Raw genomic sequence first — 268,765 nt, 5'->3', positions numbered from 1 at the left:
TGTATCCCTTTTTGACCTGTGATTGACAGTTTACAATAACTCATCAAAAAACATAATAGTAATGAGAAAGAATGATGTTCACTACTGCTAGTAATTATAAACACACTCACATATAAATGGTTAAATATGCACATGTATGTTTTCAAAGACTGCACATCTCACATGAAAAACATACAACAATACATGGTTGCACATTTACATTCACTGTCTCGCATGAGTGAACAAAACATATTGCAAGTTATGTATTATTTTCTCTTTGGAAAGATATCAAAACAATTGAATTGAAAAAAGGATTTACAGTAATATGATGATAAGAGATGAGAGAGACATGGGTTGGGTTCTTCAGTCTACTATTGTCTCTACTACTGTCTCTGATACCTGCTGATCCCTATTATTCAATTAGTGTGTGTGTGTGTGTGTGTGTGTGTGTGTGTGTGTGTGTGTGTGTGTGTACAGTTAGAGTTAGATACAGCTGACATGATAATCATATCAGCCCTCTCTCACTTTACAGCTGATTTATTTTAATAAACTCCGTTTACCTGCTGTATTTACATCTAACTGTCAATGAAAATCTTTTCCTAGTCCAAGTTTGTGTTTGTACATAATTCATTTTGTTCTTACTCTGTAGAACGTAGCTCTGGTTTCACCCTGTGTGTTTGTGTGTTGTGTGAGTGTACAGTAGGAATGCACCCCGACAGGATTCCTGTTAGACAGCTGACATGATAATTACAGGCCCCCCTCCCCTAATACATACAGTAGAGTTAATTTACTTTAGTCTACTTGTTACTACAAATACAATTACTACTTTATATCTAATTATCAATATAAATATTTCCCTAATACAAGAGTCTGTTTGTATCTTTGCCACTTCACATTCAACCTAAATGAAAAGAAGTGTTTTGCACTTTTGTAGATATTACGGATATAGTTTTTTCATTTGTAAGTTAAATATCAGTGAGTGGGTCAATCTACATAAACTCATACTGTGCAGACAAACTTTGATCAAACCAACAGAGCTTTATTTTAAACTCTAGTGAACATCCTGAAGTTAAAAAATACAAACACAAAGGGCTGAATGTGAAGGGTGAATGTTTCTAAAATTATGCACAGAAAATTTCTCTGATTGAAAAATGTTGTTATAAAGAACACAGTTTATTAGGAAAAGATGTATTTCCAGCTAACTGGCATGTTGCTAGTATACATATAGTTTCAGAGTTATGAACCAATATTCTGAGATGCATTTCCAGCTCCATACAAGGAAAGTTTATCATGCTCAGACCAGTGAAACTCAACAGCTGGTTGTATTTCCTCACATTGGTTGCTGTGAACAACTTTCATGTAAAAATGTTCACTAGGTAACACAAACTAAACTCAGTTCATGTCTTTTTGATTCAGATGATAATATCTTAAAACAATGGCACACAACACAAAAGATTAAATCCATTTTCATGTATTATGTTTCCTGTTTAGCTTCCTTTCTCTGGTGAAAGTAACCATGACGACGCTGACTAACATCTGGTATCTCTGGGCTGTGAACTCTTCACTCACCTCCTCTTGCAGGACTCAGAAAGGTCAGGACCAGCACCAACACGACCCACTTAATCCCAGTCATCCTCCTGTTAAACTTCCTCTGTCCTTACTGTTTGATGTCCTCAACAGAATATAAATCCAGTTCTAAAAACGCTCACACCTTAAGGCCGTCTAACTGGTGTGACTACTGTAAGTTGTGGCTTGATGCCATATCTCAAGTGTACTCACTGTTTTGATGTCTGGCACACACCATGAATCCACGTTGTTTTGAAGCTGACACCGAGGCCGGCCCACTGCTCTAAGTCATCTGATGTGATGATCTCAAGTGTACTCACTAAGCGGAAGTAGGGCTGGGCGATATATCGATATAAAAAATATATCAATATATTTTTAAATAGTATATGGAATTAGACCATATCGCATATATCGATATAGTTCAAATTTGATACTTGCTACAAGCAAGCTGCTGACTCCTTTTGGATTGGCCTCTTATTTTATTGGCTTTTTATTTAGGATATTTTTTTATTTAAATGTGCACCTTATGGAGCTTTGATTTCAAAAAAGGTACTCCTGTTGTTATACAGTATTTATGTTTACATGTTATTGTTATTTGAACAGCTGAGCATTTAATCATGAACCAGGTGAAGAAAACTGTTATTTATTCATTTGATTTTGCAACTGTTCACTGAAATAGCCGGTTTCTATGAAACTACTTGTGACGTGTCATATTTGGCTTTGACTGAACATTTGCACTCACTTTGCGGAAAAGATATCGGGATATATATCGTATATCGATATTCAGCCAAAATATATCGGGATATGACTTTTGGTCCATACCGCCCAGCCCTAAGCGGAAATAATAAATCTGTGCCAAGTTTCTGTTGAAACTTGGGTGTGGTCACATTTCATTCAATCCTTAACATCCATTTAAGTACAATTACTTCTTAAAATATATATAACACCTTTTAAAAACAAAGCTACATCATGTATTGTGATATAAACAAAGAATAACAACAATTAACAAAGTTAAAAAGCTGTGAGATAAAGAGTCTTAAGAAGAGGTTTAAAAGATCCTAAGCAGTGATCAGGCTCGTAGAGAGTTAGTGGATCACAGATAAAGACAGGAGGCTTAAAAAAATGCATCAAAATCCCTTCAACATGCAGGATTTATCTACATTCAACTGTAGAGAAGGGAGACAAAACCAACATACATTAATACGAGTCTTTGTATTAGTATTTAGCCACTCACATCTAATATTTCCCTGTGTGTTATTATGAAAAAAATAAAAGATCTAAACACACAACATCAAGACTTTTCCATCCACAATTTAGAGTCATAATAGGGGGACAAAAAGAAAAGAAATGTAGCACAAAATCATGTTTATGTTTCCCACAAAACCTTCAAATCCATCCAGCTATCTGAGAGGGGACACTGCTCATCTGTGTCCACACTAAAAACCTCGTGATTAGAGGACACCAGAGCATGCTGCTTTATTTTAAAGGGTCACAAGGTGAAAAGGTTCAGAACACTGGCCTACTGTCTCCTCCTACTGGGCAGGATCAGCATCAATGGATTTATGGCTTTAGAAAAGGGGGCTCCAACGGTTTTTAAACCAAGGGCCCCTTAACTGAAAGAGAGACGGATCAGGGACCCCCTACATATGTTGTATAAAATGAAGTTGCATATAAAACTGGGCCTATAATAACGTGTAGGGCAGCCTAAAGCCTTTATACATACCTTTTATGTGCATACAATACTAAGCTATTAAAATAGCCTAATAATTGTTGGCATGATTTTATAAATTATTTTTGTTAAACATACTTGCTATTAAATTCAAACAAGACAAGAGCAAATAAGTCAAAATAGATTTTTATATAAGTTAGAAAAAACCAAAATACAAATGATGAACTAGACACTGAATCAAAGACCACGAGCCAGCAGCTCAGCTCATTCTCTGGAGCTGCAGCAAAATGAAAACTGGACTTTTGAGATGCAGACTGATTGGAAACATGAAACTGCTGCTGCTGGAAACTCTGAAACTCTTCTGTCACTCATATCATATCTGCCTGATACAACATTTATTTTATTTTAGAGAATGAATGTGTAGGCAGGTTCTGCAACATTAGTGTTTACTCAAAGAAATATGTATTTATATCTTCAATTCGCTAACTTTTACACTTTAACCCTCGTGTTGTCTTCTCCTCGACCACTCAGCTTTAGTTTTATTTTAAAAGCTTTTTTGTCACATTTTTTCCAAGTTTGTCACTTTTTCTGATGTCTATTTTTTTTAAAGTTTATCTTGTTTTTTTTCCACGTTTTTGAAGCATTTTTGTCACTTTTTTCAACCAAATGCTATAAAATCTAATAAAATACCCAAATTAATTGAAAGTATTGAACCATTCAGCTATTTTACACCAAAAGAAACCCAATTTTTTTATATAGACTTGGACTAGAAAATGGGTCAAATTTGACCCTAGGACAACAGGAGGGTTAAACAGATTACATTTCTGCCTTTTTGGACTTCTGCGTTTTCTTATTTTCAAATTTAAAGCGCCCATATTATGCTCATTTTCAGGTTCATAACTGTATTTTAAGGTTGTACCAGAATAGGTTTACATGGTTTAATTTTCTAAAAACACCATATTGTTGTTGTACTGCACAGCTCTCTCTCACTGCTGCAGATCCTCTTTTCACCTGGTCTCTGTTTTAGCTACAGAGTGAGACCTCTTTTCATCTTCTTCTTCTGTACTATCTTTGATTGCACTCGCACATGCTCAGTAGTTCAGATGTAGAGCATGTCAGCTAGCTAACTCTAGAGACAGTAAAAGAAAGGCTGTTTCTCCAACTTTGGTCAGTTACAAGGCAGGATTAGCTGGGAGACTTCTAAATGAGGGCGCACATGTAAGTAGTTCTTTTGTAGATTATGGTGAACTTGTGTGTGTTGTAGCAGTGCTTTGCTATTGAGAACGACGTAGCATGCTAGCGTTAGCATTAGCGTTAGCATGCTAATGCTAACGGTTAGCATGCTAACGAGCTAACGGTTGTGGTTAGCCAGCTCATTTTGGACTGTGACGTCACAGTCCGAGGCCGATTTTGAACAGCTCACCAGGAGACTGAAGGCAGGACACATTCAGAAACCGTATCTCTCTCAAAACAGCATGGATGGATTTTTTTCAAAGTTTGTATGTGTGTGGAAGCACCAGAGACACAAAAGAACACCCCAAATCCCAGAAAAAGTGATTTTTTCATAATATGGGCACTTTAAAGAATGTGCGATTGAAATGTGGCACAGAAAACGTCTTATCTGTTGTAATGTTTTATGATTTGTGTGGACCCCAGGAAGAGCAGCTGATGTTCTGCATCAGCTAATGGGGATCCTAAAAAAATCTAAAATCAAATCAAGCACTGATGTTTTTTAACAAAGTATATGTCTCTAAATGTCCCACTGATCCTTTAAAGCACCTGAAAACATAAATATTCATGACTAAATAAGTAACAAAGGTCTAAGTGAAAAAAAACTCAAACAACACCCAAAACCAGAAATCTCTGATGTGAAACAACCCAAACTGTTATAAAGTGTGTAGAAAATGTGTGCTCATGTAAAACCCCATCACCAACAGTAAGTAGCTCATTGAGAAAACACATTTTTAGCTGTGAAAGTACCAGTATTTGGCCCAAAATCCCTTCATTTGCACCGTAGTAAACTACTTTATCATAAATAACCACCAGATGGTAGTAAAGCTGCACATTTAAAGTCTTTGGCTGATGAGTTTAATACTTAACTGACTTGAGCTGAAACCAGAGCTGCTGTGTTAGAATCTGTCTGTCTCTGAGAGTCTATTGTTATTATCACTACTGTTTAGTCTGAGTGGAGCATCAGGACATTAGGGACTTCATCAGTCGGAGTCTTCAACAACTAATCCTTCAGCATATTGTGTTGTAGAGACAGTTTAGTGCAGAGCATCACAGTTTGGGTGCAAAGTGTCCTTCATCAGCTATCAGATGTGTGTCTAAAACAGACTCAAAGGTAAGTTCACCCTTACTTTAGCTGATAACAAACTTCAAATGATTTCAACTTAAGACTGGTCTATTATTTGGACTTTGCTTCTTTTTTTTTTCAAGGTTCCAGTAAGGAGAAGCCATGCAGAAAAGACTATTATTCCCGGAGATACTGGAAGATAAAAAGTTTGTGTTCACTTGAACGCAGCAGATCCAGGTGAAATGTAATCCTTCAGCTGTCTTGGGCTCCGTCTGTTTCCGCTGCTTGTCCAGTTAAGTCTTCTCCTTGTTGTTCTTTTTGTTCTCCTACTTGTTCTTGTTTTTGTTGTTGATCTTCTTTAAGCATCGGGGTGCTCAATGTTGTGGTTGTTGCTCCATTTTTAGAGTCTTCAAGTTCAGTTCCACTACAGACAAAATAAAAATAAAATTCAGCAACAAAACATAAAAAGGCAAAACTCAAACCAATCATTTATTTTTCTTCAGTAAAAGATGAACTTCTGCCGAGTGATCTGAACCACCACAGCATTCATGATTCCTTCATTTCATTTGGCCAGATTTTTTTTTTTAATCTCCATTTCAGTAGCAAGTTAAATGTTTTCATATCAAGCATTTTGCATTCTGCAATATTTATAACAGGGTAATCACATACTGTAGTTTATGAAGTGCATTTATGATTTACTTACCTTTGTGTTTTCTTGTTTTTTTCTTGTCCTGAAACGTCCAAAAGACAATATCATCAATAGACGAGTTCCAGACATTATCAGTAAGGGGTAGAAGACTAAAACAGATTGACTGAGAGCTTATGAGGAAGACATTCCTTCACACCAAAAGTGTGAGAGTTGTGTGAGCTCATGTTGTGCAGCAGGAAAACAGGAATTTCATACAGTCTATGGAAACTTTGTGTCTGTCTGAGCTTCTGCTGTTTGTGCATCCTGGGTTGATTGTAAATGGTAAACCTCTCTATGCAAACAATAAACAAAATAATTATACAAACATACTGTACATGAATTTAAAAGTGGTGGGAGAATGTCATTTTACCTTTTTTATTTTTACGGTACCAGACCAGGCCGACTACTACTACAACCAGTACTGCAAACACACCACCTATAATAACTCCAACATTGGTTGAATCCCCTGAAATAGAAAAAGAGGCAGTTGATTGAAACTGTCCAGCGACCAAAGTCTCACCAGTGTGAATCACAACTAACTCACTCTTTACAAAGACTGTATTGCAGTGTGTAAATAATCTAAATATTTTCATGGTAAATGTAAAAGGGAGTTTTCTAATCTATTGTTATGATTTTCTTTCTGATTTGTTTTTAGTACATTTTTTGACAGTTGAAATAGTGACAGGTTACATGTTTTGATTATTTCAGGTCAAATACAGGTATTACAGATGATATCAGTTCTTGCTCAAAATAACTTACCACCTCCTGCTACTTTTCCTTGACTTTTCTCTATCCTCAGAAGAGTGTTGGTTACGTAGGTCTCCTCAGCATTACTGAGTTCACACGTGTAGATCCCCTCTTGATCTGAAGAGAAGTCTTTTAGTGTGAGGCTGCCTGACTCAGACACACTCTTCACCTGCTGCCTCCACTCCTCTGAGACTGTGTAGGAGACGTTGGCTCCGGTCTGGTTCAGGATGATCTGACTGTGGTTGAACCTCCAGACGAGGCCTGTTAGTGGAGGGTTTAAGGTCTCGCAGGGGATCGTTGTTTCAGTGTCTAAACCACTGATAGAAGCTGGAATGATAAAACACAGAAATTAAAAAAGAAGTAATAAAATATCTGGTATTTCTGATCAGAATCTGGTTCCAGATTAAATGAGTCTTCTTAGAAACACTTACTTAGTTTAAACAAAGTAGCTGTCCTCTTGTTAGTGCGCGTGCTGACGGTGCAGCTGTAGACCAGATCAGTAACTGAAGCTATCAGAGAGCTGTTGATGTTGTAGAGCAGCTGTTCAGTCTGCTGGACTGTGGGATTGTTCTCCAAGCTCACGTCTGACGGAGGGCTGGTGGACCAGGTGAGATCAGGCTGAGGGTAGATCCCCTCTGAGCTGCAGGTGATCCTGTTCTCTACCTGCTGAATGTCGACTTTATGAATTGGAGCTGTAAGAAAAAGAAAAGAAGAAGATTGACTTTATAGGAACTTGTTTTAAAGTGGTGATGTGGGAGACTTTTGGAGCTCTGTGCTGTGTTGTTTCTGCCTTGATTTGATCTGACAATCAAACGGTAATAAAAGCATCTTTACACACACACACACACACACACACACACACAAACCAGAGATGGGGACTCAAGTCTCACTTAAGTCACTTGACTCGGACTCTTCGAGACTCGTCAACAGCCTGTTTTCATGCAATTATTGCTTTTTAAATCTAAATTCATTCATGTATTTCTATTTTCTTTTATTAGCGCATATACGTTGGGGAAACAAAAAACAAACGACCTGCATGTTGAATCTTGAGCCTAATAATAGAATCGAGACATTTTCTGAATCGTGCACCCCTAATGTTAATGCATTTTGACATTGTGATTCACAAAATTTTGAATTGGAAAGAGTCACAGTTTCTCATGTTTCTTAAACTTTCTGTAAAGTTCTGAAGTCACATGATCAGAGGTGGAAAAAGTACTAAAATATTGTAATCAAGTAAAAGTACCAATACTTTGATTAAATATTACTCAAGTACAAGTAAAAATACCTATCTGAAAATTACTCAAGTAAAAGTAATAAGTAGTTGAAATGTACATTTGAAATGTACTTTAAGTAAAAGTTACTTAGTTACATTTAAAAAAAACTGTAAAACAGCGGGGCGGGGATCTCTCCCATGTAGTGAAAATAGGACAAGGGGTCATAAAGCCCAAACTATTTTGTTTTTAAATAAAGACAAATCTATACAAAAGGTATAAACTTCTATACAAATGTATACACATGTAATAACAGCATAACACATGTCACACATGTAATTTAAGACCCTTAGAAAGGTGTAATGTGCAATTTTAGTTCGGACCATCCCATAAAAGATTTTCAAACAATCAATTGAATGTGAACGCACCATACATTGTTAGTTCTGAGGGCCATCCTTCTCTTCTTCACAAACATAAACAACAGTTATAATGCAAATCAAGGCCACATCACATGTTTTGACTCCATAAATGGGTTAGACCCATAGACTGTTAATTATATTAATATTAACAGACCCTAATGTTCACAGCCCAGACTAGCAGTTATATTCTACAGCTACAGTATCTCAGTACACCCCTCACATTCAAGTAAATATTTAATTATATAAATGTGCTGTCCCCTCAAAATAACTCAGCACACAGCCATTAATGTCTAAACCGCTGGCAACAAAAGTCAGTCCACCCCTATGTTAAATTCCCATAGAGGCAGGCAGATTTTTATTTTTAAAGGCCAGTTATTTCATGGATCCAGGATACTATGCATCCTGATAAAGTTCCCTTGGCCTTTGGAATTAAAATAGCCCCACATACCCTTCACCATACCTAGAGATTGGCATGGGTTTCCACAAACAAACCAGCTATAGGCTACACAAAACCATGCCAACTCTGGTTGAGGATTTTTTATCAGGCAACTTTAAAAAATCCTTTGTAGTTAGCTAATGCTGGTTAATTTTAAATATTAATATTTAAAAATATTTACAAAATGGGGTGTATACTTGTGAGATACTGTAAGTAGCCCATATGAGCTAATTAGATGTATGTGAATTAATTTAGCCAGTCTCCTACATACCTTGTCCTGGCAGGAGTGGGCAATTCATTTTGCTGATCACTGCTCAATATTAATTTTATGTCAGGCGACACGTTCTCAAACGTCTCTTTTTTTCTCTGGGCATATTAGCGCAGCAGAGTCCACCAAACACTGTTTTGGCGATTTTGTAGTTTGTGACAAAGCTGGTCCTACTGCTGCATCCCTGGATGCCTTGTTGCTTTTGCAGCTGAACTAGCAAAGCTTCAGATGTCGGTGCGCATGCTAGATATATACATATCTGTAGACCTTAGCCGACGTAAATCAGCTGTTATCCCTCAAAAATGACTTGACTGATCAGTCAAGTCATTTTTGAGGGATAACAGCTGATCAGTTCGCCGCTCGCCGACACATCCAGGTCCGACCGTTCTCTTAAGCAGTTACACACCAACCAGGATAATACATCCATGGGTCCAACGCATAGATATATACAGATATGTATATATATATAGCTATGTGTCCGACGGTGCGACACATTGCAGTTCTTCTTCTACTTCTTTTTAATTGCGCCGTGCAACCAGAGAAGAAGAAGCTGCATACGTTCGCGCAAAATAAAGAATGCTGGTGCATTCAGGGTGCATTTTAGGCCTACGGTCTGGTGTAGTGATTCCGGGCGCAATTTTTTTTCTTCCTTTCGGTTCTTTTTTTTTTTACTCAGTAACGGATTGGATTTGTAATGTAGCGAAATACAATCCTTCACTCAACATGTAATAAAGTACATTTTAAAATACCGATTTTAAAAACTACTTGAAAAATACAAAATACACAACAAAACTAGGCCTACTCAATACAGTAACGTGAGTAAATGTATTTCGTTACTTTCCACCTCTGCACATGATACACCTTGCAATGCAACCTGGACACATCGTCAGTGATAGACCGGGTTATCAGGTGTTTAGGGTCTTAACATCAGACACCCTCGCCTGGGAGACCCATCCAGGGGTGATCAGGCCCCGACTTGTGTTCCAGGTAGCTACCTTCTGAAATGATAACTTTTAACTTAAGGAGTTATTAATATTTTTCTGTTATAACTGTGTGTTTCTCATACCGTCCACATTTAGGTTGATAAATAACTCCTGGTTGCCAGTGGTGGTGCCGGTGTAGCACTTGTATCTTCCCTGGTCCTGAACCTCCACCCCTGTCAACCGGAGCGAGGCGTTTCCTCTGGAGATCTGGTCCTGGAACAGCGACGTCCTGCCTCTGAAGCGCTGGTCCTGGAGTCCTAGTTGGTTCTTGTTGTGATAGTAGGTATGAGCCAGAAGGTCTTTTGTTTTCCTCTGATGCCAGTGGATGACTGCTTCATCACCAGGCGGAAAACTGCACGGTAAGATGCAGCTCTCCATGAAAACACAGGAGACCTGAATATCTGCAACACATCAGGTAAAGAGACATCCATCAAAGTTCAGTTCAGAGAAAATGACAGCACAATCCATGTCAGCTGTCTTTAAAGGCCTGGTTATTCATATTTTGACCATATTTATTTACATACTCTAACATAACTGAATGTTGCCATTTGAGAGACTTGTATCAGACCTGCATCAAAAATTAATACTTTGCCAATGTTAGTCCTGTTAATCCTCAGTAAAAGCATGGCTGTAATTTTTTTTGTAAACCTTTTTGACCTGTGATCCTTTACAGCCAAGCAATGACAGCTTACAATAACTCCTAAAAAAATAGTAATGAGAAAGAATGATGGTCACTACTGCTAGTAATTATAAACACAATCACATATAAAAGGTTAAATATGCACACGTATGTTTTCAAAGCCTGCACATCTCACATGACAAACATACACACAATACATGGTTGCACATTTACATTCACTGTCTTGCATGAGTTAACAAAACATATTGCAAGTTATGTATTTTTTTTTGGAAAGATATAAAAACAACTGAATTGAAAAAAGGATTTACAGTAATATGATGATAAGAGATGAGAGAGACATGGGTTGGGTTCTTTAGGTAGCCACAGAAACATTCTTCAGTAACTTTCATCAGGAATTTAAAACAGCTGCTGATCCCTATTATTCAATTAGTGTGTGTGTGTGTGTGTGTGTGTGTGTGTGTGTGTGTGTATGTGTGTGTATGTGTGTGTGTGTATGTTGTGTGTGTGTGTGTACTACAGTAAGAATGTATCCTGACAGGTTTTGCAGAGTCAGATACAGCTGACATGATAATCAGTTCAGCCCTCTCTCACTTTACAGCTGATTTATTTTAATATTCTCCACTTGTTACCTGCTGTATTTATATCTAACTGTCAATGAAAATCTTTTCCTAGTCCAAGTTTGTGTTTGTACATAAGTCATTTTGTTCTTACTCTGTAGAACGTAGCTCTGGTTTCACCCTGTGTGTTTGTGTGTTGTGTGAGTGTACAGTAGGAATGGACCCCGACAGGATTCCTGTTAGACAGCTGACATGATCATTACAGGCCCCCCCCTCCCCTAATACATACAGCAGAGTTAATTTACTTTAGTCCACTTGTTACTACAAATACAATTACTTATTTATATATAGTTATCAATATAAATATTCCCCTAATACAAGATTCTGTTTGTATCTTTGCCACTTCACATTCAACCTAAATGAAAAGAAGTGTTTTGCACTTTTGTAGATATTACAGATATAGTTTTTTCATTTGTAAGTTAAATATCAGTGAGTGGGTCAATCTACATAAACTCATACTGTGCAGACAAACTTTGATCAAACCAACAGAGCTTTATTTTAAACTCTAGTGAACATCCTGAAGTTAAAAAAATACAAACACAAAGGGCTGAACTTTAGGGAAATGTTTCTAAAATTATGCACAGAAAATTTCTCTTTGATTGAAAAATGTTTTTTATAAAGAACACAGATCATTAGGAAAAGATGTCTTTCCAGCTAACTGGCATGTTGCTAGTATACATATAGTTTCAGAGTTATGAACCAAGATTTTGAGATGTATTTCCAGCTCCATACAAGGAAAGTTGCTCGTGCTCAGACCAGTGAAACTCAACAGCTGGTTGTATTTCCTCACATTGGTTGCTGTGAACAACTTTCATGTAAAAATGTTCACTAGGTAACACAAACTAAACTCAGTTCATGTCTTTTTGTTTCAGATGATAATATCTTAAAGCACTGGCACACAACACAAATCTATCTGAATGATTAAATCCATTTTCATGTATTATGTTTCCTGTTTAGCCTTCCTTTCTCTGGTGAAAGTAACCATGACGACGCTGACTAATGTCTGGTATCTCTGGGCTGTGAACTCTTCACTCACCTCCTCTTGCAGGACTCAGAAAGGTCAGGACCAGCACCAACATGACCCACTTAATCCCAGTCATCCTCCTCTTAAACTTCCTCTGTCCTTACTGTTTGATATCCTCAACAGAATATAAATCCAGTTCTAAAAACGCTCACACCTTAAGGCCGTCTAACTGGTGTGACTACTGTGAGTTGGTTCTTGATGCCGTATCTCAAGTGTAATCACTGTTTGATGTCTGGCACACAACATGAATCCACGTTGTTTTGAAGCTCATACCAAGGCCGGCCCACTGCTCTGACTAAATCATCTGATATGTACACACAGAATGAATCCAGACCGACGCTCACAATAATGCAGTCCGACTGCTCTGTGTCATCTGATCTGATGTGAGTACTCACTAAGCGGAAGTAATAAATCTGTGCCGAGTCTCTGTTGAAACTTAGGTGTGTTCACATTTTATTCAATCCTTAATATCCATTTAAATACAATTACTTCTTAAAATATATATTTACACTACTGGTCAAAAGTTTTAGAACACCCCAATTTTTCTAGTTTTTTTATTGAAATTTTAGCAGTTCAAGTCTAATGAATAGCTTGAAATGGTACAAAGGTAAGTGGTGAACTGCCTGAGGTTAAAAAAAAAAGTAAGGTTACCCAAATCTGAAAAATAATGTGAATTTCAGAATTTTACAAAAAGGCCTTTTTCAGGGAACAAGAAATGGGTTAACAATGTAAAGGTGTTCTGCAGCAATGGAGGTTGATCAAGCTTTGAAAGTTGATGCTACCAATTCCCACAGGTGTTCACACTTGTCTGGATTACTTACAACCCCCTCTGTTTGTATAAAAGTATTGTTGGAACACACTGTGGTAACGTACCCTCGTGAGCATTATTTGAACAGTATTGTACTGCAGAAAGTAGTGTTTTTCCATGAAAATGGCGGGAAAAAGGCAATTAACAATGGAAGAGAGACAGACCATCAGAACACATAAGAATGTTGGTCTTTCCTACAGAGAAATTGTGAAGAAAGTCAAGGTGTCAGTGAGTACAGTATTCTTCACCATCAAAAGGCACTTAGAAACTGGGGGAAACTCTGACAGGAAGAGGTCTGGCAGACCCAAAGCCACAACAGAATCAGAAGACAAGTTTCTGAGAGTCAACAGCTTGTGTGATAGGCGGCTCACAGGACAACAGCTTCAAGCACAACTTGATAGTGGTGGTAATAAGCAAGTCTCAGTTTCAACTGTAAAGAGAAGACTTGGAGCTGCAGGTTTGATAGGTCGAGTTGCAGCAAGAAAGCCATTGCTAAGACGTCAGAATTAGAAAAAGAGCTTGCCTGGGACCAAGAAACATCGTCAATGGACTACTGAAGACTGGAAGAAGGTGTTATGGACTGATGAAATCTTGATTGAAATCTTCGGTTAATTACGCAGGATTTTTGTATGCCGTCGAGTAGGCGAAAGGATGGTTCCTCAGTGTGTGACATCAACTGTCAAACATGGAGGAGGAAGCATGATGGTCTGGGGCTGTTTTGCTGGATCCAGAGTCGGTGATTTGTACAGAGTGAAAGGCACCCTGAACCAAAATGGCTACCACAGCATTTTGCAGCGCCATGCAGTACCCTCTGGTATGCGCCTAGTTGGTCAGGGGTTCATCCTACAGCAGGATAATGACCCAAAACATAAGTCCAAGCTATGCCAGAACTACCTTAGGAAAAAAGTGGCCAGCACAGTCACCAGACTTTAACCCCATTGAGCTGGTTTGGGCCAAAAAATTTAAAAAAGGCCTAAATATATCGGGGATTTGGCCCAAAAGTGCGTCGGCCCACCGGGAAAATGCCCGGTATGCCCGATGGCCTGTCCAGCCCTGCAGTGAACTAGCATGTTGCTACTCCCCACAGTAGGCTACTTGAAACACACAGGACCAGTTGACCAATCACAGTCCTTGCGGTCTGCAGCACCTCGACGCGATGTTACAAATTTCTGGAGTTGCTACGGCAGAGGGCTCGGAGGGGGGTTCGCGGTGACGCAGAGGGGTCTGCGGGGGTACGCAGTCGATTCGACGCAGAAGCATAAAACAACCTTTACACTGAATGCAAGAATGCAGGCAGCTCCATGACGACGAGTCAAAGTGGAACTGGTGCATTCATTGGTTAGAAACCCGCCCTGATTGTAAGTGATGATAACAGGTTGAGATATCAACCTAAAAGAAAAGATTTCTAGAATATCAAACAGACGCGTGCTGAAGTACAAGTATGGTTTCTAATAAGTTAAAATTAACGTTCTAGTTGCGTTTGAACAATGTGGTATTTTATGTAACACAGTTCTTGTATAAATACCACATTGATCCTGACTGATCAAATGTTCTGTTTGAGGAACTTGCTCAAGCTTTTGGACAAATACTAAACCTTCTCCAACCCCTAAGAATACTAATCAACATAAAACATTCATTTCATCTTTACTGTTGATTACTAAAAAGTACAAATACACATAAACTACTCCACTTCCATTCATGCTCCAGAATAAACAAGATTCATTCTTTATGTCTTGATTTAATCAGTAGTGTTTTTGTGAATGTACTCAATGAATGCTGTTTGTTCTGCTCTGACCTGCAGTTGAGCTCAGATGCCTTTTGGTTTATTATTATTTTACAATAAAGACAACAGTCAAAATACACACATTGCATTTAATCATGGTCACTCCAGCAATCATCGAGTGGCGATGGAAAAAAAAAAAAACATCTGTACATTCATGGCACTCCATTTAATAGTTGCTGATATTCCACTCTTTACAAAAAATTTAACACAAGTGCAGATATGAAAGCAAATTGACATGACCAACAATGAAGTAGTGTTGATTTACTCTCTCAGACTTAAAAGGTATAATTCTTGAGATTTGAGTTGTAGCGTATATATTATAATTCATCATCTTTTTTATGAGATGTTCAAACGGCACTGATGATTTAGCTGTGAAAAGTCAGCTAACTGCAGCCCTAACTCTAAACATTTAGTCTGTATGCGTTAACCATTTACTGTATAACTCGTGCCTTTTATAGAAGAACCAGAATACTTTCTTGTCTCAGTTTGAGTCACTTTATCTGTGTGTGTGTGTCTGTATGTGTGTGTGTGTGTGCTTTTTAAATGAGTTCTTCTTTACCATTTAGTTTGAGCTACTTTTAACTTCAACTCCATCATCAAGTTGGCTGAGGACAGAGCTGTGTTGGGCCTGATCCCAGAAAACAATGAGAAGCCTCCCTGACAGGAGGAAAGGACCTGACCCTCTGGTGTCGGGACAACAACCTACTCATCAAGGTCACCAAGACTAAAGAGATGATAGTGGATTTTGGGAAGAAGCAGTGAAGGAACTACGCCCTGTCAATATCAACATAGTCTATATCTACGATGTTTCATTTACAGGATAGTTACGGTGCTGCCGATGTCCCTCACCTTCCACTTTCTTTGTGTTAGCATTCTAAACCTTGGTTAATTTGGGAAACATCCTCCAAGCTAGAACCGACAATCATATTATATTTATCTTTTTTATGAGTCAAATTCTCATCACACACTCAACAGCCATTTTAATTCCAGAGCTCACCTCCCTACGCACACATGTTCCACTAAAACAAGTTCTTCCCGAGGTTATTTTGCAGCGGCACCGTTCAGCGTATCCCCTCAAATACCCTCAAAGCCTTTTCTCCTTGTTAAAGTCAGGAAGAAGGTACCGGATACACCAGGCCAGTTCTATTCTATGATGAATCGTGCACAAGTTAAAAAAGCTGATGGGATTACATTTCACTGGAATTGTACCACGTATAATATCATGTGACCAATCAAATTGATTGATTTGATTGAGGGTGGAGCACAAGGATGTGAGGTAGAGGAGGGACAGCATGATGTGCTACAACAGGACAAAGTCTCCCACTATAATAAAGAAGTAAAACAATCGTTCGTGTCAGAAACAACATAGTGCAGTCTTACAGTCAAAGCGTCCTTGTCCTTCATTTATCAGTCTGGATGAAGAGGTCTGCTGAACTTCTCCAAAACACAGACCTGAACGTCTTGTTCTCTCTCGTGTTCCCACTGAAACTTCACATTCATTCTGCCACCAACTTTAGTCAGTTTTGACTTTGTAACCTGGAGTTTCCAGTGGAGAAGAGATGTTCTGAGATACTGGAGGTTGTGTAGTGTTCACATCAGTTTATCTGAGAGTCATTTAATCCTTCATTCCCCGGTGTAGAGGTACGTTTGTCTCCAGCTCTGTTTATGTGGAACCTCTCTTGTCTTTGGTTTATCCAGAGCTGTGCGTTGTAGTGCTGTTGGATGATGTGTTTTTCTTTTCAAGCAAGTTATTTTCTTCATCATTTTCCCTGTAAACAAAAATGAACAGAATTCAGTCCTGAAACACATTGAACTCCCAATCTCCCATTTATTGTTCATTATAAACAACTTCTGCAGAGGACAATAAACCATCACAGCAAACATGAGGACATTTGTTTTATCCTCATTTTATTGAGTCACTTTAGTTTTAAATTGTTCCATATCATGCATTATGTTATGCTTTGCTACCTGACACCTGAATGGAGAATTTAATTTATTTCAGTTTATTTAGGAAGGGTATAGTGCAAATTAATAAAACGCATGATTTTGCATGGGTTAAAAATGCCAGAATTAGCCAAAAGGCTATTTTACATCTGTAGTCCTCTGGCCTGGATGTTAAAAAAAGGAAACTGACATCACCTCCAGGGAATGAATCCTTAAAACATGCTGCTTTACAAACGAGCAGTTTATTCCTAAATTAGGCTAGATTCAACTTTCAACTGAGGAGCAAGGGTTAATGTTTATTCATGAAATGGATTACAACATGTGATGCACTGCAGAATGTTTGAAGCAAATTTAAAGTAGGCTTAATAAATAATATAATAACATTATATTGTAATATTCTCCTTTAGTGCAGCAGTGCTATTGTTATTACAAAATATACTGAATACTTACTTTAAGGGTACTGCTTCAACGTCTGGTTTGCCGCTGTCCTCTTTGTTCTTGGTTGTCTGAGGTCAAAATACATTAGCATTAGCACAAACTACACACACAAAATAAATGAAGATGTGGGCAGAATTACTATTTACTTTGTTACACTTTTTGCAAAGTTTTGTTCTACATTTGTAGAATAGCACCAGCAGGACTACAACCACAATGGCAACAACCACAATGGCAACAACCACTCCAATTTCAATGCCTGCCACATTAGCAGTGCCTAAAAACAAAAAAAGATTCAGTTAATTAATCGTTCAAACAAACTTCCACACGTGCAGCGACAACTACGTAACATCAAGCTGTAATGTGACCCTTTACGATTGGGGGGGGGGGTTGCTGTATTTTCCAATCCAACCACTAGGGATGTAACAATACAGGATTTAAAGTTCACAATACCATTTACTCTAGATTTTTTTAACGGAATTTCGTTAAGAGAAATAACTGACAGCAATCCTTTGTTTAAACTGTAAAAGAACAGACGTGTCCTCTTATCAAGATTCCAACAAATTAATCTAAATAAATAAACTAAGAAGACGCAGTGACGTCTGAAGTCAAACAAGTGAAATACAAAATAGATCATGCCCTAGGCTGGTAGAAATTGCATCTATATTATTTTTTTTATCTCAACCGGTTGTTATTTTTGACACATTTATATAGATTTTTAACGGATTCTCAATGCATCATTACATCCCTATCAACCACAGACGATCAAACAGAAAGCTCTTACCAGAGGTTAACAAACAACAAGAGCAGCAATTTAAATCAAATAGTTTCTTTATTTGGTGTGTAAGTAAAAGATGTGAGTGGCTCCACCACTGCCTGTGGATTATTATAGTGAGAAAGGTTAACACCTGTTACCTCTTCTGTTCATTTAAACAAATTAATCTGCACATAATGTTATGAAATTCACTTTCTAGTAAATAAATAATGTTCTTCTATTGATCTATTTTAAGTAGTAGTAGCAATACTACAGTTTAGAAATACTTTGTTACAAATGAAAGTCCTGCATTCAATACATAATTAATTGGTATATATTTTGTAATAATAATCTCAATCTGCGTAAAGTAACTAAAACTGTCAAATAAATGTAGTGGAATAAAAAATACAATATTTCTCTCTAAGGTTGTACTGGGGAGTAGAAGTAGCATAAAATGGAAATACTTAATGTACAAGTACCTAAAATGTGTAGTGCTTGAGTAAATGTACTCAGTGTTATGTATTTGGATGTATTTGTATTTTGCAGGTTGTGCAGAAGTTTGAACCCTGTCTGGGATTGATGGTTTATGATTTCATGGTGCTCCTCAGCAGCACAGTGAGGAACTCTCTCTCTAAACTGTAAGTGGGAATACTTGAGTGTGTATTAAAACTATTATTTCACATGTTAACAGTTCTCCTGCTACCTTACCTGGACTTTCTTCTATCCTCAGAAGAGTGGTGGTTACGTAGGTCTCCTCAGCATTACTGAGTTCACACGTGTAGATCCCCTCTTGATCTGAAGAGAAGTCTTTTAGTGTGAGGCTGCCTGACTCAGACACACTCTTCACCTGCTGCCTCCACTCCTCTGAGACTGTGTAGGGGACGTTGGCTCCGGTCTGGTTCAGGATGATCTGACTGTGGTTGAACCTCCAGACGAGGCCTGTTAGTGGAGGGTTTAAGGACTCGCAGGGGACTTGCCTTTCGTTGCTAAACTGATAGAAAGTGATAGAAACTGAAATGATAAAACACAAAAATAAAAAGAAGTAATAAAATATCTGGTATTTCTGATCAGAATCTGGTTCCAGTTTGAAAGAGTCTTCTTAGAAACACTTACTTAGTTTAAACAAAGTAGCTGTCCTCTTGTTAGTGCGCGTGCTGACGGTGCAGCTGTAGACCAGATCAGTAACTGAAGCTATCAGAGAGCTGTTGATGTTGTAGAGCAGCTGTTCAGTCTGCTGGACTGTGGGATTGTTCTCCAAGCTCACGTCTGACGGAGGGCTGGTGGACCAGGTGAGATCAGGCTGAGGGTAGATCCCCTCTGAGCTGCAGGTGATCCTGTTCTCTACCCGCTGAATGTCGACTTTATCCACAGGAGCTGCAACAAAAACAAAAAAATGATCTACTTTTATGTAAAATTGTTTGAGAAGTGATAATGTGGGAGATTTTCAACCGTGGTGAAAATGTACATCTACCGGACTCCCAAAGGTTAAGTTCTGGAGTTCCTGTTTTTTCTTCCTCTGTTCATACGTATTTTCAGGGAGGTCATATTTATTTAAAAAAAAATTCTCTGGTCTGATATGTTTTAGAGACAGGGATAAAAAATAATAGTTTAAATAATTCTAAGAAAATAAATAGTAAAGTTAACTTGCAAATGTATGAATTAAAAAAAGAACTAGTGTGATGGATAAACCACTACTACTAAGAGTCGGACAGTTGTAAGAGAATCATAACTTTCTCTTTAAGATGTAACGTTTGCTTATATTGTGTTTTTTGTTGCAATCAGCACAGTAAGTTTCTCACCAAAGAGACTAGGTCGACTGAGCAGGTGTCCTTATCTGCTGGATGACCTTGTATTACTTTCAGTCTCCTCTCCCAGGAAGTAAACCTTATCAGCCTGTTGTTTGTGTGCTGTAGCTCAGAGAGCTCTACACCCTGTATTTACTCACTTTAAGTCCAACTTAAAAAGATCCTGAACGTTTACCTGCTGCTTTAAAAGTGTTCTTGTGACTGAAGTGAAGAAAGAAAGTTGAAGTGTCCCTCACAGAACCAACACTTGTTACTTACCTGTAGTATACTTGCAGGTACTTCAGTGTGCGTTCACACGTCACTGAGTAAGTTGGTGAGATACAAAGTTTAATTGGACTAGAGAGGAGGGCTGTGATTTGGCAAGAATCTGCCGATACGATATACAGGGGTTAGGATTTAATATAATGCAATTTTAATATACAGTGAGGTCAAGTTTAAAAAAAATTGTCTCACTACAACGAAATGCCTTGAAATGGTTTGTGCCCTAAACTGCATGGGATTATTATAAACTGGGAATATTTGATATTTGGAGACTTGTGGGTACTCATCCATTTTCCTTCAGATATCTTTAGGTGAGAGATCAAGGGTCCTCTTTAATTTAGCCATGACAGTTTTTCTCTCTTATGTTTTCTAATTAATTAACTTAACATGTTAATGCATTGTGATTCACAAAAGTTTGAATTGGAAAGTTTCACGGTTTCTCATGTTTCTTAAACTTTCTGTGAAGTTCTGAAGTCACATGATACACCTTGCAATGCAACCTGGACACATCGTCAGTGATAGACCGGGTCATCAGGTGTTTAGGGTCTTAACATCAGACACCCTCGCCTGGGAGACCCATCCGGGGGTGATCAGGCCCCGAGTTGAGTTCCAGGTAGCTACCTTCTGAAATGATAACTTTTAAGTTAACTTAAGGTTAATTAATTAATTATTAATATTTGTTTTCTGTTATAACTGTGTGTTTCTCATACCGTCCACATTTAGGTTGATAAATAAGTCCTTGTTGCCAGTGATGGTGCTGGTGTAGCACTTGTATCTTCCCTGGTCCTGAACCTCCACCCCTGTCAACCGGAGCGAGGCGTTTCCTCTGGAGATCTGGTCCTTGAACAGAGACGTCCTGCCTCTGAAGTGCTGGTCCTGGAGTCCAAGCTGGTCCTGGTTGTAATAGTAGGAATGAGCCAGAGTTTCTTTTGTTGTCATCTGAATCCAGTGGATGACTACTTCATCACCAGGCGGAAAACTGCACGGTAAGATGCAGCTCTCCATGAAATCACAGGAGACCTGAATATCTGCAACACATCAGGTAAAGAGTCATCCATCAAAGTTCAGTTCAGAGAAAATGGCAGCACAATCCAAGTCAGCTGTCTTTAAAGGCCTGGTTATTAATGTTTTCACCATTTTTATTTACATACACTAACATAATTGAATGTTGCCATTTATGAGACTTGCATCAGACCTGCATCAAAAATGAATACTTTGCCAATGTTAGTCCTGTTAATCCTCAGTAAAAGCATGGCTGTAAACATTTTTTTTTTTTTTTTTAGCAAAGACAAAGCCAAGCAATGACAGTTTACAATAACTCGTCAAAAAACCATAATAGTAATGATGAGAAAGAATGATGTCCACTAATACTAGTAATTATAAACACACTCACATCTAAATGGTTAATGTGTATGTTATCAATTTCGATTTACAGTAAATGACGATAAGAGATGAGAGAAACATGGGTTGGGTTCTTCAGGTAGCTGCCACAACATTCCTTTTCATACTCATCACTGTGATTTGTATAAAATGTTGGGCTGGCCCTGCCTTCACACACGGCGGCTTCATCATTGGTTTTGCTTCATATACAAGACCATCTTGGGCAAGACACCTCTCTATTTGTCATCTCTTTTTCATGTTGCTCATAACACCTATCACACAAGATCAAGTAATTTTATTAAATTTAGTACCCCCTCTACTTCTACTACCTTTGGACGCAATGCCTTCCGCTTTGCAGTAGTACATGATTGGAACACACTACAAAATCCAATTTCCACCTTTAAGCTTAATCTTCAAAACAACATAGTCGATTCCTGTTCCTGCTGATAAACATTAATAATATTTATACACATATACTTAAAAAAAAATTCTTCAGTAACGAGGAAATACTTTTTTGGGGACCAAGGTGTAGTCTGCCGAGTCAGGGCAAGAATTTATGACTTGATAATCGCCTATTTTTCCTCTGGTTTGGTCTCCACCCATTCCTGATGGACATGTATGTCTCTTTAACTGCTAAATGCTGCACTATATTCACCAGCTTCTTGCTAACTGTGTCTGTCAGCTGTCATTTAAACCATAAAACTTTAAAAGTAGAAAACAACAAAACATTTAAAAGACCGCAAAATCAAAACATTATTTGGGCTGAAAAGGATGCAGGTTAGTATAACATCTTTTTTTGTTGTTGATTTAAGAGGTTACATTTTGTTTTTCAGTAACAAGGAAACAAAAATGATAGCATTCATGGTATGAGTGTGTGTGAAAAAATGGAATGCATTCAGACAGGTTTTGTAGGATGCCAGGTAAGACTTAATGAGCTGTGAGTAACTAACCCAGTGCTGGACTTTGTCACTTAGTCTGTAGTTCAAAGTATGATTCTGTTAATGAACAATCACAGTATTTATATGTTAACAAATTGTTTTATAAAACCTAAAGTAAAGGACTTGCTAGTTACGCTTCTTCATATTAGACATTTTATTTACTCGCCTATCTCTAGTATCTATGTAAATAGTTTCAGTGTTACGTGCTGAGCTTTCCTCCTCCACACATGACAATCAGGTGGACGTCATTTTGTTCCAGTGAAAGCCAACAGCAGTTTATATTTTATTAAAAAAAAGCGTGATAATGTTTTTTGGGTGGATTGTCTTATAGATTTTTTTATCATAGATCTAAATAAATAAACATAGTTAAATAAATTAACTATGTTTCCTGGTATTCTTACTTTCTCTGGCAAAAACAACCAATGTACCAAGTTAACATACCAAGTTAAACATATGAGTATGGCTCACCTGCTCTGTTAAAAGTCCACAAAAAGGTCAAGACCACAAAAACCACGACACACTTGCCCCGACACATCCTTCCGGTAAATTTCCTGACATGTACTGAGAAAAAATGACTTTCCAGCTGGGAGTGTCACACTGACAAGGCTGGCCAACCAGTCTGATTGGACAGAAACACCTCGCTATTTTTTAGAGATAGTGCATCAGCCGATATGTGTGTGGCAATATACTGTATGAATCGGATTAAAGTTCAAAGTTTCACAATAGCTGGGTAGCCCTGGGTATTACACAGTGAACACTGTTGTGAAACATTAACTGATTTCAAGGGTAAAGTTAGGGTACAGCCAGACAGGAGTAACTGAAATGCCTGCAACAGAGAGTACCTCTGGTCTGCTAAGACTGACTGCGCCTTCTTAAAAACTCTCTCTTTAAATGAACTGGAGAGATCGGTCAGAGTAGTGCCGGCAACTTTCCGCACATCTTCACAATCCCCTGAAGTTGTTTTTTTTCATCTTTTTGGTTCAGTAAACCATACCTACTGTGTGTAAGATAACTCCCTCATTACCTCACAAATTACAATATTGCACTATTATGATACTTACTTCATATTCAATATTATACATATTTTATTTGGTTATATATACTATGTATGTAGGTTGTACATTTTATTCTACACTTGTTTAAGCGTGTACATTCTTTTCATTCCTCTAAGTATAATTTATTTCAGTAGTTCTGGCATTTGGATGTTTTGATATCTTATTTCATTCTATCTTATTTTTTATGTTATTTATTATTTCTAGTATATTTCTTGTATTTTCTTTGTGTGTGAGTTAGTATGTGTGTATGTCCCTGTAACTTGCTGCTGTAACAGAGTCATTTCCCAATTTGGGATTAATAAAATCTATCAATTTACACGTGAGTGGAAGGATCTGGGATGAAAGGGTTCGCGGCGTCTGGTAGGTAGGTAAAGAATAACGCTAAATGGGTTTGGTGAAGTTAGGGTGGGGCTGCAGGAAGGGACAGAGTGGCAGGATGTGACACATGACTGAGGCAGAAAATGTGACAAATCACAAGTTTTACAGCCTGATAGATTTCTTCCTCTGTGCCGTAATAACACCAATGATTCACACTGTTGTATTCCTTCATTTCCATGAACACACGCTGTAGTTTATTATAAATACTTCATATAATATACATAATGTCATGATGTGTGCAACAATAAATGCTTAAAATAACATCATTAGTGAACATTAACTATCATTTCATTGTTTAACAGTAAAATATCTATTAATCTTAAGTGTATCTATCAAATTACCATTTATTAGCGGTGGTTATTATTAAATGTTACCTAATGTATTTGTAAGAAGATATAATTATATAATATATATTATATAATAACTTATTTTGTTCGGCTTATTCGTGATTTTATTGGAACAACTCTTATCCTTATTATAAACAGTATTCTCTCTCTCTCATGTTTCCTTTTAAAATGTTCACAGGATTTAATTTTTTGGGCCTTTGCAGGAGGCAGTCCTGAAATCAAAATGTCAAAACATCCCAAGCTAAATCTCTAATAACATAGTATGCTGTGACTTCTGGTCATAAACGGAGTTGTCCCTCTAAACATCAGCTCTATACTTTGTGGTGTTTCAGGAGGGAAAACGTCAACATGTTCTCCATCAGCGTTGTCTGAACCCTGGAATGAAGACACAGGGAGAAATACTGAGTTCATGTTTGTTTATTCATCATGTTAACCTTCAGTTTGTTCATACCGTCAGCCACACATCAGTAACATCTGTTAAACGCACAATATGTCATTTTCTCTCAATCAAAACCATAACTAAAGACACAGTTTGGTGAGGTTGTGAAGTAGCGTGGGATCATGGGAGTTGTCTGTAATCAGAGCAGTGTACCGTGTGGGCAGAGAATAATGAACAGTGAATTGTTTTATAACAGATCACAGGCCAGCCAAACAAATATATGTAATCAGAGATTTCTTTACAAATATGGTGAGAACAAAATATTTCCGATAAAGGCCGTCTGGTATTTTCTCTCTTCAGACCCGCGGTGGATGAGAACAAAACATGCAACATGCATCAATTCAAATATTCATCAAACATTTAGAGCACAGAGAGAAGAGAAGTTTACATTTTCATGCAGAGAAATGTCAGCTCAGATTGAGGTTATTATAGTAAACTAAAGCTAAAATAAGCAGTTAAAATGTTGTGAGTAAATAAACCTAAATAAAATAAAAACTAAACTCAAATGATATTGCCTGGTAAAAAAAAAAAAGAACATCTGTTTATTTTAGTTTTGTAGCATAATATTTCACTACTGATGATGATTAAACATTAAACATCATGACCATTTACATACAGTTCTCCAACATTGTGTTTTGTATATATGTCCATCTAATACATTATCACTTGCCTTAACAAAACAAACTAAAACTTTAAAACTAATGATATGCTATATACTGTATATGCTTTACATATATACAAATGCACTCTGATAACTAAGGAAGCCCATCAATATGGCGGTAAAAAAGAAACTATAAATTATGATACTTTCTTAAAATGATCAGTATTTTCCCATCACATTGGCAGAAATTGGCTTTTTCATACAAAACTATAATACTATACAAAAATACAGTTGAAAAAAATCGGGAACTAAAATAAAACCTAATTAAAAACCATTATAAAACCATTATAACCATGGCTCATCATCATGGGCAGTGATGGCCTTCATGGCTAAACAACGCAGGAAGGAGCGCCACCCAAAGGAACTCAACAATATTTACACATCAACTAATGAGAAGACGTCAAAGTACATCTCCTAATGTTTGATTGACGGCTGATCTGTAAAGAAATGCTGCCAAAATCAGTACAAAGTAATAACATTTGACTTGAGCTTAATGAACTCAGCAGTGTCTTCATAATGTGAAAGCCGAAATCCAGCATAGAGAGGCTCAGTGAATGAGGCCTGGACTCTGTGGAGGAGCGTCATGGTTTCAGAGACGCTGTAGAAGGACAGGGTACCTGCGCTGTGATCCAGGTACACTCCTATTCTGGAGGACCGAGGACCTGAGACGGGAGTTTGAACATTGTTGTACCGAAAGTAAGCCCAGTCGTCGGAATAACCGCCGTATAATGATAACGCCCAAGATCCGTTTTTCCCTCCAAATGTACAGTCTCCTTTGAAGTCGTTTCTGCTGATGCTGTTGTATGCGACGGCGACACAAACTTCTCTCCCTCTCAACTCCACCTCCCAGTAACAACGTCCAGTCAGACTCTGTTTACTCAGGACCTGAGGACATGAAGTGAATTTGCCTGGACTAGAACAATGCTGTCCTGTCGTAAATCTTGCTTTTCTGTTCCCGTCAGATAATGACAGCTGCTGGTGTGCTGTGTCTGGATCCAGTGTCATTTCACGTGAATATTTTAAGAACACAGCTCTGGTGTTTACGTTTGTCCATGTCTCACCCAGAACTTTCTGTAGTTTAGCTCCGACCTCTGACACAGCTGCTGTCACATCCTCAAAGAACCACAGAGTATGCATTTTGGTGCCGGGTATGATCGTAGGTTCGCTGACTGGTGACAGTGAGGGGTACTCGTGCAGAAACTGGTTGTGATCCTCTGTGAGTGAGAGCTTCATCAGCTCGCCGTCTTTCCTCTTCAGCTCAGTGATCTCCTGCTCCAGGCTTCTCCTGAAGCTCTTTCGACTTGACTTCGCTTTCATTTTCTGCTCCGATCTGATCGTCTGCTTCACACCGGAGCTTTTTTCTCAGGACATGGATCAGCTCGTTGAAGATCTTCGCTGTCCTCCGCTGCTTTATCAGCAGAGGCGTCGATGGCCTCCGCCTCCTGTTGAAGCAGCTTCACCTCTTTCTCTCTGTCCTGGATTCTCTGCTGGATGTTTTGTCCGCCTCCCCGTCCGAGCTCTCCCAGCTTCTCGCCCTCTCTGCTGCAGCCGAGACTGTGTCGTGCGGCCTTTGTGTTCATCAGGGGGCAGAGATAACAGATAAACTTCCGATCCGTACGGCAGAACATCTGCATCCCCTCATTATGACGAGGCAGACGTTGGCTCTCTCCCGGAGCTTCTTCACCGGGTCCACCAGCTTGTGTTTCTTTAATTGAAAAGCGTCAAAATGAGGCTGAAGGTGTTTCTCACAGTAAGAGACCAGACATTGCTTACAGGACTTGAGGGCTTTCAGTTTTCTCCCCGTGCAGAAATCACAGGCCACATCTTCAGGTCCAGCATAGCAGTGATCATCAGGGAGTTCAGTCTTCTTCAGCTCCTCCACTACAGCTGCTAACATGGTGCTTTTCAGCAGGACAGGCCTCGGAGTGTAGCTCTGTTTGCACTGAGGGCAGCTGTAGATTTTCTTCTCATCCTCCTGATCCCAGAAAATGTTAATACAGTTCATGCAGTAGCTGTGTCCACAGGGAACAGTCACCGGATCCTTCAGTAGATCCAGACAGAAAGAACAAGAGAATGTCTCCCGGTCCAGCTGAACTCCTTTCTGCGCCATTTCTCCTCGTGGCAGTGTGTGAGAGTTTCTCTGAACAGTCTGTGCTCTGACTCGAAACCAAACTCTGTTAACTTTTGTTCCTGTTTATTTGCTAATCTTCACTGAATAAGGCTTGTCAGCTCCTGCCCGTCCCTTCTCACAATTGCATAACAGTGAGTGGGAGGAAACAAGGCCGGATGTGCAAAGAGCTGGCTTTTTTTGAAGAGGGAGTGGTTTGTCAATACACAATGTGAGTCTTTTTTTTTTTTTTTTGTCTTCAAAAAACTTTATTATTCAAGTACAGATACACAAACACATTGAAAACAAATACATACATACATGAAAAAAGGGTCACATGAAATTTACATTAAAGAGGTTTTAAGGCATTGTAAATGTTCAGAGTCTGGATGGCTTTCTTATTTGTCAGTCCTTCAGTCAAAATATAATTTCATGTCATTTTTAAATAGGTAAGTTTTCTTTCAGACCATGTGACATTCATGGATATAACATTTAAAAAGAATGTCTCTACTTTGTAATTTTATCCTGGAGCCACACAATACATGAAATCGTCGTCCACATCAATCCACAACAATCTGACATAAAAACATCTACAAAACAAATGTGCAATCGTCTCTGTGAAAACACCACAAAATATGCAGGATTCAGAAAAATCAGATTTATATTTCTTTAAAATTGTATTTGTTGGGTAGATGCAATGGACCATTTTGAAATGTACTTCATTTACTTAGTACTAACAACATATTTATTATAATATGTCCAAATCAAATTCCAATTGATATTCCCATAGTGGTTATTCCAATAATGTTTGCATTGAGCAACTGTGGGAAATGTGTAAAATGTCTAAAATATCTTTTATTGCAATTTTTATCCCTTTATGTCAATACCATTTAATAAAACATGTGTTCCTAATGTTGACTGGTCATTAGACACATTACTATCCTGCAGCAGTATAACATAACCCGTGGGTACAGCATCAAATACTATGCTATATTCTCGTGCAATTATTGGAATATTAAACTTCATTAAGAAATCTGAATAAGTGACCGTTGTCATTAATCAACTGGGAAATCAATAAAATATAGTTTTGGACCCAATTGGGATAAAATATTGACTTGTTCTTATATTTGGCATCTTTTTTATTCCATATCAAATGTTTGTGGGGGGAAAAATTGTTTATAAATAAGAAGACAAAATAAAAGAACTTGTCTATGAACGTTAGGTAGCTGAAGGGGGATTTTATCAATATCAAAATTGCACTTTAGTAAGAATTCAATACTCCTACACGATGTGAATCGCACATATGCAGAACGGCCGACATCTTTGACAGACGCGATACGATACGCGATATATATATATATATATATATATGTATATATATATATGTATATATATATATGTATATATATATATATATATATATATATATATATGTATATATATATATATATATGATATATATATATATATATATATATGTATATATGTATATATGTGTATATATACAGTGCCTTCACGTAAGGCACTGTATATATATACATATATGTATATATATACATATATACATGTATGTGTATATATATATGTATATATATATATATATATATATATATATATATATATATATATATATGTATATATATATATGTATATATATATGTATGTGTGTGTATGTATATGTTTTTAGTTGGGACTCGCATGCGTGTCTTGGACAGGGTTATCAACTTTCATGCATTCCAGCATGAGGGGTGTTTCTTTTTTTGAGACCCACATTTTTGTATTTTTGGGGAGGGATCAGGGGATATTTAGGGGAGATAGCAGGTCCAACAGCATATGCTTCACAGAAGTGGTGTATATCATCCTGAGAGCTGGGGGGCAGCTCAGCATTGTGTCAAGTTTTTCTAGTCATAATTATGCAATTAACGTGTTTTGGTTAGGCACAAACCTAACATAGGGTAGGGTAAAACATTTGACTAATAAAACCAACCTCACCAGTTGAATACTTACATTAAGACGGTTATCTTTTATACCACAAGTTTTCTGAAATTTTGTGTAAATTTACTATTGAGACATTATCTTATTAAATATGTGCTAATTTGCAAACATGTCCACAACAGAAACATTGGATTTAGCCAGGTTCAAAGTTCTTTTTGACATATTAGAGCCAAAGGTTTTTAAAAGGGGGAGTTTGGATAGCTCTTTTATTACTTCATAAATATGAAAATTCTGTCAACAGCCATAAAAGTGTATATATTTTCTCCATGTTTTAAGTTTTAAAATGTTACATAAATTGGGCTATGAGTGATATATGAACAAACCTTTCTGTAAAAACCTTCAGAATATAGATAGGAATGAAAGTGGAAAGTTAGGAAAATATAGAATATTGCCAACCTTAAGGGTCATTACACAAAGCAATTTAGTTTTGTCATAACTCAACAACAACAAAAACCACACACACAAATCTTCAGTGATTAGTCTTTTTTTATTAACTTTACAATAATTATGACACATTTGTGAAAGAGGTCAAGTATAATTCATGAAAACGTGACGCGTTTTTTCAGCAATGTGTGGCAGTGGAGAGAGAAAGAGAAACTATTTCAATCTGCTGCAGATTAAATATTGACTGGAGTTATTGTCAGTGATTGACAGACTCTCAAAGTCTAGTATTGTTCAGTCACATTCAGTTTTATAACCACGCAGGAGCTTAACCTTTAAGATCACAGACAGGAAGGTCTAAATGCAGCAGGAGGGTTGTTGTGAATCTGAACCTACCCATTTTCATCTGACCTTGTTTTATAAATTGTGTAACTGTTCTCCTCCCTGACGATTTATCTGTGTGAACCAACCTTGAACCAATCTCTCGCTGTTGCCCCTTTCTTATCTAACTACGAAATGCCTGGGGCAATTGTTACAATATAAATACACTCCCGTGTCTTTCATCAAACATTCACAACATTGTTGAGCTGAACCCGCCCGTATCACTTTGTTCTCAGAGTGGCGAGTCAACTCATAAAGGTCAAGCAAGCAAATTAAAGCAATTAATGCAATTAAAAGCAATAAGCATACAACACGGAGCAACCGTGATCGGATTGTTCTACAACAACAGTGTAGGTAGTAGGTAGTAGGTAGTCTTTTTATTTTAGAGCTCCAGTCCAGCCCGGATAGCTCAGTTGGTAGAGCGGGTGCCCATATAGAGGTTTACTCGTCGCGGCGAGCCCAGTTTGAATCTGACCTGCTGCCCTTCTGCGGCATGTCTTTTCTCCCCTTTCATGTCTTCAGCTGTCCTGTCAAATAAATGCCTAAAATGCCCCAAAAAATAATCTTTAAAAAAAAAAGAACTCCAGTCCGTGCAAGTGTCCAAGAGCAGAGTTTCCTACTAGTGCCACGACTCCAACCGCAAGAGAAAAGGACCTCTTTACCTGGTTTAAAACATAATTCACACAGAGGCTCTTTTTCACAGTCCTAACTTTTAAGGGCACGGAGAGCCAGGGAGTCCAAACGCTGTTGTAGCCTCCTGCATACCTATGTTTCAAGGGGCAAATTAAGTTAAGTTAGTACATATTAAAGGTGCAGTAGGTAAGACTTATAAAACTAACTTTCTGTCATATTTGCTGAAACTGACCCTATGTTCCAGTAGATCTACATAAAATCTGGCTCCTCTGGCACCACCTACAGCCTGTAGTGTGATTTGGAAAAATCCACCACTCCCTGTTCAGATGCACCAATCATGGCCAGGAGTGTCTAACTAGCGTGTCAATCACTGCTCATGCACACGCATTCATTCTCCCTTGTGGGGGAGGGCCTTAGGAGGACCATTTTGGGCTTTAGCAGAGGAGGGACTGAGAAATTGTCCATGTTCAAATGTTTTGGCTAAGTCCTGGATCTTCGCAATCCTACCTACGGACCCTTTGGCTAGCATTTATCAGTGAATGGCAAGGGCTGTCTTCACAGTTCACATTGCACCAGAACAAAAGGAGATGGACGTTTTAATTGCACTTTGAATGGTCAGCCACTGTGGAGACATCAATGTCAAAAGTCAAGAGAACGGTCTTTCCTCATATTTGAGGGTGTATTGAGGAGTTTAACATCAGTAAGGTAGAAGCTGTGCTTGATTTCAACATTGACCCAGGGAAACTTAAATTAAACATTTGACCTATGGACACAATTTCAATGTTTGTTTGCAATAACTTCCAGGTAGAAACCTCCTGTGTCCCGTGCATTATAATTTAACGGTGCTGAGCAAACAAGGATGAGGAACAACTGGATATACTCTCATCTCTATCTAAAATGCATGTTTGATGATTTCTTGAAACGTGGAGACCTAATTTACCTGTTGGGCCATAGACTAAAGAAAATGACACCACCCCAAAACTAGCAGTCAGATTAGGTTTATCAAAGGTGTGAGCAAAGCAACACAGGACAGCATCTCCGCGCTGCGTTGACAGTAGTTACGCTCGTTGGACTCACCCGAGGCCAAGTCTGAACGACCATCGTTGGCGAATCTCCGTGGAGGCCAAATGTGAACCGTTTTGTTTAGTTTCCGGGGAAGAGATTGTGATGATTCAACAGCATGCGTCTTCAAGGGTTCTCTATGAGACAACATTGACCTAAAAGAGTTCCTGAAATAACAGCAGGTTCCACAAACCCCTTCCACAAAGACGCTGAAAGCATTTCATTTTTGGAGTGCATGTTTTGCAATTAAACATCCGTTTGTCAGGGTTTCCACAGGAGCCAACAAAAAGTTCCTCGTTAGAAAAACACCCAAATATGCTAAAAAACAAGTCATTTAAAATATAGTTTTAAAAGCCTCGAAGAAACATTCGGTCTGTAAGAAGCGGCTAGTTCCTCGTCACGCGTGTAGCTGCGTGCTTGTTTTGTTAGTATTTTGGTAAGTTGGTTGGTGAATCCGTGTTGTTTCTGTCTGTCCTCAGGTTAACGGAGATCCAGTCTGGACGTCTGATTGTCCGTTGGTGTCTCAACAGTCAGCGGGCTGCTCTCATTCAGGTTACTGCGCCGGTCGAGTCTGTGAGGGTGAGAGGAAAAGTTCCTGGATCAGAGGAGGAGGAAACAACGTGGAACAACGTGCATGGTCATTTTGAAAAACTGAGACGTTTCCCTCCGTTTGTGCCCTTTGTTTCCACGCAAGCGGAGAAGTAGTCTCTGAAAGCATTCTTTTTTAAAACTCCGGCCTGAGTGGAGATTTTGGAAAACTTTGTTTGAACGTTTGCATGTAAACTGAGACAAACGGAGGTTTAGGTAGCCGAGGAAGAGAAGAAGTGGATTAGTTTTCGGGCTTGAGCATCTCGTTACACTGCCACCTACAGGTTTGGCATGCTCTTGACCACATATACATGGAGTGCGTGTAAAGCGAACACTTTTCTGAAAACTGAGCTGTGCTCAATGTTATTTTGAAAACTGAGAGGTTGAAATGTCCCTTTATGAAAATAGCCCGACCATGTGTGTAAACGTAGCAAAAGGCCATAAAGGTAAGCAGAAAAGACTAATTCTGACATGCACATCTGTACCTTTCTGTATGTATGTGTCTCTGTTGTCCTGTATCACTTAGTACTGTTGGGTATTTCAATTAAAGTACCCATACGTTGTGTACAACATCTACTCCGATCATAAGGCCAGTTTATTGGGTCCACTTGGCTAAAACCAATGCAGTTTAAAACTTTGTCCCCCAAACTTTTTTGCTCTTCAGCTCATAAATGCAGTTGAATATTTAAGTTGAGTGTACCAAGACTAAAAGCTAAAGATTTGAGAGCAACACTTTTTCTCAATTTTAAGTCCCCTGTGTAGCATTTATTAGTAGTATACAAACATTTAATAAATGGTTTATAACACGTTACAATGTCGTTGCAAGCAGATGTTTGTGTTAACGGATATAAATGTATTAATAATTTTATAGGCAATGTATTAAATATTTGTATACTGCTTATATATGCTTAATATGGGGACTTAAGTAAGGTGTAACAGATGAAGAAATTCAGCAGAAACCATTTTTTTCTGCTTTCATGCCGCTTTTAATCATTAGATTTACGTTTTGGCCCTGAACTTTATGGTTATTTTGGGTGGGTTGTTTGTTTTCGCGTTTTAATTTTACTGCATTATACTGAGTGAGTGTTGTTTCTGTTATATTGTCCACCCCACTCCATATTAATGAGAGTCAACGCAATGTTATTATCTAAGAGTTGTAAAAGGTAGAGGATAGTTTTCCTGAGGTAACAGAGCATTATACTTAGCGCTCTAGATAGATAGATACGATGTATCTTATAGGTGATAGATAGGGGACATGTTTTATACTTGTATTATACTTAAGCCCTTTATATAGATAGATAGATACAGTGTATCTATATAGATAGATACATGTATTATACTTGTGTATTATGCTTAGCACCCCCTTTATATAGATAGATACATATCTATCTATCTAGTAATCATGTATCCTATCTATCTATATCTATGTAGATAGATAGATAGATACATGTATCTATCTATCTATTATAGATACATGTATCTATCTATATAAAGGTATTCCCATTATAATGCTCTGTTACCTCAGGAAAACTCTCCTCTACCTTTACAACTCTTAGATAATAACATTGGGTTTGACTCTCGATTATATAGTGGGTGGGGTGGAAATAGGTTATAGAAACACCACTCAGTATAATGCAGTAAAATAAAATGCTAAACAAGCAACCACCTCAAATAACTCATAAAGTTCAATGAACAAAACTATAAATCTAATGATTAAGAATATTATATAACAGAGAAAGGTTTTGTAGTTTATAGTTCTACCTAATGAGTCCCCATATTAAGCTGTATAAGCATTTGTATGTTTACATTGCCCCTAAAACTACTATAATGTATGCAGATATGGGGGCATTTCTAATTCTACATTGTAGCAAGGTGTAATTTCTTCAGTGTTGTCCCATTAAAGATATAGTGAAATATTTACTAAAATGTGAAGGGTGTACTTAGTCTTTTGTGAGATACTGTATTATGTTGTGTTTGTGTTATTAGTGTGTGTATATATATGTGTTATATATATATATATATATATATATATATATATATGGGCACTAATTGTAGGCTATACTATACTAATTATACTTATTCTGGCAGCTCCATCTAGTGTCTGACTTTGCAGGTGCAAGTGACATTTTAGAAGTTCATGACCATGACCCCAGACGCAGCTCTGCACGACCTCCTTAGGGTCGTTTCACCAAGACTGAGGTCCGCCCTGAGGGACAGATTGGAGGACATAATGATTGGCCAGAGATAGCGTATATGAACTCAAAGTAAAAGCACCTGTAGGAGCCTCTGAAATGTGATTTGGCTCCCATGCCGTATAAATCCAAAGTCTTAGAAAACTCTCTGCGCGCTCTATACCCGATATATTTTGCTTTCTGGATTTAGTTTTCTTTTTATTCAACTGTACACAGTCACTGGCGCACTCATTTATTGTTATACCATTTTATAGAAGATGCATCTGGATAACGGCTGGAAGGCAGGCGACCGGTTGCAGCTGTTGCTGACCTCATTTGGCTTCGACAGATGTAATCCTGTAGCCAAGCTGGTTTGGAGCATCAATTACGTGTTTATATTTCCATATTTTCTTTTTCTTTTTTGCAATTATGGATGACATTTTCTGTCTTATTGAATTGCAGAATAGAGTAGTTTCATTATGCATTCACTATGAACAGAGGCTTGACTTTACTGTACATGCAGTCCTTTAATATTTTAATGCACCAAGAACGTTTTCCTCCACACCAGTTCCCGGGAGAGTTTAAGGGCCGATGGGTGCATATTGGTTGCTAATGTCATATCCATCCATCAGGTAAAGCTATGCACGGCAAATCAAGCTTTCACCGGTGAAAAGTAAAATTATATCAAAGTTGTTAAGGAAGTGGGAATTTTAAAATATTTCTACTTTTACTTCTTATAAACACAATCAATATTATAAAAGGTTAAATATGCACACGAGCAGCTTTTCAAAGCCTGCACATCTCACACTCATAAACATACACACACTCATGGTTTGCACATTTACATTCACTGTCTTGCATGTGTTACACAAAACATATTGAAAGTTATGTATTTTTGGAAAGATATAAAAACAACTGAATCTGAAAAAAAGGATTTACAGTAATATGATGTGATAAGAGATGAGAGAGACATGGGTTGGGTTCTTTAGGTAGCCACAGAAACATTCTCTTCAGTAACTTCTATCAGGAATTTAAAAACAGCTGCTGATCCTTATTATTCAATTAGTGTGTGTGTGTGTGTGTGTGTGTGTGTGTGTGTGTGTGTGTGTGTGTGTGTGTTGTTATGTGTGTGTGTTATGTAAATGTATGTAAGTGTATGTGTGTGTGTGTAAAAATTACAGTAAGAATGTATCCTGACAGGTTTTGCAGATGTCAGATACAGCTGATTATTAAGTCAGCCCTCTTCACTTTTGCAGCTGATTTATCTTTAATATTCTCCACTTGTTACCTGCTGTATTTATATCTAACTGTTCAAGTAAAAATCTTTTCCTAGTCCAAGTTTGTGCTTGTACATAAGTCATTTTGTTTCTTACTCTGTAGAACGTAGCTCTGGTTTCACTCCTGTGTGTTTGTGTGTTGTGTAGTGTACAGTAGGAATGGACCCTCAATACGGATTCCTGTTAGACAGCTGACATGATCATTACAGGCCCCCCCTAATACATACAGCAGAAGTTAATTTACTTTAGTCCAATTTGTTACAACAAATACAATTACTTATTTATATATAGTTATCAATATAAATATTCCCCTAATACAAGATTCTGTTTGTATCTTTGCCACTTCCCACATTCAACCTAAATGAAAAGAAGTGTTTTGCACTTTGTAGATATTACAGATATAGTTTTTCATTTGTAAGTTAAATATCAGTGAGTGGGTCAAACCACATAAACTCATACTGGTAAGACAAACTTTGGATCAAACCAACAGAGCTTTTAGTTTAAACTCTAGTGAACATCCTGAAGTTAAAAAATACAAACACAAAGGGCTGAACTTTGGGGAAATGTTTCTAAAATTATGCACAGAAAATTTCTCTTTGATTGAAAAAATGTTTTTTATAAAGAACACAGATCATTAGGGAAAAAGATGTCTTTCCAGCTAACTGGCATGTTGCTAGTATACATATAGTTTCAGAGTTATGAACCAAGATTTTGAGATGTATTTCCAGCTCCATACAAGGAAAGTTGCTCGTCAGACCAGTAAAACTCAACAGCTGGTTGTATTTCCCTCATTAGTTGCTGTGAACAACTTTCATGTAAAATGTTCACTCAGGTAACACAAAACTAAACTCAGTTCATGTCTTTTTGTTTCAGATGATAATATCTTAAAGCACTGGCACACGCAACACAAATCTATCTGAATGATTAAATCCATTTCATGTATTATGTTTCCTGTTTAGCCTTCCTTTCTCTGGTGAAAGTAACCAATGACGCACGCGACTAATGTCTGGTATCTCTGGGCTGTGAACTCTTCACTCACCTCCTCTTGCAGGACTCAGAAAGGTCAGGACCAGCACCAACATGACCCACTTAATCCCAGTCATCCTCCTCTTAAACTTCCTCTGTCCTTACTGTTTGATATCCCTCAACAGAATATAAATCCAGTTCTAAAAACGCCACACCTTAAGGCCGTCTAACTGGTGTACGCTACTGTGAGTTGGTTCTTGATGCCGTATCTCAAGTGTAATCACTGTTTGATGTCTGGCACACAAAATGAATCCACGTTGTTTTGAAGCTCATACCCAGCGCCCACCTGCTCTGACTAAATCATCTGATATGTGCACACAGAATGAATCCAGACCGACGCGCCACAATAATGCAGAGTCCGACTGCTCTGTGTCATCTGATCTGATGTGAGTACTCACTAAGCGGAAGTAATAAATCTGTGCCGAAGTCTCTGTTGAAACTTAGGTGTGTTCACATTTTATTCAATCCTTAATATCCATTTAAATACAATTACTTCTTAAAAATATATATTTACACTACTGGTCAAAAGTTTTAGAACACCCCAATTTTTCTAGTTTTTTATTGAAATTTTAGCAGTTCAAGTCTAATGAATAGCTTGAAATGGTACAAAGGTAAGTGGTGAACTGCCTGAGGTTAAAAAAATAAGGGGTTACCCAAATCTGAAAAATAATGTGAATTTCAGAATTTTACAAAAAGGCCTTTTTTCAGGGAACAAGAAATCGGTTAACAATGTAAAGGTGTTCTCGCAGCAATGGAGGTTGATCAAGCTTTGAAAGTTGATGCTACCAATTCCCCCAGGTGTTCACACTTGTCTGGATTACTTACAACCCCCTCTGTTTGTATAAAAGTATTGTTGGAACACACTGTGGTAACGTCACTCGTGAGCATTATTTGAACAGTATTGTACTGCAGAAAGTAGTGTTTTTCCATCGAAAAATTATGGCAAGCGGCAATTAACAATGGAAGAGAGACAGACCATCAGAACACATAAGAATGTTGGTCTTTCCTACAGAGAAATTGTGAAGAAAGTCAAGGTGTAAGTGAGTACAGTATTCTTCACCATCAAAAGGCACTTAGAAACTGGGGAAACTCTGACAGGAAGAGGTCTGGCAGACCCAAAGCCACAACAGAATCAGAAGACAAGTTTCTGAGAGTCAACAGCTTGTGTGATAGGCGGCTCACAGGACAACAGCTTCAAGCACAACTTGATAGTGGTGGTAATAAGCAAGTCTCAGTTTCAACTGTAAAGAGAAGACTTGAGCTGCAGGTTTGATAGGTCGAGTTGCAGCAAGAAAGCCATTGCTAAGACGTCAGAATTAGAAAAAGAGCTTGCCTGGGACCAAGAAACATCGTCAATGGACTACTGAAGACTGGAAGAAGGTGTTATGGACTGATGAAATCTTGATTGAAATCTTCGGGTTAATTACGAGGATTTTTGTATGCCGTCGAAGTAGGCGAAAGGATGGTTCCTCAGTGTGTGACATCAACTGTCAAACATGGAGGAGGAAGCATGATGGTCTGGGGCTGTTTTGCTGGATCCAGAGTCGGTGATTTGTACAGAGTGAAAGGCACCCTGAACCAAAATGGCTACCACAAGCATTTTTGCAGCCATGCAGTACCCTCTGGTATGCGCTAGTTGGTCAGGGTTCATCCTACAGCAGGATAATGACCCAAAACATAAGTCCAAGCTATGCCAGAACTACCTTAGGAAAAAGTGGCGGCACGCAGTCACCAGACTTAAACCCCATTGAGCTGGTTTGGGGGGGCCAAAAATTTAAAAGGCGCCTAAATATATCGGTTGGTCTGTGCGCGAGTCGCCGGCCCCCGGAAAATGCCCGGTATGCCCGATGGCCTGTCCAGCCCTGCAGTGAACTAGCATGTTGCTACTCCCCACAGTAGGCTACTTGAAACACAGAGGACCAGTTGACCAATCACAGTCCTTACGTGCCTGCAGCACCGCACGCCATGTTACAAATTTCTGGAGTTACCGGCAGAGGGCCCGGAGGGTTCGCGGTGACGAGGGGCTCGTGCGGGGTACGCGAGTCGACTACGCAGAAGCATAAAACAACCTTTACACTGAATGCAAGAATGCAGGCAGCTCCATGACGACGAGTCAAAGTGGGAATGGTGCATTCATTGGTTAGAAACCCGCCCTGATTGTAAGTGATGATAACAGGTTGAGATATCAACCTTAAAAAGAAAAGATTTCTAGAATATCAAACAGACGTGGCTGAACTACAAGTATGGTTTCTAATAAGTAAAATTACTGCGTTTTAGCGTTTCCTTGAACAATGTGGTATTTTATGTAACACAGTTCTTGTATAAACCTACATTGATCCTGACTGATCAAATGTTCTGTTTGAGGAACTTGCTCAAGCTTTTGGACAAATACTAAACCTTCTCCAACCCCTAAGAATACTAATCAACATAAAACATTCATTTCATCTTTACTGTTGATTACTAAAAAGTACAAATACACATAAAACACTCCACTTCCATTCATGCTCCAGAATAAACAAGATTCATTCTTTATGACTTGATTTAATCAGTAGTGTTTTGTGGAATGTACTCAATGAATGCTGTTTGTTCTGCTCTGACCTGCAGTTGAGCTCAGATGCCTTTTGGTTTATTATTATTTTTCAATAAAGACAACAGTCAAAATAACACATTGCATTGCTTTAATCATGGTCACTCCAGCACTCATCGAAGTGGCGATGGAAAAAAAAAAACATCTGGTACATTCATGGCACTCCATTTAATAGTTGCTGATATTCCACTCTTTACAAAAAATTTAACACAAGTGCAGATATGAAAGCAAATTGACATGACCAACAATGAAGTAGTGTTGATTTACTCTCTCAGACTTAAAAGGTATAATTCTTGAGATTTGAGTTGTAGCGTATATATTATAATTCATCATCTTTTTATGAGATGTTCAAACGGCACTGATGATTTAGCTGTGAAAAGTCAGCTAACTGCGCCCTAACTCTAAACATTTAGTCTGTATGCGTTAACCATTTACTGTATAACTCGTGCCTTTTTTAGAAGAACCAGAATACTTTCTTGTCTCAGTTTGAGTCACTTTATCTGTGTGTGTGTGTCTGTATGTGTGTGTGTGTGTGCTTTTTAAATGAGTTCTTCTTTACCATTTAGTTTGAGCTACTTTTAACTTCAACTCCATCATCAAGTTGGCTGAGGACAGAGCTGTGTTGGGCCTGATCCCAGAAAACAATGAGAAGCCTCCCTGACAGGAGGAAAGGACCTGACCCTCTGGTGTCGGGACAACAACCTACTCATCAAGGTCACCAAGACTAAAGAGATGATAGTGGATTTTGGGAAGAAGCAGTGAAGGAACTACGCCCTGTCAATATCAACATAGTCTATATCTACGATGTTTCATTTACAGGATAGTTACGGTGCCGCTGATGTCCCTCACCTTCCACTTTCTTTGTGTTAGCATTCTAAACCCTGGTTAATTTGGGAAACATCCTCCAAGCTAGAACCGACAATCATATTATATTTATCTTTTTTATGAGTCAAATTCTCATCACACACTCAACAGCCATTTTAATTCCAGAGCTCACCTCCCTACGCACACATGTTCCACTAAAACAAGTTCTTCCCGAGGTTATTTTGCAGCGGCACCGTTCAGCGTATCCCCTCAAATACCCTCAAAGCCTTTTCTCCTTGTTAAAGTCAGGAAGAAGGTACCGGATACACCAGGCCAGTTCTATTCTATGATGAATCGTGCACAAGTTAAAAAAGCTGATGGGATTACATTTCACTGGAATTGTACCACGTATAATATCATGTGACCAATCAAATTGATTGATTTGATTGAGGGTGGAGCACAAGGATGTGAGGTAGAGGAGGGACAGCATGATGTGCTACAACAGGACAAAGTCTCCCACTATAATAAAGAAGTAAAACAGTTCGTGTCAGAAACAACATAGTGCAGTCTTACAGTCAAAGCGTCCTTGTCCTTCATTTATCAGTCTGGATGAAGAGGTCTGCTGAACTTCTCCAAAACACAGACCTGAACGTCTTGTTCTCTCTCGTGTTCCCACTGAAACTTCACATTCATTCTGCCACCAACTTTAGTCAGTGTTGACTTTGTAACCTGGAGTTTCCAGTGGAGAAGAGATGTTCTGAGATACTGGAGGTTGTGTAGTGTTCACATCAGTTTATCTGAGAGTCATTTAATCCTCCATTCCCCGGTGTAGAGGTACGTTTGTCTCCAGCTCTGTTTATGTGGAACCTCTCTTGTCTTTGGTTTCTCCAGAGCTGGTGGTTGTAGTGCTGTTGGATGATGTGTTTTTCTTTTCAAGCAAGTTATTTTCTTCATCATTTTCCCTGTAAACAAAAATGAACAGAATTCAGTCCTGAAACACATTGAACTCCCAATCTCCCATTTATTGTTCATTATAAACAACTTCTGCAGAGGACAATAAACCATCACAGCAAACATGAGGACTTGTTTTATCCTCATTTTATTGAGTCACTTTAGTTTTAAATTGTTCCATATCATGCATTATGTTATGCTTTGCTACCTGACACCTGAATGGAGAATTTAATTTATTTCAGTTTATTTAGGAAGGGTATAGTGCAAATTAATAAAACGCATGATTTTGCATGGGTTAAAAATGCCAGAATTAGCCAAAAGGCTATTTTACATCTGTAGTCCTCTGGCCTGGATGTTAAAAAAAGGAAACTGACATCATCTCCAGGGAATGAATCCTTAAAAACACGTTGCTTTACAAACGAGCAGTTTATTCCTAAATTAGGCTAGATTCAACTTTCAACTGAGGAGCAAGGGTTAATGTTTATTCATGAAATGGATTACAACATGTGTCTCCAGAATGCAGAATGTTTGAAGCACATTTAAAGTAGGATTAATAAATAATATAATAATAATATTATAATATTCTCCTTTAGTGCAGCAGTGCTATTGTTATTACAAAATATACCGAATACTTACTTTAAGGGTAGTTCAACGTCTAGTTTGCAGCTGTCCTCTTGGCCTGTTTGTCTGAGGTCAAAATACATTAGCATTAGCACAAACTACACACACAAAATAAATGAAGGTGTAGGCAGAATTGCTATTTACCTTGTTACACTTTTTGCAAAGTTTTGTTCTAAATCTGTAGAGTAGAATCAGCAAGACTACAACTACAATGGCAACAACCACAATGGGAACAACCACTCCAATTTCAATGCCTGCAACTTTAGCACTGCCTGAAAACAAAAAAAGATTCAGTTAATTAATCGTTCAAACAAACGTCCACACGTGCAGCGACAACTACGTAACATCAAGCTGTAATGTGAACCTTTACGATAGGGGGAGGTACGGTGGCCCTGAGAGGCCACAGCACGCAACAATAAGACAACACATGCAACTAAACCACAGCACGCACTAATAAGACAACACCTGCAAATAAACCACAGCACGCACTAATAAGACAACACGTGCAACTAAACTACAGCACACACTAATAAGACAACACATGCAAATAGCCCACACCACAACGGAAGTGTTTCCAGGGGACACTTTTAAGTGATGCACACGTGCCTCAACCATTGGCTTTCCGGTACATAGACAGACCAACAACAGGACAATTTTAACAATGTTTGCCATTTTATTCATCACTAAATTCACTTCTGAATACGTTTTAGGCGAGAAATTAACTCTTTAGATTTCGAATATAGGCAGTCTTGGCGTAAATCGCGCTCGAATTGACAATTTGCTTCAAAGTTTTCGGAATTGAGAAGCTCCATAAAGTGGACGACAGCCAGCTAGCTCGTCGGGACCGCTAGCTCGTCGCTTCAGACAGTCCCTGCAGAGACCCCGCTCTAAGCTGGAGGTCTCTCAGACCGCTTCGTAAATAAGAAAATAAGAGGCTTTTATTTCTCCGTTGATGGATTATTTGTTTTAAATCACAACACATGTCCATCATAAGATTAACGGGAACCTGTGGTTAGCTGCATTTTCGAGTTAAATTCCACAAGCGCTGCAGGCTTAACAACCTCGCTGGCCAGCCGTCACACAAACACACACACACAACACACACACAAAAACAACATCACACACACACACACACACACACACACACACACACACACACACAACACACAACAACAGCCGACATACATAATAATAACATACTGAGCACCCTACGTGTGCCAGACTGCCAGTAGGCTACATTCATTTCAAATTAAACATTGCAGTTGGTGCTGAGTGGAGCGTCTGTCATAGTGTGATTGGTTATGTTGGTGGCATTGATTGTGGTGTGGGCTATTTCCATGTGTTGTCTTATTGTTGCGTGCTGTGGTTTATTTGCATGTGTTGTCTTATTGTTGCGTGCTGTGGTTTATTTGCATGTGTTGTCTTATTGTTGCGTGCTGTGGTTTATTTGCATGTGTTGTCTTATTGTTGCGTGCTGTGGTTTAGTTGCATGTGTTGTCTTATTAGTGCGTGCTGTGGTTTAGTTGCATGTGTTGTCTTATTGTTGCGTGCTGTGGTTTAGTTGCATGTGTTGTCTTATTAGTGCGTGCTGTGGTTTAGTTGCATGTGTTGTCTTATTGTTGCGTGCTGTGGTTTAGTTGCATGTGTTGTCTTATTAGTGCGTGCTGTGGTTTAGTTGCATGTGTTGTCTTATTAGTGCGTGCTGTGGCCTCTCAGGGCAACCGTAGGGAGGGGAATTTTTAACAGATTCACAATGCATCATTACATCCCCATCAACCACAGACGATAAAACAGAATGCACTTATCAGAGGTTAACAAACAACAAGTGCAGCAATTTAAATCAAATAGTTTCTTTATCTGGTGTGTAAGTAAAAGATGTGAGTGGCTCCACCACTGCCTGTGGGTTATTATAGTGAGAAAGGTTAACACCTGTTACCTCTTCTGTTCATTTAAACAAATTAATCTGCACATAATGTAATGAAATTCACTTTCTAGTAAATAAATACTGTTATTGTATTGATCTATTTTAAGTAGAAGAGCAATACTACAGTTTTGAAATACTTTGTTACAAATGAAAGCCCTGCATTCATTACATCATTAATTAGTATATTTTGTAATAATAATCTCAATCTGCGTAAAGTAACTAAAACTGTCAAATAAATGTCAAATATTTCTCTTTTAAGGTTGTACTGAGGAGTAGAAGTAGCATAAAATGGAAATACTTAATGTACAAGTACCTCAAATGTGTAGTGCTTGAGTAAATGTACTCAGTGTTATGTATTTGGATGTATTTGTATTTTGCAGGTTGTGCAGAAGTTTGAACCCTGTCTGGGATTGATGGTTTATGATTTCATGGTGCTCCTCAGCAGCACAGTGAGGAACTCTCTTTCTAAACTGTAAGTGGGAATACTTGAGTGTGTATTAAAACTAGTATTTCACATGTTAACAGTTCTTTTTAAGATAGACTAACAGCTCCCACCTCCTGATACCTTACCTTGACTTTCTTCTATCCTCAGAAGAGTGTTGGTTACGTAGGTCTCCTCAGCATTACTGAGTTCACACGTGTAGATCCCCTCTTGATCTGAAGAGAAGTCTTTTAGTGTGAGGCTGCCTGACTCAGACACACTCTTCACCTGCTGCCTCCACTCCTCTGAGACTGTGTAGGGGACGTTGGCTCCGGTCTGGTTCAGGATGATCTGACTGTGGTTGAACCTCCAGACGAGGCCTGTTAGTGGAGGGTTTAAGGGAACGCAGGGGACTTGCCTTTCGTTGCTAAACCACTGATGGAAAGTGATTGAAGCTGAAATGATAAAACACAAAAATAAAAAGAAGTAATAAAATATCTGGTATTTCTGATCAGAATCTGGTTCCAGGTTAAAAGAGTCTTCTTAGAAACACTTACTTAGTTTAAACAAAGTAGCTGTCCTCTTGTTAGTGCGCGTGCTGACGGTGCAGCTGTAGTCCAGATCAGTAACTGAAGCTATCAGAGAGCTGTTGATGTTGTAGAGCAGCTGTTCAGTCTGCTGGACTGTGGGATTGTTCTCCAAGCTCACGTCTGACGGAGGGCTGGTGGACCAGGTGAGATCAGGCTGAGGGTAGATCCCCTCTGAGCTGCAGGTGATCCTGTTCTCTACCTGCTGAATGTCGACTTTATGAATTGGAGCTGTAAGAAAAAAGAATATTTTCTTCATATAAAATTGTGGTAATGTGGGAGATGACATTGCTGCTTGATGTATATTGACACTGGGAGATAGAGCAGTAACGTATCCAAACCCAGTAATGCATGCAGCTGTTTCTTTTCTTTTTCCCACCTCTTTACATGGTTGACTAAATAACTGAAACTTTGGGGTACTTTCCATAAAATCATCTCTCAATGCAAATCAAACTAGCTATTAGGCTAACTGAAATAAAACCATGCCAATCTCTAGGTATGGTGAAGAGGATGTGGGGGGAGGGGCTATTTTAATTCCAAAGGCCAAGGGAACTTTATCAGGATGCATATTATCCTGGATCCATAAAATAACTGGCCTTTAAAAATAAACATCTGCCTGCCTCTATGGGAATTTAACATTGGGGTGGAATGACTTTTGTTGCCAGTGGTTTAGACATTAATGGCTGTGTGTTGAGTTATTTTGAGGGGACAGCACATTTACACTGTTATACAAGCTGTACACTTAATACTTTACATTGTAGCAAAGTGTAATTTCTTCAGTGTTGTCCCATTAAAAGATATAATGAAATACTTACTAAAATGTGAGGGGTGTACTCACTTTTGTGAGATACTGTATTTAGTCCACTTTTTAACTACCATTAGTTCATATTTGAGTCATAAATAAAACAAGGTTTCCTAATCCAAGATTTTGTTGCCAAGAAAGGGTCAAATGTCAAGTAGCAAAGTCCAGGCTAAGTTAAAGAAAAGTTTATTTTTTGTATCTATTTGTACTTATTACAGATATTGTTTTGTTTGTTTGTTTTTAGAGCCAAAAAGAGTTTTGACATTTCTGCCTCCATCCCCATACAAGAAAAGTTTATCATGTTTAACCCAACTCAACAGGCTGTATTTCTTTACATTAAATGCTGTGAACAATTTTCATGTGTAAATTGTCTCTTAAGTAGCACAAACAAAACCCAGTTCATGTCGTTTTGTTTTGAAGAGGATAATATCTTAAACAATGGCATACAACACCAAAACTACCTGAATGATTCAATATATCTTTATTAATCATATTTACTGGTTTGCTTCCTTTCTCTGGTGAAAGTAACAATGACAACACAAAGTACCAAGTTCAAACATGTCTGTTTTCTCTGTTCAGACTGGAATTAGATCAGACGGGCTGTGAACTCTTCACTCACCTCCTCTTGCAGGACTCAGAAAGGTCAGGACCAGCACCAACACGACCCACTTAATCCCAGTCATCCTCCTGTTAAACTTCCTCTGTGGATACTGTGATGTCCTCAACAGAATATAAATCCAGGTCTTAGGAAGCTCACACCGAGGCCGTCCAACTGCTCCAAGTCATCTGATCTGAGATGGTATTGCGAGTTCTCACTGTGCAAAAGTCATAAATCAGTGACCAAGTCTCTGTTGAAGCTTGGGTGTGGTCACATTTCATTCAACACATTTCAGTCAATCCTTAATATCTATTTAATTACAATTACTTCTTAAAAATGTATATATCTACGTTGGCTGACAGGGGCAAACGCACTGCAACTTAATGAAACGTGCAAATAGACAAAAAACATGCAAATTAAGAAAACATCTTCATTAATTTGACAACACATGCACAGCATTTAGCAGACGTGCTGCAAATACACACAACACAACCAAATACACAAACGCGCTGCAAATATAGAAACAATGCAAAAAGAAAAGCACATCCTTAAATAAATCCTAAAACTCACAGTTAACCAGTGAAGACTGGAGTGATGTGGTAACTTCGTTTAGTAAGCAGGCAGCAGCGTTTCGTATAAATTAGACTTTGGACGTTTTATTTGCTGAAACCATCATAAAGTTTATTGTAATAGTGGAGTCTAGAGGATATAAAAACTTATCTAGATCTTAAAATGAAAGGAATCACCTCATCTTGGATGCATGTGAGAGAACCACTCTAAGTAACAAAGTACACGTAAATTAAAGGCCAATAAAAACAACATTATTAGATAAGTCACCCAGACCAGAGAGAGTGTTCATGCTGCGGAGGCTGAAGGGCTATAATGGTTATTATAATTATGTACAATTTAGAGTAATTTAGCTGCAGGACATTTTGTTTTTTTAGAAGTAAGTAAGTAATAATAATGGACAAATCATTGGTACCAGGCTTTTTTTTTTATCAGGACATCCAGTATCATCAGCAATAAAATAAAACTGTAACAGACCTACAGAGGGACAGACCTGCAAACCTGCAGAGGAGGGATGAACATAAAGAAACTAAAATTTAGTAACCAAGAAAAAGAAATGCTTGAGATTGACCGAGATAAAGAAGAGTTTAACTGAGGCGACAGAGAGCAAAGAGAGCAGATATTCTCTGACTCCATCTAGTGTTCAGCTTTGGTTCTGTAGAAGATATGAGGTTTTATTTTTAATGTGTAATCTGTAACTAAACACTGCTCTATCTCTGTCACCTCCTCAGGATCGTTTCTCAGCTTCAGGTTTCTTCTGTTGGATTTTCCCATCCATAGTCCAGCACCACATGTGCTCATGCTGTGAGTCCACACCTGTAATGACACCTGTGAGAAGAGTCCTTACACAAGCAGATTGATAACGCTAGAAGAAAAGGCATCTTGAGATATTTCACAAGATCATTTAAAAGTTTTGACCTGCAGTGGAGAAAAAGACAAGGGGATCACCAAAGTTATAGGGATTCATTCTCTGGCGTCACAAATACAATACTCTTCATCCCTCAACTGATTCAGATAAGGACAACTCCACCAAAAAACTTTAATGGAGGAAAAAGTGAATCAACTTAAGAAAGAGCAACAGAGGAGGAATCTGTCTCACAGCACGGACAAATGTGCCATAGACTGCAGACATCTGGGAGTTTTCTTACTTTCTTTGTTATTGCTAATCAAGAAAAATCTAAATTCTGCTGTGTGAAAATATGCACAAACTTCACATAACTGTCTAAACTAAATGTCATGATACTCCCAATAGTTGTTGAGATATTTGAGTGTAGACTGAAACGTTTTCCATCCCTAGAGCTGTGCTGCTGATGTGGCTAAACATACATTAATAGGCCTACACGTTTTTGTGTTAGCATTTAGCCACTCACAATCTAATATTTTCCCTGTGTGTTATTATGAAAAAATAAAAGATCTAAACACACAACATCAAGACTTTTCTGTTTGATGGTTCAGTCATAAAAAAATAACGATCTTCTGGGCAACACTTTACATATCTGTTATCATCAGACATTACTGCAACAAACCTTAAAAGAAACAGATCTAGAATGTAGCCTATACTTAATGTCACATTGTTTTAATAATGAAAAACTGTTGTCTTACTTGTGGAAAAAAAGGTTGAGTTCCTACAGAAAAAAGACCTCTTTAAATCCACAAGCTGTATAACGGAATCTCAGCTGACACAAAGACCACATCAACAACTGATAGAAGTAAGTGATTGATAATAGATTTACTGTATTCTATAGGACATCTAATCTTCTTGATCTTTTTATTTGTGTTCTACAGATTTTGTTATAATTGCATCTCAGATGTGTGCGATATTGTCATGTTTCTCTTCAGTTGAAGCTCCATGACTAAAACGTTGATCCTCTCATAAACTTGTTGCTGACAGTTTGCAGGAATTCAACCTTTTCTCTCACATGGTTTCATGTTCCTGAGCACCGGTCTACCAGGAGTGCAGCAGATATCAGATGAGTTTGACTTTTAACTTCAAATCTACTTGATGAGAGATTTACGGGAACCGCTGGTCACCAACATCATCCTTGCCAGTGGCGGATCTAGAACATTTGACATGGGGGGGGCAAAGGGGTGGCGAAAGGTCTCGGCAGGGTGGCATTGGAAGACGCTACACTGAAACCTCATATGTAAATGGCTTGTGTGGCAAATAGAGGAAAAACTGTAAAACTGCGTAACATAATTCTATCATTTGTTTGACCTTTTGGTTGATCATAATTACTGATAAAGTAAGACAAATAGAATAGCATGTGTCTTATTTTATCAGTAATTATGATCAAACAAAAGGTCAAACAAAAGAAACTGTAAAAATCATTAGATAATGTACTTATATACTGTATGTACATATTTACATATCTAACTCTATAACATATACAACAGAATAGAAATGTCACTCAGTGACATGACATGTTAGTGAATTGTCCTTCACATGAGGAGCGAGATCCCGCGGATCCACGCGACTACTCAGGTGAAGTGTGGCTCCCCGTGAGAAAAGCCCTTTATTCCCACAATGGGGAAATCCTCAGTGTTGCAGCAGCGAGGGATAGAGATAGCTTCATATTTCACTTCCTTTACGACAACTTTTAACATGTACAAGATAAACTTGAGCAGGGGCTTAACGGCTTTTCAAATCCATCACATTCATTTGTATGCCAAAATGAATAAATCTTTACTTTCAATTATACAAATTATCAATTGCCATATATTGCATCACCAAAAGCTACCGAGTTCATTTCCATATATCGTGCGATAAGTCCATGTATTGACTACCGCGACAGGCCTACTCCTGAGAGCAATATCTGGCTTTTTAGCTGCCGAATGCTCAACTATGTTCACCTGCTAGTTGTAGCTGTTTCTCTCTGTCATTTGGTGCTGGTTAGGTGGCTTTATCAGAACTTTTGTCACTTCAAACAGCTGCCTGCTGCTGATGGAAATTGTGCTGAAGAGAGCAGTGAGAGTGAACCAAAACAGTAAAGTTGTAGGCTACGAAACATAAGAAATGACCTGGAAGTTGCTAAAAACACTTCTTAGAACTGAACAACTTTTGTTTCTCACTAAGAGCGACCCCTTTTTCATTATACCCAGTCATTTTTTCCATTGTTAATAATACAAAATATTGATCAGTGCAGCTTTAAGGATTTATTTTATTTGAGAAACACATTGGCCAGACTATCTTAGATTAATTGAATCTAGCCTAAGTGTCTTTACAGTTTTTAAAAATCACTTTTTTATATTCAGGTTTATCAGTTACTGATGTTTAATTAAAACAACAAATACCTTTATTTGTGTACTTCTAAATTGCAGATGGTGGACTGCAGATTTCATTAGGGTGCACGACGCCACCGACAGGCCTTCTGCACCACAACATGCAGTAGTGATTCCCACGGGGTCCCAAAACAATTTAGAGTCATAATAGGGGGACAAAAAGAAAAGAAATGTAGCACAAAATCATGTTTACTTTTCCCACAAAACCTTCAAATCCATCCAGCTATCTGAGAGGGGACCCTGCTCATCTATGTCCACACTAAAAACCTCGTGATTAGAGGACACCAGAGCATGCTGCTTTATTTTAAAGGGTCAAATAGCAAATAAGTAGAAATAGATTTTTATATAAGTTAGAAAAAAACAAAATACAAATGATGAACTACACACTGAATCAAAGTCCATGAGCCAGCAGCTCAGCTCATTCTCTGGAGCTGCAGCAGTTTTCTTATTTTCAAATTTAAAAAATGTGCAATTGAAATGTCGCACAGAAAACGTCTCTTCTGTTGTAATGTTTTATGATTTGTGTGGACCCCAGGAAGTGCAGCTGATGTTCTGCATCAGCTAATGGGGATCCTAAAAAAATCTAAAATCTAATCAAGCACTGATGTTTTTTAACAAAGTATATGTCTCTAAATGTCCCACTGACAGAAGTCTCTGATGTGAAACAACCCAAACTGTTATAAAGTGTGTAGAAAATGTGTGCTCATGTAAAGCTCCATCACCAACAGTAAGTAACTCATTGAGAAAACACATTTTTAGCTGTGAAAGTACCAGTATTTGGCCCAAAATCCCTTCATTTGGACCATAACTACTTTATCATAAATAACCACCAGATGGTAGTAAAGCTGCACATGTAAAGTCTTTGGCTGATGAGTTTAATACTTAACTGACTTGAGCTGAAACCAGAGCTGCTGTGTTAGAATCTGTCTGTCTCTGAGAGTCTATTGTTATTATCACTACTGTTTAGTCTGAGTGGAGCATCAGGACATTAGGGACTTCATCAGTCGGAGTCTTCAACAACTAATCCTTCAGCTTATTGTGTTGTAGAGACAGTTTAGTGCAGAGCATCACAGTCTGGGTGCAAAGTGTCCTTCATCAGCTATCAGATGTGTGTCTAAAACAGACTCAAGGTAAGTTCACCCTTACTTTAGCTGATAACAAACTTCAAATGATTTCAACTTAAGACTGGTCTATTATTTGGACTTTGCTGTTTTCTTTTTCTTCAAGGTTCCAGTAAAAAGGATCTGATGAATAAGTTATAGTAACTGTTTTCTATAATTTACCTCCACTTAACATAATGAGTTATGAAATTTCGACTTAATTTCATGAGTTATTACTATTTGTAAGCCAGTTCAGTGAAATGTAAATTTCAATGTGTTAAACTTAACTTAACTTAACTTAACGGACCTTTTTCACAGCAGACAGTTTAACTTGTCATAGTAGGAAAAGCACAGTTGAGATTGATAACCTTAACGATGGCTCAGTTCCATCAAGTGTCCCAGTAAGATATTTCAGTGAGTCAGCATGAACAATACCAGGACCTCTCCTAAGTGGAACGCAGCCATCAGTAATGGTTTAATACCAGGGTCTCTCCTAAGTGGAATGCAGCCATCAGTAATGGTTTAATACCAGGACCTCTCCTAAGTGGAATGGAGCCATCAGTAATGGTTTAATACCAGGACCTCTCCTAAGTGGAATGCAGCCATCAGTAATGGTTTAATACCAGGACCTCTCCTAAGTGGAATGCAGCCATCAGTAATGGTTTAATACCAGGACCTCTCCTAAGTGGAATGCAGCCATCATTAATGGGTTTGAATACACATGTGCTTTTCCTACTATGACATGTCAACATGTCTGCAGTGAAAAAGGTCTACACTGTGAGTTGTTATCATAGATTGTTAATGTAATATACAGTCTATGGTCTATGGTTGTTATAGACCCTTTGCAAACACATGACCACGACCACGTGACGACGCCATGACGGACGGCAGAATCACCGGAAGCACAAGCTAAACAGTGTAGTAGACGAGCGGAAAGTTTCAATAGTTTCAAATAAATAACACTAAATAAACTGTAATAATAATAATAATAATAATAATAATAATAATAATACTATCTTCTTCTTCTTCAGACATTGTTTAAATTCACCTACCCTGTCTTGATCCTGCCGGTATCTAGCTTGCCCCGCTAGCCGTTAGCTGCCGTCCGGTGAGTGTAGTCAGCCAGGCTTCTGTGATAATCATCCCAATAACAATCCATGGAGCGGTGGTGGTGTGGCTATGTCTTCCAGTTACTGAAGGCTAGCTTTAGCTTGTGCTTGGAGCAGCAAGTTCATCTGCCTGTTTACCCTCTGTCTGTCAGTCTCGTTCTTTCCAACTCTTGTGAGGCTAGTTCTTCGTCTGTATACTCGGATTCGAATAAATAAGGACGACCATCAAACTCAAAAGGCTCTTCCGTATGTTGTATATCTGCCATGTTCTCCATAGTTACGTTACTCCAAGCTTCTTCCCTTGTAAACAAATCTGCCCTTCACTCTTCACACACTACGCTCCGATCGGCACACTACTGTTTACCTTTTCCTGCTACAACTAGCAGCTAGCAGCTACTACCGCACTACTGTTTTTTTTTTTTTGGGGGGGGAATACACTTCAAGACGTGACATGACCTGTCCTCTGGAGGACATAGCCACACCACCGTGGATTATTATTGGGATGATTATCACAGAAGCCTGTCTGAATACACTCACAGGACGGCAGCTAGCAGTTTACGGCTATCAGCTAGCAGGGCAAGCTAGCTACAGGCACGTACTGTTGTTCACTGGCTGAGCCGATGCATCTTTCTAATGGATGTCTGAACGCATCCCAGCTCTGAGAAATAATTCATCACACGTTAATCCATGCAGTAAATCACGGAGTGTCTATGATCAGTATTAACCACACATAATGTAACATCTAGCCATTGTCTTATCTGTGATTATATTCGCTGCTGACCGGTGGATATTTCGACGCGATGGGCAGCAGCTAGCGAGCAGTCCAAAGCTAGCAGAGTGATATGGCTCTGGCTACAGCTAGCTCGTCGGCTAACCGGGGTAGGAGCTCCGCAGACCCGCATTTAATTCAGTTGTTTGGCCTTTTTGAAGCTAGTTTCCGTGCCATGTCATCTTTAATTTAAGCAATATTTTTTGTATGCGTGTTAAGTTAAATGATCAAGGGAACGGCTTACTTTTTGGGATATGTAGGTCACTGAATAACCGATGATAGTTATGTGGGACCTGTTAGCAGGAACAGCTGGTTAGCACGGCAGCTAGCTGGGTGAGGAAGTTTTATTATTATTATTTATCAGTCATTTAAAACAGAAATACATATACATGCTTGTGTTGGTGAGGATTACTCTGCAGATTGTGCATGTGAGAACAAGAACAGCGAGCAGCAAACACACTCGTTTGACTCATAGGTTTGACTTGCCATCTGTCTACAGAATGGCTCTTCCGCCGTCCGTCACGGCGTTCATAATTCGCGGGAGTAGAGTGTGACGTCACGTGCAAAGGCTCTTGCAGAAAGTGACCATGACCCCTGGTGTGGCGGCAATATTAATGCGCAGTGCAATAGTCCCGGAAATGGTGTCTTGATTTAATATGACTAATAACTATAATAGATTTATTTTAACACTTAATGATATACTCCACCCGATTGCAATTCCCAAACAAAGAAACTAACCAACTGAGCAGAATAACAATGGTCAGAAGAGAAGCTGCGGATAAATACGTTTTTGTCAGTCACATCTCGAGGACACTTGTTAGGTAGCGTGGAGGCGACACGGCGGTCCTTTCTGATTTAGGAGAAGGCGAAACAAGGTGAGTGGTTGCATTTATTAATCCAATCTATTTTGGTAATTAGTTATAAAGAAATTAATGTCTGTCACGTTTCTAAACACAGGATAGTTTAGTGCAGCTTGTTAATGCAAGTGGTGGAGGTGAACCTAACTTTACATTAAGTGTTTAACTTTAACGTTAGTCTTACTTTTTACTTTAATGAAGAAGAAACACAGCAGTTATATAGTCTTTTCTAACATTCACCATCACAGAAGCACCTTCATTGCCCCTGGTAAAAACTTTGCATGGTAGCGGTGGAGATTTACAAGTAACGTTAACATTAGTTAGCATTGTGTGTTGAGTGACAGTAATTAGCCGTGGCCCGTGCTTATGTGTGTGTGGGGGTGTCGACATCGTGTCAGCAATTAGCCTTGGCCGCGCAGAATTGTTTGCCGCTTCAACCCAATCATTAGGGTATGTTTAACATTATAAGGTGAAGTGTGTCGACCTTTTTATTTAAAGCAACGTTATTCACGTACACTTGTAACGTGAAAAGACTATTCTTCCCGGAGATACTGGAAGACAAAAAGTTTGTGTTCACATGAACGCAGCAGATCCAGGTGAAATGTAATCCTTCAGCTGTCTTGGGCTCCGTCTGTTTCCGCTGATTGTGTATTTAATACTTGTTTTTCTTCTTGTTCTTCTGGTGGTTCAGTTTTCTTTACGTTGAGGAGTTGCTTCATTTCTCCCCTCCGGCTGTCCAGTTTCACTGCAGACAAATGCATTTGTTATCCCAATTTCAGTAAGAAAGTTTAATGTTTTCATACCAGGCATTTTGCATTCAGCAACATTCTCTTTTAACAGGGTAATCGCATACTAAAGTTTTTACGGTGCCACAGAGCATTTATGATGTACTTACCCTTGGGTTTCATCAGGGTTTGACCTTTGTTGACCTGAAACGTCCAAAAGACAATATCGTCAATAGACGAGTTCCAGACATTATCAGTAAGGGGTAGAAGACAAAACAGATTGACTGAGAGCTTATGAGGAAGACATTCCTTCACTCAGCTCAAGTTGTGCAGCAGGAAAACAGGAATTTCATACAGTATATGGAAACTTTGTGTCTGTCTGAGCTTCTGCTGTTTGTCCGTCCTGGGTTGATTGTAAATGGTAAACCTCTCTATGCAAACAATAAACCAAAGAATTATACAAACATACTGTACATGAATTTAAAAGTGGTGGGAGAATGGCATTTTACCTTTTTTATTTTCACAGTACAAGACCAGGCCGGCTACTACTACAACCAGTACTGCAAACACACCACCTATAATAGCTCCAACATTGGTTGAATCCCCTGAAATAGAAAAAGAGGCAGTTGATTGAAACTGTCCAGCGACCAAAGTCTCACCAGTGTGAATCACAACTAATTCTTTACAAAGACTGTATTGCAGTGTGTAAAGAATAAAAAAATAATAATAATAATTAAACTAAATCTTTCTGTTTTTTTTTTTTTTTAGTAATTATTTTTGAAGGTTGATAGAAATACTGATAGATTACAGGTTTTGATTCTTTCAGGTCAAATACAGGTATTACAGATGATATCAGTTCTTGCTCAAAATAACTTACCATCTCTTGCTGCCTTTCCTTGACTTTTCTCTATCCTCAGAAGAGTGTTGGTTACGTAGGTCTCCTCAGCATTACTGAGAAACACTTACTTAGTTTAAACAAAGTAGCTGTCCTCTTGTTAGTGCGCGTGCTGACGGTGCAGCTGTAGACCAGATCAGTAACTGAAGCTATCAGAGAGCTGTTGATGTTGTAGAGCAGCTGTTCAGTCTGCTGGACTGTGGGATTGTTCTCCAAGCTCACGTCTGACGGAGGGCTGGTGGACCAGGTGAGATCAGGCTGAGGGTAGATCCCCTCTGAGCTGCAGGTGATCCTGTTCTCTACCTGCTCAATGTTGACTTTATGAATTGGAGCTGTAAGAAAAAAGAAAAGATTTACTTTATAGGAACTTGTTTTAAAGTGGTGATGAGGGAGACTTTTGAAGCTCTGTGCTGTGTTTCTGCCTTGATTGATCTGCCAATCAAACGGTACTAAAAGGATCTTTCCACACAAACACACACACACACACACACACACACACACACACACACACACACACACACACACACACACACACACACACACCCTGATGAGTATTATTTCGTTACGCACTGAAGAATGTTGCTGCGGATACCTGAAGAACCCAACCCAATGTATTTACTGTAAATGTGCAACCATGTATTGTGTGTATGTTTTTCATGTGAGATGTGCAGGCTTTGAAAAAATACAGTGCATGTGCATATTTAACCATTTATATGCGAGTGTGTTTATAATTACTAGCAGTAGTGGACATCATTCTTTCTCATTACGTTTTTTTGATGAGTTATTGTAAACTGTCATTGCTTGGCTGTAAAGGATCATAGGTCAAAAAGGGTTACAAAAAAGGCTTCTTTGTTAAAAAAAAAACAATGTTTACAGCCATGCTTTTACTGAGGATTAACAGGACTAACATTGGCAAAGTATTCATTTTTCACTGAAGGGAAGAAAGAAAGTTGAAGTGCCCCTCACAGAACCAACACTTCTACTACTTGCATGTACTACAGTGTGTGTTCACACGTCACTGAATAAGTTGGAGAGATAAAAGGTTTAATTGGACTAGAGAGTAGGGCTGTGATTTGGCAAAAATCTGCCGATACGATATACAGGGGTTAGGATTTATTATAATGCACATTTTTAAATCTAATTGTTTAACTGTCATAGTATACAGTGAGGTCAAGTTTAAAAAAAATAGTCTCACTAGAATGAAATGCCTAATGTGGGGAAATTATCACACATAAATACAACTGAACTCATTGAATCCACAAGAGTCAGCTTTCCAGTCATACCCAATTTATGTAACTCCAAGACAGTTTAGGGTTATACTGTTTAAAAAATAAAAAAAAACGTGAATGGTTGGTGCCCTAAACTGCATGGGATTATTATAAACTGGGAATGTTTGATATTTGGAGACGTGTGGGTACTCATCTTACCCATTTTCCTTCAGATATCTTTAGGTGAGAGATCAAGGGTCCTCTTTAATTTAGCCATGACAGTTTTTCTCTTATGTTTTCTAATTAATGTCTAAATTAACAAAATGTTAATGCAATTTGACATTGTGATTCACAAAAGTTGAATTGGAAAGTTTCACAGTTTTTCATGTTTCTTAAACTTTCTGTAAAGTTCTGAAGTCACATGATACACCTTGCAATGCAACCTGGACACATCGTCAGTGATAGACCGGGGTCATCAGGTGTTTAGGGTCTTAACATCAGACACCCTCGCCTGGGAGACCCATCCGGGGGTGATCAGGCCCCGACTTGTGTTCCAGGTAGCTACCTTCTGAAATGATAACGTTTAAGTTAACTTAAGGAGTTATTCATATTTGTTTTCTGTTATAACTGTGTTTCTCATACCGTCCACATTTAGGTTGATAAATGACCCCTTGTTGCCAGTGATGGTGCTGGTGTAACACTTGTATCTTCCCTGGTCCTGAACCTCCACCCCTGTCAACCGGAGCGAGGCGTTTCCTCTGGAGATCTGGTCCTTGAACAGCGACGTCCTGCCTCTGAAGTGCTGGTCCTGGAGTCTAAGCTGGTCCTGGTTGTAATAGTAGGAATGAGCCTGAATGTCTTTTGTTGTCATCTGAATCCAGTGGATGACTGCTTCATCACCAGTCGGAAAACTGCACGGTAAGATGCAGCTCTCATTGAAAACACAGGAGACCTGAATATCATCTGGAACACATCAGGTAAAGAGACATCCATCAAAGTTCAGTTCAGAGAAAATGGCAGCACAATCCAAGTCAGCTGTCTTGAAAAGGCCTGGTTATTAATGTTTTCACCATATTTATTTACATACTCTAACATAACTGAATGTTCAAAAATCAAAAATGAATACTTTGCCAATGTTAGTCCTGTTAATCCTCATTAAAAGCATGGCTGTAAAAAAAATGTTTTAGCAAAGAAGTCTTTTTTTGTAACCCTTTTTGACCTGTGATCCTTTACAGCCAAGCAATGACAGTTTACAATAACTCATCAAAAAAACATAATAGTAATGATCAGGATATATCCTTGATCAGGATATATCCTTTAACGCCCATCTAAAACAAAACTCAAGAACAGCCTTTTTTCATCTCCGTAACATTGCCAAAATTAGGAATATCCTGTCTCAAAACGATGCTGAAAAACTAGTCCATGCATTTGTTACTTCCAGGCTGGACTATTGTAATTCCCTACTGTCAGGTTGCTCAAATAAGTCCCTTAAGACTCTCCAGCTGATCCAGAATGCTGCAGCGCGTGTTCTGACAAGAACTAAGAAAAGAGATCATATTTCTCCTGTATTAGCTTCTCTGCATTGGCTTCCTGTTGAATCCAGGATTGAATTTAAAATCCTCCTCCTGACCTACAAAGCTCTAAATGGTCAAGCACCATCATATCTAGAAGAGCTCCTAGTACCTTATTGTCCCACTAGAGCACTACGCTTGCAGAATGCAGATCTCCTTGTGGTTCCTAGAGTCTCTAAAAGTAGAATGGGAGTCAGAGCCTTCAGCTACCAGGCTCCACTTCTGTGGAACCAGCTCCCAGTCTGGGTTCGGGGGGCAGACACCGTCACCACTTTTAAGAATGAACTGAAAACCCTCCTCTTTGATAAAGCTTATAGTTAGGGAGGAGGAGTTAAGTGTCCGCCCAACCCGGCCCACCTGCTTCTCTTCATAGTCGCCAGATTAATAATATAACAAAAGTAGAGGGAGGCAGGCCAGTACAGCCCGATCCGGCAGGGGAGAGTTCTAGCCCGAACAGGCTCCTCTCCTTAAACTGCCTGTCTCTCTCAGTTATGCTCTTAGTTATGCTGTTATAGTTGTAGACTGTCTGGTGGACTTCCTACCTTCATTCCTTCCTTTGACTCTCTCCTCTCCTCTTTCCTTTGACTGCTCTCTCCTCTCACTTTTCATTTCTTTGCATCCCGTCCCTAGGGATGCCTGTTACTAATCGGGCTCTGAGGATTTTACTCCCCGGAGTCCTTGTGTTTTGATTTTTTTTCAACCAGCATATTTCCTTGGAGTACGTTGGCACCAAGATTTTGGTTGCAGCTGTCGCCGTGGTCCTGCTGCACTCCCTGCTAAGCTCTGCGGTGCCCTGCAGTGTCATGCTGCGTCCTGCTGAACCCTGCTACTTCCTGCTACGTCCATCCATGCTCTGCTGTGTCGCGCTACATCCTGTAACGCCCTGCAGCGCACTGATATGACATGAACTACTACGACTACCATTTGAAGTCACTATTCCTTATCTTTAAAGTGACTATTATTGCCTCTGTTCATCACATCCCCAACCGGCACCGTCAGACACCGCCTACCAAGAGCCTGGGTCTGTCCCAGGTTTCTTCTTAATAGGGAGTTTTTCCTCGCTGCTGTCACACTGCTTGCTCTTGGGGGAATTATTAGAATTGTTGGGGCTTTGTAAATTATAGAGTGTGGTCTAGACCTACTCTATCTGTAAAGTGTCTCGAGATAACTCTTATGATTTGATACTATAAATAAAATTGAATTGAATTAATGAGAAAGAATGATGTTCACTACTGCTAGTAATTATAAACACACTCACATATAAATGATTAAATATGCGCATGTATGTTTTCAAAGCCTGCACATCTCACATGAAAAACATACACACAAAACATGGTTTACATTTACAGTAAATACATTGGGTTGGGTTCTTCAGGTATCCGCAGCAACATTCTTCAGTAACGACGAAATACTTTCATCAGGTGTGTGTGTGTGTGTGTGTGTGTGTGTGTGTGTGTGTGTGTGTGTGTGTGTGTGTGTGTGTGTGTGTGTGTGTGTGTGTGTGTGTGTGTGTTTGTGTGGAAAGATCCTTTTAGTACTGTTTGATTGGCAGATCAATCAAGGCAGAAACACAGCACAGAGCTTCACACTCACATATAAATGATTAAATATGCGCATGTATGTTTTCAAAGCCTGCACATCTCACATGAAAAACATACACACAAAACATGGTTGCATATTTACAGTAAATACATGGGTTAGGTTCTTCAGGTATCCGCAGCAACATTCTTCAGTAACAAGGAAAGTGTGTGTGTGTGTGTGTGTGTGTGTGTGTGTGTGTGTGTGTGTGTGTGTGTGTGTGTGTGTGTGTGTGTGTGTGTGTGTGTGTGTGTGTGTGTGTGTTTACAGTAAGAATGTATCCTGACAGGTTTTGCAGAGTCAGATACAGCTGACATGATAATCAGTTCAGCCCTCTCTCTCTTTACAGCTGATTTATTTTAATATACTCCACTTGTTACCTGCTGTATTTATATCTAACTGTCAATGAAAATCTTTTCCTAGTCCAAGTTTGTGTTTGTACATAATTCATTTTGTTCTTACTCTGTAGAACGTAGCTCTGGTTTCACCCTGTGTGTTTGTGTGTTGTGTGAGTGTACAGTAGGAATGCACCCTGACAGGTTTCCTGTTAGACAGCTGACCTGATAATTACAGGGCCCCCCTCCCCTAATACATACAGCAGAGTTAATTTACTTTAGTCCACTTGTTACTACAAATACAATTACTTATTTATATCTAATTATCAATATAAATATTTCCCTAAAACAAGATTCTGTTTGTATCTTTGCCATTTGATCTAAATGAAAAGAAGTGTTTTGCACTTTTGTATATATTAAGGATATTGTTTTTTCATTTGTAAGTTAAATATCAGTGAGTGGGTCAATCTACATAAACTCATGCTGTGCAGACAAACTTTGTTCATTTGATTGAAAAATGTTGTTATAAATGTTGTTATAAAGAACACAGTTCATTAGGAAAAGATGTATTTCCAGCTAACTGGCATGTTGCTAGTATACATATAGTTTCAGAGTTATGAACCAATATTTTGAGATGCATTTCCACCTCCATACAAGGAAAGTTTATCATGCTCAGACCAGTGAAACTCTACAGCTGGTTGTATTTCCTCACATTGGTTGCTGTGAACAACTTTCATGTAAAAATGTTCACTAGGTAACACAAACTAAACTCAGTTCATGTCTTTTTGTTTCAGATGATAATATCTTAAAACAATGGCACACAACACAAATCTATCTGAATGATTAAATCCATTTTCATGTATTATGTTTCCTGTTTAGCTTCCTTTCTCTGGTGAAAGTAACCATGACGACGCTGACTAACGTCTGGTATCTCTGGGCTGTGAACTCTTCACTCACCTCCTCTTGCAGGACTCAGAAAGGTCAGGACCAGCACCAACAGGACCCACTTAATCCCAGTCATCCTCCTGTTAAACTTCCTCTGTCCTTACTGTTTGATATCCTCAACAGAATATAAATCCAGTTCTTAGGACGCTCACCTTAAGGCCGGCCAATTGGTGTGACTACTGTAAGTTGATGCCATATCTCAAGTGTACTCACTGTTTGATGTCTGGCACACACCAAGGCCGGCCCACTGCTCTGAGTCATCTGATGTGATGATTTCAAGTGTACTCACTAAGCGGAAGTAATAAATCTGTGCCAATTCTCTGTTGAAACTTGGTGTGTTCACATTTCATTCAATCTTTAATATCCATTTAAGTAGAATTACTTATTAAAATATATATATCATATAAAAACAAAGCTGCATCATGTATTGTGGTATAAATAAAGAATAACAACAATTAAGAAAGTTAAAAAGCCATGAGATAAAGAGTCTTAAGAAGAGGTTTAAAAGATCCTAAGCAGTGATCAGGCTCGTAGAGAGTTAGTGGATCACAGATAAAGACAGGAGGCTTAAGAAAACAAGCAGTTTCAGACTAAAATAAATCCTAAAACTCCCAGTTAGCCAGTAAAGAACAGCAAGGACTGGAGTGATGTGGTAGCTTTGTTTAGTAAGCAGGCATCAGTGTTTTGTTTAAGTTAGACTTTGGACGTTTTATCTGCTGATACCATCATAAAGGTTATTATTATTAAACAAAGTACACGTAAATTAAAGGCCAATAAAAACAACATTATTAGATAAGTCACCCAGACCAGAAGAGAGAGTGTTAATGCTGCGGAGGCTGAAGGGCTATAATGGTTATTATAATTATGTACAATTTAGAGTAATTTAGCTGCAGGACATTTTGTTTTTTAGAAGGACAATAATACTAATAATGGACAAATCAATGGAACCAGGCTTTTTTTTAATCAGGACATACACGTATCATCAGCAATAAAAAAAAACAAAAAAACGCAACATCCCTACAGAGGGACGGACCTAAAAATAATTTAGTAACCAAGAAAAACAAATGCTTGAGATTGATAAAGAAGAGGTTAACTGAGGCGACAGAGAGCAAAGAGAGCAGATATTCTCTGACTCCATCTAGTGTTCAGCTTTGGTTCTGTAGAAGATATGAGGTTTTATTTTTAATGTGTAATCTGTAACTAAACACTGCTCTATCTCTGTCACCTCCTCAGGATCGTTTCTCGGCTTCAGGTTTCTTCTGTTGGATTTTCCCATCCATAGTCCAGCACCACATGTGCTCATGCTGTGAGTCCACACCTGTAATGACACCTGTGAGAAGAGTCCTTACACAAGCAGATTGATAACGCTAGAAGAAAAGGCATCTTGAGATATTTCACAACATCATTTAAAAGTTTTGACCTGCAGTGGAGATAAAGACAAGGGGATCACCAAAGTTATAGGGATTCATTCTCTGGCGTCACAAATACAATACTCTTCATCCCTCGACTGATTCAGATAAGGACAACTCCACCAAAAAACCTTAATGGAGGAAAAAGTGAATAAACTTAAGAAAGAGCAACAGAGGAGGAATCTGTCTCGCAGCACGGACAAATGTGCCATAGACTGCAGACATCTGGGAGTTTTCTTACTTTCTTTGTTATTCCTAATCAAGAAAAATCTAAATTCTGCTGTGTGAAAATATGCACAAACTTCACATAACTGTCTAAACGATCTTCTGGGCAACACTTTACATATCTGTTATCATCAGACATTACTGCAACAAACCTTAAAATAAACAGATCTAGAATGTAGCCTATACTTAATGTCACATTGTTTTAATAATGAAAAACTGTTGTCTTACTTGTGGAAAAAAAGGTTGAATTCCTACAGAAACAAGACATCTTTAAATTCACAAGCTGTATAACGGAATCTCAGCTGACACAAAGACCACATCAACAACTGATAGAAGTAAGTGATTAATAATAGATTTACTGTATTCTATAGGACATCTAATCTTCTTGATCTTTTTATTTGTGTTCTACAGATTTTGTTACAATTGCATCTCAGATGTGTGCGATATTGTCATGTTTCTCTTCAGTTGAAGCTCCATGACTAAAACGTTGATCCTCTCATAAACTTGTTGCTGACAGTTTGCAGGAATTCAACCTTTTCTCTCACATGGTTTCATGTTCCTGAGCACCGGTCTACCAGGAGTGCAGCAGATATCAGATGAGTTTGACTTTTAACTTCAAATCTACTTGATGAGAGATTTACGGGAACCGCTGGTCACCAACATCATCCTTGCCAGTGGCGGATCTAGAACATTTGACATGGGGGGGGCAAAGGGGTGGTGAAAGGTCTCGGCAGGGTGGCATTGGAAGACGCTACACTGAAACCTCATATGTAAATGGCTTGTGTGGCAAATAGAGGAAAAACTGTAAAACTGCGTAACATAATTCTATCATTTGTTTGACCTTTTGGTTGATCATAATTACTGATAAAGTAAGACAAATAGAATAGCATGTGTCTTATTTTATCAGTAATTATGATCAAACAAAAGGTCAAACAAAAGAAACTGTAAAAATCATTAGATAATGTATTTATATACTGTTTGTACATATTTACATATCTAACTCTATAACATATACAACAGAATAGAAATGTCACTCAGTGACATGACATGTTAGTGAATTGTCCTTCACATGAGGAGCGAGATCCCGCGGATCCACGCGACTACTCAGGTGAAGTGTGGCTCCCCGTGAGAAAAGCCCTTTATTCCCACAATGGGGAAATCCTCAGTGTTGCAGCAGCGAGGGATAGAGATAGCTTCATCTTTCACTTCCTTTACTACAACTTTTAACATGTACAAGATAAACATGAGCAGGGGCTAAACGGCTTTTCAAATCCATCACATTCATTTGTATGCCAAAATGAATAAATCTTTACTTTCAATTATACAAATTATCAATTACAATATATTGCATCACCAAAAGCTACCGAGCTCATTTCCATATATCGTGCGATAAGTCCATGTATTGACTACCGCGACAGGCCTACTCCTGAGAGCAATATCTGGCTTTTTAGCTGCCGAATGCTCAACTATGTTCACCTGCTAGTTGTAGCTGTTTCTCTCTGTCATTTGGTGCTGGTTAGGTGGCTTTATCACAACTTTTTTCACTTCAAACAGCTGCCTGCTGCTGATGGAAATTGTGCTGAAGAGAGCAGTGAGAGTGAACCAAAACAGTAAAGTTGTAGGCTACGAAACGTAAGAAATGACCTGGAAGTTGCTAAAAACACTTCTTAGAACTGAACAACTTTTGTTTGTCACTACGAGCGACCCCTTTTTCATTATACCTAGTCATTTTTTCCTCCGTTAATAATACAAAATATAGATCAGTGCAGCTTTAAGGATTTATTTTATTTGAGAAACACATTGGCCAGACTATCTTAGATTAATTGAATCTAGCTTAAGTGTCCTTACAGTTTTTTAAATCACTTTTTTATATTCAGGTTTATCAGTTACTGATGTTTAATTAAAACAACAAATACCTTTATTTGTGTACTTCTAAATTGCAGATGGTGGACTGCAAATTTCATTAAGGTGCACTACGCCACCTACAGGCCTTCTGCACCACAACATGCAGTAGTGATTCCCACGGGGTCCCAGGACAATTTAGAGTCATAATAGGGGGACAAAAAGAAAAGAAATGTAGCACAAAATCATGTTTACTTTTCCCACAAAACCTTCAAATCCATCCAGCTATCTGAGAGGGGACACTGCTCATCTGTGTCCACACTAAAAACCTCGTGATTAGAGGACACCAGAGCATGCTGCTTTATTTTAAAGGGTCACAAGGTGAAAAGGTTCAGAACACTGGCCTACTGTCTCCTCCCACTGGGCAGGATCAGCATCAATGGATTTATGGCTTTAGAAAAGGGGGCTCCAACGGTTTTTAAACCAAGGACCCCTTAACTGAAAGAGAGACGGATCAGGGACCCCCTACATATGTTGTATAAAATGAAGTTGCATAGAAAACTGGGCCTATAATAACGTGTAGGGCAGCCTAAAGCCTTTATACATACCTTTTATGTGCATACAATACTAAGCTATTAAAATAGCCTAATAATTGTTGTTATAATGATTTTATGAATCATGTTTTAATGTTAAACATACTTGCTATTAAATTCAAACAAGACAAGAGAAAATAAGTCAAAATTGATTTTTATATAAGTTAGAAAAAAAAAAAAATACAAATGATGAACTAGACACTGAATCAAAGACCACGAGCCAGCAGCTCAGCTCATTCTCTGGAGCTGCAGCAAAATGAAAACTGGACTTTTGAGATGCAGACTGATTGGAAACATGAAACTGCTGCTGCTGGAAACTCTGAAACTCTTCTGTCACTCATATCATATCTGCCTCATACATTTATTTTATTTTAGAGAATGAATGTGTAGGCAGGTTCTGCAACATTAGTGTTTCCTCAAAGAAATACCTATTTATATATTTAATTCGCTAACTTATCCACTTTAAACAGATTACATTTCTGCCTTTTTGGACTTCTGCGTTTTCTTATTTTCAAATTTCAAAAATGTGCGATTGAAATGTGGCACAGAAAACGTCTTATCTGTTGTAATGTTTTATGATTTGTGTGGACCCCAGGAAGAGCAGCTGATGTTCTGCATCAGCTAATGGGGATCCTAAAAAAATCAAAAATCTAATCAAGCACTGATGTTTTTTAACAAAGTATATGTCTCTAAATGTCCCACTGATCCTTTAAAGCACCTGAAAACATAAATATTCATTACTAAACAAGTAACAAAAGTCCAAGTGAAAAAAAAAATCAAACAACACACAAAAAATCTTTGATGTGAAACAACCCAAACTGTTATAAAGTGTGTAGAAAATGTGTGCTCATGTAAAACCCCATCACCAACAGTAAGTAGCTCATTGACAAAACACATTTTTAGCCGTGAAAGTACCAGTATTTGGCCCAAAATCCCTTCATTTGCACCTTGGTAAACTACTTTATCATAAATAACCACCAGATGGTAGTAAAGCTGCACATTTAAAGTCTTTGGCTGATGAGTTTAATACTTAACTGACTTGAGCTGAAACCAGAGCTGCTGTGTTAGAATCTGTCTGTCTCTGAGAGTCTATTGTTATTATCACTACTGTTTAGTCTGAGTGGAGCATCAGGACATTAGGGACTTCATCAGTCGGAGTCTTCAACAACTAATCCTTCAGCTTATTGTGTTGTAGAGACAGTTTAGTGCAGAGCATCACAGTTTGGGTGCAAAGTGTCCTTCATCAGCTATCAGATGTGTGTCCAAAACAGACTCAAAGGTAAGTTCACCCTTACTTTAGCTGATAACAAACTTCAAATGATTTCAACTTAAGACTGGTCTATTATTGGGACTTTGTTTTTTTTTCTTCAAGGTTCCAGTAAGGAGAAGCCACACAGAAAAGACTTTTCTTCCCGGAGATACTGGAAGATAAAAAGTTTGTGTTCACATAAACGCAGCAGATCCAGGTGAAATGTAATCCTTCAGTTGTCTTGGGCTCCGTCTGTTTCAGCTGCTTGTCCAGTCTTCTTCTTCTTCTTCTTCTTTTTCTTTTTGTTCAACTTGTTCTTGTTTTTGTTGTTGATCTTCTTTAAGCATCGGGGTGCTCGATGTTGTGGTTGTTGCTCCATTTTTAGATTTTCCAACATTGTCTTCAAGTTCAGTTCCACTACAGACAAAATAAAAATAAAATTCAGCAACAAAACATAAAAAGGCGAAACTCAAACCAATCATTTATTTTTCTTCAGTAAAAAAGATCAACTTCTGCCGAGTGATCTGAACCACCACAGCATTCATGATTCCTTCATTTCATTTGGTCAGATTTTTTTTTTTTAATCCCCATTTCAGTAGCAAGTTAAATGTTTTCATATCGAGCATTTTGCATTCTGCAATATTTATAACAGGGTAATCACATACGGTAGTTTATGAAGTTCATTTATGATTTACTTACTTTTCAGGCCTTGTCTGGTTGTCTTGTCCTGAAAAAGTCCAAAAGACAATATCATCAATAGACGAGTTCCAGACATTATCAGTAAGGGGTAGAAGACAAAACAGATTGACTGAGAGCTTATGAGGAAGCCATTCCTTCACACCAAAAGTGTGAGAGTTGTGTGAGCTCAAGTTGTGCAGCAGGAAAACAGGAATTTCATACAGTATATGGAAACTTTGTGTCTGTCTGAGCTTCTGCTGTTTGTCCATCCTGGGTTGATTGTAAATGGTAAACCTCTCTATGCAAACAATAAACAAAAGAATGTAATTTTACCTTTTTTCTTTTTATGGTACCAGACCAGGCCGACTATTGCTACAACTTCAAGTACTGCAAACACACAAGCTGTAATAACTCCAACAGTGACTGAATCCCCTGAAATAGAAAAAGAGGCAGTTGATTGAAACTGTCCAGTGCCCACCAGTGTGATTCACAACTGAATAACTCTTTACAAAGACTGTATTGTAGTGTGTAAAGACTCTAAATATTTTCATGGTAAAATGTAAAAGTCAGTTTTCTAATCTGCTGTGTTATGATTGCATTTTCTTTCTGATTTGTTTTTAGTACATTTTTTGACGGTTGATAGAAATTGTGACAGGTTACGTTTTGATTCTTTCAGGTCAAATACAGGTATTACAGATGATATCAGTTCTTATCATCTCTTGCTTCCTTACCTTGACTTTTCTCTATCCTCAGAAGAGTGTTGGTTACGTAGGTCTCCTCAGCATTACTGAGTTCACACGTGTAGATCCCCTCTTGATCTGAAGAGAAGTCTTTTAGTGTGAGGCTGCCTGACTCAGACACACTCTTCACCTGCTGCCTCCACTCCTCTGAGACTGTGTAGGAGACGTTGGCTCCGGTCTGGTTCAGGATGATCTGACTGTGGTTGAACCTCCAGACGAGGCCTGTTAGTGGAGGGTTTGAGGACTCACAGGGGATCATTGTTTCAGTGTCTGAAACACTGATAGAAGCTGGAATGATAAAACACAAAAACAAAAAGAAGTGATAAAATATCTGGTATTTCTGATCAGAATCTGGTTCCAGGTTAAAAGAGTCTTCTTAGAAACACTTACTTAGTTTAAACAAAGTAGCTGTCCTCTTGTTAGTGCGCGTGCTGACGGTGCAGCTGTAGACCAGATCAGTAACTGAAGCTATCAGAGAGCTGTTGATGTTGTAGAGCAGCTGTTCAGTCTGCTGGACTGTGGGATTGTTCTCCAAGCTCACGTCTGACGGAGGGCTGGTGGACCAGGTGAGATCAGGCTGAGGGTAGATCCCCTCTGAGCTGCAGGTGATCCTGTTCTCTACCTGCTGAATGTTGACTTTATGAATTGGAGCTGTAAGAAAAAAGAAAAGAAGATTGACTTTATAGGAACTTGTTTTAAAGTGGTGATGTGGGAGACTTTGGAGCTCTGTGTTGTGTTGTTTCTGCCTTGATTGATCTGCCAATCAAACGGTACTAAAAGGATCTTTCCACACACAACACACACACACACACACACACACACACACACACACACACACACACACACACACACACACACACACACACACACACACAATTTGACAACACCCTATATTTACTCACTTTAAGTCCAACTTAAAAAGATCCTGAACGTTTACCTGCTGCTTTAAAAGTGTTCTTGTGACTGAAGTGAAGAAAGAAAGTTGAAGTGTCCCTCACAGAACCAACACTTGTTACTTACCTGTAGTCTACTTGCATGTACTTCAGTGTGCGTTCACACGTCACTGAGTAAGTTGGTGAGATACAAAGTTTAATTGGACTAGAGAGGAGGGCTGTGATTTGGCAAGAATCTGCCGATAAGATATACAGGGGTTAGGATTTAATATAATGCACGTTTTTAAATCTAATTGTTTAACTGTCATAGTATACAGTGAGGTCAAGTTTAAAAAAATGGTCTCACTAGAATGAAATGCCTAATGTGGGGACATCATCACACATGAATATGACTGGACTCATTGAATCCACTAGAGTCAGCTTTTGCAACGCAACCTGGACACATCGTCAGTGATAGACCGGGTCATCAGGTGTTTAGGGTCTTAACATCAGACACCCTCGCCTGGGAGACCCATCCGGGGGTGATCAGGCCCCGACTTGTGTTCCAGGTAGCTACCTTCTGAAATTATATCTTTAAAGTTAACTTAAGGAGTTATTCATATTTGTTCTCTGTTATAACTGTGTGTTTCTCATACCGTCCACATTTAGGTTGATAAATAAGTCCTTGTTGCCAGTGATGGTGCCGGTGTAGCACTTGTATCTTCCCTGGTCCTGAACCTCCACCCCTGTCAACCGGAGCGAGGCGTTTCCTCTGGAGATCTGGTCCTGGAACAGCGACGTCCTGCCTCTGAAGTGCTGGTCCTGGTGTCCAAGCTGGTCCTGGTTGTGATAGTAGGTATGAGCCGGCGTGTCTTTTGTTATCTGAATCCAGTGGATGACTACTTCATCACCAGGCGTAAAACTGCACGGTAAGATGCAGCTCTCATTGAAAACACAGGAGACCTGAATATCTGCAACACATCAGGTAAAGAGACATCCATCAAAGTTCAGTTCAGAGAAAATGACAGCACAATCCAAGTCAGCTGGATTCAGGATACTATTTAATTCAATTTTATTTATAGTATCAAATCATAACATAGTTATCTCGAGACACTTTACAGATAGAGTAGGTCTAGACCACACTCTATAAATTATGCATCCTGATAAAGTTCCCTTGGCCTTTGGAATTAAAATAGCCCCCCATCATCACATAGCCTGCACCATACCTAGAGATTGGCATGGTTTTATGTCAGTTAGCCTAATAGCTGGTCTGATTTGCATTGAGAGATGATTTTATGGAAAGTACCCCATGCCAATCTCTCGGTATGGTGAAGGGTATGTGATGATGTGGGGGTATGGTGAAGGGTACGTGATGATGTGGGGGGGCTATTTTAATTCCAAAGGCCAAGGGAACTTTATCAGGATGCATAGTATCCTGGATCCATGAAATTTAAAAATTTAAAAATTTTAAAAATAAACATCTGCCTGCCTCTATGGGAATTTAACATAGGGGTGTACTGACTTTTCTTGCCAGCGGTTTAGACATTAATGGCTGTGTGTTGAGTTATTTTGAGGGGACAGCACATTTACACTGTTATAAAAGCTGTACACTTAATACTTTATATTGTAGCAAAGTGTAATTTCTTCAGTGTTGTCCCATTAAAAGATATAATGAAATATTTACTAAAATGTGAGGGGTGTACTCACTTTTGTGAGATACTGTATCTATAAATTGCAGGAACGTCTTTCTGTGTGTGTGTGTGTGTGTGTGTGTGTGTGTGTGTGTGTGTGTGTGTGTGTGTGTGTGTGTGTGTGTGTGTGTGTGTGCGCGTGTTCTGCGCATATCTCTCGAACTATTAGTCCGATGGATTTCAAACTTGACAGGTGTCTTGGTACGGGCACGAGTAAGTGCAGTGCCAAATTTGACGTATGGATTAGAAATGCAAAAGATATCGTTAAATATATCGGTAAAAGAAGCACAAATTGGCTTTTGCCCCTCTAGCCGCTGGCCACACCCCCTCTCACCCTGAGGACCAGAGACAGAGAGTAGTGGAGCTTTGGCAGCTAAACTGTGACATACATCTCAGACCCACAAAAAATGTACAATGTTGGGGGTACATTAGTACATAAGGTAATCTCTGAGATTATTCCTTCACAGCGCTGTGCAATGCGAGAAAATCTCAGAGTTGAACCGGGCAGACACAGCACTTTTCATCAGACTCACCCTGGGTTAATTAAGTCTACTGCTAACTTATGTACAACACTAATAACATTACCGTCGCCAAAATACCCCCCGCAAAAAAAATCCCCTACTTCACCATTAACTGTCAAGCCACTAAACCTGTGTGGAAATGAACACCTCTGCTGAAATGTTAAATTCGTTAAAGGAATATTTCACCGCTGGAAAGCTGAATATATCTTTAAATTGGGTCACTTATGTGGTAGAAATGTGATTTTTTTTTTTAAATTGGTGCCTTCTAGGCCGAGAAAAGCCAGAAAATGTGTTTTGGTCTTATATGGATGAAAAACACCAAATCCCAGAATGCACCTGCTTCGTTGCTTTGAGTCCACTCCCAAGCCACGCCTACCGCTTCACAGACAGACCGAGGCATTCAACTCAACTCAAGCGTGTTTTATTTCAACCATATACATGAAACAACGTTTCATCGTGACTCAAGTGGTGTTACACATTTAACATATATAAAAACGACATTATATAAAAACGACATACGAAACAGGCTACATTTAGTACACACACTTTATAGGCTCCGTAAAGTTCAGCTAACACATACTAGCATTAGCGCTTGGTGGGCTGTAAACACCGAGCATAAACACAGCCGTGAATTATTGTGTAATGTAGAATGGTCGGCATTTAACAGTCACAAACTCCACCAGCAGAGAGCAGTTAAATGGATACAAATCACATTTCTGCGCCACTCGGTGTTAACACAGCCCACCTCTTTTACCTGGCGACAGAGCATCTCTAGCTCGGAGGGCTAGCAGGCCTGGTAGCTGGACAGTCCGGTACACTATTCAGGCATGTTTCCACAACAACAAAAACGGCGGTCTCTCCAACTCACGTTGGGGTTTCGGTTGAAGTTGGATGTAGTCCAGTTTGTGGTCTAAATGAGCCGGACACTTGCAAGCAGGATCCGTAAAGTTCAGCTAACGCATACTAGCATTGGTGTAGCTAAACACAGAGTATAAACACAGCGTGAATTAGCGTGGAATGTCGAAATGGTCGGCATTTAACAGTCACAAGCTCCACCAGCAGTTAGCAGTAGCTAGTTGGATTTTATTTCTACACCAGTCCACCTCCACGCGACGGCAACCGCCTGGTAGCTGGATAGTCCCGGTTCCGGTACACTGTTGTTCAGGCATGTTTCCACAACATCAAAAACACAGCAGTCACTGAAATAACGTTGGGAGTTTCGTTGAAGGAGGATGTAGTCCAGCTTGTTGTTTAATGAGCAGACACTTGCAAGCAGGATGGATGGGACAGGTGGACAGCTAGCGTTAGCTTTCCACCTAGCCGATGAGGATGTCCCCTAGCCGGCTAGCGGCATTGAGCGACACCGCTGGTCTCCGTGCAGGGCTTCGCGTAGTGTGCCGGGTATTGCGTCTGTAATAACGTTCCTCCATATTCTCCGATCTGTACCGATGTATCCCGGTGGTACACACGTCCGGTGTTTGAATGCAGATAATTGTTGTAAATGTTTTCTGCTGAAACCGGAAGCCTGTTTAGCGAAGATTCAAGATGGCTGACAGTCGTTTTCATTCGGAATACCTCGGCCAGACTCGGCAGTCCAACCCCTGTGGGCTTGGTAGAACAACAGACGGAAGTAGATCCTACTACTGGCTGTAGTCCTTTTGCCTCTGGCCCAAAAATCTTCCGATGACGCTAAAAATCGTCATTTTACGTCATCGGAAGATTTTTTCCTGGCCCCAAATGCAGAGATCTCTCGTCTCAGGGGGACATGAGGGAGGGAGGCACGGTCATTCAGAAATACTATCGGGTTTCTACTGATACAAAGCTGAATGCTAAATCGGTGAAGTATCCCTTTAAAGATCATACGACATGAGACGTCTCTCTCTCTCTCTCTCTCTCTCTCTCTCTCTCTCTCTCTCTCTCTCTCTCTCTCTCTCTCTGCATGCGCGCACACACACACACGGTCCAGTTCTGGTGGTTGATTAACGCAGATAGGTGCTGATTAGCTCTCATAACGGGCTAGGTGGGTAGCACACTGCCATGAGTCCATGAGGCTAATGTCTGATTACATTCTGAATCTGCCCCGTTCTCTGTCAGGTAAATACAGTAGTACAATGTCTTCCTCTGATGTATTCATAGCCTACACTAAGTCAATAGATACTAGGCTATACAGTGGAGGTGCATATTAAGTGGTTCAGGGTCCTTCTGTAAGTCACTTTGGGGTACAATTTGGTTTTGATGAATTCTACAAGCAGCAATACCACAGGCCAAGCAATCACCCGTTCCAAACAGGCACATTTTCAACGGGCACTGCACTAGTAATAGTAATGAGAGAGAATGATGTCCACTACTGCTAGTAATTATAAACACACTCGCATATAAATGGTTAAATATGCACACGTATGTTTTCAAAGCCTGCACATCTCACATGAAAAACATACACACAATACATGGTTGCACATTTACATTCACTGTCTCGCATGAGTTAACATAACATATTGCAAGTTATGTATTTTCTTTTTGGAAAGATATCAAAACAGTTGAATTGAAAAAAAGATTTACAGTAAATGATAAGAGATGAGAGAGACATGGGTTGGGTTCTTCAGGTAACCATGGCAACATTCTTCAGTAACGAGGAAATACTTTCATCAGGAATTTAAAACAGCTGCTGGTTGTTTTAAATTCCTGATGAAAGTATTTCCTCGTTGTTGTTCTACTGACTCTGCTGATCCCTATTATTCAATTAGTGTGTGTGTGTGTGTGTGTGTGTGTGTGTGTGTGTGTGTGTGTGTGTACTACAGTAAGAATGTATCCTGACAGGTTTTGCAGAGTGAGATACAGCTGACATGATAATCAGTTCAGCCCTCTCTCACTTTACAGCTGATTTATTTTAATAAACTCCACTTTTTACCTGCTGTATTTATATCTAACTGTCAATGAAAATCTTTTCCTAGTTCAAGTTTGTGTTTGTACATAATTCATTTTGTTCTTACTCTGTAGAACGTAGCTCTGGTTTCACCCTGTGTTTGTGTGTTGTGTGAGTGTACAGTAGGAATGGACCCCGACAGGATTCCTGTTAGACAGCTGACATGATAATTACAGGCCCCCCTCCCCTAATACATACAGCAGAGTTAATTTACTTTAGTCTACTTGTTACTGCAAATATAACTACTTCTTTATATTTAATTATCAATATACATATTCCCCTAATACAAGATTCTGTTTGTATCTTTACCACTTCACATTCAACCTAAATGAAAAGAAGTGTTTTGCACTTTTGTAGATATTACGGATATAGTTTTTTCATTTGTAAGTTAAATATCAGTGAGTGGGTCAATCTACATAAACTCATGCTGTGCAGACAAACTTTGTTCAAACCAACAGAGCTTTATTTTAAACTCTAGTGAACATCCTAAAGTTAAAAAAATACAAACACAAAGGGCTGAACTTTAGGGAAATGTTTCTAAAATTATGCACAGAAAATTTCTCTTTGATTGAAAAATATTTTTTATAAAGAACACAGTTCATTAGGAAAAGATGTATTTCCAGCTAACTGGCATGTTGCTAGTATACATATAATTTCAGAGTTGAATCAATATTCTGAGATGTATTTCCACCTCCATACAAGGAAAGTTTATCATGCTCAGACCAGTGAAACTCAACAGCTGGTTGTATTTCCTCACATTGGTTGCTGTGAACAACTTTCATGTAAAAATGTTCACTAGGTAACACAAACTAAACTCAGTTCATGTCTTTTTGATTCAGATGATAATATCTTAAAACAATGGCACACAACACAAATCTATCTGAAGGATTAAATCCATTTTCATGTATTATGTTTCCTGTTTAGCTTCCTTTCTCTGGTGAAAGTAACCATGACGACGCTGACTAACGTCTGTTATCTCTGGGCTGTGAACTCTTCACTCACCTCCTCTTGCAGGACTCAGAAAGGTCAGGACCAGCACCAACAGGACCCACTTAATCCCAGTCATCCTCCTCTTAAACTTCCTCTGTCCTTACTGTTTGATGTCCTCAACAGAATATAAATCCAGTTCTAAAAACGCTCACACCTTAAGGCCGTCTAACTGGTGTGACTACTGTAAGTTGTGGCTTGATGCCATATCTCAAGTGTACTCACTGTTTGATGTCTGGCACACACCATGAATCCACGTTGTTTTGAAGCTGACACCGAGGCCGGCCCACTGCTCTAAGTCATCTGATGTGATGATCTTAAGTGTACTCACTAAGTGGGAGTAGGGCTGGGCGATATATCGATATAAAAAATATATCAATATATTTTTAAATAGTATATGGAATTAGACCATATCGCATATATCGATATAGTTCAAATTTGATACTTGCTACAAGCAAGCTGCTGACTCCTTTTGGATTGGCCTCTTATTTTATTGGCTTTTTATTTAGGATATTTTTTTATTTAAATGTGCACCTTATGGAGCTTTGATTTCAAAAAAGGTACTCCTGTTGTTATACAGTATTTATGTTTACATGTTATTGTTATTTGAACAGCTGAGCATTTAATCATGAACCAGGTGAAGAAAACTGTTATTTATTCATTTGATTTTGCAACTGTTCACTGAAATAGCCGGTTTCTATGAAACTACTTGTGACGTGTCATATTTGGCTTTGACTGAACATTTGCTCTCACTTTGCGGAAAAGATATCTGGATATATATCGTATATCGATATTCAGCCAAAATATATCGGGATATGACTTTTGGTCCATACCGCCCAGCCCTAAGCTTAAATAATAAATCTGTGCCAAGTCTCTGTTGAAACTTGGGTATGGTCACATTTCATTCAATCCTTAACATCTATTTAAGTACAATTACTTCTTAAAATATATATAACACCTTTTAAAAACAAAGCTACATCATGTATTGTGATATAAACAAAGAATAACAACAATTAACAAAGTTAAAAAGCCGTGAGATAAAGAGTCTTAAGAAGAGGTTTAAAAGATCCTAAGCAGTGATCAGGCTCGTAGAGAGTTAGTGGATCACAGATAAAGACAGGAGGCTTAAAAAAATGCATCAAAATCCCTTCAACATGCAGGATTTATCTACATTCAACTGTAGAGAAGGGAGACAAAACCAACATACATTAATAAGAGTCTTTGTATTAGTATTTAGCCACTCACATCTAATATTTCCCCTGTGTGTTATTATGAAAAAAATAAAAGATCTAAACACACAACATCAAGACTTTTCCATCCACAATTTAGAGTCATAATAGGGGGACAAAAAGAAAAGAAATGCTGCACAAAATCATGTTTATTTTTCCCACAAAACCTTCAAATCCATCCAGCTATCTGAGAGGGGACACTGCTCGTCTGTGTCCACACTAAAGACCTCGTGATTAGAGGACACCAGAGCATGCTGCTTTATTTTAAAGGGTCACAAGGTGAAAAGGTTCAGAACACTGGCCTACTGTCTCCTCCTACTGGGCAGGATCAGCATCAATGGATTTATGGCTTTAGAAAAGGGGGCTCCAACGGTTTTTAAACCAAGGGCCCCTTAACTGAAAGAGAGATGGATCAGGGACCCCCTACATATATTGTATAAAATGAAGTTGCATATCAAACTGGGCCTATAATAATGTGTAGGGCAGCCTAAAGCCTTTATACATACCTTTTTAGTGCATACAATACTAAGCTATTAAAATAGCCTAATAATTGTTGTTATAATGATTTTATGAATCATGTTTTAATGTTAAACATACTTGCTATTAAATTCAGACAAGAGCAAATAAGTCAAAACTGATTTTCATGTAAGTTTTAAAAAAACAAAATACAAATGATGAACTAGACACTGAATCAAAGACCACGAGCCAGCAGCTCAGCTCATTCTCTGGAGCTGCAGCAAAATGAAAACTGGACTTTTGAGATGCAGACTGATTGGAAACATGAAACTGCTGCTGCTGGAAACTCTGAAACTCTTCTGTCACTCATATCATATCTGCCTGATACATTTATTTTATTTTAGAGAATGAATGTGTAAGCAGGTTCTGCAAAATTAGTGATATGTATTTATATCTTCAATTCGCAAACGTTTCCACTTTAAACTGATTACATTTCTGCCTTTTTGGACTTTTTGACTTTTCCTTATTTTCAAATTAAAAAAATCTGCGATTGAAATGTGGCACAGAAAACGTCTTATCTGTTGTAATTTTTTATGTTTTGTGTGGACCCCAGGAAGAGCAGCTGATAATGGGGATCCTAAAAAAATCAAAAACCAAATCAAGCACTGTTTTTTAACAAAGTATATGTCTCTAGATGTCCCACTGATCCTTTAAAGCACCTGAAAACATAAATATTCATGACTAAATAAGTAACAAAGGTCTAAGTGAAAAAAAACTCAAACACACAAAACCAGAAATCTCTAATGTGAAACAACCCAAACTGTTATAAAGTGTGTAGAAAATGTGTGCTCATGTAAAACCCCATCGCCAACAGTAAGTAGCTCATTCAGAAAACACATTTTTAACAGTGAAAGTACCAGTATTTGGCCCAAAATTCCTTAATTTGCACCATAGTAAACTTTATCATAAATAACCACCAGATGGTAGTAAAGCTGCACATTTAAAGTCTTTGGCTGATGAGTTTAATACTTAACTGACTTGATCTGAAACCAGAGCAATGCTGTGTATAATGGTTCTGGAAAATAATTAATTTTAGGGTGGAGGAAAAAAAAAAAAAAAAAACAAAAAAAAAACACCACAACGGATTACGTGAAATGGTCACGTTATTTAATGTATGGATTCATGTACAAGGACACGCTTTTCTCATTTTTTTCGTGTTGGTGAGGACGATTTTTAAAGTAATGTATTAAAATGGGAAGCATGTTTCGTGATCACAGCACGACTACGGTAGCGAGTAGTATGAAATGCCGAAAATCTGCGTAGGGAGGTTGGTTGGGGTGGTGGATGGGTCAAACAACACAGGACTTTCACCCCGGAGACTGAGGATCGTGTCCTGGTGTGTGACAGGTCCTTTCCTTGTTCTTCTTTTCCCTAAACCCAACCGTCCCGTTGTTGTGCGCGTCCCCTAGACACCGCGGATTGTAATTTTATGAGTTATTACTATTCCAACTCAAGTTTGTAAGCCAGTTCAGTGAAATGTAAATTTAAATGTGTCAACTTAACTTAACGGACCTTTTTCACAGCAGACAGTTTAACTTGTCATAGTAGGAAAAGCACAGCTGAAATTGATAACCTTAACGATGGCTCAGTTCCATCAAGTGTCCCAGTAAGATATTTCAGTGAGTCAGCATGCACAATACCAGGACCTCTCCTAAGTGGAATGCAGCCATCAGTAATGGTTTAATACCAGGACCTCTCCTAAGTGGAATGCAGTCATCAGTAATGGTTTAATACCAGGACCTCTCCTAAGTGGAATGCAGTCATCAGTAATGGTTTAATACCAGGACCTCTCCTAAGTGGAATGCAGCCATCAGTAATGGTTTAATACCAGGACCTCTCCTAAGTGGAATGCAGCCATCAGTAATGGTTTTGAACACACCTGTGCTTTTCCTACTATGACATGTCAACATGTCTGCTGTGAAAAAGGTCATGGTTGGAAACTGGAAACTGGAACGTGACCATGACCTCTGGTGTGGCGGCAATATTAATGCAAAGTGCAAATAGTCCCGGAAAAGGTGTTTTGATTTAATATGACTAATAACTATGATCGATTTATTACGTCTTTGTCAGCCACATCTGGAGGACACTTGGTAGCTAGCGTGAAGGCGACACGGCGGGCCTTTCTGATTTAGGAGAAGGTGAAACAAGGTGAGTGGTTGCATTTATTAATCCAATTTATGTTGGTAATTAGTTATTTAGTTAGTTAATCCATCTGTTTCCGCTGCTTGTGCATTTAAAACTTTGTATTCTTGTTGTTTTTGTTCTTCTTCTCTTCAGTTTTCTCTCCATTGAGGGGCTCCATTTCCACCTCTTCCCTCAGTGGCTGTCCAGTTTCACTGCAGACACATTCAGCACCAAAACATAAAAAAGGTAAAACTCAAACCAATCTCAACAACTTCTGCAGAGCTATCTGAACCATCACAACATTCATGATTCCTTCATTTGATTTGGTCAGATTTATTTGTTATCCCAATTTCAGTAAGAACATTTGTTTTCATATCAGACATTTTGCATTCAGCAATGTTCTCTTTTAACAGGGTAATCACATACTGAAGTTTTTACGGTGTTGCAGAGCATTTATGATTTACTTACCCTTGTGTTTCATCAGTGTTTGACCTTTGTTGACATGAAACATCTAAAAGACAATATCATCAGACAATATTTATAACAGGGTAATCACATACTGTAATTTATGAAATGCATTTATGATTTACTTACTCTTCAGGCCTTGTCTGGTTGTCTTGTCTGAAAAGTCCAAAAGACAATATCATCAATAGACGAGTTTCAGACATTATCAGTAAGGGGTAGAAGACAAAACAGATTGACTGAGAGCTTATGAGGAAGACATTCCTTCACACCAAAAGTGTGAGAGTTGTGTGAGCTCAAGTTGTGCAGCAGGAAAACAGGAATTTCATACAGTCTATGGAAACTTTGTGTCTGTCTGAGCTTCTGCTGTTTGTCCATCCTGGGTTGATTGTAAATGGTAAACCTCTCTATGCAAACAATAAACAAAAGAATTATACAAACATACTGTACATGAATTTAAAAGTGGTGGGAGAATGGCATTTTACCTTTTTTCTTTTTACAGCAACAGGCCATGCCGACTACTGCTACAAACTCAAGTACTGCAAATACACGGCGTGCAATAACAGTGATTGAATCCCCTGAAATAGAAAAAGAGGCAGTTGATTGAAACTATTCAGCAACCAAAGTTTCACAAGTGTGAATCACAACTAACTAACTCTTTGTATTGCAGTGTGTAATTATAAACTGGGAATGTTTGATATTTGGAGATTTGTGGGTACTCATCCATTTTCCTTCTGATATCTTTAGGTGAAAGATCAAGGGTCCTCTTTAATTTAGCCATGACAGTTTTTCTCTCTTATGTTTTCTAATTAATGTCTAAATTAACAACATGGTAGGTAGCTACCTTCTGAAATGGTAACTGTTAAGTTAACTTAAGGAGTTATTAATATTTGTTTTCTGTTATAACTGTGTGTTTCTCATACCGTCCACATTTAGGTTGATAAATAACTCCTTGTTGCCAGTGATGGTGCTGGTGTAGCACTTGTATCTTCCCTGGTCCTGAACCTCCACCCCTGTCAACCAGAGCGAGGCGTTTCCTCTGGAGATCTGGTCCTGGAACAGCGACGTCCTGCCTCTGAAGTGCTGGTCCTGGAGTCCAAGCTGGTCCTGGTTGTGATAGTAGGAATGAGCCAGAGTTTCTTTTGTCATCTCATACCAGTGGATGACCACTTCATCACCAGGCGGAAAACTGCACGGTAAGATGCAGCTCTCCATGAAAACACAGGAGACCTGAATATCGTCTGCAACAAATCAGGTAAAGAGACAGCCATCAAAGTTCAGTTCAGAGAAAATGACAGCACAATCCAAGTCAGCTGTCTTTAAAGGCCTGCGGTCCGTTTCAGAAAGCAGGTTTAGTTAACCCTTGTTAACCCTAGATAAGGGAAACTCTGGGTTTTCTGTTTCAGAAAGAGAGGTAACTTAACCTCAGAGTCAGTTACTACTATAGATGCATTTTCATTTCCAGTTACTATAGCCTACCTATTTGAGCGGTATCGTTTTTCTTTACATTCTATCTTATCCGTCCTCATATCACTAACATCCACCATTGTGGACATGCTCTTACATCCCAGCATATTCTTTGCATCACATTACGTTTTTTTGCAAACTGCAGTTTTCTTCACAACATTGTTGATGCGGAGCATTTAAGTAAATCCACTGTATAAGCTCCATCAGAAGAGTGTGACTCGCTCTGAAATGCTTTTTAAATGTTTTTGCAGTGTTCCCTTGACACAAACCAGTAAATGCAATTAAAAAGGAGTTCCACAGTAGGTCTATTGCAGGTGAATGATGTAAACCCTTTGAAATAAAAGATTATGAATTATAATTATATTATAAAATATGAAATTAATACACTATATTGGAACTTACGCATTTACTTTTGCAGCAATTTTCTCTGACGCTCTCTCTTTTGAAGCAGCCGCTGTGTTGCTTTTTTAACAAAATTCAAACTCGCTGCATGTGTGCATGAGTATTTAGTTACCATGGTGAATCGTAGTATCATTGCTCCATTTATGGTGACAGTGTACGCGCTAAACTCTTTTTTTTAAGTTGATTGAACCAACTTAAATCAGCTGTTCTGAAACCGAAAACTCAACTCAGAGTTCAGGGTTAGACTCAGAGTTTGTTAAACCAGCCACCGGTTATTAATATTTTGACCATATTTATTTACATACTCTAACATAACTGAATGTTGCCATTTGAGAGACTTGTATCAGACCTGCATCAAAAATGAATCCGTTGCCAATATTAGTCCTGTTAATCCTCAGTAAAAGCATGGCTGCAAACATTGTTTTGTTTTTTAGCAAAGAAGCCTTTTTCTGTAACCCTTTTTGACCTGTGATCCTTTACAGCCAAGCAATGACAGTTTACAATAACTCATCAAAAAACATAATAGTAATGAGAAAGAATGATGTTCACTACTGCTAGTAATTATAAACACACTCACATATAAATGGTTAAATATGCACATATATGTTTTCAAAGCCTGCACATCTCACATGAAAAACATACACACAATACATGGTTGCATATTTACATTCACTGTCTCGCATGAGTAAACAAAACATATTGCAAGTTATGCATTATTTTCTTGGAAATAAATATAAAAACAAATTAATTGAAAAATGGATTTACAGTAAATGATAAGAGATGAGAGAGACACGGGTTGGGTTCTTCAGGTAACCGTAGCAACATTCTTCAATAACGAGGAAATACTTTCATCAGGAATTTAAAACAGCTGCTGGTTTCCTGATGAAAGTATTTTCTGTGGGTGTGTGTGTGTGGGTGTGGGTGTGGGTGGGTGGTGACTACAGTAAGAATGTATGTATGTTTGTGTTTGTGCATAATTCATTTTGTTCTTACTCTGTAGAACGTAGCTCTGGTTTCACCCTGTGTGTTTGTGTGTTGTGTGAGTGTACAGTAGGAATGCACCCCAACAGGATTCCTGTTAGACAGCTGACATGATAATTACAGGGTTTGCATATTTATATAAACTAGGCCTGCACAATTAATCGCAATTTTATCGACATCGCAATATGGACTAGTGCAATATCCAAATTGCAGGGGGGTGCAATATTTGTTAAAGGCAAAATATGTGTCAAACCATTCTAAAATAAAGTATTGTGGTGCTGCAGAGACATCCCGGCCTACAAATCGTATCCTACAGACTAAAGAAAAAATCTTTGTTTGGTACAGATCCTCGCATAAAATCACACTTCAATCATTTAAAAAATATATATATTTCAGTGAGAATAATGATACAAAAATCATCATTTATAAAAGTAACTGTGTGCACATCCCACCTTCTGGCAGGTGCAGGACAAATGAAAATACTTAAAACGAAAATAATGTAATGTCCGCAACACTGCTTTAAACTCCCATATTTAATATAAAAATGCAACGTTTCGACCCAGCTGGGTCTTCTTCAGGCAAATGGTGAACACATTTGATGAAGGGATATATGTAGGGGCTCACTTCAGCTAACACATCATCTGGCTTCAATTAGCCTGATTAGGTGTGAGCTACCCAAAAGGCCCCACCCATGACATTTTCATAGACTTTTTCACCATATACATCTCAAAAGAGAGGGGGTTGCTTTTTAAAATACAATATATCCAAAGAGACACATGATATTACCATGCACAAAACTAGAGAAAAAGGGAAAAAGAAAAAAGAAAAAATATAAAGATAAACATTCAAGAGGAAAACAATTCCATATAAAGTTACCACAAACAGTTAAGAAATTAATGAACATTACCCCACATATTCATAAAATCTGCTGCATTAGTACTTACACAAACAGACAATATCTTACAATGTTTTATATAAGAAAAACAATATCTAACAACATTTTTTAGAAATAGTTTTATATCAAATTCTTCATTAAGAAACAAACAATATCTTACAACATTTTTTATAAGAATGGTTTTATATCAAATTCTTCATTAAGGCCATGAGGAGACATTGTGTTTAGATAATGAGTGTTATACAGTGTTGCGGACATTACATTATTTTCGTACAAAAATCATCATTCCCTCCAATATCGTGAATCATATCGCAATCACAATATCAGTCAAAATAATCACACTTAGATATTTTCCTAATATCGGGTCGTCCTAATATCAACCCTCCTCTACTACATACAGCAGATTTAATTTACTTTAGTCTACTTGTTACTACAAATACAATTACTTCTTTATATCTAATTATCAATATAAATATTTCCCTAATACAAGATTCTGTTTGTATCTTTGCCACTTCACATTCAACCTAAATGAAAAGAAGTGTTTTGCACTTTTGAAAATATTAAGGATATTGTTTTTTCATTTGCAAGTTAAATATCAGTGAGTTGGTCAATCTACATAAACTCAGAGCTTTATTTTAAACTCTAGTGAAAATCCTAAAGTCCAAAAAAAAATACAAACACAAAGGGCTGAACTTTAGGTGAATATTTATAAAATTATTCACAGAAAATTTGATTGAAAAATGTTATAAAGAACACAGTTCATTAGGAAAAGATGTCTTTCCAGCTAACTGGCAAGTAGCTAAATGCATAGATTGAGAGTTATGAACCAAGTTTCTGAGATGCATTTCCACCTCCATACAAGGAAAGTTTATCGTGCTCAGACCAGTGAAACTCAACAGCTGGTTGTATTTCCTCACATTGGTTGCTGTGAACAACTTTCATGTAAAAATGTTCACTAGGTAACACAAACTAAACTCAGTTCATGTCTTTTTGTTTCAGATGATAATACCTTAAAACAATGGCACACAACACAAATCTATCTGAATGATTAAATCCATTTTCATGGATTATGTTTCCTGTTTAGCTTCCTTTCTCTGGTGAAAGTAACCATGACGACGCTGACTAATGTCTGGTATCTCTGGGCTGTGAACTCTTCACTCACCTCCTCTTGCAGGACTCAGAAAGGTCAGGACCAGCACCAACAGGACCCACTTAATCCCAGTCATCCTCCTGTTAAACTTCCTCTGTCCATACTGTTTGGTGTCCTGCACAGTTGATGCCATATCTCAAGTGTACTCACTGTTTGATTTCCTGCACGCAAAATTAATCCACATTGATTTGAAGCTGACACCGAGGCCGGCCCACTGTTCTGACTAAGTCATCTGATGTGATGATCTCAAGTGTAATTACTAAGCAGAAGTAATAAATCTGTGCCAAGTTTCTGTTGAAACTTGGGTGTGTTCACATTTTATTCAATCCTTAATAATTTAAATACAATTACTTCTTAAAGGTCCCATGACATGGTGCTCTTTGGATGCTTTTATATAGGCCTTAGTGGTCCCCTAATACTGTATCTGAAGTCTCTTTTATATAGGCCTTAGTGGTCCCCTAATACTGTATCTGAAGTCTCTTTCCCAAAATTCTACCTTGGTGCAGAATTACAGCCACTAGAGCCAGTCCCACAATGAGCTTTCCTTAGGATGTGCCATTTCTGTGTCTGTAGCTATTGAGGTGGAGAGAGGGGGGGGCAAGGTGGAGGGTGGGGGTGTGGCCTTGACCAACTGCCACTTTGCTTGTTTGTTTTCTTTATCTCGCTCTCTCTCTCTCTCTCTCTCTCTCTCTCTCATGGGTGGGCCAAATCCTCTGTAAGCGGGCAAAAGAAAAAAAAGAGGAGGTAACCTTGCTCCTTATGACCTCATAAAGAGAAGATTCCTAATTGGCCCATCTGAGCTTTCATTTTCTCAAAGGCAGAGCAGGATACCCAGGGCTCGGTTTACACCTATCACCATTACAAAGAATAACAACAATTAACAAAGTTAAAAAGCCATGAGATAAAGAGTCTTAAGAGGTTTAAAAGATCCTAAGCAGTGATCAGGCTCGTAGAGAGTTAGTGGATCACAGATAAAGACAGAGGCTTAAGAAAATGCATCAAAATCCCTTCAACATGCAGGATTTATCTACATTCAACTGTAGAGAAGGGAGACAAAACCAACATACATTAATATGATTCTTTGTGTTAGTATTTAGCCACTCACATCTGATATTTCCCCTGTGTGTTATTATGAAAAAAAAATAAAAGTTCTAAACACACAACATCAAGACTTTTCCATTTGATGGTCATAAAAAAAAAAGATCTTCTGGGCAATACTTTATATATCTGTTATCATCAGATAGCCATGAACTCTAGACGCACCCTAGAGGCAGAAAATGTAATTTTCAGCCAGGGTCAGTCTAGCAACTCTCCATTGGCTTGCGAGCTGGAAAAAACTAATTCTGGTCAGGCCAATCACATCGTGTATAGAGTTGGTGGGCGGGCTTAACATAAGGACGACAGAGTTGCGACGGTTCCGCGTGAATTTCCTGCTACTTGAAAACAAAGAAGAAAGCTTTTCTTTGAGAAGAAGAACAAAGAACGGCACTGAAGTCATTCTTAAAAAAGGAAGATGTGTTCGGAGTTTTGCCGACCAGATACGGCAAAAGTTTAATCTTTCAACTAGCCTTGCTCTGGTTGGCTATGAGTGCAGAGGGAATTTGAAAGACAAGAGTTTCTCCCGCCCCTCGGATTGAGCCCTGCCAATGGTGAGTTCCCAGACCCAACATCTGGATGTGGGTCTGGCTTGTCAGGCTAGTCATCAGACATTACTGCAACAAACCTTAAAATAAACAGATCTAGAATGTAGCCTATACTTAATGTCACATTGTTTTAATAATGAAAAACTGTTGTCTTACTTGTGGAAAAAAAGGTTGAATTCCTGCAGAAACAAGACATCTTTAAATCCACAAGCTGTATAACGGAATCTCAGCTGACACAAAGACCACATCAACAACTGATAGAAGTAAGTGATTAATAATAGATTTACTGTATTTTATAGGACATCTAATCTTCTTGATCTTTTTATTTGTGTTCTACAGATTTTGTTATGATTGCATCTCAGATGTGTGCGATATTGTCATGTTTCTCTTTAGTTGAAGGTCCATGACTAACACGCCCGCCTGCTGCAAGAGTTGAATTGTGTTGAACTTTAGGATTGTTATAAATGGACTTGTGATTAGGGATATATGATACCACAGTCAGCTGATCTCATTCAGTTGTACAGCAGGGATACAGCAGTGCACAGAATCCCCATGGTTACCACACATTGATCGCCTGGTGTTTTATCGCGGAGCGTTGTCCTTCACATGAGGAGCGAGATCCCGCGGATCCACGCGACTACTCAGGTGAAGTGTGGCTCCCCGTGAGAAAAGCCCTTTATTCCCACAATGGGGAAATCCTCAGTGTTGCAGCAGTGAGGGATAGAGATAGCTTCATATTTCACTTTCTTTATGACAACTTTTAATATGTATAAGATAAACATGAGCAGGGGCTAAACGGCTTTTCAAATCCAACATAAAAAGTATTCGACAGTTTTTTATTGTAGTAAATGCACATCATAAATAACAGGTAGTTGCTGAGCGCACATGGTTATTGGAGTTAGAGAAAATGGCGTCCCAACTGGCGCATACTTGTGTGTACTGCTCTTGTGCAAAGACATCCATCTTTTTCCTTTCCATATTTCGTAAAGCCATATTTAATATACATTTTGTATACTTTTTATAATTTAGAAATGACCTGGAAGTTGCTAAAAACTCTTCTTAGAACTGAACAACTTTTGTTTCTCACTAAGAGCGACCCCTTTTTCATTATACCTAGTCATTTTTTCCATCGTTAATAATACAAAATATTGATCAGTGCAGCTTTAAGGATTTATTTTATTTGAGAAACCCATTGGCCAGAGTATCTTAGATTAATTGAATCTAGCCTAAGTGTCCTTACAGTTTTTAAAATCACTTTTTATATTCAGGTTTATCAGTTACTGATGTTTAATTAAAACAACAAATACCTTTATTTGTGTACTTCTAAATTGCAGATGGTGGACTGCAAATTTCATTAAGGTGCACGACGCCACCTACAGGCCTTCTGCACCACAACATGCAGTAGTGATTCCCACGGGGTCCCAGGACAATTTAGAGTCATAATAGGGGGACAAAAAGAAAAGAAATGTAGCACAAAATCATGTTTACTTTTCCCAAAAAAAACCTTCAAATCCATCCAGCTATCTGAGAGGGGACACTGCTCATCTATGTCCACACTAAAAACCTCGTGATTAGAGGACACCAGAGCATGCTGCTTTATTTTAAAGGGTCACAAGGTGAAAAGGTTCAGAACACTGGCCTACTGTCTCCTCCCACTGGGCAGGATCAGCATCAATGGATTTATGGCTTTAGAAAAGGGGGCTCCAACGGTTTTTAAACCAAGGACCCCTTAACTGAAAGAGAGACGGATCAGGGACCCCCTACATATATTGTATAAAATGAAGTTGCATAGAAAACTGGGCCTATAATAACGTGTAACTTTTTTCCAAGTTTGTCACTTTTTCTGATGTCTGTCTTTTTTTAAAAGTTTGTTTTTTTCCCACGTTTTTAAAGTATTTGTCACTTTTTTCAACCTTCTTTCAACCAAATGCTATAAAATCTAATAAAATACCCAAATTAATTGAAAATACTGAACTGATCTTTTAGCTATTTTACACCAAAAAGTTTTGTATGGAACCATCAATGTTATTTTTTTTTTTTATAATTTATTGAAAGTACATTTTTTATAATGTAAATGATGAAAATGGGTCAAATTTGACCCGAGGACAACAAGGAGGGTTAAACAGATTACATTTCTGCCTTTTTGGACCTCTGTATTTTCTTATTTTCAAATTTAAAAAATGTGTGATTGAAATGTGGCACAGAAAACGTCTTATCTGTTGTAATGTTTTATGATTTGTGTGGACCCCAGGAAGAGCAGCTGATGTTCTGCATCAGCTAATGGGGATCCTAAAAAAATCAAAAATCAAATAATGTTTTTTAACAAAGTATTTGTCTCTAGATGTCCCACTGATCCTTTAAAGCACCTGGAAACATAAATATTCATGACTAAATAAGTAACAAAGGTCTAAGTGAAAAAAACCTCAAACAACACACAAAAACAGAAATCTCTGATGTGAAACAACCCAAACTGTTATAAAGTGTGTAGAAAATGTGTGCTCATGTAAAACCCCATCACCAACAGTAAGTAGCTCATTGAGAAAACACATTTTTATCTGTGAAAGTACCAGTATTTGGCCCAAAATCCCTTCATTTGCACCATAGTAAACTACTTTATCATAAATAACCACCAGATGGTAGTAAAGCTGCACATTTAAAGTCTTTGGCTGATGAGTTTAATACTTAACTGACTTGAGCTGAAACCAGAGCTGCTGTGTTAGAATCTGTCTGTCTCTGAGAGTCTATTGTTATTATCACTACTGTTTAGTCTGAGTGGAGCATCAGGACATTAGGGACTTCATCAGTCGGAGTCTTCAACAACTAATCCTTCAGCATATTGTGTTGTAGAGACAGTTTAGTGCAGAGCATCACAGTTTGGGTGCAAAGCGTCCTTCATCAGCTATCAGATGTGTGTCCAAAACAGACTCAAAGGTAAGTTCACCCTTACTTTAGCTGATAAAAACTTAAAATGATTTCAACTTAAGACTGGTCTATTATTTGGACTTTGCTTTTTGTTTTTCTTCAAGGTTCCAGTAAGGAGAAGCCACGCAGAAAAGACTATTCTTCTCGGAGATACTGGAAGACAAAAAGTTTGTGTTCATATAAATAATCCTTCAGCTGTCTTGGGCTCAGTCTGTTTCAGCTGCTTGTCCACTTTAGTCTTCTTCTTCTTCTTCTTCTTCTTCTTCTTCTTCTTCTTCTTCTTTTTGTTCTCCTACTTGTTCTTGTTGTTGTTGATCTTTGTTAAGCAGCGAGGTGCTCGATGTTGTGGTTGTTGCTCCATTTTCAGCTTTTACAACAATGTAGTTAAGTTCAGTTCCACTGCAGACAAAATAAAAATAAAATTCAGCACCAAAGACAATGAAAAGGTAAAACTCAAACCAATCATTTATTGTTCTTCAGTAAAAGAAGAACTTCTGCCGAGCAATCTGAACCACCACAGCATTCATGATCTCCATTCTGCCTGTCAGATTTCATTTTTTTTAATCTACACTTCAGTAGCAAGTTAAATGTTTTCATATCGAGCATTTTGCATTCTGCAATATTTATAACAGGGTACTCACATACTGTAGTTTATGAAGTGCATTTATGATTTACTTACTCTTTACGCTTTGTCTGGTTGTCTTGTCCTGAAACATCTAAAAGATATTATCATCAATAGACGAGTTTCAGACATTATCAGTAAGGGGTAGAAGACAAAACAGATTGACTGAGAGCTTATGAGGAAGACATTCCGTCACACCAAAAGTGTGAGAGTTGTGTGAGCTCAAGTTGTGCAGCAGGAAAACAGGAATTTCATACAGTCTATGGAAACTTTGTGTCTGTCTGAGCTTCTGCTGTTTGTCCATCCTGGGTTGATTGTAAATGGTAAACCTCTCTATGCAAACAATAAACAAAATAATTATACAAACATAATGTACATGAATTTTAAAGTGGTGGGAGAATGTCATTTTACCTTTTTTTTTTTTTTTTCCATGTTGCTAAAACATATCAGACCTTTCTAGGAGAAACAATTTAAACATGAAGATGTGATAAATGTATTTCTGCTTAGGGCTGGGACGGTTACCGTTACCGCAATACCGCGGTCACGTGACGCCTGCCGCGGGTCTGAGCTCGTCGCCGTCATCACTGCAAAAAAACATTGGCCTGCACGTTGTGTGAAGTCTCTTTTATATAGGCCTTAGTGGTCCCCTAATACTGTATCTGAAGTCTCTTTTATATAGACCTTAGTGGTCCCCTAATACTGTATCTGAAGTCTCTTTTATGTAGACCTTAGTGGTCCCCTAATACTGTATCTGAAGTCTCTTTTATATAGACCTTAGTGGTCCCTTAATACTGTATCTGAAGTCTCTTTTTATGTAGACCTTAGTGGTCCCCTAATACTGTATCTGAAGTCTCTTTTTATGTAGACCTTAGTGGTCCCCTAATACTGTATCTGAAGTCTCTTTTTTTATAGACCTTAGTGGTCCCCTAATACTGTATCTGAAGTCTCTTTTATATAGACCTTAGTGGTCCCCTAATACTGTATCTGAAGTCTCTTTTTATGTAGACCTTAGTGGTCCCCTAATACTGTATCTGAAGTCTCTTTATATAGACCTTAGTGGTCCCCTAATACAGTATCTGAAGTCTCTTTTATATAGACCTTAGTGGTCCCCTAATACTGTATCTGAAGTCTCTTTTATATAGACCTTAGTGGTCCCCTAATACTGTATCTGAAGTCTCTTTTTTGTAGACCTTAGTGGTCCCTAATAATCTGTATCTGAAGTCTCTTTTATATAGACCTTAGTGGTCCCCTAATACTGTATCTGAAGTCTCTTTTATATAGACCTTAGTGGTCCCCTAATACTGTATCTGAAGTCTCTTTTATATAGACCTTAGTGGTCCCCTAATACTTGTATCTGAAGTCTCTTTTTATGTAGACCTTAGTGGTCCCCTAATACTGTATCTGAAGTCTCTTTTATATAGACCTTAGTGGTCCCCTAATACTGTATCTGAAGTCTCTTTTATATAGACCTTAGTGGTCCCCTAATACTGTATCTGAAGTCTCTTTTATATAGACCTTAGTGTTCCCCTAATACTGTATCTGAAGTCTCTTTTATATAGACCTTAGTGGTCCCCTAATACTGTATCTGAAGTCTCTTTCCCGAAATTCAGCCTTGGTGCAGAATTACAGCCACTAGAGCCAGTCCCACAATGAGCTTTCCTTAGGATGTGCCATTTCTGTGTCTGTAGATATTGAGGAGGAGAGAGGGGGCAAGGTGGAGGGGGGGTGGCCTTGACCAACTGCCACTTTGCTCGTTTGAAAGCCATGATTTCTCTCTCTCTCATGGGGGGGGGCCAAATTCTCTGGACGGGCAAAGCAGAGAAAGGGGAGGTAACCTTGCTCCTTATGACCTCATAAGGAGAAGATTCCTGATTGGTCCATCTGAGCTTTCATTTTCTCAAAGGCAGAGCAGGATACCCAGGGCTCGGTTTACACCTATCACCATTTCTAGCCACTGGGGGACCATAGGCAGGCTGGGGGAACGCATATTAATGTTACAAAACCTCATAAAGTGGAATGTTCATGCCATGGGACCTTTAACGTTACAGCTGCGGTGTTTTCCATTGCACATTAGCCTAGCAGCTAGCAGAGTTTCCTTCTGTTTATAGCTTTATTCCAATAAAATGGCATGTTGAATTTCAGCCTGCATGCATGTTTCGTAGCCTAAAACAGAGCGGATTATATCGGTAGAAAGAGCAACAAGTTAGCGAACTGCCGAGTGACCAAGTCACCTTCTCGGCTCGTCTGGTCGGCTGCTAGACGGGCTGCACTCGAGCTGCAACATGTTGTAAGGTTTAAGCCGATGTTTTTTCGGGGGTAACTCCATTCACTTTATCGGCAGTATTGACAGCTGATAAAGCAACCGTGTCTTGAGAAGCTCTAGCTTGTTGTTTTCTTGTTCACTTTTAACTCACTTGACATCTCACTGGTTGGTAGTGGGTGGGTGGGCGATGGTGGAGCGTGCATTGGCGGTGGGCTGTCAGGTGCTTGCAGGGGGACCGGGGGGGGGGGTGTAATCACGGTTGTTATGTCTGTTACGGTACCAGACCAGGCCAACTACTGCAAGTACAACCACAAGTACTGCAAACACACAGCCTATAATAGCTCCATCATGGGTTGAATCCCCTGAAATAGAAAAAGAGGCAGTTGATTGAAACTGTCCAGTGACCAAAGTCTCACCAGTGTGAATCACAACTAATTCTTTACAAAGACTGTATTGCAGTGTGTAAAGAATCTAAATATTTTCATGGTAAAATGTAAAAGTGAGTTTTCTAATCTGTTGTGTTATGATGGGATTTTCTTTCTGATTAGTTTTTAGTAAATTTTTTTGGACGGTAGATAGAAATAGTGACCGGTTACATGTTTTGATTCTTTCAGGTCAAATACAGGTATTACAGATGATATCAGTTCTTGCTCAAAATAACTTACAATCTCCTGCTCCCTTTCCTTGACTTTTCTCTATCCTCAGAAGAGTGTTGGTTACGTAGGTCTCCTCAGCATTACTGAGTTCACACGTGTAGATCCCCTCTTGATCTGAAGAGAAGTCTTTTAGTGTGAGGCTGCCTGACTCAGACACACTCTTCACCTGCTGCCTCCACTCCTCTGAGACTGTGTAGGGGACGTTGGCTCCGGTCTGGTTCAGGATGATCTGACTGTGGTTGAACCTCCAGACGAGGCCTGTTAGTGGAGGGTTTAAGGACTTGCAGGGGATCGTTGTTTCAGTGTCTGAAACACTGATAGAAACTGAAATGATAAAACACAGAAATTAAAAAGAAGTGATAAAATATCTGGTATTTCTGATCAGAATCTGGTTCCAGGTTAAAAGAGTCTTCTTAGAAACACTTACTTAGTTTAAACAAAGTAGCTGTCCTCTTGTTAGTGCGCGTGCTGACGGTGCAGCTGTAGACCAGATCAGTAACTGAAGCTATCAGAGAGCTGTTGATGTTGTAGAGCAGCTGTTCAGTCTGCTGGACTGTGGGATTGTTCTCCAAGCTCACGTCTGACGGAGGGCTGGTGGACCAGGTGAGATCAGGCTGAGGGTAGATCCCCTCTGAGCTGCAGGTGATCCTGTTCTCTACCTGCTGAATGTTGACTTTATCGACCGGAGCTGCAAGAAAAGAAGAAGATTGACTTTATAGGAACTTGTTTTAAAGTGGTGATGAGGGAGACGTTTGAAGCTCTGTGCTGTGTTGTTTCTGCCTTGATTGATCTGTCAATCAAATGGTACTAAAACCATCTTTACACACACACACACACACACACACACACACACACACACACACACACACACCAGAGAAGGGGACTCAATTCTCACTTAAGTTGAACAAACAGCTGACTTCAGACTTGACTCGGACTCGAGCTTTGAGACTCGTCAACAGCCTGTTTTCATGCAATTATTGCTTTTTAAATCTAAATTCATTCATGTATTTCTATTTTCTTTTATTAGCGCATATACGTTTGGGAAACGTATGACGAGCTGCATGTCGACTCTTGAGCCTAAAAATAGATATTGAATCGAATCGAGACATTTTCTGAATCGTGCACCCCTAATGTTAATGCATTTTGACATTGTGATTCACAAAAGTTTGAACTGGAAAGTTTCACGGTTTCTCATGTTTCTTAAACTTTCTGTAAAGTTCTGAAGTCACATGATACACCTTGCAATGCAACCTGGACACATCGTCAGTGATAGACCGGGTCATCAGGTGTTTAGGGTCTTAACATCAGACACCCTCGCCTGGGAGACCCATCCGGGGGTGATCAGGCCCTGACTTGTGTTCCAGGTAGCTACCTTCTGGAATGATAACTTTTAACTTAAGGAGTTATTAATATTTTTTCTGTTATAACTGTGTGTTTCTCATACCGTCCACATTTAGGTTGATAAATAACTCCTTGTTGCCAGTGATGGTGCTGGTGTAGCACTTGTATCTTCCCTGGTCCTGAACCTCCACCCCTGTCAACCGGAGCGAGGCGTTTCCTCTGGAGATCTGGTCCTGGAACAGCGACGTCCTGCCTCTGAAGTGCTGGTCCTGGAGTCCAAGCTGGTCCTGGTTGTAATAGTAAGAATGAGCCAGAAGGTCTTTTGTTGTCCTCTGAATCCAGTGGATGACTACTTCATCACCAGACGGAAAACTGCACGGTAAGATGCAGCTCTTCATGAAAACACAGGAGACCTGAATATCTGCAACACATCAGGTAAAGAGTCATCCATCAAAGTTCAGTTCAGAGAAAATGACAGCACAATCCATGTCAGCTGTCTTTAAAGGCCTGGTTATTAATATGTTGACCATATTTATTTACATACTCTAACATAACTGAATGTTGCCATTTGAGAGACTTGTATCAGACGTGCATCAAAAATGAATACTTTGCCAATGTTAGTCCTGTTAATCCTCAGTAAAAGCATGGCTGTAAACATTGTTTGTTTTTTTTAGCAAAGAAGCCTTTTTCTGTAACCCTTTTTGCCCTGTGATCCTTTACAGCCAAGCAATGACAGTTTACAATAACTCATCAAAAAACAATAATAATAATGAGAAAGAATGATGTTCAATACTAATAGTAATTATAAACACACGCATATAAATGGTTAAATATGCACATGTGTATGTTATCAATTTCGATTTACAGTAAATGATGATGAGAGAAACATGGGTTGGGTTCTTCAGGTAGCCGCAGCAACATTCTTCAGTAACGAGGAAATACTTTTTTGGGGACCAAGGTGTAGTCTGTCATGTCTCTCTGCCGAGTCAGGGCAAGAATTTATGACTCGATAATCGTCTATTTTTTCTCTGGTTTGGTCTCCACCAACTCCTGATGGACATGTATGTCTCTTTAACTGCTAAATGCTGCGCTGTATTCACCAGCTTCTTGCTAACTGTGTCTGTCAGCTGTCATTTGATCCATAAAACTCTATAAAGTAGAAAACAACAAAACATTTAAAATGAAAACATTATTTGGGCTGAGAAGGATGCAGGTTAGTATAACATCTTTTTTTGTTGATTTAAGAGGTTACATTTTGTTTTTCAGTAACAAGGAAACAAAAATGAAAGCATTCATGGTGTGTGTGTGTGTGTGTGTGTGTGTGTGTGTGTGTGTGTGTGTGTGTGTGTGTGTGTGTGTGTGGAAAAAATGGAATGCATTCAGACAGGTTTTGTAGGATGCCAGGTAAGACTTAATGAGCTGTGAGTAACTAACCCAGTGCTGGACTTTGCCACTTGACTGTAGTTCAAAGTATGATTCTGTTAATTAACAATCACAGTATATGTTAACAAATTGTTTTATAAACCCAAAGTCAAGGAGTTGCTAGTTATTCTTCATATTAGACATTTTATTTACTCGCCTATCTCTAGTATCTACGTAAATAGTTTCATTGTTACGTGCTGAGCTTTCCTCCTGTCATTTTGTTCCAGTGAAATCCAACAGCATTTTATATTTGATAAAATTAAAAGTACTACAAATTAAATATTGTTATTGTAAAGTTTCTTAGGATAATATCAGAAAATCTTGGAATGTACCACCGAAACTATTTGAATGTCACTGAGGAATAAAGCGTGAAAATGTTTTTTGGATGGATTTTCTTAAAGATTTTTCATCATAGAGCTACATAAATTAACTGTTTCCTGGTATTCTTACTTTCTCTGGCAAAAACAACCAATGTATCAAGTTAACATACCAAATTAAACATGAGTATGGCTCACCTGCTTTGTTAAAAGTCCACAATAAGGTCAGGACCACAAAAACCACGACACACTTGCCCCGACACATCCTCCTGGTAAACTAAAGACGTACTGAGAAAAAATGACTTTCCAGCGGGAGTGTCACACTGACGAGGCTGGCCAACCAGTCTGATTGCTGCTACAGCTATTGCGTCGCATTGGACGTTGAACAGCTTGAAAGAAACCAGGGCTACTTTTAGAGATATCAGCTATCAGCCGATATGCGTCTGTGGCAATATACTGTATGCATTGGATTAAAGTTCAACGTTTCAAAATGTAGCCCTGGATATTACACAGTGGACACTGTTGTGAAACATTAACTGATTTCAAGGGTAGAGTTAGGGTTGCTGCTGAAGGAATTATTTATTACTAATGTATTATTATGGTCTTGTGGTGGAATATGACTTAAGTACTTTACCAAAATGCAGATGGTTGATGCAGTTGAAAATACAAATAAGCTTACAGGAACAGGGCCCTATTTCAGAAAGCAGGTTTAGTGAAAACTCTGAGTTTTGTTAACCGTGAGAGGGAAACTCTGGGTTTTCTGTTTCAGAAAGAGAGGTAACTTCACCTCAGAGTCAGTTACTATGGTAATGGACACTCTCTCATTTCCTCATTCATTCATTCAGTCTGGATCAGGCGCATTTTATCGCAGTTTATCGGCATGAATAAAAAAAAGATTGTTGGTTTATTAACCATGTTAGGCAGATTATAAAACATTTTATTTCTCAAAAAATGGCATTTCCTTTTGTCGACGATCTCGTTGATGGAGAAGCTGTATTACTTCACAGGGTGTTATATGTCGGAAGATGACATTGAAGCATCGACATTTTAATTTTCAGATAACTTCCTATTTGAGCGGTATCGTTTTTCTTCCCAGTCTGTTATGCAGCCTAGGCTACATAACCTCATATCACTAACGGCACCCATCTTGGACATGCTCGCCCAGCAGATTATTTGTGACACATGAATAATTTTGCAAACAGCAGTTTTCTTTTCTTTTCTTTACAACATTGACTCGCTCTGAAACATGTTTTAAACGTTTTTGTAGTGTTCCCTGGACACAAACCAGTAAGAGCCATTAAAAAGGAGTTCCACAGCAGGCTATTATTGCAGGTGAATGATGTAAACCCTTTGAAATAAAAAGATTATGAATTATAATTCTGTTAATGATGGTGCTGCATCCTCAGAATGGGATTAGTAGGCGTAGTACTTTTTTGCCCGCAGTATTGCACCTAAATGAAATAGAATATAGGTTCAATACCATTTCACCAGTAATATTAGCCTATACTTATGATTAAATATAATATACACTATATTGGAATATACGCATTTACTCTAGTAGCAATTTTCTCCCACGCAAGTTCTCTTTTGCAGCAGTGTTGCTTTTTTAACTCGCTGTATGTGCGCATGAGTATTTCCGCTGACCAGTTTATTTGTGGTTGTTACCATGGTGAATCGTAGTATCATTGCTCCATTCATGCTGCCGCTAAACTCTGAGTGAACATACTCTGAATTGATTGAACCAACTCATATCAGCTGTTCTGAAACCGAAAACTCAGAGTTTCCCATCTCAGGGTAAATCAACTCAGACATCAGGGTTAGAATCAGAGTTTGTTAAACCTTATACCTGAAATAGGGCCCAGGTAGCTCAAAAGCAAAAAAAAAACATGGCAACAAAAACACTTCCCACAATCTGAGTACTGATCGGGGAAAAAGGACTGGCATAGGTATAGCAGGTGTGATGAAGAAATGATAGGTTGGGAAACTCTTGTGAGGGGAATTGCAGGAGTTTGCTGAGCAGATGGTCTAGGTCAAGGTCTTTATCATCCCCAAGTGGCAAATTGATATACAGCCAGCAACCAACACATATAATCATTACAAAACAACAAAAACAGCCACAACAATACAGTAAGGATTAACCATAAAGTGCAGGTATAGCAACAGTAAAAAATTAGTTTTTCTAATGTTAGTCCTGCATCTAGGAAGGCTGTACCTACAGCCTGACGGGAGTAATGAAATGCCTGCAACAGAGGGTGGCTCTGGTCTGCTAAGATTGACTCTGTTTTCTTAAAAACTCTCTCTTTAAATGAACTGGAGAGATCGGTCAGAGTAGTGCCCGCAACTTTCCGCACATCTTCACAATCCCCTGAAGTTGTTTTATTTATTTATTTTTATTTATCTTTTTGGTTCAGTAAACCATACCTACTGTGTGTAAGATAACTCCCTCGTTACCTCACACATTACAATATTGCACTATTAAGATACTTCATATTTAATATTATACATATTTTATTTGGTTATATATACTATGTATGTAGGTTGTACATTTTATTCTACACTTGTTTAAGCGTGTGTACATTCTTTTCATTCCTCTAAGTATAATTTATTTCAGTAGTTCTGGCATTTTGATCTTGATATCTTATTTCATTCTATCTTATTTTTTATGTTATTTATTATTTCTAGTATATTTATTGTATTTTCTTTGTGTGTGAGTTAGTATGTGTGTATGTCCCTGTAACTTGCTGCTGTAACAGAGTCATTTCCCAATTTGGGATTAATAAAATCTATCAATTTACACGTGAGTGGAAGGATCTGGGATGAAGGGGTTCGAAGGCGTCTGGTAGGTAGGTAAAGAATAACGCTAAATGGGTTTGGAGAAGTTAGGGTGGGGCTGCAGGAAGGGACAGAGTGGCAGGATGTGACACATGACTGAGGCAGAAAATGTGACAAATCACAAGTTTTACAGCCTTTATGAGATTATAAATACTTCCTATAATGTTCATGATGTGTATAAAACTAAAAAAATTAATTTTATTATTTCAAATTACCATTTATTAGCGGTGGTTATTATTAAATGTTACCTAATGTATTTGTAAGCCTATATAATATATATATATATATATATATATATATATATATATATATATATATATATATATATATATATATATAGGACATGAATTGTACCAATGAAATCAAGAATAAGCTGAAGAACAAGTTATTATTATATAATATATATATATTATATAATATATAGATATTATATATATATAGATATTATATATATATAGATATTATATATATATATATATTATATATATAATAATAATATAATATATAATATATAATATATATATTATATAATAATAACTTGTTTTATATATATATATAATATATATATATTATATAATATATATATATTATATAATATATATATATATAATAATAACTTGTTTTCTTCAGCTTATTCTTGATTTCATTGGTACAATTCATGTCCTTATTATAAACAGTATTCTCTCTCTCTCTCTCTCTCTCTCTCTCTCTCTCGCTCTCGTTTCCTTTTAAAATGTTCACAGGATTTAATTTTCTGAGCCTTTGCAGGAGGCAGTCCTGAAATCAAAATGTCAAAACATCACAAGCTAAATGTCTAATAAGAAAGTATGCTGTGACTTCTGGTCACAAACGGAGTTGTCCCTCTAAACATCAGCTCTATACTTTGTGGTGTTTCAGGAGGAAAACGTCACATGTTCTCCATCAGCGTTGTCTGAACCCTGGAATGAAGACGAGGAGAAATACTGAGTTCATGTTTGTTTATTCATCATGTTAACCTTCAGTTTGTTCATACGTCAGCCACACATCAGTAACATCTGTTAAACACACAATATGTCATTTTCTCTCGATCAAAACCATAACAAAAGACAGTTTGGTGAGGGTGTGAAGTAGCGTGGGATCATGGGAGTTGTCTGTAATCAGAGCTACCGTATGTAGAAGAGAATAATGAACGAACAGCAAACCGTTTTATAACAGCTCACAGGTCAGCCAAACAAATATATGTAATCAGAGATTTCTTTACAAATTGACCAAGTGATGAGAACAAAATATTTACGATAAAGGCCGTCTGGTGTTTTCTCTCTTCAGACCCGCGCAGTGGATGAGAAACAAAAACATTCAAATGCATCAATTCAAATATTCATCAAACATTTAGAGCACAGAGAGAAGAGAAGTTTACATTTTCATGCAGAGAAATGTCAGTTCAGATTGAGGTTATTATAGTAAACTAAAGCTAAAATAAGCAGTTCAAATATTGTGAGTAAATAAACCTAAATAAAAGCTGAAACTAAACTCAAATGATATTGCCTGGTAAAAAAAAAAAAGAACATCAGTTTATATTAGTTTTTTAGCTATGATATTTCACTACTGATGATGATTAAACATTAAACATCATGACCATTTACATACAGTTCTCCAACATTGTGTTTCGTATATATATGTCCATCTAATACATTATAACTTGCCTTAACAAAAACAAACTAAAACTTTAAAACTAATGATATGCTATATACTGTATATACTTTACATATATACAAATGCACTCTGATAACTATGGAAGCCCATCAATGTGAATGTAAAAAAGAAACTATAAATCATGATACTTTCTTAAAATGATCAGTATTTTCCCATCACATTGGCAGAAATTGGCTTTCATACAAAACTATAATACTATACTAAAATACAGTTGAAAAAGTCGGAACTAAAATAAAACCTAATTAAAAACCATTATAACCATGGCTCATCATCATGGGCAGTGATGGCCTTCATGGCTAAACAGACGCAGGAAGGAGCGCCACCCAAAGGAACTCAACAATATTTACACATCAACTAATGAGAAGACGTCAAAGTACATCTCCTAATGTTTGATTGACGGCTGATCTGTAAAGAAATGCTGCCAAAATCAGTACAAAGTCATAACATTTGACTTGAGCTTAATGAACTCAGCAGTGTCTTCATAATGTGAAAGCCGAATCCAGCGTAAAGCGCTCCGTGAATGAGGCCTGGACTCTGTGGAGGAGCCCGTCATGGTTTCAGAGACGCGGTAAAAGGACAGGGTACCTGCGCTGTGATCCAGGTACACTCCTATTCTGGAGGACCGAGGACCTGAGACGGAGTTTGAACATTGTTGTACCGAAGTAAGCCCAGTCGTCGGAGACCAACGCGCGATAATGATAACGCCCAAGATCCGTTTTCCCTCCAAATGTACAGTCTGCACTGAAGCCGTTTCTGCTGATGCTGTTGTATGCGACGGCGACACAAACTTCTCTCCCTCTCAACTCCACCTCCCAGTAACAGCGTCCAGTCAGACTCTGTTTACTCAGGACCTGAGGACATGAAGTGAATTTGCCTGGACTAGAACAATGCTGTCCTGTCGTAAATCTTGCTTTTCTGTTCCCGTCAGATAATGACAGCTGCTGGTGTGCTGTGTCTGGATCCAGTGTCATTTCACGTGAATATTTTAGGAACACAGCTCTGGTGTTTACATTTGTCCATGTCTCACCCAGAACTTTCTGTAGTTTAGCTCCGACCTCTGACACAGCTGCTGTCACATCCTCAAAGAACCACAGAGTATGCATTTTGGTGCCGGGTATGATCGTAGGTTCGCTGACTGGTGACAGTGAGGGGTACTCGTGCAGAAACTGGTTGTGATCCTCTGTGAGTGAGAGCTTCATCAGCTCGCCGTCTTTCCTCTTCAGCTCAGTGATCTCCTGCTCCAGCTTCTCCTGAAGCTCTTTGACTTGACTCGCTTTCATTTTCTGCTCCGATCTGATCGTCTGCTTCACATCGGAGCTTTTTTTCTCCAGGACATGGATCAGCTCGTTGAAGATCTTCTCGCTGTCCTCCGCTGCTTTATCAGCAGAGCGATCGATGGCCTCCGCCTCCTGTTGAAGCAGCTTCACCTCTTTCTCTCTGTCCTGGATTCTCTGCTGGATGTTTTGTCGCCTCCCGTCGAGCTCTCCCTGCTTCTCAGCCCTCTCTGCTGCAGCCGAGACTGTGTCGTGGCCTTTGTGTTCATCCAGGGGGCAGAGATAACAGATAAACTTCCGATCCGTACGGCAGAACATCTGCATCCCCTCATTATGACGAGAGCAGACGTTGGCTCTCTCCCGGAGCTTCTTCACCGGGTCCACCAGCTTGTGTTTCTTTAATTGAAAAGCGTCAAAATGAGGCTGAAGGTGTTTCTCACAGTAAGAGACCAGACATTGCTTACAGGACTTGAGGGCTTTCAGTTTTCTCCCCGTGCAGAAATCACAGGCCACATCTTCAGGTCCAGCATAGCAGTGATCATCAGGGAGTTCAGTCTTCTTCAGCTCCTCCACTACAGCTGCTAACATGGTGCTTTTCAGCAGGACAGGCCTCGGAGTGTAGCTCTGTTTGCACTGAGGGCAGCTGTAGATTTTCTTCTCATCCTCCTGATCCCAGAAAATGTTAATACAGTTCATGCAGTAGCTGTGTCCACAGGGAACAGTCACCGGATCCTTCAGTAGATCCAGACAGAAAGAACAAGAGAATGTCTCCCGGTCCAGCTGAACTCCTTTCTGCGCCATTTCTCCTCGTGGCAGTGTGTGAGAGTTTCTCTGAACAGTCTGTGCTCTGACTCGAAACCAAACTCTGTTAACTTTTGTTCCTGTTTATTTGCTAATCTTCACTGAATAAGGCTTGTCAGCTCCTGCCCGTCTCTTCTCACAATTGCATAACAGTGAGTGGGAGGAAACAAGGCCGGATGTGCAAAGAGCTGGCTTTTTTTGAAGAGGGAGTGGTTTGTCAATACACAATGTGAGTCTTTTTTTTTTTTTTTGTCTTCAAAAAACTTTATTATTCAAGTACAGATACACAAACACATTGAAAACAAATACATACATACATGAAAAAAGGGTCACATGAAATTTACATTAAAGAGGTTTTAAGGCATTGTAAATGTTCAGAGTCTGGATGGCTTTCTTATTTGTCAGTCCTTCAGTCAAAATATAATTTCATGTCATTTTTAAATAGGTAAGTTTTCTTTCAGACCATTGACATTCATGGATATAACATTTAAAAAAGAATGTCTCTACTTTGTAATTTTATCCTGGAGCCACACAATACATGAAATAAATCGTCCACATCAATCCACAACAATCTGACATAAAAACATCTACAAAACAAATGTGCAATCGTCTCTGTGAAAACACCACAAAATATGCAGGATTCAGAAAAATCAGATTTATATTTCTTTAAAATTGTATTTGTTGGGTAGATGCAATGGACCATTTTGAAATGTACTTCATTTACTTTAGTACTAACAACATATTTATTATAATATGTCCAAATCAAATTCCAATTGATATTCCCATAGTGGTTATTCCAATAATGTTTGCATTGAGCAACTGTGGGGAAATGTGTAAAATGTCTAAAATATCTTTTATTGCAATTTTTATCCTTTATGTCAATACCATTTAATAAAACATGTGTTCCTAATGTTGACTGGTCATTAGACACATTACTATCCTGCAGCAGTATAACATAACCCGTGGGTACAGCATCAAATACTATGCTATATTCTCGTGCAATTATTGGAATATTAAACTTCATTAAGAAATCTGAATAAGTGACCGTTGTCATTAATCAACTGGGAAATCAATAAAATATAGTTTTGGACCCAATTGGGATAAAATATTGACTTGTTCTTATATTTGGCATCTTTTTTATTCCATATCAAATGTTTGTGGGGGGAAAAATTGTTTATAAATAAGAAGACAAAATAAAAGAACTTGTCTATGAACGTTAGGTAGCTGAAGGGGGATTTTATCAATATCAAAATTGCACTTTAGTAAGAATTCAATACTCCTACACGTGTGAATCCCATATACAGAACGGCCCGACATCTTTGACAGACTGTACGATACAGCGATATATATATATATATATATATATATATGTATATATATATATGTATATATATATGTATATATATATATATATGTATATATATATATATGTATATATATATATATATGTATATATATATATATATATGTATATATATATATATATATATATATGTATATATGTATATATGTGTATATATACAGTGCCTTCGAGCACTGTATATATATACATATATATATATATACATATATACATGTATGTATATATATATGTATATATATATATATATATATATATATATATATATATATATATATATATATGTATATATATATATATGTGTATATATGTGTGTATGTATATGTTATTATTTAGGGACTCGCATCGTGTCTTGACAGGGTTATCAAGCTTTCATGCATTCCAGCATGAGGGGTGTTTCTTTTTTTTGAGACCCACATTTTTGTATTTTTTGGGAGGGATCAGGGATATTTAGGGGGAGATAGCAGGTCAACAGCATATGCTTCACAGAAGTGGTGTATATCATCTGAGAGCTGGGGGGCAGCTCAGCATTGTGTCAAGTTTTTCTAGTCATAATTATGCAATTAACGTGTTTTGGTTAGGCACAAACCTAACATAGGGTAGGGTAAAACATTTGACTAATAAAACCAACCTCACCAGTTGAATACTTACATTAAGACGGTTATCTTTTATACCACAAGTTTTCTGAAATTTTGTGTAAATTTACTATTGAGACATTATCTTATTAAATATGTGCTAATTTGCAAACATGTCCACAACAGAAACATTGGATTTAGCCAGGTTCAAAGTTCTTTTTGACATATTAGAGCCAAAGGTTTTTACAGAGGGGAGTTTGGATAGCTCTTTTTATTACTTCATAAATATGAAAATTCTGTCAACAGCCATAAAAGTGTATATATTTTCTCCATGTTTTAAGTTTTAAAATGTTACATAAATTGGGCTATGAGTGATATATGAACAAACCTTTCTGTAAAAACCTTCAGAATATAGATAGGAATGAAAGTGGAAAGTTAGGAAAATATAGAATATTGCCAACCTTAAGGGTCATTACACAAAGCAATTTAGTTTTGTCATAACTCAACAACAACAAAACCACACACACAAATCTTCAGTGATGTCTTTTTATTAACTTTACAATAATTATGACACATTTGTGAAAGAGGTCAAGTATAATTCATGAAAACGTGACGCGTTTTTTCAGCAATGTGTGGCAGTGGAGAGAGAAAGAGAAACTATTTCAATCTGCTGCAGATTAAATATTGACTGGAGTTATTGTCAGTGATTGACAGACTCTCAAAGTCTAGTATTGTTCAGTCACATTCAGTTTTATAACCACGCAGGAGCTTAACCTTTAAGATCACAGACAGGAAGGTCTAAATGCAGCAGGAGGGTTGTTGTGAATCTGAACCTACCCATTTTCATCTGACCTTGTTTTATAAATTGTGTAACTGTTCTCCTCCCTGACGATTTATCTGTGTGAACCAACCTTGAACCAATCTCTCGCTGTTGCCCCTTTCTTATCTAACTACGAAATGCCTGGGGCAATTGTTACAATATAAATACACTCCCGTGTCTTTCATCAAACATTCACAACATTGTTGAGCTGAACCCGGCTTCGTATCACTTTGTTCTCAGAGTGGCCGAGTCAACTCATAAAGGTCAAGCAGCAAATTAAAGCAATTAATGCAATTAAAGCAATAAGCATACAACACGGAGCAACCGTGATCGGATTGTTCTACAACAACAGTGTAGGTAGTAGGTAGTAGGTAGTCTTTTTATTTTAGAGCTCCAGTCCAGCCCGGATAGCTCAGTTGGTAGAGCGGGGTGCCCATATATAGAGGTTTACTCCTCGACGCGGCAGGCCCCAGTTTGAATCTGACCTGCTGCCCTTTGCGGCATGTCTTTTCTCCCCTTTCATGTCTTCAGCTGTCCTGTCAAATAAATGCCTAAAATGCCCCAAAAAATAATCTTTAAAAAAAAAAGAACTCCAGTCCGTGCAAGTGTCCAAGAGCAGAGTTTCCTACTAGTGCCACGACTCCAACCGCAAGAGAAAAAGAGACCTCTTTACCTGGTTTAAAACATAATTCACACAGAGGCTCTTTTTCACAGTCCTAACTTTTAAGGGCACGGAGAGCCAGGGAGTCCAAACGCTGTTGTAGCCTCCTCGCATACCTATGTTTCAAGGGCAAATTAAGTTAAGTTAGTACATATTAAAGGTGCAGTAGGTAAGACTTATAAAACTAACTTTCTGTCATATTTGCTGAAACTGACCCTATGTTCCAGTAGATCTACATAAAATCTGGCTCCTCTGGCACCACCTACAGCCTGTAGTGTGATTTGGAAAAATCCACCACTCCCTGTTCAGATGCACCAATCATGGCCAGGGGTGTCTAACTGCGTGTCAATCACTGCTCATGCACACGCATTCATTCTCCCTTGTGGGGGGAGGGCCTTAGGAGACCATTTTGGGCTTTAGCAGAGGAGGGACTGAGAAATTGTCCATGTTCAAATGTTTTGGCTAAGTCCTGGATCTTCGCAATCCTACCTACGGCACCTTTGGCTAGCATTTATCAGTGAATGGCAAGGGCTGTCTTCACAGTTCACATTGCACCAGAACAAAAGGAGATGGACGTTTTAATTGCACTTTGAATGGTCAGCCACTGTGGAGACATCAATGTCAAAAGTCAAGAGAACGGTCTTTCCTCATATTTGAGGGTGTATTGAGGAGTTTAACATCAGTAAGGTAGAAGCTGTGCTTGATTTCAACATTGACCCAGGGAAACTTAAATTAAACATTTGACCTATGGACACAATTTCAATGTTTGTTTGCAATAACTTCCAGGTAGAAACCTCCTGTGTCCCGTACGTATAATTTAACGGTGCTGAGCAAACAAGGATGAGGAACAACTGGATATACTCTCATCTCTATCTAAAATGCATGTTTGATGATTTCTTGAAACGTGGAGACCTAATTTACCTGTTGGGCCATAGACTAAAGAAAATGACACCACCCAAACTAGCAGTCAGATTAGGTTTATCAAAGGTGTGAGCAAAGCAACACAGGACAGCTCCTGGCTGTTGTAACGGCAGTAGTTACGCTCGTTGGACTCACCCGAGGCCAAGTCTGAACGACCATCGTTGGCAATCTCACGTGAGGCCAAATGTGAGCGTTTTGTTTAGTTTCCTGGGGAAGAGATTGTGATGATTCAACAGCATGCGTCTTCAGGGTTCTCTATGAGACAACATTGACCTAAAAGAGTTCCTGAAATAACAGCAGGTTCCACAAACCCCTTCATAAAGACGCTGAAAGCATTTCATTTTTGGAGTGCATGTTTTGCAATTAAACATCCGTTTGTCAGGGTTTCCACAGGAGCCAACAAAAAGTTCCTCGTTAGAAAAACACCCAAATATGCTAAAAAAACAAGTCATTTAAAATATAGTTTTAAAAGCTCTCGAAGAAACATTCGGTCTGTAAGAAGCGGCTAGTTCCTCGTCAGCGTGTAGCTGCGTGCTTGTTTTGTTAGTATTTTGTAAGTTGTTGGTGAATCCGTGTTGTTTCTGTCTGTCCTCAGGTTAACGGAGATCCAGTCTGGACGTCTGATTGTCCGTTGGTGTCTCCAACAGTCAGCGGGCTGCTCTCATTCAGGTTACTGCCGGCGGTCGAGTCTGTGAGGGTGAGAGGAAAAGTTCCTGGATCAGAGGAGGAGGAAACAACGTGGACACGTACGTGGTCATTTTGAAAAACTGAGACGTTTCCCTTCGTTTGTGCCCTTTGTTTCCACGCAAACGGAGAATTCGTCTCTGAAAACGATTCTTTTTTTAAAAACTCCGGCCTGAGTGGAGATTTTGGAAAACTTTGTTTGAACGTTTGCATGTAAACTGAGACAAACGGAGGTTTAGGTAGCCGAGGAAGAGAAGAGAGAGGAAGTGATTCGTTTTCGGGCTTGAGCATCTCGTTACACTGCCACCTACAGGTTTGGCATGCTCTTGACCACATATACATGGGTACGTGTAAACGAACACTTTTCTGAAAACTGAGCTGTGCTCAATGTTATTTTTGAAAACTGAGAGGTTGAAATGTCCCTTTATGAAAATAGCCGACCATGTGTAAACGTAGCAAAAGGCCATAAAGGTAAGCAGAAAAGACTAATTCTGACATGCACATCTGTACCTTTCTGTATGTATGTGTCTCTGTTGTCCTGTATCACTTAGTACTGTTGGGTATTTCAATTAAAGTACCCATCGCATTGTGTACAACATCTACTCCGATCATAGGCCAGTTTATTGGGTCCACTTGGCTAAAACCAATGCAGTTTAAAACTTTGTCCCCCAAACTTTTTTGCTCTTCAGCTCATAAATGCAGTTGAATATTTAAGTTAGTGTACCAAGACTAAAAGCAAAGATTTGAGAGCAACACTTTTTCTCAATTTTAAGTCCCCCTGTGTAGCATTTATTAGTAGTATACAAACATTTAATAAATGGTTTATAACACGTTACAATGTCGTTGCAAGCAGATGTTTGTGTTAACGGATATAAATGTATTAATAATTTTATAGGCAATGTATTAAATATTTGTATACTGCTTATATATGCTTAATATGGGGACTTAAGTAAGGTGTAACAGATGAAGAAATTCAGCAGAAACCATTTTTTTCTGCTTTCATGTCATTATCGATTTACGTTTTGGCCCATTGAACTTTATGGTTATTTTGGAGGCGGTTGTTTGTTTTGCGTTTTAATTTTACTGCATTATACTGAGTGGTGTTTCTGTTATATTGTCCACCCCACTCATATTAATGAGAGTCAACCCAATGTTATTATCTAAGAGTTGTAAAGGTAGAGGATAGTTTTCCTGAGGTAACAGAGCATTATACTTAGCGCTCTAGATAGATAGATACATGTATCTATATAGATAGATAGATACATGTTTTATACTTGTATTATACTTAGCGCCCTTTATATAGATAGATAGATACATGTATCTATATAGATAGATACATGTATTATACTTGTATTATACTTAGCACCCTTTATATAGATAGATACATATCTATCTATCTATATAGATACATGTATCTATCTATCTATATCTATGTAGATAGATAGATAGATACATGTATCTATCTATCTATATAGATACATGTATCTATCTATATAAAGGGCGCTACGTATAATGCTCTGTTACCTCAGGAAAACTCTCCTCTACCTTTACAACTCTTAGATAATAACATTGGGTTGACTCTCATTAATATGAGTGGGGTGGACAATATAACAGAAACACCACTCAGTATAATGCAGTAAAATTAAAATGCTAAACAAACAACCGCCTCCAAGATAACCATAAAGTTCAATGGGCCAAAACATAAATCTAATGATTAAAAGTGACATGAAAGCAGAAAAAAATGGTTTCTGCTGAATTTCTTAATACTTAAGTCCCCATATTAAGCATGTATAAGCAGTATACAAATATTTAATACATTGCCCCTAAAACACTATAATGTATGCAGATATGAGGGCATTTCTAATTCTACATTGTAGCAAAGTGTAATTTCTTCAGTGTTGTCCCATTAAAAGATATAGTGAAATATTTACTAAAATGTGAAGGGTGTACTCTGTACTTTTGTGAGATACTGTATGTGTGTGTGTGTGTGTGTGTGTGTGTATATATATGTATATATATATATATATATATATATATATATATATATGGGCACTAATTATGCTATACTATACTAATTATACTTATTCTCCAGCTCCATCTAGTGTCTGACTTTGGAAGTGCAAGTGACATTTTTTTAAAAGTTCATGACCAACCTTTGACTGAACGCAGCTCTGCGACCTCTTCGGGGTCGTTTCTGGGCTTTGAGGTCCGCCCTGAGGACAGATTGGAGAGACATAATGATTGTGAGAATGACGTATATGAACTCAAGTAAAAAAAAAGCACCTGTAGAGCCTCTGAAATGTGATTTAGCTCACTTAAACAAATCCAAAGTCTTAGAAAACTCTCTCGCACTCTACTCTTTTGTTCTATTTTACTTTCTGGATTTAGTTTTCTTTTTATTCAACTGTACACAGTCTGCTTTTACCTCATTTAGTGACTGCCTACATTTCCTAGAATGCATCTGGATAACACGGCTGGAGAACAGGCATGACCCGGTTGCAATTACATGTAACTGGTGTGACCTGTTTGGCTGTGACAGGTGTAATACTAATAGCTTGGTTTGGAGCATCAGTGTATGTTTATATTTCATATTTTCTTTTTTCTTTTTTTACAGTATTATGAATGCTTATTTTCTATGTATTAATTATAGGAAATAGAGTAGTTTTATTTATACATTCACTATGAGACAGAGAAGCTTGACTTTACTGTACATGCAGTCCTTTAATATTTTATGCTGAAACACATTTTCCCTCCACACACCAGTTTAAGGAGAGTTTAAGGGCCAGTGAATTTTGCATATTAGATTTTACACTAATGTCACTCATCATAAAATAAGATTTTTTTTTACTTTATATCACAACAATCAACTTTCAGTGGTAGAAAGTAAAAATTATAGTTTATTTAAGTAGAATTTTAAGTATTTCTACTTTCCATTTTATGCTTATTGCATTACTCTAAAATGAAAATGCTGCTCACACATTAATGCGTCAGTTGTATTAAATCAATAATATGTGAATAAAACACTGAAGAGGGCCATTTGGCTGTGTAATGATTATTTTTACTTGTAATATTTATAGTACGTTTTGCTGATAATGCTTCAAGATTTTGAATGCAGAGCCTTTAGTTGTAACAGAGTAGTTTTAGAATAAAATATCTAAATACAGTTGTATGGGTGAAAGCTGTGTTTTAATTAGTTAGTTGTAACATTCAGCACTTCTTCTGCCATGAAGTAATGATTTTAAAAAGTGTAAAACTGACAGCGGTCGAGCGTTTGAAATGTAATTTAATTTTCAAAATCTGATTGAGTGAGTTTGGTGGAGAAGCAATTGTTTACTGTATGCTAAATTAAATTCTGTTAAATGTAATTTTTTTTTGCTGTATTGTTTGTAAAATATCTCATCTTCTTCCAAGACCCACACAAACATGTTAAACTGAAACCAGGCGTGTCCAAAGTACGGCCCAGGGGCCAATCACGGCCCACGGCCAGATTTCCTACGGCCCGCAGCCTCGGTTTGCGAAAGACAAGAGCAAGAGTCATATGTTGTAAGCTTGAATGTTATTTTAACAAACTTTGCATCACACGTAATAAGTGATGTTTAAAATGAACATGGGGTTAAGATATTTATCACCTTCAAGTTTAAGGTAGTCCATTCAGTATGTTCGGTCATCTGACTACAGATGTAAAAGTAAGGCAGTTTTTATTTTTATGTTATTTTTAGATTGGTTCACGTCTGAGTGGCGTTGATTTGGTTACATGCCATTTAAAAAAACCATAATTCTGACAGTGAAAATAAAAATAGTTTTTTGTAAAAAAGAAAATGTCAGAAGGGGCCTTTGGCATCTTCACGTTATCAAATCTGGCACTCTTTAAAAAAAAGTTTGGACACCCCTGACTTAAACCTTAAAAAACGTAGAATTTCAGATGGTGACCGCCCTATAAAGTGTATGTATTATGATAGATAAACACTTTAAGACCACAACCAGACATCCCAGACTATTCCCAGTTTGAATCTGAGTGTGTGTGAATGCATTTTGAAATCTAACAGAATGAAAGAGAAAATGGTCAGAGAGAGATTCAAATTTGTGTGTCGTGTCAGTCCAGTCAAGCGGTTTTCTTCCTATCAGTAATTGTCCACATCTCCTGGAGTCCATCTTTACCTTTCATCTTCAGGTAGACCAGCACGCCGGCCAGAGCCAGAGCCAGAGCCAGCACTGCAATCACCAGACCAACAATCCAGCCATTATTAGATGACTCTTCTGTGGTACGTTTCTCACCTGCACACAGGTAACAGAGACAGAACAGATACACAGTTTAATACACTAAAACGACAGCAGCTGTTATTTGCTTTGCATGTTGTTTGTCTTGCTGTTGGATGTCTTTATATTTTTTATATACGTATATAATTACAAATGCCTTTGACACCAAACCTCACCAAAACTACGAATCATTTTTGGAAAGCTCATATGGTACGTTTCAGGAACTTGGGTTTACTTGGATGAAAAAAATATTTCAAAGGGGATACATTATTCTAAAAAGTTTGTGCCCCACTGCTTTAAAGGCTAAGTCTGGTGATATTCTATATTTTTCTTATTGTCTAAAAATGTCATTAAAAAAAGACCAAAAATAACAAAGAATTGTTCTTACTGTAAAGCATTGTGTATCTTAAGCTTGATAAAGCTTAAATACTCACTAGAGCACCAAATGTAGATGAATCCGCCGCTGAAAATAGTCCCCAACAAATGCACTATTTCCTCGTGTTTGTTTGATTAAAAACCACAGATTGATTGTGTTTGTGACCTCACCAGCAGGACCGTCGATGGTGACATCCGTGCGTTCGGTGTGGGTGTTGTGCGGCACGGAGAACACGCAGGTGTAGCTGCCCGTGTGCACCAAGTGTTGGGGGTCCATCAGACGCAGCGAGCCGTCTCCAAACGGGACCCTGAAGCCGTCCAGCTCCACGTGGTTGTCCCAGGCTGGCGTGGAGTGGCTTTTCCCCGACTGGCTGCCGTAGGTGAGGATTTGGGAGTGCTTCTCGCCGTTGGTGAAGCTCCAGTGGAGGAAGGGGTTGTTCAGGTAAGGAGGGGCGTGGCAGGGGATGGTCAGGTCTTTTCCTTGAGCTCCTTTTATTTCTACTAGAGAGAAATGGCGTAGTGAGTGTTGTGTAATTTCCAGCTTTCCAGCTACGTAAGTTGAGACAGTGGTACCCAGGTCTCATTCAGGTCAGTTTCCAACATAACCTCATGACGTTTCCAGGGAGATTACTTCAACTCTGTGCCTCCATAGATGACGGGAGGAGTAGCAGCTGTATGATACGACAGTGCTGCTCACCCTGCCAAGGCCATAGAGAAAGTAAACACATAACACATTTTGTCTGTGCTGAGATATTTGGGCGCCCGCAATATCTTTGCTTTCATTGAAGGTTCAGCTAAACTTCAAAAGAGTTTAAATACACTTTAAAGAAAGACAGGAACCCAGAGTTGGGATGGCACTGCACAATATCACATCGCGGTTAAACTGCACCGCCTGCTCAATTGTGTGTTCATTAAGTGTTCATTAAATTCTCCCGTGTAAGTCATTAAAATCTCCCCAATCTTCTTCACGTATTTGAAATGAGTTGTGCTGCTCTTGAGATTTTCCTTAGAAGTGAATGAGGCATAAAAAGTCTCTCCAATAAGTAAATCAATAAATATAAATTAAAGCATATAAAAGATATGTTCTGCATTGGGTTTTTTTCACCTCTTTCCCTGAGTGAGGCCGTCCAGGTCGGACCCCCGTAGGAAGACGTGACTTTACAGATGTAGATGAGGTTAGGTCGTCCGTTCAGCCTCTTGAGGCGGCTGTCGGCCGTGTACAGCCCCTGTTTGTTGGCCAGCATGCGCGTGACCGGTCGGAGGTCCTCGAAAGTGGGCGGCTCGGTCGCCCAGGTTACCCGAGGGGCCGGGAAAACATTACTGACGGTGCACTTCATCTCCTCGTAGCCGCTCAGCCTGGACAGCTCCACAGACAGGCCTCGGATGGGTGCTACACGCACACACAAACACACACAAAGACACTCACAGCATGCTGGAATGTTTCCCAGCAGCCCCTGATGATAGACTCTAAATGTCAGGCCCAATATAGCCTGACATCATTCTCATGCAGATTACATTAGAGCTCGGTTAGGACAGTATAACAGTTCTTACTAACGTTGGAAATACTGTTTTTAAAACTTTTAAAGTACCCTAATGTTGCTTCATTACAGAGCCTCTGACAGGTTGAATGGGAGAAACAAACATTGGCATGGACATCAGTGTGCAGAGAGGCTTGAAGTAATTCAGAAGTAATTATACACCTGGTATTCAGCATAAAACCAGGGAATTATAAAAAAAAATGATAAAAGACTATGTCTACAGCCATGCTGGCGCCTCTGTTACAACACTGTGAGCTCAATGCTAATGTCAGCATGCTAACAGGCTCACATTGACATGCTAATGTTTAGCTGGTATAACGTTTACCACGTTAACATCTTTAGGCTTGATTCAGCCTGGATTTGCTGTCTTTTGTTCCATGCTGTAAACGTGTTTATTTCTGCTTTAAAGTTGGTTCATTTGAACTGTGGGCTGTGGGGGATTGACTCACACTGTCAGACCTATCTCTACAGGGCCGTGTCAGCGAAGCAGTATGGTCTGGCTATACCACTTATCTTTTCTGGGATAGGGGAAAAGAACACTGTGGCTTGTTTGTATTTCATTAATCCAATCACAACTGTCCTAAGCCCCGATAGCGGAGATAGTGAGAGGATGTTTCACCCTCTTTTTATAGCCTCAAATAACAAAAAAACATTAACGTGTTCAGAACTACTTGAAATGACAGAAACCATCTTTGGTAAAAAAAAAAATGTTTTAAGTAAATGTATTTGACGTGTAATTTGATGTTTTAGTTTGGTCCATGTCCCATCTGCTGACATGGAGTGGGCAGGATTTATGACCTATACCGCAGCCAGCCACCAGGGGGCTATCCAGATGTTTTGGCAGTAGGTTAGCACCACAATGACGATGCTGTTCACACGAGTCTAAACGAATCAAACCGAAAAGTCACACTGCACCGAAACGGCACCCTACATTCTTTATAACCTCACCTTCCACCTTCACGATGACCTTTGCGTTGTGTTCGCCCTTCGAGGTGCTCACATGACACCTGTAGGTGCCTCTGTCCTTCAGACCACTCCCCCTGATGATCAGCGTGGCGTTTCCGCGGGATAACAAATGCGGGAAAATGGAGGCGCGGCCGGCTAAGTGCTCTTTGCTGCTGTCTTCCTCATCATCATCATCATCATCATCATCATCATCATCAGCGTCGTCGTGGTTATTGCCATGTTCCCGCTCAAACTTGTACACCACCTCGTCCTGTCTGAACCACTCGATGGTCTCCTTGCTGCCCGGCTGGAAGCTGCAGGGCAGCACGCACTCCTGCGAGACGAAGCACGTCACAGTGACATCTGAAACAAGACCAGGAGAGTCCAGGTGAGATACTGCGACGTTAGACGAGAGATTTGTGTCATCATTAAGTTGTGTTAAAGACCTCATATTATGCTCATTTTCAGGTTCATAGTTGTATTTAGAGGTTATATCAGAATAGGTTTACATGGTTTACTTTTCAAAAAACACACTTTATTTTTGTCGTACTGCACATTGCTGCAGCTCCTCTTTTCACCCTGTGTGTTGAGCTCTCTGTTTTAGCTACAGAGTGAGACATCTCACTTCTGTTCCATCTTTGTTGGGAGTCGCACATGCTGAGTAGCTACACACTAAACACTGTTCACTGCTCCAAACAGCTCTATTGTAGTCCAGCCTTTACTTCAGAGACAAACGTGGTCACTTTGGAACACACGTTATAATGCTCGCCTAGCTGCTAGCATGGCACGTCCTCATACTCTGCTTCTGACTGGCTAGTAGTCCTTACCTAGGTACTGTCAGGGCACGTCCTCATACTCTGCTTCTGACTGGCTAGTAGTCCTTACCTAGGTACTGTCAGGGCACGCCGTCATACTCTGCTTCTGACTGGCTAGTAGTCCTTACCTAGGCACTGTCAGGGCACACTCTCATACTCTGCTTCTGACTGGCTAGTAGTCCTTACCCACAACGTACGCTGTAAACTTTTTTCACTCTAAAGTCGCAGAAAGCTGCTGCTGTTTCAATCCTGTCGGCCGTCTGCAGCGGGTGGGGGCGGGGCTGCTGCTCATACAGTTCCCCCCGCAACTGACCCGCACACACACAAACACACACGGTAGATGCAGGAAAAACCAGACAGGAGATAACACAATGACAGCTACGCTTTGTAATTGTAAGTTGTAGTTGTAAGTTGTAAGTGCAATGATAAGTTAAAGTCCAATAAGTACTTTATCAAACTGTAAGAATGTGAGTCCCAGCCCAAGATAGGAAATTAACTAACAATGTAGGCTAAAGATCAACAAGCCACTGACACATATGTTGTATAATAATGTTGTAATAAATTATTATTTTTTGTCTTAAATCCACCAGCCATTTTCATATTATACCAACATTTGCAGCATCCTGAGCCTTTTTGGTAAGGTTACTAGGAAAACTCAGCCCAGGAAAGTTTTATTCTCCCCGAAACAAGTTTCCTTTTTATTTAAAGAACTATACCAAAAAAAAAAATCACAACTTTTTTTGCAACTTTCGCTGTGCCCCGCAACTTCATTGCAACAAATATACAAAAGACATCGCAACTTTTCTTGCAATTTTTTACAAAAGCTCCCGCAAAATTAGGCATTTTGGGCCGCAACAATCTCAAAAAAAGGCTGCAAAATCCTGGAGGGACTGCTATTACATGCACAAATAACTAACAAAATAAAGGTAATGGAAAAAGCCAAAAAGCATAATATGAGCACTTAAAAGCTTAAATTTCTGTTTTTATATCAGTGGAGTGATGCATTCATTTTCCTATCTGTGTGAATGATGGGCTTCAGTAGCCTTTCCTCTCTCTAGATTACATGCAGGAGAGGAGGTCACCTGGAAAAGCTGCTGGGGAACACAGAATGTACAAAAACACAGAAGCAAGAACTCTAAACTCAAACAGGGAAATGTTGCTTTAAGGTGAGTATTTCAAAACTGATGTGGAGAATTATTCACCCTCATTATTCTTCCCTTCATTGCCACCGCCACATCCAGGGGGGGAGGTGGGCAGTGATGAATGGACTGAGGTGACACACCAATTATCAAACGAAACCAGGGCAGGAATTTCCTTCACCTAGGGCAAGTGGGCTTGCCCCAACAAGGGTGAAATTCCATATATATCCATATATATCTTATCTTACCAAGTGGAAAACACTTAAGTCAAACATCACTTAATGAGTCCAGATCTCAGTGTTGAATCAACTCAACCTCTGAGCTTGTTCCTGGAAAAAAAAAAGAAAATCTGATTCCGACTTTGTTGGTTTTGTTTGTGTGTACCGTATGTGTTTGCACAAGTGCATGACGGTTACTGGAGTGGCAACCAATGAATGACTGGAGGGTTTATCTGCTGCTTTATCACCTGACTCTTTCCATCAGTAGTTTTCCCGCCTACGTCCTCCGCAACTGTTTTTATTAAGGCTGATACTGCTGGCTGACGCTCCCAGCTGTTCTTGGAAATCACAGCTCTGTAATAACTCAGACCTCTGACTCACAGCTGCACGATGCCGGTTTACCTGTATGACAGCCAGGCAACGGCCGCCTCCTGTCTCACAGCATCGTGACATTTGGTGCCCTTGTAGAAACTTTTGTGTGCTTTGAACAATCTACTGCGCAAATACGAATCTCTTCAAGCTAACCAACGAAGTGTGAAACATTAACTTCATACAAGCGCAATCAATAAGCTTTCCAGCCCACGAACAAAAACAGTTTGTAGTGCTTACAGCATCAAAAGACATTGCACACACACACAAACACACACACACACACACAGGCACACACAATTTCTGTAACTTTCGTTTGAATCACCAACATTAACTGCGTGTTTAAAACTGACGAGTTGGGAATGAGAACGCAGCGATAAATGAAACACGAAAAGCCTAAAATGCGTAGACCCGACTTGCGAAAATGTGCTTAAAAGTGGCGTGCTGTTCATGCGTCTTCTCATGAGATCATGTTGTCTTATGTAGTGGATGACTACGTTTACAAGCTGTCAATTTTCGGGTTATGGTCATTATTTGGGTTTCTGAAACATTCGGAATAACCCGTTTACATGCGTGAGCAGAGAGAGTTACTCCTACATGGAATTTGTAATCAAATGGCGATATCCCGACGTAAACGGCGACGCACGGTTAGCGTCTGGACGTAGCCTACGGACAACCTTAAGACGCAATAACTTTTCGGTCACCTTCTTATAAATCTCACTATCTCGGTACTTTCTGCCGTCAACAAAAGACATTATATTCATGGTTTTCACCACACTAATAAAGAAATTGGTTTCCTCCTCGCTCCAAAAGTGTGGTGCTGTGCGGCGCGCTCGCCATGTTTACCTCTACTTCTTGTTTACTTCCGGTATACTGCGCGCAGGTTTTCTGCATTGACATATATATAACTATATTATTATAGTATATAATTATTATTATAACTATGTTTTCTGGCGCATACAAGAAGTTCCTCTACTCAAAAGACCGAGACTCCTTGCGAATAGAACATGTGCAGAACACAAATCAATGTTCCTTTTGATGGGGATATGCCGATACACGTTTACATGACCAAAATTTCGGGTTAGAAAAGGGGTAACCCAGGTAGCATATTCGGGTTTTTGCCGGTGTTTACATGGCCATGCGCGACCGGGTTATTGCTAATATTCCGGTTTTGAACGGGTTATTGGCTGCATGTAAACGTAGTCGATGATAATGTAAATACGTGCTTTAGATGGGATTGTAAAACTGGTCCAGATCTTAGGAATCAAACAAAAACTCTGGAAGAAGGTTTCCGCAACGGGCCAGGGATGAAAGAAAGAAGGTTGACTACAGAGTACCAGGGTTTCCCCCCAGAAAAGGTGGTTAGCCCGGTGACAAGTGTCTCCTTTTTTAAGCTAACTGGAGATTTGAAAAGATGACGATGTCTACGTTTCCAACCGAGCCACCCCACTGTTTACTGTAGTTTGAAAAACGTTTTTAAAATACATTACAAAATAATTCCCAGTGGCCTAGGCCTGGTGGGGGGGGGGGCAACTTAGGCCCGGTGGCCCACCAGGCATGCACTATACTGGGGGAAGCCCTGAATACTATTATTCTAAATATGTGCACAAATCCAGGCACTTAATGGCATTAAGGACATGAAGAAGGATTGGATTGTCAGAAAATCTGGATTTGATTCAAGCTTCCTGCTCTTCTTTAGGCTGCAGCCTTTTTGTGTTCATGCCATTAAGTGACTATATTTATATATATATATATATATTTATACTATACATATTTAGCCTATTAGATTTAGTTTAATATGCATTTGACATTTTTTTTGTCATTCTGTTCCAGATCTCAGCAGTGAAGTTAACCTTCCTGTTGTCCTCGGGTCAAATTTGACCCGTTTTCAAAGTTTCTATATCAGAAATTTGGGTTTCTTTCAACCAAATTGCCCCGAAATGACACGGATGGTTCCATACAACGCTCTTCACAAGTGAAATTAAGGATCAGATCTCTACTTTCGTTGAATTGTGGGTGTTTTATTCATGTCATTATCCTGACTAAACTTTTGACATATCTGCGATTATCCATTACCTTCATTCCTCTCATCTTATCCATTACTCCAAATCATTCATCATTTCTGCTTTTTTCTTCTTTTTTTTAATATTTTATTTATAGCTTTTCTGTTTAACAAGAAAAAAGCATAGCAGAACACAGCAAAGTAACCCACCCATAGACAAGCAATAAAAACAATAACAATAGACTAACAATTAAGTAGCTAAATGAAAAAGAAAATATTGTATCAAAGTATGCATATATTATACTGTATATACGTGTACAAACATTTCTGCATTTTTCTTACACAAAAATTAGGTATAATTTCATATAAATGAGGTTTTTGACCATTCATTGTGGAAAGAAATTGTAAAACTAGTGTAAATGAGTTGGTTCTAGGGGTGAAGATACTGCTGGTAATGGAGAAAAAGAAATTGTGCCAAAAACGTTGAAATAAGCAAGCAAAATGTGAGAGAAAAAAAAGCATCAAAAATGTAAAAGAAACTGTCTAAAAGAGTTAATTTTGACCCGGGAGGACAACCTAAGGGTTAAAATGATCCCTTAACTCTCAGGAATAAGAGTCAGAGCTGTAAAATAAGACCAGACAGACATTCCCTTGAAGTCCAGCTGCTTCACTGCTGTTCCACTTGCTGTGGTGGGGAAATATTTCCATCCTGAGTTCATACCTGACGTCAGGACTTAATGTGGGTGGAAAAAAAGTTTGAATAACCCATCTGTGTAATTTGGGACCGTTCTGAGATTGCAGAAGGAAAAAAAATCCCATCATCTTGCAACTTTAAAAATGCAGAAATTCTTGTGTGTTCCTGTGTGTATCAGGTTCTGTAAAGAAACCCTTTTAATCCCTGTGAACGTGGTCGTGCTCACAGATCGGCTGAAGCCGCTGGACAAAGAGGCGTTTGTGTTTTACCTGGGGTTTTGTCCTGCGTTGCAAAGGCGATCCACAGGAAGAAACAGGCCCAGGTGTGTATCGCTGACATGATTTCCTTTCAGCTACACGCATTCACGACTCACAGAAATGCATGCAGACATTCAGTCCATGCTTCTTTCACTGTGGCGATTTCAGGCGAGGGTTTTCCTTTTTGCCATGCAGCAGGTTTTTCCTTGGATCCCTCTGGGTGGTTTGGCATCACACAGACACACACACACACACACACACACACACACAGAGACAGACACAAGGAAAAAGGAAGAGAAAAACATAATTAGAGGCACATTCTTGTCGAAATGGACACAGGAAGCTATGCAGTATAAAACGTGACACAACATGTGGGGCTTTCTGAGGAGAGTTCAGGTTTGATCCTCTGATGAGCGGTTTTGGCTTTACATCACCAAAAAATGAAAAAGTGAGATTTGCAGCTGAAGCCCTGCACTCTTTCATCCACCACAAGCTCTGAAAACCTCTAAGACTTTTCCTTTTCTTCTCCATCATTCCTCTCCACTCTTTTTTTTTTTTTTTATCTCTCGAGTAGTTTGATAAGCGAGAAGAGAGAGAATGCATCTGTTGTTGATGCACAATAGATTCCTCTCACCTTATCCCCTCACAATCTTAACCCTCCAATACAAACACAGGTGAACTACATCAAAGACTGTGAGAAGTGAACAGTGAAGGATGTCCAGCAGCCGATAAATCAGTCATTCAGTCTTAAAGGTGAAGGAAGCGTGCTACGGTTTGAAACACAGAGAGTGATTCATTTAGCATTGTGACGTTTGTTGGCAGGATGTGAGAGGCGCGCGTGCAGCTTCCTGCATTAGAGCTGAACACAATTCCCTCTTTAAGTGATATACACTGCAGAAGAAGCACATTATTGCATATTTCCCGCTCATGGCTTTCCTTTGGCTGAAGAAGAAGGCCAGCACTTGGATTTTGTCGAAATATTTCCTCTTGGTGACAGAGCAAAAGCGCATCAACGGCTGAGCAAACATGCAAGTCATGACAAATGACTTTTGTCTTCGCTTGTGTTTCCTGCAACAAAACAAGTTTGTCTATTTTCTCACAGATGACTTTTGTCTCTCGGAGAAAAAAAGACAAAACCTTTTAAAAATCCACTGCAGAAAGTTTTAGGTAAATTTCAGGTAGGATTCTGCAGAAATCAATAAATCATATCAATACTTATATAATTCCAAATGAGTAATCTTTTAAGAGAGAGAACATCAGCCCAAACAGAATTGACTTTTCAGTGTCAAATAAGTTTAGCTGAGACAGTTTTCCTTCCAGAGCACTCATGTTCTTCGCATTAAAATGTAGCAACAAGTAACGTGCAGAAGAATGTAATAAAAGATATAACTAATGCCACAACAAGTCAATGAAAAAATGTGCAGGAACACACTACACTCACAGTGCTGCCTCTAAAACATACAGCAACTCTTTTTAATACCTTATTCTTTAATAATAACAAATGTATTGGACATTATTGAGCCACTAACGATAACTCTTTGGCCTCAATAGTCCCAGATCAAAACTTAAACTTAGTGTGTTTTACATCAAGATGGATACAGCATATTTAATAAAATACAATAACTCAACAAAACGTTGTGCAAGAAAGGATAAAACTTTTGCAACTGTGCAAGAACACACCACACACACTGTGCTGCCGCTACAACACTTTGACACATTTATGAGACCTAATTGCATAATTAGACACTCTGACCTCAGCTGCACTCACATTTTACACATCTCACACAGTGTGCCTCATATTGAAATGTGTACAGCTGGGTAACATGCAGAATATATCAATTAAAATACAAGAAAAAGCAACAAGTCAACAAAACATTACGCAAGAACACACTACACTCACTGTGCTGCCTCTTAATATAAAGCAACCCCTTATCCTGTTTAATGACACATTTATACAAGTTGTTATGACACAAACAATAAAGTTCCAACGCATCTTAAGCTAAACTTGCTTTACGTTCAAATGAAATGAATGCAAGCAACTACCGACACGCACAGAAGATTATATATTGAATAAAATATGAGAAAATGCAACAAGAAGTCAATAAAACATGTGCTGGAACACACTTAACTCACTCTGCTGTCTATAAAACATACAGCAACTCTTTTTAAACAGCTTATTAGGTATTTCTAACACATTTGTTAGAGTTACTAAGACACCAACAAGAACTATTTGACCTCAGCTGCACTCACATCTTATCTGTAACTCTGTGTGCCTCACATAGAAATATGTGCAGCTAGAAGCAACATGCAGAATGTTTTAATTAAAATACAAGAAAAAAGCAACAACACAGCATGCAAGAACACACTGCACACTACACTTTTTGACATCTTATCTGTAACTCAGTGTGCCTAATATTGAAATGTGTACAGCTAGAGAGACCTGCACAGAAGATTATATATTGATTAAAACACGAGAAACTGCAACGTTCAGGAACACACTTCACTGCCTCTGCCTCTGCCTCTCCCTCTGCTGCCTTTGAAACACAGTCAAACTTTCTAACATCTTATTCTCTAGTAATGCCACATTTTTAAGAGTTATTGACTAACAATAACTTGGACCAGATGCTGTTCCAGCTCATCTTAAACTCAAGGTGCTTGGAAATGAAACAAATGAAATGAAAGCAAGCAACAAAAGTAACATAATATAATCTATAATAAAAACCAGCTGTACAATAAAAACATCAAGAAGTTAATGAACACACTTCACTCACTGGGCCGACTCTAAAACATACAGTCAAACTTTTTAATACCTTTTTTATTAGTTATATAAGACATTGACAATAAGTCTGACCTCAGGTGCTGCCTCTAAAACACTAACTGCATTATTCTGCATTAGTTAGCTTTTACTTATGTGTCATGTCAAACATGTTGTCCATCTCAACTTATCAAACAATAACACATGTACAAAACTGACATCAGCCGACCAAAAACATCAGCTTCAACATTGTATTCATAGTTATATACTGTCAAAATGCATACAGTATATTTATGTGCTAACTTTTCGAATAAATTGTACACTCAATAGAAGAAACGAGGCAATAAATATATCAACAGGCTTGAAGTTTATCCTGATGGAAAGGTCTTTTCTTCTCACCTTAACTTAACTAACCAGCTCAGTCTCTAAATAAATGTCCCTAGACAAAGTTTTGCGTGGTTTCCAGTGCAACGGGACAACAGAAAACAAAATGTAGCTCATTTTCTGTATCATATAATAACAGTTGTATTAGTTATTAAGACCTCAGTGGTTACTCTTTGGCCTCAGGTGCACTCACACTTTTTCGCAATAGTTCCGCTCCTCCTTAAGTAGCTTTCATCACGATTGAAGTTTGTAAGCAGCTGATTACTTTTTATGAATGAAATGTATATTTTTAGAAGTTTCTGTGCAGCTTTAGAGCTTCATCCCAGCACTGAAACTGCTCCTATATATGTTATGAATCCCCTTCTTTTAGCTACTGACCCAGAAATATAATCCTTCTAGACCTTAACCTGCTCATAAAAGTGTTCTTATTTATATTATAAAGTAGTTTAGAAGAAGTAGTAGCAGTATTACTATCCTGTAAAAAAAAAAGTCACTGTATGTGTGGAACAAATTATAGAAAAAGCAATAATTAGTACTTACAGAATCTCCTGGATATCCACAGTAGAGCTTCTCTTGGTAACTCTTTTAATGGACCTGGTGTGTCACGCAGAGCCGCTACAGGACTGAAATCAGTGCCATCTGTCAGTGACTCGCCGGGAAATGCGTGTGAAAGCTGATGAAACGCTCACGGTGACATAGCTGGAGCTCCAACTTCAGATGCAATCCAGGAGAAAATGAGGAAGAAGTTTGGCAGAGCGCGTCCCCTCCTGAGGCTGAGTGAGTCTCAGCTTGACTGGATCAACAGGTTATTTAGAGAATAGGCTGCGCACACACTCACGCCAAACATTTCACCACACACAATTCAATGCAGAGAGGGTAAGGTTGCTCCACACACACACACACACACCCACCCACACACATACACACACACACACACACACACACACACACCCTCTGAATGGGTGGAGTTTGGTTTTGATTGGCAAACTTACAAACACACAAACACAGACCCTCTACAGTGTTTCCTCGGCAGCTCCATCAAATGTCAGCGGGGTTTGCTTTCAAAGAGCAGCGCTGTTTTCGTGCCTGATGTGCACCGTGTGCAATGTGTTGTATGCTGAACAGTTGACACTTTATCACCCTGCGTGTCCGAATACATTAAAGGCTCCTTTTCCTCTGTTTACTCAACTCACATGTAGGATATAAATTAAAGAGCCGCATCAAGAGAGGCAGTCAAAGTTTTATCCTTTGGCGTCAGGAGACAGGATGTGTCTCCTTTTTAGTCATCTTTAATTTATTATTCATTCATCTTTTGGTCTGGTTCAGATGGAAAGGAAAAGTAAAACAATCCCAGATGTCGATGAGTAACCTTTGTTTAACCTGGGAAGTTCTGCCGAATGCATTGTTCTCTTTTTCAGGGAAGCCACAATTACTCACACCTAGAAGCTGGATACCAGGGAAACCAGTCTGATCTCAATCTTTAAAATTCCATCAGGTTCATTAAAGAAACTTGCAGTACAGTAAGTGGTGTAAAGAGGGAGGGAGGGAGGAGGGGGACTTTAACCTTTTATCTTTTATGGCATGATTAGGACAGTCTCTGATAAGACTGAAAAGGTGGAGCTGCACTCTTAACAATCGAATGAACAAACGCGATTGTTCCCACTGTTTCCACGGTTTTAAACTGATAAAGATAACAAAGAGTCAAAGACTGAAAAAGATCCAAACAAAGTTTAGATTAGTCAGAGTTTGTTGTAATGTTACGAATGTGAATTGGTTAAGAAACGATGTGATGTGTCCTGCTGAGACTGTCCTCCCCTTGAAAAATGGGTCACATAAGCGGTTTGTTCAAGCAGCAATTACGACTTATATTTACGTTTATAATGGCGGCGCCCTCTAGTGGCTGTAGTAGCTATGACAGGAGCAAAGCAGAAAGTAAAGTAGTATAGTAAAGTATAAATCAGGTTGGGGCGGTATTTTTGGTGAAACACAGGATTTGTGTCCAGTACAAAAAGAAAGGTAAACGACAAGTTTGTTTTTACTTGTCTGAACAAACTGTGGTATCTTTAATAGCGATGCTGTGGTGGTGTATGGAGAGGAATCCGCTGACACTGTTCTTGATTGTAAAAGGTTTATTTCATCAAAGAATTCAGCATCAATTACAGACCCTGCAGAAGATCTGGAGAGGACAGTTTCCCAATTCTCAAAATAGTCACTCTAACATTCTGCTGTTGAAACACGGTATATATGCTCTGGCGTGGTGTAACATAAGATGTAGTTATGTGGGGGGTAGAAAGCAAGAATAGAACAAAGCCCATATAGGTCTCTAACCGAGACATAAGGTAAAGTCGTAAATCTTCAGAGAGCAAATTCCATATAGGCTCTTAACAGAACAAGAATAGAGCAAAGTTGTACCACATATACTACAAAACGAAGCTACGAAGGGAAGTAACGTCTGATTTAAACCTGAACCACCATCTTTTTCTGAACTTAACGAAGTTGTTTTGGTGCCTAAACATAACCAAACTGCAACAGTTTCACGATGTTAAGGATGTGTTTACAACCGCGACCGTTACATTCACCCGTTTAGATAAGGGGTCGTATTTCCTCCCCACAGGAAAACTATAGAACGGCCAGCGCAGAACGGTTTTACCGCGGATCATGTGTAGGCGGCTTTAGGGGGCGCTAATTTATGAAATGCTATTAGAGGGTACGAATAAACGGCTTATATGGTCGTATGGTTTAGAGCAGGGATCTTCAACGTTTCTTAAGCCAAGGACCACTTAAAGGTGCTCTAAGCGATGTTGGGTGACGTTACTTCTCGTTGACACGTGACATCACTTAGAGCACCTTTAACTGAAAGAGTGATGGAGCAGGTACCCCCTACTACGTATATTGTATAAAATAAAGTTGCATATTACTACAATTACACTAACGTGTAAAGCCTTTATACATACCTTTTTTTGCATACAATACTAAGCTATTCTAATAATTGTTGTCATGATTTTATAAATCATGTTTTAATGTTAAACATACATGTGGCACAGTGAATCCTTAGGATGAACTGTATCTGTGGATGACTACCTTAGTGACTACCTTACCTATAGGCCAGTAAGCAGTGGAGATTTATATTTGCTAACAATATGTTAGTTGGATTCATTCAAAACTTTCAAAAAATTAACAATAATTTGGAGGCCGCCCAGCATTGCCTCTGAGGACCCCCTAGAGGTCCCGGACCCCCTGTTGAAGACCCCTAGTTTAGAGGACTTGTTGGTCCTTGCTAATGAATGAACCTGATGTTTATCAAAACTTGCACAACCTTTTTTTTTCACTTGAACATTGTTCTTACATGATGTATATTTCCAAATAGTTATTGTTCAATGAAATTACCACGATTGAGTGAGTACTTTGCTGGTCACAAAACTAGAAGTTACTCAGAGAGACCTCCGCCAAGGCCATGCCCTATGTCGCAATGTTAATGAAAGTGAAAAAGAATTTGTGTGTCCGCCCCGTGATACTGATCCGCTCCAAGATGTAATGTGTTCTTTCTTGGCCCATGCTACCTTCTTCCACCAAGTTTCAGGAAAATCGGGCCAGTAGTTTTTTATCCTCCTGACAGACAGAGAAACTGAACCAAAAACATGACCTCCCTGACGGAGTTAATAATTCATTCGGTAATGTATGATGACATTCATACATTTCTGTGAATACTGACATACTGTTTCTTCTTAAGTTGTTCCTGCTCAGCCACTGATGGGCATAAAATGATGACCATTTCATTACTCACTCACTCACAATTTTTAAAGAGCCATTTAACAAAAGCTTCTTCTTCGTCATGTTTCTTTTCGCTGACCTCCAGCTTCTCCTCCTGCCACAGTGATGTAGAAGCAGTGGTGGAGTCTACGTGATACGCAGGTATGCGCAGCATACCCACTAAGAAATCTCCAGGATTTCCATATACCCACTTAAAAATGTGCAATGATACGCAACAACATATTTTTGTGACCGATATTTGTATTCACAAATACGGGGGTCGAGTAATGTGACAGCAAACTAAACTAACAGTGCAGAATCTTTCACTGACACGCTGAGCGTAGTGCGTAGTGTGTACGTAGCGACCGCGCCCAAATGCTCCACCTACACTAGCCAGCATCCTCCCTTCGCCACACATCTAAGACAAATATAAGTAGCCTATTTTATTTTTTTCCTCGTTGCTTTGGGCTCAACTTTTGTGATCCAGGCTTAGGTCCCTGACACGAAAGCCCCCTTACTGCTTTATATTCCATTATATGTTTGATATATTTTGAATGTCATCTGTGATTTCCTTCTCATAGGATAAATAGTGGTATTCCCACCATACATTGGTGCATAAAAGTGTATCACAATGCAGGAGATTAGTCTTTGACACCCCCCCACCCCACACACACACACACACTACACCCCCAAAGGCCCATTCAGGAAAAATAAAGTGGTACAGTATACCCACTACAATACATTAGACTACACCACTGTGTAGTAGTGTACTCCAGTACGCTGTGATCTCACTAATGGGTGTGGTAACAGGTGTAAACTTGAGAAGGCAGTCAAACCCTGCTCTTCTCTCTGGTGTTGCGTCACACTTTAACAAGATGTCGAAAAGGTTTTGTTTTTCTGTTTTGTGTGTGATTTTAGAACAACAAGCTCTGGGTCTCTTATGATCATGACATTGTAAAAAATCAGTAAAACCCCAGTGAGTTATTTGTCAAGTTAATATCACTGGAACTCAACAACTCTGATGGTGCAACACAGTTTAACTGCAAAAGTGAAAATTCTTCACACTCCTTTATTGCAAAAACACGCCCCCCTACACATCTAAAATTGCTTTTGTGTGTGTTTGAAGGCGTGCGTGCGTGTGTGTTTGTGTGCGTGCGTGTGCGTGTGTGCGTGTGTGTGTGTGTGTGTGTGTGTGTGTGTGTGTGTGTACCTGTTTTACTATATTCGTGGGGTCCAAAAACCGGGGACTCCAGTATACTTGTGGGGTCTGCACAGCCTCGTGGGGACCAAAATGCTGGTCCCCACGAGTTTAAAGGGTTGTTTGAGGGTTAAGACTTGGTTTTAGGATTAGGGTTAGAATTAGGTTATGGTTAGGGTGAGGGTAAGGGTTAAGGTTAGGCATTTGTTGTGATGGTTATGGTTAGGGTGAGGGTAAAGGTTAGGCATTTAGTTGTGATGGTTAAGGTTAGGGTAAGGGTTAAGGTTAGGCATTTAGTTGTGATGGTTAAGGTTAGGTTAAGGGGCTAGGGAATGCATTATGTCAATGATATGTCTCCACAAAGATAGTAATACAGACTTGTGTGTGTGTGTGTGTGTGTGTGTGTGTGTGTGTGTGTGTGTGTGTGTGTGTGTGTGTGTGTGTGTGTGTGTGTGTGTGTTTTGTCTTCCAGAGGTGTAAACTGAGGAAGACGCTATTAGATGCACCTCGCTCCACTCGGATTAAACCTCCCCCAATCTTGATGACCTTTTGGTGTTTGAGCCGCTTTCAAACCTCGTGATTCATTTTCACGCACAAAAAAACTTCTCCACACACACACACACACACACACACACACACACGATGTGGAGGTATGCGCTCATCGCATATTATAATCCATATAATCACACCAGGTGCATGATTTTTTTTATTGTCCCGCTGACAAAATCCTGATTACTGATGGGGTGTGTGTGTGTGTGTGTGTGGGGGGACTGTTTGTAGGTTAGTGAAAGATTGCTGTGGCCGTAGATAAGAGGATTAGAGTGGAATTAGTGTCATTCCTCCCATCGCCGCGAGGAATAGATTCATATCGATTTTAATCAGAGATAGAAAGATCCGACACAGACCTGCAGACAAAACAGACCGAGGCCGACTGCGAGAGCGAGAGGAGGCGCGAACGACAGCAGCAGCAGAAGGTTCCTGGAGATCATCGCAGCCGGGATGTTCAGCTGCAGACGGAGGAGCTGCACAAGCACCTGCTGCAGAGACACATGCATGTAGGAACATATATATACAGTATATACATGCATTTAAGAGAGAACCGCAAGAGATCACCCATGTGTTTGTCTTCGTTCTGGAGCTCTCTGGTTGGCTGCGGGATGTTGGACCCGAACCAGCAGCATTAGTCTGCGGGGCGGTGTGGACGCCAGGGAGCTGGCCGGCGATGCTGGCGTCGTGTCAATTGTGGCGGGGAAACCTGTGAGACATGAAGGCGGATGTGCTGACTTGCCTGGCTCTGGCTGCCGCCGCCAGCCTCGTCGCCGTGGTGACCGGCGGTCGCGGCTCTGGACGCAGGAGGCACAAGGAGGTCTTTCTCGGGGAGAAGAGCAAGTTCCAGTTTGGAGGGTGAGACTCAGATGGACCCAGATCACACACGTTTGTCACCGCTCGGCGCGAGTCAGTAGATGATGCAGATGATTAGGAGCGTCTCTCGGTGTTCTCTTCGACTGTTTGTGCTTCTTAAACCTTCATTTTGTGGTCACTAGGGGTCAGCGCAGCAAGCTGCAAACACAACACCGACATGTTGTCACCTGATAAAGTTGATATGAGCAAACATTTGCGTGCATGTATACAGCCAACAGATACGGAGCAAAGGAGCACGCTGACTTATTGGGACTTTGTCTTATTCACCGTACCCCCCAGAGTTAGATAAGTCCATACATACCCTTCTCATCTCCGTGCGTGTTGTAACTCTGTCTGACGCTCCCACCGCTAGCCTAGCTTAGCACAGATCCTGGAGGTGAATAAGCTAAAGTCCCAATAAGTCGGCGTGTTCCTTTAATTTGGAGCAGAGCGTGTAAACGGAGTGGAGAGGGGAGAATTCCCGCTCTTCGATCACGGAGCTGTTCGTTCCTTTCGCTCCCCCGCATAAAGCCTCTCCCGGCACCTACAGTTGGTGCTTGGATCGCGATGTATGTATGGAGAGATTGACATATATATTAAAAAACTAATTGTAGTAGTATGAGTATGAGAACATCTGGAAATTATTTCACCAGTTTCTAAAAAAGGAGACGTAGGGGAGCGTCTACAGAGGGTAAGTGCGGTACAGGATACCTAAAATTCAATAAGTGGTGAACCCCAGAAGTAGCCTGACAAGGCAGACTCACATCAGGATGTTGGGTCTGGGAACTCACCCATTGGCAGGGCTCAATCTGAGGGGCGGGATAAACGGTTGTCTTTCAAATTCCCTCTGCACGCAATAGGATAGCGCTACAACCAGGCAGAGCAACGCTAGTTGATAGATTAAACTTTTACCGTCGGCAAAACTCCGAACACATCTTCCTTTTTTAAGAATGATTTCAGAGCCGTTCTTTGTTCTTCTTCTCAAAGAAAAGCTGAACTCCAAGTCTTCCAGAGTCGCGGCCAAAGCCGATTCCAAAGACCGCTGTTCGCCAGCAGCAGCAGCCATTGTCTTTGTTTTCAAGTAGCGGGGAATTCACGCAGAACCGTCTCAACTCTGCCGTCATTATGTTAAGCCCGCCCACCAACTCTATACACGATGTGATTGGCCTGAATAGAGTTCGGTTTTTCCAGATCGCAAGCCAACGGAGAGTTGCTAGACTGACCCTGGCTGTAAATTACATTTTCTGCTGCTAGGGTGCGTCTAGAGCTCTAGGCTACCCCAGAAAGGGGAAAGGACTGAGACATGTCTTAGAGGGTGACAGCAGAGGTTAAAAGTTGTAATTGCAATGAAAAATCAATAAAAACATTGTTAAAAAAAAAAAATAAAGAGCTAGTGTAAGCTATGTTAGCTCCTGGGGGAAACCTGCATTCTACAATAAAAAGTACATATAGGTAGGCCAGATGGCAGGCAGTGACAGCATTGGAGAGGGAGGGTGAGCGTCGTTCATCTGCATGTACTGCGTTACAGAACACCGAGACGGGCTCGGGCATGCTTCCATCTCATGGTATGAGCGGGACCGGAGCGAAATTGGAGGGGGAGGAGACGCTTGAACATTTAAAAAATCCGCCTTGCGCCCCTTTTAAAATCGTCACCCTTGCTCGCTCTCCGCTCACATGCTCTGATTTTGAGTCATGTTTGTGGACACCATCGAAGTTTAGCGTGTTAGCATGCTAACATTTGCTTATTAGCACTAAGCTCGAACTACAGCTGAGGCTGATGGGAATGTAGTTAGTTTTGCAGGTATTACCAAAACCAAAGTATTGGACAAAGTTTGACAGATAAAAAGTGCAAAGAGTACTCAAACAATTTAGCAGTGCGATCTTTGTTACAAACTGGTTGGACTTGATGATGGAAAAGGATCAAATTCGATGCAGCTGAGCAGAGAGGTCGTATTTTTGTATTCCTGTGGTTTGCCAGGAAGCTGTGATCTCACTTCTAACGAACACATCACTCAGAAGTTCCCATGATTCAAACACTTTCACTTCCCTGTTGCACATAAAAACCACAAATGACCTAAAACACTTCTTCCCTGAATGTAATATTAGGTGCTCAGTTTTCACCGACTGTGCTGTTTTTATTGCTCACAGCAGCACACTGACTTCTGCAAGTTTGAAATGTTCCAACTTTTGGCAGAGAGAGCGCTCCTCAAACACGTTTTGTTTGTCTAGTAGGAAAACCTACAAACTGAAGGATTTAGACCACTCGTTAAAACATCACTGAAGCTTTAAATTGTTATCATTTGAATTATTCAGGTGTAGCTTTAGGATCAAAGTAGCTTATTTCAAAGCAGTAACTGCAATAAAACATATAAAGGATATTATGAGGGTAAGATTAAAAAGAAAAAAGAAAGGATTGCTTAAGAGTTAATAAAAAAAAAGAATTTCATTCATTGGAAATATTCCAATTGAGTCTGCAAAAAGTGTTTTATTTGAAACCTGTTAATGAGGCAGAAAAAGACTAAAATCAAGATGCATAGTTTTAGACTTTTTGATGTAATTTATTTCGAACATGTAACAAAACAAAAAATAGCTTTAATGGCACTCTGAGAGCGCAGACCTCCACCAAGGTCACGCCCTGTCTAACAGCGTTAATGTCGGGAACTCATTTTTCCGATTATTCCGACGCCACATGAATGCCGCACAGTCACCCAGTCTCACAATTTGTTTTTTTTATAAAAGTGAAAAATAATATCTTTGCCCCGTGATTTAGATCCGTTTCGATTTGATTTATTTAATGATAAAAAAGACATATAATACTGCACAGCAGTGATTAGATAGGCCAACATTAAAAATCACAGAGGATAAAATAAAAACACAATGAAGTTCGAAGGCTTATTTCCATTGTGATCCAAAATGTAATGGGTTTCTCCTTCTCCTTCTCCATGGTGCACCCTTGCACCAAGTTTCATAAAAATCGGGCCAGTAGTTTTTCTATAATCCTGCTGACAAACAGACAAACCGAGCCGGAAACGTGACCGCCCTGGGGACAGTTACAACAAATAAAAAGAACAGTAAACATACATTTTTACTCAGGGTTGTGGTGCATTTTATTACGTATTTCACACCCATTCGGTCTCTGCATTAAAAGCCTGTTTCTTAAGATATTAACTGAACTCTGGTTTATTTCCAGATTAAATAGTTTAAGCCACATTTTGCTCTTTGTTTGTCGCAACAGCTGGCAGACGGTTGATGTGTGTGAAGCATGACCATGAGAAAAACAACAAAGTGATGTAACCCTCACTGTTTGACTGACAGGTGACCTGTAGTGCAACAACACGGCGATGACAGCAAATGAGTCAGGAAAGTAACTAAGTAGATATAGTAGAAGACTGACTTTTACTGTAACAGAGTATTTTCAGTGTGGTATTAGTACTTTTACTGCAGTAAAGGAACTGGATACTTCCTCATACACTGGAAATGTGTCAAAAAGAAAGTGAGCCCGGTTGGTAATTAAGTTTCTTTAAAAGGGAGTTTTGAGTTTAGTTCCTGGAGTAAGCTTCAGGTTTTGAGATTATTGTCAAATTTGGTTTGTTTGATGGATGTGATTGCTTCAAGGTTAATTAAAGGGGGTTATTGAGAAAGGATTTGGCTCAAACACTCAGCCTGACCCCACAATAACAAGGAGACCAAGTGTGTGTTTGTGTGTGCGAAGGTGTGTGACTTTCAAAGAGGCTTTTCATCCGTCAGCAGAGAAAATTTCAAACAGCTCTGATCTTTTTTCCCCACTGTGTTCACCTGTGCACTGCACGTGTGTGTGTGTGTGTTTAGAGGGGGTAAACACACACACACACACACACACACACACACACGGTGCAGCGGTCGTGCTCAGGCTGTAATTACATCTTCTACATCCTGAACGTCGTCTGGTCGGGTTTGCCCTGGCTGAATGTCAGACATGTATAGTATTTTACGGTTTATTTAACTGCGTGCGTTTACTTTATGTCGTCTGAAGACGTCATCACTCAAAACACTCGCACTGTGACGACAAATGGACACAAAGTTTGCATTTCACCGCTTGTTTTGCTGCTGAAAACACACACGATGCAACGTCACATTTAGTTATTTCAAGCAGCTTCAAAGAAGGTTCAGCTTTAAGGTGTATTCATGGCCTTTCAATTAGAAGTTTGACAAAGAAAAATGTCCACTTTCTTTTGCCTTTTGGGCAATCGCAACAAAAGATTTGTGATGAGCTGCCAAAAAAAAAAGAAAAATTACTAATTGTATTGAATAATTTCCCATTTCAATTACATCTTCTGCAAATATTATCTCTCTACATTCTGGTCTGGTGCAGGGCATGTCACTTAGGTGGAGATTCTTCTTCCCCGAGATATACAATGTAGAAAAAAGTATTCAGATCCTTTTATTTAAGTGAAAGTACTTAAACCACACAGTTAAATATTCTGTTACAGTAAAAGTCCTGCATTAATGTTTCTTTAGTAAAGGTCTGTAAGTAAAATCAGTAAAATGCCCTCTTTGACTGTTATTCTATTATAAATCATAAGATTAGTATTACTCATACATCATGAAGGTTGAGAAAGAAAGGACTAATGGGAAATGTAGTGTAAAAAGCTTATTATCTGCATCACAGTGATGTGCTTCGAGCAGCTGGTTGTATGAGGATTGTTTTGAAGCCTAAAAGAGAACATGTCCACACGTGTGTACGCGTGCACGTGTGTTTGTTTGTTCATGGAGCCGTGCCACGCCTTGATTGAGGTTATGGTTTTGGCAAGATGAGAGCAACGGCCGGGAGGGAGGGAGGGAGGGAGGGAGGACGGAGAGAGAGAGGAATCCACAAACTGTGTTTCTCTAATTAAAAAGTGCAATTTAACCAACCGATCACTCAACACAGTGTGTGTGTGTGTGTGTGTGTGTGTGTGTGTGTGTGTGTTCGGTGATTTTTTTTTTTAAAAAACGCGCAGACGGATTGACTACAAGCTGAAAAGACAGGACAGCACCAAAACACTGCTGATAAAAAGTGAACAGCTGCTGAGAATCGAGGAGCACGACTTTGCTATGAGACCAGGCTTTGGAGGTTAGACACACACACACACACACACACACACACCAGACACACTTTTTTTTAAGTTTTTTTATATTACTTTAACCGTTAGTGTTACTTTCCTTTTTCCTTTTTTAAGTTCTTTCTTCCTTGTAATATTTTTTTTTTTTACATGTGGAATGTTTTAATACTCTTTTTATAGCACGTATTACCACCAACGCTAACGTTAAAACTAAATGCTAACCTTCAAACAGGCCAAAATGTCCTTACAATGTAGAAATGTCCTCACTGCAATTGTTTAAAACTACAAGCGCCCACACACACACACACACACACACACACACACACACACACCTCATTTCATCCCTGATGATTTAATCCACTCGCTCACACAGCGTCCAGCAGAAAAAATCTCACCCCACGCTGATGATGTGGTGGTTTGATGATGTGATGATGGGCACTGGGTCACCCAGACAACGGATGTGTCAATCCCAATCACCAACACTGACCCAGATTACACAATTGTGTGTGTGTAAGTGTGTGTGTGTGTGTGTATTGTGTGAGTTGGGGGATTCGAGTGCATTAATCTGGATTATATTCCAGGTCTGGAGCAGATGGAGGGGTGGGAAACAACACAATCTGCAGCTAAGATCATCAGTATCAAACACACGACAATAGAGTTTAGTATTTCTGCAGAGCTATTATTGCTACTTTTACTTAAAGATATAAATATGATAATAACATTTGACCGAGACCCGGTGCTAATATGGCACCGGTGTCTTAACGACCGTTATTTCCCGGACCGAATAGCAACGCGGATTTGAGGGCCTTATTTAGGTGCCACTTAAATTAGACTTAGACTTAGACTTCTCTTTATTGATCCTTTTGGGATGACTCCCGCAAGGAAATTAGATTAGATTTCCAGCAGCAGATTTCAGTTTACAAAACACAAAAAGAGAAGGTATTAAAAACAGTATAGAAAATACAGTATAAGAAGAATAGACTTTTAGCTAAATATAGGAAGTAAACAAAAACTACAGATAAATAAAGATACATATATATATATTTATATATATTTATATATAGGAATGTGTATGGCATTGTGTTATTATACAGTGAATAAATGACATTTAGCCTAAATAAATTAGCAGTTAAGAGCAGTTAGAGTGTATGTATGTGAGTAGATTATTAATTAATTGCACAGTGAATGAGTGGCTACCACTCCTTCCCTTCCTTCCTGTTCTGTTCTGTTCTGTTCTGTGCCTGCGCTTCTCTCTGATGCTCCGAAAAAAAACGGATGTTAGAGACAACTGAAACATAGTTAACGCTACACTCAACAGCAGGTAACGTTAGCCTACCATTAGCCAGCGGCTGGAGTAAACACGGTTAAAATGCTGACAGCTAAACGGTGTAAAAGTTTGTCACCTTTTTCAGCCCTTCTGAGTTTGCTGGTATGATCTGTCCAATCAGAGTTTTCTGTTGCACGACTAAAACAACTTTTGAACGTACGTTGAACGTTTGACGATTGTGATTGGTTTAAAGAAATGCCAATAAACCAGAGCACGTTTTCCTCCCTTCCCTGGAATCTGTGTGCACTAGCCAGACCCTCCTCCGCAGCGCGGTGGAGGAAGGTCTGGTAAAGTGAGACTACTATAAACAGGATTCAAACTGCCATCTTCTCTTTGTGCAGCCCAATCACTGATCCTGACCTGAGAGGGTTTTAAACTCATTATTTTCACGACCACAAGAGGTGCATGTCACCAAAATATAAACATAGTTAAGACAATGCTGCCATTTTTTCTGGTGGTGACAGTCTCTTCCTTTCATTCTTCCATTCATCTCAAAACATTATTTTTTTAAAAAAGATCAAAACTAAACTCTTTCTCACTTTGACGACCTTTTGACTGGAAATCCTGGTTATACCTAGCAGCCCTGAAACTTCTTTGGACCCTCGTGTTTAATTTAAATAATTTAAAGTCACAGTGTTTTTGTTCCACGAGATCCTCTTACTTTCTGACCAGGGTTGGAAGATGTACTCCGATCCTTTACTTACTGGTGATAACTGTAAGAATATTCCTTTAAAAGTAATCAAAATGTTTACTTAAGTAAAAGTATGAGTATAATAAGTAGATAAAAGGCAACTGTCTGCGATGCCGTATTAGAGCCATTGTAGGTAAAAATGAAAAAAAAGTGTGTTTCTTTTGTTAAGGAACCACATCACTCCACTTTGTAAGGTAAGGATCAACAAAACATGGTATTTTGTAAAAATGTTATATTTCTTCTGTGCAAACATCTGAATTTCTAAAGTAACTGAGGCTGTCAGATAAATGTCGAATTATAAAGTGGCATGAAAAGAAATACTTGAGTAAATGTCACAGTCGCACACAGCCTCCTTGTTGCCTTCGTATCTCCTCAGTCTTTTTTTTTTTTTTTTTTTTGTAGTTTATTTAAATAGGGACAGATACAAAAAAGCATAGATTATTACAGAAATAACAATCCGATGCCTGTATCACAGTATTTGTAGCCAAGGCTAATTCGCAACACCAGTCCCTAGGAGGGCTTTTAACAGTTCAACTAATAGAAGAAGTCAAATTTTTACAATGAATACAATAAAATGTTCACAAAAAAAAAACAGTTAACAGCAATAAAAATAAGTGTAGTCAATAAACACATTAACTCGGACTCACACAGATGCACACCTCACAAACACACAGCTATATATTTCATATGGCATGATCACACTGCTGCTGCTGTATTAACCATGCTTTTACAAATTTTTTAAAGGTGGACAATTTAAGTATAGCCTTTATATTTGTAGGGAGCCAGTTCCACAGTTTGGCTCCCTTCACGGAAAAAACATTTTGGGCAAAAGAGGTTTTACAAAATGGAATTTTACAGTCTCCACATGCAGCAGCTCTGGTGGATCTTGAAGATTCCAACCTGTTCACGAATTTACAAAGTGGTTCAGGTGCAAGTCCAGCTAAACATTTAAAAAACAACTGTATGTATCTAAAATTAACAAAATTAACAAAGTTTAAATTTTTTTATATAAGGTTCGTTGGCGTCCTGTGTGTGTCTGTGGTCCTGTCCGTCGTTCAGGGTGGGGACAACAAGAGCACCCCTGTCTGCTCCCACGGCCCGCCGCGTTTCACCCCACTATACTTTCACACAAAAGAGAAATCTCATCTTTTCCTGCCTCAGATAAACCTATTGCTGTGTGTGTGTGTGTGTGTGTGTGTGTGTGTGTGTGTGTGTGTGTGTGTGTGTGTGTGTGTGTGTGTGTGTGTGTGTGTGTGTGTGTGTGTGTGTGTGTGTGTGTGTGTCCAAAGAATCACAACCATTCCCTCCTCAGATCCCTCCCAGTCCTGAAATACACGTGAGACATTTTTGTTACTTGTATCTTGTTACTTGTTAGTATTTCAATATCGAGGTCAACTTTTAAACTAAAGACATCTGTAAACGTCCCAACAAACTTCACATCAGGCCGCCGCGTCCGTTAAGGCGCTGACACACTAACCCGATAATCGGCCGTTAGACAGTCTGGCGAGGTCAGTGACTCGAGTCTGTTCGGTCTGTTCGGTGTGTCCCGTGCCGTCGTCAGTCCGGGGGGTCTGTCGACGTTTATTTTGGGCCGACCTGACGAGTTCAGTCGGCGGCAGGGCAGTCGGGACTCACCCGGAAATGGGGAGCGGAATGAGCGTGACTAGAGTCTCTCAAAATCTGACGAAAATCTTTTAAACTGACCTTTGTTGAGCTGAAATGAAGACAGATTCAGCACGGCCTATTTCTCTCTTAAAATGTTTTCAGAAACATGTTTGAGTGAACTATTTTAGTACAATATGAGATCGTATTCTGAACGAGCCGCCATGACAGTCTGGCTTTGAATTTCCGGAGAAAACAAACCAATGTGACGCGTTCGTCCAATCAGCTGCCGCTTTTAATTTTTTGGGCAACAATACAGATTAGCGCCGCGTGCTGTTATGGAGACGTATTACGTCTCGTCTCTTCGGTGTGTTCTGAGGCACTTTTTGGACCAACACGGGGAGACTGATCAGTACGACTGGCTTTTCTGCCGACGGTCGGCCATCTGGTTGGTGTGTAACCGCCTTTATATTTAAAAATTGTGAGGCCAAATAAACTGCTTGAAACTGGGTTTTTTTACTAGCTCTGTAAAAATCGCTATATTTCTAGCCTTATAAAACACTGTGTGACCTCGTCTGGTCCTAGTTTCAGGCGGGCCCTGATATTGAAACTCCTGAGCCGTCACATACTGCCCTATGGCCCCAAAATACTTCTTTCCATAGATTTATATTGTTTAAGAGATTTCTGTAAATCAGTGGATATATATTTTTTATTTCAATTCAAAACAACTGATGAAATGGCTCATTGTGGTTTAAAAAACTAAAGTAAAAATCAGAAGTATTTCACTTTAAAACCATTATAAATGTACTTAGTCACAATCCACCACTGACACATACTGTACATTCATCTGCCAGATGAATGTGATGTAAACTATTCTCATACTGTACAGAAATTAAACCTCTGCTTTAAGGGCAGTAAAAATAAAATCCCAAAAGGGGTAGCTGTGACGTTAACATATTTTATTTGTAGTAAGTGTGCTGTAACATAGAAAACCACTGGTGTGGTTCTTTGTGTGTAGCCTAAAACCTAAACCTACAGATGCTTCCCGAGCAGAGCTTTGATAACAGAGTGTTCCCGCCCAAGCTGCCAGTGTTACGCATGGCTGGGTTGAGTCAGTATGGACTGTGTAGGAGTCTGACGTTTACGTTCTCCCAAAGCTGCTCAGAGAGTCACCTCTTAATCTCTCTCCACCTTTCACCTTACCCCTCATTTGATCGGAGAGTCAAATCAGAAATACTCACGAGGCTGGACAGAAACATCCCACGGCCTTAAATCTGCATTATGCTGCTTATGACTGCATGAATTGATCCATCTGCGGCCGTTGTGTTTTGGGATTAAACGACTCATTTTAAAACGCTGAGCACACAAATATCTTTTGGGGACAAAAAAAAAAAAAGCACCAGGCAACATTTGTATGTTTTTTAAGGTAAATCTGCAGCAGCTCACTAACTAAGATGTTGTAGATTTACACAAATAAAAGTCCAGAGCTGGATTAAGTGACCAGCAGGACAATCTGTGCAACACATAATGAACTTTTGCTGCCTTTTGGGGCCATACGCAGAGAATAATATCCTCTTTTTTAAGGCCAGATCATCCAGAGATCAACTTTTTCCTTCAACACCTGCACAGATGGAAGGGTTAGCAGTAGGGCTGGGCGATACGGAGGAAATCAAATATCAGGATATTTATGACTAAATGCATCGATGTCGATAGTGTAGGGTTGGCAATTGGTGCTTTCACAAAAAAAAAATTTAATGAGATTTTAGATAAATAATCATCAATAATGTGGAATTGAAGTGGAGTGAAATTTAATAGAAAAAATTAATATTTTTTTCCCGCTATATACTGACTATGTTTACATGCATGCACGAAAATAGCGTGATGTTAAAACAAATCTGCAATTCTCCAAATGATATTCCCTCAATATGTTTCACAACAGATTTTCTGAGAAAATGAAGTTAGTACGTGCTTGTTATTATCAATTTAGACAATGTAGTTGTATATCACGATATCTCGAAATGTGATTTCATCACGATATGATTCCATTGAAAGACGATAAATGATCATTTTGAATTATTACCCAGCCCTTGTTGGCAGCATTGTTTCACCGTTGCTGAGCAAACACGCAAAGTCAGGCTGTCAATCACATAACTTACCGCACTAATGACGTTGCTTAATACTGCAGAAAGAAATGTGAGCCCCTGATTTCCTCTCTTAGTGATGCAGGCTGAGCAGGAACAACCACGACCAACTTTTCCTTTTTCATCGACTTGTTAACATGCTGCTGATGGTTGTTCAAGGTTCACCACCAGAGGATGTTTTCCCTCGATCCCAGAGAGCCCAAAAAGTGGAAACTACATTTGTGTGTCCTTGAGAAACAGGTGCTGCCCGATCCAGACATCTGAATTGCAGATTTCAGATTTCTTTGAGTCGTTCATATCCTGTTGATCTGGTGTTGTGCTCATTGACGGTTGTATTCTAACCGGGTCACCAGGACCCGAAGGACAAAACAAGGGTTAATACAGCACCTTAGTGCTTGTTTGTACAGCATTTTGGTCAGCTTAAACTGTGTTTAAATGTGTTCTAGAAACAAACTTTACTTACTTACTTTACAAGAGACAGGGTTTAGAGAGCAATTCTCAACAACATAAACGTGGTCCTTCAGGACCACGTTTATGTTGTTGAGAAGGACCACACAAGGGTTAACAATATTGTTTATAGCCCGTATTTTATCCCCATCTTGTCCAAATGTATAATTAAGGCACTGTAGTTAATGCATTTTACTCCTGTTTATCTTGAGGTTTTGTGTGAAGAGAGATTATTCTCCTGTCACAAGTTGCAAGGAGCTTTTGAGACGCCTGACTCACAAGGGCTAGCTGACAAAGAGTTTGTGTCCGGGGTGGGAGGGAGGGCGTTCGTGCGTTATCCTTCAAATGTCCAGCAACATGAGCGATCAGCGGGCCTGCTCAGCCCCTGCAGTTCAGGACCTGTTTAGGCAACAAAACGACTTGGTTAGGTTCAGGAAAGGATCATTGTTTGGGTTGAAATAAGTTAGTTTGTTAGGTCACTTACATAGGTGGCGTTAGTTAAGTACGTGAGAGAAGTAAGTTAAGCCCAGGAAGCAGAAGGTCACGCGTACTGTACTGTAGCTGCTACCTTCAATGTTGTTGTTTTTAAATCCGGAGATAAATGTGTTGATGGTATGATGGGAAACTGTTTGAATACAAAAACGTAGTGTTGATGTCGCCTCAAAAAACTTTGAAAGTTGAACCTGACCTTTTTTTCCACGAGTTTCTCTATAAACTGTTTTAAACATCTTTTGACTGGGTGCGACATGGGAAAAGGAAAGCAGCTAAAGAGAGAGAGAGAGAGAGAGAGAGAGAGAGAGAGAGAGAGAGAGAGAGAGAGAGTGACCTTCTGTTTCAGGTTTTTCCCACCAAAGAGCACGCGTTGTCGGGGCTACGTTAAATGTTGAGTCGGCACCGCTTGGTGGTTTTTACGAGTCACGTCGGGACAAAGCCGGGCTGCAGCAGGAGCTTTATGGTCCTGGCTGTCAGATGAACTTCATTAAATAAAGTGTTCATTGAGCTGCCGGCCTGCTAACATTCAAGTGGAATTAACACACTGTACATCCACAGAAAGCACACAGACACTTTCAAGTATATCTTTTTTCTCCTTGTTAGCCTTGAGGGTGAAAACAGGAATATACTGTAAACCACGTCTAGACGGAGATGACAGACCAAACCAGTGTGTGTGTGTGTGTGTGTGTGTGTGTGTGTGTGTGTGTGTGTGTGTGTGTGTGTGTGTGTGTGTTCATGCACACTGAACCAGCAGACATGGTTTTGGTGATTTGCAGGTCAAAATGCTTTTTTCATTTTCTTGGTCTGGACTTTGGTCTTTGAGGTATATTAAATAAAACAACAGATTAAACCTGTGACCTCTAAGATACTAACAGAAAACCGTCTCAACAACAATATGTAGCTAGACACAATTAAAGATGCAGTAGGTAAGACTTATAAAACTAACTTTCTGTCATATGATGAAACTGACCCTATGTTCCAGTAGAACTACATGAAGCAGGTCATTTAAAAAAAATAATCCAGCTCCTCTGGCTCCACCTACAGCCTGTAGTGCGATTTGCAAAAATCCACCGCTCCCTGTTCAGATGCACCAATCAGGGCCAGGGGGGATGTCTAACTGCGTGTCAATCACTGCTCATGCACACACGTTCATTCTCCCTTGTGGGGTGGGGGAGGGGCTTAGGAGACTGTTTTGGGCTTTAGCAGAAAGGGGGGAGGGACTGAGAAGTTGTTTTTCTTCACATTTTTTGGCTAAGTCCTGGATATGCAAAACCGGCGCAACGTCATAGAATGTCTCTGAACAGATTCACTCCCACTTTTAGGGGAGAACAATCCAGAGGAGGACAGAGGAAATGTAAATCGCTCCAAACTTTTACTTTAAACAAACCGTTTTGAATTAATAACTATGCCGAAAGGTTGCTGAGTAGTTTGTTGCACCAACAATATATCCAAAAACCCCGATCTTCGATTTGTCCTCTTGCCATGTCCTAAAATAGATCCTGATAGATGGGCTTTGGCTCCAGGCTATAGACCAGACCAGCATCACCGAGGCTCCCTATGAGAGGGAAGAATCATGCTGTCACATCAGGAGAGAAACAGCTGTTGTGTAGCGGGTTAATCGAGACTTTCACACTGATATATGAGGCTCATAAGAAACGGGAATATTTTCAGTCAGTGTGGTAAATGATGCTGGTGACAGTTACTACTGATGGATAGCCAACATTAGCTTTAGTGGGAAGCTGCTAACAGTTTAGCAGCATCAGACTGTCGTCTCCAACTAAATCTCAGCTTATAGATCGAACAGTTGGTTATTAATAACAGGTTGATTAATTACAGACGACACTCAGCCTAATAGTAGTGATTTAATCAGATATGTATTTCTACATTTAGCAGTATGCGGCCACCGTGTTGGGTCATTGATCTACTGATACAGGGGAAGACAGGGGACATGGCGGCGATCAACCTTAGTTTATTAAGGTATCGTGAATGCTCAGGTTCAGGCAAGGTTATACAATAAACATTAGACATGTGTATAAAACAAACCATCTGTTTAACAAGAAAAAAATCCACACACATTTGTCAAAATTATAATCCAAACACACGTCAAATTGCATTGACTTCTATGGGACCGTCGGTTTTCTGTCCCCCAAAAGGGGGGCGCGGCCTTGAGTTTTAGCGAAGTACCCATATGTGCCGGTTGTGTGTATGTATGTGTGTATCTTCCCAATCCTAAAAAAAGATGAAAAGAGTTTTTTCTACTAAAACCTAACTTTTCTTTTATTGGCCCACATACTGTTATGCACTCAATACTCACTCATATGTTTCGGTTCACTCATTTCCCGGTTCGTTCAAAGTAATAAACCCAGAGATCCTCTGCCTAAATTTTGAGCTCTGTGTAATATCACTCAATTTAGCTTTTTCTATGGCAAGTTTTTAAAGCTTTTTCTGACTTTTTTGTCACTTTTTTTTTTTCCAAGTTTGTCACTTTTTCTGATGTCTCTGTGGATTTTTTTGGAAGTTTTTTCCCCACGTTTTTGAAGCATTTTTATCACTTTTTTCAACCTTCTATCAGTTTTTTTTAATACTTTTATATATTCTTTTTTTTATGTTTATCAGAGGTGCAGTCGGAAGAGATGTGTTTTGAGCCTTCGGTGGAAGATGTGTAGGCTTTCGGCCATCCTGATGTCAATAAGGAGCTCATTCCACCATTTAGGAGCCAGGACGGCAAACAGTCGGGATTTGGTTGAGTGATTAGTTGTCCCTCGCTGTGAGGGGGCAGCGAGCAGGTTGGCTGATGCAGAGCGGAGTGGGCGGGTTGGGGTGTAGGGTTGGACCGTGTCCTGGCTGTAAGCTGGGTCTGATCCGTTCATGGCCCTGTATGCAAGTACTAGTGTCTTGAAGCAGATGCGGGCAGCAACTGGTAACCAGTGGTAACCAGTGAAGAGAGCGGAGGAGTGGTGTAGTGTGAGGGAACTCTTTACAAATGACATTTGCTTGCTTAAGAGAAAGTTTTCATACATCTTGACATATAACCTATAACCGTCCACAGCATTAAAATAACTATATTTCAATGTGTAGTCAGGACCTGCTTTACATCGAAAATAGTCATTTGAATACAGATGAAACCAGAATTATAATGTAATCTAGATTCAGAACTCAAACCTCCTATGGCGCCATTTTGATGCTACCAAGCCATCACCTCCCGTTAGCATCCCATTGACTGCCATTCATTTTGACATCACATTGACAGCGAATAACTTTACATCTGAAGCGCTTAAAGACTTTTTTTCTCCATTGTTTATTTCTAAAGAAACTCAACAATGTATAAAAGGCTCCATTACCTTGTACCTCACGTTATGGCTCCGTAGCAGACGCTTTTGTAAAAATAGGCTAACGATTGTGTCATAACCACGCAACTTACTGTCGCATAGTAGAGGAATTACCGTATAGTACAGGAGAAGCTCACAGGCAGTTTGGACTTCCATTAGCTGTTTAGGTTTAATTACTAATGTTAACTAGCATTTTAGTTAGCAATAATTAGCCTGTGCCTATGTTATCTCCTTAAATATACCTACGGAATGATTGAGATTTCTCTTGGCACAGCTACCAGAAGACTTGGAGGCTGCTCAGTAACGCTCAGCGCTCATCGGAAAAGTGACTTCTAATATCCTCCACTGGTCTCCGTCCAGAGCAACGGGATCTGTTGGTCCATTATATACTGTCTATGTGTCTAACAGCACTCCCATTTCAGCCTAGTTTAAATGTAGACACATAGACATCGTTTGAGCTGCAAATCACCAAACAAGCACACTGAGTGATGGGAAAGTTCACAGTTGTCAAGGTGATTTATCCGTACTGTAAACTGACAGTCACAGTGGCACATTCCCCGGTGGTTGCGTTCCCCTCATTGTTAAACTTTTAACATTGACTCTATAAAGAACATCATGATACAGATGTGAGAGACCTTTAAGAGTTTAAGACAACAGTAAAATCATTGCTGATGCTTGTGGTCGAGTCAGGAATGAGCTCTGTAGTCTGCAGGCTGCAGCGGGTGGATACATCCTAAAATTAGCCGAGTAGATTCTTAGGAAAAGGCAGAAAGACCACCAAACGGCGTCATAGTTGGTGGACAAATGTCCCTGAAAATATCCTGCCCAAACTTTGTCAGGTCATGATTGATTTGTGGAGGCAGAGCAGCAAAACAGGGATTCGTGCTGTTTAGCTATTTACGGTCTGTTTGTGTGCACAAATCAGGCTGTTCAGGTTTAGCGGTTAAACAAGCTTAATCTGCTAATGAGGCGGATGGAGCGGGGGAGTGGAGGACAGATGTTGATGCTGCTGTGAGCTGGAGGCGAAGACCAAGGATGTTGTTACCAGTGTTTGACCAAAATGAGGTTTTGAGGGCCGATACAGATAGCGATGCATGTTATAGAAGCTGCAGAAAGACTCGCAGACAAGTGATTTTGGACCAATTTTATTAGAAATAAGTTCTAAGATAAGATTTGGAGTGTTTAATCCAAAATTTAACATGTGTTAAGGTGGAAAAATTCTCTGCAGCAACCATGTACACAATCATGGGACACTCAAATTCTCCACTGAAAGTTACAGAGCAGGTTTTCTGACACTGCAGAGTAAAATCACATCACTACCTCTAACTGGTTACAGCAGAGAAATTGATATCTGATTGTCATTGTACAGAAGCCCAGAGAGGCATGTGAAGAAAAGTAATTCTGGTGATTCATTTTCTCTCCTGTGTTGACGACGTGAAGGGATGCTTTGCCGATTTTGATCCAGCTCTGTGTCCTCTTTGTGTGGGCAGTGTGTTTAGTTTAAAGGTGTTTGGCTTCCCTCCGTGGGGCCAGCACACAGAGGAGCAGCAGTGTGTGTTCATCTAAACACACACTGCCCACACTGCCATGACAAAGGGATGGATTCAAATCTGCAAAATATCTCTTTTAGCAAAGGTGGAAAAAAAAGTTTTGCCAGGATGATTTTTTTCTAAGTTACCATTTTTGTAAGCTATCTGAAAACGGGTGTTTTCGTTGTTTTCGTAATACTAATTCTGACCACAAAAAAGCTGAAGTACACCACTTTCCCATGTTCTGTTCCAAATAAGACTTGTGTTTTCTTCAAGGTGAGTTATATTTCTCCATGCACTCTAAACCCTGTAGTCCACCTTCAACTGCACTCTCAAAATCAATCCATGAATTGTTACTTTTTGACATTAAAACTCACCTGGAAGAAAACGTGGGGAAGTCGTGCCTCTTTTGCCTCTTGTGACTGAAATGAGTACAAGAATAACAAAAATGAATTGAAAAAATAATACTTATTACCTGCACAAACTTGTTTTTCACCTGTTTTTAAGTAAAAAACACAGGAGCGAAACAAACAATTTAGATCGGACTTAGAGAATGGAGCATCAGATTTAGTTTTTGCCTCTCAGGGCTTCCAAACTATGAGAAACTATAATGTTCGTTTACCATAATTACAGGTCTCCTTTCATAAATCTTTCTATCTTTATCACCTACAGTTCTTTACTAAATATTGTGAAAAGTATTAGGACAGTTGACATTGTCTGTGATGCAGTTATTTGTAGTTTCATGATCCTAAATACACGCTGCAAAGATGTCAAGAGGTTGAGTTTTTGCAGGTTTCTGCAGGTGAAAGGAGAACGGAGAATGTGTTTTCCTGGAAGTTGTTCTGATGTAAAGTACAGTGTCACTTCTTGCAGAAAACCCTGATTTATGAGTTTGAGTTATGAAGTGTAACATGAACATGATGGTTTTCAGGTGCAGCCATCCCTGTGGGCATCGATGTGCAGGTGGAGAGCATCGACAGCATCTCAGAGGTCAACATGGTGAGGATCTCAAACATCTTAAACTTCATTCCCAGCTGTGATGACGGGCTTCAAACATGTTCTATCCACTGGTGAATGTGGCAGAGAAACTAGTCAATGGGCAGCATTTTAATGGCAGAAAATGCAACAAACATACCGGTTGAACATTGAGTTTTTATGACAATTCTACCGTTTATTAACACATTATATTCATGTAATGTGTCGAAATATGTGATTCTATGCGTTCAAGTAAATCCTCACAATTTAACTAAGCCTGAAGTCATGTTATTTTAATTTTATTTGACATCTTTAAAGCCATTTCAACTATCAACTTTCAAAAATAAGGTTGTTCATTCAATAAGGGACTTAAATGGATGGACCAAGTGACCATCAATCATCAATCAGAATAATAAAAATATAGATATAAAAAAAATCTAGATTTTCATGGAAAAAAATGAGTAGCTAACATCTTTGTTGCTTTTTAAAACATTTAAAATATCAGAATTTTATTATTATGATAATATGAGGTTACTGAAAGCTGGAACTTCCGAGGGTTAAATAAAGGTGATGTCGACTTTGGACGTCACTTCCTGTCTGGTGTGTGACCCCCTCAATGGCTCTGCTTTCAACTCAGCCAGCCACTCACTTACAAGTCTTATCAAGTTCCTCCATCCAAGAGAGATGAATGGTGGAGGGAGGGCAGTGTCGTCATGGCAGCCTCAACTGGAACGGTAAAAAAAAGAATATCTTCATGTCGTCTGGACGCAATCCAATTCAGGCTGCAGAAAAAATGTCCATCTCCTCCATCACTGACACGATTTCTTTTCACCCTTTTGCATATAATGTCAGACTTTGACATCAAATGATGACTTTTTTCCCCTTACATTTTGTTCCACTTTGCTGAAAAATATTCTTACTTTTATCAGGATAATGTGTCTAGAAAACCTAAGAGGAAATCCTTTATTACATTTGTTTTCGTTTAAGTTATTTCATACAAGTTAATGCTTTAAATGGCCATACAAAATTAGAACAAAGAAAGCCAAAAGAGGAAAAAAAAAAAGGGAGGAACTAAGAGCGGAAAAACTAAACATAGGAACAGTAATGATTATGACGCAAAGAAAAAAAAGCTGTTCTGTAACTGTTAATGAATTGTTGTGGATTTAAAGTTCATGAATCACAAATCAAACATCTAAATGATCTCTGTGGTTGCCGCGTCCCGCAGGACTTCACCATGACTCTGTACCTGCGGCACTACTGGAAAGACGAGCGGCTGGCCTTTCCGTCCCGAAACAATCAGAGCAGGACGTTTGACTCGAGGCTGGTGAAGAAGATCTGGGTTCCTGACGTCTTCTTCGTCCACTCCAAGCGCTCCTTCATCCACGACACCACCATGGAGAACATCATGCTGCGGGTTTACCCCGACGGAAAGATCCTGTACAGCGTCAGGTAGGGCACGCCGAGGGGAGGGGGACACCACAAGTTAAGTGGTGGAGGTTCAGACATGCAGATTTAAAGTGCTCATATTATGCTTTTTGGATTTTACCCTTTCCTTTATTGTGTTATATATCTTTTTTTTGTGCACGTTATAGGTTTACAAAGTGAAAAAGCCCAAAGTCCCCCCCAAAGGGACTTACCATCTCCAACAGAAAACACTGTTCACCAACTGCTCCAAACAGCTCTGTTGTAGTCCAGCCTTTACTTCAGAGACAACACACGTTATAATGCTCGCCTAGCTGCTAGCATGGCACGCCCTCATACTCTGCTTCTGACTGGCTAGTAGTCCTTACCTAGGTACTGTCAGGGCACGCCCTCATACTCTGCTTCTGACTGGCTAGTAGTCCTTACCTAGGTACTGTCAGGGCACTCCCTCATACTCTGCTTCTGACTGGCTAGTAGTCCTTACCTAGGTACTGTCAGGGCACTCCCTCATACTCTGCTTCTGACTGGCTAGTAGTCCTTACCTAGGTACTGTCAGGCACGCCCTCATACTCTGCTTCTGACTGGCTAGTAGTCCTTACCTAGGTACTGTCAGGGCACGCCCTCATACTCTGCTTCTGACTGGCTAGTAGTCCTTACCTAGGTACTGTCAGGGCACGCCCTCATACTCTGCTTCTGACTGGCTAGTAGTCCTTACCTAGGTACTGTCAGGGCACGCCCTCATACTCTACTTCTGACTGGCTAGTAGTCCTTACCTAGGTACTGTCAGGGCACGCCCTCATACTCTACTTCTGACTGGCTAGTAGTCCTTACCTAGGTACTGTCAGGGCACGCCCTCATACTCTACTTCTGACTGGCTAGTAGTCCTTACCTAGGTACTGCGCATGTGTGACTCCCAACAAAGATGGAACAGAAGTGACATGCCTCACTCTGTAGCTAAAACAGAGAGCTCAACACACAGGGTGACAAGAGGAGCTGCAGCAATGTGCAGTACGACAAAAATATATAATAAACACTCTACTGGGTGAGCTAGAGGCCCCCCGGGACATGCAGGTGTTTTGTCTGCAGACCTGATGCTTTAAACCGGCCCGTACAAGCCTTACCCATCCAAATACTCAAACATTTCACATTTCAGCTTGTCAGCACACAACCTAATTTAATATATGGCTCCCAGGTTTGGCACAGTCACCTGTTAGGAGCAAAGACTGTAAACATAATGGAAGTAGCATCTGTGACGTCACCCACTGGTTAGTGGACAGCTGTTTTGAAGCCAGCAGTTTTTCATTCTGGCATTTTGTGCTTTTAGGAAAACATTTTACACATAAATGTAGATATTTTATAACTAAACCCTCCCCGAACCATTGGAAGAATGAGCTAAATATATTGTGTAAGTTATTGAAACAGGTTAAAGACCAAAAAAAGCCCTTAAAATGATTTCTTTGCTTGAGACACTTAAGTTAATTTTAAAATAGCCCTTTTTATGTGTACGACATCATTGACATTTTAAAAGGCTTTTTAGAACAAAAAGAGCCACTTTAAAAAAATCTAACACCTAGCAATGTGTATTTTCTTTGCCTCCTCTTTCGAATGCAACATTCAAATTACTAGACAAAAAAAAAAATCATATCCTGAGAAAAGTGGATTTTGAGGGGTATAGCTCCATAGAGCCCCTATCATTCTGTACTGGCCTGTGAGCGCCCCCTATATGGAACTCTGGTGGAGCTGCAACCAGTTCAGAAGCCGGAAGTAACGAGAGAGGAACGTCTTCCCTTATTAGAAATTCTTTGGTGTTACCCACCACTGAACAAGACATTTTTAAATGTTCAGATTAACTTTGATAGTTAAAGTCAAAACACACAGTGAGAGAGTCAAAGTTTAAGATGAAAACATGGACAACACCCAAAAAACTGTGTGAAACCCATCACCAAAAATAGTCATATTCTGTCATTGTGTTAGTTATGGATGGACTTATAGTGAAAGGTTTAGTGAAAAAATTATTCCACTTGTTGCTGGAGACCATGGATGTATTAAGAGAACCCCTGGAACGATAGATACAACTTTATTGTCAGCCAAGGCTGAAATTCTTTGTGCATCCCTGTGTAGCTCGTATAAAAAAGAGGACATACACATACATACAAACATACATGAGATTAATAACACCAACAGACATACATGAAACATTACCACAAATGACAAACTATAGGAAAACAAAGAAAACATGTATAACAACAGAAAATGACATGAACATACACACAGACAATGTCTTATGTACAGTATATCCCTGAGATAAGTATTGCACTGGATTTAATGTATCTGGTTTAACAATAGGATAGGTAGGTAGATAGATAGGAACACTCTCAAGGACCACTGGGGGACCCCGGACCCCACTTTGAGAATCACTTTTTTAACTTGGATAAATGTTTGTGAAACCAAAAAATTTGGATTTGGATTGCTGCAGAACTCCTTGTTGTTTCTCGTCCTTTTTGCTTAACACACTCGATTCCTTCTCTACTCTTCGGTCCTAAAGGAGCTTAAGAAAGAGGTGAAGCTCAGGTTTCCTTTCCAGTGGCAGGAGAGGTTTCTATCCAGGACATAGTGACATTGAATTGAATTGAATTGAATTGAATTTATTTCAGGATAACCCCTTGAGATGTAGCATCTCAAAAGTTAATCATAGGCCTACAATACATATACAAAAAAAAAAAAAAACACAGATACAAACATATATACAAAACAGTGACTCGCTCACCTGCCCTTGACCCCACAATTAACATAGCACACATATTAGTATAGTATATATTAGTAGTATATTGACAAAATATACAGCCGAATTAAACAGCTAATGCGTCATATATCAATAAGCCTTATAACAAAATATAACATACCAGATAACAGCACATCTCACATATAAATATCAAAGAAAACAAATTATTGTCATAATTGTATACATACTACTATGTGTGTTTTACATAAACCATTTATACATGGTGACAGACTGTACTGACAGCGTAATGTCTGGTTGTGTTTTTGTGTTTCAGGGTCACGGTGACGGCTCTCTGCTCGATGGACTTCAGCAGCTTTCCTCTGGACACACAGAACTGCTCGCTGGAGCTGGAGAGCTGTGAGACACACACACACACACACACACACACACACACACACACACAGCAATAGGTTTATCTGAGGCAGGAAAAGATGAGATTTCTCTTTTGTGTGAAAGTATAGTGGGGCGAAACGCCGCGGGCTGTGGGGCAGACAGTGGTGCTCTTGTTGTCCCCACTCTGAACATATTTCTTTTCACGCCATTTTAAAATTCGACTCCATTACATTTATCTGACAGCTTCAGTTACTTTACAAATTCAGATGTTTGCACAGAAAAAATATGACATTTTTACAAAATACCATGTTTTGTTGATCTTACCTTACAAAGTGGAGTGATGTGGTTCCTTAACAAAAAAACAACAACACTTTTTTCTTCAATCCCCCCCCCGCCCCCCCGAGTTCTTTCTCGCAAATTTATGAGTTTATAATGCCAGATAATATTCAAGCTTTGTTTTCCTATATTTACAACTTTAATCCTGGAAATTCATTTAACACTTTAACTTTGAGAAAAAAGGGTACACAAAATGAATCTCTCCCCCTCTCTCTCTCTCTCTCTCTCTCTCTCTCTCTCTCTCAGATGCATATAATGAGAACGACCTGATGCTTTACTGGAAGAATGGGAACGACTCTCTGAGGACGGATGAGATCGTCTTGTCTCAGTTCTTCATTAAGCATTTCCACGCCTCCAGTGGCCTGGCTTTCTACAGCAGCACCGGTGTGTGTGTGTGTGTGTGTGTGTGTGTGTGTGTGTGTGTGTGTGTGTGTGTGTGTGTGTGTGTGTGTGTGTATTACAGGATAGAAATTATATTAAAATAAAAAAAGGAAGAAGTAACCTCTGGATGCCTGGATAAAGGACAGGACACAAACAAGGAATAAGGACTTAAGTGCTTAAATGGTCAACTTGAAAGGTATGGAAAATAGGGGAAAAAAGAGGGGGGGTGTGTAGTGTTGTCATTAGGGATGTAACGTATGGTTAATTGTTGTAAAAATTATGCTTAGAGCGTTTTTTTTTTTCAGTTTCTTTGTTAAACCATTTGCATCCAAACTGCTGTTTTAGTATTTCTGTCTTTCATGTGTTAATCATGAAAGCTGAGTGACCTCGCAAAGAGCACAGGATGTATCCCTGAGGGCAGAGCGCCTCATGTGGAGGAGATGCCGAGCCTGACCACAGATAGGAAGATAAGCTACTGATTGCATGAACCGAATGACTAACTTGACTCCCAACTCCTTTAAAAAGACACTGTTGTGAACAACCTTCAGTCATTTTTCTGTACTTGCGCTGAAGTGCTGTAAAACAGATTCTACTTGCAAGTAAAAACGAACTTTGATTTGGTCCATTCTTTGATAAATAATTATCCTATAACAAAATCGATACAAATGTGTAAAGGTTACAGTCGGTTGACATCAAAAATGAATCGCGATGCAATGCAAAACGAACTAGGGCGTAATCTACTTTTGATTTAACTTGTTTGACTTCAGACGTCACTAAATCTTCTTAGCTATTCATTTGAAGATATTTTTTTCTATTTATTTAGTTTATTGTAACTTTAATTTTTGTACGAAAAAATATAATTTTATGTAAAAAGGGTAGGTGTAATAAGCTCTGGCTTCAGCCTACACCTTATCGGTCTTGTTTGTTTCTTGTCTCTATGTATGTTTGACTGTTGTGAGTTTAAAAATAAATAAAATAAAAAATAAAATAAATTTAGTTATTTATATATATATATTATTTTTTTGTTGTTTAAGAAATACAATTCCAGTTGCATTTTGATTAAAGGACACATCTGTTGCATTGCATAGTTTAGATTAATAAAGGAATATTTTCAGTCATTTGTCTGCAGCTCATTCTGTAAAAAGAATCCTGAGAAAATCATATCGTGAACTTAAAATCGTGAATCGTAAGCAAACTATAACTTGAGTGTATCGTTACATCCCTAATGCTCGTGTTTCCTAACGTCCAACATGAGTGTCTCTCCGTCTCCGTCTGTCAGGTTGGTACAACCGTCTGTTCATTAACTTCATCCTGCGGAGGCACATCTTCTTCTTCATGCTGCAGACGTACTTTCCCACCATGCTGATGGTCGTCCTGTCCTGGGTCTCTTTCTGGATCGACCGGAGGGCCGTCCCTGCCCGTGTCTCTCTGGGTATTTACATATATTAACCCTTGTTTGTCTTCCCGTCGACCATTAACTTTCGTCAAAATTGAAAAAAAAAATGTGGCTCTTTTTCCCAATGTATTTGTCACTTTTTTTTTTTGATGCATGGTCAATAAACCTATTTTTTTATGACATTATACCTATTTTTAATTAAAAAAAAAACATCAGAGGATGTTGAGTGGATATCACAGACTGCTTTATGTCAAAGTTTAGTCAGGATATACATACGGTTGTGAAAACCATTTAAACCTTTTTTCCAATGCTTTAAAATTGAATAAAACACCCAAAATTCAATTAAATCATATATTTCACCTGCTCGCCATGCCTCAATGTTCATTTTGGCCAATTTTGTTGAAAGAAACCCATATTTCTGTTATAAAAAACTTTGAAAACGGGTCAAAATCGACCCCGAGGACAACACAAGGGCATGAACGAAAAACTAAAGTCTGAGCCCTAAGATTTCATGATTAACTTTGTTGTGACCAGCTTTTAGTGGGAGGGGAGACCCATAATGTAACCAGGGTTTCCGCAGGGTCTTAAAAAGTCCTAAAAAGTCTAAAATTTCCTGTCTAAGCTGTCCTATCAAATAAAGACCTAAAATGCAACAACAACAAAATCTTTAAGAATGTTTTTATTAAATTCACTGAAGAATTGTGTTCTAGGTCTTAAATCATTTTAAACAGGTCTACATTTTCTCATTGAAATGCTCCCGCAGTGCAAATGTTGTTTTATTCCAAATGTCCAAAAACTTTGTGTTGTGTCTGAAAACAGATGTGCTGGCATGTAGAAACAGATGTGCTGTGCTCTCTCGCCTCCTGCAGGTATAACCACGGTGCTCACGATGTCCACCATCATCACCGGAGTGTCCTCCTCCATGCCTCAGGTAACAGCTGTGTTTGTGTGAGGGTTCATGAGGCCTTCAGGGGCAGTGGGCCTCTTTACATGTGTCCATGCTCATATGGGCTCTCAGGGTCTTAAAGGTCCCATGGCATGAAAATGTCACTTTGAGGTTTTTTAACATTAATATGCGTTCCCCCAGCCTGCCTATGGTCCCCCAGTGGCTAGAAATGGTGATAGGTGTAAACCGAGCCCTGGGTATCCTGCTCTGTCTTTGAGAATCTGAAGATCTGGAATCTTGCTCCTTGCGCCCCCTTTCTCTGCTTTGCCCGCCCAGATAAGTTGTCCCGCCCATGAGAAAGAGAGAGACATCATGGCTTTCAAACAAGCAGTTGGTCAAGGCCCCCCCCTGGCTGTAATTCTGCACCAAGGCTGAATTTCGGGAAAGAGACTTCAGATACAGTATTAGGGGACCACTAAGGTCTATATAAAAGAGACTTCAGATACAGTATTAGGGGACCACTAAGGTCTATATAAAAGAGACTTCAGATACAGTATTAGGGGACCACTAAGGTCTATATAAAAGAGACTTCAGATACAGTATTAGGGGACCGCAAAGGTCTATATAAAAGAGACTTCAGATACAGTATTAGGGGACCGCTAAGGTCTATATAAAAGAGACTTCAGATACAGTATTAGGGGACCGCTAAGGTCTATATAAAAGAGACTTCAGATACAGTATTACGGGACCACTAAGGTCTATATAAAAGAGACTTCAGATACAGTATTAGGGGACCACTAAGGTCTATATAAAAGAGACTTCAGATACAGTATTAGGGGACCACAAAGGTCTATATAAAAGAGACTTCAGATACAGTATTAGGGGACCGCTAAGGTCTATATAAAAGAGACTTCAGATACAGTATTAGGGGACCGCTAAGGTCTATATAAAAGAGACTTCAGATACAGTATTAGGGGACCACTAAGGTCTATATAAAAGAGACTTCAGATACAGTATTAGGGGACCACTAAGGTCTATATAAAAGAGACTTCAGATCCAGTATTAGGGGACCACTAAGGTCTATATAAAAGAGACTTCAGATACGGTATTAGGGGACCACTAAGGTCTATATAAAAGAGACTTCAGATACAGTATTAGGGGACCACTAAGGTCTATATAAAAGAGACTTCAGATACGGTATTAGGGGACCACTAAGGTCTATATAAAAGAGACTTCAGATACGGTATTAGGGGACCACTAAGGTCTATATAAAAGAGACTTCAGATACGGTATTAGGGGACCACTAAGGTCTATATAAAAGAGACTTCAGATACAGTATTAGGGGACCACTAAGGTCTATATAAAAGAGACTTCAGATACAGTATTAGGGGACCACTAAGGTCTATATAAAAGAGACTTCAGATACGGTATTAGGGGACCACTAAGGTCTATATAAAAGAGACTTCAGATACAGTATTAGGGGACCACTAAGGTCTATATAAAAGAGACTTCAGATACAGTATTAGGGAACCACTAAGGTCTATATAAAAGACTTCAGATCCAGTATTAGGGGACCACTAAGGTCTATATAAAAGCATCCAAAGAGAACCATGTCATGGGACCTTTAAGGACAAATCCGGCGCAAAATGAACCTAGGGGTTAATAACACACGTGTACCGAGTCGACCGTTCTCTGGGATATGTTTTCATGCTAATCGAATGTGACCAGTTTTAGCGCAAACCGCTAATTAGCTTATAACGCTAGTCGTCGGGGCACGGGTAAAGTAAAAAGAAATCTCTATTTATATACCACTACGAAGGCTCAAAATAGCACCACACTTCCACAAAGGCATGTATAATCTCCTTTTGTATTATAAGTGTGTAACCTTTTCATATGTTATATGTGCATATGTATATATGTATAATACTCTTCTGTGCTGAAAAGCTGCACAATCCTGCACAATGTATGCTTCCTTTTTCTTCCGTTTTATGCACCACATATCTGGAACAAACTCCCAGAAAACTGCAGGTCCGCTGCAACTCTCTGTTCTTTTAAATCAAGACTGAAGACTTTTCTTTTTAATGCTGCCTGTTTTTTAAGTAACTGTCACTTTTATTCATGTATTTCATACCTGTCGTATTCTATTTCAGCTGTTTTGTTATTTTTCTTAATTGTTTTAATTGCTTTTTAATGTTTTATGTAAAGAACTTTGAATTTTTCTTGTTGCTAAAATGTGCTATACAAATAAAGCCGCCTTGCCTTTTGTACATGAAGATTTTTCCATGGGTGACGTAGTGAATGTGTCTCTTTGTTGTCCAGGTATCGTACGTGAAAGCGGTGGACATCTACCTGTGGACCAGCTTCCTGTTTGTCTTCCTGTCTGTGATCGAATACGCAGCAGTGAACTACTGCACCACTCTGGAGGAGATGAGGAAGATGAAGAGGGGGAAGGTCAGAGGCACGGGCGACCACAGGGGGGATTATTAGACTACACACAAACACCCGGACAACACAGGGAGGGAAGCTTTGGAATTACATATTTAACTTAATGTCTCCTTCTAGTGGCCAAACAGAGACATTACAATCTGATATTTTCTGTTTAGGTCAGGGGTCTTCAACGTTTTTTAGGCCAAGGACCCCTTAACTGAGAGAGACGGAGCAGGGACCCCCTACTACGTATACTGTATAAAATTAAGTTGAATATTAAACTGGGCCTACAGTATCGTGTAGGTCGGCCTAAAGCCTTTATACATACCTTTTTTTCCCATGTAATACTAAGCTATTAAAATAGCCTAATAACTGTTGGCATGATTTTATTAATTATTAAACATACATGTGGCACAGTGAATCTTTAGGATGAACTGTATCTGTGGATGGCTACCTTAGTGACTACCTTACCTATAGGCCAGTAAGCCTATCATCAGTGGGGATTTATATTTGCTAATAATATCTTAGATAGAGTCTTTTTCATTTTGGAAAAAACTTTCAAAAATTAACGTCAATTTGGAGGCCGCCCTGCATTGACTCTGAGGACCCCCCCTAGGGGTCCCGGTCCCCCTTGTTGAAGATCTCTGGTTTAGGAGATGGAGTATTTTACAGTGATGGAATGTTACTAAGTACATTTATTCATGTGCTGTACTGAAGTACACATTTGAGGTATCTGTAATTTACTAGAGTATTACCATGACACTTGACATGACATTTATCTGACAGCTGGAGTTACTACTTATTTTACAAATTGAGATTTTACATAGAAAACATATGAACTACAAAGAAAACAAATATAAGCACTGTAAAACATGAAACAACCTTTTTTTAATATATTTTATTTTAAATTTTTTTTTAACAAACGTAAACAACCTAAAACAAAAAAAACAACAGACTTAAACTGCCAGACATATAGATAAATCGGGCTCACCTGGTAGAGTGGGCGCCCATATGCAGAGGCTCAGTCCTCGACGCTGCGGCTCCGGGTTCGAGTCCGACCTGTGGCCATTTGCTGCACGTCTTCCCCCTCTCTCTCCCCCCTTTCCTGTCTACAGCTGTCGTGTCTATTAAAGGCTAAAAAAAATGCCCAAAAATTATTTTAAAAAAAGACATAGATAAATCAATTACTTGATAAGTTAATTATAAAAAAAACTAATCGGTTACAGATAACAGATAAATGGTTTCATCTTCTCAGATGTGAAGATTTGCATTTTTTTTCTTTATCTTAAATGACAGTAGTACATTTGATCACTTGTAAGTATAAAAATATTGATCACACAGCAGCTTTAAATACGATCTAAAATGTCCTCAAAACCTCACATTAGATCTGAGGATGTGTAGCGGTGCATTGGTCTTGGCTGTGTTGGAGAGAACTGTGTAAACTAAATGTAAACGATCCACAGCATGATCTGTAGCTAACTTATATGGATATTTATTAAAGAGACCAGTTTAACTTAGCTACACAAAACTCTACGGCAAATGCCTTTCAGTCGTTTTGAATAGGAGAAAGTCAACCTAGCTTGTCAAGTTTGTTGCATGATCTGTAGGCCTACCTTCTGTGTTTCAGATCCCATCAACCTTCAACGCCAGCCAGGCGATGGCCTATGACGGCTGTTTCCACGACAACGACATTGAGCTGACTCCATTCTCCGGCCTAGCGCCCACCGGGTCCTCTGGCCCCCTCACCACGCCGACCCAGGCCCTGGACAACCGGCCCACGGAGGGGACTCGGCTGCGCCGGCAGTGGTCTCTGCGTCAAAACGTGGACCTGTTTGTCAGCAACAGCTACGTGATCGACTCGTACTCCCGTGTGGCCTTCCCGATGTCCTACCTGCTCTTTAACGTCGTCTACTGGAGCCTGTACTCCTGAATCAGCACCGCAAACTCTCGGTGAACTCTGGTGCACTTTACTAAGCCCAAGTGTTGAGTCAGAGAGCATGCTGGGGGGATCCCTCTTCTCCACAGAGCTCCACAGACACTTTACTGAATGAACTCTTGATCACAGGAGAGCCCCTTCAGCGCCGGCTTCATCACTTTATAAGAGAGATAAAAGCACTCCAGTTCCTCAGAGTAGAAACTTTTAATTGTGCACAATTTCACCCTGACATTTGTCTCATGGGAGCGGGTTGAATCCTGAGACTTAGGAAGTAATGGATCCCAATGAGCCACAGAGAAATACGAAATTAGGATAAAATTTATGTGAAAATGTTCTTCCTTTTTTTTTTTATCTTCCTTTTTTCGTATAAAATCATGAAAAAATCATATCATATCACATTTGGGGGCATGGGGGATCTGGGTGCCCTCCACCAGGGAAATTTTGAGCATCAAAGACTTAATTTCCTGCATTCTGATACAATTTTATCAACCAATTTACTGTGGAAATACATTTATTTAGCCTATGCAAAGATAGAAAACACAGATGACAATTCAAAATATGTCAAAAATATAATGGAAAGTATGTTGTTGCGTGTCATTGGGCAGTTTTAAGTGGGTATATGGAAATCCTGGAGCTTTCTTAGTGGGTATAGTGCGTATACCTGCGTATCACGTATCTTGTAGACTACACCACTGGAGCCAACCAACTACATGCAGGTCTACTTTGATTTCTTATCTCATTAAATTAGTATCTTGTTCATGAGGATGTCAAAGTGAATCTATCAGGGTCATATTATACTTGTTTAAACTTGGATTTGGGGGTTTTAGGGATGTTACAATAAAAAGTACACAGCATGGCTCTTTTGTAAGTTTTATAAGTCGTCATATGACGCTTTAAATTAATATTTTAAACTTTTTCATTTCTCTTCAAACTGAGGGTGGTGATCTGGGTTTCTATGAATACTGGCTACAGATACTTTCAATTGCTGATTTTATGGGGTGTTTAAAATGAAAAACACATGGCTAACACTTGGTGGGTATTTAATGAGCTGATTCTATATATGTTTTGTAGACATGTTTCCGTTTGACTACTTTAGGTCAACAAAATGATAAATAAAGTTTTCAGCACTCCCCCGGGATTTATTCCAGGTAGTGGAGTAGTTGTTGTTTTTTTTAGCAGATAACAGTTAAAGGTGCTCTAAGTGATGTGACGCGTTTTTTAGGATACAACATTTTTTGTCACATACATATAGCTGCCTGTCCCCTGAACACACTGTAAAAAAACGGTCGTCTTTGTAGACAGCCCAGGCTCCACAAACGCCAACAAAAACAAACTGAACCAACCTGCACAACGAACCATAACAAACAGTGTTCCAGCCAATAACAGACAAGAAGGAGTTGGTTGAGTCATGAATACGCATTGTGGATGTAGCCTACGTGCTAACGCTGCTGCAGTGATGGCTCAACCAGCTCCTTCTTGTCTGTTATTGGCTGGAAGACTGTTTGTTAGGTTTGGTGGTGCAGGTTGGCCCAGTTTTTTTTTACATTGTGTTCATGTGACAGGCAGCTAGTAGATAGTGAGGAGATGTTTTCTGTATGTGATAAAAAATGTTGTAGCCTAAAAAACGTGTCACATCACTTAGAGCACCTTTAATTGAATAAATAAACTGGAACATTTTAACAAGGGGGATTATTTTTTTTTTGTGTTCCTGTCAAAATTCCCTGTGGTTGCTGGGAGATGCATTTGTAGCCTGATGACTTCAGTATTTCTAAAATCCGGGGGAAAAACCCCTGTAATTTAAAATATTAATAAAACCCTGAAATTTAAAATATGAATGTTCGTACAGTTTCCATAGAAACTACAGAGTGTGCGTAAGGTCGGAAAAACAACAACGTTAACGGGCGGTTTTTATGAAAGCAAACGAGGAGAGAGTCCCGCAAACACACCGCGAGAAAAGCCAGACTTCAACGCAGCAGGAGGACAGGTGAGTTCCTGCATCACGATCAATAAAAACAACTCGACCAGAACCCGCTTTTTACAACACTAAGTTGAGTTATTTAAGCAATAGCTCACGTTTTTTTCTCAGACGCGGAGTGATACTTAATGTGCAAAGGATTTCGATGAACCAGTCGGATTGCTTGATATGAGCTACCAGTTTTATAGCTAAGTTAGCACAACATTTAGCTTCAGCTAGCTGTAACCCAACCGTTAGCATCTTTTAACGTTATTGTTATTGTTCGATTTCTGAACGTTGGCTAGCTAGCGGTTAGCATGATTAAGCTGCTGCGTTTTGCCTGAAATGCCGTTTAAATTCCGTAAGATAAGAATTTAACAACTAGGTTAACTTGACTTACATTTGCAGAAGTGTTTATTGGAGGTATTTCCTCACCAACTACCTAACGGTAATGCTAACAGTCAAGGTTAATTCAGGTTGCCAGCCGAGAAGACTGTCTTAACTGTAACCGACTGGGGAGCTGAAAGGTAGCTAACTAACGTTAACGTTAAATCAAGTCAGACCTAGCTAGCGTTGCCATCAGTAATAGTTTTCTTTTGAGCTAGCTAGCTAACTTATATGGATATTTATTAAAGAGACCAGTTTAACTTACACAAAACTCTATTGCAAATGCCTTTCAGTCGTTTTGAATGGGAGAAAATCAACCAAGCTCGCCAAGTTTGTTAACCAGATGACGTTTAGCCGTTAATATCTGTTTATCCTTCAGTGAAGTTGTTGACAGACTAGCTAAAACTTATGAGAAATTAATAATTTTTACACCCCAACACACCCTTTCCCATTAACGTTGCTATTCATGGCTTCTATCATTGAAGTTAGCTAATGTTAGCTAACTAATGTTAGCATTTAGGAAGACAACTAGCTACAGGCAAAAACATAATTTTTCAATTTTGAGGTCGCGAAAATTGATTTTTTTTTTTGTATAGCTTGCTAACTAGCTATCTGTTGACAGTATTTCTGATTTATGGAGCAATAAAAATAGATATCAAAAATTCCCTCTGTAAAAACCTAAGACTCTAGCTAGCTATGTCAACAAAAGGAAAGAAGAATTTTCTTTATCCAATGTTTACTTTTCTGTTCTGGAAATGTATGCAAATTAGCGCATTTTTAAACCCAAAGGACAACTTAAAATAGTTTTTTTTTTTTTGTCTAACCAACAGTCCTAAATGAGAAAAACATCTAAGAAAACAGCAACTAACTATTCACATTTAAGAATCTGGAGCCAGTAAAGTCATTTCAGCTAAGTAAACTATTAACTGCGTTTTATTGATTGAATAATTGATTAATTGACTAATTCTTCTTAAGTTATAAGAAGTACATTGTGGTGCTCTATTTTGAAATGATTCAGTCTTAGAATGGATGTATTCTTGAAATTGTAAAGAAACTAGTTAGTGAATGTGTTTGTCGATTTTTGAAATGTTACTCAATCCTTTAAATCTCCAAACAAGCTTAAATACCAAGCATTAGGTAACTGGTTAAAGTTTGACCAATGTGAGCTTTTTGAATGTATTAGTTTCTTTATTAATAAGTTTATTTTTTAGAGTTGGTTAAACTAAGTGAAACATTTGAAACCGTAATTTTCTGGTAAATTGTGATTTGCATCAGTCTGTAGTTATGACTTTTATATAGTCAAATATTGACTGATTAATCAAATGAGTGATGAAAGAAGTCATTAGTGTAGGGGGAGCTATTAGTAGGGCTGGGTAATATATCGATATTATATCGTGATATGAGACTAGATATCGTCTTAGATTTTGGATATCGTAATATTGTGATATGACATAAGTGGTGTCTTTTCCTGGTTTTAAAGGCTGCATTACAGTGAAGAGATGTACTTTTCTGAACTTGCTAGACTGTTGTAACTGTTCTATTATTTGCCGTTTTCCCACTTAGACTATATGTCCACATTACTGATTACTGATCTAAGTGTGCAGATATTTTGTTAAAGCCCCAATTGTCAACCCTAGAATATCGCCGCAATATCGATATCGAGGTATTTGGTCAAGAATATCGTGATATCTGATTTTCTCCATATCGCCCAGCCCTACCTATTAGTTATTATTAATTCAATGTGCAGTATTTACCAGTTGAAGTCCATATTGAGTAATCTAGTTGTTTCCATCATGCCAGCTGGTGTTGTGACTCATTTACTTCTCCCCACTGGTCCCCCTGCCAGTCTCCGTGGTGACCATCGACAGCGGCAGCACTCGTCCCGTTGAGTTGTCCTCGAGCCCGATTCACATGACGTCAGACCAGAATCCACTGTATCCAGCTGATCTACAGGTGCCGCTAACGCACGGAGCGCTGGGTCCAGGATACTACTACTTCTACCAGGTACTGCAATATTAACCCTCACTACACGGACACTCCTGTAGTTCTTATCTAAAGTAAAGTACTTCTCTGAAGTAACAGAACTACGCATCGCTAGATACGGGAACTCGAAAGGAATCAACTTCACTGTCAGATCTAGATCTGGAAACCAAATTTTGTTTAAAAAAAAAAAGTCGAGTCAATTTTATTTATACAATCCAAAATCGCACAGCAGAAACAGAAAAACAAACAAAAAAGTCAGAAAGAACAACAGAGAAGGGATCCCTGTTTCAGGATGGACAGACATAGAATAGACGTATGTAAAGAGTAGACAGAAATAACAATATTCCAAAGTAATGTTATATAAATGTATTATTTAAAAAAAAATACAATTACCAGTTAAGACTTTTAGCATTTCCCATGTTCCAGCCTTTATGGGGGGCCTAGTGGTCCTGTGAGGGGAGGCAGGGAAGAGGTTGTGACGGGGGGGAAGCTAAAGTAGTGAGAGCAGAACTGATGTAAGTCGAAGAGAAAGGTATCAGTGGGAGGGAAAGACAAGTGAACGCATGGGACGGGAGGAAGGAAGAAGGGGGAGTGTCAGGGAGGGAGGGAGAGTCGACACTGCTGCATTACTGCTCTGTGATTGGTGGCCGCTGGGCCATGTGCTGACCCCTCTCAAACTGTCGCCTAACTAGGGCTCCCCCACACACACACACACACACACACACACACACACACACACACACACACACACACACACACACACACACACACACACACACACACACACACAAAGTGGTGTGCAGCCTACTGTTGAGTGGCAGGGACATGTGAGCTCCTTCACATTTGCTATTCTGGGCAGGGGAGGGGAAAACGAGGAGGGAAGGGGCGAAGCAAGGGGGAGTAGAGGGTCTTTTCTCTTTCTGCATGTGGCTGAGCCATCGTGAGGAGCTGCTCATGATTTTGTCTCGTGTTGTGTAGGCTCTCAGTGTGTGTGGCCATAGCAGTCTTGTGTTTTATTCCCACTTTAGGCCGGAGAAGATGGGGTGCTGCTTTAGTAAAGAGCTCAACCCCGGCCAGCAGAGCGAGAGGAGCAGTCTGTTACAGCCCCCGCTCCACAATGGGCTGAATGACGTGACAGACCAGGTCAGGCAACACGCTGCGGCTGTAGCTCAGCATGTGTGCTTGGACGAAGAGGAAAAACGTGTGGCAGACAGACCGGCCCAGAGAAAGCCTGCGGAAGATGAGGAAAGACCACCAGAACTGGGCAACAAAGTTTGGACAGAGGCGGCCGTGGCATGCGGGGACAGCACCACGCGGAGTGAGAGGGATCTTAAAGCAGCCAGCACTCACGACGAGAAGGGGGCTATAATTATCACAACCAGCAAAAACATACATACAACCGCGGAGACTGAGGTAGGCATGACACATACTGGCATGCCCAGCTGTGGCCCGGCCCCGTATATGGAGGTGCCCACACGGAGTCCAGCCAAACAGAAGATTGTGGAGAATGCCACACTCAGGGCTTTATGGTTCAATCAGCTCCCAGACAGGCACCCGTCGAAAAAATGTTGGTCATCTCCCGCCAGGTTACCCTCTGCTAACTGCCAGGGCAACGTCACAGGGAGCGAGGCGTCCGATAACCAGCTGCCGCTGGTCAGCGAGTGTCGGGAGACACGGTGGGATTACCCCAAAGCTGAGCACAACGAGGAGGAAGGTGAGGACGTCTGCGTCGTCGCGACGACGCTGGGTCAAGGTTTCGAAACGAGGACCCGGAGCTTCTACAGCATATGTTCCATCGACGCCGACGACCTTGAACATGACCACGTCCACAGCCAATCCCAAACAGCTGGAGCAACACACTCGCTGCGCACAGCTGAAGCAGAAACAGCTGCTCTGCCCTGCGTAGCGGAGTCTCTGGCCTCCGGCCAATCGCACACACAGGCATCCACAGCCTGCGGCCAGGAATATGTCCCAGAATCTAAAACGACCAGCCAGTCGCGTGATGAGGAACCAGCTTCGAGTCATCAGTCTTCCACCATCCTGTCACAGACACACCCAGAGAATTCACTCCCAGCAGAGGAGACCTCCTTACCTCATCCCGTTGTAAAGCAGGTTGACCCTTTGTCTGACTCGCTGCCCCTGCCCAGCAGTCAAATAAACCGCGAGGAACCTCGGGCCTCCACGCCAGACGGGACTCCGTTTAAAGATCTGGACTGCCAGACCGCTGCTAAGGAAACGCATGAATCCATGTATTACATGTTGATGACGTCGCACGCAAATGAAAGTGCACGTGTTGAGGAGGAGAGTAAACGTGAGGCATCCAGCTCCAGTTCTTCAAAGCTCAAACCGCTGCACGGGGATGAGGTTGTCTTTCCTCTGTCTGGAGGACAGTTTGAGATGGATAAATCCTCGCTACAGAGGGAGGCTATCCCCTTGAGGATCTGCAGAGGCCACAGTGAGGAGGGGGACGTCGGTTACAGCGGCACAGCAGGTACGACTCTCACTGAGGTGTCCTCGGTTCCCACCATCTCAGCTGTGTCATCGCTGCCCATTGAACTGACGGCCTTCTCCTGCCGCACACATCTGACTCCTCTCTCAGACTTTAAAACCACATCTCACCAGTGTGACTTCATAATATCCGACAAATTAGATGTAAATTCAAACGATCCAACATTTGAATTGAGCAGCATTAAGCCTCCTGGTCAAGATGTTGTAGATCCACCCGAGTTGGACCATAGCGACGACCGTGACGAGCCTCTTCAGGATGTCCTCATGAGTGGTGATGACAGACAGGCAGCCAAAGAACCAAAACCGGAAGTCTGTCAGAACGGCAAACCCGTTGAGAGGGGGGATGTTACAGATGTTTTACCTGAAACAGCTCCGAACACCTCTCGCCCAGATACAAGCACGGCTGTAAATGCAAGCCTCGCTCTTCACGGCCCGGAAGATTTAAGTCTCGGGCCTCTCACGCGGCCTCCTCCTGCTGAAAGTGAGCTTTCTGTTACTGCTTCCTTCACTCCACCTCCCTCTTCCTCATCTCCGTGCACACCTCCTGTGGAAGGTAAGCATAGTTTCTGTCCAGAGACTGAAGCTAATCCTACCGAGAGGGAATGCAGACAAATCCAACAGGAGGAAAATCCACCAGAGAAAGTATTTATTCATGCGTGTGAGGAAGGAGTGGACGCAGCAGCTGCACAGGGGACTCGGATTGATGCCCCAGTCAAGCATGAATCTGCAGATACAGTAGAACAGCCTCAAACAGCCTCCGAACCCCCGGTAATATTAAGCTCCAGCGTTTCCTCTGACGTCGACATCGGCCTGCCAAATGACACTGCTGAATGTTTCCCTCAAGCTGGAGATTCATCAAATGAAATTCATTTCGAGGAAATCACTGGAATACAGGTTCACATCTCACAGGGGGAGATGTCTGCACTTGACAGTGATATTCCTCCAGAAACTCCAAATATTTCCGAGGTCGGCACCGGCATCTGCGATGACTCCTATGTGATTCCTGATGACTTCAGCTGTCCGGGTGGCGATGCATCCTCGGTTTTGGACTGCCAGGAGGACATGATCCCTGTGGACCCAGGGCAGGTTGATGTTTATGCCTCAACTCCGTCATACGAGATTCACTTCCTGGGACGCGAGCCTCCCGCTACTGCCGAGGAGGGGGAGAGAGAAGGAGGGATGAGGGAGATGGTGTCCGAGCTGCTGGGAGAGGACGCGGACTCCTCCGTCTGCCAGCTCTATCCCCACCCCTGGATCAAACTGGGTCTGGAGGATAGCTGCGGGGCGTGGGCCCAGGGCGCGTCTGATGCCGAGCCCAGCCAGGGCGAGAGCAGGACGGGCGCCGACGTAGAGCAGATCCCAGCCCTGGTCTCGGAGCTCCAGCCGTCTATGGCTCTGCTGGGAGCTTACCCCTACAGCACAGTGATGCCTCAGGGACGCTGCGTGTGGGACTGGCACACAGATTGCACTCAGTCTGTAAGTGTTCGCTTAACATGTGAGACAGTTGGGTTCAGTGTTCATGTCTTATGCCTGAAAATAAAAACAAAATTTCTTTTTTTATGTGATTCTGTCAGGGAAAGAAAGACTTGGCTGGGCAATCTGAACAGGTCAGCAGGCAGAGTCTTCAATACTCCTTTTTATAAAGATGTTACATAACGAGTGTTCATTGTTCACACAGACGGCTTTGTTACAGTCACAGTTTTGTATAATTTAGATAGAACAATGAAAAAGTGTAATAATGCAAGTACATGCACTTATAAAATAACAGCCTTGATATAACAAGGGTAAGTTAACTCCGATTCAGAGGGTCTGTTATCTGTTGTAGATGAAGTATGAAGTGGAATCAGCTGTGATTTACATCTGAGAATGAATCTTTAAGAGGTTTTCATCTGCATTATTGCTTTAACATTGATTGACATTGAGATGAAATAGCATTTAGTTTTGTGGATTTTATAAAATACACATTTGAGCATCGCATTTTAGGTTGAATCAGATTTAATGAAAGATACTAGAGAACATCTTCTGTCCATTCTTGATGTAAAACACCTGAACACACAAGCTAGTGTCTGCTAGCTTATCTGCTACTGTTCATATTAATTTGTTCTTTCAAAATAACTCGTTTTTAAAATAAGCGGACTTGACTTTTCATGTTCGATTAATATTGTACAAATTGTGTTTTTTTTGTTGTTGTTTTGTTTCAGGAACCTGTTGCTGCCCCAAGCCTTAACCCTAACGCTGAGGTATGGACCAATCACAACTTCAACTTGGACGTCCCTGGCCCCGCCTTCCTGCAGGCTCATGAGCCATGGCTGCAATTCCCCAGCGATCTGACCAATCAGGAAGGTAGGCTGGAGTTACTTGGGGACTGGAATTACAATAATTAGTTAATTTTCTGATGAAGAGTTTATAATTTACAACATGAATGATGAACAACTTGCTGAACTTGAACAAATGTAACTGTCTGCAAAGCAAATATTGGTTATGGCGTGGTGGTAAGATACCTTGGGGTTGACTTTTTTTTTTTTTTTGAGGATACGAGCCAGAGTTCCAGCTGGAGAACGTGGGCCTGGCTGAGGCTGTGGTTGAAGCAGATCCCAGCACACCAGAGTACCAGACGCTGTCTGCCGAAGCTTCAGTAGTTCATGGAGAGCCCATTGACCCACCTGTTACAGGTAGCAGTCCAATTTAGGTGTTGAGGTTGTTTATTTACCCAGGTTATATTATCTGTTTTTATGTTTCACCACAATAAAATGAACTTGAGTTGGTGTTGTCTCTAAAGCACTGACTTTGCGGTCATGACTTTGATTTCAGATGAGACTAGAGAAGAGCTGAGGACCGTTTTGGAGTCCTGCCTGACCAGGTAACAAGTCACCACTTCTTTTGAAGAAGTTATGTCATCAGATATTAATATGATCACTAACTGTGGTTATTGAACGCCACAACATGTTGTCTAAGCATAAAAACAACATTTTAAATGTAATGTCAGTGCTCTTAGAAAAAAAAAAAAAGGTGCAAATACCAAATTGGGTTTTGTGCAACGTTTAGTATTCTGGCTGTCGTTGACCTTCCGGCAATTGTATTTAAATAAACCATTTTCCTTGTCGGGGAATTTATACAATTGTTTTTTTATTTTTTGTGTGTGTGTGTGTTTTGTCCAACACGTGCGATATGTCCTAACCGTTGGTAACCTCTCCAAACATTCCTCGATAGAGACTGTTCTCACAAGCCCCTTCTGTCCCTCCACAGGGAGCACCTTGGCAACGACCTGTACCTGAATTCTCAGATGGACAGCGACCAGTATGTTCCCATCGCAACTCTGGCCAGCCTCGACAAGATCAAGAGGATCAGCACGGACCTGGACCTCATCGCCGACATTTTGAAATGTCAGTGTTTATTTCTGCACGTGTGTCTGATTGAGTTTTTATTCAGGGTGAACATTTAACCACTAGCCAAATGCTGGCGATCTTGTGCTGTGGGTATGGATTCAGAATGAGTCTGGTCAGGTATTATTAGTTTTTAATGATAATATGTTTTTATGTAACATAACAGACCAAAGATTTGCGATCTGCAGCGTTCTGAAACCTGCCAGTGTGTATCGTTGTTATGGTGTATCATCTCCATAACAACGCCTCTTTGTACTTCCGTTCTAACTTCCGACTTTTAGGCTTTATTTCTAGCTAGATATATTGTTTGTTGCGTCTTAATATGAATGTGGGTAACGGTAGTAATATCGAGACGCTTGCTGCAGTTGCATTTCTAGCGATGAATCGGCGAAAACAACGGTTTATTTCTCTGATTCACGGCTTTCTTCAAAGGCCGCTGGGCGCTCCCTCTCTTCAGTCCCTCTCTAGCTCGCTCCACCATATAACCTTACCGTGCTTTCCGGCTTTCTGTCGTTGAGGCTCCGTCCGAAACGCTGCCATTTCGACCAGCTGTTACATGTAACCTAAAAATAAAATGGATTGTGGATCATGTTATTTCTATAGTTTGTAGCTGACTTTACCGGCTGACTTCTCTATTGGCTGTTGAAAACAGGTGAAGTCCCTTACGTTCTAAAAGCAGCCCTCGGGGACTTGAACAGCTGAGTCGCGGCGACACCGTCAGCTGGTTTGAGTCGACCGGAGACGGGCCGGTTCAGACCGCTGAAACGTTTCCCTGCAGCGTTCTAAAACGGTTTCGTCTCATCGCGAATCTTTGGTCTGAGCAGGGCTTTAGGAAAAATGTAGGAATGATTGTTAGATTTCCATTCCTGCAAATACTCAGAGAGAGAGAGAGATGTGTGTGTGTGTAGGAATATATATATATATATATACACATACACACACACACACACACACACACACACACACACACACACACACACACACACACACACACACACAAGAGTATAAGAGTGACATGACACTGTCATGAACGTGTCAAACATTATAAACATGTCATAAATGTTTATGACATAACGCTTCTGTCATTAAGTGTCTTTTTCGGTTTTTGTCGTGACAAGTTAGGGTTAGGGTTCGTGTGTTCATGTCACTCTTATGTAGAGGCCTTCAAGTAAAGCATCCCTGAAATATGTGAAAGTTTAGACCGATTACTGTTGTCCTGAAAACGTCCTCTTCTCTCATTGGCTGGCAGCCCTGCCGCTGGTCCAGGTGGCTCTTTGTGGACAGAAGGTCCGGCCCAGTCAGAGTCGATGTGTCGTCATCCTGCGTGAGATCCCCGACACCACACCCAAGGAGGCAAGAACCTCTCCTCCTAAAAAAAAAAACTACAAACATTTGTTTATAGACTTAGATGAGGGTCGTGGCGTTTTGTCGCTGTCAGCAGATGTCCTATCGGTCAAGCTAGGAAAACGCAGGGGTTTCATAACGGTGAAGTCTGTACGTGACCGTTGTGGTTTGTTTGATGTCACTGTTGTACTGCAGGAGGTGGAGGCTCTCTTTGACGGGGAGAACATTCCCAAGTTCCTGAGCTGTGAGTTTGTGAGCAACGATAACTGGTTCGTCACTTTCAAATCGGAAACCGACGCACAACAGGTAAAATACAGCCAAATACGCTGTGATTTGATTATTTCTAATCTCTAAAGTGACGCTTTTGATGTTGGCGGTGGTTTAGATTCTTTTCATCAGAACAGACGACGCTGTAACAGGAAGACTGTGAAACCGTGTAGTTTGTATGATTTGAAAAACACTCAGAGAATCGCGTTACTGTCTCCGTGCACGTCATTAGGCCTACAAGTACCTCAGAGAAGAGGTTCGGGAGTTCAAGGGAAAGCCCATCATGGTGAGGATAAAGGCCAAAACCATGGCAGTCACTTCCTTCGCTCCAAAAAATGGCTACCGACCCGCTCAGCTGGACCCGTGCGGCAATCCTTACCGCCCCTACTTCCCCCCCAGCAGCTACCAGCAGCCCTGCCCCACCCAACAGCTGTATGATTTCACCAATGACGTGTGGGCTTCGGCTGCGGCAGGATACCAAGAATGTGCTGACGTGAGTCCTTTTTTTATGTCCAAATTGTATGACATGAAGTCGTAGGCTTTATTATTGCATCGACTTCAGACGGAGTAAGAATAATCCTTCTTGTTTAACTTCGATTAGGAGACACTGATGCTGGTCATGGTTAATTGAATGTGTGTTATCCTCTGTTGGCTAATTTAGCTGCTGTTGTTTTTCGTCCGCAGCATCAAACGTTGATGAATGACTTCATTAATGGATTCTCCAGCTTCAAACCTCATAACCCACACAGGATGAGGTAGCCACTCATCAAATTAGTAACCTGTTGTGCACGTCCCATTTATTAGCTGTGAATCATCATACTTGTAATGACGTGTTATGTCAGTCTGTTGTCGGTGTAAATATGCGCTTACTGGCGTTCATGATTGATTACTTCCAGGAGAGGCTCGCGGTGGTCAAATTCTGACCGTTGGCAGTCCAATCTAAATGATTCCTCGCAGTCCTCCGAGCAAGCGCCAGTGGAGGGCTCCTCTTCTCCGCCGAGGCCGGGTCGAGGACGGTCGCGGGGCGCCATGCGCCGTCCGAGCAGAGGTGTAAGGAGCGAGCCCACTTCTGACCGGGGAAGGTAACCAAACATCAACCCGGATACTCTCAAGTATGGCTGTGAAGTCTGATACTCATATGACTGTCACCGTAGGTCCTCCTAACAAGTGATGTGTTGTGATAACCTGTTGTAATTATTATTTTTGAATGTCAACGTCATATTATCCTTCCACTCTGAGGAAAGCTGAGGGATTATAATATCTGATGCTGTCGATGGACGTGGTTTGCTTTCATCCCTGTAGTTTGCTTGCTTTGACCTCATACGTCACAATGATGAATGGGTAGAAAAATCTACTCCGACAAAGTCTGTTGCTGGACCAGAGGCCTGCACCCAAAGGTTGAACTGAAAGCTTTCACACCAGCCCGAACAAACCAAACCAAGCGGGCAAATGCACCAGAATTTAAAATTTTAATTTGAAACGGACCAAACAGTGTGGAAGCACCGGTAGATTGAAATCTAACTCTAAGAAAATGAAGCGTGGGATAAACCTCCTTTTGAAAGCAGGGAAATTAGGCCACAGCAGCATCAAAGGTAACACGATTCCAAGAGCCAACAAGCTATAGAAGCTCTACCCGGTTAAATTCACTGTTAATGACCGTGAAGAAGGTTTGCTCTGAGAGGCAGCACCTATACAGAATAACAATTCTTGAAAGGTGCACACATGTAGCCCTCCGTGCCTACACAGACACGTTAATAATACAGTATGTTGAGTGACGCTTTTTTTTTTTTGAACATGGTCTCTTTTATTTTCAAAAATAACAAGCAAAAGAAATACAATACACACTTGAAATAGTCAAATCAAGTTCCTGTCCATACAAACAACCCAAATAATTCCCAAGTGCCCCCCACCCACATGTACTGGACCCCGACAACTTTCCATGTATCCAGACATACTCAGATATGAGTCTGCAGATTCATACAAATATAATTCAAATATCTAAGTAAATAAAAGAAAAAGACAACATCAATAAATAATAATAAAAAATTATATATATATATAAATAAAAGGCTGCCAAATTATATAGAATTTTCTAGTGGACCCTCTTACAGTGTATCTAATTTTTTCTAAGTGAACATAACTCATAACCTCCCTGATCCATTGGCCATATGTTGGGGGGCGAACATCTTTCCATTTAAACAGAATAAGCCTCCTAGCCAACAAAGAGCAGAAGGCCATCATGTTTAGGTGAGTGACGCTTTTAATGCCGAAGTATAAATCCTCCTCGACTCTGAGCTGCTGTAACATCGCTGCTCTGCTGTGTCTCTGAAGGAGAGGAAACTTGAGCCAGAGGAGGAGAGAGAACCCGAGGTCCTGGGACAAATCTGCCGCAAGCAGTCGCGTAAGTAGCTAGCGGGCAGCACGTGGATGCGTTTGCAAAGTTCGCTTTGTTGTGTACTGACTGTGTGTGTTTTGTGTAGAATGCACAAAGTCAGTCGCCTCCTCGTCAACCGTCTCCTCCTCCTCCTGAGCTCGGCCTGACGAGCTTCCCTCCTCTTCCTCCGGCAAAGACTGCCATGGCAACGGTACAGGCAGCTAACGGCAACGTGAAGGTGACAAAGTCTCTCTTTTTGTCTGACACACACACACACACACACACACACACACACAGGTTTGTGGCACTATCTTTGTGGGGACGCATTTTGGCCCCACAAAGCTGTCGGGACCCCACAAGTATACTGGACTCCTGGTTTTTGGACCCGACAAATATAGTTAAACACACACACACACACACACACACACACACACACAATTTGACTCTACTCAACAAGGTAACTGAGTCCCATCTTGTAGTTTAAACCCAGACTGTGTAAACCCTCGACATTGGTCTCTTTTCTTTTTTTTCTCTGTTCTTCACAGATTCCAGTGAAAATCAGCAGCCCGTGTGCACCGGTGCCAACTAAGTCTCAAGAGCCTCAGCCAATCTTAGAGCAGTAAGTAACTCCGAGGCAGCAGCTGGACGCTGATGTACCTCTGCATTAGACTCAGCATCTGGCTAGTTCTATTTTTACATTCTTTACTTTTTCCCTTTTTACTCATCATGATCAGATCCACAGCACTAGCTCCTTTTTGATGTGTTTTTCTTTTGCTTGCCTCGCCCGCAAGAACATTTCATGTGTAGGCTTTTATCCGTTTCCCAGTTGTCATGGGGCCAGCTATGCTCAGAGCTGTGTGCAGTGAGTGTGTTCTGCTCGTCTCTGTAGGAATGTGACGGCGCGTGCCGAGACGACCAGCGAGGCCAACCCAGCTCAGTTTACACAGGAGCCAGTCGCAGTAAGACTTGTTTATGGTGTCGAATTGTTTCTTCTATTTTCATTTAAGGACTACTCTATTTCAAATGGCAGATTTCAGATTAGTGCATGTTTCAGTCTGTCCTGTATTATTGGTAGTGGGGTTTTAAACACCTTGGAATTGAATTGAATGAAAGAAAGGAGGATTCAAGAACATAATTTAATAATAATATCTGAGATTTTGACCTCTGACCTTGTGTAAGATTCTTTTATGAGCATTAAAAATAGGGCAAATATGAAATAACAACTGCGGTATCCTGTGACATTTACAAGCATGTGCCTTGTTGGATTTGTAGCTTGAAGCCAAAAATAATCGAAAGGCAAATAGGTAAAATTTCTGAAAGTCTCCTCTGACCCCAGTATGTTGATAGAGAGGATAAAAGATCATTAGATGTTAGTAGGTATTAGATATCGTGAGCTTAGAATTATAAGGTTCTATTTCCACTTTTGGCCGAAATTGAGTTTTTGACATAATCTGATCCTTTAGGTGTTTATTAATGCCTGTGTGGTGTTATTTTTGTAAAGAAATATTTTCTTAGTTATTTATTAATAAAATAAAAAGGTTCCATCTCACAAAATAGCTGGGATGTAAAAACTTTGATGCTCAATATCTCAGAACTACCCTAAACGGAGATAGAACCTTAATAATTCTAAGCTCACGATATCACATCTGTTTGATGAGCACTGTGTTTGAAAGCCATTCATGTGCAGGAGAGGAAAGGTGTGAGAGCCTCTGACACCATCTTGTTCTCTGATTGGCCAGGAGTCCAAGAGGCTAAGCTACGCCCAGATCTGCCAGAGAGTGTCGTCCAATGAGCCGGCGCCGCCCGCTGACCTCGCCCCTTCAGAAGCAGCGCACATCCCAACTTTTCCGGGCCAGGCATCCAAACCAGATGTGTTGCCACAGTAATCATATTGGGTGTGATATATAAGCTGATAATCATTGTACTGTCTTATTACGCAAACCTGCCGCACGGAGCGATGTGGCATCACTCGGCGCAGGAAGATGCGGCATTAACCGCCAAACGGCCTTTAAATCAACTCCATTTAGGTCTGTATCTGGAAACCTTAGCCTTTATATACACCGCTGACAGGGTGGGGTGTGGGGGTGGGGGGTCAGACTGCTGGCTGGTTCAGGACAGGACGAGCTCGTGTGGGTCTGAGGTCGCCAGCCACTCAGGATGTTTATGCCAACTTTTAGTTTTTAGAGCGCAAGCTGGAAAGAATCTGTAAATGTTGATCTGCAACTTTACGTTTTTTGTAGTTTTATTTCTTGATTTGTAGTTCAGATGAGTTTATTGAGAGCCAGGTTTTGATTTAGTCTGGTTTTTCTGATGGCTCTTCTTTTCCTGCCTTTTGTGTGTGTGTGTGTTTGATGTTTTCTCGCTGTACAGGATGTTCCGCCATGACTTTTTTTTTTTTTCTTCTTCTTTCCATACATCTGTGTTATTCTTTAGTCTACAGGGCCGCTGTGGGCACACATGATGCTGTTTCATAAAATATTAGTACTAGTCACCAAGTTTGTTTCCATTCGCAGACGGTGGTGAGATGTCCCGGCTTGTAATGAACCAAGTTCCAGTGTGTGTGTGTTAGTGAGTTCTGGCAGGATCAGACCTGTATCGATTTGAACTTTAAAAAAAAAGCACTGAATATCACTACTTTATCTCTGCACGACTTTTTAAATTTCATTTTAGAATTAAATTTATGTCCTATTTTTATTTACGTTGGATAGGAGTGCTTTTGTGTGTTAAAGCTTTAGTCTCACCTGTGTGGAGTTACGTGTACCCCCCCCCCCGTGTCACAGCATACAGTGTTTCGGACACAGGCAGGCTCGGTTCAGGTCGTCCCGCGGAGCCTCTGGCTGGGCGCAGTAGTTACTCCGTGTCCGTAAACGAGCATCGCTTCAGCACGAGCCTCTCGAACTGCACTGATTCCAATGGTCTTTTGTTTAAAATATCCAGTTTTAAATGTGAAACAGTTGTCCTGGAGAAAGAGCAGGCGTAGTTGTGGCACATGTTACTTTGTCTGTACAGATGTACATATTATTGAACAAATATTAAAGTGCCTTTCAAGTTAAAATGATTAGTTTGTGTTTTTATATATGTTGATTCAAAGCTAATCAGTCTGATTAATCCAAGCTTTTCTTCACCAGACCAATGCTGTGCTTCTTTATTTAAAGGTCCACCGTGTAGGAATTTCTCCCATCTAGCGGTGAAATTGTATTTTGCATTTAAGCGACTAGTGCTCTCTAGCGCCTCGCGTTTTCAAATGCGCTTTGCAACTACGGTAGCCGTTATGTACCGAGACGCTATGACAAACATGTCTTCCGATTTTCACTTTTTTGGCGACGAGGAGTCCTTCTCCCGTGGCTCGGCATAAGTCCGATCCTCCGTTATGAACTAAAGGGCAGTGCAGGCTTTCAAATGTTGCCGGGGCGGCAACAAGCGCCTCTCGCCGATCTCCTTCTCCGTTTCAGCTGGTTTCAGTCACGTGATGCTGGCGCTGAACGAAAATGGATTAGCTAGACAGGTACGCTAGTGCTCTATGTCTCTCTCGCAAAATTCCGAATCCCACTATGGTCACGCCAAGACCCGCCCTACGAAGCAGCTCGATTGGTTGGGGTTAGGCATTTCACCTTGAGTGGTTAAGGTTAGGATAGCCGATTGGTCAGGGGATAGGACCTGTACAAATCAGGTTACGTTGCCTTGCGTAAGCATTGACGCCTGGCCAATGGTAGCTATTGAAGGGCGGGTCTTGGTGTGGCCATAGTGTGGGGAAAAAAAATATCACTTCCTTCTCAGTGATTAAAGTTTTTCAAAATGGCTTAATGACATGGAAGCCTCCTTGGACTCGCCCGTCCAATGTAAATACAGATAAGAAATTCTTCGCTTACGGGGATAAGTCAGATCATTGGCAGAGCTCATTTTACACCAATGAGGACATGTTTATGAATGAAGACATTGATTTTAGCTAATAAAACACTACACAGTGGACCTTTTTAAGCTTTAACGTCTTTCACGACACCCTCTGCTGTGAACTTCTGCTGCAGAGTCCCAGCACTGAGTGCCTGATGTTCACACCCTTGGTTGTGGTTCGGTCTTCTAACCAGCAGATGGCAGATGAGTCCCATTAGTTCCCCATTAAGTGGCCCCACCACTTGTTCACAATAAGGATGATTTGATTCCTGGTAGGCTAGCCTATAGGCCTCATGAATGTGATGAATAATACTAATGAATTACACTGTGTTAGAGGGACAAATTGATGATCACTTATGTGTCACTGCCACATTAGGCTTGTTCCATCATACTGGACTTAATTAAAAGGCTGCTTGACCTTTTAATATTAATCCCATTATTCTGTTGAGGTTACATTTCCACATGCAGATGTTGACTAAAGAATGGCCACATTTAAAGGCAAAGGCCAGAGCAATGGAGGAGACGGGCAATCTGTAAAACAGGAGAACATCACTGACCAAACACGCTTAAAAATGGGTCACAAACTTTGCGTTCTGTCTGTTTTGACATAATTTCTTCTGGCTACGTACAGCAGGAAGTTGGGCAAGATTAAGTCAGCGTTAGCACGATCTGTGACCATTAATATAAGTAGAATATATCTGAAAAGATCTATTTTCTTTTTTTTTGTATGCAGGCCTTAATGTTTGCACCAGTAGGGTGTGTTTAAAGGAATACTTCATACCCTCAAAAATTATCATTTGTATATCGTGTTACCTTGAATTCTGGAAGAAAAGTTTTGTTTTTCTCGCATGCTGCCACGGTGAACAAAGAATTTAAATAATCAGAGCCCCTTATTCCTTCAATTCATCAAGACTTCAACGTTTTTGGACTCTTCGTTCACCATTTTGAGGGTTAAGTATTTCTTTATGCTAATCGAAAAGGAAATTACATCTGCTGATGAAGGCCACAAGTTGTGGTTGAAAGCCTTTGTAAAACTAAATTAGGTAGACTTTGTGCTGAGATTTCCAACAAGGAAACTATTCAAGGGCTTTAAAATTGCCCCTGGGGGACAAATAAAGTGCTTTGAATTGAATTGAATTGAACTAACAACTATTTTCATTGCTGATTAATCTGTCGATTTTCTTAATTAATGGATTAGCTGTTTGGTCTATAAAAAAGTGTCTTGTCCACAACTCAAAGATATTCAGTTTACTGTCACAGAGGAGAGAAGAAACTAGAAAATATTCACATTTTAGAAGCTGTGATCAGAGAATTGTGACATGAATCGATCATCAAAATAGTTGGCGATTGATTTAGTCGATTAATCTTTGCGGCTCTCACTTAACCCTTGTGTTGTCTTCCCGTCAACCTTGAAAACAACAAGGTTGACGTTTTCGTTTTTGCTTTTTCCAACGTTTTAAATTGTAAAAATTTTCTTCTACACATTTTCAACGCTTATTTCTACGTCTGATATAATACAAAAATTTAAAACGGGTCAATGTGACCCGAAGTCAGAGGGTAAAAAAGCTGAAGCTTTTAATTTTGTATTTTTTTTTAATGCATTCTTGAAATAAAGATAATTAAACTAAAGGTTTGGAAGAACAAATAAGACAAGAACAAAAAAATAATAAAATAAATAAACCGAGAGTATGTCGGTCGTATGTCCAAAAACAGATTCTTAGTGTTTCAGGTGGAAAACGACACAGTCACTGTTTATTGTAGGTGTGGTTGCTCGCGGCGCCCCCTCCCGGTGATGACCGCCACACCGAGTCACGTGACACCAGCGGCAAGAAGCTGCAAACGGCTGCGCGAGCCTCCCCTCCTCCTCATCATCGCTACCACCACCACCACCATCACAACCACCGCAACAGCAGCGTAGAGAGCCGAGCGAGCAACCGGGAGCTTTACCGATTCGAGGAGCCGGGCGCCATGGCGGGCCCCCGTTAAAAAACGAGACCCAGATTTATTCTCTTTGTTCTCCCTCGACGCCTCGTAGTCTCTCCGCGCCTCCGCCGAGGAGGGGCCGCCGAGGAGAAGCTCTCCCTTTTCCGAGCGAAGGAGGAGGCAGGAGTAACGTTAAGCAACAGCAGCAGCAACGGCGGCGGCAGTTGAACCGGAGAGGTGTTTTTTTTTTACGGAACAAGCCGAATGGCCGACCGTGAGGCGTCGCCGATACCGTTGGAGATCCGAGCCCGGCTAGCGGAGCTGGAGCTGGAGCTGTCAGAGGGTAAGACATTATTTAAATATAAAATGGAGCGATAAAAAGCCTCATTCCCCCTCCTCTTTTCCCTCGTTATCCCGTTATCTCATCACCACCATCACCGCCACCACCACCATCATCATCATCATCATCACCATCCACACCGGGAGCCTACCCACTAACGGAATCTAACCGTTCATTCCTGCGGCCCCCCCCTCCTTTTCCTCCTCTCGTTTTCCTCCCGCTCCTCCCATCCAGATGTTTGTCAGCCAGGGACCGGCCTGGCTAGCTCTGTGCAGCCGGGAGAGGATGAGGGCAGAGCGGGAACACTGCGGGATTCGGCCGCTGCTCTTTGTCTCCGCGGCGGTACCGTTTAAAAAAAACACACACACACACACACACGCACACGCACACACCCGACCGGCCAGCACGTCTGCCCGTTTTGGGTCCGAAAACCAACCCGTTGTTTGACCTTGAGATGTTGACACAATCAGCTTACCTGTGTTTGTGTGCGTGTGTGTGTGAGTGAGTGTGTGTGTGTGTGTGTGTGTGTGTGTGTGCGTGTGTGTGTGTGTGTGTGTTCGTCTGTGTAGGGGGGGGGGGGGCAATAGCATTGCGATGCAACGCTGCGTGACAGCTCAACACACGGGGGCAGTTTGGCTTTTGATGCCCGTGATCTCAGCCTCCTTCCTCTGTGTTTTTGGGGCCTGCAAAAATAATGAGGAGGATACTTAGGGATATTTTTCACTCACCATACACAGATACAAACTCTCTCTTTCTATGGGCCATTGGATCTCAATCACAGCAATCCAGCCTGCTGTGTTTCTTCTTCTTCTATATAACCCATCTCAGATACGAACATGGCATTTCTGCCTTATATAATGGAGATGGCATATTTTATTCATACGGGCTCGCGGAAGGCCTACATTGTGAGGGAGAAAGCCTCGATACATGCTGGACGTGAGCCACCCTGTTGCCTGAAATGTCCACTTATTGTGGATTCATGCGTGCTATATTATGTACAGAGATTTGTGTAATTGGGATCTGTCGCAGCAAACCAGGGTTAATTATGTTGCTTTGCAGCAAAAATCCAATATTGCGCCGGTCGAAGGTGATGTAGATTCGGCTTTACTCATCTGTCACTTCTGTCAGGTCTGCGGTGAAAGCTGCCTCACCTGCAGTGATGTGCAGCTGAAAGATACAGTCTGAGGGGTCTCCAGGATAACGGAGAATAGATGCAGTTTCAGGGTGTAAATTCTGGGCCAAATGCTGAATAATTTAGCATGAAAAGGCGGTTACGTTTATACGTAGAGACAATCTGGAATCTGTATGCTTTCATCAAACTGTCCCTTTTCCTTCTGATCAGTCTCATCATTTATGAAAGCCTTTATTTTCTCTCACTGCAGTGACACACACACACACACACACACACACACACACACACACACACACAGAGGTAAAACTATGGCAGCTGCAGGCCTATTGGAGCTCCTAATCCAGCCGAGAGTGTTTATCAGAGCAGAACCTGCTGCTGGCAGATGTTATTAATGATGGAAACGGCGGGAGGAAGTGGAAACGTCTCGCCCGAGCGTCAGACAGAATGAAACACTCCAAGCATCCAGGTTTGTGTGTGTGTGTGTGTGTGTGTGTGTGTGTGTGGCGTGCGTGTGTGTAGGACTGGCAGGGTTATTGGTGGATCACAGCGGGATGAAGCCTGACAGGTCTCCTGATAGTGTAATGGAAAGTTTGTGTGTGTGTGTGTCTGTGTCTGTGTCTGTGTCTGTGTGTGTGTGTGTGTGTGTGTGTGTGTGTGTCCCAGTCACTGGTGCTCAATGAAAACAGAGAGTGTTTGAATGTGTGTGGTCGTTACAAAATAAGAGCATGGTGTGCAGTAGGTGAGTCATCTTTTTTTTTTTTAGTATTTGATTGATTGTTTAGTTTCTAAAATGTCATAAATAAAAAAAAAAAAAAAGTCCATCACAACAAGTGATGTCTTCAGACAGACAAACACTCCAAAACCCAAAACACGATCAGTTTACTGCCGAGACAATCGGCCAATTAATCGATTGAGTAGGCTTACAGAAATAAAACCGGCAACAATTTTGATCATCAGTTAATTGTTTTTTCAGCAAAAATACCAAAAAATTCATCTACTCCAGTTTATTCAAATGTGAATATGTGCTTGTTTTCTATGATGGTAAAGTAACCATTGATTATTTAAACAGTGGACATGTTGGACTGTTAAAGAAAACAAATCAATTAATCAAGAAATTCATTTTGGTGACAGAAATAATTGAACTTCAACTTACAATGATATAAAAACCGAGAAAGCATGACATCCTTGCATGCGAGAAGGTGGATTTAGCAATTTCACAAAACTTCACTTTATTGGCCCATTTGTGATTTCCTAAATTAAATAACCTCTTGAAAACATGCAAAGGAAAATCAAGATGTTGTCATTTACTTACAAACAAAATCCTGAAGCTCAGACACCGTTTTGAAACAAAGTGTTTGAAAAAAGCAGCTGACGCCGGAGAACATTTGGGGTTTTTGCTTGATAAGTGACTTAACAGGGTTAACTGATCATCAAATTGTTTACTTAACTAAACATTTCAGCACTAGTACAATCAACTGATAAGAGGGAGCATCCCATAATTGATATGTGTCAAACTCAACCGGCCCTTATATCAATTTGGGTTCACAATCAATTTTGGCCCTCCTACACAGGAAAGTCTTTTTTAAACTGCAATTACCTGACATTCAAAGCAGAATATGCGACGAAAAGTGTACAAAAATGTCGGAAAAAGCAACAAATTTACAGAAAAGTGACAAATGTCTGAGAAAGCCACAAAATAGTTGGAACAGAAACAACAAAAATGAGAAAACTACCAAAATGTAAAAAAAAAAAAAAGTGACATATACAATAAACGCTACAAGTCTGGCCCTTGGTGTGATTCTCTTTTTCCAGTGTGGCCTTCTGGGAAAATGAGTATTCTCAAACATTAACAAAGTTTTCAATCCACAAAGACCTCTGTGTTTAAATATGGAGCGTGTCTGAGGACGCCGAGCCGCCGCTGTTATTGAAATGCAGAGAAATGAACCCCAGGCAACAATTTCCTGTCCGATTGTGTGTGATGAAACTTTTTTTATTCGTCGTCTTTGAGAAGACGAGCCGACACTCCACCTGTTTATTAGATAAAGTCAGCAATCAGCTGAGCTCTGACGGATAAGCCTCTCCCCCCGCTCCCTCGCCTAAATCACATCATCTGTGCCGTATTACCGTGACCTCTGGGCATTAAGGCGCAGTTCGCCGGCGTTTCGGAGCATTTAGCTCGGCGCTCTTATGCAGGCTGATTTGCAGATGGGACAAACGGAGCTGTCAAATGGACTCGTCGGATGATAGCGGGAGAGGATCTGGGAGCTTTCGGACTCTTTAACAGACCCTGGTGGTTCAGTAGCTGTCAAACTCCAGTGCTGAGATGTCCACCAGACCTTAAAGTACCCGTTAGAGTCTTGCATGATGAAGCTGTAGTGCCCTGTGCTGTGTTTAATGTCCTCTGGAGTTTTCTGGTTGCGCAAGTAGACTGTAAAAAGAATGGACGTAACCCATTGGTTTGTAAACTGCCGTTTTGAAGCCGGGAGTTTGCAGTTTGGCAGTCACTATCTTGGTATTTTTTGAGCCAGAAGTTGACCATATTTGGACAAAAGCTGAGCTGGGGAGGATGACGCGGCTAAGCCGGAGTTGTTTAGGGTTTAAATGCCGCTAAGCTAAACGCTAAAAGAGGGAAAGTCGCTGATTTTCAACCCCTTTCAACGCGAGTCATCCAGCGGAGGTTTGGCGACGTGTTAAACACAGACCTCCAGTCCGGATACCGGTGCCGTTCATCTGCATGTACGGCACTACAGGAAATCTGCTGACTTTCCCTTAAGTTACCAGCTAACGCCAGCGGTAGCTAGCTAGCTTGTTTGGAAGAACGCTGAAGAAGACCTTTTCAGACGACCAAATCTTCCAATTGACTTTGCTGAGGTGAAAACACAAAGTGAGAGGGTCAAAGAAAACACCGACCGCAGCCAAAAAACAGTTCAGTTCTAATTTATTGTCCACAGTGTTAGCATGGTTAGCATAGAACTCAACAGTCCTGCCCACAGTGGGCTCCGAAAGTAAAAAATACAATGCAATTTCTCCATTGACGATTGGAGTATAAGCCATAAAATCGTTACCGTCGATGGTGGACTTAAAACCAGCTACGACATGACTCAGCGATTGCATGCGCTCTTATAGACGCCAAAAGTTCATGGGGCACCAACCTTGTTTTGAGATAAATGTCTTTTATTCGCGATGTCTTGGATAAGTACTTTATTTTACCCACAATCCTGAACAATCCCACAATCCCGCAGTGATGCCTCTGATTGGTGGAACTGATGTCATGTAACTGTTTGGTTAAACCCCGCGAAAGTCCGTGAGAGTCTTTGCACGATTACTACTGAAAGAACTGCTATTGACTATATAAAAATCGATAAAGTACGAGAGGCTGTCTGCTCTTGCGCGGTTGTGTCTTCGACTATATTATTCAGTGATGCGCGGTGGTTTATGGGGTGAGTAGTTCCTTCGCTCTGAAATTAAAATATGTACACAGTCTTGTACCTTTTTACTTTTTGGGGATTTTCTGTTCGTTTTTTTACTCAAAATGATATGTTGTATGCTTATGTGTCACGTCGTAGCTGGTTAGCCTAAGGCACGGTCTAAAACGTCAATGGGAGAAATGAATGGAGAACCTAAGGTCTCTCGGAGGAGGGGCGGGACTGTTGAGGTCTATTGTTAAGCAGCTGCCCTGATTGACAGGTCAGCGCTTAGCCACGCCCCTAAATAGGGCTGGGCAACATATCGATATTATAACAATATCGTGATACGAGACTGGATATCATAATAGATTTTGGATATCTTAATATGGTGATATGACACAAGTGTTATCTGTCCCTGGTTTTAATGGCTGGATTACGGTAAAGTGATGTCATTTTTTGGGCTTATCAGACTGTTCTAGCTTTTCTATTATTTGCCTTTTCCCCACTTAGTTATTATATACACATTAATGATGGTTATTTATCAAAAATCTCATTGTGTAAATATTTTTTTGTAAGCACCAATTGTCAACCCTACAATATCGCCGCACTATCTATATTGAGGTATTTGGTCAACAACATCAATGATATTAGATGTTTTCCATATCGCCCAGCTCTACCCCTAAAGCATCCCCGGCTTTATGGTCTGTTTTAAAATAAATGGGACCATAATTTACAAAATGAACATCATGCTGTATTGAAGAAGACTCGAAACTAGCGATTGGGGCCATAAACTGGTTAGGAAAAGGTTTACAGCGGTAATAAATCAAGAGAGACGTAGGCTCATTTTCTCAAAGACTTGTGTAGAAAACAATTCTTTTTTTGGAGCCAGTGCAGTCACCGACTGCTGGAATTTAGATCCGCAGTGGCTTCTCTTTTTCAGGCCCGGAAGTTGTCACTGAGTTGTGCATTGTTTTTGCCATGCTGAAGCATTTTGTATGTGTGTGTGTGTGCGTGAGGTGTCTCTGACCAGGAGAAACAAAGATGAACTGATTTGAAGAAGAGGGAATGTCCACACATGCATATTTAATCAACAAAGTGCTGCTCAGGTGTGAAACCGACGCTACATGTTACCTCCTCTGCTAAATAAATATTTCACATCACACCAAAAGCTTTTTTTTTTTCTGTGCTAAATATTTATTAAGAGTCACAGCAGGTGATTGTGGTGTTTTGCCTACAAATTCTTGCAGATTTGGGAAAACGCAGTATTTGCAAGTTTTGAATATTTTTTTCGCCATGAACCAACCGTGCAGCTCTGGTTGTTGTGTTTGTGCGCATGCAGACATACAACAACATCTGTGGCCTGAAGCAGAGCATTTCAGGTCAGCGTAGCCTTGTTTATCTGTAGCTGCAGTGCCTCACACTGCCAAAAAAAAAAAAAAATCAAAGCTACGCTACCCGGGATGTCCATGAATAATCTCTGATTAATTATTCTACGTTGTTGTTTAGAATAAGTTGATTACGCTTAATGAATGAAACCATTAGAAAGCTGCTGTGGAATGTAATTCTAGTCAGTGTTGTTGGGGAAGAAGTTCCTAAAAAATGAGATGTTTTATCAGTAATAATACTTAAAATTTGGAGGCATGTGATAAGAGTAACGGTATAGATATAGTGAGTGAATATATAGTGGTGGTATCGAGTCAACAGGGATCTGTTTTCGTGGTACTCTGCTGTTCTTATAAGCAGTTTAGAGCTCAGTGGATCGGTGGTTTTATTGAAAGCTGTATCTAGTTTTATCCTCAACATCTGTCCCGATCTGAAAGTGGCAACATCAGGAGATTTGAGTCTAAAAAGCTCCAATGATTAGTCCGTCAATGTTCATAATCATTTTATGGTTCTTTTGCCATTTATCATACCATATTATCAAACGTGCCTAACGTTCTCTTGTTTCAGCTTCTCAAATGTGAGAATTTGCGGACTTTCTCTGTTTTATACGGCTGGGAATGAAATCGCTTTGGGTTTTGGACTGTTGGTCAAACAAAAACGACGACGTCTGAAGATGTCGGATTTGGCTGGAATTTGGGATTGCCATTTTTCACTTTCACTTCTGAAGCTTTACAGAGGATTAAAAGAAATAAAAATGGATAGAAATAATCATTAGTTGCAGACTGAATGGATAACGTCCACTGGGAATTAGTTGAGTCCAGCAGCTGGAAGTCGGACCAATCGGTGCGTTTTGGGGACTGGTTTAGATCATTAAACAGTGTTTCCTCTGTGTTGATTTGACCGTGGCGGCCCCCCCACAGCATCAGAAATAGGGCTGCATTGTTAGAGTGCATGTCGGAGAATAGTGCGGTCACTCGGTAGAACGGGGGTGGACCTGCCCCCACTGCTAAAAAAAAAACCCTAAAGGAAACACTGTTAAAGGTGAGACTTATAAAACTAACTTTCTGTCATATTTGCTGAAACTGACCCTATATTCCAGTAGAACTACATGAAGCCATTAATAAGTAAAGCAATTGAGTAAAAGTCTTAAAGTATCTGATATTTACTGTACTTAAGTATCAAAAGTAATTTTCTGATATTACATGTACTTAAGTATTAGAAGTAAAAAAAAAAAAAAACTTTGATTATAAACTTTATGGACTAAAGTGTGCAACGTTATCTTCATCACCACTGTTGTCGCGGTGGTCAAGTAAAGTACAGATACGGGAAAATTCTACTTAAGTACAGTAGTGAGGTATTTGTACTTCGTTACATCACAACACTGGATTCTTTTAATACTAGTGCTCGAGTTTCAGTACTGATACCTCAATCTGAAGAATATAAGCATTAGAAGAAGTTCTCAGATGTAAGATTTCATCAAAAAACAATCAGCTGTGCAAGAACGTTGTCTAAATGTAACAGTCTAAGATTTAGATTCATATCTAATAAACACGTTACTAGAAGACTAAGACTAGAAATACGATTAGACATTTGATTTGAACGTTTGTTAGTTTTTCCTCCACAGCGCTGCAGAGGGGGGTCTGGCTAGTCCACACGTCATTCTGGTATGGGTTTATTGGCATTTCTTTAAACCAATCACAATCGTCTTTGGCGGCGCTTGGCGCCTTACGGAGCCACGGTGCCTCTGCAAATCAGCCTCTGGAAGGAACTTGTTTTGGTGGAACGTGTACGTTTAAAAGTAGTTTTAGTCGTGCGAGAGAAAACTCCGGTTGGACAGATAGTCTAGCTAGCTGTCTGGATTTACCCTGCAGAGATCTGAGGAGCAGTTAACCATAGTCCTCACAAATCAGCCGGAGGTTAGAACGCCGACACAAAGATGTGACGGACATCCGGGCGAAATGAGGGACATCCGGTGGAATTTCTGGTGGCACCGGAGCAATCCCAGAAGTGAAACATCGTGGATATAGACTAGTCAGCACCAGATAAGTATTGAGGTGTAATACCTTACTTATTGGTCATTCATTTAGGCTAACTTTGTTAGAACAAGTGAGAGAACACAAACCATGTGGTTCTGGTTTAAAACTGGAAGCAGAGCAGCGAGAGCTCAGTGAGCGTGGCGTCGGTGTGTTATCGGAACAGAGCAGCTGTCAGTCATTTGCTGGAGATGACGTCTGTAGAGCCTCGTCTGACTACAGGGAACAGAGCTCTCCTGTGGGCGGCAGCGTCTGTGGGTGTGTTGTATAATCTGACTGTTGACATGAGAAACCGGAGGCTTTTCTGATTGGCTGAAAATCCATGTCATGATTTTACATAACTTAGATAACAATCGGTAAAAAAACAAGGACTCCTAAACAACTCTAAAGGGCCGTCCACACCAAGAACTATAACTAGGGCTGGGCGATATGGAGAAAATCAGATATCACGATATTCTTGACCAAATACCTCGATATCGATATTGCGGCAATATTCTAGGGTTGATAATTGGTGCTTTGACAAAATATCTTCACACTTAGATTTTAAATAAATAATCATCAGTAATGTGATCAGTCTGGTTCAGAAACGTACATCACTTTACTGTAACGCAGCCTTTAAAACCAGGAAAAGACACCACTGCACAGAGCTGCAGAGGGCGAAGTGGGGGTGGGGGTAGGATCTGTGCAGAGCACCTGGAATAAAAACATCGACAGTGTGATAATCACACCTCAAACTCACGATTCACTCTCTGTGGTTTCTGTGACACAAATTTTTTTTGTGATGGTTGCGGGGCAAAAATCCTTGATTATGCGGCACGTTTTCTTAAAAAATGCGATGGGATATGCTATATATGATATTTATGCAATTTTATGCGATGAAATTGCGGGAACTTGTAAAAACTGCGGTTTGATTAAAAAGAAAAAAAAAAGTGATTTCCCCCCCCCAACACCCTGCTTTTCGATGATGTTCACGTCACGTAATTACGTCACTTCATTAGGTTCCCATGGCAACAGGGGGAAATGGCTGCTCTTGTGTGAAGTAAACGCAACATTTTTCAACTTTCTGCTAAGATATATGTGACTTTTTTCTATCGAAAATGCGGGGATTATGACAACATGCAAGCCCCGCATATTTTGCGCGGAAATCATCAATTTTGCACAGAAGTCTGCAATTTATGCGGCGAAAGTGCGGCGTATTGGTAAAAAATGCGGCCCCCCCCCACAAAGGAGAATGAATGTGTGTGCGTGAGCAGTGATTGACACGCCCTGATTGGTGCATCTGAACAGGGAGCTGTGGATTTTTGCAAATCGCACTACACTACTAGGTGGTGCCAGAGGAGCTGGATTTATTTTTTTTAAATGACCTGCTTCACAGTCCTTCCTGAAAAATGCAGAGTTTTTTTGTGATTGTTGTGGGCAAAAATCCTTGATTATGCGGCACGTTTTCTTAAAAAATGCGATGGAGTATGCTATATGATATTCATGCGATGAAATTGCGGGAACTTGCAAAAACTGCGATTTGATGAAAAAGAGAAAAAAAAGTGATTCCCCCAACACCCTGCTTTTCGATGATGTTCACGTCGCGTAATTACGTCACTTCATTAGGTTCCCATGGCAACAGGGGGAAACGGCTGCTCTTGTGTGAAGTAAACGCAACATTTTTCAACTTTCTGCTAAGATATATGTGACTTTTTTTGCAACGAAAATGCGGGGATTATGAAAGCATGCAAGCCCCGCATGTTTTGCGCGGAAATCGGCAATTTATGCGGCGAAAGTGCGGCGTATTTGAAAAAAATGCGGCCCCCGCATAAATATGCGGACTTTGGCTGATTATGCGTTGAATTATGCAATCGCATAATCGCGTTTTTCTGGAGGTACTGGGAAATACTTTTAAAGTACAGATGTTTAAAAATACACAGAGCTAAAGGATCGTAGCCCCACCGAGGGGAAAAGTCACCCCACTGACCCCCGTGTGAAACAAAGTTGCAGATTTATAATATTGATGACTGTAAATTAAATTTTGTGGAATTACAGCATTACTGATTTGCCTCTCTACTTTTTATTATCATTACAAACAATGAAATTAGATTAATACACTGTAGTCGAGTCAGATAGTCAATCAAAGTGAAGGTCTACCAGCTAACTGTCTGCACCAGAAAGAGTTTTTAAATCATAGTCTATACTTCCGGGATTGTTCAACTGCTCCTCAGATCTCTGCAGGGTAAATCCAGACAGCTAGCTAGACTATCTGTCCAATCTGAGTTTTCTGTTGCGCGACTAAAACAACCTTTGAACGTCCACTTGTTCCACCAAAACAAGTTCCTTCCAGAGGCTATTTTGCAGAGGCACCGTCAACGCGTCCGGTGCTTAGCACCGCCCAAGGCCATTGTGATTGGGTTTAAAGAAATACCAATAAACCAGAGCACGTTTTTCTCCCATCCCCGGAATGCTGCGTGGACTAGCCAGACCCTGCTCCGCAGCGCTGTGGAGGAAGGTCTGGCAATGCGAGACTATAAAAACCAGACATTTGTGGGTTGAAGTCAAGATTTTTTTGACACAATGCCATTTTGTGAAGTTCAAAGTAAGTGATGATCCTGAACCCCACACTCAATCAGTGTCACCGACATATTCTCTTTTTTCAGGATTTTATATCTTATGATCACACAACATGTTGTACCAGGCTGCCAGTTTTGTTTTGGCAGCAGTAGGAAACACACAGAAAACTCTCATTCCTGCTCTTCCAGATGATGTCAGTCCTGATTCTGCTGACTCAAATTCAGCAGAATCAGGACTGAAACTAACGTCTATTTTAATTTGGAATAAACCTGTTTTCATTAATGAACCATTTAGTCTATAAAATGTGGAAACAGTAGTGAAAGATCACACTTCTCTAGAGCCTACAGTGTCTTGTATTAATGTCTTATATACAACCAACTGTCCAAAAGGGAAATAAATTCAATTTATAACGATATAAAACAGAAGAAAACGCGCACAATATTTGAGAGGCTGAAACAAGCAAATTTTGGGTATGTTTGCTTGATAAATTAGCAAAACTGCCTCAGTGAACACTTCACTCAAAGCCCTGATGGGGACGTCTCAAAAACGCAAAAGAGCAAAGTGAAAATCAAGACGTTTATTTCATGAAAATCATGAATATCTCTTGTGTGTTTGCGTCTGTTTGAACGCGACAGCTGAACCTTTTAATTAGATCAAAGTGACGAGTGGGAGACACGATTAGGTGATTAGGGTTAGGTGTTCGACTGAAAATTGGGTCTAATTTTGATAATTGGTGAACACTAAGTGACATTTATTGAGTGTGAACACCAGACGTTCGCTTGTCTTAGCCTCAGAGAGCGGGGAGCAGGCGGCGCGTAGGGCTGCAACAAACGATTATTCTCGTATTGATTGATTGGTTAACGGTTTACTCCTTAATGTGTCAAAAATTAAAACAAATATGCATCACAAGTTATCCCAACCCACGGTGATTAGGCATCAAACTACTTATTTGAACTGAAAAGATTCAGAAAAAAGAACCAAAAAGCAGCAAATGTTCTGTTATCAGATGATAAAAATGATCTTGAATATTTATCAAAATGGTTATTGATACTTTTATGTGGCTTTACTGGTTGCTTAAAGCTCTTTTTGTGCAAGGATGCAACTTAAAGATATCATTTTAGGCTGCAATATCTGGAGATGGGTATTTATTTATCAATATTCTTCACTTTTGGAGAGCCAATTATTAATAGCATAGCTGCAGCAATTAGTCTTTTAATCGATTAGTTGGTTGTCAGAAAAATAATCAACCATTTTGATCATAGATTAACCATTTTTAACCAAAATACTCGTTGTTTTTAGCCATTCAATCTAAAGCTTTTCAGCTTTTTTGTCAGTTGTACATCGCTGTAAACTTGACAATTTTGTGTTTTGGGCTGTTGGTCGGACAAAATGAGACGTTTGAAGACGTTTCCTTGGACTCTGAGAAACAAGAAAATACAGATCAATTATGAAAGTATTCATAAGGCTTCAGCCTTAGTCAACAGAATAAATGAAAGGATAATTCATAGTTATAACGTAGTGCTGGCATCTTAACCCACTGCCTTTGTGGACGTGACACTTGGCTGCCGCTGCAACTCTTTGTGTGTGTGTGTGTGTGTGTGTGTGTGTGTGTGTGCGTGCCGTAGACAGTGCCAGTGGACGCTCCACTGTCCACACGGGTCTCTGCATGTGAGTGTGGTGACAGCCTAAGGTCGCAACCCATGACGCATCCTTCATAGTGTGTGTGTGTGTGTGTGTGTGTGTGTGTGTTTTTTTTTTTTTTTTTTTTTTTTTTTTGTGTGTGTGTGTGTGTGTGTGCCTGCTGGAGGTAGATTTGGTTACCATGGCGTCTTTGTGGGTGGACTGGCTTTTTATGATGAAGTGATAAGAAAGAGAGGGAGATGAAATAAACGCAGGATGCTGAGGAAAAAAGACAGCAGAGGAGAAGCCAGCAGAAAGTGATGGATAATAGATGGATGGATGGATGGATGGATGGGTAGTAGGGCTGCACAATTAATTTCACTTTTATCAAAATCACAATATGGACTAAGGCAATGTTCAAATCGCTGTGTTATACGCTTTAGCAGCATCCCATTTTTGTCTCTAATCTCAGTTTATTGATGTGCTGCGGATGCTCAGGTTCAGTTAAGATCACAAAATATTTATCAGACATATCTTTAAAACAAACGTTTGTTTAACAAGAAAAGAAATGCATACAGACTTCTCAAAATTATAATCAAAACTCTCCAGGATCTTCGGCGTTCTGTCCCTTAAAAAGGCACCCGGCCTTGACGTTTATGTGCCGGTCTGGTCTATTACTTGTGTTTTAGGAAATTCGGTAACACTTTACTTGAAGGTATCTACATAAGAGTGACATGACACTGTCATGAACACATGACACTATCATGACACATGAACCCTAACCAGTGACATGACAGTGTCATGTCACTCTTATGTAGATACCTTCAAGTAAAGTGTAACTGGAAATTGTAGTCTGGATTAGGGCTGCTCCCTCTTAGTCGATTAGTCGACTAATCGATTGTTTTGGTCTTGGTCAACTTAGATTTCTTTAGTCCATTAGTCATGTTTGATGCTGTTTTCATGCTGAATGACTTATTTCCAAGAAACGTACGAGCACATCTCTGGTAAACACAAGAATTAAAGTGGCGCTTTCGCATGACTCTTTGTGGAGAAACTCAGATTTACAGATCTGTCGATTAAATCAACTAATCGATTAGTCGATACAATTGAATGAGTGTTAGTCGACTAAGAATTTCTTCAATCGAGCACAGCCCTAGCGTGGATTGACAACAATTCATTTACCGGATAATCACCGGAACATCCGTCGTCTTGCAAAACATTGGTTTTGGGGAAACGTCAACAAACTTTGAGCTAGCGAGCTCCACGCTGAAAATGTCAAGTTTTGAAGAAAACTTGGATCGTGCAACAAGGCAAGCCTGCTCGGTTCTTTCAGAGAACGATTATAAAGATTTACAAAGAATATGTTTAGGTCATTTCCTCTCTAACTGGGACATTTTTGGACCGATTGGTGGGATTGCTGTGGATGAAGTACACACGGTGATACACTGGTAAGAGCCAATGTGGTTTAACCATGTATCAGCTAATTTAAACAGCAGTTACTGTATTGTGTGAACAGTTAACTTCATATAATATTGTATGTGGCGTTTTATTTTTTGCGGGGGTGCAAATGTTCCACCAAAAACTAGTTCCTTCCTGAGACTATTTAGCAGAGTCACTGCGTCTGGAGCTTAGCGCTGCCCAAGACGAATGTGATTGGTTTAAAAAAATGCAAACAGCCCAGGCCATTTTTTCCCCCCCTATCCAGGAGTGTGTTTGTGCAGGGGCCAGACCTTATTGAGCAGCACTGTGGAGATAGGTCTGGCAAGCGAGACTAAGGGAATTGTAAAAGGCATTTTTCTCTTTTTTTGATATTTTATTAGTCTGGCTGGCTACATTGCCGGGATAAAGCCTGACATCCAGCACGTCTCTCACGCGCCGGATGTTCCTCCCCTCCGCTATTTATTTCTTCAAGGGCGCCATTGCTGCATCCGGAGTCTGGCGCCGCCCAGGATGGTTGTGATTGGTTTAAAGAAATTTCATTTTTTTTCTCCCCCTATCCCAGAATGGCTAAGCGGTGTAGCCATACCTTACTCCAGCGCTAAAACAGCAGTCTGGCAACGCAAGACTAATATTTTATGGACGCAATTCATCTAGAAAATAATCAACAGATGAACCCATCAGTTTTAGTTTTCAAGGTATTTTTTTGGTGAAATCTTTTTGGACAAACTCCCAAGAATAGAAATCGCAAAAACCAGGGATGATGTGTTCACTACAGACGACATCACAGGTTAGGGATGAACCTGCCAAAATGAGTTTTTAGAGTTTTTTTTTCTTTTTCTAAAACTCCAACCTTTCGGCTGCACAATCTCAGCGGGCAAAAAAACTCCAATCTGCAGTCGGCCGCGATCGATTCTCCCTCAGCTGTGTGCCATTAAAACAGCCGAGTGTCAGAGAGCAGGGAGGAGAGGGAGGAAAGTAATTAGGCTGCCAATACAGACTGGTATGACACACACACACACACACAGACGCACACACACACACAGGCGCAAACATATGCACACGCCCTGGCAGGTATCATTAGCCCACTTTTCACATCTGATGCTCCAAATCCAAGATGGCCGTCTCAGGCCTCTTTTTTTCTCTCCAGGAGAACTGTTGCTAGGCAACACCCTCCCTGCTCTGCTGCGCTGCGAGTGGAAGATGGCGTCTCCCCATGGGCCGTGTGTGTGTGTGTGTGTGTGTGTGTGTGTGTGTGTGTGTGTGTGTGTGTGAGTGTGTGTGTGTGAGAGAGAAGAAGAAGAAGCAGGAATGTTGTTATGCTGCGGTTGATCTAAGAAAAAGGCCTCACTCAGATATAACACACACACACACACACACACACACACACACACACACACACACACACACACACACACACACACACACACTCAGAGCAGCACAGATGAGCAGATTGGACCCAGATGTTCTGGCCATTCTCCACGGTCCGATTTGGAAATGCAAGCTGTTGTCGTTCTCTGTCTCTCACTTTATTTAAAAAAATCGTATCTATCTATCTATCTATCTATCTATCTATCTATCTATCTATCTATCTATCTATCTGGCACTCATTTTCTTTTTGTTTTTCAGCCACATTTCATTCACTCCTCTCTCAGTAAAAGCACTCCCACTACACACGCACACGCGACACAGCTCTGCAGCAGGACTCTTTTGTTTATTTTTTTTCTCGTTAATTCATAAATTTGCAACACTATTTTTATTACATTTGAGTTTTGCCAAAGCGGCCCGGCTGCACCGAGAGAGAACAGAGTGTGCTCAGTGGAGATTCATGAACTTGATTTGTAGTCCAGGAATGTGTTTGTTATTATGAAGCTGACCAAAAGATGTTTCTGTCTCTAAGAAATTCCCCTCTTTTGCAAACTGACTGAATATTGCAGCAGCCAGCAATAACTCACTGTAGTCAATATTTGTTTGTATGCATAGATGCAAAGTTGCAACTATTCCCTGGAGCCATGAGCCCCCCCCCCAAAAAAAAACAAAATAACAATCTGTGTGCAAACAGCTGAGTTCACATTTTGGCAAATGGAGTAACAGAGTCACCACTCAGGTGTGATAATGTCACTTATTTCAGACGAAGCAACAGCTTCAAATAAATTAGCAAATTGCAAAAACTGCATCCTGGCCAAACGTCAAACCGCTGTCATACACTTGATCCGGGTTCGGGGTCGCGGTGGCAACAGGTCAAGTTGGGTACGTCCCTCTCCCCAGCTACGGTTTCCGGCTCCTCCTGCGGGATCCCAAGGCGTTCTCAGGCCAGATGAGCTATCTAATCCCTCCAGCGTGTTCTGGGTCTACCCACCCAGCTGGACTGGACCAGGAGGCATCCTTAACCAGATGCCCCAAACAACTCAGCTGGCTCCTTTCCACGGCTCTACTATCTCCTTCTTTCGGTCACTACCCAAAAGATCATGACCATAGGCAGAGCCGGCAAGATTTCAGCTGTTAACTTTTTTTTTGTTGACATTTTTGCTGTTAAAAAAAAATGTTATTCTCACTTTGTTGACGTTTTTGGCATTTTATTTGACATTATTGTCAGTTTTCTGGCATTTTGTGGACATTGGCACTTTCTTCAACGTTTCTTTTAACGTTTTGTCGCTTTTTTCAGCGTTTTTGGTGTTTGTTTCTTATTACCTTTAACTTTTCTTTTCTCATTTGGACTGCCGGCGCCTCTAGCATTTGCCTATACTGCCTCTGCCACGGGACCGGCCCTGACCATATAGGTGAGGGTTGGAACGTAGATCGACTGGTAAATCCTTTCGGCTAAACTCTCTCTTCCCCACAACACCTGCTTTACTGCAGACACTGCATCAATCTGTCCATCTCCCGCTCCGTTTTACCCTCGCTCGTAAACAAGACCCTGGGATACTTGAACTCCCTCACTTGGGGCAGAGACTCTGTCCCGACCCAAAAAGAGGCAACCCACCCTTTTCCTGCAGAGAACCAACCATGGCCTCAGATTAGGAGGTGCTGACCCTCCTGGTGATATGCTGTCATTTTCTAATGTCAACACATCCCATCAAAAGACCAAAAGCAACAACTAGTAACACGTTCTGTGTGTGTGTGTGTATCACAGCCTGAAAAACCCATCAGTGAGCCACACTGTTGCACTGGCTGACATGTTCCTTCATCACCATCAACACACACACACACACACACACACACACACACATACACCGTCCTGCTGCCACCAATACTCACTAGAGCACCATGTGTGGATTCATCCGCCGCTGAAAATAGTCCACAACAAATGCACTATTTCCTATTGTTTGTTTGATATAAAACTACAGTGAACAGCTGTTTTAGGAAATTACTGGACTCATTATTTATAATATATATTATATATATTATAAATTACTCCTCATCAAGGAGACGGACTACTGTAACACATGGTTGGTTTTGGTCTTTCCGTGGAATCTCCGGTCTTGTCCTTTGACACTAGTGTTTGTGTCATAAAACACAAAGACATCTTTCTAAAACAAGTGGACCTGTTGTGTTATTTTTACGGAGAATGCTGTCTCTCATAGTGTGGTAAAATGCACATCTGTCCGCTGTCTCGTTTGTAGCGCATTACCACACCGGCACGTTCACGCGGCCGCTCTCCTTTTGCTGGATTTCTTTAACCGTTGGGTTTGATCCGGCTCCCCGTTGTTGGCGACCTAAAACTATCCGTGGCAGTCGAATAAGAATCGATAATGAGAACAGTGGCGCGAGGCAGTTTAGCAGCTTCTAATGGGAACAAACAAGGAGGTATCAGCTCCCATTAGCCCCGCTGCGAGGGCCCTGGGGTGCCGTGATTGACAGGTGGTGGTGGTGTGGCGAGGGGGGGACATCAATGATCACTTAGGCAGCGGGAAAAATCCCTCAGGGATTATAATGAGCTTTTAAATGGCCGCCCCTCCACACTGACCTTTCTGCCCATCCATCCACTTTATTTAAAAGTCATCTCTTCATCTACAGTATAGTGTTTTGTTGTCAATTCCAATATATACATATACAGCCATCTTGGGTTGGCATAGAATAGAGAATCAAATAGTCTTTGTCATAGTACGTGTACAACGAAATTGGATGCTGTCCTTCAGTGCAAAACATCAGCAAAAGTACAAAACAGGTGAATGAATAAATGTAAAAGGGCCTTTGAAAGTCACTATAAAATGTTTTAAAGAGGTTTTTTGTTTTTTTTATCGAAAGTAAAGACACAAAAACACGAACATACCACACATACAAGTCATTCATTGCACGATTCATCCTTAAAACTCAAGTAGCGCTTATTCCAGTCATGGCTTTTGGATAAAAACAGTTTCTGAGAGCGTTTGTTCGTATTTTACTTCTCCTGAAACTAGGGCTCGACTGATACTGTTATTTTAAGGCCAGTACCGATTATTAGTAGTTAATGGAACCGATAACCGATATTTGGAACCGATATGCATTTACAGTGAAAATGAAAATCTTTAAATCAAAATTGAGATTTTGGAATGTTACATTCTCCAACACAAAACTTAAAAAAATCTTTCAGTAATTATTTAATAAATTAGAAACTTTCAACATAATATCCAGTAACAGAGAGTCAGATAGTGTTGCGGGCGGGACTTTAGGGCTGCACGATATGAGGAAAATATGCGATACGCAATAATGTTGTTGAATATCACGATAATGATATGACTTGCGATAAATTAACAGATATTAGAGTGTACTCAGTTCTGCCTTTCTGTTGCTTTGAGTATTCTTTTAAAATACAACAAATTGCTTGTTGAATTTAAAACAAATAATCATTTCTAACAATTTCTGAACATTGAATTGACAATGACTGTGCACTACTAACCCCGACTGTGCAGTTTTTTACATTTATTTTCTTTCAACTAACACAAAAGATCTCGTAGTGTCTTATCGCGATATGTCGCAACCTTTCGCAATATGTATATTGCGCCAGTTGATATTGCGATGACGATAAAAAAAAACGACATATTGTGCAGCCCTACGGGACATTAAGTCAGACTCAGTGGTGAGTGACTCCGAGGCAGAGGGACAGACACAGAGCTGTAGCCGAGCCAAAGTAGAACACTTTTTAATTCACTAACGTTATCGGTTATCAGGCAAATAAAACGCTGATACAGATACTCTGCAAACTGCCAAAAAACGGCCCGATATTCGGCTAAGGCCAATAATCTGTCTATCCCTACCTCAAATGTCTGCTCCGAGGGCAGTAGTTCAAACAGAGAGTGTCCGGGTGAAATGGATCTTTACGTACTCTCGGTCAAGATCATCCAGGGAGCGGAGATCATTGGCTGCACACATGTGGCCATTCACATGATTTACAGATTGTCCTTTTCCAAAAGTTTCAAAAAATATCCGATGCATCCCTCCCTGATTCCAGTATCGGATTTCTCTTTGCGGTTTTCACGGACTGTTACGCTATTTGCACTTTATTTTAAGCACACTGAGGTTTGTAGTATTGGACACTGGGGCTGCAACTAACCTATCATTTCTTTATCAATTCATCTCCCGATTATTCTTCTCAATTAATCGTTTGCGCCATAAAATTTCACAAAATAGTGAAAAATGTCCATCCTAGTTTCTCAAAGTCCAAGGTGATGTCTTTAAATGTCTTTTTTGTCAGTCTCAAACCCAAAGATATTCAGTTTTATGTGATACAAATCAGAAAAGAGCGGGAAACCTCCATATTGGAGAAGCTGAAAAATGACTTAAAACGATTAATCGATTGTCAAAATAGATGATTTTTCTGTCGATCGACTAATCGATGAGTCGGCTAATGGTTGCAGCTCTACTGGACACACTGTTTGGTTAGTACTGTATAGTTGAATCTCCGTGGCAATAAGTCTACATCTCGGTTAGTTCTCCGCAAAATCCCTTTTTGATCTTCCAGGTTTTCATTTGTTTGGCGGAGTCCGGCTAGCCTACTTCCGCTCGACTTTCATTTTCCTTCAGTACTACGTCTGGGTTTGCGATATATATACTTGGATTTTCCCCGGCCAATCTTTACCGGTCCAATCAGCGAACAGAGGGAGTGGCTGAGAACGATGACGTTGAGGTCGTGCGCTAGTTTGAGTTGTAGTTCCGTAATGGCGGCGGAGAAAGATGCGAGCGAAGCCATTCGGTCCGTTGTGGCAACGCTGCCGAATATCCAGAAGTTAAAGCCCGAGCAAGAACAATCTTTGCTGAGTTTTGTTGGTGGCCATGATGTGGTAGCCCTCCTCCCCACGGGGTTCAGGAAAGGTTTGATTTTCCAGCTCGCTCCGTTAGTGGTGAAGGAGTCGGCTAAGGCTAACGCTAGCGATGCTAAGCCAAACGTTAGCGATTGGTTGTGGCAGATCCAATAGTTTTAAACTTCAACAGAGTACCTGCCTTCAAGGAAGTTAACGCTTGTCAATGGAGAGTGGCCAGACTCTCTGTACTAAATAAATGGACCAGAGTCTGGTAGGACCAGGCTAGTGGACCAGAGTCTGGTAGGACCAGGCTAGAGTACCAGAGTCTGGTACGACCAGGCTAGTGGACCAGAGTCTGGTAGGACCAGGCTAGAGTACCAGTGTCTGGTAGGACCAGGCTAGAGAACCAGAGTCTGGTAGGACCAGGCTAGTGGACCAGAGTCTGGTACGACCAGGCTAGTGGACCAGAGTCTGGTAGGACCAGGCTAGAGTACCAGTGTCTGGTAGGACCAGGCTAGTGGACCAGAGTCTGGTAGGACCAGGCTAGAGTACCAGAGTCTGGTACGACCAGGCTAGTGGACCAGAGTCTGGTAGGACCAGGCTAGTGTACCAGAGTCTGGTAGGACCAGGCTAGAGTACCAGAGTCTGGTAGGACCAGGCTAGAGTACCAGGGTCTGGTACGACCAGGCTAGTGTACCAGAGTCTGGTAGGACCAGGCTAGTGTACCAGAGTCTGGTAGGACCAGGCTAGAGTACCAGAGTCTGGTAGGACCAGGCTAGTGTACCAGAGTCTGGTAGGACCAGGCTAGAGTCCGGTGTCCTCTGTTACGGAAACTACAAAACGACACCAAAGATGGAAGAGCTATCAGGCGTCCGTGTTCTCGAATAAGAAAGCAGACGAGGTCTAGACGTGCCGTAGAGCCGAGTCCTGCCAGCTGTTTGTCAGACGTCATGTTTTCATTAAATGAGATGAAGACAAAACAACAGCCGCTGGTAGAAGTTGACTTCTTTTCTTATATCTTCATTGTCATCATTATTCATCCCATTGTTTATTTTGTGTTGTTTTTATTTATGTTTCTCACTTTTTTTTAATTATCTTTAATTAACAGTCTAGACAGAGACATTAAAAGACTGGGAGAGACAGACGAGGCTGTATGATGGGAGATTTAAACTGAGAGCCATGTGCTTCCCTTTAACTAAAAACAAACAAAAAAAACTTTAAGCAATATGTTTAATAACTTATTTCATTAGTTAAAAAAAAAAAAAAAAAAAAAGCAGCCCTCACTGGCTCTTTCACTCTCTATTTATCTCTATCTGTTCGCAGGGGACATCACTCAGAAGGGTTATGAGAAGAAGAGGTCCAAACTGATCAGGGCATATTTTCCACATGCTGGAGGTAACTTAGCAACCTCTGACCTCCCCCCACACACACACCCCCCTCTCCCATAGATAAAATATTCCCACCTCACAACCAGGGTATCGATTTGGTGTAATGACAAATACAGTTGCAGTCCTTTATGGATTCAGTCTTCAGCCGCCGCCATTAGTGAATGTAGGTTAAGACTCCCTAGAGCTCAGCCTGGGCCTCATCTGCATCTGTACCTACACACACACACACACACACACACACACACACACACACACACACACACACACACACAGTCGTTCATGACAGCGATGTAGCTCTGGATGTTAAGGGACACAAAATACGGAGGGGAATTCTGTCAGACAGCAGAACAATATCACAGCACTACCACATTATTATGATTTCATTTTGTGTTATTTCTTTTAATTATTTGTTTTATGATGTCAGAAAAATCAAATTTTTCTGCCGATTCAAATCATCTCCATGTTTGTTTTTCTTTTATTGCGCTGACTGTATTTATTGCTTTTGTGAAACGTGTATGTGCATATCTGTGTGTGTGTGTGTGTGTGTGTGTATATATGTGTGTGTCTGTCCGCCTGCTTGCCTGCTTGCCTCTGTAGGTATGGAGGGGCCCATGTCCCATCGGGCCCCACTCGGCCCTCCCTCTGCTGCCCGTTTCCACCGGCGGCGAACCTCCGGCACCAGAGACGAGCGCTACCGATCAGGTACGGAGAGTACACCTGACACCTGCACGACAGCCGCAGGCAGCAAAATCACTGCCGTCAACCAACATTTGCTAAATTTACCATACAACGACAAGACATGTTCCCTCCTTTACGTTTGAATAATGTAACTATGTAGTAGGGCTGCTCGGTTATTGTATAAAATCATACTCACCATTATTTAACACGATTACTCTTTGGCTTTTGGCAGGATGTTTCATTTATTGAACTTAAAAAAAAAGTCAAACAGTTCAACAAATCAGCAGTGAAAACGGTCCGTGTAAAGCTTATCAGTTCAATTTTCTAAGCACAAACGGACATTTGGAAAAGCAGAAAAATGGGTTCAAATATTCAATTTTAAATTTTTTTTCCACCATGACAAATTAAAAAATTGGATCTTTAACCTGTTTTTCCAATTTTCAGTTTTTTATTACAAAAAAAAAAAAAAATTATTCAATGCTGCAATGGTGTTCTCTTCCTCTACTTTGCGGAATATGCAGGTCATTAACTGCTTATGGACCAAAAATAACTGCTAGACTTTGGGGTCAGAGGTGCTTGCAACTGATGGTTTCGAGTGGGGGGGGCGGGGCGTAGCTAGGCGGAACGAGGGAGAGAATACCATGGCAGTATTGAATAATTGGAGCCCAGACGTAATTTTGTAATTGTCAAAATTTCTGATCCTCTGAATAAAAACAAAAAATTGGAAAAACAGGTTAAAGATCCAATTTTTTTATTTGTCAAGGTGGAAAAAAATTAAAAATTTGATATTTTAACCGATTTTTGTGTTTTTCCAAATGTCCATTTGTGCTTAGAAAATTGAACTGATAAGCGATAAGCAAACTTTTTTTTTTTTCCCATTCGGAACACAAGACAAAATAAAAGTGTACTCGCAAAACGTAATGTGCAAAATAATCTGTTTTTGTGATCGTTAGGAGCCGATATCGCAATTAAACTTGGATTAATTGCTCAGCCCTACTATGTAGATGTTTAATTCATACTGCTAAACACAAAACAGTAAAATTGCATCTGGATGGATGTCTTTGTCATGTAGAGGAGTACTCGAGCAAAAAAAAAAGTTTTTTCATAAAGCTGGGGAACTTTTGAGTCCAACTCGACGGAGACTTTTAGTCCCAATTACAGGTTCAAGTTCTAAAAACTCTTCATCCTGTGCTTCCCATGAGTTGGACATCTTGGCGTTCCAAAAGACTCAGGTCTTACTTTCATCAGCCATATGGAAGCAAATACAAAATACAAAATGTTTATTCTCTCACACTTCACAAAGACTCTCTATTAACTGACTCCTATTAAGTCTCTGGACTCTCAGCCGTAGTCCTTGACCAATATCTTATCTTGAATAAGTCAACATTGTCCTCTCTCATGGGTTCATGTGCTTCAAAATACATTTAATTCAAAAGTCCACAAACTAAAATCCAGTTACTAAATTATAAATTAAAGAAGCATCGCTGGTTTGGAGCCAGTTAACAGGGCTGAGCTGCCACTTAGAGTAGTCATACATAAGTTAGGGTGCTAAAAAATGTTTCATTCCTGTAAGTCATCTCCATGAATAGTTAATTAGATTGATATTTGACTTCAGCTACAGTATGTAGTACTACACAAACTGATATTTGACTTAGCTACAGTATGTAGTACTACACAAACTGATATTTGACTTCAGCTACAGTATGTAGTACTACACAAATTGATATTTGACTTCAGCTACAGTATGTAGTACTACACAAACTGATATTTGTCTCCAATCTGCTGGACTTAAACTCCAGGGGAGTTTTCCATGGTTCCTTTGTTTGTAAAAAGAAAGAATCTATCTCTTTCTCTATCTCTCTCTCTCTCTCTCTATCTCTCTCTCTCTCCTTCCCTCTCTCTCTCTCCATCTCTCTCTCTCTCTTTTCCTCTCTCTCTCTCTCCCTCTCTCTCCTATCTCTCTCCCTATCTATTCTCCTTCTCTCTCCTATCTCTCTCCCTCCTCTCCCTATCTCTCTCTCCCTCTCTCCTTATCTCTCTCTCTCTTCCTCTCTCTCTCTATCTCTCTCTCCTCTCTCCTCTCCTCCCTCTCTCTCCCTTCTCTCTCTCTCCCTCTCTCTCTCTTCTCTCTCTCTCTCTTCCCTCCTCCCTCTCTCTCTCTCCTCTCCTCCTCTCTCCCTATCTCTCTCTCTCTCTCCTCTCTCTCTATCCCTCCCTCCCTCCCTCTCCCTCTCTCCCTCTCTCCCTCCCTCCCTCTCCTATCTCTCTTTATCCTCTCCCTCTCTCTCCCTCTCCCTCCTCTCCCTCCCTCTCTCTCCCTATATATCCTCCCCTCCTCCCTCTCCCTCCCTCTCTCAGACGTCCACACCGAGGCGGTGCAGGCCGTGCTGGCGCGCCACGTGGAGAGGAAGGTGGCGGTGCCGATGCCGTCCAAAAGACGTTCTCTGGTGGTGCAGACCTCCATGGACGCGTACACGCCTCCAGGTGACCAGACACATACACAAACACACACACACCGGCACACGCTGCACAAATACAACCATCTTCTTGGTCGAGAAGTGAGATAGTGAGATAGAAGAAGGTGATTTTATTTTTGACTTATTGACGTGCACATTTCTTAGAGAGAATTGATTTAAATTCTCAGACTAATGCCATTAAAAGCGACCGAGAGTTTGATCATTTTTCCTGTGACTTTGCATTTATAAAATGCTTGGAAAGTGAGAAAGACTCACACACACACACACGCCCGTACACTAGTTATCTCAGCTGAACCGGGTTCGGCACTAAGCCTAAAATGTGACCCCAGAGAGGCCGCCCTGTGCCCAGACAGGATTATGTTGTAATGCCGTGTCTCTGGTTCTTTAGAGGAACACATTTATTTCACAAAAAAAAGCTGCTAAAACAGACATTTAATGAGGCATGCAAACCCGCTGACAGATTAACAGTTAAAACAAACAACAGACAGCTGTAACGTAAAAGTGGCCTGCCATGAAAAACTGGCAAAACACAGATTATTATGAACTATTATTTGAATGTGTTCTGTCACTGTGAGGAGTTGGCTGAAATGGGATGGAGTTGACCTTTACCTCAAATATGAGCTCATTGGATTGAACATAATCAGAGTTGATGCTGCAATTCTGGGTGTTGATTGAGTTTTAATGAAGGAAATGTAATCGTTTTCATCACAGTAATTTGCCTTTTAACCTTTTGGAGAAAAATCTTAAGTGAACCTGACGTCTCCCCCCAGAGGCCCACACGTACCTGGACTTGTTTACACCGTCTGACAACACAGACTGTTGTAGAAAAATCCTGGTGGGACAATGAATCTGCCTCTTATGTTACTTAAATGTAAGACTTGTGCTCACATGGATGTTTGCTGGGCCTCCCCTGTGCCTGCTCCTCTGTGTTCAGATGATTAACTCTTATGCAAAGAAGTAAATTCAGTCTCTTTTTTTTAAATGCAGCTTGAAGCCAATTTCAACTAAATTGGTTCTTGTAGTTTGTGCTATGTGAGCTGACTAATTATTGACATTCTGAGAGCTGGCAGTCTCAGAGATCACACATCTTCAGTGATGAAAAGTGGTGAGTCATCGTCTGCTGCTTGACTTTGAACTATTGTTTTACTGAATTGAGACAATTAAGCCCAATTCAGATCTGTTTAGCATTCAGAGGCTCACATGTGGAAGCTACAGCCAGCCGAGGGACTTTGATATATCTGGGTTGATCAAACAGTACCAAAAAACAGAGCTATGCACCCCGGACTCTTTCCTGGTTTCACATTTAACGTGCCGATATGAGAGCGGTATCGACATTCCCATCTCTAACTAGGGCTGGGCGATATGGAGGAAATCAAATATCACGATATTTTTGACCAAATACCTCGATATCGATACCGCAACAATATTGTAGTGTTGACTATTGGTGCGCTCACAAAATATTTACACAATGAGATTTTTGATAAATAATCATCAGTAATGTGGATATAATGACTAAGTGGGTAAAAGCAAATAATAGAACAGTTACAACAGTCTGGTAAGTTCAGAAAATGACATCACTTTACTGTAATGTAGCCTTTAAAACCAGGAAAAGACAAAAATTATGCCATATTACGATATCTAAAATCTAAGACGATATCAAGTCTCTTATCACGATATCGATATAATATTGATATATTGCCCAGCTCTATCTCTAACTCTTGAAAGAATGAGTGTATTTCCCAAATTGTCAAATTGTTCCTTTCATGTTAAAAGCAGCTTATTTTTGTTCCTGTTAACGTAGACTTTGATAGTGCAGATATGTGCTGATGTTGTGTCGATTAGGCCTGTAACAATAATTACATTTCATTTTTTATAAATTTTTTTTACATAATAGAGGTTTCTTTGTTTAACCGCAATTAATTGCTGACATTAGCTAAGGTCTTAAGGGGTTTGCCTGTTGATGGTAATTGTTGATTTTGTTTAGATGTGCCAGATTGTAATCATATAAGTGATTATTGTTCGGACTGGTGAGCTAAAGCTATGCTAATAGCTATACTATACATGTTCATAGCAACAGAAATGACGGGGGGGGCAGTTAGAAAAAATGCTTAATGATAATAAAGAGGCGTTGTTTCATTCAAAAGTTTAATTCGTTTAAAAAAGTAATAAATAAATATTTAAAAATTTGACTGAAAAAGACAATTATATTGTTAATCGCAATTCTTTCTGAGACCATGAATTGTACAGCACCATGTGGAATTGCTCCAGCTCTAGTGTTGACGTTGTGTGAAGGTTTTCTGATAACGCATACTGACCCTCACTAGGCCTGTCGCCCCTGTGCTCAGACTCGTCGTCGGGCTCCGAGGAGGAGGGGGGCGGGCCAGGGGACGACATGTCAGCCATGGAGCACTGGATGAGCCGCCCGTCCCACTTAGGCCCCGCCCACCTGGGCTCCACCTCCTCCTCGTCCTCGTCCACGCAGAGCGGCGGCAGCGGCAACGCCGGGCGGCTGGCCGACTCGCTGGCGCACACGCACATCTCGCACCTGGCGCACACACACCTGGGACACACACACCTGGGCCAGCTGCACCACCAGCAGAGCCACCTGTCGCAGTCGCACCACGGTAAGACTCTCAGGAAGGAACCGAGTGTCCACTTTATAGTGTCAAAGTTGGATCTTTTTCTTTCTATACATTTGTTACTATATTTTGGGCAGCAAATTGTTAAAACTTTCATGTTACCTTTGCATCAGCGTGTAAACAGTCTAACACACACCCAGTGTTTCCTTTAGGATTTCTTTTAGCAGTGGGGGCAGGTCTCTCCGAACAACAACAATTCTTCATAGGGAAACCAAAACCCAAAGGACTATCTATCTATCTATCGACCATTTCCAGTTTGTATTATATTACACTGACTCACTTACCGTTTTAATTAGGGCTGTGTATTGGCAAGAATCTGGCGATACGATACATATCACGATACGTGGGTCACGATTCAATATATTGCTATATATTGCAATACTGTGCGTAAGGCGATATATTGGGATTTTTTTTAAAGTATAATTTTAGAAAAACTAATATTTAAAAAAAGATGTGCATAAAAGTCAAAGAAGTTTACTTTAGGTAAACAATTCAGTACACAGAAAATCAAACTGCCAGTTTGGGATTGTGGTTCCCAGGTTCTTAGTGAGCTAATGTGTATATGCTAAAGTAGGCCAAAGTTCAGCCATAGCTACGTTGTTAGCTTCTAGCAAAAAGTCAGGCACTGATAGGTACTTAGGCACTGTTAGGCACTGCTAGGTACTGCTAGGCAAGGACACTAGTGGTGTGTCTCAGCATAGCCGTCTAGAGATAGGGGGTTTAAACACAACATAAACACGAACCACTGTCTTACATGAATATTTTTAAACATATAAAAAAATATATATATTAAAAAACATTTTTTATTTAAAAAAAAAATCGATATTGCCTTTAGAACGGACCCACCGCGGTGATGTTTTTTGGTGGAGCTGTTGGTTTAATAGTCGACTCGGAAGAAAGCGAACGTTTCGACGATAAACTACATGAACACATCAGGATGTGGAGTTAAACTGGACGGGCCCAATAACCTCTGAATAGTTCTACTTGTTGTTTAATTGCAATGTGAGCGGCAGCCAACGGGGGGGCATTATGTCGGCAGGATCATTTAAAAAGCAACCGCGAATTGTGCGTCTGCCCTATTTCTCATACCATGGCGGCAGAAATTTTGCCATGGCGGGCCGCCACTACAAAATCCACATAGAGGAAACACTGACACCTGCGTGTGTGCGTTCAGGTATCGGCCACCTGTCCCTGAAGAGGAAGGGAGCTCTGAGTGTAGCAGAGAACGGAGGATCTCTGCGACGGTCCTGTGAGTTTGGATCTGACATGCTGTGGCCACCGCCGCTGGAGTCAGACGGTACGTCCCACACTTAAATATCAGCTGCAATAAATACAGCCGTAGTCAAATTTCCAGGAAAACAGACCTCTGGTTTTTGATTTTAGGCCAAAGTCAGACAAAAGATCTGAAACTACTGATAAACTAAAAGAAAGAATAGCTATATAATACATTTGATTTATTAGAGCAACGTTTGACTACACTGTGCTATTGATTTTAGGATAGTTATTGACAAGCTTCTTCATCTGATAAAATGATTTATTTCTGTATATTTGTGTTGAAAGAATCAATTTAAAGGTCCCATGGCATGAAAATTTCACTTTATGAGGTTATTTTAACATTAATATGCGTTCCCCCAGCCTGCCTATGGTCCCCCAGTGGCTAGAAATGGTGATAGGTGTAAACCGAGCCCTGGGTATCCTGCTCTGCCTTTGAGAAAATGAAAGCTCAGATGGGCCAATCAGGAATCTGCTCCTTATGAGGTCATAAGGAGCAAGGTTACCTCCCCTTTCTCTGCTTTACCCGCCCAGATAATTTAACCCACCCCTGAGAGAGAGACATCATGGCTTTCAAACGAGCAAAGTGGCAGTTGGTCAAGGCCACACCCCCACCCTCCACCTTGCCCCCCCCCCTCTCTCCTCCTTAATAGAACAGCAGAAATGGCACATACTAAGGAAAGCTCATTGTGGGACTGGCTCTAGTGGCTGTAATTCTACACCAAGGCTGAATTTTGGGAAAGAGACTTCAGATACAGTATTAGGGGACCACTAAGGTCTATATAAAGAGACTTCAGATACAGTATTAGGGGACCACTAAGGTCTATATAAAAGAGACTTCAGATACAGTATTAGGGGACCACTAAGGTCTATATAAGAGAGACTTCAGATACAGTATTAGGGGACCACTAAGGTCTATATAAAAGAGACTTCAGATACAGTATTAGGGGACCACTAAGGTCTATATAAAAGAGACTTCAGATACAGTATTAGGGGACCACTAAGGTCTATATAAAAGAGACTTCAGATACAGTATTAGGGGACCACTAAGGTCTATATAAAAGAGACTTCAGATACAGTATTAGGGGACCACTAAGGCCTATATGAAAGCATCCAAAGAGCACCATGTCATGGGACCTTTAAATGTCACCTGATTGATGATTGGAAAAGCAGGTTTTGTTTCGAAGCGTTACACTTTGTATCATAACACGTGCTTTTATTTGAGTATAAGAACACAAATGAAGTATTATTTGGAAACAGGTATTGTATTGAGTAGATTCGCTGCAGGGATGTGACCCAGCTTAACACCGAAACATCAAAACGTGTTTAAGGTGTCTATAATTAAAAAAAAGCGCTTGACACACACATTAGTCACCATCTTTACCTCTCTCCATCTGCCTGCCTGCCTGCCTCCCTCCCTCCCTCCCTCCCTCCCTCCCTCCCTCGTCTCCCTGCAGAGAATCACTCGGCCCCCCCGGATGTGACGGGCTACTCGTCGGACTCGCCCCACTCCCACACCGAGCGTCACCACATGGCCAATATGGGAACCATTGCCAGGAACACGCAGAAGTACGGCAACGCAGAGCGCATGGAGACGGGCGATGGTAAGAGTCGCCGTGGCACCTTTTTAGCCTGCCTCCCAACCGGAGCCTCTGAGTAAAGAATACTGAAGTCGGCTCAAAACTAGAATCTCCTTAATCAGGAGGTGAGCTCAAATTGGACCGTCGCCGTAGAGAACTGACCAATTACTTTGTGTCTGTTCATGTCACTCCCCTGGATGAACAGATTGGACTTTTCTTTGTTTTGTTTTTTTACCTTTTCATGTGTTTTTCTTTTTTTTTTTAAAGAAAGCTGTTCTTAATCAACGTGCTTCACAATCATGCAGCTCATGCAGTTAGAAAACTGAACGACCGCAGCCTGTAGCGGCTCCACGAGAGCAGCCGAGAGCATGAAAGCCTCGTTAAAGAAATACAGTGTTTGTCATTCAGTTCTTTCCCGTGTTTTGTAGAAGCCATCTAGAAATTTAAACCAGCGATCTATCAGCAGTCACTATCTCAAAAAAACTTGCCGTTAACACTTGAAGTTTGAAGGAGTTGTTATTGATAATACAGTAAGGACTGTCTTGCAAGCAACCCAGGCCACCACTTTTTATTTTCCACTTATTCTAAAACATTAGCCTAAAACATTATATCCTCACCCCCCGTGTGTATAAGATAAGATAAGATAAAACTTCATTTATCTCGAGGGGGAATTGTTGTGCAGCAGTTGCAGTACGAGTAGGAAAGAGTGCAAATTATAAAGAGTGCAAATAAAAACAAAATATAAGCAACAAAGATTATCAATAAGGTGCCAAAAACCAAAATGTATGTGTCTGGGGTTTTTACAGGTGTTCCAGTCAGCAGTCGCGTGTCAGCTAAAATCCAGCAGCTCGTGAACACACTGAAGCAGCCTCGCAGACCTCCGCTACGGGAGTTCTTTGTCGATGACTTTGATGAACTTCTGGAGGGTTAGAAACCGTCTCTGATTCTGTCTGTCTGATTTGAGTTATCCAATCTCTCTTCATACTTTGGAGTCATGAGTGATTCTCTAGATGGTTCCTTTAAGAACACTTGTTGTGTTGGACAGGTGAGAACAAGTGTTTGTCAAAGAGGAAACACCTGGAGACACAACACAGTGCTGACGTGTTAAAGGGATAGTTTGGATCTCGTGGAGTGGGGTTGTATGAGCTACTTCGCCACAGTCGGCGTGTTAGCTACGGTAGATGGCGGTCGGCACGGCAACAGCTTGGAGAAGCAGGCAGGAGTACCGACACGGACGCTAATAAGCAATGTGCTGCTGTGGACAGGGGGCAGCAGATACACATACACATTTTAGACACCTAAAAAACATCAGTTTAAGTCAGTGGTTCTCAAACGTTTTTTCAATAATGTACCCCTTTTGAATTGTTTCTTTAAGCCAAGTACCCCCCCCCTGACCAGCGCTAATCATTTTCGGTAGAAAAAAAAAAAGTGGATATAAATAGAGGTGTGAATCTTCACTGATCTCCCGATTTGATTTGATTCTGATTATCATGTCAGCGATTCAATTCCATTCGATATCTCGATGCGTCACGATGCGTCCACGATGCGTCAAATAAATTGTTCTATTAAAGCCATGTAGGATATTTAATTCATAGCTTTTCAAGCTTCAAAAACCAAACATTCTGCAGTGCTCTAATACTAAATAAATTGGATACATAAAACTACAGCACTTCTTTAAAAAAAATTTTATACCGTTTATAATGTTTACATTGCACGCATATTGCAAAACGCTTGTGTCTTATCAACACCCCGCCGGGTCAGACATCGCCTACCAACAGCCTGGGTCCGTCCCAGGTTTCTTCCCATAAAGGGAGTTTTTCCTCGCCACTGTCGCATTTATGCTTGCTCTCGGGGGGGAATCACTGGAATTGTTGGGTCTTTGTAAATTATAGAGTGTGGTCTAGACCTACTCTATCTGTAAAGTGTCCTAAGGTAACTCCTGTTATGATTTGATACTATAAATAAAATTGAATTGAATGATGTAGATACCTTCAAGTAACTAGAAGCCGTTATCTCTGCTCTCTTCTAAGCCACCAGACTCCTTTGACAAAAACAGTCATTTTACCTCTCAGGACTCCTAGTCTCTCTCTGCCTCCATCGGTTAGTTTATTTGTAAGTTGTGTTCATTCCTAACCCTTTTAAACACAGTCACGCAATGACCCAATCAAACTAACTGATGGAGGCAGCGGTAGAGCAGCAACTCCCGTGTTCTGAGAGGTAAAATGAAGGAGTCTGGTGGCTTAGAAGAGAGCAGATATAACGGCTTCAGTTCCCCGTCGTAAAGGGCCGTCTGACAGCAAGGTGAAGCGGTGAAAACATTCTAAATATAGAGTACACTTAGAGTGATATAGATGTTTTTAGGTGTCTAAAATGTAGGGCTGTGTTCGATTGAAGAAGGTCTTAGTCGACTAACTCTCATTCAATTGTATCGACTAATCGATTAGTTGATTTAATCGACAGATCTGTAAATCTGAGTTTCTCCGCAAAGAGTCATGCAAAAGGATGCATATATTGAATAAGATAATGCCTCCTTTGCATATTTAAACACATTTCAGAAAACGTGTAATACAACAAAAAAATTGCCTTAATGAAAGTAATCAAAGTAGGTTTCACGGTGATATCTGTTAGGTAAAACGTCAACCCTTAATTCTTGTGTTTACCAGAGATGTGCTCGTATGTTTCTTGGAAATAAGTCATTCAGCATGAAAAAAGCATCAAACATGACTAATCGACTAAAGAAATCTAAGTTGACTAAGACCAAAACGACCGATTAGTCGACTAATCGACTCAGAGGGAGCAGCCCTACTAAAATGTGTATATCTGCGGCCCCCCCGTCCACAGCAGGACATTGCTTAGCGTCCGTGTCGGTACTCCTGCCTGCATCTCCAAACTGTTGTCGTGCCGACCGCCATCCATTGTAGCTAACGCACCCACTATGGAGAAGTAGCTCATACAACCACATTCCAAAAGATCCAAAATATACCTTTTTAATATTTACAAAAGTGTCAGTGGTCAGCTAATGTTCTCTGAATAAAAACTTTAAAGGTCACCCAAAGCTTTTTAGACATGTTGGTGGCTCCTATTTATCTCTTGTTAGTCTGTAAACACGGATAGAAAGATGAACATGAAGGTTTTAACGAGTATTAAACTGTAGATTAAAATGGAAAATGTTCTCACTTGAATATTGTGCTAAACTCACATTCCCATTGATTTCACTGCCTTGTGTCAGTGTAAAGACTGACTTTCATCTCAAGAGTCCTGTGGAAGAGATGACAGGGACCAGATGATGATCCGCCTGGTTCATATAGAACACAAAGTATTTCTTAAAATGTATAATGTAGGAATCTTGATCCCAGACTTCTCTGCAGATCATTACGTTTGTCTGCTGTGTGCTTGGCTCTCACCATCTGGCTGCATTTTTCACTCTTTTTGTCTCCTCATTTCTAATCTTTAATTGTCTTCTTTAGAATCCTTGCATTTTAGACTAAAGTGCTGTCTACTGTAGCTGTATGGGGAAAAAAAAGTCAGTGTTGTGTATTTTGGATACATTTTTTGCAATGTGTTGTAAATAATTGTGTTGTGGTCATACGAGATAAAGTATAGATTAGGGTTGATGTAGTGTAGGGCTGCACGATATGAGAAAAATATGCAATAACGTTGTTGAATATTGCAATAACGATATTACTCGCCAACAGTATTAACAATATTACTTGAACATTTAATTGAATGTAAAAGGCAGCACTAAAAAATGTATAACCTTTACATTTTAAAGTGCAGTTTTCTACTAATATTTTCGGTAACCCTTTACTTGACGGTCTACATAAGGCCGGTTACACACTGCCTGCGTGGCGTTTCTGTTGCGTGTCAGCTGCGTGGATTTTTCTGTCTTTACACACCAGAAACGTGTCTGACGCGGCGCTGCTGCTGCTGCTAGCCTTGTCTGGACACATGGATGTTTCCCATTGATAAAATGAAATACCTTGTTAAACATAAATATATTCTGATCTGATTACAGCAAAGACAACGTCGGCAGTATTGACGGCAAAATAGGCTCCAGAATATTTCGTTCTGTATTGACAGGTGCAATATTAGAAAATCAATTATTACATTTATATCTATATTTATATCAAAACCTAGAGACTTTCAAACATCAACATGTCATTTATTAATATGTATTTGTGTCTAAACGACATATAAACATCTTTTTCTATTGTATTTTGCCTGGAAACGCTTCCAACACGCTTGCGTGTCGCGTGAAAAATAGGCGTCGGTTCTATTTCTAGCAGGCACGCGTTTTCGGCGCGGCTCGAGCCACGCCTGAGACGCGCGTGTCACGCAGGCGGTGTGTAAGCTCTAACCGGTTAACATGGGAGCCGAAATATAAACGGACACGCCACGCAGCTGACACGCTCGCGCCACGCAGCCAGTGTGTAACCGGCCTAAGAGTGACATGACACTGTCATGAACACATGACACTGAACCCTAACCCTAACCCTAACCCTAACTTGTCCTGACAAAAACTGAATGACACTTCCTAAAAGAAGCGTTATGTCATAACCGTTTATGACTTGTTCATAATGTTTATGACACGTTCATGACAGCGTCATGTCACTCTTATGTAGATACCTTCAAGTAAAGTGTAACCATATTTTCTTTCAACTAACAAAAGAATCTTTGAGTGTCTTCCGTTATATGCCGCAGCCTTTCGCGATGTGTTCGTTGCGCCTGTTGATATCGCGATGACGGACAAAAAAAAGCCGATCCATTGTGCAGCCCTGGTGTAGTGGATAAGTCCCTCTGGAGCCACGTTTTATCCCGACGGCTCAAAGTTTGAATCCTTCCAAATCCTTCCTGCCCGCTGCCTCAAAACTAAACATTAGAGGGATATCGGCTGTCCACTCACACATTTTACTAGGGGTGTGCATAAAAATCGATTCATATTCGAATTGTGATTCAAGCTCTACCGATTCATTTTTTTTTTTTAATTTTATTGTATGTCTATTGCAATCACATAGATAGATAGATAGATAGATAGATAGATAGATAGATAGATAGATAGTTACTTTATTGATCCCCAAGGGGAAATTCAAGGTCCCAGTAGCTTACAGACATCACATACAACATACACATACATCTTAACAGGATATTAAAATAACAAACAAATCCACATGAATAATATGGATATGAATATATATATATATATATATATATATATATATACATACATACATACATACATACATACATACATACATACGAAAAGTAACTACATTTACATCGATATTGAATCGAATCGTGAGCCTAAAAATCGGAATCGAATGTGACATTTTCTGAATCGTACACCCCTACATTTTACATTCCCACAGTTCATCTGTGTTAACAACAGCTCCACCTAATTAATTATGAGTGGATTTGAGTGTGCTTCTTCACAGCCGTCTCACTGCCACTGGCTTCGGCTAAATGTTTCCATGTGGTGTCGTCCCCCCCCCCCCGAGCGAGAACAAACCGTGAAACGCTGAAGGTGTGTGTGAGCTGATGACACTGTCTGTCTCCTCATCTCCAGTCCAGCAGCCGGACCCTAATCAGCCGCGGCCAGAGGGGGCGGAGATGATGCCGGTGCGGGGCGAGGCGCTGGGCGTGGTCACCAACTGGCCGCCGTCCCTGGAGGCTGCTCTCCAACGCTGGGGCACCATCTCTCCTAAAGCCCCCTGCCTCACCAGCCTGGACACCGCGGGGAAGCCCCTCTACGTCCTCACATATGGTAACCGGGCGCTCTTGTCCTCCAGTCGCTCATTTACATTATGTATTTGTGCAGCAGTATAATAAGATCATCGAAGAATTCAAATACAGTATCTCACAAAAGTGAGCACATCCCTCACATTTTAGTAAATATTTCATTATATCTTTTAATGGGACAACACTGAAGAAATTACACTTTGCTACAATATAAAGTATTAAGTGTACAGCTTGTATAACAGTGTAATTGGGGTACTTTCCATAAAATCATCTCTCAATGCTATCACCAGCTCTTATGCTAACTGAAATCAAACCATGCCAATCTCTAGGTATGGTGAAGGGTATGTGATGATGTGGGGGGGCTATTTTAATTAAAAGGCCAAGGGAACTGTATCAGGATGCATAGTATCCTGGATCCATGAAATAACTGGCCTTTAAAAATAAACATCTGCCTGCCTCTATGGGAATTTAACATAGGGGTGGAATGACTTTAGTTGCCAGCTGTTGAGACATTAATGGCTGTGTGTTGAGTTATTTTGAGGGGACAGCACATTGACACTGTTATACAAGCTGTACACTTAATACTTTATATTGTAGCAAAGGGTAATTTCTTCAGTGTTGTCCCATTAAAAGATATAATGAAATATTTACTAAAATGTGAGGGGTGTACTCACTTTTGTGAGATACTGTATATTCTCCTGTTGTACCCACTCCAGGTGGTTCTGGATGCTGAAATTATAAAAAAATAACAGTGAATATCTCCGCAGTTGAGATACAAAATTTTTAAAATTAAGATTCCTCGCTCTCGTGTGCACAGACATGCACTCCTATGCTTTCATCTGCTGCTTATGTACAACTTAGGCTGGCATTGCCAGACCTTCCTCCACAGCACTGCCGAGGAGGGTCCCCTTCGCTCTCTCCCTCCTCCTCTTTCTCTCTCTCTCTCTCCTTCTCCCTTCTCTTTCTCTCCCTCTCTCCCTCCTCCTCTTTCTCTCTCCCTCTCTTTTCTCTCTCTCCCTCTCCCTCCTCCTCTCCTCCCTCTCTCTCCCTCTCCCTCCCCCTCTTTCTCTCTCTCCCTCTCTCTCTTTCCGTCTCTCCCTCTCCCTCCTCCTCTTTCTCTCTCTCTCTCCCTCCCCACTTTCTCTCTCTCCCTCCTCCTCTTTCTCTCCCTCCTCTCCTCTCTCCTCTTCTCTTTCTCCCTCTCCTCTCCCTCCCTCCCCCCCTTTCTCCCCTCTCCTCCCTCTCCTCTCCTGTCCCTCCCCCCCCTTCCTCCCCCTCTTTCTCTCCCTCCTCCCCCCCTCCCTCCCTCCCCCTTCTCTCTCTTTCTCTCACCTCACCCTCTTTCTCTCCCTCCCCTGCTCCCTCCTCTCTCCTCTCTCTCTCTTTCTCTCCTCCCCCTTTCTCTCCCTCCTCTCTCTCCCTCTCTCTCTCTCCCTCCTCTCTCTCTTTCTCTCTCCCTCCTTCTCCCTCCCTCTCTCTCCCTCTCTCTCTCTCTCTCTCTCTCACCCTCGTGTCCTGTGCCCTGCTCCCTGCAGGGAAGCTGTGGTCTCGCAGCATCAAGCTTGCCTACAACATCCTCCACAAACTGGGCAGCAAGCAGGAGCCCATGGTGCGACCGGGGGATCGGGTGAGTCACACTCCTCCACCACCTCACACGGCTTTCGGTTTCTTTGTGCTGATTTTATTCATATGTTGTTCATTTGCAGCAAGTTATTGTTGTATTCGTCAACATGATGTGCAATGTCTTAATGAATCTGAGCTTTCGTTTTGAAATCTATAATCCCATTTTTTCTTTTTAAGAAAATAGTCTGACATTCTGGGGAAAATGCTTGTTCATGTTCTTGCTGCGAGATAGAGGAGAAGATCGACACCACTCTCATGAAACCACAGCCATAAAGAGAGGACAACAGCTAGCCTGGCTCTGTCCAACATTAACAAACATTTGCCAACAGCACCTCTAACGATAACTCATTAACACCTTATATCTCGTTTGTTTAACCTGTTCAAAAACAAAGTGGTTTTTTTTAACCTTTGCACAGAGTCCGGATAGCCGTTTGCCCCTGTTTTCCAGTCTTTATGCTAAGCTAACTGCTGGCTGGTTCAATATGAATCTTCAGATACGACAGTGGGGTCGACCTTCTCATCCGACTCTCAACAACAAAGCAAATAGAATGTCAAACTATTTCTTTAAAGGTGCCGTAGGTAGGATTGGGAAGATCCAGGACTTAGCCAAAATATTTGAACATCAACAACTTCTCAGCCCAAAACGGTCTCCTAAGCCCCCCTCTCCCCCCCCACAAGGGAGAATGAATGTGTGTGCGTGAGCAGTGATTGACATGCCCTGATTGGTGCATCTGAACAGGGAGCTGTGGATTTTTGCAAATCGCACTACACTACTAGTGCATTTTTTAAATGACCTGCTTCACAGTCCTTCCTGAAAAATGCAGAGTTTTTTTGTGATTGTTGCGGACAAAAATCCTTGATTATGCGGCACGTTTTCTTAAAAAATGCGATGGAATATGCTATATGATATTCATGCGATGAAATTGCGGGAACTTGCAAAAACTGCAGTTTGATGAAAAAGAGAAAAAAAAGTTATTCCCCCAACACCCTGCTTTTCGATGATGTTCACGTCGCGTAATTACATCACTTCATTAGGTTCCCATGGCAACAGGGGAAACGGCTGCTCTTGTGTGAAGTAAACGCAACATTTTTCAACTTTCTGCTAAGATATATGTGACTTTTTTTGCAACGAAAATGCGGGGATTATGAAAGCATGCAAGCCCCGCATGTTTTGCGCAAAATCTGCAATTTATGCGGCGAAAGTGCGGCGTATTTGGTCTATAGGGTCAGTTTCAGCAAATATAACAGAAAGTTAGTTTTAGAAGGCTTACCTAGTGCACCTTTAAATACAGCTAGAATTATACCACAACCTCTCAACCACAAATGTATGATTCATTGTTTTTGAATTCTCTCTGACTCATAGAAGGGTCATCCAGGTTATAAGTCATCTGACAAATGAAATAAACACCAGCTTCATTTAGCATACAGAGATACATAAATGACTTTGTTGCTTAAAAACTCTCAATTTACTTCCTTAGCCCTGAGAAATCGGGTTGACTGGCCTTCAATACTCAATGCAGAAAAATGCTCCCATCGTAGAAACTGGAAAGGATCCAAACAGTTTAGTGTGTTTAATGGTCTAATCATTTCAGCTGGACTTGTGGGCCGTTATACTGTTATGTAGTTTCATTTATAATAAAACGTCATATTTTATAAACTCCATGTGTTTTATGTGCAAAAATCTTGATTTGTAAAGTAACTAATAATTAGGCTGTCATGAATGTAGTGGAGTTAAACAATATTTCTCTCTGAGATGTAGCGGAGTAGAAGTAGAAAGTGGCATGAAAAGAAAAGACGTAAAGTACAAGTACCTCAACGTTTGTACTTGAGTAAATGTACGTAGTTAGTAGACCTCTCAGGTGGTCTGGGACAGGTCTGCTTTCTGTCCCCAGAGTCAGAACTAAACAGGGGGAAGCAGCGTTCAGTTTTTAATGCTCCACATATCTGGAACAAACTCCCAGAAAACTACAGGTCTGCCGCAACTCTAAGTTCTTTAAAATCAAGGCTGAAGACCTTTCTTTTTGATGTTGCCCTTCTTTAAATAACTGTTCATTTCTTTTTTGTGATAAATTTTTTATTGAAAAATGTACAAAATATATGTAATCACATCATATACACAATTTTTCTTTTCTTTTCCTAACCATCAATGTAACAGAAATAAAGTCCTTTGCACATCCTTAGGAAAGCAATAACTGTTCATTTCTTATACTGCACTGTACATTTTATTCTCGTATTTGATCTGTTTTTAATCTTTTAATTGTGTTCTAACTGCTCTTTAATGTTTTATGTAAAGCACTTTGAATTGCCCTGTTGCTGAAATGTCCTATACAAATAAAGCTGCCTTGCCTTGCCTTGCCTAGTTACATTCCACCACTGCTTCCCAGTGTCTCTGACCCCGGCCTGTGTCTCGCCGTCTCCCAGGTGGCGCTGGTGTTTCCTAACAACGACCCCGTGGCCTTCATGGTGGCCTTCTACGGCTGTCTGCTGGCCGAGGTGGTCCCCGTTCCCATCGAGGTCCCCCTGAGCCGCAAGGTACTTTTATGAACAGGGGCAGCGGCTGGGAGGGGAGCACAGGGTGGCACCGCCCCTCCTGAAATATGATTGGACCCCCCTCGGCCCGAGCACGTGTAAATTGATAGAAATTAAGACGGGTTCCGTCGGAATCAGGCAAAGATTTAGCAGAATTACACTGTGTTGTTTCTAAGCAGATTTTCTATGCGGTATTCTGATAAAATGTCCCCCTCACCAGCTCCCCCCCACACCTTACTAATTATTGGTCCCCCCCCTGTGGCACAGAGTTTAAAAGTCCTGGAATCGTTCCTGTTTATGAAATCCAGACATAACTGTTTTGTACCTTGACAGAGTCACACCCTGTCACCTGGCTGCGCTGCCCGGACCAAACGCTCTGGAGCTTATCTGGAGCTCTCCTTTAGTTTAAGGATTAGTTTCTCTACGGGAGGGTCAGGTAATGAGATTTTTTATCACCGCGCTGCTGTGTAATGTTAATCCTCCCCGGCCTCGGCCACGTCGGGGGGGTTTTTTCAGCTCGTGCCCGGGAGCTCCAGACGCCCCGCTGTGTTTCATTTCAGTTGTGTTTGTGTGTGTGTGGGGACATCTCAGTGATACCGCACACTGTTGAAACAATGTTTTGGGGTTTTCGGACTTGGCTTGTTTGCTAGCAACAAGTTTATCTGAGAAAATAATCCTGTCTGAACGACAGCGAGCGGAGAATCCCGTCAGAAACGAGCCGTCCTGCTGCGCTTGCCGTCACAGAAAGACTCACTGTTATCAGCCAAGCTACAACTGTTGATCTTCCCACCACCGTCCCGGCCGGGGCCTCCTGGAACTCGCTACTTTGACAAAAAGCTTTGTCACAAAAAGGTTTTTTTTTTTAACTGCCAGTTGTATCACTGTATCTCAGTGGTTCTCAAACTGTTTTCAATAATGTACCCCATTTGAATTGTGTTTTCAAGCCAAGTACCCCCTGACCAGCGATAGATTTACCAAACAACAGCCATGTAACTGAAAAAACATTTAAATGCTGATGAAAAAAGGCAACACAAACTTAAAAAACCTAAAAAAACTTGGAAAAAGTCGGTAGAAAGAAGGAAGTAAGGCAAGAATAGGTGGAAAATATTATCAAAAACGTAGAAAACAGTGACAAAAACGTCGTAAAAAGCGGAATTGTTTTTTGAAAAAAAGAAGGAAGACAAGAACAGGTTGAAAATAGTGACAAAAAGCGACAAAAAATAAAAAAAAGACTAACTTCAAAAACAGCGACAAAAAATTAGAAAAAAACGCTCATGTACCCCCTGCAGTCCTCCAAAATACCCCTTGGGGTACACGTACCCCCATTTGAGAACCACTGCTGTATCTGATCTCAGCTGCTGGTCTCTGCAGCACTGTGAGCGCAGGGTCGGCACGGTTACACAGTGATGACTGCGGCAGCAGAAACTGCTGCACGTTGGCCGCCTCTCTAGAACCCCCCTTCCCCCATCCTGCATTTGTGCTGCAGGATTTTCCATAAAATTTCGGGTTTGGGCTGAAGAAAGAGTGCAGCGGCAGTGCCGCACTTCTGTCAGCCACACCTGTGCTGCATGTGGCATGTTGTTAAAGAAGATGAAACAACAGCGTTTAGTAAAATATGATTCCAGTTATTTCTACACCTGCCTTTAAACTGAATGAGATTTTTATTCAGTGGGATGATTTCTGATGGCAAAGTGAGCGTAACTGTCTGCTCTCCCCACCCCCCCCCACCCCCCCTTCCTCATCCAATAGGATGCCGGCAGTCAGCAGATTGGATTCCTGTTGGGAAGCTGTGGCGTTACCGTGGCGCTGACCAGTGACGCCTGCCACAAGGGACTGCCCAAGAGCGCAACAGGAGAGATCCCACAGTTCAAAGGTGAGCGTGAAAATCATCAATCATCGCAGGATTGTAAAGATGTTTCTCTGTTGGGAGTGGGGGAGTGGGGGGGGGAGGGCACGTCATGAGGAAACTAGAAGAAGAGAAGAAAGGGAGCGAGCTTTCATTCTAAATGGATGTGTTAACCATTTGGAAAGTCAGACTTTAAAGTCATTCTAAACAATCAATTAAAAAATTATGGTTGTTGTGTGTTTGAAATGTTGACTTCAGGTGTAAAATTATAATTTGGGAATTTTGTGTCACTCCCAGTGTTGGAAGAACTACTCAGGTCCTTTACTAAAAATACTCTATTACAAGTAAAACTCCCGCATTCAAAACATTACTTAAATAAACGTACCGGTATGTAAGTATACTCAGCAGTAAAAGTGTGTATGTTGCAGTAAAATGTTCCCCGTCAGTGTTTTCCTCTTCTGTCTGATGTTTCTGGATTAATATTACTGCTGCGTTCATGGGTACGTTGCATTTCCCTGCTGTAGATGTTTAAGGTTGGGCTCATTTGAACTTCTTTATATACAGTTGGGTAGTTTAACCTACAGCAATGCATCATGGTCTATAAGATCATCATATGTTTGGAGCGTCGTCCGGTGAGAACCACGCATCTCTAAAAAGTTTTAACCCTTGTGTTGTCTTCCTGTCGACCTGCAACTTTTGGTTTTTCTGGGTCAAAATTTAAAACTAAAATTGGTTGACACTTTTTCTCACTTTTCCCGATGTCTTTGTTGCCTTTTTTCAAGTTTTTTTTGGTCACTTTTTCCGATCTTTTTGTCATGGGGGTTTTGTACTTTTTTGATGTTTTTGTTCTTTTTTTCCCACCTTTTTAAAGGTGCCCTGCCGCACGTATTTCATGACTTTGTGGTAATGTCTGAAGTTCTACCATGGACTCTGTAACATTTTTTTGTGGAAAAAATGCCTTGGTTACCTTGTTTCAAGCCATTCTAGCGTGGTATAGAAAGCCTGCAGGAAGACTCAGCTCGATTTCTGCCAGTTCTCATTAATATTCAACAAGCTAAGCTGCTTGAATCTGATTGGCTAACAGCTAGCCAATGAGAGCCTGACTGTCAGAATCCTTTACCCAGCCCAATCCTTTACCCAGCTCATGAATAGTAATGAGCTCAGGCAACATGATGTCAGACTGACCCGCTTTTGTGATTGGTCTGATTTCTCTGCTTATTTCTTTTCAGTGGCTAGAGCTGACGGAGGAGGTAGCAGTTCATTTTCACATTCACAACATAACACAAACATATGGACCTAACATATTTCCAAAAATGCAAGTAAAAATGGTTTTGTATGGCAGGGCACCTTTAAATCTTTTTTTTTTTGTCCATTTTTTCAATGTTCTTGTATCATTTTTTTTCTTCAGATTGTATTTTCTACTTTAGTACAGTACTTGAGATTAAATGAAGGTGTTTGCATGTTTATAGAAATATGTGAATTGTTGTAGTTCCTTCTTTTTTTTCCTCATTATTTTGGGTGACGTGAAACAACTGGGTCTTTTTTTTTCTGGTTGTATTATTCAGATGAATAATAATAATAATAATATTCCCTCTCTGTCTCTGCAGGTTGGCCCAAGTTGCTGTGGTTTGTAACAGAGTCCAAGCACCTCTCCAAACCTCCCAGAGACTGGTTCCCTCACATCAAAGATGCAAACAACGACACTGCTTACATAGAGGTGAGCTAACAGGCTCAGCTGATAAAGTGTCTTCTTTTGTTTTTGTTTTTTTATTGTGGACACTTCAACAGAAGCTGGGACCTCAGCCTGTCTGTTGACTCCAACTCACATTCTTTGCTGGTCTTTGCTGCATCTGCTGGAGATTTAATTACTAATGTGGCTAAAATGTATGCAACATAAAAAAAAGGAACTTTGTAGTCTTGAATTAACAAAGTAGCGTATTTTATTTAATATAAGTTCCCGTATTAAGTGTCTACTCAGTTGTCATCGCTGTATCTCCATATTTTAATTTGGTTAAGTAAAGCAGCAAAGGCAGCACTTGACAATACTTTAACGTACACTAGGAATGAAATGATTAGGAAATGAATCAATTAGTTGATGGATTGGACACAGTGCACCTTGATGACAGGTAGCGCAGGCCTCCGTCTCGTCTGATTTCACTGATCCGTCTCTTTATTTTCTCAGTATAAAACCTGTAAGGACGGCAGCGTGCTGGGAGTCACGGTGACCAGGATCGCTCTGCTCACACACTGCCAGGCTCTCACCCAGTCCTGCAGCTACACCGAGGGTAGGCACACACACACACAGACACACACGCACGCACGCACGCACACACACACACACACACACACACACACACACACACACACACACACACGCACACACACACACACACACACACAGACACACACACACTGCTCAGCCTCCAGGTCATAATTGAGTGATTGATCCCTTTTTTTCTCCCTCTCTGTCTGTAGCGGAGACCATAGTGAACGTTCTGGACTTTAAGAAGGACGTGGGCCTGTGGAACGGCATCCTCACGGTAAGACCTGCCTACTAGACAGGGGTGTCAGACTGGGGGAGGGGGGAGGGGGGAGGGGGGAATGAATAGCTGTGGAATGTGGGGAGGGGCCCATAAAGTAAAAGAAAAAGAATCCTTTCAGTCTTAAATGTTCATTTGTGTGTGTGTGTGTGTGTGTGTGTGTGTGTGTGTTGTGCAGAGTGTGATGAACATGATGCACGTGATCAGCGTGCCCTACTCGCTGATGAAGGTCAACCCTCTGTCATGGATCCAGAAAGTCTGCCAGTACAAAGGTCAGACACACACACACACACACACACACACACACACACACACACACACACACACACACACACACACACACACACACACACTCCCCACCTGCTACTCAGCTCAGTCAATTCAACTCCATTCACCTGTCTGTCAAACAGTCAGTTTGTCAAATAGATTAAATGCTAATTTTCTCTCTTTCTCTGTGTGTGTGTGTGTGTGTGTGCGTGTCTCCCTGCAGCCAAGGTAGCGTGTGTGAAGTCCAGAGACATGCACTGGGCTCTGGTGGCCCACAAAGACCAGAAAGACATCAACCTGAGCTCGCTGCGCATGCTGCTGGTGGCCGACGGATCAAACCCCTGTAAGGGCACCCTTTTCACTTTTTACTAGCGTGGGGGAGTTTAGAGAGGCGGCTTTGAGATAGAGAATGTCAGGGAAATAGATAAAGTCTCTTGGGAAGTCAGGGAACTGGGTCACTTTACAGGAATAGAGCAGGATGTGTCCATCGCCGCACATTTGGTATGATAAATGGATTTGAGTCAGACTGACTGGAGTGGAAACCAGACTGAACTATAACAGTCAGAAATCAGGAAAATCTTTCATTTTCTGCTCCAAAACCATCAGTTATGCACGTTTTTGCCCTTTAACTACAAATTGCATATTGTTTACACAACAAGTTATTTTTTTCTATGTTCTAGGCTGCAATTAGTTTCAGTTCATTTGAGTTTCAGCTTGCAGAGACTTGAACCCTGCTTGACGTTGGTAATCCGTCACAGTGAATATTCAGTCTTGTGTGTTATGTGATGCAGCTGGGAGCAGTTTTGAAATCAAACGTGGTCACTTTGTAACACACGTTATAATGCTCGCCTAGCTGCTAGCGTAGCACGCCCTCATACTCTGCTTCTGACTGGCTAGTAGTCCTTACCTAGGTACTGTCATGCCACGCCCTCATACTCTGCTTCTGACTGGCTAGTAGTCCTTACCTAGGTATTGTCAGGGCACGCCCTCATACTCTGCTTCTGACTGGCTAGTAGTCCTTACCTAGGTATTGTCAGGGCACGCCCTCATACTCTGCTTCTGACTGGCTAGTAGTCCTTACCTAGGTATTGTCAGGGCACGCCCTCATACTCTGCTTCTGACTGGCTAGTAGTCCTTACCTAGGTATTGTCAGGGCACGCCCTCATACTCTGCTTCTGACTGGCTAGTAGTCCTTACCTAGGTACTGTCAGGGCACGCCCTCATACTCTGCTTCTGACTGGCTAGTAGTCCTTACCTAGGTACTGTCAGGGCACGCCCTCAAACTCTGCTTCTGACTGGCTAGTAGTCCTTACCTAGCTACTGTCAGGGCACGCCCTCACACTCTGCTTCTGACTGGCTAGTAGTCCTTACCTAGCTACTGTCAGGGCACGCCCTCACACTCTGCTTCTGACTGGCTAATAGTCCTTACCTAGGTACTGTGTGTGCGACTCCCAACAAAGATGGAACAGAAGTGAGATGTCTCACTCTGTAGATAAAACAGAGAGCTCAACACCCAGGGTGAAAAGAGGAGCTGCAGCAATGTGCAGTACGACAAAAATATGGTGTTTTTTGAAAATGAAACCATGTAAACCTATTCTGATATAACCTCTAAATACAATTATGGACCTGAAAATGAGAATAATATGAGCACTTTAATGAATTTTCGAGGTTCAAAGAGGCAAAATTTCGATAAAAGTCCAAAAGATATTAATAAAAAAAGTAGTTTATCAGAACGTTGTTGTTTTCCTATTTCCTACTCTAATTAATCATCTGAAGACGCTTCAGATTTATCCGGTGAGCCATTGGAGGGCCTGAGCCCTAGGTTGGACTAAACTACTTACAAAACGGTTTATAAAGTAGTTCAAACTAGCTCCACCTCGAGCAGCTACAACAGCTTAATGCTGCTCTAACAATGATGCTTCAGTGTTAACAAGCTAATAATGTCAGATAACAGGAGACCTTATACAGCAGAACGAGTACTTTTACTTTTCATAATACAAGTGCATTTTGCTGATAATACTTTTACTTAAAGCTACATTGTGTAAGAATTTCTCCCATCTAGCGGTGAAATTGTATATGGCAACCAACTGAATATTACTTTCTATCCCCTCCCATTCTGAGCGCATTTCAACTCCTACGATGGCCAAACCTGAAATTAGCTCTTAGTATCTCCATTGTTTACACGCAGCTGTTCTAGCCACTCCAATTGGTCGCGTTGTCGTTTTAGTTCTCTTTTTCACTTCCCTGGCGAGTAATTTCCCCCTGGCATTCGTCACGGTGCCACTGAGTTTAAAAGCGCGAAATGCGGAGGTATGTCCCTCTTTGGCTAACGTACTTTAAAGATGGAGGTGCTACATGGCGGCCGTCATTCGAGCGAGTCGCTCGTATATGTATTCTGAATGATTCTGAATGGCAGATTCTATGCTTACGAGAATACTTTGATTAGTTGGTGGAAGTAATTTATGGAAGAGGATAAGGGCCACTGGTGAAAAATGTATTTGAGTTGTGACTTAATTCTCAGAATTCTGAGTTTAAAACTCAAATAAATTTTTCACCAGTGGGCCTAATCCTCTTCCGTAGTAATTACACATGAATGAGCACATATTTGGGAAAGAACAAAGGTTTTTTTTGCTAAGAATCAACTCAAAAAAATTACACAATGTAAGTTTAAGTAGCCTTTAGAATGCAGGACTTTAACTTTTAAAACCTGTATTTTTACATCTGAGTACTCCTTCCACCACTGCCAATGGGATTATTTCAGAATGGTCCCTGCTTATGACTGTGCTGCCACCATAACCTTAACAAACACCATAAAGTAGCATCAGATTTCTACAGTGCACTGAAAACAATTATTCATTACAGCGAAGTGGTCTTTCTGCTGGGCCTTAGGCCTGTCGCACCTCCAACGGTGCCTGAGGTGGACTGTGCACGGCAGGGGCGTCCTCTTCCCTGAGGCAGGCCTAAACCTGACCACATACCGCAAGGTTTTGCTGCTGGGTCTTCAGCTGGGGACCACCGCTCATTGACGTTTCGCCCCTTAACCCAGAACATCTCCTGCTGGCGGGGGCAGTGAACAGGGACGTCTCCCTGACACCCCCTGCAGCAAAACCTAATTGGATGTTACTCCCCGAGACTCGTCTCGTCGTTTCAGCCAGAGCCAGTGGCTTGCTTTCTCAGCTTCCTCAGACAGCTCTTTGGTGGATCTGCTCAGTGTGGCTCCACGTAGTCCCAGGTCCTTGAGCAGGTGTGATGTCGATCTGCCCACAAAGCCTCTGGCTCCCACCTCCACCGGGTACAGCCTCCCAAAAAAAAGGGCATCAGTAATGTAGTTAATTAGGATAAAAACATTCACAAAGCGTCGTAACACAAGAATGTCTTTCGGGACTCTTTTTAGACCCTCGTAGAATTGGCCGTTTGGGTTCTCGTTTCATGTCAGGAGTAAACGAAATTCAACCCCTGAAATGAACCACTTGTGTGACAGCTTGTTTTCGGTTTCTGTCCGTCAGGGTCCATCTCCTCCTGCGACGCCTTCCTCAACGTCTTTCAGACTAAAGGGCTGAGAGCCGACGTCATCTGTCCCTGCGCCAGCTCGCCCGAGGCCCTAACGGTGGCCATCAGGAGGTACACACACACACACACACACACACACTCTCTCAACCCTGCTTTACGTACACAGATTATGCAAACATGCAAACACACGAGCACAAATATGCAAACAGTCTCACAAACACACACATTCACCTGTGCAAATGCATCCACGGAGAGTACATCCTGTAAACATATTCGTACATGTATTGTATACACATTCTCACAAAGAAGTCCGGTTTATTTGCCTCTCCAGCACACAGCGGAAGTAACACGAAGAGGCTGTCTCACAGCTGCAATAACTTCTTTAAAGTTTAATACTGAAGCAGCAGCAAAACTGGAAGTTTTAATTATCAATCTCCAGTTTCAGCAAAGGACTCGGTGTGTTTGAAGAAATAGTTCACCCAAAAACAATATAGTGAATGCAGTACTCCCTAAAGGCCGCATTATCCGATGGTCTTGTATCCATTCATGGACTCATTGAAATCCAAACAACCATTTCCGCTAAAACGTTGTTGTATTATGCTCCCGTGAAGGAATTTGTTGAATAAAAATGCGTTGTTTAGCAAGTTCAAGTCTTTCAAAGTCCGTTTGCACTGACCTGCTTTAATTTTTCAGCGCTCTGCTCTTCCTAACATCATTTGATAGAAAACTTTTTTTCTGGGACCATAGAGAGCCTATAGAAAGGTGAATACTATGTACACTTTCTATGGTTTTTGGGTGAACTATTCATTTCTTAAAAAGGAGAAATAGTTATAAATAAAAAAATGCCGTTTGAAATGCAAGTTAAACACGCGAGGCCATTTCAATGTAAGCTCAAGAGTTATACCTGTTGAACTCGAGACAAAGAACGTCTACGATACTACATTTTTTTAATTTTTTCACAACTGGTCAGCTGATATTTAAGAAACACATACACATGGACATTTATACATCATGATATGCAAGTGTGCACATGAAATAACCGCACGCTCAGTCAAAAACTCCCACAACGGGCTCTGTTCGCTGTATTGTTAGCGCCGCGTAACGTTGGTTAATGACAGTATGAGTGTGTTTTGTGTTCAGGTCGGTGGAGGACAGCAGTCAGCCTCCGGGGCGGGGCGTCCTGTCCATGCAGGGTCTGACCTACTCGGTCGTCAGGGTGGACACAGAGGAACGCCTCTCGGTGCTCACCGTACAGGACGTCGGCACTGTGACACCAGGAGGTACGTCACTCTGTGTTCTCTCTGCCCCGCCCCACAGCAGGACGTGAAGCTTCTGTGTCGGTACTCCTGCCTGCTTCCACCTCCCACCCTGCCAGGCCCCTCTTCCAACTACTGCCCTCTGGTTACAGAGCTCAAAGTCTCAGGGGCAAAACATCCCGCTTTTGTAACAGTACTTACCCCGCCACTATTAGGCTCCTTAATGCTCAGGCACCCCCAAACAGAATTATGGACGGAATCAGCAAATTGAGAATTTAAAAAAGCTAAACACAGATTCCATAGGGCCCTACATTAAGTCAGTGCAAAAAGCTAACTGGAGATAATATGACTATGTCTAATTTTTCCAACCGAACTGCAGACTGTAACTGTAGTCTTAAAAATACATTAAAAAAATGTATTCCCAGGGTCTTAGGCCTGGTGGACCACCGGAACACTGGGGGAAACCCTGAAAAATAAAAAAATGATCATTCCCTCCAATATCGTGAATCATATCGCAATCACAATATAAGTCAAAATAATTGCAATTTGATGTTTTCCTCATATCGTGCAGCCCTAGTGCCGACCGCCATCTACTGCAGCTAACACACCGACTATGGAGAAGTAGCTCATACAACCCCACTTCAAAAGATCCAGTCTATCCTTTTAATATTTACAAGTGTCAGTGGCCACCTAATGTGCTCTGAATACAAAAGTTAAAGGCCTCAAAGCTTTTTGAAATGTTTGTATAAAAGGGGCTAAGTACCTCATACAACCCCACTTCAAAAAAATCGGAACTATCCCTTTTAAGCTGTCGGCCTCCAGTGTTGTCATGCTCTGAATGGCAAAAAAAAATCCATTAAGTCCATTAAATCGTAAAATGAGTTTTAAGGGTGTGTAAATGTGCGGCCTCTCCTATTCATCAATGTCCAATTTTTTGCGAGCGTTCTCTCTCCTCATGACTGAGCGAGTTAAGTGGGATCAGCTTTACGTTTTTCAAGAGCTTCAAGCACCTGAAATAACACAAAGATTGGAGAATTGTCAATATGGCTGCAATCCATTCTCATCAACTCAGTTTGGTCTCTGAGGACAACGTCACACAGGTAGTTTAACAAGGTAACACGGGACATAAAACAGCTTTTAGGACATAATGCATCATCTGTTCAGGTCCTAGTGAAGAATCCACAGACACCGCTGACATCATTACTTTGGCTGACATGTCATGGACTGAAAGCGTAACTCGCGCCAAAATGCAACCTAGGGTCTTTTCGTGAATGTACCCGAGTCAAACTTTCGTTTAAAAGCATAATTAGGACGGAAGCGCCACTCTTAAGATTGCCCGTATTCTCGTTTTCAAACGGCCCTTTGAGCGGGAGCGCTAGGGGCACTACTGTGATCACATCAAAATCAACATTTTTAAAACACTAAGAAGGCTCGACTCAACACGAGACTTTGCTGGATAGTATCACCAGGGGCTCTACACAGGAACTCAGCATTGAGAACATGGTTTGTGTGCACAGAGTTTACTAAAAAGAAAGGTTTTAACAACTCACTGTAGCTGCTGGTTTTTACACTCGCCGCCATCTCGCCAGTCAAAAAGTATCAATCTCCGAATGCGAATGAACGGACTCCATAAGAGGAAATGTCATTCTTATATGAGGCTCCTTTTCAAGGTCAATATTGATTAACCCTAACGACAAAACAACGGATTATCCGTGCATCTACAGTATATGGAACCAAGCTTTAGGAGCTTTCCATCTTTACTCTCCTCCCTGTCACGTTGCATTCAGAAATCGATACTTTTTGACTGGCGAGATGGCGGCGAGTGTAAAAACCAACAGCTACAGTGAGTTGTTAAAACCTTTTTTAGTAAACTCTGTGCACACAAACCATGTTCTCAATGCTGAGTTCATGTGTAGAGCCCCTGGTGATACTATCCAGCAAAGTCTCATGTTGTGTCGAGCCTTATCAGTGTTTTAAAAATGTTGATTTTGATGCGATCACAGTAGTGCCCCTAGCGCTCCCGTTCAAAAGGCCATTTGACCGAAAACGAGAATACGGTCAATCTTAAAAGTGGCGCTTCCGCCCTAATTATGCTTTTAAACGAAAGTTTGACATCGGGTACGTTCACAAAAAGACCCTAGGTTGCATTTTGGCGAGAGTTACGCTTGAATTAAATCTGTTGTGTACGCTTAATTAGAACTGCAACGAGCGTTTTATGTCAACATTGATTATATTCTCAAGGTCTATAAAAAGAATCCATGCAAAAAAAATGTTCAGTTCAGTGTCATAAAAAGACAAAGAGAAACAGAACATGTTTAACGGTTTAATTAAACTGTTTTAGCTCTTCACTTTGCAATGCAATCATTAGTGTGTGTTAGCACATTCAAATAAATAATAAGTACACAATAACATAGGTAAAGTATTCTTAACATGTACTTAACAACAATATCATGGATTTACAATGGTGTTTGAATGAAAAGAATGCTGATTTGAATGAGTAATATCAAATATAAATTCCAGGACTCCTTAATTGTGTATATTTGGAGAGAGTAACTGTAGTTTCACCACAGCACTTAACACGCTCTAACAAGTGCTGAGCCTCTTCTTATTTTACAACCTTAATCGTACCTTTCACCTTTAATGTGTACTTACTGTGTTGTAAATGTACTTCACATTAGAGAGACTGTTTAGTAAGGTTAGGCTGAATATCACAAAACCTTTCCTCAAGGAAAATATACAGATAAATACACTGGAAATTAAACACAAAAAAGAACTTTTCTTTCTGTGAGAGTCTCCTGTAAATGTTTTTCCACTGGGGTAATGAGTACTCACACCACCCAGTGTTCACCACGGGAACTACACACACCGTGAGAATCTCAATTAATGGAGGAATTAAGTAATCTGTGAGCTTCACTAAACTCTGTTGGACCCTCCGTAATAAGCTTGTTTTGAGGTTTTTATTAACAATTTACAAAAAAACTAATTTCAATAAGGTTCAAAATCTCTATTTATTAAAATTGTTTAACACTGCACTGTTCAAGTAAAATGAATTTTTAGTGCCACCTGAAGCCAGATGTAGGCTATCAATCCAACCACAAAATAAAGTCACTTTCAGGAGGAATACAAAAATAAAAACTTAAAGTAAACCGAGAGCAAGTGCAAAAAGAGAAGCCTGTATTTGCTTTATTTTTTTTTAACAGTAGGTAAAATAATGAATAAGCTCTTCTCCCTTTTAATTACAGTGCAATTTTAGCATTAACATTAACTGGAATTATGAGCCGGCCCTACTTTAGTTACTTTGCACCACTCGGCCAGTAAAATCCCACATTGATACCACAGCTTTAAGAATATCGTGCTGGCACCAGTTCCTGTTGTTCAGGTCTTCTCTTCTTAACCCAGTTCTTCGTGTCACCTGGTTTTAGGTTGAACCAAACACAGCTGGGTTAGAACAACCTACTTTGAGATATTTATTCCCACAGACAGGTGCATGTTGGGTGGACTCTGGTGGGAGCGCCATTTGTTTCCCTGTGTGAAAAAATAACTTTGTTAAAATAGAAATGTATTCACGGGAACAGAAGAGATTTCAAAGTTGTTAACCCTTTGTTTGTCGTGTCTGTCCGTCCGTCTGTCTGTCTCTGTCTGTCTCTCTCTGTTTGTCTGTCTCTATGTATCTCTGTCTGTCTGTCTCTGTGTCTCGCTCTCTATTTGTCTGTCTGTCTCTGTCTCTCTCTCTCTTTGTCTGTCTCTCTGTCTGTCTCTGTGTCTCTCTCTCTCTGTCTGTCCGTCTGTCTCTGTGTCTCTATCGCTCTGTCTCTGTGTCTCTCTCTCTGTCTCTGTGTCTCTCTCTCTGTCTCTGTGTCTCCATCTCTCTGTCTCTGTGTCTCTCCCTGTCTCTGTGTCTCTATCGCTCTGTCTCTGTGTCTCTCCCTGTCTCTGTGTCTCTATCGCTCTGTCTCTGTGTCTCTCTCTCTGTGTCTCTGTATCTTTCTGTCTGTCGCTCTGTCTCTGTGTCTCCATCTCTCTGTCTCTGTGTCTCTCCCTGTCTCTGTGTCTCTCTCTCTATTTGTCTGTCTCTCTCTCTTTGTCCGTCTCTCTGTCTGTCTCTGTGTGTCTCTGTATCTTTCTGTCTGTCTCTGTGTCTCTATCGCTCTGTCTCTGTGTCTCTCCCTGTCTCTGTGTCTCTATCGCTCTGTCTCTGTGTCTCTCTCTCTGTGTCTCTGTATCTTTCTGTCTGTCGCTCTGTCTCTGTGTCTCCATCTCTCTGTCTCTGTGTCTCTCCCTGTCTCTGTGTCTCTCTCTCTATTTGTCTGTCTCTCTCTCTTTGTCCGTCTCTCTGTCTGTCTCTGTGTGTCTCTGTATCTTTCTGTCTGTCTCTGTGTGTCTATCTCTCTGTCTCTGTGTCTGTCTCTGTGTCTCTGTCTCTGTGTGTGTGTCTCTCTTTCTGTGCCTGTCTTTCTGTCTGTCTCTGTGTCTCTTTGTCTCCTCTCTCTGTCTCTCTCTGTGTGTCTCTCTGTCTCTTTGTCTCTCTGTCTCTGTGTCTCTCGCCCCCTCCAGGCCTGGTGTGTGTGGTGAAACCAGAAGGCATCCCTCAGCTCTGTCAGACAGACGAGATCGGGGAGTTCTGCGTCTGCTCCATCGCCACCGGCACCTCCTACTACGGCCTCACCGGCATGACCAAGAACACCTTTGAGGTGAGGTGGCTATTTGTGTCTATTTTTGATTATTTATTTGTTGTTTGGTCTATAAAATAACGAAAAATGTCCATCTCAAGTTCCCAGAGCCTGAAGTGACTTCTTCAAATGTCCTGTTTTGTCCGACCAACAGCCCCAAACCAATTTGCTTTTCGTAAAAGAGTTTACTTTTTTTTTTTTTTTAACTAGCTAAAACCGGAGAATTTTAAGTGTTTATGTTTAAAGAAATTACTTAAAAAAAATGAATCCATTCTCAAAAATGTTGCAGATTATTTCAGATAGAAGTCTCCTGATGAAATTCACCATAATTTTTTATTACTTTATTCATTATTAATTGTTTGGAGAATATTTTGCTAAAAGCTAATAGCTCATTTTGTTTTCACTCTAAAATACTGGTAATTTGACTGTGTCGTTTTGTTGATTATCTGCCTGTTGTGTTTCACAGACCAATCATATATACTGTATATAATACAGTCAGTTCTTCTCTTCTAATTAACTAGAGGTTTCACATGTTGTAAGAACAGATTTTGTGACTTAAACACATAAAATCAGACTTAAAAATGGATGTTTAGCATTTCTGTTTTGAGGTTAGAGAATGATTTTGTCTGGATTTGGGATATTAATCTCTGTAATATTGCAATGTGTCTTTAATGTTGCTCTGCAGCCATAAAATCCCCTTTACAGAGCAGCAGCGTGACATTATCAATATAAAAGTCCCAAGTTAAAAATATCTGCATCTGATTTTAACATGCAGCTCTGCTGTAGCGCTGGCCTGTTGCCATGGCGACCTCGCAGCTGAAACGTGCGTGTGTGTGCCTGTGTGTGTGTGTGTGTGTGTGTGTGCATGTGTGTGTGTGTGTGTGCATGTGTCTGTGTGTGTGTGTGTCTGTCTGTCTGTCTGTGTGCATGTGTGTGGGTGTGTGCACATGTGTGTGTGTGCGCGCGTGCGTGCGTGCGTGTGTGTGTGTGTGTGTTTGTTTGCAGGTTTACCCGGTGAGCTCCAGCGGGGGTTTGGTCAGCGAGTACGCCTTTGTGCGGACCGGCCTGTTGGGCTTCATCGGCCCCGGCGGCCTCGTCTTCATCACCGGCAAGATGGACGGGCTCATCATGGTGAGCGGGCGGAGGCACAACGCCGACGACATCGTTGCCACGGCGCTGGCGGTGGAGCCGATGAAGTTCGTCTACAGGGGCAGGTGAGGAGAGACTGTTACACCATGAGCAGGGGACACAGGTAAGGGCCGGGTGCCCAATTCAGTACTTTTTAGGCACCGACCGAATTGCCTCTAAAGTATCGAGTATCGAAAAATGCCTGGTCTAAGGCTTGAAAAGATCAGGTATTCTTTAAGAGGCTCCCTTAAGACTTTCCGCAAAATCTGGCATCCCTTTTTAGCCCATGTCAGCACATTAGATAGAAACTGACCAGTCTTAACTGAGTCCTGAGCTAATGCCCTCCCTCCTTTCTTGTATGTTTTTTTTTTTTTTTGATTTGTCCGTGTGTGTGTGTGTGTGTGTGTGTGTGTGTGTGTGTGTGCGCGTGTCGAGTCAAGTCTAAGAGAGTATGAGTGCTGGGTTTTTGTTTTCTTTTTTGTGGGTGGGCTATAGGGACCTGGAGACAGGTGTGTGGAAGGTCCAGTAAATGGGTTTGAAGCTCCTTTTGTTACCATTTATCTGTACAAAGCTGTGTTTATGCCAATGTCACTAACAAAAACAGTAAAGAGATTGGGGGGGGGGGAAATGCCTCGTCATTCAATACCCAATTTCAGTACCTAAGCAGTGAATCTTACAGCATGCTTCGACCAAGATCTAATAATGTCTGTGATTGGCTGTCGTAGAGACACGCAGGAAAAGCTCTGCGTTACACAGAGACGGAGCTCACGTAGTAGGAGCTGAAAAATAAATAAAAAAGTTTTGTGCCGTAATGTCTAATGTTGGTATCGAAAAAAGTATCGTTTAGGAATTGGTATGGGTACCGGTATGGAATATTTATGAGCGATACCCAGCCCTACACCCAGGGCAGCGTTTAGAAGTCAGGTTTAAAGTCATATTTATAGTTTTTAACAAAATCCCAGCGACAGCAGTTGAAAAGCAGCCAGATGTCCAACACTGGCACGTTCCCTGTCAGAATGACAAATGATCCTAACCCCCCCCCCCCCGCTTCTTATTAATCTAATAAAGTACAGCAATATTGGACGAATCCAGAAACGGGAATAGAGTGAAGTTTAATCGTGTCCACGGCCGCCGAGGAGGAAATCCATCTTTCACTCGACAGGCTCTGGTTACACTTCAGAGAGCTATTTAAGATGCAAGCTTCTGGAGAAGTGAACAAAGGAAGGATTCATTTGTTCAGACATATCAAGTTAAAACTGATTAGATTGTTTTTTTGTAAAGATTAGTTTTATAGAAAGATGCTCAATCCACAGTGTAACTACAATATGTAAGAAACATAAACATTTCCGTGAGAAAAAAATTATTTAAAATGTGTTTTTAAAATTAACAAATAGGATTTCATTAGGTATTAGGTATTTTATTGCAAATTGCAAGTTTGATTCACAGATGAAATGTAAAGCAGGGGAAAGTTAAAGGGATACACCACCGTTTGTTGAAACAGGGCTTATCACGGTCTCCCCTGGCTGTAGATAGGTGGGCCAACGCATTTTTTGTCTCCGTGCAAGTAATTAGGTTGTTTTTTTGTCTTTTGTTGGCTCACTTTTACTCACAACATGCTAACCGGCAACATAGGATTCCATTCATTACGCTAAGCTAACTAGCGGCGGCGCTGCCGGTGTTGCACCGGACTAAAACTATCTACAGCTAGGGGAGACCGTGATGAGCCCTATTTCAACAAACGGTGGCGTATCCCTTTAAGGGCTGTACTGATTTTATTTTTTTATTTTTTTTATTTTTTGGTATATGTGTGTGGTGTTTGGGCTGTCTTTTCTGGTTTCTTTCTGTTTATCTCTTCATGTTTTTATTCCTGTCGTCTGTTTACTGAACATACGTTCTGATGAAATCAGCCGAGTGTTTTTAGTCGGATTGTTTGATGTGTAATATCCTTCCTTCTCTTCTCCGCACACACTTTTTTGTTTTTTAGCCTGTTTACCTTCCCTCTGTTACTGTATATACTGCAGAGCCTCGGTTAACGTCTGCTCAGGCACAGTCAGTAAAAAGGTCCATTGGAGTAGGTAGACTTTGTAATCTGTCTGCACTTCTGAAATTCCACCGGATGCATGTATTTTCCGTTTCCTTCCGCTTTCTTTGTGTTGGAATTTTAAATCCGGTGGATTTGTGAGGACTATGGTTAACTGCTCCTCAGATCTCTGCGGGGTAAATCCAGACAGCTAGCTAGACTATCTGTCCAATCGGAGTTTTCTCTCGCACGTTCTGTGCGGACTTTAGCACCGCCCATTACGATTGTGATTGGTTTAAAGAAATTCCATTAAACCAGAGAACACTTTCCTCCTATCCCCGAATGCTATGTGGGTTAGCCAAACCCTCCTTCAGCATGCTTTGGAGGAGGGTAGGGCAAAGCGAGATTAATAACATCTCTAAGTCTGTGATTAGAATTCATCACAGCTGTTTTCAAGATATTATATTGTGACTTGACTGTTTATGCTGCCATTTTGGCAGCCAAAAATGTCCAAAACCTACAGCTTAGAAAAACAGACCTGTTTTCATCAGATCATTTTAAAATAATTGATTAAGTCAATTCAATTCAATTTTATTCATAGTGTCAAATCATAACAGAAGTTATCTCAGGACACTTTACATATAGAGTAGGTCTAGACCACACTCTATAATTTACAGAGACCCAACATTTCCCTCCAAAATCATGCATTTGGTGCGACAAAGGAGGAAAACCTGCTTTTTAACAGGCAGAAACCTGACAGAACCTGACTCTCGGTGGACGCCACGACCGGTTGGGGTCTGTTTGGGGATCGGTCTGTATTTGGTTATTTGGTTTGGTTGTTTAACCCACCTACCTTTCTAAACCACTAACCCTGGTCCCTGATCCCTGCCCACTGAGCTGGTAGCTCTGTAGCTCGGAGGAGAGCCGGTCGGACCCTCTGTTCTGGCTGACTGGAGGTCAGCGGCTTCAGACAGGGAGGCCTCCTAGACCAACTGCTTTCGCGAGCCGTCTCTGCCGAAGCCGCTGGCCTCCAGCAGCCTGGAGCAGAGGCTCCGACCGGCTCAGCTCCGAGCTTCAGAGCTGTCCAGCTGAACTTAAAGACTCGACATGGGTTCTACTTATAAACTCCTCTGGGGACGTTTCGTGACCTCACTCGTGACGTCATCACGAACTCGCAGCTGATTGGCCATTAGTTCTTTTGATGTGTCATAGAATGTTGTGATGTCATATACTGTGGCAATTCCAGTCTGTAAGACCTTTATAATTTTATAAAAAAAAATTTGAGGGATGAAAACTAAATTATATTGTGAAAATATACAGCTTAGAAAAACAGACCTGTTTTCAGCTTTGCCGAAGTGCATTTCAAATAAAATAATTGATTAAGTCAACGAAATTCAATTTTATTCATAGTGTCAAATCAGAAGTTACCTCAGGACACTTTACAGATAGAGTAGGTCTAGACCTGTTGCTCTCCTCTGATGTGACAGCAAACACTTAAAACCTGAAGATCTTAAAGGAATCACATTTTAAATCAGATATTTGGGGCTCTTTGTGTATCGTGACGAAATGTTGCGGACTCCCTTTTCATGCTGATAATTGATCGCTGATGTCTTTTTTGTGATTAACGATTTTTTTTTTCTTTCAACAAAATAGACCGTAAACCATAAACCAAATAAAAATATGTATAAATGACAACACCATGTCTCTCCCCAGCACAAAGCCTCCTAGGAGCCTTCCAGAAAGTTCAGGTTCACTGATCTCTTTTTGAAGTTTCGTCACAAGAGTAAAAACCTAAAGTAAAAAGTATTAGATCTGGTCTCACAGACAACCTGACTCATTTGATGTATGATGAATAGGGTTTTTGATGACAGTATACCCAGTATGTGAGCCAGCATTATGGCCAGTAACAGCTACAGTACACTGAAATAGACACATGAAGGAGATCGGAAGGTGAAAGCGAGTTCTGTTGTTTCTCCTGCGCTCCTGCAGGATAGCGGTGTTCTCTGTGACCGTGCTGAGGGACGAGAGGATCGTGGTGGTGGCCGAGCAGAGACCCGACTCCACCGAGGAGGACAGCTTCCAGTGGATGAGCCGCGTGCTGCAGGTACGTCACATCTCACCTGTTACTTTGACCAGATTCAGTTCTTGGGTCACTATGTTTCCAGCAGGATCTAAAACTCACACAATGCAAACTCTCTCCCAACTAGGGCTGACCCCTGTTGGTCGATTAGTCGTCTAGTCAGTCGTTTTGGTCTTACTCCACTAAGATTTCTTTAGTCGATTGGTCATGTTTTATGATTTTTTTCAAATAAACTTATAGGCACATCCCTGGTAAACACAAGATTTAAAGTGGTGCTTTAGCCTGATTGTTTGTGGAGAAACTTTGAATTGTAGTTGTTTATTAAACCATGGACGTGGTTGTTTAGATCATTTGGTCGTACTTAATTCGTTTGGACAACGTTTCCTTTTTTTTTTTTTCTCATTTCAATTTTTATTGAATTCTTAGTAGCAGAGTATATAAGTACAGGGTTGGTCATACATTTCGGAATCTTGGCATAAACATACGACATGTCACGGAGGAAAAATAAAACTTTAAAAATAAGAAGTAAGAAATATAAGGGGGAAATTCAGTCTACAGAAGGACGAAGAAGCTATGCTGTATTTAGTCTCTGCTTTCTTAGGTTGAGTTTTCATTAGCCCTTGTGTAGGTCCAAAAAAGATCCCAAGAGGTCATCCCATCCTCCTTGTTAGCCGACAGTTTGTGAAGCATAGACTCATAAGATGCTGTCTCCACCATTGCATTAGTCCAGTCTTTCAGATTAGGAGATACAGCAGCTTTCCAGTGTCTTAAAATAACTCTTGAAGCTGTGACCAAGCCCACGATAATAACAGAAAATATTCTTTTTGATATATTCGGTATTTGTGATGTGTCCCCTAGTAAACATACGGAAGGAGTCAGGGAAATCACTGAACCTGGGACTACATGTTTCCTAAACCATAATTTTACAATAATTCCTTAGCAGCGGATAATTCCACTGCCCCCTCTCTCTCTCTCTCTCTCTCTCTCTCTCTCTCTCCCCAGGCTATTGACAGTATCCACGGGGTGGGCGTGTTCTGCCTGGCTCTGGTACCAGCCAACACGCTGCCTAAGACTCCTCTGGGCGGCATCCACCTGTCAGAGATCAAGCAGCTGTACCTGGAGGGGGGGCTGCACCCCTGCAACGTCCTCATGTGCCCCCACACCTGCGTCACCAACCTGCCCAAACCACGGCAGAAACAGCCAGGTGGGAGGTGTTCACAGGTCTGGGAACGCGCTGGTCCTGTAGCTCATTGCTGAACACAGCTGTTAATATATGTGTGTGTGTGTGTGTGTGTGTGTGTGTCTCTGTGTGTGTGTGTGTGTGTGTGTGTGTGTGTGTGTGTGTGTGTGTGTGTGTGCGTGTGCGCTGCAGAGATTGGACCTGCCTCTGTGATGGTGGGGAATCTGGTGTCGGGGAAGAGGATCGCTCAGGCCAGCGGCAGAGATTTGGGACAGACTGACGACAACGACCAGGTAGGACTCACACACTTACGGGGCATTCAATGAAACGGCCCATTTGTGTGACATCCTGTTGTGTTCTTAAACCCCCAGCCCCACCCCCATCCCCCAACAAAGCACAATAGCACTTTAGATTTCACAATTAGGGTTTTCCGTCAGATCGATTGTAGATAGCGGCGTTTCCGACGGCACTTGAAGGCAGCTTTATTTCACAGGGGAGAGAGAAAGAAAAGAGACGAGGAGACATAGCGAGGGCTTTGTTGCTGCAGGAAACATTCAGCTGTTACCACAAACTCCCGGGCAGTTCGATGCTTATTTTTGATTTTTTAGCCTCATAGTGTTTAAAAACCTTCTTTTGGCAGCGATAGAGGCAGTGATGTTTCCCGTTGACTGTACGGGACTCTCACAACGCCTCAAACAATAGCTCAAAACACACCCCCCCTGCCCCCTGTGGCAAACCCCACAACCTTTTTTCTTTTAAAGATCATTTTTTGGGGGCTTTTCCACCTTTAATGGACAGGACAGCTAGGTGAGAAAGTGGAGATAGAGGGGGGAAGACACCAGAAATCGTCAAAGGTCAGACTCGAACCCTGGACCTCTGCATCGAGGCATAAACCTCTATGTATACTGTATGTGCGAATGCCCTACCAATTCGACCCAACCTGGCCACAACCACAACCTTTTTTAACTAAGTCTTCATTTTGATCGCAACTACACACCTATAAAGTTTCCTGACTGCATCTTGCACGGTCGCGACGCTATCGCAGTGACAAAGTCTAGTTGCAGAGATATGAACACCTAGCAGATTACTCAAAATGCCTCCGTGGGAGTTCCCGCTACAGTAAGTGTCTCCAGGGGACACATTTTGCCATGACGACACACACAAGCAGTCTCACAAGGTGAAAACGATACCGAATCGCTGTCGCGGCGGCCAATGACGGGTAATCTGTGTGGTTAAATCATTTTCCAAATGAAAACCTCCAAACATTCTCTGGTTCCAGTTTCTCCAATATGAGGATTTTTGGATGCCTCGTTTGCATGAAACTTTCCAAAATTTGGAGAAGTTTATAAACTACATGTCAAGTGAAAGTCAAGAATGTTTTGATTAGTTCCTGATTGAGAAGTTGACATTTTAGAGAATTAATTCTGCTAACACTCTTGACTTTGTCAGGAGTTCCGATTGATTTTCCAGTCATTAGCAGCTGACACAGGCCCATCGCTTGTTTCAAGAAAAGGTTCCATTTGCTGCATCAGTAAAATGGTCATGAATTGATACTTCAGAGGCAGTTTGACTCATCGGCAGGTCGTTTCTTACCCGCTTTCAAATTTTCACTTTCTGTGGTATTGATTGAACCATTTTAATGTTCTGGATAAAAGGCAGAGACCTGGCTGCTGTAGTAAAAAAGTAATGCACTATCAGCAGCCACATTGCTGAATATAATGGATGAAACTAAAGATTTATTAATCCTGAACCACACATGGATGAGACAGCTCCAGTATTGTCTGCATACAAGTAAAAAGTTCTCATATTATGCTCATTTTCAGGTTCATAATTGTGTTTAGAGGTTATACCAGCAAGGTTAATATGGTTACATTTTCAAAAAAAACACCATATTTTTGTTGTACTGCACATTGCTGCAGCTCCTCTTTTCACCCTGTGTGTTGAGCTCTCTGTTTTAGCTACAGAGTGAGGCATCTCACTTCTGTTCCATCTTTGTTGGGAGTTGCACATGCGAAGTAGCTAGGTAAGGACTACTAGCCAGTCAGAAGCAGAGTATGAGGGCGTGCCCTGACAGTACATAGGTAAGGACTACTAGCCAGTCAGAAGCAGAGTATGAGGGCGTGCCCTGTCAGTACCTAGGTAAGGACTACTAGCCAGTCAGAAGCAGAGTATGAGGGCGTGCCACGCTAGCAGCTAGGCGAGCATTATAACGTGTGTTACAAAGTGACCACGTCTGTCTCTGAAGTAAAGGCTGGACTACAATAGAGCTGTTTGGAGCAGTTGGTGAACAGGGTTTTCTGTTGGAGATGGTAAGTCCCTTTGGGGACTTTGGGCTTTTTCACTTTGTAAACCTATAACGTGGACAAAAAAAGATATATAACACAATAAAGGAAAGGGAAAAAACATAAAGCATAATATGAGCACTTTAACTACTTGTGTCTTATGTGCAGTTTCAAGTGCTGATTTCAAGTGCCGATGTTTGGAGAAATTCTCAGTGAATCACATCATGTTCTGGCCTCTGGGAACCTGTTTGATGCATCTTTACTGTTATTCATTCAGTGAATTTAGATCAGAAAGATTTCTTAAAGATGCAGTAGGTAAGACTTATAAAACTAACTTTCTGTCATATTTGCTGAAACTGACCCTATGTTCCAGTAGAACTACATGAAGCAGGTCATTTAAAAAAAAAAAATCCAGCTCCTCTTGCACCATCTACAGCCTGTATTCCGATTTGCAAAAATCCGACACTCCCTGTTCAGATGCACCAATCAGGGCCAGGTTTTTTTTTTTATTTTTAAACTTCAAGATGTAGGGAAATGTGTGAAGGAATAAGATCTGTTTTGCAAAAAAAACAAAATGGATCTGGATGTAAAGAAAACATGATCCACTGTGATGAAGTCCTTAACCCTTAAGCTCCGACTGTGTTTTTCAGTTCCTGTTCCTGTCGGAGGTTTTGCAGTGGAGAGCTCAGACCACACCAGACCACATCCTCTACACCCTGCTCAGCTCCCGGGTAACAACACGCACCACCGACCACACCTTACATATTATTAAGTCTCTCAGCTGTGCCACAGCTTCTTTTATTAGCTGCAGATATTTTAAAACCATAAATAAGCACACATGTCCTATGATCTAAGTCAGATAAAATGTTGCGGTGTCTTAAAATCTTAACAAATTATATATATGACAGTTTTACCTAGGGCTGGGTACCATAATCGATACTTTCTAGGCACAGTCCGAATTGCCTCCGAAAAATGCCTTGTCATTTAATACCAAAGTTCAACACCTAAGGAGTAGATCTCATCAGAGTCAGTGAGCCAATCAGCATGCAGCATGCTTCTACCAAGATCTAATAATGTCTTTGATTGGCTGTCTTTACACAGAGACCGGGCTCACGTAGTAGGAGCTGAAAAATAAATAAAAGATTTTTGCCGTAATGTTATTTATTTTTGTTTTATAAAATTGGTATCGTTTAGGAACCGGTATCGAAGTCACGGTATATGTAACGGTACCGATATTGAAAATATCTGAACGTTACCCAGCCCTAGTTTTACCATACATGTTTCAGTGAAAAGTGATAAGTGCTACGGACAAAATTGCTGAAAAATAAGAAGGCTGTTAAGTTGTTCTTCTTGCAGCTCGGTTTTGAAGAGACATTTAGTGGTGTGCATCATGAAAGAGTTTCGGGGAATGTCTTAACAGAAAACTGGGTCAGGGGGAGAGATAACTAATGAAGGAGGTAGTAGTAAGTAGTATGAAGGAGTCTTCCCCCAAGCAGTGAAGCTGTTAAATGGTTCCTAATCTCATATCACAATTTATTACTGAGGCTGCTGTGTGCAATACCTAATCTGTTATCTGTGATGCGCATTATCTACTGCTGGGACATTTTCACCTCTTGCTCTTCAATCCCTCCAGAAAAACGCGATCATGCCAAAGTCCGCATATTAACATTTTTCAAACACGCCGCACTTTCGTCGCATAAATTGCCGATTTCTGTGCAAAATATGCGGGGCTTACACGATTTCATAATCCCCGCATTTTCGTTGCAAAAAAGTCAAATATATCTTAGAAAGTTGAAAAATGTTGCGTTTACTTCACACAAGAGCAGCCATTTCCCCCTGTTGCCATGGGAACGCTATGAAGTGACGTAATTACACGACGTGAACATCATCGAAAAGCAGGCTGTTGGGGGATCACTTTTTTTCTCTCTTTTTCATCAAACCGCAATTTTTGCAAATTCCCGCATAATCAAGGATTTTTGCCCGTTGTTGTACATTTTAGGTGTTTGTTGTGATTGTTGTTGTGCTTTTTAATACTTAGGGAGTGCCAACGTCATTTCGCTGTAATACTGTCAGACGGTGCAATGACAATAAAGCCTCTTACAGTATGTCTTATAATAAGGTTCTTGTTGTACAAAGTTGATCACTTTCAAAATCCATCTATCCCTTTCCTCTCATCACTCTCTCCTCCTCCTCCTCCTCCTCCCTCCCTTCCTCCAGGGGGCGGTGTCCAGCTCCCTCACCTGTCTACAGCTCCATAAGAGGGCGGAGCGCGTGGCTGCTCTGCTGATGGAGAGAGCCGGCCTCCAGGAAGGAGACCACGTCGCTCTGGTCTACCCTCCAGGTCTGAGAGGATACACACTTTTTTTTTTCCCCTCTTCTCTTTTCTTTTCTTATCAATATTTTAGTTTCTTTCTATTTGAATTAGATTATGCATTGGAGGGTGCCCAGATTAAGCCCCCCCCTCAGGGTTTTTTGCATCTCTCCATCTTTTATTGATTGTATATATGTGTATATTAATCTGTAGTATTTGGATATGTGTAAACCAATAAAACGAAACAAAATTTACAGAAGAACGTTTTCACGCAGACACGCAGATTAGGAACATCGGACAAAACTGAATTGATTGACACCTCTCTGCCTGTGTGTGTGTGTGTGTGTGTGTGTGTGTGTGTGTGTGTGTGTGTGTGTGTCCTGCAGGTATTGACCTGATCGCAGCCTTCTACGGCTCCCTGTACGCCGGCTGTGTTCCCATCACGGTGCGACCGCCCCACCCTCAGAACATCGCCACCACCCTGCCCACCGTCAAGATGATCGTGGAGGTCAGGGACCGTAAAAATACTATAAAATACTACTTTTTTGTTTTTGAGGATTTTTTTTCAATGGATGTTGTTTTTTTAAAGTCGAGTTTCTGGGGACTTTGCTGCTACTAACCCACCATTAGTTAGTAGTCTCATCTATTCTTATTTTCATTTTATATGCACTCCTTCTAATTATATGGTTTTTACTTTTCTCTATATATCCATAAAGGATCAATAAAGGCTTTGTCTTATATGAAAACATTTTTACAAGTCATTTCATGAACTAAAATCTAGGCATGGACAGCCTTTGGGACAAAGATAATGATTGTTTATCAAGTCCTATCAACGTCCTTTTGTTATTTCCCTTGCTTGTATCTAATATTAAAATATATAAAAAGGTATCTAAGCAAGGGACTCTAGCTAGCCCTGCTAGCTCCAGGGCTGCCGCTGTGTAGCTGACATCTGACCTTATTTGGGATAAATTGTTAAATAAAAAAATTACAATTAAACCCTTATCCCATAGCTGTAACCTGAAGATCCTCCCCCGTCTGTCCCATGCAGGTCAGCCACTCGGCCTGCGTGATGACCACAGCGGTCATCTGTAAGCTGCTGCGCTCCAAAGAGGCCACGGCCACCGTGGACATCAGGAACTGGCCGCCGGTCCTCGACACCGGTACCACAGCTTTTCCTGTTGGACTATACTTGTGAAGATGTGTATTTGTAAATGTAAATGGACTGTGTTGCGGCTGTAAGCAGTCCAACAAAGTGCTGCCGCAAGGGACTAACCACTGACAGACACATAAACACACCATGACGCGCTCGAGATTGTATTGCAATGATTTATTCCTAACCACGTAAAATACAACTAGCACTGCAGATACCAAATGTAAAGTTACTTTGTGAGTCGAAATAAGTGCGTTAGTGCGGCGGTCAACAGAGAGGTTTCGCTCCCACGCTCACCCCCCTCTCTGTCAAAGCCCAAAAAACCTGAAGCAAACAAATATGTTATCACTTCTGCTCAAACCGCGAAGAAAACGCCCACCAACTTACAATATAAGTGCACAATGTAATAATCAATAAATAATATAAATGAGACCGTAAACAACACACAATATGTGGCTCCTACAGACTGTGTGGACTATAGTGCGTTCTTTAAAACGTATTCGGCCCCCTTGAACGTTTCGACCTTTTGCCACATTTCAGGCCTCAAACATAAAGATATAAAACTGTAATTTTTTGTGAAGAATCAACAACAAGTGGGTCCCAATTATGAAGTGGAACGAAATTCATTGGCTATTTCAAACCTTTTAACAAATAAAAAAACTGAAAGGGTGTTGTAATCGACCAAAACGATGCATGCACAAAAAATGCGTTGACCCACCTATCTACAGCTAGGGGAGATCGTGATGAGCCCTATTTCAACAAACGGTGGCGTATCCCTTTAACGACTACTCAAAGCGCTTCTACGTAGTACAGGAACCATTCGCCGTTCAAACACATTCATTCACTGTGGCCGAGGCTGCCGCACAAGGCGCCACCTGCTCATCAGATAAACATTCACACACATTCACACACCGATGGCCACAGCCGCCTATTTAAATTCATTCCAGAGCACGAACCGTAATATTGACAATCCTGAGGCACATGATCCTAACTCTTACTGTCCTTTCACCCTTAAGGTGCTCTAAGCAATGTTGGGTGACGTCACTTCTTGTTGACGTTCGAAGTATTGTCAAAACAAAACCGGAGGCTAGCTTGCCCCTTCCTCCTCCTCATCCCGTCCCCCCCCCACCCTCCCCTCCCGCGCACTAACCCCCCCAACCCCCACCCTGAAATCCTTCTTGTCTGTTATTGGCTGGAACACTTTCTTATGTTTGGTGGTGTAGGTTGGCGCAGTTTGTTTTTGTTGCCGTTTGTGGAGCCTGGGCTGTCTACAGAGGCCGCGTTTTTTTTACAGTGTGTTCAGGGGACTGGCATCTAGCGGATAGTGAGGAGATGTTTACTGTACGTGACAAAAAAATGTTGTAGCCTGAAAAAACGCGTGACATCGCTTAGAGCACCTTTAACTTTAACATCAACCTTAAAGCTCCCCTGAGAAAAGTAGATTTCAGATTACATCCACACTTTCTAGCTAGCAGTCTTCTGTTTCCCTGCGTTTGAATTGAAAACTGCCATGTTTCTTGGCGCGTTACCGCCACCAGCTGTATTGTGAAACCGTCAACAGCATGAGATACAAACAAAACATGGACCCACTCATCCAAACAGTGCTCCACCGTTGCCAATATTGGTGGAAAACTGCACAGGGTATTGTTTAACCCAAAACATTCCACCATTATTTTCCACATTAAGCTGCAATTTTGTCACATTTGCTTCCTGGATTGGAAGATAATTGTTACTCTGCTTTTTACTTCTTTGTCTGTTTGACATATCTGGTGTGTGTTGCACTTCAACCCTAAAATATGTAAACCTGTAGAAGGAGTCCCTACTGTAAAATGTGACTGGGTTTGCTGCTGGTCACTATTACAGAGTGCACTTTTTTTTAGGTATGCAGTAAATTGCGGTAAAGATTCAGTCATAAAGAACCTAAAAATGTGAACTTTTGACTTTTTTCTACACTTGAAAGTAGGGCTGCTGTTTGATTATGGATACAAAAAAAATCATGATCGCAACTATTATACTTTCAATATTGAAATCACGATTATTTAACAGGACTACTCATTGACTTTTTGGAAAGATGTTGCATTCATTGAACTTAAAAAACAGTTAAACAGTTGAACAAATCAACAGTGAAAACACCTTAAACTGTGAAATGTTTCTTTATACTTTTCCTGTTGAACTTTTTAAACGCCTCAAACGCCGACAAAATAAGAGTTTATTTGCAAAATGTAATGTGCAAAATAACCGATTACATTGTTTTTGTGATCGTTAGGAGCCGTAATCGTGATTAAAATTTGATTAATTGCACAGCCCTACCTGAAATGTAAAATTCTTTAATTTTATTAAGGAAAAAAAAAGAATCTGGTTTGAACTCAGGACAAATAGTAACTTAAGTATCAGCCATATAATAAAACATCTGCTACAACAGGACGTTTTCAACCTCCATCAATGACTGCTTACTGCATTGTGGGTTCAACTTGAGGTTAGTGTTTCTGAGTGTAACTCAACAGACTGTCCTCTTGACTGTAATAAAACAAAAATGTGTGTGTGTGTGTGTGTGTGTGTGTGTGTGTGTGTGTGTGTGTGTGTGTGTGTGTGTGTGTGTGTGTGTGTGTGTGTGTGTGTGTGTGTGTGTACTGTAGATGACCTGCCAAAGAAGAAGCCTCCAGCTCTCTATAAGCCCACCAACCCCGACGGCCTGGCCTATCTGGACTTCAGCGTGTCGACGACCGGCATGCTGGCCGGAGTTCAGGTCAGCTCAGTGTAAATCCTCATCACCCGAACCCAAAACCGTCGCCGTGACAGACGTCCCTCCTGTTGCGGCTTTAAGCAAGCCAACAGAGGGCTGCTGCGAGGGACTAAACACTGAGAGATGCATAAAGACACTGTAAAATACAACTAGCGCTGCAGTTACCAAATGTAAAGTTACTTTGTGAGTCGAAATAAGTGCGTTAGTGCGGCGGTCAACAGAGAGTGTTCTCTCCCAGGTGAACAGGTGAAGCAAACAAATATGTTATCACTTCGGCTCAAACCGCGATGAAAACGCCCACCACCTACAATATAATAATCAATACATAATATAAATGAGACCATAAACGACATACAATATGTGGCTCCTACACCTCCTTATTGCATTTAGTCATTAACAGGTGAAAGACTAGAGCTGTAACAATTCCAAATTTTGCTGGCCAATGAATTGTCTCAGAAATAATTGCGATTACCAATATAATTGCCTCTTTCAGTCAAATTTAAAAATATTTATTCATTTATTACTTTTTTTTAAACAAGTTTTCAGTGAATCCCAGGATACATATTTTGGTTATATATCACAGCCATGTGACCCAGATAATAATATAATAACACAAACGCACAGCCTATGAAGTAAACCGCGCCTCTTTATTATCATAAAACATTGTTTCTTACTCCATCCCTCCGTTGTGATTTTTGTTGCTATGAACGTGTTCAGGGTCAAGTGCCAACAACTTACAACTGAAATAATAATCAAAATATATAGTCCGACCAATAATCACTTATAAAATTACAATTTGGCATATCTAAAAAAGGATTAACACCAACCAGTCACACGCCTTAAGACCTTAGCTAACGTTAGAAATGAGTTGCGGTTAAACAAAGAAACTGTAATTATGTAAAAAAAAAAAAAAATTATAATTGACAGACAATTATGTAATAATTGTTACAGGTTTATGAAAGAGCAGAATGAAAGCCCCCAAACCCCAAAGCTTCTTAAATACCAGTGTATGAAAGTGTGTCCTCTCCCAGTTTACACCAGAGCAGATACATCCAGAACGGAAAATAAATCGGAGCATAATAAGGTCTTGTTGTGTTCGGGAAAAGAGGCCAAGTCTAATAAAAAGTTTTTACTCCTCATAAAAAAAAAAAAAAAAAAGTATGACATTTTAAGATTAACTGTCCATTTTTCTACCCTGTTTGTTGTTCGTCTGTGTGTGTGTGTGTGTGTGGTGTGTTGTGTGTTGTGTCTCTCTTCCCTTCCCTCCCTCTCTCTCTCCAGATGTCCCATAATGCCGTTGGAGCCTTCTGTCGGTCGGTGAAGCTGCAGTGTGAGCTGTACCCGTCCAGAGAAGTGGCCATCTGTCTGGATCCCTACTGCGGCCTCGGCTTCGTCCTCTGGTGTCTCTGCAGGTCCGAGTCTCCGTCCGCTTACACACCTCTTTTTAAAGATGTATTTTAGTTAGCCATCTTTAATAGTATATAAAGTATCTAATGTTACTTTCTTTCTGACTTTTAACTGCTCATATGAATCAAGCTCCCAAAACACTGGATCCTACATTTCCCATAATTCAAATCCGTTATTAGCCTCTTCCTGCCTGATATACTATAAACCCAACACAGTCCAGTTTGCATTGCAAATTTCTAGTCTCCCAGCCTTCTGGCCACATGATGTATGTTCTTTTATAATCACTGATGATCGATCATCTGTCATCATAGTTCACCGCAGGTTATGGAAGGTTTTCTACACGATATACTCAAACTGTGATTCATGTCACAAAGTTGTCCTTTAATAACAAAAGCAGACCAGATCTCAGGTCTGCTTAGTTTGAAATCCTCGGCTCATAAATTGTGAACTTGGCGAGAGCAGATTTTCTGCTGCCGAAAGTCTCATAAATAAAGCAGACTGCAAATCACCTCCGGTATGAGAGTTATCTCAGCCTCAAGGACTTTATAGCAACAATAACTCACATTTGCACCTGATTGTTATTATTAACGACTCCCATGTTTCTCTGGAAAATACATCTCGTGTTTTCTGCAGTGTGTATTCAGGCCACCAGTCCATCCTGATCCCCCCGGTGGAGCTGGAGTCCAACCCGGCGCTGTGGCTGCTGGCCGTCAGCCAGCTGAGGGTGCGAGACACCTTCTGCTCCTACAGCGTCATGGAGCTGTGCACCAAAGGACTCGGCCTGCAGACCGAGGCGCTCAAGGTCAGCAAAGACACAAGCAGCAAACCGACACGTCACGTCAAGTGATATTTCCGACATTTATTTCAGTTCAATTTGAATCAAACAGCTTTATTTATACCAAAAGGGCAATTCAATTTTGCAGTCAACCAGTCACATAAAAGCTAGTCTATATCCACGACGTTCCACTTCCGGGATTGCTCCGTTAACGCCGGATTTCACTCACTTAGGCCGGATATTTGTTGCCTTGGGCTTCCTTTGTGTTGGCGTTCTAACCTCCGGTGGATTTGTGAGGACTGTGGTTAACTGCTCCTCAGATCTCTGCAGGGTAAATCCAGACAGCTAGCTAGACTATCTGTCCAATCTGAGTTTTCTCTCGCACGACTAAAACAACTTTTGAACGTACACACGTTCCACCAAAACAAGTTCCTTCCAGAGGCTATTTTGCAGAGTCACCGTGGCTCCGTCCGGTGCTTAGCACCGCCCAAGACGGTTGTGATTGGTTTAAAGAAATGCCAATAAACCAGAGCATGTCTTTCTCCCATCCCGAAATGCTGTGTGGACTAGCCAGAAGGTCTGGCAATGGAAGCCTAACACTGGACGTTTTTCTCGTTTTTTTCATGGCATGACTAAAACAACTTTTGAACGTACACATGTTCCACCAATCCAGCGCGCTTCGGAGGAGGGTTCTGGCAAAGCGAGACTACATAAAAGCAGACAAGAACAACGCCATTGCAGTCGTTCAATCATCCGACGCGTTAGTAGCAGCAGATCAACACACGGTTAACCCAGACAAGAGCAGTTTTGTTTTAGCCAATTATTAATTCTGATTAAATCATTTACAATAATGAGATTATAACGGCTATTTACAATAACAATAATGCTGATAAATCAGACATTTTTTTTCACCCGACGGAAAGAATTTCTGTTCGAGGTAAGTGTGAGACAAGTCTTCCTCTGGGAGAAGTCTTGTACGGTATCTGTATTGGCCACTTTGTCATTGTCTGGCCAGCAGATTAGCCCCCACTGAAGTCTGATTACCGGCTCCAACGCCAGTCACAGTCAGAATCCGAACAGCTGGACTAAAACTGGTCCTGTAGCTAAATGTGAACAGCCCACCCACTCTGACGCTGTCCAGCTGACTCCAGTCTGTCCTCTGACTCGGCGCTAATAAACTCCATCTCTGTCTGCTGAAGCCTGAGGCCACGTCTGAACTCTCCGACGCCTCTGATTGGTCACAGCAGAGTTAATTTTAGTGATTTTTAGACCCTTTTTTTAGTTTAAGTCTCCATGGAGACCGAAGGCTGAGTGAAAAGTAGAAATGTTCTTTACTCACACACACCTGCGTATTTCTCTACTTGTGAGGACCGTCATTGACATGAAGCAATAAAGCCCAAACCAAAGCTAAACCTTCAAACTGGAAATAAAGGCCTAAAAATGCCCCCAAAAAATTATCTTAAAAAGCAGCTGGACAAGATGGATTGGATGTGTTTTTACTCTAATAAAGTATTAAAGAAAAGCTTTTGTAAGATAGGTAGGAAGCTAAAAGTTTATACAAAGACCTCTCCTAAAAATTAAAGCCAGTATAAACAGGATTACATTCAATTCAAATAATGAAGGCTTACAGAAAAAAACCAAGAATCAGTAAACACGGGACGAGGTGTTACAACTGGCCCTTGGGCCAATCGGTGGTGAGCACTTTCTAAATTGTCTTGTTGTCGGGAGTGGTTGACGATCGACTGATGGGGTTATCCAAGTTGTGTGGGAGGTAAATCTTTGGGTCGATTGGGCGCTGGACGCATCATCAGTAGTGTGCCCTTGTAGCCTGGATGCCAGCCGAACTTAGCCCCGCCCACAACATTTGAGGTCGGGAAGTTTGGTCTGGACTTGATCTGTTGTGAAGCAACTATGCTCCAACCAGAGCTGTTTGGACCAATCAAATTGTCAGGGCAGGCTTTATACGATGATGGACAGATGATCAACAGTTCCAACCGTGTTATTAAGTCCTGACAGGACCGACAAATGCGATAAGATTTGTTTGCTGTATTGTCGAGTTCTAATCCTAAACGGAGAACTTGTTGGAATATGCATTCACCTTTACTATTTCTCTCAAAAATGATAATCGTGTTGGTAAGTACTCCGTGTATCCTTAAAGTCTTTTTACAACACCAGGAAGGATCTTTTACACTCATCTTCTTCTTCTACTTCTTATAGCGTGCGTGCAGTTGAGATCTGTTGACAAGTATGCGTCGCTCAACATATGTCACATACTCCGTTGTTCTGATTGGTTGTAGGTCTATCCAATTGAGTGCAGAGTCTGGTGTGGTTGAAACACGCCCCATAATCACAGCCCAATGGAGCAGTATCAGACTCCTATTCTGACCAGAATCTGAGTATGACCACGTCAGGCATCATTATTTCTGATTACAGTTGTCCAACAGTCAACTCTGTAAATACATTTGTAAAACACAACTGACCAGTCAGTCTCCTAATAAAAAGAAAAACCTAAAACAGATAGGAAGAAGCCCCTTAATCCTATATTATGTAAGAAAATGGGGGGGTTTTCTGTCTCGTCTAGCAGCTGGACAAGAGGGATTTGGATGTTTTTGCTCTAATAAAGTTTAAAAAAAGCTTGTGTCAGAGAGGTAGGAAGCTAAAAGTTTATACAAAGGCCTCCTAAAAACTAAAGGCTAAAAAGGATTATGTGTGTGTGTACATATATATATATATATATATATATATATATATATATATATATATATATATAAAATCAGGGATGTAGACGGCTTCTTTAAAAAACATATATATTGAGGGTTCAACAATAAGGGTTTCCCGATCATCGTATCATAATCATTTAATTTAAATGCTGTTTTTTTGACGTTTTTGTTTACATTTGACGCTTTTTTTTTTGGCAGGGTTTTTTCGAAGTTAGACAGTTTTTTCTATATTTTTCTGATGCGTGTTTTCATTACGTGTTTTTTTTTTTTTTTTTTGGAGTAAAACTTTTTTTCGACCAAAATTGTATAGGCGCCAGTAAAAAATTTACTTTGGGCAAGTAGAATTGTTTTTTACTTGCCCGGAAAAAAAAAAACCTTAGCGTTGAACACTGATATTATATACATCTATGACAATGACCTCTGATTACAGTTAAGAATAGGAAGATAGGTCGAAGGTGGAAGCCCCTCCGTTGTCTATTTTGTGATAAAATGTGTGTTTTCCCGTCTCTGGTCCAGGCTCGGGGGCTGGATCTGTCCCGGGTTCGGGCTTGCGTCGTGGTGGCGGAGGAGAGGCCCAGGATGTCGCTCACACACTCCTTCTCCAAGCTCTTCAAAGACCTCGGCCTTCACCCACGGTCTGTCAGCACGGCCTTCGGCTGCCGAGTCAACCTGGCCATCTGCCTGCAGGTAGAAACAGACGAGCGACAGCAGCAGCAGCAGCTGCACACCGACACCACAGAAACTCCACAGATTGTAAAAGGAGACTTTGTAATTTCTAATTTATTCATTTGAACAGGGACAGTGCACAAAAAACATTAATAGATGTCTTGTGCCAGGTTGTAGCAAATTGCTAGTTTTCACCCGTAGTCCCTGGGCAGGTAGATGGCGCAGTAAAATACAGACAAAGTATCTACAGTATACAATACAGATACATGAAGTCATACAAATCTACAGACATTATTGCCCCCTATCCCACCCCATACACACACAGTAATAATGTTGCAATGAAAACACTTCTTTTTTGACTCAAAAAATGCACAACCTTCATAAAGATTGTATCATTTTGAAGTGCTAATTGACAGCAATTCAATCTGAATATTAGTGGTGGGATGTAACTAAGTACATTTACTCAAGTACTGTACTTAAGTACAAATTTGAGGTACATGTACTTTACTTGAGTCTTTTCTTTTCATGCCACTTTCTACTTCTACTCCGCTACATTTCAGAGAGAAATATTGTACGTTTTACTCCACTACATTCATCAGTTACAGCTTTAGTTACTAGTTACTTTGCACATTAAGATTTTTGCACACAAAACACACACATGTAGTTTATACAATCTGATGTTTTATTATAAATAAAAACTACCCAACAATATAACAGCCCACAAGTCCAGCTGAAATGATGAGATCATTAAACACTTGATTGGGAGGATTTTTCTGCATTGAGTACTTTACTACTCTTAAGTACAGTTTTGTGATGATACTTTTACTCAAGCAACATTTTCAATGCACATTTACACTGTGCTATTAGTACTTAAGTACTTAAACTTAAGTAAAGGATCCACCTCTGCTGACTATGTAAAGTAACTTTATTTACATGCTGTTTAGTCACAAGGCTGGGAATGAGTCCACAATATCTTTCTGTTACTTTACAGCTGTCACACAGGACTGCAACTAAAGATTATTTTCATCGTCGGTTAATCTCAAAAATTGGTTTTTCGATAAATTGGATTAGTTGTTTGGTCTATAAAAGGGCAGAAAATGTCCCAAAGCCCAAGATGGCGTCCTCAACTGAAAGATATTCAGTTTCCTGTCACAGAGGAGAGAAGAAACCAGAACATATTACATTTAAGAAGCTGGAATCAGAGAATTTTGTTTCATAGAAATGGCTGAAAACGATTCATCGATTATCAAGATAGTTTGCGATTTTAATAGTTGACAACTAATCGATTAATCTTTGAAACTCTACCGTCAAATACTGAAACGTGGCATTGAATATATGGTCAGACGTGTGATCTAGTTGACTTTTTCTTTGATCAGATAGTTCCTGATTGAAATCTAAATGTACTATATATTCTTGATACAAAGTTCTTATATGCCTGCTTGTATTCAGACAACATTTGTCATTTTAAAAACGTGTCGTCTTCTGCTAAATGATGAACAGGTTTTGGGAGAAAAACATGGTCTCGTTACTGGTATTGCCAAATTCACTGTTAATCTTTCCACGATGGAAAGCAAGAGCCAGAAAACAAACCAAAAGAACTGGTAGCTATGGTCTTTGTCTCAGTTCTCCTGCTCACTGTGTCTGTGCTGTGATTGGCTGCAGGGCACTTCAGGACCGGACCCTACCACTGTGTACGTGGACATGAGAGCGCTGCGTCATGACAGGTACCACAGTCTGTCCTGTCAGCTTTAGTTTTTCTTTTTTTTTCTTTTTTTTTCCTTTCTCTTCAGGGTACAGAACTGTTACATTTCCACATGTGTGTGTTTCAGGGTTCGCTTGGTGGAAAGAGGTTCTCCTCACAGTCTGCCATTAATGGAGTCTGGCAAGGTGAGTTTGATTTACATAAAGATTGATGTGTAGCATGGGCTCATGTTTTCAAGCTCAAGACTTTGTCCTAAACTGTGATTGCAGGTTATTAAAAACAGAGTGCCCACACAATGTTTTTTTCCAAACTGATCCAATTAAGCTGCACATTTTATTAGATTTATTTCCCTCGTTGCAAGATATGATTCATGACTTAATGTGTGCACCCTGATGAGATCAAAATTAAAAAAATTAAACAACAGTCATTTTGAAATTATTCAATTTTGCCACGGACTCTTTAAAGCTATAGTGCGTAGTTTCTGTCGGCCCCATGAGGAATTCTAAGTAATGATAACAACACTGTTGGCGCGTTCGCATGATACAAGCCTTCTGTGATCGCGCACCACCCCCATTCCTCTAACTCCACACAGTTGCTAGTAGCCAAGGAGGACACGGAGGATTAAAAAAAACATGATGGACTCTTCAGAAGAGGTCATTATCTTCACTCGAGTTTCTGCGCGGGAAAGTCGCCGGACGCCACAATCTTCTGAACATAACCATACTGAGAAATACAGAGAGAATTGTGTGGAGATGATAGTAGGCCCGCACGATGTAAAGACATGTTCAAGGAGTTCAGATAGAGCCTATATCAGGGCCATATTTAGTTCAGTGTTTTATATGTCACTATTTTTGGTAGCCTTCTGTACTTAAATGGCCAGTATGTACTTTATTTTCTTCATTCATTGAAGCCTCTATGTTTACAGGCTTGTGGTGATCGGAATGTGCTATAGGTGCCAAAAAAATCTATGTTTGGTACTGCCACTTACACTTCGTGAGAAAAAAATCGTGGCAGAGAATCGTGATATCAGTTCTAAGCTAAAAAAAATCGTGATTCATATTTTTCCCCGAATCGTGCAGGCCCAGCTGATAGTCTTAATTAGCTTTGCAGCAACTCATTTGGTAACGGTTTGAATGCAACGGAAGTTCACTAATATCTAAAATGTACGAACTAGAGCTTTAATTTAGAAAGCCCTACTTAACTGTCAGGCACAGCTGACGCACGACAGACACAAGCTCACAACGGAGAGACTCTCTAGATGCAGCAAATTGACTGACAGAAGATCGGGCTATTTCTGTTCTCGACTGCACATCCTCCCACATCGGCTGAGTCAAAGCTGACAGCAGGTTTGAGTCCACACTGTCTGTCTGTGGAGACGTGGGTAAAGGAAGGATAACATCACATTCATCAGATGGTTGTCTGATATGTTGCCTTTCTTTGTTGGTAAAAATCCTAAAACCAGAAGCCATTAATGGCTACATTTACATCCACATATTATTCCTGTTTTTGTCTTTTATTTGGAAAAAGACAATCTTCAGACTAAGCTGTTTAAATTGCAGATGAAAGTGACTATAAAATAGGAAGTTTTTCAGAGTTTTATAGCGGCGGCGGACTTGTTGGACCGTGCGAACACAGCGTCCCTCTTTCATTCCTTCAACCAGCTTCTTGAAAAGATTCGGCCTTGTGATGTGTGCGCATATCCAAAAACCTGTTGATATCCACATCTTTCATAAAGTTTAAAAGTAGCTGAATTTCTCCTTCTTTTCTTTTGGGCATGCATGTCTACCCCGCTCCGCAAACTGTTGGCTGGTTGGTTTGTGTACAGCAACCATATCAACGCACGGAGCTGACCGTAAGCCTCTGTCAGCTCTAGCCACTGAAAAGAAATAAGCAGAGAAATCAGACCAATTACAAAAGCTGGTCAGCCTGACATCATATCGATTGAGCTCATAACTATTCATTAGCTCGCCCAGTTGCGCTGGGTAAAGGATGCTGATAGCCAGGCTCTTATTGGCTAGCTGTTGGCCAATCAGAGTCAAGCAGCTTAGCTTGTTGAATATTAATGAGAACTGGCAGAAATCAAGCCGAGTCTTCCTGTAGGCTTTCTATACCACGCTAGAATGGCTTGAAACAAGCTAACCAAGGCATTTTTTCCACAAAAAATGTTACAGAGTCCACGGTAGAACTTAATGAACTACGTGTGGCAGGGCACCTTTAATTAGCTTTGTAGCAACTCATTTGGCAATGGCTTGAATGTAACGGACGTTGATTAATATCAAAACGTTACGCACTAAAGCTTTAAGTCTGACTAACAAAGTTGTTTTTTTTTCGTGAGAAAGCCAAAAGTATTTGACTCAAGATAATTATCAGTTATAACGAGAAAACTCTTTCACTCACTTTTTGTTTTCCCAAGATAACAAGATAGTAAACTCCTGATCTAGAGATAATTATAAATGATTGCAACCACTCATCACATCCTGGCGGATGGTGAAGGAAGAAGATCTCATAACCGGCAGGACGCAACTCTCACCCCCACATTCAGGAGACGGAGTCACGTCTTTTATTTGACTTTATTTATAGTGGACTTTGTTGGAGCAACTTCATTTCAACTTCATTCATGTTCATTTCCGTCGTCATCCATAATTAACACTCATGCTTTTTTTGTCTTCGTACTGTTGCCAAGGTAGAACTGAGAGGTGATCCGTTAGTTGTGGCTGTTGAAAAACAACGCTGATCATTTTACAGATCTACAGAAATGTGAAGACACAATAAAGTGCTAACTTTTTTTAAATGACCACTGTATTGTCCTACAGCCAATACAGTTTATTGTAAACAAATTGTAGTTAAATAAGAGTATATTTTCTCTCCCAAACTGCTGCCAGTGTCTTCATATTAAACAGGTTCTTTGTTGGATGACGCTTGCTGTTGTTTTGCAGCTTTTGTAAGAAAAGGATCCACATTATTGGGGTTAACTTGATGTGATTATCAGCTGAAATTCCATTCTCACAATAAGAATCGGATATGTGGATATGTATACTCTTGTCTTAAGTTGACAACTTGTGCAAACGTGTTGAGCCAACAAGCGTTTTCCTCCTCTGACTCTGTCTGATAAAGACAAGAAATGTCCTCGAAAAGCTTTTTTTTCTCCTTCAAATCATCTTATCATCTGAGTCCTCCCGCAGCACTTGAAAGCAGCAGGTTTTCATCCCTGAGCAAATTACATTGTTCTCATCTGATCGCTGAGCAGCACTTATTTCAGTTTCATTACAGATCTCTTAGCAACTAAAGCGAGGTCTGTCAGCGAGGTCAGCAGGAGAGCTGACAGCGTCACGTAATGTCTAAATATATAAGGCAAGGCAGCTTTATTTGTATAGCACATTTCAGCAACAGGGCAATTCAAAGTGCTTTACATAAAAACGATTAAAATACAAGAATGAAAGTTACAGTGCAGTATAACAAATTAAACATTAAAGAGCAGTTAATAACAGTTAAATGAACAATTATTTAAAGAAAGGCAACATCACAAAGAAAGGTCTTCAGCCTTGATTTAAAAGAACTGAGAGTTGGAGCGGACCTGTAGTTTTCTGGGAGTTTGTTCCAGATATGTGGAGCATTATAAACTGAACGCTGCTTCCCCCTGTTTAGTTCTGACTCTGGGGACAGAAAGCAGACCTGTCCCAGACCACCTGAGAGGTCTGGGGGGTTCATAGTGTAGCAGCAGATCAGAAATGTATTTTGGCCCTGATTTATAAACCAGCAGAAGTATTGGAAGCCAGTGTAAATACTTCAGAACAGGAGTGATGTGATCCACTTTCTTGGTCTTAGTGATATAAGAGAAAAGAGGACTGTGTTAATTGATCCATAACTTTGTGAGAACAAGAGAACGGTTGCTGACATGAAACAGCTCCAGCTCTGCGTCTGTCGTCCCCCAACACTATCTGTTACTGGCTATTATGTTGAAAGTTTCTAATTGATTAAATACTTGCTTAAAGCATTTCAACAAAGTTTTGTGTTGGAGTTTGTAACATTCCAAAATCTTAATTTTGACTTCAAGATGTTCATTTTCACTGTAAATACATATCGGTTCCAAATATCGGTCATCATATCCGGTATCGTGCAGCCCTAGTTCAGGACGTTGGGGAGACTCGTGTTTAACAGATTAACAGAAATAAGCTCTGTCTGATAAACGGTGTAAAAATAAAGTCCCGATCTGCGAGGGAAGTGAGTCTCTGTAGCTGCAGGAAGCAGCATGATGGATCTTTTCTCGCAGCCTGATGAGACATCGGCGTGTCTTCTTCCCCCACACTGACACACAAATCGAGGACGTCATGGTTGTATTGATCAGCCCGCGCTTTATTTGACTCACTGTACGTGGGAGGAGGAGGAGGACCGGGGGGGGGACAGCCTGTTTACCAGTCAGCCCATTATGTTCTTTGAATGCTTCCTGAACAAAATGTTTGACTGGGTTCCTGTTTGTTGTTCTTGTGGAAAAGATGATGATGATATGCGATAAACGTAATAAAGTGTGGTTTTGTGAGGTGCAATCACATCTGCATCTGTCCCTGACACATCTGTCCCTGACACATCTGTCCCTGACACGTCTGTCTGTCCTAAAGTCAAATCCGCATTAAGAAGATGAAGTCGTGAGCTGTGGCTGCGAGTTGAATGTTAACAGCTGGGTCTATTTTTGTATTTGTGCTGGAATCGAAGACGGGAGTCAGAGGGAAGCGGTTACCATGGCAACCGTTTTTTCTTTTTGTTGTTTCCTCAGATCCTCCCCGGAGTTCGCATCATCATCGCCAACCCAGAGACCAAAGGGCCGCTGGGAGACTCCCACCTCGGAGAGGTCCACACATATTAACTCTTTCTTTGCTCTTGTTTTTTCTTCCTTTCCGGTTTTCCTTCTCATTTCCTGTTCTTTTTTTCTTTTTCTTTTTTCTTTTCAGATTTCTTTATTTAAAAGGGACAGAGCAAATTAATCAACATACGGAGTCCCAACGTGTAAATGTGCCAGATTTAGCCATACAGGCTAATTTTCATCTGCAGTCCCTAGCAGGTTAATGGCCTAAAACAATAGATACGCTACAACAACACAACAAATACACATAAAAGAACTTGGCATAGACAAGTAAAATGACACAGCCACTATCCCAGATCATGACTACTGGCAGGTTGATGGCATGAGAAAAACATAACACCAGTATCACACACAGTAGACACAGGTGAGAGTGCGTAGACACACATTAGAACGCATCAACAACACATTAAGCGCACACAGAGACACTACTGTAGCGATAAAGACAAACACATTATTCTGGATCATGGCAGCGTATTTGATTAGTCAATAACCAAATGTTTTATGGATTTGGAGAAGGATTTGATAGATGTGATGTTCCTTCTTGCTCTACCTTTTTCTCAGCTTCTCTGTAGCCCTTTATTTCTGTCTTTTCTTGCCTTCTGTCTGTATTTTATTTCATATTTGTCTGTTTTCTTATTTCCCTTTTCTTAAGTTTTCTGTCATCGTTTCTTTGCCTTTTTCTCACCTTGTCTCTCTGTCTTCTATTTTTTCATTTTCTTTCCTTATCCATTTATTTTTCTTTTTCGTCTTTTTTTTTATTGTTTTTTGTCTTAATTTTTGTCTTTTTTATCTTTTCTTTTTGTCTTTTCTCTGTTTTCCCTCTTTCAGTTTACCCTTTCTTATCCCTTTATTTTTTATTTGTTCTTTTCTGAGCTTGTCGGTTTTTTAATGCTTTTGACACTTTAAAACTTTTTTTGTCACTTTTTTAAGGCTTATTTTTATTCATGGTCAATAACCTAGTTCAAATGACATTATACCTATTTTTTTAGATTTAAAAAAAGCATAAATTATGAATTATTTTACATAATAGTTAAGATCAGAGGATGTTGAGTGAATCACAGACTGGTATCTTGTCAAAGTTTAGTCAGGAGACTGTTTTTAAACCATTGAAACTTGTTTTCAAATGCTATAAAAATGAATAAAACACCCCAAATTCAATGAAAGTAATCATTGATTTTACCTGCGAAGATCGTTGTATGGAATACATCCATGCATCAATGTTATTTTTGGGCATTTTAGTTTAAAAAAAGATATATAATTGGGGTTAATTATTTACGGTTGTTGCCTGCGTTATTTCTTCACCAAATTTTGAAATAGATTTGAATGAAGTAGTAGCAGGCAGCCTCATTAATGTGCAGTAGAGTGAAGTCTAACCACCTGTCTGTGCTCTGCTCTGTGGGTTTCTGCAGATCTGGGTGCACAGCGCTCATAACGGCAGCGGCTACTACAGCGGTTACGGCGAGGAGGTCCTGCAGTCGGATCACTTCAACTCCAGACTCAGTTTCGGAGACACTCAGACGGTCTGGGCCAGGACGGGCTACCTGGGCTTCCTCCGCCGCACCGAGCTCACCGACGCCAACGGAGGTTAGTTTCCTCTCTGACTCTCCGCCCGCTGCACCAACATGTCTCTGTCTCTTTGTCTCGTTTTAAAAATGTTTTATTCACACCTCATCGTCGTGTCAATAAAACACAATTTCAGAAGGCACAATGATCATATGTAGGACGCATGAAATGGGGACCCCACCCCCCAAAAAAACTGAATATTTGGTTAATTAAATATAAATAATCTTTCAAAAAGCACATGCAGAGGCATCTATCATGCAGATTAAAGATTGAATACTGGAAAGTAACTGTATTAGTCTTGTATGATTCTTAAAGGTCCAGTGTGTAACATATGTAGTTGTTCATTACCAAAATCTGTGTTGCCCGTTCACAAACTTGTCCTTTTTCATGAATATTTACCACCACCATCAATTCCAAGTATTCCTTTTGGCTTGAAATTTTACATTTTCACTTGCATGAACTGGGGTAGACGTTAGCCGGTGGGGGACATATAGGACATACTGCTCCACCTTTCACGTTTTCGCTGCGATAAACTCATAGGTGCTGCTAATGCTGCTAATGGTAAGTTTGAAGAAGGAAACATTGAGGACCACACATATTCAAAATCCAAATTTCAGGAACGGGAGTCTTCTTCTTCTTCACCCAGAAAAAGCAAAAGGATATTGAAAAGAGCAAGAGACCGATCAGTCTACCGTAGCTGTAATACGTACTTTGAACTGCATGGTGTAAGAGAGTTGATTGCGATATATGATCTCAACGCTAGATGGGAGAAATTCCCACACATTGGACCTTTTAAACTTAAATGAAAATGTTTGTTCAATGCGAAAGGTGTTAGATTTAGGGTTATTTATAATGTAATAGTTCCTGAGTTTGACTGTTAGTTTGATCTCTCCTTTTAAGGGAAATGTACATGTGTGTACAGTATGTGTATTGCACATTGATTTACATATATCCTTGTAATGATGATGTGATGTAATGGGTATGTATTGAGTGGCCCCCAGGAAGAGTAGCTGACTGCTACGGCATCAGCTAATGTGGATCCTTTTAATAAACAAACAATAAGCAAACATAATAAGCTACTAAAAGCTTTTCGGAGGGGGCCCATTAACATTAAACATACAACAGAGAATATACAGACACTAAAATAATCAATTCACAACACAGACGAATACCACGATATACAGACGATCCCAGTGCAATTCTAACACTCTAAGAATATTAAGCAATCATATGTTATAAGCAAGTTTTCCTTCAGACATGAAGATGGAGCCAGAATGCAACAATTTCAAGCTTTCATCAAGCTCGTCCCAGATCTGCGGTCTCCTACACACTAAACTCAGGCTTGTACACTTCAGCCTTGGGTTTTTTTGGGTTTTTTTTACCAGCGAGCAGATGTTTTTCCCTCGTGTCGTAAGTGTGCTGGGGACGACAGATTGGAACGAGCTCACTTCAATCAGTTATTTAACCTGTGAATGACCCGAAATATCGATTCTCCAAAACAGAGAGACACGATGCTCTGTTCGTGGTGGGAGCTCTGGAGGAGGCCATGGAGCTGAGGGGAATGAGGTACCATCCCATCGACATCGAGACCTCCGTCATCCGCGCGCACAAGAGCATCATGGAGTGGTAGGTCGGATGGGCACGCTGCCTGCATCAAACAGACGCAGTTCGAGACCAGCTGGGGAAGAAGTGGAACGTCTAGCAGCTTAAGAGACAGATGTTTGTCTAAATAGTCAAATGTTCATCATGACGAGGGTCAGATGTGTTTCTTAAATTAGACCTTTTAGGCTTTTCTGTATTTTCTGCCATATCTATAATGTTACAATGTCGGATGTTCACGTTAAATGTGGCCAAAGCTTCAAATAATGAGGTAACCCTATTTAACCCTTGTGTTGACTTGGGGTCAAATTGACTCGTTTTGACAAAAACGTCAAGGTTGATGGGAAGACAACACAGGGGTTAAAAGAAATCCCTGTGAGCCAAAACCTCAGATTTACCACTGTTCTCAACGCTCCGGTTCCAACTGTTTTTTTTCTACTCTCAGCTCCGTATCACGTCATACAGAACCGGTTTCCATATATGGTCATCTGCTCCAGGCTACTGCAATGTTTACATTACGTACTCTGCCACATGTAGCCACATGCTAACATCTTGGCTGCAAATGTTGACAATTTCTCCCAAATGTCAGGTCACATTTTTGCTGCAGATGTCCGCTTGTGTAATACTTGGTGTAGAAGCCTTTATTGGCGGTAGAAAGTGCTGCTATACTCCCTTCCAAGCCACTGCTCAGTACATGGAGCTACATGCTAACGCCAGGGAAAGCTGTTATCTGGGCAGCCGATGTTAATTTCTCCCCAATTTCGGGTCACAGTCCCGCTGGAACATGTCCGGTTGTGTAGTTTTTGGCCTAGAAGCCCTTATTGGTGATTTTCACAGCGACTGTACAGAGGCAGCGATGGCAGAGCACGGATCCAGAGACTCTGGAGATCCGGAAATGCTGACCAATCACAGCAGACTGGGATTTTTCAGAAGGGGGGGGCATAAAAGGGCAGAGAGGGTGAATACAGGTGCATCAGCCATGGGCAGGATCAGTGTGTTTTTTGAACATGCTCTAGTAGAAACCCAAAATACAAGCATGAACCTATACGGTACTTTAGGGGTCTTTATTAACAGTAGAAACCTAAGAAATCAAATGTGTGTCCCCCCCCCTCAGTGCGGTCTTCCCCTGGACCAACCTGCTGGTGGTGGTGGTGGAGCTGGAGGGCTCCGAGCAGGAGGCCCTGGACCTGGTTCCCATGGTGACCAAGGCGGTGCTGGAGGAGCACTACCTGATCGTGGGCGTGGTCGTGGTGACGGACATCGGCGTCATCCCCATCAACTCGCGCGGCGAGAAACAGCGCATGCACCTCCGCGACGGCTTCTTACAAGACCAGCTGGATCCCATCTACGTGGCCTACAACATGTAGCCTGAGTGTGTGTGTGTGCGCGTGTGTGTGTGTGATGTGTGCGTGCGTGCGTGTGTGTGCGTGTTCAGGAGTGAGCGAGCATGCGTTTGTATGCCGTGCATATTGCCGTTGTTCATTTATTTCTCAGAATCAAGATGTACTGTATTTTTGAACCTGCATATGGTGTGGTGTCAAGTCGTCCGTTTTCTTTAAAGTCGTGTTGTGCCGGTTGATTGGCTGATTGATTGATTGATTGATTGATTGATTGATTGATTGTTCAGTGGGAGTATGTGCTTCTTCTTTTTTTACACCCCCGTTCAATCTCGTGACCTTTACCGGGAGCTCGTCACTGTAGAAAGCCTTAGGGGAACACTGTGTACGGGGCGGCAGCTCCGAGCGTTTTTCAGAGGTTTAAGAAGGAGAGAGAGAGAGAGAGAGAGAGAAAGAGAGAGAGAGAGAAACTAGAGACTGTGTCTGTCATCATGTTTTACTGGTCGATTCAAAACACAGTAAATCCCAGATTTGTGGTATTATTTTAATTAGAAACAGGGGCAGCCAGAAAATTGTAAAAATATAAATATTGTACATAGACATAATAATTATATGGAGAGGTACCTAAAACACAATGAGGTATAGTAGCCCCTATATGCAGCTCTCTCCACCTGCACCCTGAGTGTGTGTGTGTGTGTGTGTGTGTGTGTGTGTGTGTGTGTGTGTGTGTGTGTGTGTGTGTGTGTGCGTGTACGCGTGTTCGTTCCTCATTTGTTAATGTATGTGACCGAAACATCTGACATAGTTTTAATGTGATTCACGCAACCGATTTGTTTTTTTATCCTTATCCACAAATAAGAACAAGGTTTTTTATGGAGACTTGAAACACTAAAAAAGTTGAAACTGTATTAACTAAAAACATCCCCCCAAAAAAGAGCGTCAAACTATATGTGTTTTCAGTGTCCAAAGTCTAAGTGGCTCCGAAGAAAGACGTTGATTGAAGCTTGGGAGACAAAAACAGCCTTTTTCTCACGTGAAGGTTCTGACCACAGACACACACATGGAAGTGCAATATTTATCAGTAAAGAAGTTGATTTAAAGCAAATGCAGCAAAACTTCACAGTCCTTCCAGAAAAAGAAGAGTTTTGTTTAATTATGCGGCACGTTTTCTTAAAAAATGCGATGGAATATGCTATGTGATATTTATGCAATTTTATGCGATGAAATTGGGTGAACTTGCAAAAACTGCAGTTTGATGAAAAAGAGAAGAAAAAAAAAAGTGATTCCCCCCCCCAACACCCTGCTTTTCGATGATGTTCATGTCGCGTAATTACGTCACTTCATAACGTTCCCATGGCAACAGGGGAAAATGGCTGCTCTTGTGTGAAGTAAACGCAACATTTTTCAACTTTCTGCTAAGATATATGTGACTTTTTTGCAACGAAAATGCGGGGATTATGAAATCATGCAAGCCCCGCATATTTTGTGCGGAAATCGGCAATTTGTGCGGCGAAAGTGCGGCTTATTTGAAAAACTGCGGCCCCCGCATAAATATGCGGACTTTGGCTGATTATGCGTTGAATTATGCTTTGAATCGTGTTTTTCTGGAGGGACTGGCTTTAAAGGCACAATGAGTAGGATTTTCCTAAAAAGCAATGTAAATAACCCCTGTTAAGTGTGTGTATCTGCAGACACCCTCAGCCTGTATATCTGGGACGTTTTCTGGGCGTCTGCCTCTTTAAAAACGTAGCTTCCAGGTGTCAGATCGTAAACACACATCCAAGAGGGACGCTACAAAAATGGCGGACACAGCAGCGGCAAAAACAAATCTGGGGTTGGCTTTTACCCGCTGGCACCGTTAGCCTCGGGGAGGAGGGGCCAACTTTAAATGTGTTTACAAACCGCTCGATTCTCTTTTATCAATTCAAATCGATCTTTGTTTGAGTGATCTGATATCGATCTTTTTGATATATGCCTTTTCACTCAGTGAATGTGGTGTACAGTTCTTAACCCTCGTGTTGTCAAATTTGACCCATTTTTAGAAACCACATTTTCAGAAGAATAACGCGGATTGTTCCACACAATGCTCTCCACAAGTAAAATAAATGATGAGCCCACTGCTTTCTTTAAATTTTGATGTTTTATTCAATTTTATAGCATTAAAAAAAAAAACAAATTATGAAAAAACATTGAAAAAAGTGACAAACATTTTCGCAAAAGCTTCAAAAAACGTGGGGAGGGGGTGGAACCCACAAAAATGTCAAAAGGCACAGAAAAGAACTGACCAAAACATCGGAAAAAGTGACAAGAACAAAGTTTTGAAAAAGACGACCAAAACGTTGAAAGAAAAAGTTTTAATTTTGACCCAGAAAAACTAAAAGTTGAACGGTCAACGGGAAGACAACATATTTGTTAATATAAACATTAAACCGGTGCATTATAAAAAAAGATTTTAAGATTTGAAGCAGAAGTTCTCTGAGAATCTCTTTTATACCCGAGCTAAATTTCTATTGTCGCTGAAATTCGCCTAACCTGATTGATATTGAATCGAATGGTGACCGTGTAAATCGGAACCGATTCGGGAAATCATTGGCGATACCCAGGCCCACCAACCCTACTCACTCTGCCTTTAAGGAGCCCAACAATCCTTTTTCACCGCGCCACTCAACCGATCTTTCAGTCATCGTACTGAATGACTTGCAGTGAACCCGTGAAATTCAGCCCGTAAAGCATCTGAAAGAATCTCGTCAAGCAACGTGCACTGTGTGAATATAAAATAAGGGAATATTGTTTATTATTTAAAGAGGCTTTAAGGCAACAGTTTATCCCCAAACTAGGTGTTAGTAATCCACACCTTGCTGTGAATTCTGGGAATTGTCAGGCTGTGCGTGAGTCTCCAGATTATATGGAAACTTTTATTAAGAATAATTCATAAACATTCATTTGTTTAAATTGTCTTTTTATGAGAAGAAAATAAACTTTATGCATATCAGAAGTTGCTTAGCGCTTGTTTGGCTATCATAGCAGTTTGGGTCTGTTGGTAGCAGCGTAGCGGTCATGTTTCAGTCCCTGCGTGGGTGTTTGTGCGCTTGTGTGTATGTGTGTGTGTGTGTGTGTGTGTGTGTATTGTATGTAAATAGTGTTGATTTTGTACGGTACAAGTGTGTGTGACTTGTTTTGTACACATGATAAAAAGATTAAATGACACTTTTATAAGAGCCTGCTATGGGCTCACCGTCACACTATACAGTGCAATAAAGTGCTTTGATTGGCTAAAACTCAGACTAGTTTTTGTTATTATTATTATTATTATTAGTATGTGACTGCTTTGTCTTCATGCTTCAGACTTACAGTAAATGTGTTTTATGCTGCTTGCGGTGAGCAGGGTCAGGGCCAGTGGTGTAGTCTAATGTATACCTGCGTATCCCGTAGACTACCAGCCCAGTCTCACGGCAGTTCGTGAAATGGTCACGTTATTTAATCTATTGATTCGTGTTCACGGGACATTTTTTTCGTGGTGGTCAGCACGAAAATGTAAACTAATGTCTTTAAATGGGAAGCATATGTCGTGGTCACAGCACGACTACGGTAGCGAGTAGTATGAAATGCCGAAAATCCGCGAAAGGAGGTTGGTTGGGGTGGTGGATTGCGTCCCGCGCGTGGCGTGTTGTTTCCTCGTTAACCGTCCCGTTATTGTCGCGCATCCCTCGCGGCCGTCTCCCGGCGTGTGAGGCGTCCTCCCCCGGGGTGTGACGTTTGCTTTCCCCGTTAATCTCCGTATAGACCATTTCGTGCTGGCCGCCATGAAAAAAATGAGAAAAACGTCCATTGGCTTCCATTGCTAGACCTTCCTCCACAGCGCTGTGGAGGAGGGTCTGGCTAGTCCAAACAGCATTCCGGGATGGGAGAAAGAAGTGCTCTGGTTTATTGGCATTTCTTTAAACTAATCACAATCGTCATGGGCGGTGCTAAGCCCCGGACGGAGCCACGGTGCCTCTGCAAAATAGCCTCTGGAAGGAACTTGTTTTGGTTGAACGTGTGTACGTTCAAAAGTAGTTTTAGTCGTGCAACAGAAAACTCCGATTGGACAGATAGTCTAGCTAGCTGTCTGGATTTACCCTGCAGAGATCTGAGGAGCAGTTAACCATAGTCCTCCCAAATCCACCGGAGGTTAGAACGCCAACACAAAGGAAGAGGAAGGTGACGATCGAAATGAGGGACATCCGGCAGAATTTCCAGCGGCACCTGAACAATCCTGGAAATGAAACGTTGTCGATATAGACCAGGGCAGCGTGGACGGCGACTGTCCACGGAGGGTCAAGAAGCGTGAAAC

At 40.6% G+C, this 268,765-nt stretch overlaps 4 protein-coding genes, 4 long non-coding RNA genes and 2 pseudogenes across 16 annotated transcripts; 7 read left to right on the top strand and 3 right to left on the bottom strand.

Annotated features, from left to right (window-relative positions):
• The first annotated feature begins 1,256 nt into the window (after positions 1 to 1,256).
• LOC120552443 lies at positions 1,257 to 10,440 on the top strand. Of its 3 annotated transcripts, none has more exons than XR_005638006.1 (3): positions 1,257 to 1,571; positions 5,654 to 5,802; positions 10,359 to 10,440. It is a non-coding gene; the product is annotated as an uncharacterized LOC120552443 (long non-coding RNA). The 3 variants fall into 3 exon arrangements; XR_005638005.1 differs by lacking the exon at positions 10,359 to 10,440 and adding an exon at positions 6,258 to 6,341; XR_005638007.1 differs by lacking the exons at positions 1,257 to 1,571; positions 10,359 to 10,440 and adding exons at positions 5,473 to 5,558; positions 6,258 to 6,341.
• Positions 10,441 to 12,274: 1,834 nt separating this feature from the next.
• LOC120552441 lies at positions 12,275 to 18,975 on the top strand. Of its 2 annotated transcripts, XR_005638003.1 has the most exons (4): positions 12,275 to 12,578; positions 12,667 to 12,726; positions 12,865 to 12,926; positions 18,814 to 18,975. It is a non-coding gene; the product is annotated as an uncharacterized LOC120552441 (long non-coding RNA). The 2 variants fall into 2 exon arrangements; XR_005638002.1 differs by lacking the exon at positions 12,667 to 12,726.
• Positions 18,976 to 25,732: 6,757 nt separating this feature from the next.
• On the bottom strand, positions 25,733 to 27,807 carry LOC120552436 (annotated as a pseudogene).
• Positions 27,808 to 44,424: 16,617 nt separating this feature from the next.
• Positions 44,425 to 48,968, top strand: LOC120552444. Its single transcript, XR_005638008.1, has 3 exons — positions 44,425 to 44,511; positions 46,429 to 46,491; positions 47,746 to 48,968. It is a non-coding gene; the product is annotated as an uncharacterized LOC120552444 (long non-coding RNA).
• Positions 48,969 to 57,819: 8,851 nt separating this feature from the next.
• Positions 57,820 to 62,768, top strand: LOC120552440. Its single transcript, XR_005638001.1, has 3 exons — positions 57,820 to 57,933; positions 61,320 to 61,420; positions 62,619 to 62,768. It is a non-coding gene; the product is annotated as an uncharacterized LOC120552440 (long non-coding RNA).
• A 16,187-nt stretch (positions 62,769 to 78,955) lies between these two features.
• On the bottom strand, positions 78,956 to 84,680 carry LOC120552438 (butyrophilin-like protein 1). Its single transcript, XM_039790524.1, has 6 exons — positions 84,354 to 84,680; positions 80,370 to 80,687; positions 79,932 to 80,024; positions 79,579 to 79,605; positions 79,453 to 79,495; positions 78,956 to 79,196 (listed from the first exon to the last, which is right to left on the bottom strand). The coding sequence occupies exons 1-6, from the start codon at positions 84,472 to 84,474 to the stop codon at positions 79,094 to 79,096; spliced, it is 705 nt and encodes a 234-aa protein (XP_039646458.1). The 5' UTR covers positions 84,475 to 84,680; the 3' UTR covers positions 78,956 to 79,093.
• A 14,642-nt stretch (positions 84,681 to 99,322) lies between these two features.
• LOC120552374 lies at positions 99,323 to 102,306 on the bottom strand (annotated as a pseudogene).
• Positions 102,307 to 128,682: 26,376 nt separating this feature from the next.
• Positions 128,683 to 159,165, top strand: LOC120551896 (gamma-aminobutyric acid receptor subunit rho-3-like). 2 transcript variants are annotated; one of them, XM_039789467.1, is made up of 10 exons: positions 128,683 to 129,247; positions 134,224 to 134,336; positions 146,815 to 146,882; positions 148,084 to 148,307; positions 151,337 to 151,419; positions 151,978 to 152,115; positions 153,392 to 153,544; positions 154,378 to 154,439; positions 156,714 to 156,845; positions 158,449 to 159,165. In XM_039789467.1, exons 1-10 carry the CDS (start codon positions 129,108 to 129,110, stop codon positions 158,749 to 158,751), a joined length of 1,416 nt encoding a protein of 471 aa, XP_039645401.1. In that variant the 5' UTR covers positions 128,683 to 129,107; the 3' UTR covers positions 158,752 to 159,165. The 2 variants fall into 2 exon arrangements, with proteins under 2 accessions (XP_039645401.1, XP_039645402.1); XM_039789468.1 differs by lacking the exon at positions 134,224 to 134,336 and having other exon boundaries at positions 129,210 to 129,247.
• Positions 159,166 to 160,693: 1,528 nt separating this feature from the next.
• On the top strand, positions 160,694 to 176,015 carry LOC120552454. Of its 3 annotated transcripts, XM_039790538.1 has the most exons (18): positions 160,694 to 160,741; positions 162,899 to 163,102; positions 164,110 to 167,065; positions 167,164 to 167,196; positions 167,791 to 167,932; positions 168,121 to 168,261; positions 168,401 to 168,449; positions 168,836 to 168,972; positions 170,222 to 170,325; positions 170,512 to 170,622; positions 170,816 to 171,076; positions 171,268 to 171,338; positions 171,480 to 171,665; positions 172,915 to 172,984; positions 173,064 to 173,195; positions 173,503 to 173,576; positions 173,847 to 173,916; positions 174,697 to 176,015. In XM_039790538.1, exons 3-18 carry the CDS (start codon positions 164,120 to 164,122, stop codon positions 174,841 to 174,843), a joined length of 4,674 nt encoding a protein of 1,557 aa, XP_039646472.1. In that variant the 5' UTR covers positions 160,694 to 160,741; positions 162,899 to 163,102; positions 164,110 to 164,119; the 3' UTR covers positions 174,844 to 176,015. The 3 variants fall into 3 exon arrangements, with proteins under 3 accessions (XP_039646472.1, XP_039646475.1, XP_039646474.1); XM_039790541.1 differs by lacking the exons at positions 160,694 to 160,741; positions 167,164 to 167,196 and having other exon boundaries at positions 162,949 to 163,102; XM_039790540.1 differs by lacking the exons at positions 160,694 to 160,741; positions 162,899 to 163,102 and having other exon boundaries at positions 164,000 to 167,065.
• Positions 176,016 to 178,658: 2,643 nt separating this feature from the next.
• LOC120552233 (disco-interacting protein 2 homolog C-like) lies at positions 178,659 to 265,650 on the top strand. 3 transcript variants are annotated; one of them, XM_039790083.1, is made up of 38 exons: positions 178,659 to 179,114; positions 200,224 to 200,295; positions 200,886 to 200,990; positions 203,325 to 203,450; positions 205,768 to 206,067; positions 207,257 to 207,379; positions 208,812 to 208,958; positions 209,741 to 209,860; positions 214,498 to 214,695; positions 216,206 to 216,297; positions 218,715 to 218,825; positions 220,572 to 220,695; positions 222,276 to 222,385; positions 222,851 to 222,953; positions 223,144 to 223,208; positions 223,387 to 223,480; positions 223,699 to 223,818; positions 226,982 to 227,096; positions 228,126 to 228,265; positions 232,796 to 232,932; positions 233,917 to 234,125; positions 238,049 to 238,163; positions 239,142 to 239,343; positions 239,512 to 239,612; positions 242,252 to 242,332; positions 243,819 to 243,942; positions 244,299 to 244,420; positions 244,961 to 245,072; positions 247,699 to 247,808; positions 249,087 to 249,217; positions 249,846 to 250,014; positions 253,224 to 253,394; positions 255,036 to 255,097; positions 255,203 to 255,260; positions 259,847 to 259,921; positions 261,343 to 261,517; positions 262,999 to 263,122; positions 264,210 to 265,650. In XM_039790083.1, the coding sequence occupies exons 1-38, from the start codon at positions 179,036 to 179,038 to the stop codon at positions 264,460 to 264,462; spliced, it is 4,875 nt and encodes a 1,624-aa protein (XP_039646017.1). In that variant the 5' UTR covers positions 178,659 to 179,035; the 3' UTR covers positions 264,463 to 265,650. The 3 variants fall into 3 exon arrangements, with proteins under 3 accessions (XP_039646017.1, XP_039646019.1, XP_039646018.1); XM_039790085.1 differs by lacking the exon at positions 209,741 to 209,860; XM_039790084.1 differs by lacking the exon at positions 200,224 to 200,295 and having other exon boundaries at positions 264,210 to 264,462.
• Positions 265,651 to 268,765: the final 3,115 nt, after the last annotated feature.

This window comes from Perca fluviatilis, chromosome 22 (assembly GCF_010015445.1).
Source record: "Perca fluviatilis chromosome 22, GENO_Pfluv_1.0, whole genome shotgun sequence".
NCBI classification, from domain to species: Eukaryota; Metazoa; Chordata; class Actinopteri; order Perciformes; family Percidae; genus Perca; species Perca fluviatilis.
This window is presented reverse-complemented; position numbering and strand designations above follow the sequence as displayed.

Excerpts from the sequence above, each read along its gene's own strand:
- LOC120551896 (XM_039789467.1), top strand. The coding sequence starts at position 129,108 with ATGAAGGCGGATGTGCTGACTTGCCTGGCTCTGGCTGCCGCCGCCAGC. Across the intron at positions 146,883-148,083 it reads GCATCTCAGAGGTCAACATG|GACTTCACCATGACTCTGTA; the intron begins GTGAGGATCTCA and ends CGCGTCCCGCAG. Across the intron at positions 148,308-151,336 it reads AAGATCCTGTACAGCGTCAG|GGTCACGGTGACGGCTCTCT; the intron begins GTAGGGCACGCC and ends TTTGTGTTTCAG.
- LOC120552233 (XM_039790083.1), top strand. The coding sequence starts at position 179,036 with ATGGCCGACCGTGAGGCGTCGCCGATACCGTTGGAGATCCGAGCCCGG. Across the intron at positions 214,696-216,205 it reads CCTCTACGTCCTCACATATG|GGAAGCTGTGGTCTCGCAGC; the intron begins GTAACCGGGCGC and ends TGCTCCCTGCAG. Across the intron at positions 222,954-223,143 it reads GTCCTGCAGCTACACCGAGG|CGGAGACCATAGTGAACGTT; the intron begins GTAGGCACACAC and ends CTCTGTCTGTAG.
- LOC120552438 (XM_039790524.1), bottom strand. The coding sequence starts at position 84,474 with ATGGCATCAACTGTGCAGGACACCAAACAGTATGGACAGAGGAAGTTT. Across the intron at positions 80,688-84,353 it reads TCTGAGTCCTGCAAGAGGAG|ACGATATTCAGGTCTCCTGT; the intron begins GTGAGTGAAGAG and ends GATTTGTTGCAG. Across the intron at positions 80,025-80,369 it reads TATCAACCTAAATGTGGACG|GGGATTCAATCACTGTTATT; the intron begins GTATGAGAAACA and ends TTTCTATTTCAG.
- LOC120552454 (XM_039790538.1), top strand. The coding sequence starts at position 164,120 with ATGGGGTGCTGCTTTAGTAAAGAGCTCAACCCCGGCCAGCAGAGCGAG. Across the intron at positions 168,973-170,221 it reads CATCGCCGACATTTTGAAAT|CCCTGCCGCTGGTCCAGGTG; the intron begins GTCAGTGTTTAT and ends ATTGGCTGGCAG. Across the intron at positions 171,339-171,479 it reads CATAACCCACACAGGATGAG|GAGAGGCTCGCGGTGGTCAA; the intron begins GTAGCCACTCAT and ends GATTACTTCCAG.